The 288,358-nt window shown below is 44.7% G+C and overlaps 1 protein-coding gene across 1 annotated transcript; it reads right to left on the bottom strand.

Moving 5' to 3' along the window:
• Positions 1-122,904: 122,904 nt before the first annotated feature.
• Positions 122,905-273,631, bottom strand: NDUFA10 (NADH:ubiquinone oxidoreductase subunit A10). Its single transcript, XM_069225506.1, has 10 exons — positions 273,481-273,631; positions 254,492-254,660; positions 253,318-253,533; positions 251,995-252,081; positions 249,385-249,506; positions 216,741-216,820; positions 186,766-186,820; positions 159,099-159,184; positions 123,729-123,837; positions 122,905-123,403 (listed from the first exon to the last, which is right to left on the bottom strand). Exons 1-10 carry the CDS (start codon positions 273,532-273,534, stop codon positions 123,335-123,337), a joined length of 1,047 nt encoding a protein of 348 aa, XP_069081607.1. The 5' UTR covers positions 273,535-273,631; the 3' UTR covers positions 122,905-123,334.
• Positions 273,632-288,358: the final 14,727 nt, after the last annotated feature.

Raw genomic sequence — 288,358 nt, 5'->3', positions numbered from 1 at the left:
GAGAATAGTTATCCATGACTATGAGCATGTATGAGCCGTCTGGGAGACTCCCAAAGTCGGCACTGGCTCTCTGCCATGGAGTCATGGGACCGTCCTCTGTGAAGACAGGGGCTGGTGGTTCCGGGTGGGTCTTGTCTGGCAGACTAAGCAGCTTCTAACAACTTCCTCCAGTTGTTGGTCGAGGCCAGGGAACCAGACTTTACTCCGGAAGTCTGTTTTTGGACTGCACGATGCCCTGGTGGGCGCTGTGGGCAAGACGGTGTGGGAGCTCATTCCTGCTGGGAGGACTAAACGGGGACGTCTTAGCAGGCAACCATTCTCGCTGGTGAAGTCTTCATGCCAGATGTTGTGGAAGGCTTGAAGGGTAGACCGGGCTTCAGGGGTGCGGAAGGCCGCCAGGTGCTGTAAAGATTGCCAATAGCTCTACTGAACAGCTTCGACAGCCAGCTGCAGACAGTCATCTAAGGAGGTGGCTTCTGTTACCTTGGAGAAGGATGTGGGAAGTGGCCTTGCACGGTTTCCTACAAGCCGGACATACTCTTCTGTGTCATATGCCTCTCGGGTTTCCACTGGTGGCCGGGTGCACATGCCGGACTGGGAAAGTCAGCAGGATTGCACTTTCCGAGTTGATATTCAACCATGAAGTCAAACTCTTGTAACTGTAGTATCCATTTCTCAATCCTGGGGTGTGGTTTGGAGGAAGACCCTTTGAAAAGCGGGAGGAGCGGCTTATGAGCAGTGAGGACGGAGAATTGTTTCCCATACAGATATAAGTGAAAGTGTCTGCACCCACAATGAATGGTGATGGCCTCTCTTTCATTCTGGGAGTACCGCTGTTCGGTGGGTGTCAGAGTTCGGCTGGCATAGGCTACGGGTGCCCACTCACCGCACTCCTGTTTCTGGGCTAGCACCACGCCAAGCCCAGTGGTGCTAGCATCAACAGTCAGCTTGTCGTATAGGCTCTCATCATCCTAATGAGACTACTGGATTTTTGGGTGGCAGGATCGTCCACAGTGTGGGGGACTAAGGGCCGTATTTATACTCCGTTTGCGCCGAATTTGCGTCATTTTTTTCGACGCAAATTCGACGCTAAACTAACGCCAACTAACGCCATATTTATACTATGGCGTTAGAGGCGTCTAGCGCCAAAGTTCCCGGAATGTGCGTCATTTTTTAGCGTGAACCCCTTCCTTGCGTTAATGATATGCAAGGGAGGCGTTCCCGTCTAAAAAATGACTCCCAGGCCTTTACGTGGTATTTATACTCCCGGGCAAAAGAGACGCCCGGGAGTGGGCGTGGCTAAAAACGGCGCATTTGCGCCGCTTTTTAACGCCTGGGTCAGGCATGGCGTTAAGGGACAAGTGGGCTCAAAATGAGCCCAGAGTGCCCTCCCCTGCCCCCAGGGACCCCCCCTGCCACCCTTGGCCACCCCAGGAGGACACCCAAGGCTGGAGGGACCCACCCCAGGGACATTCAGGTAAGTTCAGGTAAGTATTTTTTTTTTTTTTTTAATAATTTTTTTTGGCATAGGGGGGCCTGATTTGTGCCCCCCTACATGCCACTATGCCCAATGACCATGCCCAGGGGACAGAAGTCCCCTGGGCATGGCCATTGGGCAAGGGGGCATGACTCCTATCTTTACAATGATAGGAGTCATGTTGATGGGGGATGGGCGTCGTTAAAAAATGGCGCAAGTCGGGTTAAGACGATTTTTTTGCCTCAACCTGACTTGCCCCATTTTAAGACGCCCTAACGTCATTTTTGCCCAACGCCGGCGCTGCCTGGTGTACGTGGTTTTTTTCCACGCACACCAGGCAGCGCCGGTCTGCTTGCGCCGGCTAACGCCATTCCATAAATACGGCGCCCGCATGGCGCTTCAGAATGGCGTTAGACGGCGCAAATTTTTTTGACGCTAAACTGCGTTAGCGCAGTTTAGCGTAAAAAAGTATAAATATGGGCCTAAGTCTAACCCACGGCGAAGGACCCTTGTCACCCCAAATCCGGGTTGAGCTCCGGCTAACTAGCAGTGCCTCATCTCTCCCAAAGGGAAGAGACAATTGGGCAGCCAAGCGCATGACATCTTAGGGCTTCCCAGGGAAGTCGTGGTCACTCAGATCCCAACCAGTTCTCTCATACACAGTGTGGTCTCATATATAAATGACAAAGGCAGTTTGAGTTTTAAAGATTGGTTTAATAAAACGACTGCATTCTAGATAACAAGGCGTGAGCCGCAATAACCAGAACCATACAACACAGTAGGATTGAAATAGTAACGAGGAGAGTGAAACATAAGAATAACGCTATCATAGTGCTACTAGATTACGTTCTCTCTTCTAAGTTCTATTTTGAGCACAGCATGTTAAGCTCTAAGCCTGCCTTTTAGGTTCCCCTGGTAGGACATCAACCCTCATACCTGAGCAAAAGCCTGTGATCAGGATCTGCAACAGGGCAGTCAGCGTCTAGTTGTGGTTCCTTGGTCGGAATCTCCCTCTCACGTGTACCAGGACTAGGAAGTGTTTTTATAACTAACACGCCGGTGTTCTAAGAAACGTCCCTACGTAAGAATGTGTACTTTCTACGAACCCTAAAGACTAAACTTCTACCAGGTCTATTGGCAATGTACCAGACTGTATCCTTGACTGAAGCACAGTGCGAGCAAGAATGTATTGTTTGAGAACTCCAGTGCTGAAGTAAACTAAGCAGTGTGATAGAAGAAAATAAAACAAGACCGTGAAACTGGTTATTGTAAAATAACAATGCGAGGCTAAATAAAATGCATCTAGGACAAAGTGCACAGAGGCCTAATACTTTAAGCAAACGCGCAAAAGCTACATTAAAAAATGGCCACACTACAAGCTGAGACTCTCACCTCGGGTCAAAGTACACAAGCATAGTGGTTGCTGAGAATGCATCTATGGTGGCCTGGAGTGCACGTACCTGGTCCTCTCCCCACTCCCAGAGGTTGTTGGCTTTAGTCAACTCAAGTAACGTGCTGGTGATGTCAGACAGGTTTTTTATAAACCGCCAGCAGTAGTTGACCATACCCAGAAAACTCTGCACCCCTGATACAGAGGTTTGAGCTGGAGCTTCTCGGATGTCCTTTACTTTAGCAGGATCTGGGCCAATTTCCTTCAGTGAAAAGTTGTAGCTGAAGAAACTGATGTCTGTCCTCAGGAATTATCACGGTGCAGAGTTAGCCCACTGTGGCGTAGTTTGGCGAAAACTATCTGTATGTGAGTGAGATGGCTCTTGAGCTTAGGGGCGTGCATCAAGACATTGTCACTGACGTTAAAGAAGCCCAGTATACCCTGTATGACTCCTCAGATGATATGTTGGAACACATCCACCGGACTGGAAATGCCAAAGTTCAGGCAGGTGTATCTCCAAAGGCCAGTATGGGTGCAAAAAGTGGTGATCGTCCGGGAGTCGGGATGCAGCGGAATCTGGTGGTAGCCAGACCTGAGAGAACCATTTAGAGCCAGACAACTCGCCAATGATGTCATCGATGGTCGGGGTCAGATGTCTCTCCTGCTTGATGGTCCGATTCGGTATCTGCATGTCCACACAACTGCGAACGGCGTCGGGCTGCTTTTTTTTTTTTCAACGATTATCGGACACACCCACGGGTTTGGCCCAGAGACTCTCTCGATAACTCCAGCCTCCTCCAAGAGCTGTAGTTCCTTTTCCACCTTCAGATGGAGGTGGAACCCAATCCTTCGGTGCCTCAGTGCAATTGGGGTGATGGATTCATTGACGTGTAGGCGGAGTGGAGGTCCCCACTGGCACCCAATGCCTTCGAAGAGGATGGCGAACTCCTGAGTGAGGTTGCCAGGTCACTGGCACGGATGCTGAAGGCAAACTGGACAAGGCTCAAGCTTTGCACACTCTGGCAGCCCAGTAGAAATCCTGACCCTTCTTGCGATGCGTATATCCTGGTGGTGAGACTGGTGGTCTCGTGGGCAACGTCTGACGTGAAAACGCAGTTCATCTACAATGGTTGGGCATTTCCAAAAGGACATACTGTGGTTGGTTGCAGGGTGGGGGATCTGGGCAGGCGCGTGTACACTGCCGCGGCCAGAACGTTGAAGGTTGATAGAGAATCCAGTGACGATCAAAGCCGACATGGGGTGCCCATGCACTTTCACTTGGCGTGTGGGTAGCTTTCGTTGGCTGACGGTCTTGATCACATTGACCACCTCCTGGTCATCGTCCATGTCGCTGTTGGAAGAAGAGGTAGGGAGAGCAGCAACAGCTTTTACTGGTTTCTTGGAGATGGTTGGCACTCCCCGGGGCGTTGAGCGGCAGACCTTAGAAAAATTATTCAATTTACCGTGGCACACGCCAGTGTATGGTAACGGCCAGGAGTGGTTCTTTGCTTTCAGTTTGGGCTGTTCCCCCTTTTGCTTGGTGGGATCCTTGAGCACCGTGTTGACTGGTTCGGCTTTAACTTGGGGGATTGGAGGCTGCTCCAAGTGGGCTGCATGGGCCTTGGATAACTCCTTCGATCACCCCAGTGTCAGGATGTCCCACATGCTCATGGTGGGCGCCTGGAGGATGCGCTCACGGAGTTTTGAGGATGCACATCCTTGGATGAACTGGGCTCTCACTTTATCCTCTTCAACCCGCAGTGTGCGTGTGCTGGCCAGCTCTTTTAAATGGGCATAGAAAATGTCTAACGACTCTTCTGGCTTCTGATGTGCTTGGTGCAATAAGAACCTTTAATAGTCGGGATTGGCGTAGGGTTCAAAATGGGTGGTGACGGGATTCTTCACTGTGGTGTATGTGTGGGGTGTTGCTTCAATGACAGTTTTGGAGATCTTATGTATGTCCGCACCCCCAGGTGCAGGAGCAGTAGATGCTTTCTTCCATCAACCACACCAATGGCTTTGAAGTAAGTTTTAAGTCGTTCAACCCAGGCTTTCCAGCGTGCCGCCTGCGTGGGGGGGAGCCCCCGTGGTTGTGAAGGTCTCGATGGCGAGTATGCTAGCCATTCCAGATCATGAGTGGGTGGGAGTAGTGGTGCTGCGGAGTGTCCGGGGGGGTGATTTCTGAGAGGAGTGTCCAGTCCTGTAGCAAGTAGCCCTAAAACAAGTGTACGGTGGGAGTGTCATTGCTCTTCTGTCTGGTGGGTGGGGTCCTGGAGCCTGCAGCAGGGTGCAGTCAATGGGCCCCTGGACACGGAGATGACGTGCACGCGATGAAGGCTGGCAGCGCTATCCTTACTGAGCAGCAGCAGGGTCTTAAAGTGAGGCACCGTAAAGCCCGGCGGGGGTAACCCAGGCAAGAGTGACAAGAACCCCTAGTATCAGTCACCTCTCCAAAGCACCTTCTTTGGTCTAAATTGAGACTTTCATTATCTGGGTCCCAGCAGCAGAGGAGAATATGCTGATAAGGATAGGCAGACAGATTCCCTCAACCTTCAAGGAATCTGCTGACTGGATGGGGGCGTGGCCACAGACAGGCATGCTGAGGGTGCTGAAGCGAGGCTGTCCAAGGAGTGCGTGGCCTGTAGCACTTGTCTTGGAGCGCTGATGCAGGTCCATGGGGCCGTTGAAACTGCAGGTATAGTGCTTGGGCACCATAGGTGAGCGTTGGGCTAGCGCACCCGGGTTCCAGCTGGGCAGCGCAGTCATGACGTACCCTGCAAGTCTGTTGAGCAGGGGGGGAGGAGGCGAGGGCTTGACTCCGCAGACCAGGATCTGTGCGTTGAGCCGTCGGGCACCGCTAAGTCCGGTGGTCCATTGCCGGCTGCAGCAGGTGGTAGGGCGCGTGGCGATAGAAGCGGGGTCCCCCTCATCACCAATGTAGAGGCCGCTTGGGCAATAACCAGGCGAGCCTCAATCGGGGAATAAGCCAAACTTTATTCTGCGTTCTGCATGCTCACAAAAACCACACCCATTCTGGGTCACACATATTTATCTTCCCCCATGATGTAATCCCCGGCTCAGCCAAACAGGGGCCTAACAGGGGACCATGTGAGGGGTGGACATGAGAATTCACCTATGTCCCCCCTTTCACGTGGTGTCACCCGGAGGAGACAACACTACAGTCCTCACAACTGACAGACATTTTAAAGAAAAAATGTATGATGGAAAAGAAAGTCACAAATATCCAAGTTATTTTTTTTCTTCACTAAAATAAACTGTCAGCAGTTGAGCAGCTCACAAGGCTGAGTCTCACCTCATCGCGCTGTGATTGATGAACAGTGCTGAGCGCAGCTGATCTTAGTCTTTTCCTGCCAGCTCATACATTTTTCTCTAGGGCACTGCTACCAGGAGAATCCATTGAACAATATGTAGCGGTTTTGCGAACAATGTCATCTACATGCAAATTTAAAGACCTACAAGATTATACAAGATCAGCTAATCAAGAGAACCAAAAAATTGAAAATTCAAGAAAAGTTACTAGATTTGAAGGATCCCTCACTATAACCAGAAGAATGGAAAACATTGGTACATTAAAGAACTAATTGATGAAAAATCTGGAAAGAATGTATTTAAAAATGTCAATGCTACGAAATTGAATCCTAAGGAAAAGGAAAAAAATGAAAAGAAAGACAAATCAAGACCAATACAGGGCGTGTCTGATAGACAATAGTGTTATAGATGTAGGAATTCAAAACATTCTGCTTTATCAAGCAATTGCCCTGCAGTGAAAGCAAGGTTCATCAATTGTAAGAAGGTGGACAGTATTCAAGAGTGTGCAAGGCAACATGAGTATTCAAATATAGTGTCAATGTTGTACATAAGTCCAATACTGTCAAAAACAATAGCAGTGATGAAAGTGATGACAATGATGTTGAAGTGCTAGTATTTCTGAACATGATTTCTTATCACAAGAAGTGATTGAGGTAAAGGAATATCATCCTCCCAAGTGTGATGCCAAATTAGAATTTATTACAGTGCAGTTGTGGGCCAACTCTTGTTCTCCTTACAGAACAGTAGAATAAGCTTTATGGAGGAAAATAGGCAGTAAGGAACTAGTTGAGCCAGATATTAAACCAGTGGGGTATTGTGGAGTCAAATTACAGATGAAGGGATATTTGTGGGCTGAGATAGAATATAAAAAATAGGAAGACCAAGGGAAACGTGTATGCTGTTCAACAAGGAAAAGTATTTTTGGGATAAAGAGAGCAACAAGCCTTAGGGAAAATGCTGGATCTAAATTATCCTGAACAGGTTTTGTTGACCAAGAGTATGGGTGCAAGAAAATGGATCTATGAGTTTCAAAAACTATTTTTGAAGCAACTAGGATGTTTGAAAAAGTTTGAACATCAATAATCCTAAAGGAAGGGGCATGTGCTAATGTACACAAAGTAAGGAATGTTCCCCTAGCCATGAGGGATGCATTTAAAAAAAAACTGAACGGTCTTTGTACTAGTGGGGTTATTGAACCAATAGTAGTGTCTCAACGGCTCAGTCCTGTTGTTTTAGCCAAACATCCAATGAAAAAATAAGAATGTGTGTAGATTTGAATTGAATGAGAACATTTGGATAGATCAACATCCCCCACTACATATAAACGAAATGTTAATGAGTGTGAATGGAGCCAAGCTTTTTTCTACATTAGAATTGTTTAAGGCTTATCACCAGGTACGCTTACATTTGGAATCAAGGCATCTCACGTACTTTTTAGCACCAGAGGGCACATACCATTTCATATGCAGGCCTTTTGGCTTTGACCTCTGCATAAGCTGAATTTAAACATGGTATGCTAAGAATATTAGGGAATCTTAGAAATGCTTTGTTTTTTCAAGATGATGTGTTGGTATGGGGAGTGAATGAAGAGCAGCATGATGGAGTAATGTACTTGCCAAGCTGAAAGAAGCAGGTCTTACTTAGGTATTGAAAAATGTAAGTTAACATACCTGAGGTAGAGTATCTCGGGCACACCTTATTATGTGATGATGTTAAACCCAAATTTAAACTGGTGGAAGTGATAGAAAAAAACACTTTTCCAGTGGAAAGGTTCAACTTCACTCCTTTTTGGAATTAACTGTATGTTATGCAACATTTGTTGATAATTTTGCTCATCAAGTTCAACCATTAAGAACTTTGATGAAGAAAGGGATCAAATATGAATAGTCAAAGGAACATCAAATTGTGTTGAGCATGATAAAAAAAAGAGCACAGCACAAGCTGTACTTATGAAAACATTTGATGCAAAGTACAAAACAATAATAGTCATGGATGCCAGTGAGTATGGTTTAGGAGCAGTGCTGATGCAATTGGCGGATGGACATGAGAAAGTGATAACATTTCCCTCAAGAACCTTGAAGGGTGAAGAACATATGTATTCCACCGTAGAAAAAGAAACACTTGCATGTTGGTGGGTGTAGAATACTTTAGAATGGACATCTGGGGCAGTGGATTAACACAGGCCCCCACAGCCCCTGTGGTGCGGGGTGGGGTCTGAGGTCCAGCAGGTCCCCTCAGCACAGTACCCTGGCCTGAGAGCTCTGGAGTGAGTCCATTTGGGGGGGGGGGGGGGAGGCTCCATGTACTTTGTAGAGGGGCCCACTCTTGTTCCGTTACGCTACTGATCTGGGGTATACGTTTGGAACTGCATACCAACTATAAGCCTCTGTTGGACCTATTCTCTACAAGGGGACGAGCTAGAGCTACACCACATTCAGCGAAATGGGTGTTTACAAGAACATTCTCTTAATATTAGATACGTTCCAGGAAATTGAAATTTGAATGCCGGTTGCCCAGATTACCTTTAGAAGCCCAGGAGTTCATGGAAAATGATGAATAGATGGTGGGTAGTATTGAGATTTAATGTACAGGTGCAATTTCTGAAAGAATGGAAGCAAGCAATAGCAAAAGATAAAGGCATGCAACAGCTGATTTAAAGAACTAGAGAAGATGGAATTAATGTTGAATGTGGGTTGGACGATTACAAACGTGTAGAATGAATTATCTGCCCTGAATGTTGTGATCAGAAGATGTGACAGGTTGGTGATGTCTGATGTCTGAGAAGTTGCAGAGTAGTTGGTGTTGTTGCATGAAGGTCATGGTGGAATTTCTGCCATTAAGAGAAGAACTCGGATAGATTTTCGGTGGCCAGGCATGAATAGAGATATTAACAGGTGTGTGCATGGTTGTTTGGCCTGTGCATGTAATGAAAGACACATATAGGGACAGAATCATCTTTGGAACCTCTGGAGTTCCCAGATAAACCATAGGACAAATTAGCAATGGGCATATGTAGTGTTCGGTGTGAGGGTTTGGATGGAAAATTTGCTGTAGTTCTAATTGATTATTTTTTTAAATGGTCAGAAGTTTCTTTCAAAGAAGGAAGTAAATGTTTTTAATTTGATAAACTTTGTGAAGAGATTTTTCAAATAGAATGTTGTCCAAAAGTAATTGTGACTGACAATGGGCCAAAGTTTGTTTCTGAATAATTTGAGAATTTTTTGAAATGTGAAGGAATCAAGCATCATAAGACTGTACTATATCATCCATGTGAAAATCGTCTGGCTGAGAAATTTAATAGGCTTTTAGTGGAATGTGTGCAGTTAGCAGTACAAAGTAGTTTTGATGGAAAGCAAGAGGTGAAAAATGTTGTGGAGCTATTGAATGACACCACATTCGCTACCAGGAGAAACCCCTTTCAATTTGTTAAAAGGTAGGATACCTTGTCTTATGGTAACACCAGCCCGGATGGGAAGAAGGGATGGTAAAACTATTGGTACGGAACAAGTCTCAGAAAGGTTTCAACAGAAACAAAAAGATTATATACAGTGACATAATGAGAAGTTACAGTTACGACAGGGAAGTCCAAGTTGGGGAACATGTGAGAGTGAATAGTTGTACTGGAAATAGGAAGGGAACGTCCAAATGGTGCAATCCCATCGTTGAAGTCAAAGGTGAATGTGCGATTGTAGAAAATGGTTGAAAATGATATATGAGATGAGTCACGAAGTGTGGAGAGCTTGAATGCAAGAGATGGGTGGGAAGTAATGATCAATGTCTTAAACGAAAATAGGAAATTAAGTGATATGGATGTTTCAGATCAGTGTGAGAATAGAAAGTCATATAGAAGGAGTATATATACAAGACGTATGCCAAAAAGATTTGAAGATTTTGTTTGTGGTTAATATCTTTTGTTGGTTATCTTGTGTGTGTTATGATAGCAACTGTTAGCAATGATGCTGTACAGCTGTTAATGAATTTTAGAAATTCCACTTACAATGTATTAAAGCATTTGTTTTATCTTATTTGCCATAAATATGGTTTGCAAAGAACATTTAGAAATGTTGTTCACAATGTATCATATTAATTGATTTAGTCACTTAACATGGCCCATAAGTGTAATGAAATGTATACGTTGTTATGAGTTTTAATGGTTAGAATAGTTGTATTTTGAAAGAAGGAGGATATGTTATAAAGTGATAGGGTTAGAATGTTCAGAGCGGTGGAATATTGGGGTTGTCACGGTGGAGGGTAAGGAGAGTCGAAAGGAGAGGAGACAGAAAGGAGTGTGAGAAAGATCTATCTGGCACTATTATTTATAATTGAATAATTTGGAACTTGAAGCAGATTGGAGTACGAGTGAATCAATAAACTGACATCATGACTACACGGCAACCAGAATGTAGGTTTTTCCCTGCGGTAAATGAATGCCGATTGAGCTGAGCCACCCTTTAACGTAGAAACTGGCAGTCACTAAGAGGTGCAGCAGGGAATATAGGCTCCTCTTTCCATGGACTCATGAATACTTAAATGGATACTCAGAGGAGGAAGCTGTGGTTCTCCCCTGTCCTTCTGTTAGCTTGAGGGCTAGTTGTGTTCTGACTTCAAATGCCTCAAACAGGGTTTTGAAGGCACAATTCTCTCTCTGGACATCTGCGTTCTGCTTGCCATTACCTTCAGCCTTGAAGATCATGATTTTGCATGCCGTGATTTCCACCGGGCACTGTCAGATTGCGCTCACCTGCATTTCCTCTCTGCAACTTGTTGCTTATTCAGAAAGGACACTACACGAGCATTTCCTTTGTGGACCATTTGTAGCAGAAAGGACACAGATGGGGCAGGCCAGTCATACTGGGATGGGCCTCTTGCTCCACAGTCATCAATATATTTGGAGGGCCATTATTTTTACATTTTTCCCAGATTCCCTCCCAACATAGGAGCCACGTGAATGCGTTTTTGGGAGAGAGTCTGTGCAGGTGCCAGTCTGCCCATCATATCCTGGCTCCACAACTAACTTTCCTTACTGGCTTGCAGGCTTATTTACTCAGGTATCAGGTTGGTTCCATATCCACCAATATCTACACATTTCTGCTTACTTAAAGGGCCCACAAACTACAACCATGCCAAACTATCACCAACTACCCAGGACTTCATAGCACCTTTGTGGATCACCTTTGCACACTAACATGCATACCTGAGTTGGTAGGAGGTCAATCCCGGACAGAACTTGTAAAAGCACTGCCTTTGTGTTCGTAACCCATACTTGCACTGTGTATGGTTAGTTGTAAGTTGCCCAATCATTTCTTTCCAGGTAAGGAAATAAACCTGAGTCTATTCATATTGTCTTGTGCTGCATTGGGTGTTAGTGCTAAAAATAGTTTTGCTATTGGTCTTGCCCAAGGTGAAATTGTGTGGTGTGACATGCCAAGCCCTAGCCACATCTGTCTGCTTCTTCTGATCTTTCACTCATATGCATTGATTAACACATTAGGATAGAAAGGAGACCCTGGTCTAAATAATCTGGAGCCATTTAGAAAAATCATCATTCCAGAACCAAATTCAGGTCACCTGCTGATCACGAGGCCATTCACCACGAGTAAGTGCAGTGAACTGGGAAGTCCAAGTTCACTGTCAGTAGTCTAAGAAAACATTTCACCCCAGAAGTGTCCATACGTCTAGATGGCAGAAAGCACTGGCAGAAAGGCATTAGGTAACAAAGCTTTTAAGCCCTTAATGATAGCTGGGTTATGGCCTTAACACGGGGATTTGAAGCCTGTCACTTCTAAGAAACAATGGCTTTAGAGTTAGCACAAGGATAGAAAGTCTGTTCCTTCTAGTGCTGATGGAAGAGCTTTGACCGCATAGGTGTGATAGCTCCGGAGAGAAACCCAAGGGTATACAACGCTAGGTTTGAAGTTTTGCTTTCAGAATTCCCATCTACCATATACCATACAGGTAGCTTTGCCTTCTCCGCAAGACAGTGGAAAAAGACAGTATATCTGAAGTTCTTTTACATGAAGAAATCTGCCTCATTGAGGATTTTCTTTAAATAATGCTACATCACAAGAAACAAACAGTCCCCTTCTGTTCTCAGAATATAGCTACCATTCCAATCACCTGTTGGCTGTATCACTGCCTTTCAGCTAGGTATGCGCTGTGCAAATAACATACAAATACAGTTACATGGGTACACAGCTAGAGGTTTTTTAACTAATCACAGTTTATCAGGTGTCTAATCAAGAAATACAGGTTGACAAACATGACAGAGCAGATAACCGTTTTTTAAATATTAATGAGAAACTATATAATCGACTTCCACGCATGGTTGAAAGTAATGGTATGAGAATACAAGGTATGGCACATTCAGGTTTCCCTTTCATCCTCCAATCAGATTTTTTTATACAAGCGTGGGAAAAACACAATATTGTGACATGTGATGTCGGGGAATTTGCCTATAAAAAAAGAAATTGATATTAACAGATATTTTGCTACTCACCATCTGTTTTCAGGGTAGATGTACATTGGGCAAAACCTATGTGCCCATAAATGGCCAACATGTTTTTGGTTGGTGTTATGAAGACAAGAAGTGAATACTTTGGTTTTTGTTGATGATATCCATTAACCTGATATGGTCATAGAAGGCATGTTGAATAAATCTGTTTCCCAAAAAGAGCTGGGGAAAGTATTTTGGTTTGCACGCAATATACAACTAAAACAAGACAATGTGCTATTGAACATTAGGTTAAGAATTAACACAAGCAAAAACTTCTCTAAAATGGTTCAGGATGTCCGAAGAAAGTGACTGAATCTGTGGATACTGAAAAATGAGTCTTGCCTATCATTTTGGGTGAGAAAACCAATATGGCAATTCGAGGTTGTGTGTGGACCTTAGGTCTCTGAAAAAGCTTATTGTCATTGACTGCAATCCTTCGCCTGATATTCAAGTCAGCTTTTCATCAAATGGAACTTAGGAAGGAATCAATCCGCACTACAACTTTTATTAACTCAGTTGCACTCTGCTTCCAGCAGTAACAAAATTGATTGAAAGTGTGATATAGCAGCTTAACTTAAAAGTTATCTTGAATCAAATAATCTTTTCAATGCCGCCAAGTGAGTTTTCGTCCTCATAAAAGTACTGAATCTGCATTAGTAGCAGAGCAAGATGACTTCTTGAGAGCGGCCAGTGATAAAGCCACCTCTGTTCTGATCTTATTGGACTTATCAGCAGCTTTCAACCTGGTGGATCATACACTGCTTCAGTTGAGACTTAAAAATGTTAGATTTGGCTTAGCTCTTGACTGGTTTACATTTTTACTGGTGAATCGGATGTTAGGAGAAATGGTCAACCATTTAGTGTGCTCGCCTTCAATAATGACAACAGGCATCCCTAAAGGGTCAGTTTTATTTCCTCTATTATTTAATGTCTATGTTAGTCCTTCATTGGATATTCAAATGAAGAGTGTATGTTCCTTTTACTCTTATGCAGATGATACGCAACTTATTTTTTCAAACCTCTGGAACTGATAACTCATTTGATTTACCTCCAACATACTTGCAAACCATAAAGGCCTGCATGGATTGCAGTGGGCTTAAAATCGATTTGGATAAAGTAAGAAGTGCTCATATTAGGTAATAATTTATCAACATGTCAGGCGTCCTCCTGGCCAGACATTCTGGGTTGTTGGACAGGACATGTGTTGCAGGTAAAGTGCCTGGTAATGAAAACTGATGCTGGAGTCAAGATGGGGGACATACATTTCAGTGACGGATTCTTCATGCTTCTTGCTGTGAAAGATTAAACTTATTATTGGCTTACTACCAAAACGTTGAAGAACATTTGTTGTATCTTCCATCATTGGTGCTAGACTTCATTATGGTAATACCCTTTTTTAGGTATTCCTCAACATCAAATGAAATGCCTACAGTTGGATCAAAATGAAGCTGTCACTTACATTTTACAAGTTCTGTGTTTTTCAAAAACCTCACCTCTCTTATCTAAATTAAAGTAGCTTCTGATCCACAAGAGAGTATTCTTTAAATCCCTCTGTATTAATAAATAATAATAATAAATAAATAATAAATGCCTATTTGGCAGTGTTCCAGACATTTGTACAGTCTGTTTGATCCAGTACTCTCCCAGTAGATCATTAAGATCATCTTCGGCTTTTCTGTTCTGTATCCATTGATTTAAGAAATCAATTAAAAGTGGGAAGGCCTTCTCGATTCTGAACCCTGAAGTCTGGGACCTGCTGCCTCTGCAGTTAAGGCACACCTGCTCTCACTTGGCTTTTAGGAAGAAGCCTAAAACGTTTCTATTTGCTAGGTAGGTTTTTCTTCTTCACATGTTTTAATAGTGGCATGAGACTCATGGGTGAATGAAGCTGTTTATAAGTTCTTTCTGTTTGGCCCTTTGGCACTACAGTATTATACAAGCTTATACATGTCTATTTTGAAATATTGAAGAGGATATCCTATTGGTATTTATTGATTCGAATGATAACCACAATCACAATTTGGACCAAAGATTGTCCTGTTTTCTCTATTCTTTGAGATGACATTGAAGTTGGACAAGTGCTGATTTCTTGCCTCCGACGTTGAGTATTTGGACCTCAAAATATAAGACACAGGGATATGTCTGGAAGATAATTTAAGAAGTAGAGCAACTCATCAACAGTGATCAGATGAGATCTTTTTAGGCCTGTAAAAGTTTTATCCTAGCATTATCCAAGTCAACAATTTTTCTGTGCCTCTGAGGTTATTGCTAAAAAGGGGGAAACATTATATCAGCACAAAAAAGATAAATATGCATTTATAAGGCTTAGGGATTGTAATTCGTAAGGCTTTTGCATTCAATTAAGAGTGCAATCTCAGTTGTTCTGAAGGTTTAAGACTTGTATTTATTCTAATAAAGCAGAAGGTATGGAAGCCACGGAGGCGTTTGCATCAAGAACGTTAACTCAGGCCAAATGTAAATGCTCTACAACAGAGAAGGAAGCATTAGCTATTGACTAATCTTAAACCACTTCTGTCTTGTCTTATCAGAAATTGAACTGTGAAAGCTTAGGAAGAAAGCTTCTTTTGAAGAGTATGTTGTACCAACCACCAAAGATGCTATTTCTGATGTCAGTTGCATGATCAGTGAGCAAGTTGGATAGAAGCTATGCAGCAAGATAGAGTGTTAAAGTTAGGGAATTGGTCAGCAATGGCTGGCAGAAAGACTCATTGGGGAATGAAATAGCTAAAAAGGGGGATATTATCATGCAAGAGAATTTTGTCATTTCACCAGTTTTTGGTACGGGCACAAAACTATACCACTGGCACTAAGAAATAAGTCAGACACATTTTGGTGGCCATACATGGATGCTCAGATATTAGGTTTTGCACAACATTGTACATAGTGTCCAAACTGAGATAAAGTGTTGAAATTGTTTGCTACTAAATTGCATCATTCAAGTTTCCTGGAGGCTCCTTGGAAGGAGCTAGGTGTGGGCCTACTTGGTCCCTAAGAAGAATGGGCACAAGGGAAAGTTTATGACTAATTCTCAAAATGGACTCAATTTAAATGGATTTCAAATCATAGTCTAGAATGTCTAGAGCAATGTTATCAGACTGAGGTTATCCTGACTTAAAAACCTCTGACAATGGAATGCAGTTCACTTCAAATGAATTGGCAGGCTTTTGTTCACGGCCATGAATGAACTGCTTTATATGCTCTCTGTTTGAATGGGTTGGCGGGAAGGTTTAATAGAGTGGTTGTGGAAGGTGTGCAATTGGCATTGAAAGTCAGGATGGAGATACAAAACATGTTGCAAAATTAATTTGTCTCTGCCATTGTATACCTCATAACATAACTGGCATGGCTGGTTTTACACATTTTGAAGTGCTTAAAGATAGAAACCAAGAAATGGGTTAAGTCCTGAGTGCCTTATTTTGTATTGAGAGGTCATTTCCCTAAAATATATGGATGAACAAGATAGAGTAGATGTTCAGAATAAACAAAGCTGAGACTAAACAAAGTTTTCCTCCGTTCACAAAGGATATGATCATTCATGTTGGGAGATCTGTTAAAAATTGCAGATGTTCTGATCTCACAATACTGTGTGCTTCCAAGTGCAATGACTCTTCTTCGATCCTAAATGTCAGTTTATCATTTCAGGGATGGATGCTTCGGGAAAGCTTCCATAGAGGAGGCAGTGGCATCATTGCCATTTTTACTTCTCTACCTTTTGCAAGTACCCTTTACCTTCTTACCTTCTTTAAGGAGAATCATTAGTTATTGTTCAGGCTCTGCACTGTGACTTCTTTAACCATGGCTCTAACTTGTGAATTGTTATTCAAATGTAAATCTCTCTTCTGATCAGGTATTTCTCTTTACTCGCCTGCTGCCTCCTTGGTGTGGAGCTCCTAAGAATAAAACTTTTTATTTCCTTCATGCTCGCTATTGGCCTACCTCAGCATGTTTCTCACTAGGCAGTGAGTTGCTGCTCAGCATAAAGACACCCTGAGGAAAGAACATATTTTTGTTTCACCAGAGAATTAATGCATCAAGAAGGACAAGGAAAAAAATTAGAGAGCACTGAACTGTGGCTTCTAGTCCCTTTGTGGAAACAGATTGTATGTGATGAACTTGGGGTACATCTGAAGGGCTCTTGGAAAGTAAACAAGGCAGGTCTCACTGGACATAGTGGAAAGAGTTTACTGAGTGTTTATGAAATAACATCCCTGCCTCCCAAGGTGGGCTTTTCTCAATTTAAAGGTGAAGGGCATGAAGATGTTACTAACTGTAAATTAAATAAAGTTGGTAAAGTCAATAGATCTTGCTTTTGATAACCACATTTTTATTTTTATTCAAAGCCACATTTATCACACAACAGTGTTGAGACGGCCTTACATATGACTGTTTTTCCGGCATACCAAAATGCCCCACACATGCATTACAAGTGAGGCTCGCAATCATGTATGTAGCACACATGTATAACAGATTCACAGGTCCTCTTTCATGTCGGTTCCTTAGACCAGATTTTAATGTATTTCTGTGGGCATCCTCTTGCATCATAAACAAGTTTCTCCATTTGGGCGCACCAGTCCACTCCCTTCCTCCATTGCAAAATCGCGGTGGGACTGCTCACCCACCATTGTTTTGCAATGTCCCGCTTTGCAACCATAAGGGCTGTGCCCACCAACTGTCTATCTGCGCGGGAGCCTCCCGTCCCCTCCATCACTCCCAGTAGAACCATCAATGGAGACAGTTTCAGGGTCTGCCCACCACCATGGCGAGTTCTGACAACACTTGTTCCCAGTAGTGTGCAATAATTAGAGAGGACCACACTGTAGACAAATGGCTCCCTGTTGCAGTTACCCCCCACTTTGTGCCTGATATTGATGCTGACTTGACTGAGAAGTGTGCTGGGACCCTGCTAACCAGGCCCTAGCACCAGTGTTCTTTCACTAAAAATGTACCATTGTTTCCACAACTGGCACACCCCTGGCACACAGATAAGTCCCTTGTAAAAGCCACCAGTGGTACCAAGGGCCCTAAGGGCTGTAGCATATGTTGTGCCACCCTAAGGGACCCCTCACCTAACACATGCACACTGCCATTGGAGATTTTGTGTGTTGGTCGGGAGAAAAAGGCAAAGTTGACATGGCATCCCCCTCAGGATGCCATGCCCACAAAATACTGACTGTGGCATAGGTAAGTCACCCCTCTAGCAGGCCTTACAGCCCTAATGCAGGGTGCACTATACCACAGGTGAGGGCGTAGCTGCATAAGCAATATGTCCCTACAGTGTCTAAGTCCATTCTTATACAGTGTAAGTACAGTGTGGCCATATTAAGTATATGGTCTGGGAGTTGGTCAAAAACGAACTCCACAGTTCCATAGTGGCTACACTGAATACTGGGAAGTTTGGTATCAAACTTCTCAGAATAATAAACTCACACTGATGCTAGTGTTGGATTTATTACAAAATGCACACAGAGGGCATCTTAGAAGATGCCCCCTGTAATTTACCCAATCCTTCAGTGCAGGACTGACTGGTCAGTGCCAGCCTGCCACTGAGACGAGTTTATGCCCCCCTGGGGTGAGAGCCTTTGTACTCTCTGAGGACAGAAACAATGCCTGCACTGGGTGGAGGTGCTTCTCACCTCCCCCTGCAGGAACTGTAACACCTGGCGGTGAGCCTCAAAGGCTCATGCCTTTTGTTACAGCACCCCAGGGCATCCCAGCTAGTGGAGATGCCTGCCCCTCTGGACACAGCCCCCACTTTTGGTGGCAAGACCAGGGGAGATAATGAGAAAAACAAAGAGGAGTCACCCACCAGTCAGGACAGCCCCTTTGGTGTCCTGAGCTGAGGTGACCCCTGCCTTTAGAAATCCTCCATCTTGATTTTGGAGGATTCCACCAATAGGAATAGGGATGTCCCCCCCCCCGCCTCAGGGAGGAGGCACAAAGAGGGTGTAGCCACCCTCCAGGACAGTAGCCATTGGCTACTGCCCCCCAGACCTAAACACCCCCCAAAATGTAGTATTTAGGGGCACATCAGAACCCAGGAAATCAGATTCCTGCAACCTGAACTAAAAAGAAGGACTGCTGACCTACAAGCCTTGCAGAGAAGACGGAAGACGACAACTGCTTTGGACCCAGCCCTACCGGCCTGTTTCCTGACTCGAAAACCTGCAACCAGCGAAGCATCCAACAGGGACCAGCGACCTCTGAAGCCTCATAGGACTGCCCTGGACCAAAGGACCAAGAAACTCCTGTGAGCAGCGGCTCTGCTCAACCAACTTTAAAGAACTTCACTCTTCCCGCCGAAAGTGTGAGACTTCACACTCTGCACCCGACGCCCCTGGCTCGAGATCCAGAGAACAAGCACCACAGGGAGGACTCCCCAGTGACTGCGACCCCATGAGTAGCCCGAGACAACCCCCCTGGACCCTCACAACGACGTCTGCAGAGAGAATCCAGAGGCTCCCCTGACTGCGACTGTCTGTAACAAGGGACCCGACGCCTGGACCAAGCCCGGCACCCGCAGCCACCAGGACCAGAAGGAACCGAACTTCAGTGCAGGAGTGACCCCCAGGCGACCCTCTGCCTAGCCCAGGTGGTGGCTGGCCCGAGAAGGCCCCCCTGTGCCCTGCCTACACCGCTAGAGTGACCCCTCGGTCCCTCCATTAAAACCAATACAAAACCAGACGCCTGCTTTGCACACTGCACCCGGCCGCCCCTGTGCCGCTGAGGTTGTGTTTGTGTGCCTACTTGTGTCCCCCCAGTGCTCTACAAACCCCCCGGTCTGCCCCCGAGGATGCGGGTACTTACCTGCTGGCAAACTGGAACCGGAGCACCCCTGTTCTCCATAGGCACCTATGTGTTTTGGGCACCTCTTTGACCTCTGCACCTGACCGGCCCTGAGCTGCTGGTGTGGTAACTTTGGGGTTGCCCTGAACCCCCAACGTGGGATGCCTATGCCCAGGAACTGAGACTTGTAAGTGTCTTACTTGCCTCACAATCTAACCAATACTTACCTCCCCCAGGAACTGTTGATTTTTGCAGTGTCTACACTTTTAAAATAGCATATTGCCATTTTAACAAAAACTGTATATGTTATTGCTCTGATTCAAAGTTCCTAACTTACCTGTGTGGAGTACCTTGTATTTTATGTATTTACTTCAAATCTTGAACTTGTGGTTCTAAAAATAAATTAAGAAAATATATTTTTCTATATAAGCACTATTGGCCTGGAGTAATGTCTTTGAGTGTGTGTTCCTCATTTATTGCCTGTGTGTGTACAACAAATGCTAAACACTACCCTCTGATAAGCCTACTGCTCGACCACACTACCACAAAATAGAGCATTAGAATTATCTAATTTTGCCACTATCTTACCTCTAAGGGGAACCCTTGGACTCTGTACACACTATTTCTTACTTTGAAATAGTATATACAGATCCAACTTCCTACACACACCATATGAAAGAAGTCCACTGGGGATCCATCACAATGCCCACACTGGGCCATGGACCGCAGCACAGCATGATGTAGTCGAATTGGGGTTAGGTACGCACAGTGCAGGTAATACAATTGCACCAATCTCAGTTTAGCCGAGATGGCAATCACTCGCTGTGCCATTAAGTCATCTCACCAGTCCTCCTCATCCATTGGTCTCACCCAAGCTTCCCATTTGGATCTCAGGGGGTGAAGTGTCTCGGAGGCATTTAAAACAATTGCACTGTATATTTGGGAGGTTCCCCCTTTGCCCAATGCCCACATCATCACCCTTGCTTCCATGGGACTGAACTCCGGGATTGAGGTAGCCTCAGGTATGTGGGATTTCAGTGCATGCTGCAATTGCAAATATTTATGGATCTGCGTGTATGACACCTTGTATCCTTGTTGAAGTCCCAGGGAGGATTACATAAGGTCCCCTGACCACACTTCCCCAAGCACATGTATGCCAATCGTGTCCCATTGTGAAAACCCCTCCAGTGTACTCACCTCTCCCAACCAGGTCCCCTGCCACAACGGAGTCTGATGCATCAGCTTCTTCCACCACCCAATGCGACCCTGCACCTCCTTCTATCTCATGAACACCATCCTGGTCACTTCTGGGATGGTCTGTAACACAGAACGACCATATAGAAGATCCATAATGCGGGATAACCCAAAAGTTGCTAGTTCCAGCTGATAGGCCAGGTCCGCCCTACCCCCAATGAGCCAATCATGAAGCATGAGGACCTGGGATGCCAAATAGTAGTAGTGTATATTAGACATTCCCAACCCTCCCTCATATGTGCTTTGCTGATATATGTTCCTACTAAGGTCTTCTTTTGTTCTGCCAGAAGAAGGCAGTACCCAATGCGCCCATCTCTCTAAACCACTGGGACGATAGTTGCATGGGAAGATTTTGAAGAATAGAGAGAAAACGTGGCAACACCACCATCTTAAATAGGGCAATATGTCCCAGAATATTAAGGGGTAGTGGTTGCCACTTCTTCAAGTCTGTCTTAACTCTATGAACAAGTGGTGTGATGTTTAGATCATATATAAGGGATGGTTCTAGTGCTGTTTTAATTCTCAAATCGGTGAAACTAAGTCGCCTTATAGGCAATTCAGATTGCCAATCAATTGCCTCTGGAGACCCAGTCAGCGGAACCAAAAGTGATTTCTTTAGATTGATCAGCAAACTGGACGCTTCTGCAAACAGATGCAGGAGATAGAGACATCTGGGCCCACTCTCTTTCAGATTGGACAGATACAACAGCACATCAGCTGCGTACATTGCCACACGATCCTCTTCCCCCTGAGGCCAGCACCAGCCCGTCACTAGTGGATCCCCTCTGAGCAAGCACACCAATGGTTCGATGGCCAAAGCAAAGAGAAGAGGGGACAATGGGCATCCCTGCCATGGTCCCCTACAAATAGGAAACACCGCCAACACCGTCCCATTAACCAGTACCCTGGCCGTCAGGCAGCAATATAGTAGATTTATTATACTCCGGAACCTGTCACCAAAGCCCGCTTTAATGAGCACCTATCTTAAATATCCCCAGTCAACAGTGTTGAACGCTTTCTCGAAATCTATCAATATCAGCGCCAGAGGTCCTGGAAGGATATGTCTGTATGCCAGCGTGACATTCAACCGCGTTATACAGTGCCTAGTACTGCAGTTTGGCATGAACCCATACTGATCCAGGTGAACTAAATACCTTGAACCCTCCGCGGACAGATTGCCAACACTGTGGCATATATCTTCAACTCCCCAACGATCAGTAATATCGGCCTGTAATCTGCACATGGCAAAGACGGTGGCTTTGTCTTTGGCAGTACAACTATGGTGGCCCAGTCTAGATTATCCGGAAAGGCGCCCACTTCCAACGCTTCTTCATTTAAGATCTTGCTTTTGAAAGGTGGTAGCTTGACTTATGGCTTTGCCAATGCTGAACAACAATGGCAACAACTAAAAAACAAAAATGGCTGGCTCCAGCATGATCACATATATGTGTGCAGGTATCACCATGCATGCACTCGTATGGGTCATGGCACTGCAGTGGGAATTATTGTTACTGTATTGCCAGCCTCAGCATGTTAATGTGTACCTACACATGCATCCAGCCACATATGTGCATAGGTCATGATGCTCAAGCAGCCCATTTTTTCTTTACTTTTTTAATTTACTGTACCCAGATGGCATATACTCATCCTGGAGTGGTAAATCAAAAAAAAAAAAAAAGTGGAATTTGTGAAAGCAAATTATCAAGAAAGAAGTGTTGGGCCCTCTAGGAAAAAAAACAACTAAACAAAACTGGGCGAGGAAGGGTGGGGGAGCAACATAGAATTGTGTGGTGGAATTGGAGAAAAAAACAAAAATAAGTCAGCGGGATGGGGAAGGAAATCCATAGCCGAGAAGTGGAGGAAGAAGCAGCAGCAATACAGAGTCCAGGGTTGTGGATGTGAGTGGGAAGCAGAACATAGGAGACAGCAAGAAAGCACATGCAAGTCCATGGAATGCTGAAAGTAAAAGAAAACAGTAAATGTCTGAATGCAATCAAAAGAACCCTAAAGATGCTATGCTGCAGGGGAGGGACAAACACAAGAAAATGAAGGTAAATGATTGAAAGCAAATGAGATTGAAAGAAAAGCTAACCAATGATAAGGAATGGGCTGACCTAAAGCTCTCTGTATGTATCAATCGGTCTTTCTAAAACAGACATCTAATGCTATCTATCGGCAAGACCTAAAAAGGCACCCCTGATACGCAGCTGGTTACAGGGATCTACAGCTGGCACACCAGAAGCAGGCTCTGAGAGTAATAGACGTAGGAAAGTAGGAATTTGGCAAATTCAGAGCAGACTCCCTCATCAGAAAACCCCATCAAGTTTATTAGTGGACCACAAGGGAAAGAAGCAGACAATGAAATGTCGTGCTGCATCAGGAAGTGAATGCACTTCATCACTCACTTTGTTATATTTGCAACAGGTTGTGTGTAGCTTAGTTAGCTGTAGAAAGTTATTACAACTGCTGTTCGCTTCATGATGCTTTCTGAATGAGGGTGTACACTATTGTGAATAGTGTGTTAGCATGTGATAATGAATGAAATAATCATGCTAATTCCACTAAACTGCTCAAAATTTTCTACAGGGTTGAAGATTTTGGATCACTTCACCCTCAGCACGATGGACAAGAGCCCATGAGTCAATCTTGCCTTGAAAATTTCCCTCAAGGTCAGTTGCTTGCTCAAGCAAGGGCGTTAAAAGGGGCCCTGCAGCCCCTGTGGTGCTTGGGCACCAGTGGCGGCCCATCCTTTAGGGCGGAGGGGCCACGCCCCCCCACCTTTTGCCCCCCATGAAGAGTGTCTGTCAGGCTGAACAAAGGCCAGCCTGACAGACACTCTTCATGTTCAGGTCAGGCAGCCAGGAGCAGACATGCGCGATTTGCGCAGACTCCTGGCTGCCTGAGCTGAAATTTGCTGGGCTGAGGAGATCACAGCTCCTATGGGCGTGACCTCCTCGGCCCAGCAAAGGAGCCTCGAGGCCCTCCCCTGGGTGACGAGGAAAGCGTCACCAATTGACACTTTCCCTGGGCGCTTCAGTTTAAGCCCTAAAGTGCCCAGGGCGTGTGTCAATCAGTGACACTTCGTCACAGAGTGGGGTGGGGTCAGCAGTCTCACTGACCCCATCCCACTCTGTGACGAGGCTGGGACTGCTGCCTTCCCTCATTGGCTGACCCAATGAGGGAAGGCAGCAGTCCCAACCCTCCTGGGACCTGGAGGCCGAAGGTAAGTGTGTGTGTGTGTGTGTGTGTGTGTGTGTGTGTGTGTGTGTGTGTATATGTGTGATGTTTCAAATTGAATGTTTGGTGCGTGCATGCATGTTTGAATGGTATAAATGTTGTTAATGGATGTGCGTGCATGTGTGTGTGAAAGAATGAGTGTGTGTGATGTTTTAAAATTAATGTTTGGTGCGTGCATGCATGTTTGAATCGTATGAGTGTTGTTAATGGATGTGCGTGCGTGTCTGTGTGTGAAAGAATGAGGGCCATATTTATACTCCGTTTGCGCCGAAATTGCGTCGTTTTTTTTGACGCAATTTCGACGCAAAACTAACGCCAACTAACGCCATATTTATACTATGGCGTTAGAGGCGAATAGCGCCAAAGTTCCCGAAATGTGCGTCATTTTTTAGCGTGAACCCCTTCCTTGCGTTAATGATATGCAAGGGAGGCGTTCCCGTCTAAAAAATGACTCCCAGGCCTTTACGTGGTATTTATACTCCCGGGCAAAAGAGACGCCCGGGAGTTGGCGTGGCTAAAAACGGCGCATTTGCGCCACTTTTTAACGCCTGCTCAGGGCAGGCGTTAAGGGGCCTGTGGGCTCAAAATGAGCCCACAGGTGCCCTCCCATGCCCCCAGGGACCCCCCCTGCCACCCTTGCCCACCCCAGGAGGACCCCCAAGGATGGAGGGACCCACCCCAGGGACATTCAGGTAAGTTCAGGTAAGTATAATTTTTTATTTTTTATATTTTTTTTTGGTGGCATAGGGGGGCCTTATTTGTGCCCCCCTACATGCCACTATGCCCAATGACCATGCCCAGGGGACAGAAGTCCCCTGGGCATGGCCATTGGGCAAGGGGGCATGACTCCTATCTTTACAATGATAGGAGTCATGTTGATGGGGGATGGGCGTCGAAAATAAATGGCGCAAGTCGGGTTAAGACGATTTTTTCGACGTAACCTGACTTGCCCCATTTTAAGACGCCCATACGCCATTTTCCCCCTACGCCGGCGCTGTCTGGTCTACGTGGTTTTTTCCCACGCAAACCAGGCAGCGCCGGTCTGATTGCGCCGTCTAACGCCATTCCATAAATACGGCGCCCGCATGGCGCTTCAGAATGGCGTTAGACGGCGCAAAACTTTTTAACGCTAAACTGCGTTAGCGCAGTTTAGCGTCAAAAAGTATAAATATGGGCCTGAGTGTGTGTGTGTGTGTGTGTGCCCCGCCCGCCCCCCTCCCTCCTAAAGCTGCCGGCCGCCACTGTTGGGCACCCTGCTCCAGATCATGGGGAGGTGCCCCTCAGCACTCTGGGTAATGAGGACATGGGGGCCATCGTCACTGAGCTCGGAGTCGGTCCCCTTTCTTGATGAAACATTGTTCAGGGCCTGGGCGCCTCACTGTCTCCTTGAATTCAGAGGAAGCCTTTGCCACGGTTATAAGCAGTGGTATTCCATGTGTGGGGCCACTGGCAACATGTGTGAATATGAGCATAGGCATTGGAAGTAGGAGTGCTGGGGGTGCTGCAGCGCCCACAAAATAGCCATGCTGGACGTCAGAAGGTGAATAAGCAGTAAAGATGACTTTACATTTTGTTTGTATCTTGTCACATTTGCTGTGCTTTCAAAGACAGAGGTCATATGTTATGCTATGTCATCTGACAAATTGCTGCTTATTCTTTTAACATGGAGATTGATGTTTACTTTTTTTCTCTAACTGAGAAGTGAGAGGATTTTGCTAAGCGAACTATGTGACAACCTTGCTGGGGTACATGACTTGTGAATGGAAAGGTTGTAGGATGTTATTTTTTCCGAAACAAAATTTGAATATGTGCAAATAATCTATACAAAAATATATCAGCAGTTAGGAAACACAAATGAAGTAATTTTTTCTTGTAATGTTGATGCATGATAAAAACAGAGGTCTTATTAGGATCAAACAAAGCAAGAAACTCAACTGTGTAATGTGCAAAAGATAAATATGTGCTGTAACCCCAGTCCCAAACATTATTGTTTGTGCGCTATATAGTTTTATCAGTACAACTACGTTTGTGACAACTTAATGGCCATTCCAATGGAAGATGTGCTGCCTGTAAATGTACTCTGCCACACCACGCTTTGGTAATGTTTGTGATGTGTGCTTCAAAATGCACCACTGGCAACATGAAACCACCCTTACCACGATCCTGCTAAATGGGTGTGCCTCTGTTACTATACGTATTGTTTATTCACCTCTTGGATTTTTCATAGTTTCAAATGAGTTTAGTGATATAACACTGATGGCAGTACCGCCTCTCTGTAAACTGTTCCAGCACCACTGACTGTGAGCCTCTGCTGAACTGTGCCCAGCTGCTGCTTTCAAGGTTTGTACCGCTGCCCTATCCTGCGGAGCCTGGGCAGACTGACTCTCGCTGCTCTGCATGCTGCTCTTGCACAGTGCACACCAAACAGACTTTCATCTGCTGCACCAACTTCAATAACAAGCACTGACAATTCCAAAAGGTCTGGTTTTAAAGGAATGTTGTATGGTAATGTGACACATTACAAGTAAATAGCTTGGGAATAGGTATGTATTTGTGTGGATCAAAAAAACAAATCGAATAATATTGTGTAGTTTAAAAGGTCAAGTGACAGTTGCACTGTCAAGCCAGACCTAAAAATCCATGTGAGTTCATGATTGGCCTTCTCCTCCTATCTGTGCCACAGAAAAACAGCATAAATTCTCTAAGACATTTTAATATCATTCCAATGTCATATGTGTGCCCCTGAAAAATTATAACAGTGGCGTGGAAGGCAGGCAACCTTTACCCAATCAAAACATGTACTCCTGGCTCCCAGCATGTGGCCGAAGCCAAAGCCCATCTCTATTCATGCTCACATAATTGTCTGGCTACAGCTGTACTGTCAAGCCAGACCATTAAGAAGTAGGTTAGTGCATTTTGAATTGTTTTATCTTTATCTTTCTCTCTCAGCAACTCAGTCCTGCTTCTTCTGTCTGTCTGTCTCTCTCTCTCTCTCTCACCCATTGTTACATCTTGCTCCCTTTCTCATCTATTTGGGCTCTCTCGCCCTTTCACTCATTCTCTTACTCTCACTCTGTCTTGCTTGCCACTCTGTCTTGTGTTGCCTCTCTCATGCACCTTTTTTCCCCCCCAGAATGCATGCTCTTTCTCACACTTTATTACGTGGCCTCTTTGTTTTTTTAACTTACCATTTTCTCACTTATTTGTACTCTGTGTGCAGAGCTGGTAATATTTAAAAACTGACTTTGAAATGATTCCCTATCAGGACCTATTTTCATATCTTCAACTTTAAAGGCAAAAACACTGATCAACTTCTGAACAATGACTGTAAAACGTCTTAAGGTAAACAGTGTCAGCAATTAAGTCTCTGTTTACTTTGCACTTGTTTTATGTCATCTTCCACTGCCTATGAAGTGCTTATTCCAGATGTGTTTTCTGTAGTTTTTTGATGCAACTTACATATCTTGTATAGTACTGGGAACTGATTCACCTCCATGTGTCAGTGTGAGTTCAGGTCATGAGTATCTATTACAGGGCACGTATGCGAGCTCCAGGGCTGAAGATGAAGGCAATGAGAGTTCTTACAGTGCCTGCAAGTGTTCAGACTACCTGTTCAGTCAATCCTTGGCCTTTCCGCAGATGGAATAGAGTAATGCCAATTGTAATTGTAGGACAGTGTTTGAAGGAGGTACAAGGATGTCAAAATATGGCCAGTGCCAAAGGAAAAGGAAGTGCAGTGTTCTAGATGAGTGGATGGAATGTATGCATAGGGGAAGTTGTTGATAACATGGAGCATCCGTCACTGGTCCACTTACCATATCTAAGCAGCAGGAGCGGTGCACTGTGCGCATATTATTAATATACCCTTTTTCCACTAGATTTGATTGTGTGTGCCCCCGAGGTAGAACACACTCGGCTAGATAAAAACTCATTAAAAGTTTAATAGCATATCCACTGTGAGCGTTTAGCACAAGTGAATGGCCACTGGCAGTTTCTCCTTCTAGGGTGGCTGTGGCATTAGAACGAGTCTTGTTGCCAGTTATGATCTCTGGCAGTGCCATGCACTCTCACCGTGGGCCACACTATTTGTATAAAACCATCAGGGGCATAGACAGCTTGTGGGGACATAGGGCCATATGTACGAACACATTTTCTCATTGACACACAATGGGAACAACCCTTTGGTACATCTGGCCCATAGAGAGCTTGTGGGGTTTGCCCCCCTTTATAGATGCTTTTTAGGTCGCACCCTACTAGACAGCGTAGCTGTCTGGCTTGCTAAAAACATCTTGGGGGCTTTCAGAAAGTTGGCCTAGGAATGCATTCTGCTCATTGATTACCATTGGCTTCGTGGTTTGTAACTCACACTTTCTGGCTGTCCATTTGTTGGCTTAAAGTGCTTTAGGCTCTCCAGGTTCAGTTTGTCTCTCCTGTTGCCTAGACCATGTTTTCTGTACTCTTTCATGAACACGCTTTCTGTTAACAGGCCCTCAAATATTGTTCTTATCTCGTCACATTTGGCGCTGTCTTCCAAGGGCGCTTGTTTACTTTTCTTTCACTGACTTCAAAGTTAGAGGATTTATGTGACAATCTTGCTGGATTATGGGGGTAGGAAAGAGTTTTTTCTAGCACACGACAATATTTAGATGAACCGTGTAAGTAATTCAGATAATATCAGAATTATGAACGCACAAATGAAGTACGTTTTTTGTTATTTCTGAAGTGCATTGGAAACAAATACTTTAATATGATTAAAACGAATCATTAACCTAGGTGTTGTGATTTCCACACATTTTCATCTGTGCACTTTATAGTTTTATTAGTAAAGCTGTATGTCTTTGCAAATGTAATGTTCATTTCAATTGAAAATGTGCTGTCTGTAATGCCAGTGTGTTACAACACCATGAATACTCCACTCTGTGCCACTCCACTCTACTCTGGACCACTCCACACCACTGCGTTCTACTCTGCACCACTCCACTCTATGCCGCTGCACTCTACGTCAGTTCATGCTAGGCCTCTCCCTGTACCATCCTACTCTATGCAAATTCACTGTTCACCACTGCAGTCTACAACACTCCAGTCTAGGCCACACCAATCCACTCTACACAACTTCACTCTTCGCTATTGTACTCTACGCCACTCTGCAACACTGTACTCCATGCCCCTGCAATGTATGCCACTGCACTCTATGCCAGTGCATTTTACTCTGTATGCCACTCTAATCTACTCTGCACCACTGCTCTCTACACCACTTTACTCTACATCATTACACTCTATGCCTTTGCACAACTGCACTCTACCCTGCACCACTGTACTCTATGCCACTGTACTCTACGCCACTGCACTCTATGCTGCTGCACTTTATGGCACTATACTCTACTCTGCACCACTCTTTACGACTGCACTCTGCACCACTCCACACCATTGCACTCTACGTCACTTAATGCTATGCCTCTCTACTCTATCTTCTACTCTATGCCAATGCACTCTTCGTCACTCTACTCTACACCACTGCCCTTTTGGCAACTGCAGCCTACACCACTCCAGTCTAGGCCACCCCACCCCACTTTACACAACTTCACTCTACGCTATTGTACTTTACGCCACTCTGCAACATAGCACTCTATGACAATGCACTTTAATCTCTAACAGTCAACTCTGGGCCCCTGAACTGAAGGCCAATCAACTGTACGCCGCTGTAATCTACTTTGCACCACTGCACTCTAGGCCACTGCACTCTACACCACTTTATGCCATTACACTCGATGCCACCCTCTGTGCACTGGCACTCTACCCTGCACCACTCCACTTCACTCTGAAACAATCTACTCTATGCCACTCTACTCCACAGTACTGCACTCTGCTCCTAACCATTGCACTTTATGCCAATGCACTCTGCACAAGTACACTTTATGCCACTGCACTCAACGTCACTGCATTCTACTCTGCATTACTGTACTTTATGCCACTGATTTCTATGTCACCACTGCACTCTGACACTCTACTCTGTATCACTGCACTCTCAGCCACTGAACTCTACACCACTCTACACTGTACTACTCAACTCTACAACACTGCACTCTATTGCACTATACTCCGCACCATTCTGTGCTACTCTACTCTGCACCACTCTACGCCATTGCACTTTATGCCACTTGGCTCTACTCTGCGCCACTGCCCTTTGCATCACTCCCCTCTGTCACTCCACTCTGCGCCCTTTACGCCACTGAACTCAATGCCACTGCACTCTACTCAGCGCCATTCTAATTTGTGCCACTCTACTCAGCGTCCCTTTACTCTGCACCACTCTACTCTGCGCCACTCCACTCTGCGCCACTGCATTCTATGACGCTGCATTGTACGCCGCCAAATTCAGTGTCACTGCACTCAATGCCACTGCACTCTACCCCAGTATACTCTGCAACACCCTACACCAGTCAACTCTATTCTATGCCACTCGAGTGTATGCCACGCTGCGTGTCTCCACCCTATGCTACTCCAATACATGACACTCTCTGCCACTCCACTCTTATATACTCTACTCCACTCTTTGCCTTTCCACTCTACGACACTCCATGACACTCTCCTCTATGCCACTAACTTTTACCTATGCTGAACAGTAGCCACACTGGTGAACAACAGCGCTAAAGCACATTGGCAAAGCCAGTAGCTTTTGCATAGGCGAGACCTACTGGCTTTGCCAGTGCTTGTTCTGGGAGCACTGGTCTGGCCTGACAGTGTCTGTTGGGTTTTACACTGGATTAATGTCACTGCCATAGCTATCCTACCTATGGCACATGCTCATAGCGCGACTAAACCTCGTGAGGGCACTACCAAGGGAAATCTACTGCTCAAGCCTGGGTTTAGGGCACTGCTCAGTATATGTTTGTGTACGCTCACTCCTCTGTGCAGCTCAGAGACAGGTCCTGTAAACAGCAGAGAATAAGAAACATCTTGAGCAGCATGAACTTTCAATTCCGCGAGTGGAGGAGCTCAAAGGAGTACAACTTTGGGGGCAACAATAAGTTAAGGTGGTAAGTAAAAGAGTGTGTAGAGGCCCTAGATACCCCTTTACCGCGGTCAAGTGTGTTATTCGTAGCTAAACATTTCTAACAGTTGATTCATTCCTGAAATCATACAGTTAGAATGACTGATATCCATAACATTATGCCACACAAATGGATTTCATAGATTAATAAAAGGAAAAACATTCATAATTGTCTGAACATGATGTGGTGAACTTGCTCCATGTCTCTACCTCATGCATTTCACAGAAACACTTTGCGGTTGGCTGTTTGAGCTGAGCTGTTTCCATAATGGCTTTTCAGGGTGATGATACATGAACCTGTTTATGAGGTGGGAACTTCTTCGTAGAGTGGCTAATGCTGTGTGTGTGCCTTTCTGCTCCAACCTTCTGCTGGTGGAGTTCTACCCACACCATCTTTGTCATCCTTTTGGGTCTTTAAGGAGGGTAAAACGATGTGGCTTTGGAGAGTGACCTAACTGAAATCAATGGAAATAAAAATTATAAAAACGAGGAAGCTTTTATGGATAGGCGTTAACAATGGTTTATTCGCCGACATTCACTTGTCGGGATGGTGAACAGGAGTAGATGGTGCGTTGACATTCTACAAATAAGGGTGCGTTTGGAGGTACTGTGTACTAGCTGAGTGAGATGATGCAGATATATGTGTATCCAAGAAAATGTTATTGATACTATTGTGACCTTAATCCAAATGTTGTGATAAATAGGAAGGCTCTCTCAAGCATGTCAATGAAACCATAAGAACCTTGCTAAAGCCACTCTATGCAGACATTTTGTTTGATGCATGTGTCTTTACTCCAGAATTACAAGCCGGGTTGCACCGTCTCGAGCCCTGATGAAGACCCATTAGTAATGAACCTATGGAATGAGAAACCTATATTACCCGCCATACCGCTTAATATCTTCCAGTTCCTAAGTTCAAGAGCGGCTCAGCTCAATGGGCACTCATTCACCACAGGGAGCCTTACTGGTTTACACGAGGGAAGGGATGGGAAATGGGATACAGGGCTAGGGGTTGAATGGTTTGCTTTGCCACTTCACCATACTGATATCACAATGACACTGCGACTGGAATGTAGGTCTTTCCCTGTGATGTAGTGTTCAAGTGTTGCATCTAATAATGTAGGCTGCTGTTGTTTTTTAAGGGCAAAGCCATGATTTTTCAATGGTGAGGATCTGGCCGGAAAGGAATTACATTGTTGAGAACGATCCCTAGGGGTGGATTTTTCTGTTCTTGTAGAGTGAGTTGAATTAATTGATTGATTACGAGGACACATTATTCCAGGCTCAGACCTCACTCAGCAGTCCTATCCAGCACCCTATGGAGGCACAGGTTGTGGCTTTATACAGCAACCCAGTTCCTCAGGAGATAGACCTTTAAGGACTGGACATCACACAGCACAGCTATCCTGCAGGTGTCCCTCAATTTATTGACTCACACTACAAATAGAAGGATTACCCTCAGGCCACAAAAATGTAAATACATTAGCTTTCAAGTTTCACAAACTGTAGGGCCAGGACTCGCAAATTAGAGCTGCCCCTTAAATGATAAAGAATGGATAGGTTGTTACTAAAGACATCAGAGTCCCCGCCTCAGTTCTAGAGTTCCACAGGAAACTAAAGACCTGGCTTTTCGAATGACCCTGAGAGGACACTCGCCATCGAGCCTGCTCAAGCACCTGTATGCCTTCACGGGAGATTAGTGTGCTATACAAATAGACATAATACCAGTGACTTGTTTCTGGCACACCAGAGCAAAGTGACCCGTTACACAACACAGAACGTACAGTTTTGTGTGACAACTGATAGAAGATCTAGCTCTGAGATACAAAGATTCGACAGCAGAGTGAATAGAGACACAAGATATTTTCATGACAACAAAGCAATTATTTTTTCCTCCTTGTCTGAAAGGCAGCCTTATGCAGGCAAAGTACCTCCCTAGAGTCCATCAGCTGGAGATATGTATGCTTTCTGGGCAAATGAGCCTCCTCTTAAATGGCCAAACATGCCAATCAACAGCTGAAAGGTGATCATTTACCTTTTGCAACAAATCTGTTGCAGCGTTGCACAGTTTGTGAAGCAAGTTTAATAAGATTTAATATTTCTGAGCTAGAAACACGTTTCTTTTCTTAAAAATCTGCAAATTATGCAGCAGGTGGTGGGTGGATTGTGTAGTAGGTGCACTAAATTCATATTCATACATAAAACGTTGAGGCCCTTGATTAACGCTAGGCCTTCATGCATATTATGTGTGCCTTGCCTATTGTCCTGTCTCTCGCTCTGGCACTATTGCTTTTACGCTGTCATTAACTGTGCCTCACTAATCCCACCCCTGTGCTGTACAAGGGGTACTAGCTGGGCACTTCCGTGAGTGAGTCATGCAAAAGTTTCACCCCTTTCTATGCTTCACTTTTGTTTGCAAAACAAGGATTAGTTATGTACATCGTATGTTGCATAGTTTCGACAATGTGACAGGCGTGGCCATGGTCCCTGCTACATTCGATCTCGCCCCTCCGCATACGCACTGCAAATTGTACTCACAGAAATGGAGCCCCCGGGCCCCTTGTCGACCTCTGCCAACGTACCTTGTAATTGTCTATGCCTTCCTGCTGTCACTCTCTGCCACTGCCCCACACTTCATGGGCTCCTGCTGATCAACAGTTGTGGGGTTTGCTGCAGCAGACCTTAAGGCCTGTTAGCACAAGAAGACTACAGATTCCAGCTCAGAAATCGGAACACCCAACTTTTGAGGCTTTAAGCAACACTTAGCTTTGAATTTATTAAGGCAGACGAGGCTAGTGAACATCACAATTTGATAACTCCTGTGACAGGAGAGCTGCAGATCATATCCTCTGAAATAACAGTGCAGCGTAGGAGGGCCTCAGGCTGTTGCATGTTAGTTTGTGGCTCGGGATTTGAGCCAGCAGGCTCACAGCAGGTTTCTCGTTGAGTGAGTAGTGAGAGGACAGGGTAAAGTTATAGCAGGCAACAAAAGTGAGGAGAAAGCCAGAGAGAGGACAGATATGACGGCATGGAAGGAAAAGCATTGGAGTGACAAGGAAATGTGGAGATACTTAAAGGGAGATGGCCAGGGAGAGAGACTGGTCGTGCAGGCCCGAGCCTGTAACAGGAAGTGAGCAGTGAAATGGCCAGGGAGAGAGATTGGCCGTGCAGGCCCGAGCCTGTAACAGGAAGTGAGCAGTGAAATGGCCAGGGAGAGAGACTGGTCGTGCAGGCCCAAGCCTGTAACAGGAAGTGAGCAGTGAAATGGCCAGGGAGAGAGACTGGCCGTGCAGGCCCGAGCTTGTAACAGGAAGTGAGCAGTGAAATGGCCAGGGAGAGAGACTGGCCGTGCAGGCCCGAGCTTGTAACAGGAAGTGAGCAGTGCTGCTGCCGCGCGCACTGAGAGCCCCCTGGCATCCTCTCAGCTTGCTGAGTGCAATGCCTTGTTTGCTCTTACATTTTCCACCCTGGTCTCTGCCTGCTGCTCCCCTCTCTTCTCCTCCAATGAGTGCTGTTTCTGGGGGCCTCTGCTCCTCTCCGGGGATTTCCTCTTCTGGTAAATTTAGATTCCCCTCCCGGGTACATTTATCGCTCTTACAGATAAACGTGCGGTTGCCGGGAATTGGTTTGGCCGCAGACTTCTTGATACCGGCCCCTCGGAGTGGAAAGAGATTCTTCAGGGGGTCAGAACAGGAGAGTCGCACTTCCCATATCATTAGTGTTTCTGACTTCATACTTCGCCTTGCTTTTTATATGTTCCTGCTCATTTTCCAACGTCCCCTTTTATGCCAGTCTTAATTTATGTTTGCTTTTAATTCATTCGTCTCTTTTTCTCCCTTCTTTCCTTTCTCCCTTCTTACCCTTTTAAGCATGGTGGATTACTTCACTTAGAGTCTTTCCATTCAGCATGGATAGTGCCCTTTCAAAGCCAAGCAGAATTAAATGCAAATTTATAAAAATGCGCCCTATAGGAGGCTGGCCCTCTGTAGTTTGCAAAGCTAGGCACACTGTGCAGGTGGGCCAGGCAACCACACCTTAGTTTACAGGCATAACAAATAGACCACCTAATGCCTTAATTGTTATGGTAGTTTGGTCCAGCAGTTAGGCTAATCTTGGAGAAGTGCAAAGCATTTGTTGTACTCACACTATCAACAAGTGAGATCACACACTCAAAAGAATAACTCGAGACCAATTTACAAAAATACTTCAGATTTTTATATAAATCTTAAGACCAATATCATAAAAATCAGGTAAGTACTTTTCAAGTTATGAATATTTTAAGTTTTAATGAACAAGTTACATACTTTTGGTAATGATTTATCTGGTAGAGATATATTCTAGTTGCAGATTCCTTACCTTAGAATTTCCCTAGGCATCAGACTGGATCCGGAGATTTTTCTTCGAGCAGTACCCTTGGGTGCTGTCAGGTGGCATCAGTCTACTCCGTGTCTGTCGTTGGCGTCACAGTCGCCGTGATGACATCAGGGTCATTTTTAGGCGCCACTTCGGTGTAGTGACGTCAGTTTCTTTTCACGACTTTCGACACCAAAGTGCAGATCAATGAAGAACACAGGAAATGGTGCATCAAAACTAAGGCCCTGAAAGGGGAATCCCTGTCCGTAGAAATCAGTTTGCACACGGTGAGGATGGGTGGGTCTGTAAGGAATCTGCAACTAGAGTATGTGTCTAACAGATAAATTGTTACCGAAGATAAGTAACTTGTTCATCTGATAGAAACTTCTAGTTGCAGATTCATTATCTTAGACTAGATACCCAAGCAATATCATCCTCGGTGGTGGGCTGCGAACCAAGATCATACTAGGAAGTCCTGCAGGACCGAAAAACCAAAGTAGCCATCTCTACGTACCTGACTGTTCAGGCAGTAATGCTTTTTAAACGTATGCAGGGATGCCCACGTTGCTGCCTGACAGATTTCCAGGATAGGAATTCACTGGTGGAGAAAGCGCGCAAGCCCTCAGGAGGTTTCTTCTTGGCCAAATTGTAGCACATTTTGATGCAAAGTAGTACCCATCGTGAGATGGTACGCTTTTGCACCGCCTTCCCTTTCTTCACACCAACATATTCAACAAAGAGTTGATCGTCTACCTGGAAATCTTTGGTACGATTGAGGTAGAATGCCAATGCTCTTTTTGGATCCAGACGGTGGAGTCTCTCCTCTTCATGAGAAGAATGTGGGGGGGTTGTAAAAAGTAGGCAAAGTGATGGATTGGCCTATATGAAAAGGTGTGACTACTTTGGGAAGGAAAGAGGCCCTCGTACGAAGAATCACTTTGTCATGGAAGACAGACAAACATGGGGGCTATGAAGAAAGAGCCTGAAGCTCACTCACTCTGTGAGCACAAGAAATGTAGTTTTAAGAGTAAGGAGGCACAAAGGACAATTGAACAATGGCTCAAAGGGAGCACACATCAAGTAAGTAAGAACAAGATTGAGGTCCCTCTGAGGCATGATAAACAGAGTGGGAGGAAACAAATGGGTGAGTCCCTTAAGGAACCTACCCACACTAGAAGACTTAAAAAGAGAAGGTTGGTCTGGCAATCTAAGAAAGGCTGAAATACCTGATAAGTAACCTTTAAGAGTGCCCAAAGGAGAGCCCTGCTGGGCAAAAGAGAGGATGAACAAAAGAACCTCAGAGAGAGGAGCAGAGAGGGGGGTCAACAGACTTGTTGGTACACCATGCCACAAATTTATGCCAACGACAGGTGTACACTGTTTTGGTGGAGGGCCGTCTGGCTGCCAAAATAACATCACAGACTTCATGTGGAAGGTCAAAAGCCGTCAGCTGCCACTGCTCAATCTCCACACATGAAGGCGAAGATTGGACATGTTCGGATGGAGGACCATCCCCTGTTGCTGCAACAGAAGATCCTCCCGCAGAGTCAGTCTGACTGGAGGATCTGTGGCCCTGCTCAGTAGCTCTGGATACCATACTCTCCGTGCCCAGTCTGGAGCCACAAGGATTAATTTCACCTGGTCGTTCTTGATCTTCTTCAGAACTCTGGACAGTAGTGGGATAGGCAGAAAGGCATAAAGAAGGCCTGAGTTACCGTAGAAACAAAAGTGTTGCTGAGCAAGTGCCGCATTGTGCGCATTGGAAACTCCAACGCACAAAACAGCTGACATTGCGTGTTCTCTGTGGAGGCAAACAAATATAACCAAGGCTCTCCCCACTGCTGAAAGAGACCTTGTGCCACCTCCGGATGGAGATGCCATTCGTGATCGACTATGCATCGACGGCTGAGTTCGTCTTTTCTGGCATTCAGAGAGCCCGCCAGATGTTGAACCACCAGGAAAATGCCCTGATGTGCCAGCCATGTCCTGAGGCACTGGGCCTCTTGACATAGGGTCCAGGACTCTACTCTGCCTTGTTTTTGCAGTACCACATGGCGGTAGTGTTGTCCGTGAACAACTGCACCACCTTCCCTTTGAGAGAGGGAAGGAATGCTTTCAATGCAAGCCTGATCGTCCGAAGCTCCGAAGACTGATGTGGAGTCCAGACTCTGCTGGAGACCAGAGACCTTTGATCTCAGCCTCTCCCATGTGGTTGCCCCATCCCAGATGTGATGCGTTTATCACTACTGTCAGATCTGGTTGGGGAAGGGAGAGGGATCTGCCATTGATCCAATCCTGATTCGAAAACTACCACTGCAGATCTTTCACAGTCCCCTCTGAGATCTGGACTATGTCAGAGGGATTCCCCTTATGGTGTGCCCACTGGAACTTCAACTCCCACTGCAGAGCCTGCATATGCCATCTGGCATGTGTCACTAGCAGGATGCAGGAGGCTATGAGGTCCAACAGCCTCAGAGTCATTCTCATCGAAATCTAGGATAGAGGCTGAAACATCAGAATCATAGCCTGAATATCCTGGACTCACTTTTCGGGAGGATAGACCTCAAACCGCACTGGGTCCAGAACAGCTCCAATGAAAGGGAGCATCTGAGAGGGAGTCAGGTGTGACTTTGGCATATTTATAGTGAACCCCAGTGTGTGCAGGAAGTTTGTCGTAGTCTGAAGGTGGCAGATGACTTTCTGGGGCGTCTGTCTTCAACAGCCAGTCGTCGAAGTAGGGGAAGCCTGGAACCCCTAAGCTGTGCAGATGAGCCATCACTTTCTTGAACACCCGAGGGGCGCTGTTAAGACCAAAGGGAAGCATGGTAAATTGAAAGTGCTTGTGACCTACCACGAATCGTAGGTAGCGTCTGTGGGCAGCCAGGACAGGGATATGGAAATAAGCGTCCTGCAAGTCCAACGCTACCATCCAGTCTCCTGGGTCAAAGGAAGACAAGACCTGAGCCAGAGTGAGCAATTTGAACTTCTCCTTCTTGAGGAAGAGATTTAGAGCCTAAAGGTCTAGGATAGGATGTAAGCCTTTGTCCTTTTTGGGCACCAGAAAATAGCGGGAATAACAACCACAAACTACTTCTGGTGCAGGGAACCTCTCTATGGCTCCCTTGGCCAAGATAGCCATGACTTCCTCACTGAGAAGTAGCAGATGATCCTCCGGTAAGCAGCCATAGGAAAATAGGCATGGCCGGTGGGGCAGTCTCGAAGGGGAGGGAGTAGCCTCTTCGGAAGATCTGCAAAACCGATTCCCAGTGGGGCAGGAGATGGCGAATCCTGCTGCCAACTGGTTTGAGATGTGGGTACGGACTAGGAAGGTTTGGAGGCTGCCTCAGGGGTGGGGGTGGACTGGGCAGTCCTCTGGTTCCCTGTCCCACCAGCCTGTGGGATTCTGCGCCCCTGTTATTCAGGGGCTGAGTAGCGTGGGTGGCACAGTGGCTGGGAAAGGAACGAGACAGGGAGCCCCTTCCGTGGCGATGAAAGGGGAAAAAGGTGGACTGTTGGGGTCAGGGGCAGTCAAAAGGTCAAGGGACTGAGCTGTAGATGGGACTCCTTGAGCCTCTCAAGCGCCGAGGCTGCCTTGTCTCCGAAGAGATGGGTGCCATAAAGGGCATGTCCATAAGGGTCCGTTGGAAATCCCCCGAAAAAACAGATGCCCTCAAACAGGTGTGGCATCTCAAGGCCACTGTCAACGCAACTGATCTACACAGAAAGTCAGTCATGTCCAGCCCACATTGAATAGTGAACCTCGCTGCATCTCTTCCATCAGCAGCGGCTTGGGAGACGATAGCCTGGGCCTCCTTCGGGATCTGCTGTAGAACTTGTGTAACTGTATCCCACAAGGAGTGGGTATAGTGGCCCAAGAGGCATGCAGTGTTCACTGACCGCAGCGCCAGACTGGAGGAAGAAAACGTCTTCTTCCCAATTTGGTCCAGTCTCTGATTTCCTATCGGGGGAGTGGAAGGGAATGCGCCAGATGATAAGGGTGCCTGGATAACAACGCTCTCAGGCGTGGGGTGTTTGGGACAGGAATTTAGGGCTGTTCGGGGCAGGCCGATGACGGAGAGCGATTGTCCTATTCACAGGAGCTCCTATGCTGGGTCTGGACCAAGTACCCAGAAGGACATCAGTGAGGGCTTCATTGAAGGGGAGGAGAGGCTCCGAAGTGGAAGCCTCAGGCTGAAGCACCTCCGTCAGGAGATTAGTCCTTACTGCTACAGTGGGCAGCTTGAGGCTAAGGACCTTAGGCGCCCTACTGACCACCACAGAGTAAGAGGCTCCCTTTGCTGTATCCACGGTAGGATAAGAAAGCATGCCAGCATCTGGAGAAGTATCCAGACCACTGGCCTCCCCCAATTCCTGTGCCCAGTCCATGTTAGGGTCATCCAGCTGGTATTCATAAGGGTCCAGCGACCCCTCCAATTCTTCCTCGTATATGCACCCCAAACAAAAAGGGTCAGAATCTGACCTGGGGTGAGTAGGCCCCATCAAAGTCAGAATTGGCGTTGGCTGACGCCGTTCCGGCTTCGAGTCGTCAGAGATCAGGATTGGGTCGACATCGATCATGGGCACAACTGATGTCGGGAGCGTTGATGACCTAGCCAGCGCCGGGGAAGGTCGCAATGGAACGACGGGCTTCAGCATGGATACAGTTGTGGATCTGGAGGGTCCCTCGGTGGCTGCAGGCCCTGGCGTGGAACCCAAAGGGCTCCCATCCAAACTCCCAGACCCCAAAGGCGCCGTAGCAGGGTTGGACTGCCCAAATATGAGGTGCCTGAAAACTTGGGGAGGCACGGAGCAGGACCAGAAATAGGCTCTGCGGATGGAGGCCTCGAGTGTCGACGCTCCTCCCGTGTCGCATCAGCCGAGTGACACGGTGAAGTCGAAGAATGCCTAGCATCTTCGACTTCTTCCTACCTGAATGACCCGAAGACTTTGAGGACGACAAGTGGTGTGGTGACTCTGCAAACGGTTTTGAGACCTTCCTCTTGAGCGAGACCGGGAATGATGCGTAGTCGAGCGCTGGGCCGCCATTAGCTTTAGGGACCGCTCCCTCAAAGCCTTTGGGTGCATGGCCTGGCAGTTGGAGCACAACTTTGGATCGTGGTTGCGCTTCAAACACCACAAATGGACCCGATGTGGATCCGTCACTGACATCATGCGGTGACAGACCTTGCCAGGTTTGAAACCAGTCTTTGGGGACATCCTCGCTGCACCAAAAGTCACCCAAAAAGTCGACAAAATTGTCGAATTTGGTCAAAAAGCAAAAAGGGTAGGTCTCTCGGAGTCAGCGTGTGGTGCAAAAAGAAAGGGACTGACGTCACTACGCCAAGGCAGCGCTTATATAGGGCCCCAAAGTCATCACGGTGACCACAACACCAACGACGGACGCGGAGTTCATCGCGCCACCTGATGGCATGCAAGGGTACTGCTCGAAGAAAAATCTCTGGATCCAGTCTGATGCCTAGGGACATTCTAAGGTAAGGAATCTACAATTAGAAGTCTCTATCAGATAAAGTTATCCTTTTGTGCATAATTATGCACCATAGGAATCAATGAGAAATACTTTAAAAATGCATATCAAATCCGGCAGTGCGTATATCAATGTCTCCTCTTGCAGGTATGTTGAGGTCATCAGTGGGCACTATGGACCAGATGGTGAAGTTCAGGCAGCTCCCGGTTTCAGCAGGAGCAGCTGCAGAATGTCATTGGAGCTGGTGTCAGGCCACTGCGTGGGAATACTTGAAAAAGCACTCTACAGGCGGACTTAAAGGTAAGCCCAGTGGGTCCCCTTGGGTTGTCGAGGTCCCGAGGGGTGGGGGACCCTTAGAGCACAGCTGGATCTTCGGTGCAGGGCACAGGTCAGCTGGGTGCAGAGCAAATCTGTGACCCAGGAGCTGTGCGCAAAGGTGCCCTTGGAAGCAGGAGATAGGTCTCTTTGAGGGTCGCTTGCAGGTCAGCAGGGGCACTCTGGTGGGAGGTCCAGGTGGTTCCTGAAGTCCCTTGACTGGGGCTTCCTCCTGGCCCTTTTTCAGTCTGGTGTGGACTGTTCTTCCGGGTGTGCGATGTGAGGTGAACAGTACCTAGGGCTATTTCACGGTCTGTCCGCTGGAGGGCGCAGAGCCACCAAACTTGGCACACTGGTAGGGTTTGTTCTCACAGTCTGATGGGCTGCAGTGTCTGATTCCTTGGTCAATAGCCGGTCAGTGAAGTGGCCTTCACTGAGTCTTTGGTTCCTTGATGATGTGGAGTGATGCCTTCACTCTGGAGGGAGGTCTCTGGCAATTTGTGAAGAGTGGAGGTCCTCTGGGGGCTTGTAGAGTCTGTCCAACATCCAAGCAACCCCTCAGTGGTATTTATCGAGTCCTGGGTGCAGCAGGCAGGGTTTGGCACCTTTTATTGGTGCAGAAGGACTTCAGTTCTCGTGCCTTGGGTATTCTTTGTTACTGGTTACTGGTCTTCTTTTGTTCTTCAAATCTGATTTCTTAGTCTGGGGATGCCCACTAAATACTATATTTAGTGGGCGTTTTAGGGGGTACCTGGTAGTGACCAATAGGTCATCTACCATAGGGTGGCTACACCCACTAAGTGACCACTTCCTGTGGGCAGAGGTCAGTTCTCTACACCTGATTGGCTATTTTCCTTCCATGCAAGATGGAGGAAAATGAAATGGAGAAGTCACCTCGCATGCAACACCTTAGGCGTGGTGCAAGCCAGGACTGACTACTCCTCCTGTCCTTTGTCTGCTTTCCCACTGTTGCTCCCGCCTAAAGTGGTGGTTTGCAACGGAAGTGACCATCTGCTGCTAACAGTAGGCCTGGGGGTTGAGTTTCAAGGGCAGCAAGCCCTTTGAAGCTCGCTAGGAGGGCTGTGCACATTACTGAGGGAAGGGATGTTAGCACTTCAACCCAGGAAGGGCTGTGTTCTGGGTCCCAGAGAGCAGGATCTCTCACCCCAGGGACTCAGAATCTTGTCTGGTGGTGGGAGACTGGTTGTGACCAGCCAGCAACCATGCCAGGGTGGTCAGATTTTGCAGGGGCACATCTAAGGTGACCCATGGGTACATTTTGTAATAAATCCAGTACTGGTACCAGTTTGGATTTATCTTTCCGAAATGTTTGATACCAAACAACCCAGGGTTTAGAGTAGTTATCATGTAGCTGTGAAACTTGTACTGACCAGTGACCAGCACATGTATTAAAACGGCTGCTCTGTTCACTTACTATGGCTGATCTAGGATCTTTTTTGAAGCTGGTTCCCCAGTAATCTTGCCCTCTCTCTTGGGAAGCTGGTCCACTATTTCAGGATCCAGCTCACTACTATGTCCCAGGTTTGACAATGACACAGCAGGGGCATATTGCTCATGCATCTGTGCCCTTACATACAGTATAGTGCATCCAGCCTATAGTGCATGCAGTGTTCAGTGGACAGGGCACACAGGCTGTGTGCCATGTCGAGTTTGTCTTTTAAGACTGCATCAGAACACTCAGCCTGCAATGACAGTGCTGGGTCCTTCTGGATGCATGGCCCTAGAGGGCAGCACAATCTGTGCAGCTGCCCTCAGGGGCCTACCCTTAGTTCCCCATGCCCTGGGTATCTAAGTACCATTTACTAGGGGCTTCTAGTGGCAGCTAAAGGTGTTGCCAATTGTGCCAATGCCTCACAACAGTTTTAGGGAAAGAGATCTGGCCCGGGAACCTGGTTTCAGGGGCCCTGGGCAATTACAACTTTGAGACTACATCAAATACCAGGCAAAAAGTGGGGGCTAACCATGACAAAAGAGACCTTTTCTCACACACACCTCCCGTCACTTTTTTCCAACAAACATTTGCTCTCTTTCTTCTTTCCCTTACTCACCATCCTGATCGCTTTCTCTGTTCTCACCACCTTTCTTACTCCTTCTGGCGTCTTATTACTAAAGATGCAGGTGAGGGGAGGGTTTGGAACAGGAGATAGGGAGTCCTCCCTGAAAACAGGATGTCTGTGGTGTCACTACTGTAGTGTGTCTAGGGTAGGCATATGTTGGAGGAGGGGGGTTCAAGAAGTTTATGTGCCCACTGTGCCCCCTGGGCATTTTGTTATTATAGAGCAGTGTTTTAAAAAAAACTTTAATGCCACGCCCCCAGTGGGAAAAGAAAATCATCCAGCCTGCTCAGAATTTCTCATAATTAATCAATTAATTTGGCAATGTTTAAAGAAGTCTGGACCTATTTAACCATTGCAGATAAGTTCTGTTACCTTTTTTTTAAAAAAATGCAACAAATTATTTTCTGCTTAAAACAAAACACTGTTATCTGCATAATGCTTCTTTTGGCCAGAGGCTGACACCCTCCCCACCCTCCGAGATCACTTGAGGCCCCCCTTGGGGGGCACGACCCCAGTTTGAAGACCCCTGTTATAGAGGATCCACAGACGTTTGCACAGCTCCTGCTGTAATAGAAATTGTGCAGGCACACTTGTAGTGCTTCAGTAGTGGACGTGGTCCCACATGAATAAGGAAACACTTTGCCTCTGCACCCACTTTGTATTGCAGATGCAGGAACAATGGCAAAGGAGCTGTCAGGAGGTGCATTAACTGGCACATTAAGTCTGCACCTTATTGAGGTGGTGAACAATCACCGCCATAGGTGACCCTTGGCACAGAGGATATGGAGTTCTATGGACCCCCACAGGCATCCTCCCTGAAGGCAGGATGTCTGTGGTGTGACTACCGCAGTAACCGTGGGCAGGCATACGTTTGAGGCTTCCCTGTTGGCTGCAAATTCATTGTAATAGGGACCACCCAGTCGAAGGAACAGTGCACCCAGTGATGCGAGCCTTGGCTTCTCTCTCTATCCTCCTTGTCTGTGTATACAAACTCCCTAAAACTTTCAAGACTTCTGTTATCATCTCCCTCCTCCTTTGTCTGTCATCATTCTCCCTTCTTGATTGCCTCTTTTTTCACCGTCCTCCCCCTTATCATCCTACTCTCTCTCCCATTTCACTTTTGTCTTTTTTTTACTCAATTCTCACACTTTCCGACCCGCCTCTCTTTCTCTCTCTCTTAACAACTTCCTCTTTCTCACCATCCAAACTTTCTTAAGTATCATGCATTGCACTGTATAATTCACATAGTGCTTCATACTCCATTGTTAGGTGAGGAAGCGCACCTGTGGTTGGCAGAGTTTTCAATTTTCTTGTGATTTTTTGTGAGCCTTTATGGGAAGCATCTTCGTGTTGTGTCAGTGACGCCAAAGATGTGCTCTTTATCTTGTTCTGGGGCACACCTCCCAGTAATGTGATGGAGAAGGGAGCGTGTGAGATAGGCAGCCACATTATTTTGTAATTATATGACAGATATCATTCAGAATGCAGGCCCTGTGCTACGTTTCAAGGTTTGCATTAGGCTAACGGTAGGGAAAGGGGCAGCAATCGACCCGGGTGGTTTGTGTTCAGTAGTTAATTTGGGGAACTAAAACATATAGGCAGCTACACAGCACTAGCATAGCCGTAATGGTAGCAGAGCTGTGTGCGTGTAAACTACAAAACAAAAAGAGGTAATCAGAGAAAGCCCAGTAATCCATATGGCAAACCGTGCAAAGCAAAGATGAGACCAGATGAGTAAACCGATGCCAAATGTGCAACAGTGTAAATTAGTAACATGCACCTTTATAACAGTAGGGATACTCCCTACAGCTGTAAAAATACACCCCATGAGCAAGGAAAGTGCAATCAAGGTTGACAACCTAAGCTGAAGCTACACAATGTTAGAAAAAAGGCCCAGATTCCAGACAAAAGGAGGTCACAACTTTGAGAGGGGATTCATGCTCCAATAACCACTCGTAGCCACAGGCTCCCAAAGGGGATGACCCTAGTAAGGAAATGGTTCAGACCCTAGCCAGACCTCCACCCCACACCTGGTTGTTGCTGCTCTGACAGGACAAGAACAAACTGCCATGACCCATGTTACCCTTCTGTCCTCACCCATCCATGCGAGCCCCATACTATTAGAGCCCAGACACCTTTACTCTTTCTAGTCTACATGAGGAGCCATCCTTCTTCCCTTCTAGAATCTACTATCAGACAATTTCCACTTTCATTATTAGTAGGGAATGACATTTCAGAAATTATGTGGTGAAAAAATCTTACCTGCTTCAGTTGTTGTAGCTATCACAACAACGTTTTGTTCAGTCTTAGCTACTGCTTCTCCGGCATGTAAGCCTTGTGGAAAACAGCCTATGTATGTCCCCGCAAGTTAGATTTCATTATAATCTCCTCTGCCTGGTCCTTTCCCAACTACTCCCTCGCCCCACTTTAACTCTGCTGTCACCTCTGCAGTAAAAGGCATTTGAACCAGGCAGTGTTATTTTTGTTCTAGCCTATTTCTACTTCAGCCTCTCCGAATGGGAGACAGGCAGTAGAGTGTGTTGAGTGCTGGATTCTGCAGCTCACGGCTGGCCTGGAGGGATGGAGTTTCTGTTCATCTTATTTATCCACTAACTCTGAACATATTAGGGAAACCTCAAACTACCCCTTACTACTTCAAGGCTGGGTGCAATGACTTGGAACAGCATTCCTGATTTCTGGTTATTTGGCCTCATCCTGCTGATGCTCACAATTGCAGATATATCACAACCTGCTTTTATCAGCCTTAGAAGTTGAAGTACATGGAGCCCTCCAACTAATTACACACACTTACCTGTTAGGTAGTGCTGTCTGCTTGGAAGCACAGCTCGTCTGCCATGGGAGAGCCAAGCATCTGCCTACCTTGTTCACCCAAGAACTGTGCTATTGGGGCTGCTCAGAATACTTAAGGGGAAAATAAAACTGACCCCTAGCAATGCGCAATGCCTTGGGCTAGCCTTCTAGATTCATAGGCACTTGGTCCCCACCCTCCGGACCCTTACCATTGCAGAGTGATACCTGCTTTTATAGGTCCCAGAAGTTGAAGTATGTCAAGCCCTGCTAACAAATAACTTTGCACACCCTTACCTCTGACTAGAATTGCCTAGGTTACAGGGTATTAGGTGGTACACTTTGCTTTACACTGCAGCTCAAACCAGCCATTTAGCACTCGAGCCTTTTCATCACCTGTGATATTATATTGTTTTGTAGAATGTATTTAGAGGATGGTTTCCTTCTCAGTCATTTCAATTAATGGGGATAATGTTGTAGTGCAACAGTTGAAATGGACCACCTTGAGTGGCTTCAAGCAGCTCCCTGAAGGTGATAAGTGAGCTGGGTATTGTGCAGATCATACATCCAGGATAGATGGTAAATAGGTTCACACTCGAGGTCCATCACTGGAGTACCTGCAACCCCATTTAGTGGACAAAAACACTGCCAGGAACTCTGCCAGGGCGACAGAAAAGGAGGATATTCCATTACTTAAAATATACGGAGTCACTTCTTGGACAGGGACTGTATAATCTCATTTTCACAGGACATTCTAAGAAACCCATTGACAGGTTGCAAAGACTTCAAAACCGGCAGGCCAGAATGTGCCGCAATTTGTGTAAGCCAACCATAAACAAGCATTGGCAAAGCAATAGGTCTTGCCTATACAAGAGTTATTGGCTTTGGTAATGTGATTTGCCATGTTGTACACTGTAACTGGTTGGCCGAACGAATACACCAGACTGCCCGATTTGGTTGATATATAAAGTGTTTTTATTGGTCTTTATACAAGTTCAAATGGTTTCGGATGATTGTCTTATAGGTGAGTATTGGTGATTCTCTTCTTTCTTTTCCCCAATGATCTCGTCTTCTTCTTTCTTCCTCTTCCAGGGGCCTCGCGGGAAGCGTGTGGAAATAGAAGAAGAAATAAGAGGGGTAAGTATCTGTTTACCCTTCTTTTATTCCTTTCCTCTCTTTTACTACTTCTCTCCACTCTTCTGCCTTTAACACCTGGACCTCTCTATTTGTGGGTTCTTCCTCTCTCTTCCCTTCAACCTTTTGGTGATGCCTGTGGTCCCTTTATCTTCCCTCTTTAATTATCTTTCTGTCCTTGGGTGGTGGGCTTCTTTCTTTTCGTTCTCTACTTCTGTTCCCTGGTATACATCTTCTTTCCTCTCCTTTTCTTGGTCTGTGCTATTCGTGTCATATACGTTTAGTTCCTGTTCTTTTCCTCCTTCCTTGTAGGTTGCTTCCGTGTCTCACCTATTCCCCGCTATTTCTTAAGCTCCCTGTGCGTTTTGTTTCCGTGCTCTCTTTTTGTCTATTTTATTTTATTTTTATTTTATTCCTCACGCCCCTTCCCCCCCCCCCTTTTGTACAATACCCGTGATTTTCCTTCCCTGTCCTCCTCCCTCCTCCCGCTCCGTTTTCACTCCCGTCCCGAGTTGCCGTACCCGGCTTGGCCATGCTTCTCCTGAAGCGTGGCAGGCTCATTCGTCTGCTTCCCGGGGCCAGTGATCCTCCTCGCGCTGTCGAATCCACACGGCTCCGGACTCCCGCTGCTCTCCAGGTTGTTGGAGACAGGTCCTGGCGTTTACCAACTCGTCTTCGGTCCTCGTCCTTTGCTGTTCTGCTCTTGACTCTCTTGTCTCCATCGGTCTCCTCCATGTATTCCTTCCTCCTGCTCCTTTAGTGTGCGGTTCCGCCCCTTTATCCAACACTGAGTCGCGCGGCTTTGGTATGGAGTCAATCGAGAGTCCCGCTCTCTGGGATGCTTCCGTGTCGTATATGGCAGAGGCAGCACAAGTCGTCCTGGTGTGCGTGTCGGCCCGGTCCGACCCGTCACAGACACTCCCCCTAGAGAGCGTCAGGTGATGACGCTCGGGGACAGGATGGCGTGAGAAATAATCCGCATTCACCATGAGACGGCCCGGGGAATGAGTCACCTGGAATGAGAAAGGTTGTAGAGAGAGAAATCATCTTAGCACCCGAGAGTTGGTATCCTTGTTGCGGGCGAGCCAGGTGAGAGGTGCATGATCCGTCAGGAGGGTGAAGGTACGACCACTGAGATAATACGTAAGGATTCAATGGCCCATTTAATGGCCAGAAATTCCTTTTCAATGGTGGGCCCCACGTCCGAGGCATCAGTTTGCAAATAGAAGGGTTTAGTGAAGTCAGGACAGCACAACACCAGGTCAGTAGACAAGGCATTTTTGAGATAGGCGAAACTGTACAGACAGGCCTCTGGCAATGAGGAAAAGGTCTTAGGTATTTTGTTCTTCAACAGGTTAGTAAGTGGTTCAGCTATGGTTGGGAATCGGGGTATAAACCTCCTATAATAGCCCACTAGACCCAGAAAGGCATGTATTTCTTTTTTTGAGGTTGGGACCGGGATCTGTTGAATGGCTTCCACCTTTTCCACTTGGGAACAGACCAGTCCCTGACCCAAGATGTAGCCTAAATATCTAATGGTGGAGAATCCCAGCCTATATTTCTCTGGGTTAGCAGTCAACCTGGCTTCTCTTAAAACCTGTAGGACCGCAGTTAGATGTTTGAGATGTTCTGACCAGGTTGTACTAAATATCACAATGTCATCTAGACATGCTGCCGCGTATGCTTGGTGGGGACCTAATACCGTATCCATTAATCTTTGAAACGTGGTGGGAGCCCCATGTAACCCAAAAGGTAAGACAGTAAACTGATATAACCCAGAGGGAGCCGAAAAGGCGGTTTTTTCTTTGTCTCCTGTTTTCAACGGGATCTGCCAATATCCCTTCGTCAGGTCTAAAGTAGACATATACTTGGCCTGTCCTAATTTCTCCAACAATTCATCTATACGAGGCATGGGATATGCATCAAAATACGTGAGGTCATTCACCCTCCGGTAATCCACACAAAACCGAGTGGATCCATCTGGTTTGGGTGCTAGTACCACAGGGGAGCACCAGGGACTGCTGGACGGCTCGATAATTCCTGACTGTAACATATGTTGAATCTCTTGCTCGATTAGTATTTTCTTGGCCTCGGGGACTCGATATGGTCTTTGTCTTGCTATTGCCTCATTTTTGGTACGGATGCTGTGTTCTGCTAATTGGGTATGGCCAGGCTGCCGGGAGAAAACATCCCTATAGGACTATACTGTCTGCGTGAGTGATGTTTTATGTTCCTCAAACAGGAAGGCATTGATTTGGGGACTGCTTTCATCCTGGTTAATGGTGGCGGGGAAAACCGGAAAAGGCATTTCTTCCCTATGATCAGTGGTTATATGGTGGACCCTTTCTATGTTTTCAGATTCATGCCATTCTTTTAACAGATTGATGTGGTATATCTGTTCTCTATTTTGTCTATGGGGCAGTGCCAGCTTATATCTTGTGGAGTTGATCTGCTTCAACACTTCATAGGGTCCCTGCCACCGGGCTAACAGTTTATTCTCACTGGTGGGGAGAAGGACTAATACTTTGTGCCCTACATTAAAAGTGCGGAGCACACTTCTAGTGTCGTATCCCTTCTTCTGTTTGCCTTGTGCCTCACGGAGACTGGTATGGGCTTTTTCCCAGACCGAGTGTAAGTTTTCCCTCAATTCTTTAGTGTAGGTCAGTAGACCTTTTGCATCCTCATCTGTCTCTTCCCACTGTTCGACCAACATTTCGAGTAGGGTGCGGGGTGGCCGGCCAAATAACAGTTTGAAGGGACTGTGTCCCAGGGAGGATTGAGTATGGGTACGTATTGCATATAGTACAAGGGGTAGTTTCTTTTCCCAATCCCTCCCGTCTTCAGCTATGCTTTTCCGGAGTAAAGATTTAATGGTCTTGTTGTAGCGTTCTACGAGACCGTCAGTTTGGGGGTGATAGAAAGAGGTTCAGATTTGTTTTATTCCCAGGGTTTTACTAACTTCTGTCATCAATCGGGACATGAATGGGGTGCCCTGATCAGTTAAAATTTCTTTAGGGAAACCGACCCGGGAAAGAAACTCAATCATTGCTTGGGCTACTACCTTTGTGTGCATGCTGGGGAGGGGTATAGCCTCGGGATCTCAAGTGGCATAATCCACCAATACCAGAACGTACTGCCTTTCTCTACTGGAGGGAGTGAGGGGACCAATAAGGTCCATGCCCACCCGGGTGAATGGGGTTTCTATAACTGGGAGGGGTTGTAATGGGGCCGGGGGTTGTGTGACAGGGTTATATAGCTGGCATTTCTGACAATTCAGGCAATATCTATGTATATCCCCGTAAATTCCTGGCCAATAGAATTTCCGGAGGATTGCTTCCTCGGTTTTTTCACGCCCAAGATATCCTTCCCCTTGATCCCCATGCGCTAGCTGCATAACCTGTTGTCGGTATCTACCAGGGACTATTAATTGTCTTTGTCTATCATCACTAGCCTGGGGTAACCTATATAACAGGTGGTTATGGATGTGGAAGGTCGGTCCCACCCTGGGTTCCTCATTACTCAATGCCCTTTACCATGCATTCTTTAGGGAGCGATCGTCCCTCTGGCTCTGTCTAAAGTCTCCGGCTACGGTATATACCTTGCCTATGGTTCCTGTGGTTGTCTTGTTGTTCTCACAGGGTTTTTCCCAATATTGTTGTCTCTGGATTCCTTTCTGTCTTTTACTTAGGGGTTCCTTGAGTGAATGGTTCTCGATTTCCTCCGGGTCGTATGGCACTTCTTCCCACCATTTTTTTAACAGATGTTCCTCCCCTGCTTTACTCAATAATTTAGTAAAGGCAGTATAATCCGTCCCAATGATAATGTCTTCTTCAAGGTGTGGTAACACCCCCACCCTGAGATTTTCCTCTTCACCCCTCCACTGAAATATAATGATAGCCATCGGATAATAGGCTTGGTCTCCATGGACACAGGCGATTAAAACATGTGTCTGGGGTAGGTCTTGTCGGGGCTCCACCAGGTCTTTCCTTATAACACTCTGACTGCAACCTGAGTCTACCAACGCTATCCTCTCTTTTCCATTGAGTAGGATGGGGAGGGTGTATGTAGGCTTTGTTTCTCCTACCCAGAACACCCTTCCTTTAGTGCCCCCGATCTCCATTGGTTCTTCTATATCTTTTTGTTTGTGTGGGCAATAGCGCGCGATGTGTCCCCATTCCGAGTAATGTTAATATTGAGGTCCGGTTGCAGGAAGTGGGGTTTGGAGTGGATGTGGTACTCGCACTCGTTCAGGATCATGGGAACCCTGGGGTCGTGGGTTTGGTCCTCTTCCTATATTAGGATGCACAGGAGGGGGACCCGGGTGTCGACTGGGGTTGGCCTTAAAATCGGGGCTCCTATGGAAGGCGCAAGCCAGTTCGATAGCCGTTTCATTGCTTAAGCCGGGGTGTTGGCGTACCCAGTTCCAGGTGGAAGCGGGTAAGGCATCCAAAAACTGCTCTAAGACTATAAGGTCAAACATCTCCTCTCATGATCGTTCCGTGGGATGCAACCATCGCCCCGCAGCATGTTGCACCCTATAATAAAGTGTGCGGGGGCTCTCCGGAAGGAGCCACTTCATTTGTCGGAACCGTGACCGGTAACCCTCGCTGTCCAGTCCTATCCTTTCTAATATGGTCTTTTTTATATCTTTATATGGAAGAGTACCGGTAGGGTTTATGGCTTGGTATGCTGCTTGTAACTGTCCTGTTAACAATGGTGCAATGTATTGACCCCACTTGTCTTCGGGCCAACTGGCGGAACTGGCTACCCTCTCGAAGTTCAGGAAGAAAGAGTCTGGATCGTCTTGCTCCTGAAACTTTTGTAGCACACTACTTGGTACATTGGGGTGCACCTTTGTATGAGCAATGGTCTCTGTCAGTTTACTGAGTGCAGTCTCATGAACGAGCTGGTTGTTCGCCATGATTGTGGCCTGACTTAAGGGCAGTTTGTAAGGCCTCACGCTCCTCTTTAGCGTCCTTCATCTGCTGCTCTCACATCAACTGGAGATGACGCTGTCCCTCCGCCAGCTGGACTATAACATCTGCCATAGTGGGTTTTCCCTCCATTTGGGTTTGTCCAATATCCCACTTCTGACACCACTTGTAACAGGTTGGCCGAACGGATACACCAGACTGCCCGATTTGGTTGATATATAAAGTGTTTTTATTGGTCTTTATACAAGTTCAATGGGTTTCGGATGATTGTCTTATAGGTGAGTATTGGTGATTCTCTTCCTTCTTTTCCCCAATGATCTTGTCTTCTTCTTTCTTCCTCTTCCAGGGGCCTTGCGGGAAGCATGTAGTAATAGAAGAAGAAATAAGAGTGGTAAGTATCTGTTTACCCTTCTTTTATTCCTTTCCCCTCTTTTACTACTTCTCTCCACTCTTCTGCCTTTAACACCTGGACCTCTCTATTTGTGGGTTCTTCCTCTCTCTTCCCTTCAACCTTTTGGTGATGCCCATGGTCTCTTTATCTTCCCTCTTTAATTATCTCTCTGTCCTGGGCTGGTGGGCTTCTTTCTTTTCGTTCTCTACTTCTCTTCCCTCGTATACGTCTTCTTTCCTCTCCTTTTCTTGGTCTGTGCTATTCGTGTCATACACGTTTAGTTCCTGTTCTTTTCCTCCTTCCTTGTAGGTTGCTTCCGTGTCTCACCTATTCCCCGCTATTTCTTAAGCTCCCTGTGCGTTTCGTTTCCATACTCTCTTTTTGTCTATTTTATTTTTATTTTATTCCTCACGCCCCTTCCCCCCCCTTTTGTACAATACCTGTGATTTTCCTTCCCTGTCCTCCTCTCTCCTCCCGCTCCGTTTTCCCTCCCGTCCCGAGATGCCGTACCTGGCTTGGCCATGCTTCTCCTGAAGCGTGGCAGGCTCATTCGTCTGCTTCCCGGGGCCAGTGATCCTCCTCGCACTGTCGAATCCACACGGCTTTGGACTCCCGCTGCTCTCCAGGTTGTTGGAGACAGGTCCTGGCGTTTACCAACTCGTCTTCGTTCCTCGTCCTCTGCTGTTCTGCTCTTGACTCTCTTGTTGTCTCCGTCGGTCTCCTCCATGTAATCCTTCCTCCTGCTCCTTTAGTGTGCGGTTCCGCCCCTTTATCCAACACTGAGTCGCGCGACTTTGGTATGGAGCCAATCGAGAGCCCCGCTCTCTGGGATGCTTCCGTGTCATATATGGCAGAGGCAGCACAAGTCGTCCTGGTGTGCGGGTCGGCCCGGTATGACCCGTCACATACACCAGTGTGGCTGCTGTTCAGCATGGCTAAATGTAAGTGGTGTGGAGTGTCAGAGTGGAGTGGGTGAGTAGAGTGTTTTAGAGTAGATTTGTTGGAATGTCATAGAGTGTAGTAGGAGGACTAGTGTTGTAGAGTTCAGCAGTTCAGTGGCAGAGAGTGTCATGGAGAGGAGCGGGCCGAATAGGGTGGAGTGGGTTGAAGTGGACTCAGGTAGTGGAATGGATTGGATTGGAATAGAGTGGGGTGGATTGGAGTGGGATGGAATTAACTGGGGTAAGGCGGATGGGATTGGGGTGGATTGGAGTGGGGTGGATTAGATTGGATTGGGGTGGGGTGGATTGGATTAGAGTGTGGTGGAATGGGGTAGATTATATTGTACTGGGGTGAATTGGATTGGATTGGAGTGGAGTGGATTGGATTCACTGGATTGGAGTGGATTGGACTGAAGTGGTGTGGATAGCATTGGAGTGGGGCGGATTGGATTGGGGTGGGGTTGGGTGGATGTAAGTGGGGTAGATTGGAGTGAGCTGGACCGGATTGGGGAGGGGTGTATTGGACTGAGTGGGCAGACTGTTTTGGAATGGAGTGGGGCAGATGGATGTGGGGCAGATTCGAGTGGGGGGATTGTTTTGGATTGCAGGGGGGCAGATGGGAGTGGGGCGGTTTGGAGTGGAGCAGATTGGAGTGGGCAGATTGGAGTGGGGTAGATTGGAGTAGGGCAGATTGTTTTGGATTGGGGCAGATTGTTTTGGAATGCAGTGGGGAAGATTGGAGTGGGGCAGAGTGTTTTGGATTGGAGTGCAGCAGGCTGCATTGGACAGATTGTTTTGGGTTGGGGAAGATTGGAGTTGGGCATATTGTTTTGGACTGGAGTGGGGCAGATTGTTGTGGATTGGAGTGGGCAGATTATTTTGGAGTGGTGCAGATTGTTTCTGATTGCCTTTGTGCGAATTGGAGTGGTACAGATTAGATTGGGATGGGTTGGGAGGATTGGGGTGTGTTCGAGTGGATTGGATTGGGTTGAGTCGTTTGGACCGGAGTGGGCTGGATTGTGTGCGGTAAAGTGGGGTGGATTGGGGTGTTCTGTACGATTATGGGTTAAAGCATTATTTAAGAAATTACACATAATAAAGAGACAATGTCGCTTTGCAATATATTTCGAACAAGATAATCGTCATCTTTTGAGAAGAGCGCCCACGAGCAAAAACAAGAGAAAACGTGAGTGGAAAGTAAGTAAAGATGACCTGGAAGTATAAAAGAAAGTTAGCTATAAAAAATAAAACTTGGACCACGCTCAAGAGAGATGAATGGAAATGATGCTTGTCCTGCAGTGACATATTAGGCTGTAAAGAAGAGTGCCACGCAAGCCAACAAATGGCAAGCGACAGGTGGGCTCCAAGCCCTTTACTGTACACAACCGAGTCTCGCAAGAGAGACGCATGCGCTAGCGCATGCACTCCAAGGTTGGACCCTAAAAAATCCTTCTACTGGCTCCCACTGGATTGCATTCAAGGTGGACTGGACTGTTCACAAAGTCTTTTCTGTTGTAGACTAGAGTACCTGAAGGAAATGCCCCTCTATAATGCATCAACTTGCAGGTGGAACGCTTTCATGTGGAATTTGCAGCAGTGACATACTACTCCATGGTGTTGTGTTTTCTGAGTATGAATGATGGAACCTTTTGGATCCTGAAGGACTTGGTAGCATAATGACGTCGTGGGGCAGTGAATGCTAATTTAGAATGTTGAATTTGCAGTTAAACGCTGAAGAATAAAGACATGTAATGCATAGCTCTGTGTGTGGCGTATTCATTAGCAGGTAACCAGGCTGAGAAGGACTCTACACTAGCGGAGAGCAAAAAATGATCTGCAGTACTTGTACTGGCAGTCAGACAGAGCAGTAAAAAACATGCACACTATGATTGGGAAGGTGTTTATGTTTCATTTCATCCCAATCTTGCACATCCAGTATTTGAGAGGCAGCAGCGAGTGCAGACAAACAGGCATTATTAAAATGGATGTTTTTTTCGAGGGCTCAGGGTGGAAAGGTCTAACATCACAAGGCTTGTTTCAAAAATACAATGCAAGCTAGGAATGAAGGATTACCAAGCCGCCAGCCAAGATCACCTCAATAGGTTAGTCAGGAGGAGACAGGAGCTTACAGACTGAAATCTGTGTGCTCTTGTGAACGCCCCGAGGGGAGGGAGTGGTCGAAAATCCTTAAAATGACAGTGGGCCACAGAGTGAGAGGTAGGGATAGGGTAGAGAGGTTGGGGTAGGGTAGAGAGATTTAGATAACAGAATATACAGAGGTCAAATAGAGAGAAACGTCACTTTCCCAAGGGGGTCGCTGGGGGCCTTGGACATTGCTCTCTTTGTTCATGCCTTAAAACGTCTCTGCCACTGGCTATGTGGTTATCTGTGGCACAATAGTGTCATATTTCCTCCTTTAAATGGCATTTTTAAAATGTTAGCAGTCCCTGACATAGAAGCTGCCTCATGCCCATGGATGGAAGGTTCTTGGCAATATTGTGGCTATCTCTGGCATAACAGTGGCCTATCTCTAACATATTGGGGGTTATTCGTTACAACATTACAGCTGGCCTTTTCTGTCAATCAATGGCAAATAGTGGCCTAGACTCACTCTTAACATTTCACTAATCCTGCCATAATAGTGGACCGACGTTCAGATATTGTGGGCGTTGTTGACAATGTTTTATCCCTGCCATTAAGATGCCCATCCTTAAGACGCCGAGGGTGTTCTTAATATAATTGTGGCTAGCCATGGCTCAAAGAAGCCCCTAGTGCTAATCTTCCTACATTATGTGAACATTCTTGACATTATTCTGACTGTCCCTGACATAACTGTGATAAAAATGTCTACCACCTAAAAGCATGCAGGTATTTCTTGATAATGGTGGCGAACGTGGATGAGAGGGAACATGCCCACGTGTGCCAGTGGTACAAGTGAGTGAAAAGGACAAACTGCTGATTTGAGATGAAACCAGGCGCGTGGTAAGGATTTTTGGGGCCTCGAACAAGATAATTTTTAGTTGTTTGGAACAACTTTGAATTAATTATCGATTTTCAACATACTCAATTCCTCTTGTTACCAGTCAAATACGATTCAATTACATCTTCAGTTTTCAGAAACGTGGCCATATAAAAATAGACGAAAGCTGAAGCTGCCGGGGTTCTAGCATCGTTGAACCCATTTCATGTGGAATACAGTGTCAAATTAGCAAGTTACCCTCTTTGTAGAAAAGACACTATAGAGTAACTTGGTGGATGTTTAGTGTACTAGGGCACAATGTTTGAATGAACCTAATGCACATAGTGCTTGAAATTGTAACTTTAGTTGCTGGATTTTCAAAATCGCAAATAAATCTTCTTTACTACCGGTGTTCTTAATGCAAAGATGCAAACCAAACCTCTGCTCGGAGGATTTCCACCATTCCAGCAAATGTTCCTGTTTCGCTCAGCCCCGTCTCTTCTTTTTCTACGTGTGCACTTCATTTTCTAGACAGTTACCCTACTGAGTGAGAGAACTAGGAGTGGGCAGGAGACAAAGGGAGGATGGAGGGGTAAAGAGAAAAGTTTAGCAAAAGAGATTAAGTAAGTGAAGTAGAGAGAAAGGAGGTAAAGATGAATTGAAATAAGAGGTGGGAGTGGCATAAGGAATAGAAAGAAAGGTGAGGTAGTCAGAAGGAAAGATACAGGGAAGTTGAAAGAGAAAAGATATGCAGAGAAAAAGGGTAGGGAGATAGGTACAGCTTTAGGATGGGAGTTAGAATTGTATATATATATATATATATATATATACATATATATATATATATATATATATATATATATATATATATATATATATATATATATATTTATATTTATACACACAAAAATGTACTGCAAATATTACACTGATGTTATCAAAGATGTCATGAGTGCCGCAATTTGTAGGGTAATTAGCAGTGCATAGTGAGGGTGCGAGTCATTGTTACTTGAGATAACTAACTATAATAGGTGAATTTCTATGGTTTTGTACATTTAAGGTGTGCCCCTAACTATAACGTCCCTGTAACCTTTGATTTTTTATGTGAATTTCTATGTTTTTTAAAATCTGTTTCCTAACTATAATGTCCCCATAACATTTGTTTTTTTCAGGGAATTTCTATGTTTTTTTTTTTTTTTAAGTAAAGTAATTTTCATTACTATACATTAACCCAACCACTGCTGCGCACAGCCTTTGGCAACCAAACCACCCAACGCCACGCTGTGCACAGCCTTGGCCATGCGCTGCCGGAGTTAACAGCAGGTCCGCATGGCCCCCCTCTCCCGGCCCATTTCGGCTCCTGGGAACCCAATCCCCAGGTGTTAATGTTTTTTTTTTTGGAGTGGAGGGAGGCCGCATGGACCACCTCCCCGAGCCGATCTCAGCCCGGGGTCCCCACCCCCGGGACCGGCCTAAACATTATATTTTTTGGGGGGGAGAGAGTCCTGCGATATCAGCTGGTTCCCTGCCTCCTGTGGGAGCCGGCATTGCTGTCACAGAGAGGGAGCTGCTAAACATGCAGCTCCCTGTCTGTGAGAGCAAACGTTTCCTCTGTTTCCCTGCCTGCATCTCTGCAGGCAGGCAAACAAAGGAAACCTCCGCTTCCAGCAAATGAGAGCTATTTGACTGTCAAATCTCCTGCCAAGTCAGGGCAAACAGGTATGTCTCAGTGATGGGCATCCAGGACATAGCAGGAGACGGCCCTGGGGGGGTGGCGGTCCTCAGAGCCATTATTAGCTCCATGAGGGGCGTGCTCGTCCCCCCTCTAATGTGAAGTAGCCCCAGGAGGTGGGGGGCCAAGATGGATCCTCTATCCTATTTAAAGTTTGCCCCGGAGAGATGGAGGTTCCTGGGGCTGCGGGGGGAGAGGGGAGGGAGGGCTCTGCCCCCTTTAAGTAGATATTAGCCCGGGGAGGTGGCAGTCTCTGGGGCTGTGGCCGGGCACCACCGGGTTTTATTAAAATATTGGCCCCAGGTGATGGCGGTCCCTGGAACTGCAGGGGGGGCGGGCGCCCCCCGCATTTCATTAAGACATTATCCCCGTGGAGCTGGTGGTCACCAGGGATGCAAGGGGCCAGGTGGCTCCTACGCATTCAAAATTTCAATGCCCCGAGGACCTAGCCCAACCGGGGGCTACATTTAAACAATTTTTAACAAAACATTTCGATGGATCCAGCACCAGAGCTAAAGGGTCAGGGTGTCCTTACCCTGGCCCCTTTTCTTTTTTAATTGTTTTTTCTGGGACTCGACTGAAGCCACACTTCCTTGTTGAAGTGTTAGCAGCCAATCAGAGCTCAGCATGAGATTGGGAGAGTTCGCGGAGCCTTTGTGTCTCTATATTTACAAATTAGTTTTTTCTTTCATTTCTCAAAAACCACTGAACAGATTTACACCAAATAACAAAAAGGTCGCTTTCTGGAGCACAAGCTACCTTTCTGCCAAATTTGGTGTAATTTCATCCAGTGTTTTGGGCACTATTCCTGTCCAAAATCCCCATAGAAAAATACACAGAGAAAAGCGTTTTGGGACCCCCCCATTTTCTGGCCCTGCTTGATGGATCACCCCAAAACTTTTCAGACAGACGCTGAAGTGAGTGTCATATTGTTTTAGAAAAATTCCAGAACATTCATCAAATGGCACCAAAGTTATTAGCAAAACGAAAAACGCCTTTTGTATAGAAACTAGGGGCCAGATATATCAAGGTTTTTTGCATTCGCAAATGGTGCGAATGCCCGTTTGCGAATGCAAGAAGCCATTTCAGAATGTATGAAAGACATTCTGAATGCAATTTTAAGGAATCGCTAAAATTGTGATTCCTTAAAATTGCGACCCTGTTTAGAGAGTCGCAAATTGTGACTCTCTAAATAAGAAATCGCAAATAAGGAATCCTTATTTGCGATTCCTTAGCACATGTATGAAGCAATTCCTAAATGCGATTTGGGCATTTAGGAATCGCTATTTACCACCAAGTTGAACTTGGTGGGAACCATGTGCAAATTTTAAAAATGCATTTAAAATGCATTTTTAAAATTTACATGTAAAGCACACTTGCCCGTTTGGCATGTGTGCACCTTACATGGTGAAAAAAATAATTTTGGGGTGCAGCAGAGGGGGCCTTAGGCCCCCAGCACCCTGGTGTTTTGCATTTCCAAAATTGCGATTTTTAGTTAAGAAATCACAATTTTGGAAATGCTAAAAATTCGCAGATGTGGGCCAACAGGCCCATAGGTGCGAATGGGGCCAGTATCGCAATTTGCGATTCGGTAATGGCATTTGCGATTTTTAAGAAATCGCTATTACCGATTCGCAAATGTGATACATGGCATTCTGCGAGTCGGAAATAGCGATTTCTTAAAAATCACAAATTCCGAATCGCAAAAGGCCTTCATGATACATCTGGCCCTTGGTCTTAACTATAACTACCTAGTGGCATCCGGCACTAGGTATCAAATATATATGTGCATGTGTATATGTATATATATATAGAGAGAGAGAGGGGGGGGGGAGAGAGAGAGAGTAAATAAAGGGGTGCAGAGAGTGACAAATGTGAATAAAAGGGAACATGTCCAGGTATCCCAGTGGAACACGTGAGTGAAAAGGACAAACTGCTGATTTAAGATGAAACCAGGGATCAGAGAGAACGAGAGAGTAAGGAATAAAAGGAAATGAGTTAGAGGTAAGTGACAGAGATAAGAAAGAAGGAGTGAGTTAGAAGAGATGAGGAGAGATGAGAAGCAAGAGAAGAGACATGACACAGAAAGTTTCTTTTTTAATAAATTGCCACCATCAGTCTAGGAGTGGTTAAGGTTGAGCAGCCAGGAATGCACACTAATGGCCAATTTTACTAAAGGTTTGTGGAAGGCAAAATCAAGCAAAGCGGCACAATTTCATGCCTGGATATTCACTTTCCGTTGCAAAAGGTATTTTCCACTGGAAAAGTGGTCTTTACTCAGCACACACAGCACTTTGTGCTCCTTTGCACCCTATCTGTCACGAGGCGCTACTTGGGTGTAACATGCGTGGATCAGCACAAGCACCCAAAGTTTTTGATGCAAAGCCCAAACTACTAAAATAGACAGATTGGGCTTTGTGTAAACAAATAACACTTCCTTGAAGCAGGTGCAATAAAGGAAAAATGTGTTAATTTCTCCAAACTTTCAGTACATTGCATGCGTTTTACACAGTCACTGAACAAACTGCTATTCCCTGGAGGGAGAATAACAAAACGGACCCCTCTGTTGATGGCCAACACTATAGCCCTGTGCAAAAAGGGCTTTGCATATACAGACACAAATACCATTTGCACCTGTGCTTCCTCTGTGTGGACACCCAAGGGAATCAGCACCCCTTACGGCCTGGGAATAGCACACATGGGAGGATGCTGGCCTCCACTCTCACTTATGGCCCAGGAACTGGAGATGTGGGAGGAAGCTGGCCTCCACGGTCTCGGTGATCAATACCAGGAGGGTGAGTGATGGAGTTCCCCATGCTACACACCCAGTTCAACCTCCTGCAAGGCCAGTTTCTCTGATATGGGAGGGTTAGAGGATCCCTTAGAAGGTGCTGGGAAGAGACCCAGAGCCAATGCCTTATTACAAGCACTACATACTATGGGGAATGGCTATAGGTTGGTAACCTGGCTGTATAGAGCGCTCAGATCGCCATAAAACCGCCCTACAGTCCGTCAGAGAGCCATGGGAGGAACAATAAGAGAGAGCACAGCACAACCAGGAATGGCAGAGGGCTTGGAACCCCTCAAAGGGTCTCCAGAAGCATAAGATTTCGCTTCATACAGTTACATGTCCTGCATTAAGCTTATTTAGTGCCACAGAAAATCGCCCACCTGTTGCCGGGGGCTTGCAGCAGCTGCATCGGTTGTCACCACTCTCCCACAGACTTCAAATGTGTCCTTTGAAATTGCTTCTCGCTGAGAGGCTACTTGGAGCCAGTCCAGAATGCAACAGCGGCTGTAACAAGCACACCAAAGTTAACATCAGTCAAAGCCTGTCTAATAGGCATGTCCCCGAGACCCCCCTGGCACTACAAGGGTTACAGATCCCCTACTCCTACTAGCCAAACGATGCATTACAGTGCGGTGGAAGTGCGTCAGCCCCCTGACTAGGGCTTCCCGGCAAACAGATGCCATATTCTGGACCGGGGTGGAAATGACAGAGCTCCGTAGGGAGGCAAATAGGGGTCTGCGTCACCATTCGCCATTCTATCACGGACCAATGGGATGTCTTAGTGCAAGACCTCAAACATTATGTAGAGGACGATGACAGTCCTCCAATGGGGGTGGTGGTGCAATCCCCCGAAGAATGTCTGGGTCCACAAAGAAGTGCCCTAATGGAAAACCCTAATACTTTGAGGCGTGAGCGGCCTTCCCATGACAGAGTACCAACTGGCAGGAGTAACCATAGGCTTTAGGTGAGGTAGGCACTTGTGACCAGACCCAAAAATAAAAAAGCGAGACTCATTCCTGTTCACGAGGGTACACAACATTCTCCCTGCACAAGGGCAGTGTGATTCAGGGCCCCAGGACTAACTCAAGCTACACAAGGCTCCAGCTGAGTTGGGGTGGTTGGGGAGGGAGTTGTAGTTAACAGAAATGTTTGAATTGTACTGAAATCGTTGTGAAGTGCGAAAGGGTAGAACACATATGCCTTTACAATGCCCCAGAGAGCACAGAGGCACCCGACCTTACCTCATACTAGATGCAATAAAAAAAATGCGTCCATCCTACTCAATTGTACCGCTTGCGTAGTCGCCTGTTTCACGTTGTCTCTCCAACGATTGTGTGTTTAAAAAAAACAATAAAGCTTGTTGAGAAAAATGTGAGTTGCATGCTGTAGCACACATAAGTTGTGTGGCAAGTTTAAAAATGTGTCTAGGCATAGAAGTTTTATTAGAAATGTACCGGGTGCAAAGTTGTGAAGGACTCCAGGCAGCCTGTTGTGCACCAGCGCAGGGAGTGAGAGCAGAAGCAGCAGGCTATTTATAATAAATAAACACAACTAGTGTGTGTAATAATTGTGGTTGCTGTGCTGAATTGCGCTGAAAAATAAAAAATATGCCCCTAAGTTTCAGGTAAGCATGTCCAGCTGTCAAATTAAAATATGTTTTTTATGCAGTGTTGTTACTGCAGGACATTTCACTGTCCAAACACTTCAGCTGGGGAACCTTGGAAGATGGGAGTCGTGGGTAATTGCCCACGCTTTACTTTATAACGTCTCTAAATGAAACACGTTTACTAAAAATAAAAATATGGTATTTTGTAACAAAATATTTTTTCATGAAAATGACAGTCTTCTCCGTCGTGAGAATTAGGCTTATTTATGCATTATAAAATTCGTGTATTTCTGGTGAAATGTCAGTATTTTCAAAAACTGTCAATGTGTTTTTCCAGGGGTAACACATGCTGAGTTTGAGAGGCTTGAATGCTGGCATTGGTTGCTCGGTAAAAAGGGACACATTTCATTTTTCCACCTTGTAGAAACTCTGCAATAGCATATGGTTGAGAATATGCATTAAAGAGACTGACTGGAAAAATGAAATGTAGGAGGATGCTATATTCATTTTGAAAAATGATGGGAAATGTGCCAATGCATAATCAGATTTTTTTAAGCGACTGCAATATAAATATAGCTCTTTAGTCAATTTTTGGGTAAATTGTTCAGAACAATCTATTACTTTGCCACTACTATTTCAAAGTTTTCTTGGACGTGCCAGGCCCAACAACCGTGCGGAGGGTACGACTTGCCTAGAGTACTGGAACTGTTAATTCCGAACCGGCAGATTTCTACTGAGTTTATCAGAAAATTGTGCTGTAAAATGTCCCATTTGGCTCCGCCTATTCATTGTTTTGGGAATCTCAATCCCTGAGTCTCCATGGAGTGAGCAATGCTTCCTCCTTCTTGAGGTTGGTATTTATGGCCCATCATTTTTTAAGTTCACCACTGCCAGCTACTGAGTTATGTTCAGAGCCTGAACACTTAATCAGCATTTAAGCAGCTGAAACATCGAGCCTGGGCCTAAAACCGTGTAATAATCTGGGCCCAAACTCGAGAGTCAAATTAAATTAAATCAAACACGTCAGGAAACACATGAAAATCAAACTTTTTAAAGTAATTTTCAACTGCACTTCATTCTATATGAGAGTTGTAACTGAAGAACCTCAGCCCACATTTCTACTTCACCTGACTGAGCTCTGTACACTCTCTGTATGTTCTCACCAATGTCAGGGCATAAGTGATGGTTGTCAAACATTTTAATGGCTGTACTTGGTCCTTTAGTACACTGAATGTTAGTTCAGATTCAAGTCCTAAGTGGTCAGCATCCAAGAAGTCTGAGCCTCTTTGCGCACACAGAATGTAGCGCCGATGACATGGAAGTCCCTAAGGGTGCTCCTCCCATAAGCGATAAGGTCTTGGCCAGCAGTTCAGCAGCTTTTCCCACCCTGTTCCCTCTATAGACCCTTTCTTCTCAGGCTACCCCTTCAGATCGCTCACTTGCCTGCAGAAGTTATAAGGGCTTGGAAGAACATCTCTGCTCAGCCCAATATCTACTCACTGACTGGAAGTCATTTTTGCATAGGGAAGTCCCTCTAGTCCTACCCTGTTCCATCCAGACCTCTGGTAGGGTACCTGAAGCCCTCGTATTACATCTGCAATTCTTAGACGTTCTAGAGAGGCACTGGTGTGGGCTATGTTGGTCTCCCCCATACTGCAAATACCCCCTTTTCTCCTCATTTAAAGGGAATGTTTTGTGCACAGATACAGTGTCATGGCCTGTCTGCATTTCACTGGGACTCCAGTGTGCCCCAGCCTCATCTGCATCTTCTTTCCGGTTAAGTTGGCAGAGGCAAGTGTCTGAACTGTGGTGTGTCTTGGGCCAACTCCCTGTCCTGCCTTGCTACACTTCTGCACCACTCTGGAATCGGCACACACCATAAGAGGCTTCCTCGTAGAACACCCCGAGCGGCGGTGTATTTGTGAAATACACAAACGCACCGCCACTCGTTGTGGCCATGTTTGACTGTCAAAACTGCAAACAACTGAGCAAGTAATCTATAGAAGGTAAAGCTTACATAAGAAACAATTGTATGTCATCACATATCCCAATTCAGTTACCCTAATCCCCATCAAAGGGTTAGCTGGCTGATCAATGGACTAGTTGCATAAATGCATTTTATGCTGAGCCACGTAAAGCTCCCAATCCCCCCAATTCCCCCCCCCTCCGCATATCTTTCACACCATTAGGCTTAAAATCAGAACTCCATCATTGAATATCTCTCTAGCAACTGGCCAAATACCCCTAACATCGGTATCTTGTACGGCTTTTTATACATTGCCCTCTACAGAGCAAAGAGGGTTCAGCTTGCACACAGGACAGTGAACAATACGTTTCTTCATATCAGAGGCGTAAACGGAAGCCTGCAACTACAAGACTTCGGGGGTCATTCTGACCCTGGCGGTCGGTGATAAAGCGGCGGCCAACCCGCCAACAGGCAGGCGGTCAAAAAAATGGAATTCTGACCCTGGCGGGAACCGCCAACACAGGCCGCCACTTTAACACTCCGACCGCCACGGTGGGACAGACAAACAGCGCAGCGGTCACCGCCAACAGGCAGGCGGCAGACAATGTACCGCCCACCCTATCACAACCCACCAATCCGCCACCTTTTCCGGGGCAGGAGCCCCGCCAATAAAAACACGGCGGAAACAGACTACGAACGGGAAAACGCTCACCTATACACACTCCACGAGGAAGAAGGACAGCATGGAACCCGAATTACACATCCTACCAGCTATTGTCTACCTGCTCATCTACCAGGAGTACGAACGCCGGCGCAGACGACAACGGTGAGTACTGCACCTACGACACAGGCGAGGGGAGAGGAGGAAAGCTTACGGGCACACACATGCGCCATACACCCACCCCCCCACCACAAATACCTACACTTCAATGCCGAGCAACAAGTCAGAGTGACACCACACAAACCCCGCGGAATAATGCAAAGACACAATTAAAATGATCTATAAAATATATGTATAAATAGCTCCATTGAAGGTATGGGAAATATGCCATATAAAAGATACAAAAATAAGGAATGAACATATTCAACAATACATACATAGGCAAAAAGTCCTGCACATTCCGTCAAAGTTCCATAGTCCGTGGGCCAATGTGCACAAACACATGGGCAAAGCCCACACAGGAGACCAGATACCATTGGAGAGAACACTGCAGGGGCATCAGATGATAAAACTACAGGCACCTCAGGGGGAAGGGAAGGGGGGGCACCTCAGCCACATGAGTCCACGATGCCAGATCCACGTGGGACCTCCATGCCCACTGTCCCATCCTGGGGAGTGCAAAGCCACAGTCTCACAAGTCCCTACAGTGGGTGGCTTGCCCACTGTCCCATCCTGGGGAGTGCAAAGCCACAGTCTCACAAGTCCCTACAGTGGGTGGCTTGCCCACTGGACCATCCTGGGGAGTGCAAAGCCACAGTCTCACAAGTCCCTACAGTGGGTGGCTTGCCCACTGGACCATCCTGGGAAGTGCAAAGCCACAGTCCATCAGATGGATTACCGACTCCACTGTTAATGGAGGAGGCATGGTCCCCAGAGTGCTTCCTGAAGCCCTGCTCGACACAGAACCGGCACTGTCAATGGGCCAGCGGTGCTTGAGACGGCGGGGCCCAGCGGAGCGGTGCTTGAGACGGCGGGGCCCAGCGGAGCGGTGCTTGAGATGAAGGGCCCAGCGGAGCGGTGCTTGACAGGAAGGGCCCAGCGGAGCGGTGCTTGACAGGAAGGGCCCAGCGGAGCGGTGCTTGACAGGAAGGGCCCAGAGGAGCGGTGCTTGACAGGAAGGGCCCAGCGGAGCGGTGCTTGAGACGGCGGGGCCCAGCGGAGCGGTGCTTGAGATGAAGGGCCCAGCGGAGCGGTGCTTGACAGGAAGGGCCCAGCGGAGCGGTGCTTAAGACGGCAGGGCCCAGCGGAGCAGTGCTTGAGATGAAGGGCCCAGCGGAGCGGTGCTTGACAGGAAGGGCCCAGCGGAGCGGTGCTTGACAGGAAGGGCCCAGCGGAGCGGTGCTTGAGACGGCGGGGCCCAGCGGAGCGGTGCTTGAGATGAAGGGCCCAGCGGAGCGGTGCTTGAGACGGCGGGGCCCAGCGGAGCAGTGCTTGAGATGAAGGGCCCAGCGGAGCGGTGCTTGACAGGAAGGGCCCCTGTTCAGCGGTGCTCCTCCCGGCGGGGCCCTGTTCAGCGGTGCTCCTCCCGGCGGGGCCCTGTTCAGCGGTGCTCCTCCCGGCGGGGCCCTGTTCAGCGGGGGCGGGGCCCTGTTCAGCGGTGCTCCTCCCAGCGGGGCCCTGTTCAGCGGGGCTCCTCCCGGCGGGGCCCATTCAGCGGTTCTTGTCCCGGCGGGGCCCTGTTCAGCGGTGCTCCTCCCGGCGGGGCCCTGTTCAGCGGTGCTCCTCCCGGCGGGGCCCTGTTCAGCGGTGCTTGTCCTGTGTGTCTAGGGAGCCAGACCTGGGCAAGACTTCCTGCTCATTCACCATCCGAACTTGCGGTCGCGGCGCCCTCCTGTGATGGAGTCCTGGGCCCGTGGGTGTCGTCCTTCACACCCGTAATGGGGTTGGCCTGCTGCCTGACTTCTCCGCCCTGCTGCCCTTGCCCTCCTTCGCAGAAGCTCTGTGGCCCTTACCTCCCTTGGATGATGTGGCAGGTGACGGGGCAAGGCTACTGTCCTTGGTGGCAGCCGTCTCAGTCTTGACGCGCCGGGCCTTTTTCTTTTTTGTCCTCTTCCCAGGGGGTGGGCTGGCTGTCCCCTTGCTGCTGGACGATGTTCCTGCCCTAGGATCTGGTGGACTCCAATAGCCCTGCACTTTGGTCACAGTAGATGCAGGGCTGGTGGTGGCTGAGGTGCTTTTTTTACTCTTACCAGATGGAGGGGGTGGGTCAGTGATTGGAACGAGCTCAAGGTTGGAAAGGAAAAGGACTTTGGAAGGACAGGGACGGGTAGGTGTAGTGGGTTTGGGAGTGGAGGAAGAGGATGTGGTTGTAGGAGAGTCAAGTGTGCTGTCTTTGGGTGCAGGTGCTTGTGACGGAGGCTGTCGTGAGGTGGATGGCTGTTGGGTGGGTGGCTGCCTGCGTTTGTGTGCTTTGGAAGAGGGGGTGACAGACACACTGGGAGAGGACACAGGGGAGGTGAAAATGGCAGTGGGGGTGGTGACTGCACGTGTGCGGACTGTAATGGAGGGTGTGCTGGTGATGGAAGTACTGGCTGATGGTGGTGTGCATGCAGGTGTGAGTGGAGACGTCACAGGGAGGGAGGAGGGAGATGAGGAGGTGGGGGACACAGAGGTGGTAGTGACTGTTGGCATGTCTGCATCTGGATGTTGCTTGTGTGAATGCTTGTGTGATCTGTGGTGCTTATGTCTGGATGAGCTGCCCTTGGGTGTAGAGGTGTGTGCAGGCTGGTCTGATGGTGTGGATGGGATAGGCAGAGGAACAGGAGACTGGGTGGAGGGAGTCAGAAGAGGGAGGCTGGAGACAGGGACAATGGCTGCCGTCAGTGCTGAGGCCAGAGCGTTGAACGATCGCTGATGGGCAGCCTGACCCGAATGAATGCCCTCCAGGTATGCATTGCTCCGATGCACCTCCCTTTCTACACCCTGGATGGCATTCAAAAGGGTAGACTGCCCAACAATGAGTGTCCTGAGGAGGTCAAGGACCTCCTCACTGAGGGCAGCAGGGGTAACTGGGGCAGGGCCTGAGGTGCCTGGGGCGAAGGAGATGCCCGCCTTCCTGGGCGAGCGGGCACGGAGCAAAGGCTGAGGGGCTGCTGGGAGGGCGGGGCTGGTGCGCTGGGTGGCGGCTGTACCTGTTGTGGCGGTGGGCACGGATGTTGCCGCCACCGCTAGGGAGCTCCCTTCCGAGGACGTGTCGGTGTCGCTGACGTCTCCACGGGTCCCCGTTGTGGAGCTCCACTCGCCCTCCGTCTCACTGGTGTACTCGGAGTCTGTTGTATGGCCCTCTGCAGATCCCTCGTGCGCCCATGCCACTTCTCCTCCGCCTGATGATGCTAATGCACACATGAACAGGAAGACAAAGAAAATGGGGGGTGGGGGGAGAAATGAAGACAGGTTGAGTGCATGCATTGGCAACACCGTTGTCGGAGAGGACAGACACAGAAGCCCCCTGAACTACGCCGCGCAATGGGGGTACACTACTCAGTTATTGTGACTAGGCCTACAGGTCTATGGACGACAAATGCACACATGGGTGAGGCCGGACCATGGATAGCTGTACTTGGCACCCTACAGAGGTGGGGGGCGGGGGCACAGGGCCGTGTCTAACGGAGGGGCCTAGCCTACAGAATGCGCCCTGGCCTGGAGATAGCCACAGCCCTCCTCCCCCACCCAGACACCTTCACTGCGCGCAAAGATAGCAGAATGTGCTGATACTCACCCCCTTGTGTCTGCTGTGATGTCCTCACGCGCCCATCCAAATCGGGGTAGGCCACCGCCAGGATCCGGGACATCAGGGGGGTCAATTGGCGGCTGGCACCCCTCCTACGTTGGGAGGCCATCCCCAGCAGAAACTCGGCGGTCTTTCTGGTCCTGCGGCGGATGTCCTCCCACCTCTTTCGGCAGTGGGTGCCCCGTCTGTTGTGGACCCCCAGGGCCCGGACGTCCTTGGCGATGGCACGCCAAATGTCGATCTTCTGATGGGCGCTGACCTATGTGACATGTACAGGGTGGTAAAGGAAATCGCATCAGTTTTCTGCCTGGTCAATGTGAGTGGCCCCCCCCTCCCCAACCTTGCCATGTGGCACATGCTCTCATCTTTCGTGCGTTGCACTCCTCATTCGCTCCCCTCCCCACCATCTTACATACACCCCACTCAACACAGGCATAGCCCATTCAACGTGCACCCTGTGTACTAACCTGTTGGTCTGGAGGACCGTAGAGTAGCGCATACTGGGGGAGGACCCCATCAACAAGTTTCTCCAATTCTTCGGAAGTGAAGGCAGGGGCCCTTTCCCCAGTCGCAGCAGCCATTGTATCTCCCAGACCGAGGTCACAGCAGCACTTGCAGTATAGGTCCTCTCCTGTGGATGATCAGGTCTCGAGTGATTAATCAGATAGAAAATGGCGGTCACGCCCGCGGCGGTGCGTACCGCGGCGGTGCGTACCGCGACCGCCGGCGCACATCGTCATTGGCTCCTGAGACCCATAGGGTTCAATGTTAACCAATGCTGCTTTGCGCCGCGGTCTTCGACCGCCTACCGCCACGGTGTGCCACGCCAGCGCAGTGACCTCACATCCCACTGTCACACTTCACAGGTCAGGCAGCCGCCATTTCAAGGGCCCACATGGCATGATTTCTACTGCATCACACAGGCCTAGGCCTTGCATTGCCACTCATACAAGCCATTCAATGCATAGCGATTCGTGTACTGTGCAAGCTGTGTGAACGAACCTGTGGGTTGCTTGACTCTGTGCTCCATGTTGTCCTTCCTAGGCACCGTCCGCTGGGACTTGCGAGGAGAAGGATGAATCCTCCCGTGTACCGACCGCTGGTGGACCTGTCGACAATGGAAGAACGACATATCATACTTACATACCGGCTTGACAGAGCAACTATACATGAACGGTGTGCCCAGCTGGAGCCAGACCTGATGTCCCCCATCCGCCAACCCACAGGGATTCCCCCTCTGGTGCAGGTTCTGTCAGTACTCCATTTTTTGGCAAGTGGGTCTTTTCAGACAACAGTGGCCATATCATCTGGGATGTCTCAGCCTATGTTTTCTAAGGTTTTGTCCAGAGTGTTGTCTGCCCTGATGAAATACATGCGGAGCTACATTATTTTCCCTGAGGTGGGCGAATTGGCTACAGTGAAGGGTGATTTCTATGCCCTTGGACATATCCCCAACATCATTGGTGCCATTGATGGGACCCATGTGGCTTTGGTTCCCCCCAAAGAAAGTGAGCAGGTTTACCGAAACAGAAAAAGTTATCATTCGATGAATGTCCAGGTGGTCTGTTTGGCTGACCAGTACATCTCCCATGTAAATGCCAAGTTCCCTGGGTCAGTGCATGACGCGTATGTCATGCGAAATAGCAGCATCCCTTATGTGATGGAACAGCTACAGAGACACCGTGTGTGGCTAATTGGTGACTCTGGTTACCCCAACCTGTCTTGGCTACTGACCCCAGTGAGGAATCCCCGGACCAGGGCAGAGGAACGGTACAATGAGGCCCATGGGCGATCTAGGAGGATCATAGAAAGGACCTTCGGGGTCCTGAAGGCCAGGTTTAGGTGCCTGCATATGACAGGGGGATCCCTCATGTACTCACCAAAGAAGGTGTGCCAGATCATCGTGGCCTGCTGTATGCTTCACAATCTTGCATTGCGACGCCAGGTGCCTTTTCTGCAGGAGGATGGTCCAGATGGTGGTGTTGTAGCAGCTGTGGAGCCTGTGGAGAGTGAAGAGGAGGAAGACGACGGGGACGACACGGACAACAGGGAGACAGTCATACAACAATACTTTCAGTAGCACACAGGTAAGAATCAGCCACCCCATTTTACATTTACTTAAGGCCTCATGCGTCTCCACTGTCTGTGTTTCCCCCCAGTTCCTGTTAACTGATTTGTGACTTTCCCTTCCCTTTTCAGAGCTGTATGACCCACTGCCTGACTTCAGCTTTGTTTGCCCATGGACTAAAGCTTATTGAAATTGGTATGTTGTCATCACAAAGTAACTGGACATTATTGCACCGTTATGTGTAATACATTTGTTAAGAATACAAGCAGACTCCTGTTTTTTTAAGTGGAATAAGTGATTTATTTTAAGTGCTACATATAGGTACATGATTGGGAAACAGTGATGGGTGGGGGTGGAGTAATGTCCATGGCAGAGTCCAGTTCTCAGTCGCACAGGTGCATTGTCCATATGCCTGGGGAAGGATGGAGCAGGGGCAGTTCAAGGTTGGACAGGGTGACAATGTGGGACAGTGGGATGACATCAGGGGGTATCTTAGGCTGGCGGGGGTCTTGCAATCCTACTCTGTCTTCTTGTGAGATCTCAGGTTCCGCTTGCGGGGTGGTTCTTCTTCTGCAGGAGGTGGGGTTCTGGTGGCCTGTCGTTGTGTGGGGGCCTCCTGTCCACTAGCGCCGGCAGAGGTGGTAGGCTGTTCCTGGCCTGGGCTAGTGACAGGGGCCCTTTGGGGTGCCACATGGTCCCGCAATGTGGTGACGATCTGGGTAAGGGCCACGACGATGGTCCCCATTGCGGAACCGATGTTCCTCAGTTCCTCCCTGAACCCCATGTACCGTTCCTCCTGCAGTTCCTGGATCTCCTGGAACCGGGCCAGTACCGTCGCCATCGTCTCCTGGGAGCGGTGGTATGCTCCCATGATGGAGGAGAGGGCCTCTTGGAGAGTTGGTTCCCCGGGCCTGTCCCCCCCCTGTTGCACAGCAGCCCTCCCAGTTCCCCTGTGTTCCTGGGCCTCTGTCCCCTGGACGGTGTGCCCACTACCACTGCCCACAGGTCCCTGTTGTTGTTGGGGTGGTGGGTCAACCTGGGTGCCCTGTAGTGGTGGACACACCGCTGATTGACGTGTCCTGGAGACAGAGGCATGGGCCCGCTGGGTGGGAGCTGTGCTGGTGTTCCCAGAGGGGGTTGGGTCTGGCGTAGCCTGTGGCTGTCTGTGGGGAACCGACTGTCCAGAGGTCCCCGATGGGCCGGGCTGGTCGTCTGGCTCCAGGGAGACAGAGCTGCTGTCATCGCTGGGGGCCTCTTCTGGGGGTGGGATGGACATCTCTGGACCCTCCGTGGCGGTGTGGTGGCGTTTGGGTCCTGCAGGGGTATAAAGGTATGGTTATTGCTTCTGTGTGTGGCATTTCGTGTGATGGGTGGGTGTCCGTGTACCCATGTGCAGGCATTTCCTTGTGGGGGCTTTTGTGAGTGTGGCTTGTGGGGGTGATGTGTGTGTGCAGTGGGCATGCTTTGGTGATGGGTGTCCATGCTTTGTGGTCGCATGCAGGGCTTGGTGTTGGGATGGGTGGGTTGTGATGGTGAGCCTTTTGCTAGGAGTTGGTGTGATGGGGGAGGGGGTGAGGGTGGGGGTATGATTTGGCATGCAGGTGAGGTGGGGGTGGGAAGCAGTAGTGAAGATTTGCCTTACCAGAGTCCATTCCTCCGCCTTTTCCTGCGAGGCCCTCAGGATGCAGGATGTGCAAGACTTCCTCCTCCCACGCGGTAAATTCTGGGGGAGTAGGTGGGGTCCGCCGCCAGTCTTCTGCACCGCAATGTTGTGCCTTGATACCATGGAACGCACCTTCCCCCGTAGGTCGTTCCATCTCTTCCTGATGTCCTCCCGATTGCGTGGATGCTGTCCCACCGCGTTAACCCTGTCCACTATCCTTTGCCATAGCTCCATCTTCCTGGCGATTGTGGTGTGCTGCACCTGTGCCCCGAAGAGCTGGGGCTCTACACGGACTATTTCCTCCACCATGACCCTGAGTTCGGCGTCACTGAACCTGGGGTGTCTTTGGGGTGCCATGGGGTGGTGTGGTTGAGGTGTGGGGTGGCGTTTGTGGTGATGAGTGTGGTGGTGTGTGGTGTTTGGTGCGTGGATTCTGTGTGGGTGATGGTGTTGTGTGCCTCTGTGTTGTGGGATTGTCTATTCTGTGCTCTCTCTCTAGGCTTCGTCAATGATTTCGGGTCGTAGGGGCTTGTGGGTGATGTGGGTGTGTGTTTTATATTGTGTTGGGTGTGTGGGAGTGGTGTTAGTATGTGTATCAGGTGTGTGTATTTCAAACTGACCAATGTGGCTGAGTTTTCTATGTGTGTGTGTATTTTGACCGCGGCGGTGTGTTCCGCCAATGGAATACCGCGTTTGAAAGACCGCCGCGTGGATTTGTGGGTCGGAATGGTATGGGCGTATTTCTGTTGGCATGACGGTGGAGGTTTGGTCATCGCCATTTTTTCGCTGACCTTTGGTGTGGCGGACTTTTGTGGATGTCGGGTTTTTGGCGGTTTGCCAGTTGCGGGTCAGAATGACCGTGGCGGTTTACCGCGGCCGCGCGGTGTTATGGCGGTCTTCTGACCGGCGGTAAGCGCCTTTTACCGCCGAGGTCAGAATGACCGCCTTCCTCTCCTCCCTTCGAGCCACATTTCACCTACTGCGTCTTTTAAAAAGCTTCAGAGAATAGAAACATTGCTTCTCTCTCATGCCTCTTTTCTAGGCCTTGTGCTTTCATGATGCACTCCAGTGCACTCACTACATTGTGAACATGTTAACATATAGCAACGCCTGCGTTTTACGTAAAACTGTAGAAACGTATAGAAAGCCATTAACCACGTCACCCCAGTTATATGCAAATACTGTCATCATGACCATCTTGATTACTTAGAGATGGCGCCACCCTTGGCTCCCCAGTGGGAAGTTGGCGATCATCGGTCCTGCGGTGGGCCCCGCCCAAAGGCAAAGCTTTACACAGTAGGAAAGCAGAATGGTACGTAAACATTCAATAGTCGAGGCTTGAGACAGTAGCTAACAAAGGCCCCTACAGGCCCAGCGGTGCGAGAGGGGGGGCCAAGCTTCAGGGGGCACCCTCAGCACATGGGCCCTGGCCTCAGAGCTAAGCAGTGAGTTCAGAGCCCCCACCCCGCCCCTTTAGTTTCGTTACTCCCTGGCTTGGGACGGGTATTGGACTGCCCTGGGAGAGGAACTCGAGGATGATTTTCTTACCCAGTGAGACAATAACGAAGGGACCGGTCTGCACTCTCACAACTCCACCTGGAACGGTTTGAAATGTGGGACCACCCTTTCTGAGTAGAAACGAGGCAGCCCCCACCCCCCTACATTTCTAACAATGTGTATCATCACGTTTTTTTGGAGACAGATATATGGGTGACCCTTCGCTCACCTAGAGCCCCTGAACAGAACTCCTGTTTATTCTGTGTGGGGCTTCCCTGGCCAGATCAACTATAATGTATTGTTATATCTGGGATATTCCCTGTCTATCCGTTTACACTGACACACAACTCCACTTTCCGTTCTTCGCCATGAACCTGGCACTGATAGGGGTTGTTTTCTTACATAGGGGGTCATTTTGAGCCTGGCGGTCCGAGACCGCCAGGGCTAAAATGACGGAAGCACCGCCAACAGGCTGGCGGTCCTTCCTGGCATATTACGACCGCGGCGGGTGCAACTGCACCCGTTGCACGACCGCAACACCGGCAGCTCCCATGTTGCGGCCCACATCCCCGCTGGGCCGGCGGGCAGAAACTTGGTTTCCGCCGGCCGTCCCAGCGGGGATGTCCAAATGGGCGCCGCGGGAGTGCAGCTGCCCGGCGGTTTCAGCCAGAATCTGTTCATCTTCATGTTTCAATAGATTCAAAAGTTTGATTCAAATACTCTAATACAATCTGCCATTTCTCTTATTTATATAGATTTTTGTGCATGCTCTGATATCTGCACACGCTATAACTCATGTGTTTTTAGAATAAAGTACCAATAAAAATGAATGAACACAAAATCACTGACCATCTTATATGCATATTAATACTGTAACTATGTAAAATTCATAATTATTAACTTACATATTGTAAGTAACATGGTAAGTGTCTTAGGATGTGGCTGTAAGTAAAAATGATGGTCAAGGGGCTGGCAGAATTCTAGCTGCTTAACCCAGTGTTTCAGACCATTTCATTATTCTTGGTGTTATATTTCAGTGAATCATTGAGTTGAATTATGTTCTGGTGCCCTGCTTTTAAGAACATCAATTCTCAAATGATACACCCAAGTGCATCATGTTATGTTTGTTGCACTTTCATTATCAATGCTCTTAATACTTAATTTGATTGTGAATGTGCATACATTATGTGGGTCAGTGTTGAAAACCACCACAATCATTTATTCGGCTAACTCTTACAAAACGTCTTTGGCCAACTGCGTAGGAACTGTTTTTCTTCTCATTTCTTCATCAGTAACATTATGATTAATATTTCTCCACCCACTATTACTATGGGAGTCAATGTTTAAACAATTATACATAAAATAGCCTAAAGCATATGATGCTGATCCTAAAGTGTATTTACATGTGCATGTATTTGATAGTCCCTTATTAGCAGCTTTAAATGTGAGACTAATCTTGTTCTGTTTTTAAATAATAATAAAAATGTTTTTAAAGTCTTAATACGTTCAGCTGTATAGGCCTCCAGTAGTACGTTAACTGTCTTGCACTATGCGCTACTTGACATGTATAATAATCAGTTGTTCACCTAAGTGTTATGTCCTGCCTTAATAGTAATGAAACTATACTGACTACTTGCCAAAATTGACCTACAAGAGCTTGTTCGTTATTGGTCAATAAAGCAACATAGTTGCCTGTTGTGGTGGGAATATTTAACGACCCAGCATTATACTCACAGGCACATCAAAGATTAAACCTTCTTTTAAAGAACAACATGATTTTGTGTATTTAGATATGATCCGTTTTCAATTGTTTGCTTCAGAGACACCATCAATGCGCTTTTGTCATCTAAGCCTACTGAATGTCCATCTCTTGTGGTCAGTGACGCACTCGCAACAAGGATATCATTTGACTGCAGACTAAGAAGTGTGAAAAATAAAAAATAAACAAGACAGTAGGCTTTTTCCATCTATGAACTCAAGATCTGGAACAACATCCTTGTATCCACCAGAACCACCCCAAAGCTGCTTCAATTTGGAAAAGAACACACCACAATACAATTCGCAAACCATCGGCCTTTCTTTTCACTAGATTCCTTCATGCTGGTCTTTGACTTTTTGACCCTGTACAGAAGCTCACCACCTTTTACCTAGGTTTGCACTGTATAAACACCAAATACATACAATCACTACCACACTTTGCTTGTCTCACGTCTTTGCTGTCACAACTTGTCTGTAATTTCCACCTTGTTTACCCGTCTGTATAGGTGCCACCACTGCGCAGTGATATCAGTTCTTCTCTTTCTGTGCCACCCAATGTGGATCCATAGCTGACATTTATCTCAAAGTTGTCTTCATTTGTGCAACAGGTTTTAAGCCCTGTAAGGACTGTCACTAACAAATGTCTGTGATAGATCCCCACCAGGTATGCTTCTGGTGCCCGAGGTCAGGTCACAACTCCAAGATCTGCAGCAACGACATACCAAATTTGGGACAGCCTTAAGATATTATATGACAACAGATGCTTTTTGCTTCTCTTACATGTGTGGTGTTTTTAAATGTTAGGGTTTTTATTTAATATTCCTATATTTATATGTTGTAGGTAGAATGGTGGGTTTTTCTGGATTGATTATAGGAATTTGGGGTATTATTTTATTTAATTAAATAATTTTTTTTACTGATTCTTTTGTTGGAGATTCATCACTGCAGTGTTGAGTGGATGTGATTGGCTGCTGTGTATTCAAGAATTTAGTACTGGAGTTAAGGGTGAATTGATTGGTTATTGTATATTTTGGGGACTTTCTCTTCTTTGTTTACGGTGCCCTGTCCCCTTGGTGATAGGTTCAGGAGGGCCCTCTCTCACATTTCTTTGGCAGGTGCGGGTGGTGCCATAACTCTTGATCTTGCCCTTTAAGTCATCTAACTTTGGAGTCGATCCAGCACAACACGAGAAACCAGGGCCAACAGCCATGCTGCATCAGATCCAAAAGTTTTGCACAGCTATTTTCTTGCTCTTCCGATCCCTTCTGCCTCCCTCTGGAACACTTTCAGGTCCCAATGAGCCAAGAGGCCCTCGATCTGGAGTACCAGTGTGGGGGTGCTCTTGGTGCCAGATGGACCCTAGCCTGCCTAAATTCGACTGAAGTCACGCCTGATACTGCCTGAGGCACCACTTCCCTCACTTGAATTACTGCCTCCACAAGGGAGAATGTACACTTTGCATTCCCTTTTCGGTACGGACTCAGACAACTAATATGACCTGGGTGATGAGTTTGCTCAACCCTCATAGGATGACAGTTTGTAAGATGACTTGCAGGAGGCTAGTGGTCTCCATATATCCTTGGAAATGGGCTTACTCTTGCCCCATTGACCTGTCATGGAGGAATCCACTTCCTACACCATAAACTATGGTAATGCAAAGGTCTGCTTGACCTCTAGCTCCCCACTTTGGAGGTTAAGACCAATGCACTGATAAAATGCATCCAACCGAGGCAAACCTCTTATGGGCCCCTTCTTCCAATTAATGATGCACTCACGGATACCTTACGGGGGGCTTGGGCCAAACTTTTTTCTGGCCCCCTAGACAATCAACCAGTTGCCTGGCGCCATTGCCCTACTCCAGGTTACCCTGCTTTTCTCTCCCGGCACTCTTCTCACAAAAGTCTAGTGGTGCAAGCATTAGCAAGCAGGTCTAACACCAAGATCTTCCCCACCACTTCCAGTGACAGGGAATGTAAGGGGGTGGAAATGTTTGGAAAACAAGTGTTTTTCCTCACCAGTCTGGCACTCAGATCAGGTAACTCCAGGTGCTTGTTGAGATGCTATCCCCACACCCTTTCGGACTCAACAGCACAAGTCCTCCCTGGTGTACCTGAAGATCTCTGACCAGCTCTTGCTCAGGCAATTTGACTATCATGATGTGGCCAAGTGTCTGACTCATTGTGGCTTGGACACAACCAATTCCATCAGGCAGGCCATTAGCACCAGTGTTGCCATTCACCACCTTGCCTGGCTGTGATAGATTAGGTTATCAAGCGATGCCCAGTCCTCCTTAACGGCCATGCCCTTTGATGAAACTTGCCCGTGTGGAGACAAGGCTGATTCCGCTTCAGAGCATTTAAAGAAAGCAGAGCTACTGCATGCTCTCTGAGCCGGTCCATCCCACCTCACCAACCACAACATTATACCCCTCCTTTTGCAAATTTGGAAGAGGTGCCCCAGACCAGTAGCCTCCCAGCCTCAACAAGGAACCCAGAAGGTTTCGAGGCCAAGGGAGCCCACCGTACCTGCAGCTTATTTTAGAACTATGCCCTGTCAACGCCTTCAGAAGGAGAAATTCTAAATGCTCGCCCTAGCCCAAGTTCTATCTGCTCTTGACCCTGGAGACTGGATAGTGGCATTGGACCTGCAGGATGCCTATTTCCATATTCCCATAATGCTGGCTCACAGGGACTAACTGCAGTTCGTGGTAGGACAAGAGCATTTTCAGTTTGCGGTACTCCCCTTTGGACTGACCAGTGTGCCTCAGGTGCTCACGAAAGTAATGGCGGTGGTAGCAGCACACCTTTGGAGGTCAGGGCTTCCTGTCTTCCCCCACCTCGACGTCTGACTGTTGAAGGTGGGCTTGCTCCAGGCAGTCATCAACCACCTCCAGACTATGGGGACCCTTCTGTCATCTTTGGGGTTCACTATCAACATGTTGAATTCACACCTGACTCTTTCTCAGGTGCTCCCTTTTATCGAAGCCATTTTGAACATGGTGCAGTGTTGTGCCTTTCACGTGGGAAAGAGTCCAGGACATTCAGGCTATGATAGCGATTGTTCAGCCGCAGTCCTGGATTTCAGTGAGGTCACCTCTGTTGCTAGTGGGACTGATGCCTCCTGCATCCTGCTGTTTGGGCATGCCGGGTGGAATATACAGGTTCTACAGTGGGAACTGAAGTTTCAATGTTCACAAAATCAAGGGGCCTCTCTATGTTTAGATTTTGGAGCAGACTGCAAACAACCTGCAGTGGTGAATGCCAGATTGCGATTGGTTCAGCAGCAGACTCCTCTCATTAACCCACCCAGAACTGACAGATGCATCACTTATCAGTTGGAACGGGCATCTGGGAGAGTTAGAGATTAGCGGCCTTTGGTCTCCGGTGGAGTCAAGGCTCCACAGCAATCTTCTGGACCTGCAGGCCATCTATTTGGCGCTGAAAGCCTTCCTTCTGTCCATCAAGGGGAGGATAGTCCAGGTGCTCAAGGACAATACCACCACCATGTGGTATAGAAACAAACAGGACAGGGTGGGGTCTTGGACCTTATTCTAGGAGGAGCTGTACCACTGGAAATGGTAGGACTGCCAAGGAATTTTCCTAGTGGCAAACCACTTGACAAACTCTTTGAATGCCCAAGTGGACAAACTCAGCAGATCACGAGTCTCAGTTACACCTGGACGTGGCACAAATTCTCTTCCGTGAATGGGAAGAACTTGGCTCCATCTATTTGTCACAGCTGAGAATGCGCAAAGTCAGCACTTTTATACGCTGGACTCTCCAAGGCATTTCTCACTCAGAGACGCGTTCTGCCTCGAGTGGATCTTGGGACTCCTGTATGCCTTTCTGCTAATACCACTCATACCCCATGTTCTCAAGAAGATCAGAACCGACCAAGATCAAGTTATCCTAGTGGATCCAGAATTGGCCCAGAGAGTATAATATTCAGAACTCCTGGTTTTGATCATATGTCCTCCAATCAGGCTGCCCCTCCAGGAGGACCTGCATCAGGGCAGGGTTATGCACCTGTGCCTTCACAATCTCCACCATCATGCCTGGAGATTCAGTGGCAATAGCTGAACACCTTTGACCTTCCCCTGGAGATGGTTGATCTCATCTTGGAAGCCAGGTGTCCTTTGACAAAAAGTTTATACACCTGATGTTGGGACAAAATTATGGTTTTGTGCAGCATACGCCAGACTTATTCCCCTCTCCGTGGCAACTTATCTGACGTGCTGTTGTTGGTTGTTTTGTCCCTTGCCTCGCAAGGTGTTGCTTTGGGCACAGTTAAGGGTTATCTTTCAGCATTCTTATGGGCCAGATCAGCCCTTCATGTTTAAGTCACCAGTTGTGATGCAATTTTTGAAAGGGCTACAACACGTTTCCCCTTTATCCCTTTATGATGGCTCAATGGGACCTTAATCTGGTCCTCACTTAATTGATGTGCACTCCATTCAAGCTGCTTCATATTTGTCCCTTGGTTCCTTACTATTAAGACAGTGCTCCTTCTCACCATCACCTCGGCACAGCATGTGAGTGAACTTCAAGCTCTTTGTGTCAATCCACCATACACTACCTTCATTACAGACAAACTAGTTCTGTGGATTTCTACCAACAGTTGGGACGCCGTTACATATTTGTCAGACTATCAGCTTGCTGGTGTTCTATGCTCCATTTTACCCCTCTGAGGAGGAGGGCAGGCTCTATCACTTGGATCCCTAATGAGCACTCAGATTTTACACTAATCGTCTCAAAGTACACCGGATCAGCTCTTTGTGGGGTTCTCTAAAATTAAACAAAAAACAAGACAGTGCAGAAGATAACCATCGCCCACTGAATCATGCTCTGCACTAAGATCTGTTATGCATGGCCAAGAAGTAGCCTTCAGTAGGACTGCATGCTTATTCTACCAGGGCAAAGTTGCTACTGCTGCGTTTGCATGCGGAGTCCCTGTCCTAGACATTTGCCAGGCGGCTACATGGGTGTCCCCTGAGATTTTCATGAAGCACTGTTGTGTGGAAAGTCAGGTCCACTGAGGGGCGTGCAGAACTTTGTGGTTTAAGTACATTAACCGAATGTCTCCATACAAGTACTGCTTTGACATCTATTCAAAATGTGAGGCATCTGTGGCTAGAAGTCTCTATCAGAAAAACTAGTTACCTTCGGTAAAGCTCTTTCTGGTAAAGACTCTATCAACCAACAGATTCCTCACCCACACCCCCATTCCATGAGTAGAAACAAGATCCCAAGTCAAGGAATCTGCCCACTGGTCACAACCAACTTGCTCATGGGGCTCTGCATCTCGGGGCATGGACAGCCTCGAAAGCAACTGCTGTCTGCATGTAGGGGTGGTGCCTATACATGCTCTGCACATCATTTCAGGAGTGGAACAGTGTCAGTACAGAGCCGCCCGGCACCACCTGATTGCGTGCCGAGGTACTGCTGAGAAGTTTCCGGGTCCAGTCCAATGCCTGGGAAATATCCAAAAGATGAGGAGTCTGCAGTTACAATCTCCACCAGAAAAAGCATTACCAAAGGTAAGTAAGTTGCTCTTCTGTAGCAGTGCTTCCACACGCCTCCAGGGCATCATGTGGCTCTTTGTTGGCTTCATAGCACAGCAGATGTTATTTTTTATTTTATTTTATTTTGTTTAGAGAGTTGTCTATAACGCTGGCATGACCCAAGGGTATCAGAGCGCTTTACAATAGTACGTTATCAAACACATCCATTATATAAAAGTATAGCTTTACATATTAGAGTGTAAGCAAGAGTTAGGTGGAGAAATCGCCGTGGAGGGGAATAGGTCTTGGGGTGATGGATGACTCGCTAACAAAGATGTTGGTTGAGGAGGAGTTCCTTCAGCTGCTTCTTGAAGATCTGGAGGGAGGGGTTTGACCTGATGTGTACTGGGATGGAGTTCCAGATTTTAGGGGCGTTGCTTGTAAAGGAGCATGTCCGGGTTTTTTCTTTTCGGGCTTTAGGCAGGATGAGGAGTAGGGTGTTTGAGCTTCTTAGTTTTCCTGTCTGTCCTGCCTAATTGAGTTTAGCGGTGAGGTATGCTTGTTTCCCAGTGTGCAGGGCTTTGTGAGTTAGACAGGCAGTTCTAAAGCTGCAGTGAGCTTTGATTAGAAGCCACTCTAGTCTTTTCAGGGCAGGGGAGATGTGCTCATATTTTTTAATTCCTGTTACCATTCTGGCCGCTGCATGGAGAGTGGATCTCATGGGTGCAGGGTGGACTTTTGCCGTGCATGTGAGAATGGCGTTCCCGTAGTCTAGTCTGAAAAGCACCAGCGCTTGCATGGCATTTTTTAGGTCATCTGGCGGTAGGAATGGTTTGATTTTGTTCAGCAGTTTCAGGTTGTAGAAAGCATTGTTCGTGTTATTCTTTATATGATCCTTCATTGTCAAATTGGTGTCCAGAGTGATTCCTAGGGACTTGACAGAGTCCGTTGGAGTAAGATTGCATTTAAGAGCGTCTATGGATTTTATCCATTCTTGCATCTGGGGGAGATGCTTTGTCTTTGATATGAGAAGAATTTCAGTCTTATCTTGGTTGAGTTTTAGGTGGTTGCAAGATAGCCAAAGTTGTACTTCTTTGAGGGTGACATTTCGTCGGTGTATGTCTTCTATGGAGGAGATTTCCATGGAGAGTTGGGTGCCATCTGCGTACAGATGGAAGGGGATGTTGGCTCGGTTGAGAATGACGGTAAGGGGATCCATGTAGATATAGAATAGTGTAGGTGAGAGGACAGAGCCTTGCGGAACACCTCTGGTGATAGCAGTTGTATGAGGTCATGTTGTTTATTTTTATTTGTTGAGAGCGGTTATGTAGAAAAGATGAGACCCAGCGTAGGACCACTCCTTCCACGCCAATCCTTTTTTGGGGGGAGTGCAGGAGAAGCTTGTGGTCAACTGTGTGGAAGGCCACCGATAGGTCTAGGAGAATGAGCAAGCAGCATCGGTCAGTATCTAGAGATTTGTGAAGGTCATCTACTATGTTCAGAATCGCTGTTTCTGTGCTGCATCCCTTTCTAAATTACAGATTGAAGAGGGTTTAGAAGGTCATTGTTGTCTATGTGTTGGTTTAGCTGAGAGAGAACACATCTCTCTAGAATTTTGGCAAGGAAGGGTAGATTGGAGACGGTTCTGAAGTTGTTGAGGTCGTTCGGGTCTGCTCTCGGTTTTTTAAGCATTGGTGTGACTTGACCAAGTTTGAGGCAGTCTGGTATCACGCTGGTCTGCAGGGAGCTGTTAATAATCTTAGTCCAGATGGGGGTAGGAGCGTTGTTGAGTTTTTTTGCCAGGGAGGCTGTGAGGGGGTCCGCCAAGTGAGAGGATGGTTTGGATGTGGCCAATAGAGCAAAGATGTCCGCCTCCGAAAGTGTGTTGAAGACCTTCCAGCCTCTGGGAGTTGCCGTAGGCTCATGTATAAGATTAAATCTGTTGTTTAGAATTGGAGAGATAGATGGTAGGGGGTCAGTGGAGAGAGAGCGGTGATTATTATTTCCCTTTCTGGGAGGAAGGTTCTCCGTGGCTGACAGATTGTCAGTTTCCAGGGAGAGCTCAATCTTTGTGATTTTGTCGTTAAAGAAGTTCGCAAAGTTGTCACATCATTCTTTGGAGGCTAGAGGGTTTATTAGGGGTGGGTAGGATGTTTGTTGTTTCATGATATTGAAAAGCTGTTTTGGGCAGTGTTTGGCTCTATCTAGCACATTGCGGAAAAATGTTTTTTAAAAATTCGTTATGTGTTTTTTGTAGTTTCTGTGTTCTCTCCTGAGTTGCTCAAGGTGCGCTGTGGATGGATTCGATCTCCAAAGTCTTTCAGCTGCTTTCAATTGCCTTCTTTCAGTGTTTAGATCTTTATTGAACCAAGCTCTTGAGGGTGTGTTTCTCACCCTTTTCAATTTCATAGGGGCTACTTGGTCCAGTATGGAGGATACTGTTGAGTTGTAGTGGTTGGTGAGTTCAGTTGTTGAGAGGTTATAGGATGGGGGGGAGAAGTGAACTCATTATTTATTCTAGGACTGCTATTGGAATTTGCCTTATGTTTCTTTTCCATTGGAAAGATTTTTGTGTGTGAGTTGGGTGTTGGAATGCTTTGTTGAGATGGAATAAAAATATGTGATGATCTGATCAGTCGACGGGGAGGATGATGTCTATCGTAAGTGTTTCTTCCTGAGCTATTATAGCATCCAGTGTTGAGCCTTTGTTGTGGGTTTGACCTTTGCAGAGCTGGGAGAGGTCCTTGCTGTGTAAGAGGTCATTTAAGGATTAGATTAGAGTATTGCTTTCATCGTTCCACTGGAGGTTGAGGTCCCCATGGATGAAGTTATTGGTGCATGATAGTGAGAAGTGTGTTATTAGATCAGCAAGGTGTTCACCAAATGGGAGAGTGTTGCCAGGTGGGTGGTACAGCAGGTGACAGATCATATTGGTGTTATCTTTCATCCTTATGGAGGTGCTGAGATATTCAAATGAGTTGTAATTGAAAGTGTCTTTTATCCCTACATTGATGTTGTTCATGTGAATAATAGCGATGCCTCCACCGTGGCGGTCCTTCCTGTCTTTTTGATGGTTGAAAATCCCAGCGGGACTAGTGTGTCCATGATCGGCTGTGAGTATTCATTTATCCAAGTTTCTGTTCTGAAAGCAATGTCAATGTTGTGGTTCAGGATGGCATCTGCTAGTTCCGTTGCACGTTTGACTGCAGACCTGCAGTTTATGAGCATGCATTTGGTTTGACTTCTGTTCCTAGGGACCTGAGTGTCTGGGGTCAAGGGGATATTGATGAAGTGTGCTGGAGGCCTGGTCGAGCTCGGTGGTGCGTGGTTTTGACCTAGTCCCGTGATGACCTGGGTCTTAGATGAGGGGTTGATTTTGGAAAGTTCCTGGTTGTACGATTTGACTAGTTCCTCAGCTTCGCTCTGCAACAATGTTGCACTCGTTCATTTAGGTCTCTGAGCTTTGAAGTTGAGGGGCATTGTGGACCAGCTGACTGGTTGGGGTATGGCTCTACCACGGCGTAGTGTGTTGGTGTTCCTCAGTGTATGATCCGGATATGGGTTTAGGTTCCTTGTGAACTCGTTGATGCCCTGTATTACCATCTCTAGTTGGTTTTCCAGGCTAATTAGTCACTCGTTTATTTTGGACATGGATGTGTGCTTTAAGGGGGGAGTATGCATGTTTCGCTTCATATTATATGGGGTATGATGAGCCTGAGTCAGATGGTGATCATCAGAGGTGGGAGTCGGAGTTCAGTAAACAGCTGTAGTGTGGTTAGACATGCTATTTGTATCTTTGTTTTTAATGACAAAACTTGGGGGAGGAATCTTGTGGGTCTCTTAGAGTTGAGGACCTTAGTGTATTAGTGGAGGGTAGGTAGAAGGAGTTGGGAGCATGAGCTACTTTGTTGACCTCCTGAGCATTCTTTGAGGCAGGGGAGGAGGGTGAAGTTTGTGTGGGGGGACGGAGGTCGGGGGATTTGTTAGATAGGGAGATGGGATTTGTGTAGGAGTTCAGAGTTGAGCAGCCAGTTTGGGATGAGATAGGGAGAGCGTTAGTGAGTGAATTGACCATATTATGCGAGAGATTTGTAGTGGTGAGGACCTGCGGGCAGCCAGGGCTGCTGGGTTCATTACAGGCAGGGGTTAGGGTGCTGTGAGTTGTGGTGGGGGGAGTGGAGTTTGTGGTAAGACTTGTGATTGTTTTATTCTGGTTGTGGATCTGTGGGGGAGGTCTCTGGGGGAGAGAGTTTTGAGGCTGTGATATGGCTCTTTTTAATGCAGGGAATATGGATTCAAAAGAGCGTAGGTTGGCATCGTTAGCTTGTATCATGATGGTTCCATTTCTAGAGATGGTAATGTTGGCATTGCCCTGGAATGTGGACGAGTTGGAGATCTTAAGTTTGCAACCATATGGGATGTTGGTGGATTTGGAGATGTGAAGATGGGCATGTAGTGTAGAAAATGAGGTCTGTTCTTTCTAGGCCTTTGGAAGCGTTGAAATAAGTGTCAGCGATTAGCAGTTTGGGTGTTGTTTAATCAGTTTGTGTTTGAGATTTTTTGTTGCTGTGGGGGAGAGATTGGGGGGGAAGGGTGATGGAGAAGGAGCTGGGATCATGGATTTTTAGGAGGGGGTATAATGCAGGGCTGGAGGGTTCTGTGGGGGCCAGCATCCTAAGTCTTATTATGTGGGACTTGTACTTTTAACTGAGAGCAGACTGGTGAGTTTCCTAGGTACTCTTTAAAGGGTGTGTTGTAAATCATGGCTGGAGATCTGTGAGCTTCACTATGCTCTGCTGTGGGGGCAGTATATAAAAGTGGGGTAAGGGGTAGACTCTCCGCTAAAGAATGTTAATGTACTTGGAGTGGGAGGGGGTACGCTCACCATTAAAGAACATTAGTGTATTTGGAGAAAGGAGGAGCTGCTGGGGGTAGTGTAATTTAGAGGGGAGTGACTAAGAGTCAACCCATTCAAAGGTGGCCGCCCGTCTGGGGGTGAGGAGGAGTTTTGTATTCAGGTGAACCTCTTCTACTTTCTATGGTGCTTCTAGGGCTTGTGGTCAGGCGGTCCTCTCTTTGTTTCTATTGTTTGGGGGTGGGGCCAGGGATACTTGGTCTTGCTAGTTCTTTTTTAGTGTTGATACAAGACCTCGAGTTGTCGGGGAACATCGAGGACAAAAGAGAATGCAAAACACATGAAGTAAAGATGGAGGATATGATTCCTACTTCAGTTTTTCGTAGGTGGGGACTCCATGGGGAGGTCAGGACCTCTCCTCTCTCGCAGGGAGCAGCCGGAACCATGGTGGAGGGTACACAGCACCACCCCAAAGCCCGTGAGAAGCTCCTCTCGACAAGCGGTAGAGCTGCATATAAGTGCCACCCCTCTGCACTGACATCGGTTTCTTGTCTTTGCCCCACACTCTCAGATGCAGACCTAGAACAAGTGTTGGTAGCAGTGTGCTGAATACTAACTTTGGACCTTTTGAGGTTTAAAAACGAGGCCACTCCACAGAAAACGGGGGTGGGAGGGCAATAGGAATCTGCAGTTATCAGAGTATCCACCAGAAAGAGAGTTACCAAAGGTAAGGAACATGTTCTTCTGATGAATAACTGTGGATTCCTCACCTTGGACTAGGCACCAAAATAGTACTAGCGAAGGTGGAAGGGACTGGACTCAGATGAACAAGTCTTGCAGAACTGAGCAGGTGATGTGCCCTTTCCACCAGACGTAGTTGTCAAGTTAGTTGTGCTCCATTAAGTATTCACCAACACCCATGTTGCAGCTGGGCAGATATCAAGGCCACTGCAGTGGTAGCAGCCTTACCTCTCAGAACATCTGGGGCCTTCCTCTTGGCAACCGCGTAGCAAAAATTAATGCAGGGGCCTATCTGCCTTGACACAGTCCTCTTCTGCACAGCCTTCCCTTTCTTTGCTCCAGAAAACCCCTCAAAAAGCATCGTCCACTCAATGATCCTTGGTACAATCTACATAAAAGCTTAAAACTCTTTTGGGGTCAAACTGAATGAGAGGTAAGGGGAAATATAGAACACTGGTAGAGTGATGGATTGTCCTGAAAGGAGTCATCAATTTCCATAAGGCCACTCTAGTCTTCAGCATCAATTTGCCTGGTAAAAATGTGGTGTAGGAGGGTTGCACTGTAAGTGCCTGCAGTTCATTCAGGTGGTCTTCAAGGTCAGGAGAGCATAGTGGCCAGCTATACATCAGCTCGAAAAGGTATACACATAAGGAATATAAAGAACAAGTTAGCTTCTTACTGTGCCATCACAAAGGGCTTGGGAGGACACATGTGACAACCCTTTAATAAATGTTATCATAGCAGGGGATCTGAACAAGGATGATAGGCCTGGTAAACATAGAAACACTAAAATGGCCGACAAATAACTTATTATAGTGCCCACCGCAAAGCCTTCCTGGGATAAAGACAAAAGAACATCTGACAGCTTTGCCTGTAAGAGTCTGTATTTTGGACACTGCACCAGTTCATATATTTGTCCTAGTGCCTGGCATAAATTATTTTCATGGAATAATGCCTAGTGGCGAGGTTGACATCCACCACCCCAGAAGGCAGGTCAAACAGTCAAATGGCTCCGCTCAGGCTCTACACAGAGATGTAAGTTGTGTAAATTCACGTGGAGGACCACGCCCTGCTGCTCAGATAGGAGGTCCTCCTGACATGGTAGCCTGATTCGTGGACAGATGCCTATGCACTAGGGTTCCAAGTATTACACTCTTCTGACCCAGTCCAAGGCCACCAGGGTGACTTGGGTTCCGTTCTTGATTTTATTTAGAATTCAGGGCAGGAGTGAAAGTGACAGGGAGGCACACAGAAATTTTCCATTCTAGCCAGAATGCATCTCCTAACAAGTGTTCTATTAGAATTTCGAACACGCAAAATCTTTGACTTTGATTGTTCTCAGTGATGGTGAAAAGATCTAGCCAGGGTTAACCACTTCCCACTGGCAGAAGATACCCTGTACAGCAACAGGTTGTAATTGCCACCCGTGGTCTGCCAGATGATGCCTGCTCATTTAGTCCATTCTGGCGTTCAGGGACCTTTCCAGGTGGTTAGTGACAAGATAATCCTAGCCACCTCCAGAGGCCCAAAGTCTCCTGGCACAGTACACAAGACCTCACTCCACCCTGTTTGTTGCAGTACCACATAGCGGTGGTGTCGTCTGTGAAAACCTGTACCAGCATTCCTTTAATGAAATGCCGGAAGGCCTTCAGGGCCAGACGAATGGCCCACAGTTCTTGAAGACTAATGTGGACCCAGCCATCCATTGGAGACCAGAGTCCTTCAGTTGCCCCCTTCAATCCAGCAATGGAGCATCTGTCGCCGTTGTCAACTCCCAATGGAAAAGGGAGCATGGTCTTTCAAATTGCTATTGGTCAGCCACCACTGCAGTGGTGGTATTGCAAAGGTGCCCCTGGGGCTAAGCCCACTGTGCCTTAAAGTTCAACTGCAGAGCTGGAATGTGCCACCTGGCATGATTGGTAAGCAGGATGCGCAAGACTAAGAGACCAAGAAGCCTCAGAGACACTCTCATGTGGATCTAGTAGTGAGTCTGAAGCACTGGGATCACAACCTGAATGACCTGAACTCTTGGCTGTGGAGGGAAGCTTGGATACTCATCGTATCTAGGAGTACCCCAATCGGATGCCTCTGAGAGGGAATCACATGGAACGTTGGCTCATTTATGGTGAACCCCAACAATTTTAAAGTACCACTGTCATCTGGTGGTAGTCCATGACTGACTGAGGTGAGCCCACCTTTAACAGCCAATGCTCAAGGCACGGAAATACAGCAATTCCCAAACTCTGAAGATTGGCAGCCACCCTCGCCATCACTTTTGTGAACATCCTAAGGGTGCTGGTGAGGCTAAAGGGAACATAGAAAACTTAGTGTCCTTGGCCCACCATGGAGTGCATTCAATTTCTGTGGGACTGTAAGAAGGGGACGGTATTTGGATATGATATATGTACACATTTTTTGGCTTGTTTGAGAGCACGATGATTATGAAACTCGTGTGTTGTTTGATCTGTAGATGTAACAATGTTTGTGTGGGGAGAACTGTAGCCAGTGATGTGCAGATATCTTCAGACATCTTACTGAGGATGACACAGTTGACCTTCCAATTGCTGTTTATTAACGACGAACAATTGTACTATAAATATCATTTTAGAGGTAAGCGGTTTAGATCAATTGACCTTACTATATATTTATATTCCTCACTTTATTTCTCAGTTTCTTCTCTTTTTTTTGAGGAGTATATTCCTACATGTTTTAATTATGTTGTGTGGAAATACAAGTCTTGTGTATAATAAAATAGTCTTTCGACATGGCTTATCTTGAAAATCGAATTTCATCTTTTATTATGATGTTTAATGTGACTCTGGTTAGTGTTTTGAAATTCAGTATAAATTATGTATTATAATTGAAGCTGTTACTTTGTTATTTTACAGCCCGGAAGAAGCAGTGTTTTTACCGCGAAATGTGTTGACTGTACATGCGCTGTTTTCTTATGAATTATGAATATCAAGAATGTATGCTGTTTAAAGACGTTATGGAGCCTGAGAGTTTGTGAACCATTGTGACAAATTGTTTATTATGACTGTTTTGCAATATGATCTAATGGAATTTGTGTCAAAAGATTCTCTTTTACCAAAACAAGAAGAATGAATATTAATTTAGGTTAAGAGGTATTGCCTTGTTGGTTCTGTTGGCCGCTATACTACTTCCTACACCTTTATAACTGTTATGAAATTAATTCTGATAAGAGGGGAAACTTGTCAGGAATACTATTGCCAGTGTTAAGTTCTTCCCTCAGCAAAAACCAATTCCCCTTTTCCTTGTACCCACGTTGGTTGCAGCGGCATCCTCACTCCCGGTGGCTTTTGCGGAGGCTGTTCTTAGAACTAGCTTCTTCAGGTTTAACTGCCACTCAAGGTGGTGGCCACAAATCCTTGTGAGGTCAGCACTCTAGTATTTCTACCTTAGTCTCATGCTGAAGCTTCCCTCCAGCTGTTTGCCTCTGGGAGCCCTGCACTTCAACTGTCATCCTGAAAAGAATGAGCAGTGTTCCTGAGGCGCTTCGTTTCATAGAGCATTCTTCCAGCTTTGAGTAATTAATTATTTTTCTTGTTACGGTGTGCACACCACCTACTTTTCCCCTTTTTGAAGAAGCTGAATTTCTTTCCTTCTTGCAACAACTGGCTATCCGCTTTTTGAGGAGAATTTGTTTTGGCTTAACAGAACTTCAAGCAACTGCAGTAAGGAATCCTTTTGTATGATTTCCAGACTTGCCAATATATATATGTACATATATATTCAAGAACTCTTTGCTTTGCAAACTTGTCAGTCTTGGAGACAAACCTCAGTGCTCAGACTAATTCCTAGAGACTGTGATTGAGAAAACTGAACCTTGAGAAGGAGTTTTAGTTTCCTGTAAAAAAACATTAGTAGTTTGTATATTTGTGAACTTTTGAACTGTTCTCCAGAGAACCTTGGAAACATCTGACTCTTGGAGAAAATAAGATATTAAGTTAACATTGTTCTACAGGCTAGTCTCTCAAAAGATCCAGGGTAGGAGAACGATAGAATTGGCTGAATGTGAATGGCTGAACAGTTGAATGCACAGTAGGAATGTACTTATCTATGCTCTTATCACCCGACTGTAGGCCCTTCCTTTAAAGAAATCCCAATAAGAAGAAAGGTGCAGGTTTTCAGAGAGACACACTGAATATCCTATCTTCAAGTGGTAAACACAGGCTGGAACTGGATCTGGAGGCGGTCTCTCTTTTTCTATTCCTATTTCCTTTTCCCCTGGTGGATGCAGGGTTCAGATAATCAGTTAAAGTCTGAGCACGCATCTGTTGGAGGGAGGTGGGTAAAAGGCATCTGCTCCTGTGGAAGTTTGATTTAATGGGTAATCTTCTGACAAAACTGGTCTAGTGGGTGGAGTGTGCAGGGCTAGGTGTTCAGTGATCCCCAAATTTGACAAGTGACTACCCTGTTGATCTGCACTTTGTCTGATGGAAAAGTGTGTGCCTGAAAGGAGTGGGCTGTCTTTTATATCACTGATTTCTCAGACATCTGGATTAGCCGCTAAATTTCTTAAACTGGTGTGGAAATTATTTGGCATTGGCCAGCAGCCTCATGGTATTGTGTACGCTGTGGCAAGGCTTCTTCTATTTTCATTTTGTGCTTGCAGACTCCTTTTTCTTTTAGTAGAAATTGTGAAATTTTAGATGCACATAATAATGTTAATATCAGCTGCCTAGCTAGGCTGACATATTTTACTGTTTCTGTTATGAACATTGCCATAACGTCATAGACGCTTATGTTATAAGCTGAAATATTTTATTATTTTAAGTTATAGGAGCATATAACCTACAAGTGAATCAATATACCTCATTTATTACCATATTTGTTTAGTCTTTTTGATGCTTTACTGTCTGTAAGTATTGTTTTATTTAATAAATATGAGATAAAATTACCGATCAGATACCATAAAAACCACGGTATCTGACAGTAGCTTAGAGAGGCTTTGTGCTATGACTGTCATGCAAGAGGTCAGACCAGCTTGCAGCGACAACTAGCCTTGGCCATAAGTGGCTCTGAGAGCAGTGCAGAGAAGTTGTCTTCAGTCTGGCACTGCTTATCATTCCTGTGATAGAGAATAGATAAATAGCTATTCTAAACCAAAACAAGGTATGCTGTGCAATCCATCTTAAGAAACTTGATTTATAGGGTTGCTACGTATTGCTTCTGCTAAAATTTATCGTAGCACTTAGATAGAGCTATAGGTTTTGGGATGCTAGAAACGTACTAACCATGTTGGGAATGTTCACATTATTTTCGTTAGCCTTGGCTTGCATTGCTGCATTTATCTTCGCATTGTGTTGTTCCTGTTCAAATTTTATGCACTAGACTTGGATTTTGGAAGTATACATTTTAAAGTATATCCTCTGTTTCCTACTGCTATCAAGGGTTTAGAGTTCCACTCAATCCCTGAAATTATCTAGGGGGATTGATTGTGAACAGAAAACACTTCCTGCACAGTGCTGCTCAGTGAATTGTGTTCTGGATTTCTAATTCATATTGGTGTACTGACCTAGGTTCTACCACCAGGGCCTAGAAATCCATCCCCTGCGGCTCTGGGGCCATAGCAAAGGGATCATAACAAAGCAACGTGTAGTTGCTCTGCTGTCCTTAAATCATTCCAAAGCAGAGTCCTCCTTCTCAGAGAAAAGGTGTGACCCATCAAAGGGCATAGACATCAGCAAAGCCTGCACATTCCCAGGAAAACCTGGTGGACCTTATCCAATCATACTGATGAAGGACCACATTGGTACCAGCTGCCCAGCCAAGGCAATCTGTTGTATCCATCCCAATGCGAATAACATTTTGCTGCATCTTACCAGTCATGTATCGTCTAGGCCAAGGGGGTCTGAAGATCTCCTGGGCCTGCCTGCAAGAGCTCACTGTCTATGTCCCCAAGGGTGTGGGTGTGGCGGCACAAAAGGCAGACGGCACTTAGTGACTGCAATGAAAAACTGGCTGAAGTAAATTTGCTTGCCAAAGGCATTGATATGTTTACATTCCCTATCTGGAGGGGTGGAAGGAAATTAATTAGGATTCACTTTATTTGTTAAGGCCTGTTCAATATGGCTCTCTGAAGTAGGGTACTTGATGAAAACTCTGGGTCACCAGGTACTGTTCCATGACACTTGGACACATGCTTGTTAACAGGTTTTGACCAGGAAGTTGTCAGAGTATCTGTAAGGGCATCATTAAACAAAAGTAAGGGCTCAGACATAGCCATTCTGGGCTGCAGAATTTCTGTTAAAACATCTGCTTTAGACTGAATGGAGAGCAGTGTAACTTTAGCACATTAGCTGCCCTCTGAACCACAACTGCAAATGAGTCACTATTCTCCATCAGTGGCCCTTGGAAGAATCAAGCTCAGTTTCGAGGGAAGTGTCAAGCCAGATGGCATTTTCTAAATCTAGGTATGTGTCATAATTAGTATAATAAGGGTGGAGCAAGTCACCCTTAGTACACAGTAATACTCTGCTCCAAAAAGATAATGGAGCTTATGCTGATATCTGTGACGTGGTAAAGGCACAGGGCTAGAGTCAGGCTGCACGACAATCGGTTGAGCTTCAGGAACTATGCAGCACATTGGTCAAGCTCAGGCTGATGTTGGCTACCAGATCCTTCTCTGGTGTCATCAGAGTCAAAGCCAGCATTGAGGTGGGATTGGCAGGAAGCAGCATGGATTGTGGTGTTGGGGTAGACATTTGTACCCGAGTCACTATGACCCCAGCAATGGGACCCAAGGGGACAGAGGGTGCCAGGGAGGGACCTGCTGGTGGTAACCTGAGTAAAGGCCCTTGTGATTCCTTTGGGACCAATTACCTGTCGGAGGGAGCCAGAAGTCTACTGAGTATCAGGAACATGGATTCTTTCAAAGTCTCAATCTGCTGCTGGGTGGACAATGGTGTGGGTAACTAGGGGCGTGTCAGGATCAGTTGAGCATTCGGCCAAGCCTTCTTGTGCTCGGTGACATACAGCTTCGCCTCCTGGTCTCAAATCGATATTGGGTGCATAAGGGCACACTTATCACACGAGCTGTGTCCTGGGCCTGTTGTGTAGCCATTTTAGTTATAGCACCATGCACGTTATTTTAACACACTAGGCCGCTATGCACTCTAAGCTAGATATATTTTATTCAGCTTCATTTTATTATTATTACAATAACCATTTTTACGGTCTTGTTTTATTTTTCATCTATCTAACTATTTTTGCCTAGGCCAGCACTCTGTTCTCAAACAAGACATTCTTGATCACTCTGTGCTTCCTTCAAGGCTACAGCTCGGTACACTGCCAGTGAACGTTGTAGACATTTAGTCTCCAACATTCGTAGAAAACACATCTTTACGTAGGGACATTTTCTCAGAATAGTAGCTGTGTTATTATATAAACACTTCCTTGTCCCTTACACGTTAGAGGGAGATTCCAGCAAGGGAACCACAACTGTATGCTGATTGCTGAATGCTTCGCTACAGATGCTAAAAACAGATAGCAGACCTTTGCTCAGGTATGGGGGTTGATGTCTTCCCAGGGGAACCTGAAAGGCAGGGTTAGAGCTTAACATGCTCAATTATAACCTAGATAGACAATAGTCCATTGAACATAGGGACAATATGATAGCGTTGTTTTTATGCTTCACTCTTCTCGTCACAATTTAATACTGTCAGGTTGTGTTGTCCTGGTTGTTGCAGCTCACGCTTTGCTATGCAGCCGTTTTATTAAATCTATTATTGAAACATATACTGCTTCTGTTTGTCATTTATATATGAGACTTGATTGTAAATGAGAGAACCAGATGAGACCTGAGTGACCACGACTTCCCTGAGAAGCCTAGTATGTCATGCGCTCGATTGCCCAATCATCACTATCCTTTGGTAGGGGTGAGGCACTGCTGGTTAGCACGAGCAAAACCCAGATTGGAGCGACAGGTGTCACCCGCAGTGGGTTGGACTCAGTCTCCCACGCCGCGGGCGATTCTGCCGCTCAAAATCCAGTAGTCTCATTAGAATAATGAGAGCCTACGCGACATGGCGCTGCCAACGTTTGGTCAGGCTCTAATTTTTGGGTCCTCCAGGGTATCTCAGTCTCATTATATATAATGACGCCTCAATACCATATGCGTAGACGTCCGTGGTACTGAGGATTTCCACCCCAGCTGCATAGGCTATCCTATTTGCAGCTGAAGGTTGTTCAAGCTTGAACTTCTAAAGGAAAGCCCTATTTGGTGTACCTTCTCTGAACTTATAGTTTCATTACAATGGCGAATCCACAGCAGGTACAAATAGCGGTTAATATGAGACAACTTGCAACTGCACATTTATTAGCAAATGGCCTAACAGTCCAGGAGGGTGCAGTCACATTTGTGGTGGATGCCCAGGCAGCTTATAGAACAGAACTTTTTTATTCTTGGATCACATTTCCAGCAGCTGATGGGAATACAAATACATTTCACCATTATACACTTGCAAATGCACCTGGACAATCAGAGCATATGCATATTTGGAAATACCATTATCTTATCAAGAACATAATAATTGGCTTGATGGCACCCTATCCCACACAATTTTACCAGTAAGGTTAGGTCCTCTAAGTAACAATGGTCCTACCAGGCCTTTATTGGCCACCTATACACCACATCCTGCAGTTGCAAATTTAGCGGTAGCTGAGGTTCGTCGTTATATACTGAAATAACAGCAATATATAGACGATTAGTGCAATTTGTAAAGCAAACATTAAATACAAACCCAGCACGTGCTGCTCCAGCACATGCAGCAACGCCAGGTATAAATCCTGCAACTGTACATTCAATCATGTGTAAAGTACCCGCCAAACGAGAGGAAATTCCGTTTTGGTTAGCACAAAAGATTAATGCGCTGCAGGCAGTATTTCCCCATACGGGACCTCAGGATAAATATAGATTATTAACAATGTGGTTGCCTTTTGGGATGGTCCCTACAGTAGATAACTGTAATACCTGGAGCACGGTATTTGACGCGCTCTATACAACCGCACACGGTACACCAACACTTGCCAATTTACCGGAGGTGTTGAAACAAATTCAAGATGAGTATGGGGCTGCCCCGGCCCTAGATTTGGGGATGCAACTGATGGGCAATTTTGCCAAAGTATCCTCAATCATTTTAAGTAATCTTAAAGGGGAAGCGGTAGCGCTTGCAGTGCGCATGCAGCTCGGTGACGTTCCTCAACAGGATCAGGAACGAGAGCTGCCTAAAATCATTGCAGAGACCTATTCTAGTATTGGTCGAGATAGTTTAGGTGCCAGACCATCTAAACCACAATTTCAGGGCAAATCGAGTAAAGATTTCCCCAAGCAAGCACCTGAGGGTAATAAGAAACGCTGGGATGAAAAGCAACAAACTCCTAAAAAAGAGAGGGTAGAATTTCCACATATGGAGACCCCGCAGAATAGATATAATCTCAGAAATAGAGATAATAGAAAAAACGCCTGATAGATATCAATATACTGATACACGCCAATCTCGTTCCTTTCAGGACTCTTAGGAAAAATGAAATGAGAGAGGTGGGCGATCATAGTGAAGGACAGAGTACGTGAAACCGAGAAAGGAATCACAATGCTCTTCGGAGGTTTCTGTTAAAAAGGAAGAGAAACCCACCCAACAAAAAACACAATTCAAAATTAAAAAAGTGGCAGCAGTCACAGTTAGACATGCCACTCAGGAAGAGGGTCCTCTTGAAGAACAAGAGATGGGCTCTAGCACTGCTAGACAGCACGGCAGAGGTTACAATAGTTCGCCGAAATCTTCTAGAGCATCTGGAGGTGAAAGCAACTGATGACTTTAAACAAGTAGAAACTGCAGACATGCGTGTCTCCACACCTGATAGGGTGTGCAAAGTAACGCTACAGTTAGGAGATATTGAACGCATAATAGAGGCCATCTTTTGGGATCGAGTAGTAAACATATATGATGTTTTGTTGGCCGAACAAGATTGGCCACCTGAATTTGTCCGTACCTGCCCATATAGAGAAGACGTTATTAAACATTCTGAAAAGATACTCCAACGTCGTTTTCAGAATAAATACAGTATCTTTTATTCCAGCTACTGAATAACAACCAACCCTGACAGGTCCTTGATCCCAACTGCCTGCAAGCAGCTCTCAACATTCCAGCCTCTTCCCCACATCTCTAGGCAACAACATGTCAACACATTCCACATTCCAACACATTCCTTCTCACCCCTTGTTCCAGAGGAACTCACTGAATCCTATTCCATTGAATGGGCTTTGGCACAAGCACCCACATTATACAGAAACCACATAGGATGGGATAAAGAATCCCCCTACCATGTAATTCCAATTAAAAGTGAACCTCGGCCCCAAACGCAGTATCCTACAAAACATGAAGCTAACGCACCTGTGAGAGAAATACACACGCAGTTAGAGTACCAGGGCATAATTGAACCCTGTGTCTCCCCAATGAATAACCCATTATTTCCTGTAGCTAAGCCAGACCATTCATATAGAATAGTCTTAGACTACAGACACTTAAACAGTCATACAAGCACTTATGCTATACAAAACTCACATAGCACAGCACTAATAAACAATACAGTGCGAAAAAAATACAAAACAACACTGGACATTTCCAATGTTTTTTTCTGCCAGAATATAGCGCCTGAGAGTAGAGACTTAACAAGTTTCAGTGCACTAGGCTCCCAGAAAAAATTATGTTGTTTACCTCAGGGGTATAAGAACAGCCCAGGACTGTTCGCAGCTCATGTGACAGCAATTTTGCACGAGATTGATCCTGAAGCATAGTCCTATGTAGATGATATCTATTTTACGGATGATGAACTACTACAACATCTAAGACGGGCAGCCCGCATTGTTGTAGGTTTTGCTGAATTTGGCTACAAATTCAATTTAAAAAAAACAAAAATTGCCTTCCTCTGCGTCCTGTTTTTGGTATATGAGCTGTCAGATGAAGGAAAGAGCCTAGCGCCACAATTTTTAGAAAAGTGTGCACAGTTATAACCACCAAATACGATTAAAAAACTACAATCTCTATTGGGTTTTCTAAATTTTGGCAGAACTTACATTCCGGATTATGCTACATGCATAAAACCTTTATATGATTTGATTTGTCCTGATTTTTCAAGTCAATTCTGGACAATTGAACATACATGTATTCTTCGAGATTTGCAAACAGACATGCTTGCAGCAAAACACTTACACATGAGGGACAACAAAACACATTTGGTCATCAGAGTAATAGCTGGTGCCATCGGTTTCACCTATGTGACATTTAATGAAGGTGAGACAGTCCCGATTGCATACAAATCACACTTGTATTCAGCACTGCTGTGTAGATGGCTGTCATTAAAGAAGGACCTCTTGCCCAAGGAAAACGCATTATTGTAGTTTCTCCGATCCCAGCTCTAGAGGCTGTTACAAAAGCCAGCGTTCCAAACGCAAAAGCATTACATCCACGTTGGATACAATGGCCTACGTCTTTGACAGCCACTGATGTAGACTACATTTTTTACCCAAAATTACAAACTCAAGAATTTTTACAATACGAAATAGAATACCCAGTTTCAGCAAATACATTGCCCATTGAACAATATCATAGTCATGTATACCGATGGCTCAGCACAACCTGCAATTGGCACAAAACACCAATATTCTGCTGCTTGCGTAGTCGTTGGTGGCTACATGAAGGGTGATAGATTTTGCCCTCTACATACCTTTACGCAAACCCTAGGGGATTGCACAGCACAGTTGGCAGAACTAAAGGCTCTGCTGATGGCACTGGAACACACGGATCCTGCACAGCCTGTGCTGATTGTCTGTGATTCATATTACTGTGTCCAATCCTTTAATGAATACCTGCATTATTGGCGTCAGAGTGGGTTCAGAGATTCCATAGGCAACACCATCAAACACAGACTTCCTGGGGGGGGGGGGAGGGAGTAGCAGATCTAAAAGAAACGCTACCAAATGTCCACGTTATACATACACTTGGACACCAGTGCGTTGGGATACACGTTGCTGGAAATACATTGGCTGATGGAGCCGCAAAGTCAGCAGTGGCTGTGGCCGCTGAAGCTGCAGTGACTCGTTTAAGTTCAAAACCGGACGCAGACATTTGGGCTGCGTGACAGCTACGGCTGATGGTACGCCCTATCCTAAAGGATTTCCTAACAAGTACCACTACCGAATAGGAGGTATGCTGAACGCTGAGGTTAAGATACTAGGCGTAGGTGTACGAGACATTCCAAATAGAGATATAAGATAACAATTGATTAAAGCAGCGCATGAGGGTGTGGCATCTGCCCATGCTGGTGCGGCGGCTACAATTTCGATCTTGCAGGCCCGTTATTGGCGGCCAGGTCTTTACAAAGAGACCAAGCAGAATGTCCTTTGTTGTGACATCTGTCAACAAATTAAAGTTTCCACTGCCAAACGCCCGCCGCAGACAGCCCTCTTGATTTCAAACAAACCGTTACAATGTGTGTACTTGGACTACTGTGGTCCCCTAACACCGGATAGTGCATACAAGTATATTTTAGTTGCTGCTGATTCATGCTCCAGATTTTTATGGGTGTGGCCACAACGCTCGCCTGACGCTCGGACTGTTATTAATGATTTGTGAGTCTTTATCGGTACATATGCGGTTTCGGCTTTCCATTCGTACCAGGGCCCTGCTTTCGCCTCAAGGGCATTCAGGGACGCCATGGCTTTGTTGGGGGTCCAACTCCAGTACTCATCTCCATTTCATCCGGAGGGAAATAGTGTTGTGGAGCGAGTAAACCGTGATTTAAAGCAATCCTTAACAGCCAGAGTCTTAGATACGGGTCGTAGTTGGCTTAACCACCTATATGGAGTCCAGAGAGCACTAAATAATCTGCCTAGAAGGTCCCTGGGGGGGTCGTACTTCATATGAGTGCCTGTTCAGAACTCAAATGTATGTTTCGGATCTTGATGGTCCTGGCGTGGAGGCAGCAGAAACACCTTTTGACATACATGAACGTGTCACTGTCTTACAGGAATTGCTACAGTTCCGTGATGATAATTCTTCTATCAGTGCCGCCTCCACAGAAATCAAGGATGTGCCTGTAACATCTACCGGCTGGATTCCCAAAGTTGGGGATCTTGTACGAGAGAATGTTGCTGTGAAAAAGGAATTTGGCCCTTCCTATCGAGCACCAGTCCCAGTACTAGGGATACACGGTACCAGAACTGTAATTCTACCACCGTTGGCAGGTGCCAAAGAAAATCGTTTTGTCTCCATCGACAATGTCAAACTACACCATGTGGCCGATCCTGCTCAGCCGACAAAGAGGAACATCCAGTAGCTCCCGAACCCCTCTCACTACTGGCGAAGAAGTTCCTCTACAAGCCGTTTATGCCAACACTGACGCCTCTCCGAGTTTGGGGAGGGTGGAAGATGATCTTGCATTAGTTCCACTAACATCAAACAATTTAGAAATATTTGACCAAGTTGACTCAACTCCAACACAGATGGATGGTGCTATCTATAGTGTGCCACCACATGAAACACCAACTCCACCACTGACCACGGCTCCACCATTTGCACAAACTGACTCTGGATATTTTGCTGACTTCAATGATGACTTCTCAGTCTCATTTGCCTCTTCGACAGCTGATTTGACAAGAGCACGTAAGCTAAAAAAAAACTGCCTTAAAGAAACGTATTTTGTTTTTCCATGGAACTGTCTATGGCTCTCTTTGACTGTCCTAGCCTTTTTACTTTGGATTGGTTTTGTCATTACCTTTTTCTTACTAATACATGGTCACTTTCTTCCTGAAAATCAACAGTTGAACTGGTGGAGGAGGTTTTAAAGCCACATTTCTCATCACATAAGGTCCGAAGAAACTTGTCATTTGTGAACATTTCCGCAGTACCAATTCCTGATGGGATTGTTTGGGACAAAGTAATGTTTGATATATATGGTCCCACGGAAGTCATTCAAATACTGTCTGTGTTCAAATTATCAATGAATGATATAGTAATACCAGGCATTGTTTCTGATGATTGGGATGTGAAAACAGTTGATTCTATGATGACTGAATAGCAATATTATACTGTCTTTGAAAATGAAGATGTTTATCAATTTAAAGAGAATTATGGTGATATGTTTTGCTATAATTATTATGGGCACCATTTCATACATAGAGCGAGCGCCCCCAAAACTGTTTTTAATTATACACAATGGGAATATTGTCCAACTGCACCACAGGGGAGTTCCAAAACATACTCTGAAAGGTTTGCATATTTTAAGGTGCCAACTACTAAGGATATACATATATTAATGACCAATATGAAATGTATATATTCGGATTCGTTTGTTTCCCGGTTGTCTATAGAAGGCTATGAATATTGGCTGAAGTCGATCGATCTGAAAAGTGTATGGGGAACAAAAAATTGGCAAATTAGGGGAAATTAAGCTTTGTTTAGAGCATGCCTTATTCCTGTACAAATGATCTTTTTAAATGAAACAGTACAACAAACAAGTTGTTTAGGCTTAGCTAAAATTAAGGAATTAAACATGCCCAGTATACCTGCCCCAGCAAAGTTTTATAAATGGCAAAAATATACAAATGCAACTGAAGATCAGCTCGACGAATGGGTCCACAATGGTACGTTTAATGCTTCACTGACACGTCCTGGCGGGTGGTTATTGTGGCCAACAGATACCAATGGGTGTCATCAACGTTTTATTAACTCCCCTGGGTTTTAGAACTAGTAGGCCAGACCCTCACTATATATCATCCAAACGTGCGGGTATAGTTGCGACATATAGGGGGTCATTCTGACCCCGGCCGGCGGCGGAAGCCGCCGGCCTGGCTGGAACCGCCAGAATACCGCTGCGCGGTCAAAAGACCGCCACGGGTATTCTGGGTTTCCCGCTGGGCTGGCGGGCGACCGCCAGAAGGCCGCCCGCCAGCCCAGCGGGAAACACCCTTCCATGAGGATGCCGGCTCCGAATGGAGCCGGCGGAGTGGAAGGGGTGCGACGGGTGCAGTTGCACCCGTCGCGATTTTCAGTGTCTGCATGGCAGACACTGAAAATCTTGGTCGGGCCCTGTTACGGGGGCCCCACGACACCCCATACCGCCATCCTGTGCCTGGCGGCCAAAACCGCCAGGAACAGGATGGCGGTATGGGGGTCGGAATCCCCATGGCGGCGCAGCAACCTGCGCCGCCATGGAGGATTCCCCAGGGCAGCGGAAAACCGGCGGTACACCGCCGGTTTTCCGTTTCTGACCGCGGCTGTACCGCAATGGTACATTGCTGGTGAACGTGGTAGAAGTTTAGTCTCCAACATTCGTAGAAAATACACATCCTTACGTAGGGACACTTTCTCAGAATATCAGCTGTGTTAATATATAAACACTTCCTTGTCTCTTACACGTTAGAGGGGGATTCCAGCCAGGGAACCATGACTGTATGCTGATTGCTTCGCTACAGATGCTTCCTGTAGTTGTGGCACAGCTTAAATCCTGCTATTTTTCGGTGGGGACATAAGTCCCTAGCACACTATATTAAAGTTGGACTCAATAAAAAGACTGACAATTTTAAGAGTGGTGATTCAGATCCAAATATGAATGCAGAGGTGTGGCACTTTCATGTGCGCCTTGAGACCCTCACGGTTGAGTGGTGCGCTTTACAAATTCCTAATTGATTGATTGATTGCGGTTTCACTTCCGGGGTGGTATGGACCCAATGCAGAGTACATGACACAATCTACAGGTGTGCAGGCGTGCTGCTACAAAAATCTCTTGATCTAGTCCAGGATCCAGGGAATATTGTGACAGAAGCCAGCTATCAGTAGCCAAGGCTGCTGTACTTTTATTGTGTTGCCTCATAGGTAATCTTTGAATTATCAATGAGTTACGTTTCCATTATAATCTTATATGCAAAATAATGAGTGATTCTGCAATTTGCACAGCTGAATTTCCGAGGGGCCTCAGTATCCTCAAATACCTCTGCTACTGTCATACAAGTATCTCTGTTTTCGGTCTATTGGAAGCTGTGACGATCCATCTCTATAGAGTATAGAATTACATTCATTTATTGATCTTACCTACTGGGTTTGTTTTGAATGCCTGTTGACTTAGAATGAATTCTTGTGTCCTTAATATTGGATCCGATTCAAAGTGGATGTCCAAACTCCTTTGGCTCGTAGCCCATTAACCCGAGTGAACACATAGAGCTTGAGAATTTGGTATATTTGTTTCTTCTAAAGTTGGCATGGGTGAAATTATATTAATTATCTTTACCACTGCTGTGAGTCATTGTTTAATAATTGCTGTCTGTACTGCAGTTAGAACTTTCTTCACTGGAGCAAAGTGCTCCTCTGCAACAGAATAAAAGAATGACTTGTAAGCAACCGGTATAGTCTGGCCTTCTTTATATGTTATATATTATATATTTAAATCCAGCCTGGTTATTACCCACTCTTATCACCAATTCACACTTGACCTGTTCTTACATATGGACAGTAGCTATCATGTGTTTTCGTAAATCCTTAAGTATGTGAGAGTGTTCTTCCTTCCAGTCTTTCCCTAGATTGAAGCAGTAAATAGGATGGTTTCACTCTCTCTCATAACGTGGGAGGAACGTCTGACTAGAATTTAAAAATCCTGTCGATGCTTGTAATTTTCGGAGCGTGCTTGTAAATTCTAGTGTTTCACAAATCTCAAGGAATGTGCGATTCATTTTCTTTCACTGGCAATTTATATTCTAAGATGATCACATTTAGAAAACCGAGTTTTAATGTTTTGATGTTCACTTTGTGAAATCCTCCACATATTGTTACTATTCTATCTATATGCTGAAGATGTGTTTGTAAAGCAACTGTGATACATGTGCCATCCACACAGGGTGCTGCACTCTGATCTGCATATAACTCCTCAATTATTCAATCCCATACCCACAGCTATATTTATACTCTGTTGTGGCACTCACGTAAATCCATAGCGTCCCATGGATGGTGAATGCCTTAAAGTACTATGATTCAGAAGTGATACTCTGTGCGAACATTCAATGTTCTATATCCTTGGTCCTTGTGTATTTTTTGAGTGTAAATAACCTCATTATTCCTGTGCTCTGAGCTGCACATGTTTTACAGTGTTGGTTCGGCTTCCGATAACCCAAAAACAATCTCCAAGATTTGCTTGGTATAAATTCCACAATCAAGGGGGCTTTGAAGGAGAAGGATATGGTGTAACAATTCCCTGATACAGCAATTTATTTAAAATTAGGTTGATATCTCGCTTAGCCTGTTTTTACACTATATTGTATTTGAAGTTGTGGTGCATCCTGTAACAAGGGTTACAAGTGGAACTATTTTCATCCCAACTTATTTGATTTTTGTATAGCGCTGCTTGTACCACCTATTTAGCAGCATATTAGTCCTTAAGTGACTGGTAGATGGACGAAAAAGGCTCCTATTAGAACTTTCACATCCATTAGAGCATCTATTACAACTTGCAGGCGCCAGTATTCCTCATCCAATATATCACAGGTACTTGTTAATTGAGTCCAAAAAATCATTATGGTTGTGGATTCAAGTTTATATAAATGAAGTCCAGTTTCTTCAAACGCCCAACTTGAGTTTCAACCTGAACAGGACATTAGTATTCTCTGTGTCCAGGAGGCGTTTGAGCTTCAGCTGAGCTATTGTGCTTCTTGCTACGGTGTGTAGCTCAGATACTGCAGACTAACGGCCCTTCAGCAGGACCCTCTTTGTGAGGCAGCCCGCTGCCTGGTCACTGCTCCACTCTCCTTTTGTGAGTGCACTTATTGTTCTGCTCCTCTTCTGTCCTCTCTTCTTTGCTGAGGAGCTTGTCCTTTTTCATGCCCTTGGGAAGAATGGGCATCCCTGTGAGGTTCAGATCCCTCATCTCCAGGAATCCGCCAAGTGGACGATAGTAATAATATTCAGTGGACTCATTTCTCTCTGGCGTCTTAATTTATTTCCTATCTCTCAAGTAATATCGCTCATGCTCTTCTTCTCTTAAATAATATTGACATTTCGTTATGTAACATCCACCCCAAATCTCTGTGTGCCCTCCTCCTTTTCTTGGAGGCTTACTTCATTTTCGGGTTTAGAATTCAACTGTGCACGTTAGGTTTGGTTCCCTGGTACCTCGTCCTATGTAGACATTAAACTTGAGAGACAGGTTTTCTAATTACACTTCTTTTGGGTCTTGTGGAATCGTTGAACATATCTGGTGAACTGCGAAGAGTTGCAGAGCTCTATAATATCAAGAATTATTTCAGCTACAGTATCAATATTGCCCATCAATTGCATCCCAGGTCCACTGCAGGAGAGACCGCGCGCTCTTGTTGCATGGGACTGATCCGCGGATAACACCATCATGGATGGAATGTCGCGGCTGCTCACTCTCAATCCAGGTGAGCTGCCGCTGTAGCTAAAGTGGGCCACATCCGTCCTGCAATGTTGAAAGTGCCAAATGAACAACACTGCAACACACGGCTATCTGTTCAGTGTATGTTAATGGTACTTCTGTGACCTGATACAGATCATAACACACTGGACGGTCTATTACAGCAAACCTTGTGAATAGCTGTGTCGTGGCCACGGCTTCTTTTTCTATCCATGAATGGAACATCCCAATATTATAAATACATTTAAAGAAGGGTCAGCTTCAAACACCGATCCCCCCGCCCCCCTGTTCGGAGTCTGTATGTGCAAGGCTTAGGCGCTAGTGAACTAATATCATTTAACAGTAATGATGACTGTGGCAGCACCATATTATTGTAGCAAACAGACTGACAATAGTCACATTAATAAAAATAAGAGCGGCAGCAGAGAGGAATCTTGTATTCTGATGTCTAGCAGGCTACACAAGTGATCAGCACTGGATCGTCATCCAACCCTGCACTAATCAGGTGCTGAAAGATGCGGGATCGGATTAATTTGCTTGCCTTTCAGAAAAAGACTTTGACTGAAACAGGGTCACTCCTTACAGTGCAGATACTAAAGACCACACAACTCGCCCTCCCTCCCCATAGTGAAAAGTTGGAGGGAAGGGTACAACGAGTCACGAGAAACTGTGATGGGCAGACACGAAGTCTGATTTCTTTAGTGCAGGATGGATGACACTAAAGTGGTCCACAGCAAAATGGAATGAATATATTTTGTAATGTAATATATTAATTACCAGAAGGCCACAAATACCTTTTAGGAAAAACTAAGGTCAACTCTAAAAAGGGGAGAAATGGCTACTTATGCCCCTCTTTGAGATGTCCTTTGTGCTCAGACATATAGAGCAGCTACCTGGATATGTGATCATACATTTTAACACATTTGCAACACAGGCTTGCAACCAGGACAATCACGGATGCAGTCCGAGTAACCACCCACAAAGAAAGTGAGAAACATAAGCGAGCTTAACGTTCCAGCCGAACCCTTGCAATTAGATCTGTCAGTTGCATTCAACACAGTCAACCATTTAAACTTATTTTCCCGGCTAACACGAGTTTGCTTGGCAGACTATTCGGATTTTGGTCCTTTCTTAGTGGTCATACTCAGGCAGCAGTCATCCCTCCTTTTCGATCTGCAGAAATGCCAGTGTGTTAGGTGGTGCCCAAGGGTTACACACTTTCCAGAATTGTGTTCAGCATCTACATTCATCTTGTTAGAGAAATTATTATCATTTTCAGCTTCCAGGCCTTGTCTTGTGTGAAAGATTTGCAGCTCTGTCTGAGGTTTGGTCATCTGGCCTCAGATAAGATTGGGCCATTTGGTGACCTTCTTCTGCACTGGATGACTTTGTTGCCTCAAACAGAATGATAATAAGACAAAGCTCCTAGTGACTGGTGGCAACTGCTCTGCAGGGTTCAACAGACTATGATCAATCGCCATAGAGAGGTATTCCTGTTCAGCAATCGTCCAAAACCTTGGAAGTGTGGATACCTTATCAGATGCAAAAGAAAGTGTGATGTACATGCCTTACATTGTTCAGTACTTTAAAGAAAATATTGTTCTACAAGATAAGTCTGCCGAGTTGTAGACTATATGATTATGGCCTGCTTGAACTATTGAAACTATTACAGCTGGTGACCACAAGTGAGACCGATCAAAAAATTCTGAATATGGCATTTCATGGGATCCATAATTATGATCATGTTTCTAGAGCTCGACACTAGCTGCACTGGCTTCCCATCAAGCATGGCTAGCCTACTATTGTACTTGCCTTACATTTCTGCCCAACTGCCTCCTACACTAAGTTTCTGCTAGATTGCTCAGATCTGGTGCACTTCTATTTAAATATCTTCCTTATAATAAACCTTGATGCTGAGGAAGAACTTTTAGGGTTCTGGGCATTAAGTAATGATACGCGTTCCCTATTAAGGCTTGGAAAGTCTCTGACTGAATGCTTTTCCAGAAATATCTAAAAACACAATTGTTTTTAACAACCTTTCAGCTGTTTGTTCTGTTTTGTAGTGGTTATGGTTCCATTTTGACATTGGACAATAGTTTGCACATGTGAATAAATAAAAAAAAAAGAAAATGTGCATGGTGCTCCATCCTTGTGAATGCTCCAGGTCTATTTTTGTGTAATCAAAATAATTTTTAATGGGCCACCTTCGTGCAATTTTACAGGGGATTACAAAATGTGGTTAATAGCAACTCAAGGCTGAAGTTCATCAAGTTGTTAAACCTGCTACACAGTTTACCCCAGGCCACTGCAACTCACAAACCACAGCGTAGGCAGCTGAGCAGAAAGAAACAATGAGCCTTTGTACCCCTCCTAAAACCTGAATATAAACCCTGCTGTGCTCAACATTCACGTTACTTACCTTTGGTAACACTGTTTCTGGTGGATATTGTAATTGCAGATTCCTCACCTTTAGAATATCCCCAGGCACCCAGATTAGATAAAGAGTTCATCAGCAATTGCTTATTTCTGCCAGTAGATGGTGCTGTCGCACTACACAACGGCCTTACGCTGTACTGCAAATTAGTGTGCAGCTGAATATAAGCACCGTCTCCTCTGTGCCTACATGTGTATTGTATTGCACTTTTCCACACCCTCAGACGCAGCATAATCTTGACATACTGTAGGTGACAATGTGCCGAAACTAACCTGGGGCATTTTGAATTTATAAAGGAATAGCTCCATAGAATGGAGGATGGGGACAATGAGGTACCTGCAGTTAAAGTATCCCCCAAAAAGGTTAACTAAGGGAAGTAAACTTCTGATGGATACTTGTAACTGCAGACTCGTCATGTTAGAATTGATGCCCAAGCAGTACCTCTAAAAAGTGGGAGTGTGTGAGTTCTGGACTCAGACCAAAAAGCCCTGCAGGACAGAGTAGGAAAATGACTCTTCAGACAAGACTACGTAGACACTTGCACTTAGTTAATGTATGCACATTGCAGCCTGGCAGATGCCTAGGACAGGAACACCCTTCACCCACACTGCTGGTGCAGCTTTTGCTTGAGTGGAATGAGCTTATACGCTCTCAGGGGAGTTCCCTTCTTGGTCAGGGCATTCACTGCATGTCTATGCACACGAAAATCCACCTGGACACGGCCTGTTTAAGCACCACGTTCCCTTCTAGTACTTCTAGTACTTCTAGTACTAGCAAAGCTGAGGAACACTTGCCATCCACACAGTATTTCCTCACGAGCTCTATGTAAAGAACTAAAGGCCTCTATCCAGATCAAGCCAGCGGAGGCTCTTCTCTTCTTTGAAGGGATGTGGCAGAAAGAAAAAGTCAGGAAGGGCGAGGAACTGACCCACAAGGAAGTGCAACATAACCTTTGGTAGCACTGATTTTTGAGGTAAGTGGTATACAGAGGTTGCCTTGACAGCACCTGAAGCTCATTGACACAACACACACATGACTGCGTAACGAAAAAAAAAACATCTTGATAGTGAGGAGCTATAGAGGGCAATTGATCATGGGCTCAAATGGCATACACATCAAAACGTAAGGACCAAATTAAGGTGTCAATGAGGCATTATGAAGTACATTGGTGGAAACATGGGCATTATACCTATTAAGGAACTCATCAGGAGACTTGAATAAAGTTTGTTGGTTAGGCAAACATAAAAAGGACAACCAGCCCGAAGTACAACCTTTGACTGTGCCCACATCAAAGTCTTCCTGAGCCAAAAATGAGACTGATAGAAGAACAAGTTACTTAGTTTCAGTAATGCCTTATCTGGTAGAGACTATATCTATCTGCAGCTTCATTACCTTTGAATTCTCCCCAGCCATCAAACTGGATCCGGAAGATTTTTTTGTAAGCAGTATTCCTGCATGCCAGTATGTGGTGCCAATCTGCTCCCTGTCTTGACGTCGGTATCGTCTGCGCTAGAAGTGACGTTGCAGTACCTATATGAGTTCCCAAATAGGCGTGCGCATGTCAGTCTCTTTTCACAACTTTCCACACCAGAAGTGCAGTCATGAAGAACACTGACCACTGGTGCGTCAAAACTAGGGCCCTGAAAGGGGTCATCCCTAACCCTAGAAATCCAACCGCAGAGAGGGGAGTATGGGTGGGCTAGTAAGGAATCTGCAGCTAGATATAGACCCTCATTATGTCCCTGGCGGTCTTCTGACCACCAGGGCCACGGTGGCGGTTTCACCGCCAACAGGATGGCGGTGAAGACCGCCGCGATTTGAGTGTGGCAGGTTGGCCTCTGCCAACCTGCCACATCCCCACTCATACTGCAAGGGCGGTTGGACCCACTGGGCCAGAGATGAGCATCTCCGACCCGGCGGTTTACAGAAGACCGCCAGCAGTATTTTGAGCAGGCTTTCCACAGTGGTAGCACGGGCACGAAAACCCTAGCGGAAAGGGTCCAGTTGACAGGGAATTTCTTCCGTCACCGGCAGCCGACTCCACCACCCCACCTCCCCGCATACATGCGCACACACACACACACACAGACACACACACCCACAGACACCCACATACACCCACATGCACCCACATGCACCCACATGCACTCCGCATACACTCATTCATCAACACTGACATACACGCAATCACTCAAATGCATCCATACACACGTTCACTGCAACACTCATATATGCATTCACTTCAACATTCGCACTCGCATACACACACACATACACGCACACATATGCACATGCATACGCACATGCATACACACACGCAAGCACCAACTCACACACACAACATACCCCACCCTCCTAACCCCCTCCCCTGTCGGATGCCCGACTTACCTTATCCAGCGAGGTCGTCTGGTAGGGAACGGGCACTTCCAATGCCAGAAGTGCCCCGCTATCAGGACACCGCCAGGCCGTATTACAGGTCATAATACTGCTGGTGGAGTCCTTTTCGCAGGGCGGGGCTGGTGGTGGAACCGCATACGCGCCTCCGCCCGCCAGCATGACCACTGCTGGATTTCCACCCAAAATGTGGCAGAAATCCAGCAGTACTCGGACTATGGTGGGTGAAAGACCGCCAGGACTGGCAGTCTTCTGGCACCCGTGGCTTTGGCGGTCTTTGAAAAAGACCACCAAAGTCATAATGAGGGCCATAGTGTCTACCAGATAAGGTATTGCTGAAGGTAAGTAACCTGTTAATCTGAAAGAAACATCTAGCTGCAGATTCCTTACCTTTGAATAGATAACCAACTAATACCATCCCAAGGTGGGTCTTCAAACCAATTTCAATTAAAGAAGTCATGCAAGACCAAACGGACAAAACACCCATCCCTACGGACACGACTGTCCAGGCAATAATGTTTAGTAAATGTGTGCAGAGATGCCCATGTCCTGGCCAGGAACTCCCCGTGCTAATGCAGTGGTCGCTGCTTTAGCTCTGGTAGACTGAGCTCACAAACCTTCAGGTGGTTGCTTCTTGGCCCGTGCATAGCAAATCTTGATGCAGAGTATGACCCAACAAGAGATGCTCACTTTTGCACCACCAACCTTTCTTTGCACCCATATATCCCATGATGAGTTGGTCATCCACCCAGAACTCTTGGGTACAGGGTCAAGGTAGAACGCTGAAGCTCTTTTGGGATCCAGATGGTGAAGCCTCTCCTCTTCCTTAGAAGGTTGTGTGTGTGTGGGGGGAGGGTGGGGTGGGGGGATTGGAGGGGTGTAAAAAGAAGGCAGGATGATGGATACATGAAAAGGTGTGACCACTTCTGGTAGAAAGGATGCCCTTGTGCGAAGTACCAGTTTGTCAGGATATATAGAGATGTAAGGCATCATAGATGGCAAGGCCTGCAGCTCACTCACTTGGCGGGCAGATGTGATTGCCACAAGGAAGGCTGTTTTCAGTGTGAGAAGCCTGAGGGGATAATTGTTGAGAGGCTCAAAAGCACACATCAAAAATGTTAGAACCAAATTAAGGTCCCACTGGGGCATAATGAATGGAGAAGGGGGAAAGAGATGAGTAAGGCCTTTGAGGAAACTATGTGCAGTAGGGGACTTGAACAAAGAAGGTTTATTAGGCAACTGCAAGAAAGGAGAAAAGGCAGATAAATGGCCCTTAAGAGTGCCCCAAGGCAGAGCCCTGCTGGGAAAGAGAAAGAATGAAAAATAAGACCTCAGAAAGAGGGGTAAAAACGGGCATCAACTGATTTTTCTGCACACCATGCCACAAATTTCTTCCAACGGCAGGTGTATACCGTCTTGGTGGAGGGATGCCTGGCTGCCAAGATATTACAGACTTTGGGAAGAAGGTCAAAAGCTGTCAAATGCTGCCTCTCAATCTACATGCAAGAAGGCGGAGAATAGATAGGTTCAAATGAAAAACCCTCTCCTGCTGCTGAGACAGAAAATCCTACTGAAGGGGTAGTCTGATCGGAGAGTCGATGGCCATGCTCAGTAGCTCGGGATACCAGACTCTCCGTGCCCAGTCCACAAGGATGACTTGAGCTTGGCCACTCCTGACCTTCTTGAGAACTGTGGGTAGGAGTGGTATGGGAGGAATGTAGCACAGGAGGCCTGAGTTCCACTCAAGACTAAAAGACTTGAGACTAAAAGGGTCTCCAAGCAAGAGCCACTTTGGAAACTACAGTGCAACAAATTGCTAACACCTAGTCGGTGGAGGCGAACGATCTAACCAAGGCTCTCCCCACTGCTGAAAAAAACCTTGCACCACCTCCGGGTGGAGACGCCATGCATGATCGGCTAGGCATCTTCGGTGGAGTTTGTCTGCTCTGGGGTTCAGAGAGTCCTCCAGATGTTGAGCCACGAGGGATGCGCCCTGCTGTTCCAGCCATTTACAGAGATGCAGAGCCCATTGACAAAGGGTTCATGATATCACCTGACTCAGTTTGTTGAAGTATCACATGGCGGTGGTGTTGTCCGTGAACACCTTCCCTAAGACTAGCCTTACCTTTATGGAAGGTCGAAAGGCTTTCTATGCCAGTCTGATCACTCGGCGCTCCAACAGGTTGGTTGATATGGAGTCCAGACACCACCAGAGTCCTCTGAGATCCACCTCTCACAGATGGGTGCCCAAGCCCAGGAGTGAGGCATCTGTCACCACTATCAGATCTGTGGGGGAAGGAAGAGTCGTCTGCCTCTGACCCAATGGCGGTTTGTTAGCCACCAATGCAGGTTCTTTGCAATTACAGCGGCGATCTGTACCATGTCGGAGAGATTCTCATGATGCGGTGCCCACTAAACCTTCAGGTCCCACTGCAGAGCCTGAGTAAGCCATCTGGCATGTGTCACCAGCAGGATGCAGGAGGCCATGAGTCCCAACAGCCTCAGAGTCGGTCTCAAATCCAGGATGGAGGCTAAAACTGGTATCATAACTTGAATATCCTGGACTCACCGCTCGGGAGAATAGGCCCAAAACGTTATTGTGTCCAGAACATCTCTGATGAAAGGGAGCATCTGAGAGGCAGTCAGATATGACTTTGGCAAGTTTTTAGTGAACCCCAGCGAATATTGGAGGATCACGGTGGTCTGGAGGTGCGAGATGACAGACTGTGCCAAGCCCGCCTTCAACATCCAGTTTTTGAGCTAGGGGAAGACTAGAAACTGTGATCTCCACAGATGAGCTGTAACCACTGGCATCACCTTGGTAAACACCCAAGGGGTAAGGCTAAAGGGGAGCACGGCAAATTGAAATACTTGAGGCCTGTCACAAACCGCAGATAGCGCCATATGGGCAGGGAGGATGGGAATGTGAAAATAGACATCCTACAAGTCCAATGCTATGATCCAGTCTCTGAGTGTCCCAGGCAGACAAGACCTGAGTCAACTTGAGCATTTTGAATTCCTCCTTCTTGAGGAAGAGATTGAGGACTCATAGATCTAGAATAGGGTGATGACCTTTGACCTTTTTGGGGACCAGAAAGTAGCAGGAATAGCAACTACTGCCTACTTCTAGCACCCAAACCCTCTCTATAGCACCCTTGTCCAAGAGAGACGTGACTTCCTCGCAGAGCAGGGACAGATGACTGTTCGAGAGCCGGGCATGAAATGGTGGAATGGGTGGAGGGAAAGTCTTGAAGTGGAGGGAGTGGACCCTTCCGCCAATCTCCTCAACCCACCTGTCCGATGTTATGGACTGCCAGAAGGGAAAGGTGATAGAGAATCCTCCCACCATTTGGCTGCCAATGGTGGTAAAGGAGCAAACTAGGAGGTTTTGGAGGTTGCTGCCTCCGGATGGGGTGGGGACGGCAGACTGACACAAGGTCTCTTGGCACCGCACCCTCGTCCACGCAGAGGCTGGGAAGCATGCACAGCAAAGTGGCTGGCCAGGGATGGGCACGGCTGGAAGCACCTTCCGTAGACATGAAAGGAGCAAAAGACAGATTGGATGGGACAAGGGGCTGCCGCAAGGCCAATGACCTGGCCGTAGCCCGAGAGCCCTCGAAGAGCTCGAATGCCGAATCTGTCTCGTCTCCGAAGAAATGGGTGCCACTGAAGGACATGTCCACAGGGGAAACTTGGACATCCCCTGAAAAGCCAGACATTCTCAGCCAGGTGTGGCACCTCAGGGCCACTATTAATGAAATCGCTCTGCAGAGCGAGTCTGTTGTGTCAAGTCTGCAACAAATTGTGAATTTAGCTGTATCCCTCCCATCTGCAACAGCCTGAAAGAGTAAGGTCTGGGCCTATCCCAGCACTTCCGCAAAAGGATGTCCGTAAGGGAACCACTGAATGGGAGTAAGGGTTTGATGTGGAAACTCCAGATTGCAGCACCTCAGTCAAGATATTAGTCTTGACTGCCACCAAGGGTAGTTGAAAGTCTAGGACACCAGCCGCCCTACTCACCACGACTGTGTAGGAATCTCCCTCCTCCGTAGCCACAGTAGGGGGAGACAGCATACCAGTATCTGGACAAGTATCCAGTCCACTAGCTTCACACAGTCCATTTCTTCCCCATAAGGCTGGTATTCTAAAGGGTCCAACAACACCCTCCCAGTTTTCCCCGAGGCATAGCCCACGGGAATTATGCTCAGGCTTTGATCTAGGAAGCAAGGTTCCTGCCGGCCTCGGGTGAGTCCTATCTGACTCTGTGTCAGAGACCACGATGATGCCGGCTTCAGGACCAGCAACGTGGATGGTCAAGATGGTACAACCAGTGCTGGTCCCGATCCAGGACTGGATGCTTGGGGGCCCATCGGCACTGAGGACAAAGCCACCGGCGCAGAACCCAATGGGGCCTCCTCTGACTCGATGGGGCCCAAAGGCACGCCTATAGGGTTGGACTGCCCTAAAAAGAGGCAGATGGCCTCATAAAAATCCTTGAGCTGGGCGGGGTTTGCTCCAGCCATAGAAAGTTAGGGAGGTGCAGAGCCAGGCCAGGCAAATGCACTGAGGAACGAGAACTAGAATGCTGATGGTCCCTCATCACGTCGGCGACCTATGAGAAGTCAAAGACTGCTTCAACTTCTTGCTCTTCTTTTTGTGGCTCGATTTACCCGACCTCCCGAGGACTGAGTTGGCAGATTTTGGACTCCTAAACCGGGACCTCGACCTGAACGAAGTTGCGTGCTGGGTCATCAACTTCAGGGACCTCTCCGTCAAAACCTTCGGATGCATGGCCCAGCAATCGGAGCATGACTGAGTTGGGGTCGTGCTCCAAACACCTCAGACAGATGGGGTTTGGATTCATCACTGACATTGGCCGTCTTCCGTGATGACATCCTCAACACACCAGGAGTAAAAACCTCAAAACGGTCAACAAAATGTCAAAAAACTATAGTCAAAAATTGACTGAGGGGTAGGGTTTCTCTGGATCAGCGCAAGTTTTTTGTGCAGAAAGAAAATAATTGATGGTGCGTCTGTGTGGTGCCTATAGCGGTACCGCAATGTCACTTCTAGTGCAGACGACGATGGATAGAGAGCTGATCGACGCCACCTACCAGCACGCAGCGGTACTGATCACAAAAAGTCTTCTGGATCCTGTCTGACGCACGGGGAGAAATCAAAGGTAAGGAACCTGCAGCTAGAAGTGTCATCAGATCATCTGATAATTTGACCTGTAGGGGCTCAAGCAGACACATACATGGATTTAGTTGAGGGTCACCTAGCTGCAAAAATCTCATTCACAACTTTATCAAGTAAGTCAAAACTCCTGTTGTAGGTGGTCAATTGTGGAGAATATGGTGTATGACCTTGTCCTGTTGCTGAGAGAGGAGGTCCTCCGGTGCAGGCAGATCGGATGAGAAAATGCTCAAGCACACAAGTATGGCAACCATCCTTTCCCGACTCAATCTGGGAATATAGAAATGACTTGGGCCTTGTCTGATCTGACCTTCCTCAGAACTCAATGCAGAAGAAGCATCTGTGGAAACATACAGAAATCTTGTGCTCCGCTGTAGGTGGAATGAGTCTGTGGACTCTCTTGGCATGAACTCCAGCATGCCCTAATCCCAATACTGTGCATTGTCGTTCGTGGTGAAAAGACCCAGTCAAGGACGCCCCACTGGTGAAAGAAGCACTGACCCACTTCACAATGAAAATGCCATTCGTGGTATGCCAGCTGACATCTACTAAGCTTGTCCTCTGATCTGGTATTAAGTGACCCTGCCAGATGTTTGGCTACCAGGGAAATTTTCTGATGGTCCAGCCATCTCTAGGGGTGCAGTGCCTCCAGGTACAAGAGCCAAGACTTCAGAATGCCCTGCTTGTTGCAGAGCTACACAGCAATGGTGTTTACCGTTAGAACAAGCATGAATGGTAATAAAGGCTCTACTTAAAGCGATTGATCAATCAATATAAACACTTTGTGCTCTCTTAGGGTCCAACCGATGGAGTCTCTCCTTCCCCTTATAGGGATAAGGTGGAGCAGCAAATGCCAGGAGGGTGATAGCTGTCTGACATGAAACAGAGTGACCATTTTTGGCAGAAAGGAAGCTCGGATTCTCAAAGGCAACTTACCTGCGACGAATGGTGTTTATGGTGGGTTGAAAGAAAGTCAGCAGTTTTCTCATATGTATAACCTATGTTAAAGAGATTAAAAAAGGATATTTTCAATGTTAAAATTCTTAATGGACAATTGTGCAGTATCTCAGGAGGGGTGCACCTCAACAAAAATGTAAAACTAAATTCAAGTCCCACTGTGGCATCAAAAAGGTTTTTGGTGGTAATTAATATTGCAAACTTTTCAAAAGTCTCTTTGCAGCCAATAGAATAGTTAAATAAAGAAGGCTGAACAAGCAACCACAAAGAAGCCAAAAGAGCAAACAAATAGCCTTCAACGGTGCCCAAAGTAAGTCCTTGCTGGGCCAGGGACAAAACAAACAGCAAAACTTCAGACAAGTTGGGTTGCAGTTGATCAATTTTGCGGGTGCTGCACCGAGCTAAAATTTGTTCAAATGACTGTTGTGCAATGATTTTGTTGAGGGCCGCCTCGCCGCCTAGATGACATAGACAACATCAGAAGGAATGTCAAATGAGGTCAACTCCGATGCTCAATCTCCTAACAGGGAGATTGCTCAGGCCTGGGTGCAGCCCTCTGCCTTGCTGCTGTAACAGAAGATCCTCTAAAAGCAGGAGCTTGATCAGAGTGGATGGTTCCTCATGCCCAGGAGTTCTGGGCACCACAATTTCCTGGTCCAATCCGGTGCCACTAGGATGACTCGTGCCCAGTCATTCCTGTTCTTCTTCAGAACTCATGGCAGGAGAGGAAGCAGAAGGAAGCCATACAGAGGTCTTGAACTCCACCCTAGGCAGAATACGTCTCAGAGAGAGAGAGAGAGAGACAGAGCAGTCTAGGAAATCAGTGCACAAAGGTACTGACATTGCATATCCTTTGCAGTGGTGAAAAGACTGAACCAGGATTCACCCCATTGGTGGAAGATGCTCTGCGCTACATCTGTGTAAACCTACCATTCGTGGTCTGTCTGCTAAGCGTTGGCAGGTGAGTTTGTCTGCCCTGGTGTTTAGAGATCCCGGCCAAGGGGTTCACCACCAGAGAAACTCCCTGGTGGTGCAGCTACTCCCAAAGGCGTATAGCCTTCTGGCACAGGACCAAAGCACCCACCCTGCCCTGCTTATTGAAGTACCACATACTAGTGGTGCTGTCCATGAGCAACTGTGCCAGCCTTTTTTTTGATAGTGGGCAGGAAGATCTTCAACGCGAAGCAAACAGCCCTCAACTACAACAAATTGATGTGGAGTCGAGCTTCAGCCAGAGACCAGTGGACTGTGATGTCCACCTCTCCCAGATAGCTTCCTCAACCAAAAGCTCTTAAATGTGGGTACGGCTAAGGAAAGGCTCTGCAACTGACTCAATCTCAATCCTGTTATCATCAATGCAGGACTTTTACAGTCTTCTCCTAAATCTGCATATAAACCAACAGATTCCTCGGGTGTTTTGCCCAATGGGACTGCAGAGCCTGCACATGCCAACTGGCATGTTTCACCACCAAGATGCTTGAGGCCATCAATCCCAGCAGCCTCAGTCATAGACCGAGATCTCCTAGAAAGAGGCTGAAACATCTGGATTTTAGCCCGAATGTCCTGGGCTCTCCTCTCTGGGAGAAGGCATAGAACTGTACTGTATTCAGAATGGCTCATATGAAAATGAGCATCTGCAAAAGAGTCAGATGTGTCTTTGGCAAGTTGATAGTGAACCCTAACGATATGAGATATTAGGAAGTTTGCTGTCCAGAGGTGGTTGACAAATGCCTGGGGTGAGCCAGCTCAAAATAGCCAGTTGCTGAGGTAGGGGAAGTCTGGTATCTGCAAACTTTGAAGATGTGCTGCGACCATAGCCATCACATTCGTGAAAACACCCGAAGGGCACTGGTAAGGCCAAAACGGGACATTGTGAACTGAAAATGCTCATGGCCCACTGTAAACTGCACATAGTGCTTGTGGGCTTGCAGGATGGGGATTTGGAAATAAGTATCCAGCAGGTCCAACACCACCATCCAGTCTCCGAGGTCTAGGGCAGACAGGATCTGGGTGAGTGTAAGCGTCTTGAATTAGTCCTTCTGTAGGAAGATATTGAGACAGAATAAATCTAAGGTAAGACAAAGGCTTCCATCCTTCTTTGGCACCAGGAAGTAGTAGGAGGAACACCCAACTCCAACAGCAGTCACCAGAATCCTTTCTATATACCCTTCGGCTAAAAAAAGGCCAGTGTCTTCTGCTGCAAGACAGACATCTGCTCCACCGGCAGCCACCTTGCTGGTCAGCAGCGTAACAAAATGTAAGGGGCCCCCCTGCAAGATATGCTGAAGCTGAGCCCACACACTTGCATCAGTAGGGGCTGAGCAGGCCCTGTGGGGGGCTCTGTTACACCCCTGCTCATGGTGGTTGAAGGTGTGGCAAGGTAGAAAGGATTTACATAGCTCTGATCGACAATCTGGAGGACCTACTTGTCTGAGGTGATAGCTTGTCACCCCTGAAGGAAATATTCGATGCTGCCTCTCACAAGGTGTATGTGTGCCAGATACGACACACTAAAGGAGTTTTGCAACTGCTGCTGCTGGAGGGGGAAGGGGACTGAGCTGCATGTTTTTTCTGATGTCCTGGGAATTGTCTTTGTGAGTTGCGACCTTGACCATGAAAAGGCTGCAAAGATTTCTGAGCTGGTGGAAGGGTCTGGTGCATTGGCGAAAGTGAAAACTTATGCCACAGCCATGGAGGGAGTGATACTTATGGTGGAATTGTCCTGTGGGACAGACAGACCCATGGAATGTGCTGTGGCACTGCTTTCCTTAAATTGTTCCAGGGCTGAGTTGGCTTATTCGCAAAAACGGCCTGGCTCGTCCGAAATGCTGGGACTGGTCCCAGTGTTAGACTTAAACAGCTGGTTGTGTCTAAGCCATGGTAAATGACAAACATTGTCGCATCACAACCATCCTGAATAGCCTGAGTGAGGGTCATCGGGGCAGCTGGCAACATCTGGGCCACCTTCCCACAGGGCAAGTGAGAAGCAACCCAAGAGGCAGCTGGTGTTGACTGATCTGAGATCAAGGTTTGTAGATGAGAAAGTATGCTTCTCAAACATTTCAATACATTTTGTCTAACAATCTGGTGGGGTCATGGAGAAGGCCTGCGTTATTCGTGGATGCCTGTACCATCAATTTCTCAGGCACAGGGTGCTGTGAAGGAAAGCTGGGGTCACTAGACCAGTGTTCGTGGAGGTGTCTAGGCTACTAGTATCCTGCAACTCTTCACATCAATTCTCCACTGTATATTGGGGTTAAAGTTACCCCCTTCATCAAAATTGTCATTGTCTGAGTCTGTGTCAAAGATATTGTCCAGCATTTGGGATCTGCTGCGAGCTAAGGTCAAGGTGTCTGAATCAGAGGGGTTGCTGGATAGCTGCAACCCAGAAGCATCAGGACGGGGCCTCAGTCAAGGTCAGGATGAGTCTGATTCTGGCTGAGAGCAAGATGGGTCAAGTCTCTTCCTCTGCATGGTCAGCATAAGGGTCACTGAAAATAGAAGCAGTCAGGCCACAATCAGCACAAATGCGGTACAGAACCTGAAGCATGTTCGAAGGGCAGATGGTGTGGAGGGAAGCCCAATTGGAAGAATTCCGAATGGAGGCCCTCGTTGGTTCTTGGGGCACAAAGTGGCAACAGAGTGAACTGCTATGGTCTCACGAAAGGCATCAACCTGCTACATTGCTGACGGACCTGGAAGTTCAGGGTGCATCTGGACCAAGTTCGGAATTGGCTCTGAGAGGAATCAAGAGCAAGACTGACAGGCATGTTGAAGTCTCTGTTCCTTCGTTGAGTTTAAGAGCGGTGGGAAGGGGTTGAATCAAGTTTGCTCTTTTTATGTTTTTTCTTAGACTTACTCAATGATTTAGACCATGACAAAGGTCTGCTGCAGGAACAACTTTGGGAGTGGGAATGGGGCCTTGCTTGAGACTTTGACCAATCAAAGTATGCAGTCTTTTGATACTTGGTGACCTAACGTTTTGCCTCATGGTCCTGGATGGACCTTGGGTTCCTCAGGGCGCAGTTGTCACCAGGCATGGTGAAGTCATGTTTTGATCCCAAACACCACAGGCATATCTCGTGGGGATTGATCTATCTCAGACATCTGTTTGCAACAGCCCCTACAAAGCTGAAATTTTGTTTTGGGAGGTGCAATCCATTGCACACTGTGAAAAATGTGGAAAAAAACTTGTCAAAAGATAAAAGTGTAGCTCTGGATCTGCTTCTGAAGAAATGAAAAGAAAGGAACTGATGTCAGCATAGCATGTACAGATGGTGTTTAAATGTGTCTCTGCTCTGTGATTTAAAGAATCCATCCAAAATTGCAGTGTTCACAAGTGAATGAAAAGTTTGTTATGTGTTCTACTATCTAATAAACAAAATTGTTTCTTAATTCGTCAACAACGTATCTGCCTCCCTAGAAACCCATACAGCTATACACAGAGGTCAGCTCATTAAAAGCCTACTGAAAGGAGGTCGAAGCATTAATATTAAGTGTATTTTAAAATGCCACACTTCTGTACTCTGGAGCAGAGGGTCAGCTTAGCTAGTTAAACTAAATAGCAATTCTTCACAATGTAAAGTCGTGGTGTCTATCTGTTCACTTTCTATAATTTTTTTGCCTTTAAAGAGGACGAAGGGATTGAGAGGCTATAGCATCTAAAGTAGAGGGAATTGAGAAAGTAGGTGGGTGGATTCTTTATTGTGGTTACTGCATACTCAGTTGTTTACTACAGCCCTGCTGGGTCTCATCTAACACCTCTCATATATATACTTTTTTGTTCTTATTTACAACATTGTACCGACTTAGTCCTCTAGTATCATCAGTATGGTTTGTTCTCTTTAACACATCTTGTTATCTGTCCTTAACCTATTTAATCTTTGTGCTGAGGCTTTATGTACTTGAATATAGCTCCCAAATGTTGATCTTATGAGCATAACCAGTGCTCTCTGTACTCCTATAACTGTTATCCAATTGTCAAAGGTCACCAGACTATGTCATGCAATAAAAAAAACTGCACACAGATTAAAAATACAATACTATAGAGAGAGCGAAGTTCTCCACTGCCCATGTGCCTACAGATTCAAAATATATCAATATAAATAAATACATGTACATCACATTTCATAAAAAGCAACAGGCCAGATTGCCATGGTTGCTTGATTTCAAGAAACATGTCAATAGATGAAGATTAAGTTTACACAATATTTCAATAGTCTTATTTTATATTTAGCAAGCTTATTTTGTTAATAAATTACAGTGAACTGAACCCCTTATTGTAAAGAAATTCCTCTGATGATGTCTGGCTTTTCTAACTACTTGAGGCAGCATTAGTATCTACTGAAACAAGCCCTGTGGACAGTCTTCTAAGCGCAGTCCACAATACGGTAATCTACCTTTTTTTTCTCTCTCTCTCTCACCCCCCCAGCCCTTAAACCCCCACCAGAGGTCCATCAAATTGACCTGTGGAGTACATATGTGTGTCATACTATTAGGGCATAGTTCTTAGAAATCTTCTAGTGCCTGCTTCAAAACTGAGTGGCATTCTCTCGGAACAGATGTCTTGTGGAGCTCACAGCATGCACGATGTACAAGAATGATGCATACAATAAGTCTTGAAGATCACTTCCAGGTTCGAGTCGATAGAAACTTAGCTGAACAGACAAAGGGAAACCACACAACGCTTAGCACTGAGATGTTAAGCAGTGATGAATGACCTGACAATTCTTGCACCTCTTCTCAATGCCTAGATCTCCTCCCTCTGACTACAATGCAATGACATTCCATCTTTGTGTTGAAGCCAAGACTAATCTTTTGTCAGTACAGCAGATCAGCCCCAGCCACAAAGAAGTCAAATGAGTGTGCACTAAAGTTGGATCCATTGTGACATCAACTCCATCTGACATTTCTGCATACAGATTCAAATGTGAATACCATTAACCTTCAGTTAATAACTAGTAGTCATTTGTGTGAGGTACACAACCAAAATGTCTATGGTCTGACATTGAAACTGGCATAAAACAAAAATTAAGATATTTCTAAAATATCTACAGTTGAGTAATTACAATGCTGAAAATAAAACTTGCACTTATAAACCTTGAAGAATTGAGCTATCCCCTGAAAATGGAATATATTCCAATAGAGCCAGATAAGGCATGTTGCTTGACCTATTCCATTGTAAAGGGATAGCTAATGTTTTCCTATTATCGCAGACCTTGGGATAAGTCTCAGAACTCAATGGTAAGAGACCAGGAACAGGCTAAAAATGTGCAGAAAAATTAATTTAAGAGAGAGCAGAACTATACAGCCACCACGTTTAAGTGACTATCTGCAGTGATTTCCTTTTCAAGAACTCACCTGTTTTTAGTCTCAGCAGACATGTTCCACCTGTGTATGTAACACACCAGACTCCCTACACTCCTTAAGAGGAATATTTTATTTAACTTTAGCACAGAAGGTGACAAACTCCAGGCAAGAGATATCACACAAAACTGGAGCACAGTTGTACAGATATCTACTGCTTCTGTGAGCACAGCTCCTATCATGGCAAGTGCGACCAATTCCAGAGATACTATCTACCTCGCTAAGCAGGCACCCCCAGTCCAACAAAATGGCTGCTAGAGTCTGTGAATTCCCAAGGCTGCCTTGAACTTGTAGGTTTAGCAGGAGAGGTACTGCATCAAATAACAATCAGATCCAGCATGTATGCAAAGTGTTCTTTATCACACTTTTTAAAGTCCAGGCAGGAGTGCTGCAGTGGTGTGAGAAGCGTGCTCCAGTTACCGAAACAGAGAGATTCTTCAGTAAGTCGGGAGGCCCTCCTTCACTCTCTGAAACAATCTTGAGTTTACTTTAACCAAATCATCTTGTCACCAATATCTGCGTTGTAGCCAGGGGCATATTTCCTCCCAGGTATCTAGAGAAGTGAAAAGAAAAAAATGCACTCTTAATTCACTAGGTGGCAATTATTTCCTGCTTATAATATCAGTGACGAAGTATAGGCTAACACTGCGGATATGGAAAGCGACAAAACTCTGGCAAGTGCTTGGCTCTTTAGGCTGCAGTCTCTGATTAAAGAGAGTTGGGCACAGACGTGTGAGGAGGGTGTTGGACTGGTATTAAAGAGGCAAAGGTAGGGGCTGCTGCACAGGAAAGCATTGTAAGTCGTAAGGCTCGAGTGGGAAGAGTATACAGTAAGGTCAGTTCTTGCCTAGGGTAACTGTGTAATACTCGTTTCTTACCGTTTTATACTGATAGTAAGCCTTGTCACTTTCATAGGCTCCAATAGTCACTTCTGGTAGGTACCGGGGGATCAACATGAGATCTGCCACACCAACCTTATCCTCAACCCTGCAAGAAAAATGAAAAGATTTTAGCTTTATGTGTGCGACAATATATCAAACAAAGCAGTCTGACTAATGTCCTGTAGGCAGGTTCAGAATCAAAATATATGTTAAAAATCAAAGGATGAGGTGAAGCGATTGACTACGACCCGCCAGACTGGAGTTTATATTTATTTGTGAGCCTTCAAAATTGAACACGGTATTGAATGAGAGAATAAGTGAAATTGAAGTCTATAACTTCTTGCAGAAGTTCTGCTCAAGTCACGATCAGGATAAGCACACCTATTATTTTCGTGGTGCCTTAGCGGTTAGTTATCCACTTGACTAGGTTTGTTGTGTATGAATGTCATGAATAATTCAGCAATCTCAACACTTCCCAACACAGTAACGATTATTTTAACACAGATGACAATACATCACTTTACAAAGCAACAAACACAACAAAACATCTTAGCAGACTCCACACCACGGGTTCATGCAACCATGCAGAGTGAAAGGCCAAACACATGGCAACACATCACTCTCCAATACAAAAAGTTCATTCTACCAAATACATATCGAAGGTAACCATATCCAGTCTATTCAGAAACCCAACAGACTGGTCCTCTGGCACTATATATAAATCCTAATTTATAGCATACAACACCTACATTTAAAAATTGCCTACGTCAAGAAGAGAAAGCATCTTGTAAAGGCAGCCAAACATTGTATCAGTCCCTTTAATCAAACATACCATACGACCCATCACTTCAAACGCTATTATATTAACATTATCAGATGAAACATAGCTCTCAAAAAGCCAACTCCAACAACCCACAATTAACTCTTTCAAAAGTCTGACGACTGATTCCCCTGTCAGTACTGGCAATTCACAAAGAGTCACAAGGATGATAGCATACTTGCCTCATTCATTAAATCACGATTCAGATGCATTCATACTATCCTTTAAATGGACAAATACACTCCCGTCAGGCAAATTTCACCATCAACTAAAAAGGTCAGATAGTCCCTCTCTCCCTGGAAATAAAAACATTAACTCTGAAAAACTGCAACTACAGCCCCATCATCCAATCCACTGATACAATTCTTGAGAGTGCCAAGAACATTAACTGCAAAACAGTGTCACAGACAACAGTTTGTTAAATATACCATTCCAGTTTTAGCCTCACAGTGGCACAGACACAATAAACAAAACTAGATGATCAACACCGCAGGATTACAGAAGTCCCAGTTCTTCTGTAGAGCTTAGACAAGTCCGCTCTGATGGACATCACTATAGAGCCTCCTCTCTAAGCTATAATACCACCTGAATCTCTCCCACGCAGCCCAAATGGTTCTTTTTCATTCCATCTCACAGAAGGCAATTTCTCCGGATGGAGACAACTGGATGAAGGTTCGCAGGCAACAGCTGTGGGACTATTGTTGTACCCATGTATTTATTAGTGGTGCCAAGGATTTTTTTTTTTTTAGACATACAAAAAATAACAAATAGCACAGCATTACACAGTTGGCAGCAATCCATGGTTGACTGAAGTTCAGCATGCTGTCTTAAAAGAGTCGCCAGCATCTGCCCACATGCCCTTCCCATTTTGTTCTCTATTTTCTGGTGCAGCCCCTGTTTTCGTACATTGTTTACTAGCATACACCAAGTTCATGTCTCCGTTTCAAGCCTCTAGTCTTGAAGCCTCTACCCCTACTCATGATCTAGCTATGTTTCTTTTGGCCACCACTGGACCACGTGCTATCCACGTCTTTTGGTGGGATATGGTTGACTCCTTGCCTATTACACTGAGTAAGCTTTTTTCAGAAAGCCGTCAATCTGGGTCCCTATAGTCCTTGAGATACTGCCCAGGATGGACTGGCAATACATTTGTATTGCTGGACATTCTCATATGATGCAGTAGAAAAGCCTCACCATTCCACCCACTTTAGGTAAGTTGTAGCTTGTGTTCTTCCCATTTTATGCAGATCAGTTTTACCTTGGTACACGCTCTGTAACACCAGATGCTGCATCATGCAGAACCCTGCCTGTATCGCCACCTATCTCGGGCCCTAAAGCACCTTCTCCGATTTTCCCTCTTAGAATGAGCCGAGATTTGTCTCTCAGGTCTAACTCAGCTGGCGGAGACATCCCAGGGAATTATTTACTAGTTTCCAGTACAAGAAGGAGATAGCTCCCTTGTAGAGAGGTTGCACCAGCACTCCCTCTCCCAAAAGAGTGGCATGTGGGATCTCAGTTTCCGTGGCAATATAAGTCAGTAGTGCATGTCTGATTTGGAGGTAATGGTACGTCTCTGTTTTGGACAGGTGGTAAATGCCCTGGAGCTGGTCTAGAGGGATCATCCTACCTCCATCCATGCCTAAAATATTATTAGGAGCTCGGAGATCATCCACGCTAATCAAAACATTCCCCTTCACTAATGAACTGTAACTATACAGCATACTGTTACATGTAAACACCCAGCATGCCTTAATATTGATATGGATGTCTACAGTCTACTTGAAGGTGAACCGCAATAAAATACAGTTTGTCCTCATAAAGAGAGTAACCCCAATTCATGACAGAAACACAGCTCGCCAAGATGACACTGGTGGGCTCCCCCATACCCTTCCCCCAAAAATAAATTGTCAACTTCTTCTGTACACTGACTACAACTAATCCTTTCAGGATAATTTTAGCATAAAGTCTTTACAAGTCCACTTCCAGCTGAGCCTCAATAAAAAGGTCAATCCCTAGATGTAAGCCATTATCTTACTCTCTAATGGTCATCCCATTGTTCTATCACATATTGCCCATCACAATGTTCTGCTTACTGGCTTCCTCAACTACTCTAAGTAGCCATGTCTTGATTATTGGCCAAGAACAATATGACCACATATTGCAAGTCAACAAAATATTAATGGGTACACTTCACTGCTCACACCCAATTCAAGACTCTGGATCATCTTTCAAGACAAAATAGGTGGACTTCACAGCACTCAGAACAGCAGCCTCACAAGGAAATTAGCTTTCTCCAGCAAGTACCCCAGGTATTGTAAACAAAGTCTCTTAGTTTCAGACTGGCTAAGAGTTCAAAACACTACTTTCAGCCGACAGCTGCCTCTCAAGGTGTATGTCATAATATGTCCACACCCATGAGTCCTACCTTTCATTTTATGCTTTCAACATAAGTTAAAGATCTCGTATGCCCGCTATAACAGACATGCATGCTTGGCTCCAATTCCGAGGCTTCACGTATGCTGTATAAACACTCAATAAAATAAAGCAGAATAAAATAAGAATAACACTTTCTCTATGCCCTCTCATTCCACTTGCGAATCTACCTTTATTTCCAAGAGTTTATCCCTTTACAAAAAAAAAACCACAAGCATTCCCGGAAAAACCTACAGTGAACACAGCAGTGTGTAATGCAAAACAATCTGCCAAAAAATTCTTGGTTTTTAAATGATTTTAATATCTTCCCACAGCATAAACAACGTACACGAGAGAAACTGGTGAAAACAACCAATTTAGATGCAGAGGTAAGTAACTTTTAACAAGAGGAGCATAAAGAAAACAAGGATGAGCATGTCTAATACACACAGTTGGGCACAGGAAGGCACCAATACTCTATTCCTTTGAAATTGAGGGAATTCCTTTATGTCATGAAGTGATGATGTGATAATGTGAAGTCAATGGCACTCCTGCAATATGCCATGCCTATCTGTATAGATGAAAAAAGGTTTTAGTAAAAAAAAATCATGTCAGTCAATGTAGATAAGCAAATCACTCAAGCTAGTCAACTTCAAAGTGTTTACTGGAACTAGACCTTCATTCCAAGGTTAATAAGACGGCAACAGAGAGGAGAGCTATTGAGGTAAACAGCAGGTAAATATCAGCTGTGGAGTGACGTTTGTACAGAACTTGTATGTTTTGTTTTGGATTAGCACTGCTAAAAATGGGTTGGCTCCCATTTCAACATATTGGACAATTTAGTTGGTGGTTTAATTTGCTCTAAGACATAAACATAGTACCTTTACGGTACTTAGAAATGGCCTACATCGGCATGTTTCTTCTTTCTTGGTCTAATTTTGTTGGTAATGCCTAATAGAACTTTTTTCTGTTTCTTTCTGGTCATAGTAGGAAGAATATTTAACAGGAAGATAGAGAGTTGCATAGTAAGCACTTTAATTTAGTCAGTTTTTTTTCAAATATATTTTTATAAATTTTCAACAGAGTAGAGTAAATAGCCGGTAGCAGTGACTCCCACTGCACCACAACCCCTTATCAAAGAGGGGCTATTGTACATCATACAGTATATCATACTTCGGCTAGTAAATTGTGTTGTGTTCTGTGGTTTGGCACGCGGTAATATTACCGCGTGCCGAACCTATTTCTGCGTGCTGCTGGCTCTCGCGCTCTCCCGTGCTCTTGAGCGCGAGGAGAAGAGTGGGTTGAAGGCTGCGGAGCTGGAGGACATGACAGCGGCGGTCCCTGTATTGGATCGAAATAAACGTCTCCAAATCTTTACAACGCTTCTTACCGTGTAAGAAGCTCCAATGTCATTCTCCATTGCTGTTCTGACAAATCAATGCCAAACAGGCGTCCCATCGAACCTTACAATGGGAATGTGGCATACCTCGTGTCCCCCTTAGCGCTATGTAGAGATTAGAGATCGGCCTTCTTTCCGAGCCCTGTGTTAGTATATAATGCATCCTCTTTGAAGCCTAATCACCAGACTTTCCTGATCACTGCTTGGACCGCTGCGTGAGCAAGAAACTGCCCCGAGTCCAGGCCATTTACTGCACTCAAATTTGAAAAGGAACGCAGCTGTCCCTCTTCATAAAGGTCACCTATATGTGCAAGTATACCCTTCCTCCATGTATTAAAGTTGTGTATTTAGGTAAGGTCTTGCAACTGTGGTATATCCCATATTGGGAGTCGAGGTGAATAGCAGACCCAAATCCGCACTGAATGTGCCCAATGTGCAGAGCCATCTCAGTACCCCTCCAACTCCTATAGTGGCTCATACCATATCCCCTTCTATTGTTTGATCACCAGTCAACCAGAGCATCAGCCACTGGAGTTGAGCTGCTACATAATATCATTCTATGTCTGGCACCGTCATGCCACCGTCAGCCAAAGGGAGCTGGAGTGTCTCCAAGGATACCCTCCTGCGTCTGGACCCCCATATAAGTGCAGTTAGCAGACTGCGCATAGTTTTAAAGATGGCCTTCCCAAGAGGAACCGGTAATGCCATAAACAAGTACAGCAATCGGGGGAGTACCCACATTTTGGCAATGGCCGCTCTACCCACAGGGGAAAGGGGCAGGCACGTCCAGAAGGACAAAGATTGTGAAGCGGAGGTCAGGGTCTTGCCATAGTTGCCCTCCACTAAGACCATCTCAGAGTGATAAACATTGATCCCGAAATAACAGAAGGTCCCGGTGGTCCAAACAAGCTGCTCCCCACTCAATGATAGTCCTGCCATGTCGCTAGCCTTACGTAGGGAAAATGCACAGGATTTATCCCAATTTATTTTCAAGCCCGCTACATCACCAAAATGGTCTAATATGGCGAATAGATCTGGAAGAGCTCCAGATGGAAAATGTCACTTACCCAGTGTACATCTGTTCGTGGCATGAGACGTTGCAGATTCACATGCTTTGCACATCCCGCCATCTAGTGTTGGGCTCGGAGTGTTACAAGTTGTTTTTCTTCGAAGAAGTCTTTTCGAGTCACGAGATCGAGGGACTCCTCCCCTTTCGGCTCCATTGCGCATGGGCGTCGACTCCATCTTAGATTGTTTTCCACGCAGAGGGTGAGGTAGGAGTTGTGTATTGTAGTAATAGTGCCCATGCAATGGAGTAAATATGTATGTACATAATGTGGTTTAAAGTGATATATTTACAAATGTTCAAGATCAACTTCGAAACGGCTACAGGCTCCCGGGGAGGCGCATGTGAATCTGCAGCGTCTCATGCCACAAACAGATGTACACTGGGTAAGTGACATTTACCGTTCGATGGCATGCGTAGCTGCAGATACACATGCTTTGCATAGACTAGTAAGCAGTTATCTCCCCAAAAGCGGTGGCTCAGCCTGTAGGAGTTGAAGTTGTTTGAAATAAAGTTCGTAGTACTGCTTGTCCTACTGTGGCTTGTTGTGTTAACACATCAACGCAGTAATGTTTGGTGAATGTATGAGGCGTAGACCATGTGGCTGCCTTACATGTTTCAGTCATTGGAATGTTTCCTAGAAAGGCCATAGTAGCACCTTTCTTCCTAGTTGAATGTGCCTTTGGTGTTATAGGCAGTTCTCTTTTTGCTTTGAGATAACAGGTTTGAATACATTTAACTATCCATCTGGCAATGCCTTGTTTGGATATTGGATTCCCTGTCTGAGGTTTTTGAAAAGCAACAAACAGTTGTTTTGTTTTCCGTATTTGTTTTGTTCTATCAATGTAGTACATTAAAGCTCTTTTGATGTCTAATGTATGTAGTGCTCTTTCAGCTACAGAATCTGGTTCTGGAAAGAACACTGGTAGTTCTACTGTTTGATTTAAGTGAAATGGTGATATGACTTTTGGTAAGAACTTTGGGTTATTTCGTAAAACTACTTTATGCTTGTGTATCTGAAAAAAGGGTTCTTGTATGGTAAATGCCTGTATTTCACTTACTCTTCTTAGAGATGTGATGGCAATGAGAAACGCTACTTTCCATGTTAAATATTGTATCTGACATGAGTGCATGGGTTCAAATGGTGGACCCATGAGTCGTGTTAAGACAATGTTAAGGTTCCACGAAGGAACTGGTGGCGTTCTTGGTGCAATAATTCTCTTTAGGCCCTCCATAAATGCTTTTATGACTGGGATCCTAAATAATGAAGTTGAGTGCGTAATTTGCAGATAAGCTGAAATTTGCGGTAAGATGTATTTTAATGGATGAAAAAGCTAGCTTTGACTTTTGTAAATGCAGTAAGTAGCTTACGATGTCTTTAGCAGATGCATGTAATGGCTGTATTTGATTATTATGGCAATAATAAACAAATCTTTTCCACTTATTTGCATAGCAATGTCTTGTGGTTGGTTTCCTTGCTTGTTTTATGACCTCCATACATTCCTGTGTAAGGTCTAGATGTCCAAATTCTAAGACTTCAGGAGCCAAATTGCTAGATTCAGTGATGCTGGATTTGGATGCCTGATCTGTTGTTTGTGTTGAGTTAACAGATCTGGTCTGTTTGGAAGCTTGATATGAGGCACTACTGAGAGGTCTAGTAGTGTTGTGTACCAAGGTTGTCTTGCCCAGGTTGGTGCTATTAGTATGAGTTTGAGTTTGTTTTGACTCAATTTGTTTACTAGATACGGAAGGAGTGGGAGAGGGGGAAAAGCGTATGCAAATATCCCTGACCAGCTCATCCATAATGCATTGCCCTGAGATTTTTCTTGTGGAGACCTGGATGCGAAGTTTTGGCATTTTGCGTTTTCTTTTGTTGCAAATAGATCTATTTGTGGTGTTCCCCATCTTTGGAAGTAAGTGTTTAGTATTTGGGGGTGGATCTCCCATTCGTGGATCTGTTGGTGATCCTGAGAGAGATTGTCTGCTAACTGATTCTGAATCCCTGGAATAAACTGTGCTATTAGGCAAATGTGGTTGTGAATCGCCCAATGCCATATTCTCTGTGCCAGGAGACACAACTGTGTCGAGTGTATTCCTCCCTGTTTGTTCAGATAATACATCGTTGTCATGTTGTCTGTTTTGACAAGAATGTGTTTGTGGCTTATTATGGGTAGAAATGCTTTCAACGCTAGAAATACTGCCAGTAGTTCTAAGTGATTTATGTGAAACTGTCTCTGCTGAGTGTCCCATTGTCCTTGGATGCTGTGTTGATTGAGGTGTGCTCCCCACCCTATCATGGAGGCATCTGTCGGTATTACGTATTGAGGCACTGGGTCTTGGAAAGGCCGCCCTTGGTTTAAATTTATATTGTTCCACCATTGAAGCGAGGTGCATGTTTGGCGGTCTATCAACACCAGATCTAGAAGTTGACCCTGTGCCTGTGACCATTGTGATGCTAGGCACTGTTGTAAGGGCCGCATGTGCAACCTTGTGTTTGGGACAATGGCTATGCATGAGGACATCATGCCTAGTAGTTTCATCACCATCTTGACTTGTATCTTTTGTTTTGGATACATGGCCTTTATTACATTGTGAAATGCCTGTACCCTCTGTGGACTTGGAGTGGCAATCCCTTTTGTTGTGTTGATTGTCGCCCCTAAGTATTGCTGTGTTTGACACAGCTGAAGGTGTGACTTTGTGTAGTTGAGTGAGAAACCTAGTTTGTGGAGGGTTTCTATGACATACTTTGTGTGTTGTGAACACCGTTCTTGCGTGTTGGTTTTGATTAACCAATCGTCTAGGTTATGGAACACATGTATTTGCTGCCTCCTGATATGTGCAGCCACTACTGCCAGGCATTTTGTAAAAACTCTTGGCGCAGTTGTTATCCCGAATGGCAACACTTTGAATTGGTAATGTACCCCTTGGAATACAAACCTTAAGTACTCTCTGTGTGAAGGATGTATCGGTATATGGAAGTATGCATCCTTTAGGTCTAGTGTTGTCATGTAGACTTGTTGTTTGAGCAATGGGATTACGTCCTGTAATGTCACTATGTGAAAGTGATCTGATTTGATGTAGGTATTTAATGTTCTGAGATCTAATATAGGTCTTAGAGTTTTGTCCTTTTTGGGTATGAGAAAGTACAGCGAGTAAACTCCTGTTCCTCTCTGATGAATTGGTACCAGTTCTATTGCATCTTTTTGTAACAACGCTTGGACCTCTAGTTCTAGAAGATCCATGTGTTGTTTTGACATATTGTGTGTTTTCGGTGGGACATTTGGAGGAAATTTTAGAAATTCTATGCAATAACCATACTGGATAATTGCTAGGACCCAAGTGTCTGTTGTTATCTCCTCCCAATGTTTGTAAAATTGGCTTAGTCTCCCCCCCACAGGTGTTATGTGTTGGGGATTTGTGACGTCAAAGTCACTGCTTGTTTTGAAGAGTTTTGGGACTTTGGAACTTCCCTCTACTCTTTTGGAATTGGCCCCCTCTATATTGTCCCCGAAAATGTCCCCACTGATATTGGCTCTGATAAGTGGGCCTTGTTTGTGAGGTTGTGGGTTCTGTGCTTTGTCCTCGAAACCCCCCTCGAAACTGTGTTTTTACGAAATGTGCCTCTGCTTTGTGGGGAGTAGAGTGCGCCCATGGCTTTGGCTGTATCAGTGTCCTTTTTAAGTTTTTCGATAGCAGTGTCCACCTCCGGCCCAAACAACTGCTGTCCGTTAAAAGGCATATTCAGCACGGCTTGTTGTATTTCCGGCTTGAATCCTGATGTACGCAGCCATGCGTGTCTCCTTATGGTCACTTCTGTATTTACTGTCCTAGCAGCTGTATCTGCTGCATCCATTGCCGAGCGTATCTGATTGTTCGAGATACTCTGTCCTTCCTCCACCACCTGTTGTACCCTTTTTTGGAACTCTTTGGGCAAGTGTTCAATGAAATGTTGCATTTCGTCCCAATGAGCCCTATCATATCTCGCCAGCAATGCCTGTGAGTTGGCAATGCGCCATTGGTTGGCCGCTTGTGCTGAAACCCTTTTCCCCGCAGTGTCGAACTTGCGACTCTCCTTGTCTGGAGGTGGTGCGTCTCCCGAGGTGTGTGAGTTCGCTCTCTTGCGAGCTGCCCCTACTACCACAGAGTCTGGTGTTAATTGCTGCATGATGTATACAGGGTCTGTTGGCGGTGGCTTGTATTTCTTCTCCACCCTTGGAGTTATGGCCCTGCCCTTCACAGGCTCCTGAAACACCTGTTTGGAGTGTTTTACCAGTCCAGGTAGCATAGGGAGACTTTGGTATTGGCTATGTGTGGAGGATAGTGTGTTAAATAAAAAGTCATCCTCAATAGGCTCTGCATGCAGGGCGACATTATGAAACGCCGCTGCTCTTGACACCACCTGTGTGTAGGCTGTACTGTCCTCAGGTGGCGACGGTCTCGCTGGATAACAGTCTGGGCTGTTATCTGATACTGGTGCATCATAAAGATCCCATGCGTCTGGATCATCTTGACTCATTCCAGTATGAGTTGGGGACTGCATCAGTGGTGGAGTGGCTACCGGTGATGTGTGCGTTGAGCGTGGTGGAGATGGTGGCAGGGTTACTTGTCTTGCCACCTTTGCCTGTGGCTGCTTGTCTTTCTTGAAAGGCAAGTCTTCTTTTCATCCTAATTGGGGGAAGAGTACTTATCTTCCCTGTGTCCTTTTGGATGTGGAGACTTCTCTGAGTGTAGTCTGGCTCCATTGACTCTAGTTCTTGTCCGAACCTAGGTCCTTGCATTTGTGAGGACAGTCCCTGTTCCTCTGTGTAGGAACTTGTTTTCGGTTCCGAGGCCGGATGTTTCAGAATGGAAACTTTTTCGGCAGTCTTTTTCGGCTCCGACAACACTTTTTAAATTTTCGGCGTTCCCGTCTCTCGGTGCCGACTCGTTTCGGTGCCACCCTCTCGGTGCCGAACTTGCTCTGACCCGCTGTCTCGGGGTCGAGTCTGCTCTGTGCCGGTATCTCGACCAGAGTCGGATGTCTTCGACACATGCGTGCCCTTTTTCGGTGCCGATGATCGGTCACCTATTTTTCGGGTTAAGCCATGGCCTGCTGGCGGTGGCGTCCCCTGGGCTTTAGTGGTCTTTCCGTGAACTTTGTGTGTCAACGTCTTACTCACGGTTTTCAGCGTCTGTTCGGGATCGACCTCGTCCGAGTCCGAATCCTCGATTGAGAAGGTTTCTTCTTCCTCCTCCAAGTGTTTTTGTCCTGTCGGCGCCGACGCCTTCTGTAGTCTTCTCGCTCTTCGGTCTCTTAATGTCTTCCTCGACCGAAACGCTCGACAGGCTTCACAAGTATCTTCTTTGTGTTCTGGAGACAAACACAAGTTACAGACCAGATGCTGATCTGTATAAGGATACTTGTTGTGACATTTGGGGCAGAAGCGGAATGGGGTCTGTTCCATTAGCCTTGAAGAGACACGTGGTCGGGCCGACCAGGCCCCGACGGGGGATCGAAAACCCAGAAGGGCCACCGGAGCTCTTCAAAATTCGGTGTCGATCTGTTGTAACTAACCCGATACCGAATGCAAACAATACCGTCAAATTTTCCGAGATTCTAACTATCTTTCCGAACAGAAACGCGGAGCGAAAAGGAACACGTCCAAACCCGATGGCGGAAAGAAAACAATCTAAGATGGAGTGGACGCCCATGCGCAATGGAGCAGAAAGGGGAGGAGTCCCTCGATCTCGTGACTCGAAAAGACATCTTCGAAGAAAAACAACTTGTAACACTCAGAGCCCAACACTAGATGGCAGGATGTGCAAAGCATGTGTATCTGCAGCTACACATGCCATCGAACATATATATATATTTTTTTTTTTAAAGAAAAATGTGAAACACTCAAGCTACCAAAAGCGCTTTAAAAAGTTGCCGGCATTGATTGGGTTCTCAAGATATCTTCTACATTATGCAGAGTAAAAAGGCAACATACCAATTAATCAACTAGTCGCTTTTGCATATTAACAGACATCTGATAACAAATGCATTTTGTTCGGATAGTTCCTAGTCAGACTTGACCTCCATAAATGATACTAATGAAGGACAGACTGTACCAAAGGTCTACAAATCCTGTTTGGACTTAGCTGCAGAGGAGCATTCCACTATCGTTGAGAAGGTCCACACTGACTTGCAAAGAGCAACAATTATAAAATGACCTAAAAGGAAAGGTTACCATATCTTCAACAATACCCACTTCAGAAGCAGGAATATATACACCCAGATTTACAAATTTTAGGGCTTTGCGCGTTAGATGGGTGCAGTGGAGCATGAGTCAGATCAGTTAAGACAAGCAAACTGAGTCGAGCCCAACTTTGAAAACCCCAGAATTTCTCCAACACTAACAGGCAATTGCAAAATCCTCATGTGTGAGGTAAATAAGGGAATATCCTTCTCTGCTTTACACAGAAGGATTTGCGCAAATCACAGTGGACACAAAAACGATTTACAGCTGCTTGTTTCGCCCTAAAAGGTGCATTTGAAGACTTACTTTCAATTCCTAAACACATGCATGTCACGCCCCTAAGCGATTTGACTACACAGAGTGCAAAATTAAAAACACCTTTTTAACATGACAAAAAGCAAATCATTCCGTTAGAAAATGTATTGCCTCAGACACATTATGAGTACAATATTACAATCTAGATAGGACATACTGGGAATCCAATGATTGCAAAGACTGGCATGGAAAAACGGCAAAAGCAAAGCAGTGCTGGGTACTTCTAACTACATTTAAAGACAACTTGCATTGGTGGATATATAGCACTTGCTAGTCTACCAGAGTGAGGGAAAAGAACTTCTGCTGCCGACCAAGCTGCAAAATCTGCAGTACATTCATGTAAAGCAGCCGGGGTTATCCAGTTGCAAACCACAACTGACTCGGACATAAACAGTTGATTGTTGCCAACAAAAACGCTGCATACTGAGAGTCTGAGAGCACCCCTTGTGAAGAGCAACGAGGTCCGAGTGCAGATTACTGAGTGGTAAGCACTGTGATGTTTGAGAAGGAAGTAGGCATACTGTGAAATTTGTAGCCATACCATCAGCACCACCAAAGACACTTGACGTAACTGATCAATGCACCTGACACCCACCAGACTCAGAACTGTTAAAGGGTGAAACGTTTTATAGAACAGATCAGAGCAGAAGAAAAAGAGTATAACCAGTAATTTGCTGAAAGTTTCTATATGTACAGATGTGAAACAGCTGCAGGTCAAAGTCTACACTGGAGGAGTACATTGTCAATGTTCAACGACTATGGAAACATGCATAGCATGCTCCTATACTTATGTTCTGATAGTGCTAATTCTCATTCAAATGGTGCACAGATGAATACTTGCCAGAATTCACAACCACTTGTGGTGCAGATGGGCAAGCAAAAGGGATTTCACAGATCTACCAACAGTGTCTCTACTGCGGACTTAAAAGCCACACCCTTGAAATAATATATGTACTGGAAGGACTCTTCAAATCCATCTCAGACTGTTCAAAGTGCCATACGCCATTTGACTGAACCTAGATAACATCCTTTCACCAGGGTCTTTTGCCACTGACTGGGAAAAGGACACCGTCAAGAATATCCTTACAGAACTACATTTTTATGCTACATTATATAATACAGATCCATATCTGAACACAAAAACCTGCAGAGGTGCACAGATATAATAGATATGCATACTGGTTCCTATATGTTTTAAACACTATAAGGATGGTGCTTCTGTACAAACAATGGAAAAACTTCTGAATCTTCTGACCAATTACCATCCTTTAGGGCCTTATAAAAAAAAATCTATTTAGGCCAAGTACTCCTATTTCTTTAACCAGAATTACACAAACATGACTTGTGTTTCTTTCAAGATATGTTCCCTTTAGATTTTAAATAAATATGTGGAATAAATATATTTAATCTTGAATAATACATGTCATTTACAGGGAGTGTTGGGAACCAAGGTATGGTGGATCCACGGAACATACACTATTTCCAGCAGGATCTTATCCTAAAAGTTTCAAATTTTTAAATAACTCTATAAAGGAACTAATAGTTCCAATACTCAAACACAAGAATTAATAATACTTTCCAAATTGCAAGTAAGGTAGATCCTCAGTACAATAAGATTCATGTTACAACTTACTGCTCAATTTAGAGTTTGTCACAGAGGGGATGCTATTACAGTGGCGACTGAGTACCCTCTCCACCAAATTGAAGGTCTGCACACCTCATTTAGAGTTGGTGGACCTTCAATATATATATATAAGAAGGAGACATCTCTGCCAAAGACATACATCAAAAGATCAGAGTAACGGCCATCAGAGGTTTTGTCATCCTGCCCTATTTAGATTGGAAGACCAAATGACATATTCTCATTGACCATCACCACCAGAAAAAATATGGCAGAAAAGGGCAGGGAAAACTGCATAATTATCTCTATGACATGGGAGAAAACTCCCATGGCGCGGAGTCATTGCGTTTTTTTTTCTCCCAAAAACAAATTCCCACTTCGGGAAAGTTTGACAGGCTGCTCTGTCATTACGACGGTGCAGTTCAGAAAACTTTCAATGCAGTTACAGGAACCTCCATAAAGCAGTTCCTGGATCAGCAAGAGATGTCCGCTAGACTGGAGGGTATCTCTAAATTTGGCCTCAAATTCTTAGTGTGGAGAAACTTTGTCAAAAGTGGTGACAACGATACCTTGGCTGTAGCACAACCTGTGGGGTCATCTAATGAAATCATCACTGTGATTTCTTCAAGGGTCTCAGAGGACAGTAAGATCAACACAAGATCTAATAACACTTCTAGGTAGGGCATATGTGCAAATTTCATCACCATCATCATACTCTGCAAAGGTGGCAGGCTGAAGATCATAAGCCATGCATAATCTTTAAAAGTAGTTCACCCCTTCCTTTAAATTGGTGGCTTGTAGAAAGTAGTGATACTAGCATTAAAGAGAGTCATAGGAAGTGTTTGGTGAAATTGTGTCCCTCCACCCCACCCTACCCTGACTGTATGTCAACACAGTAGTGTTTTGCAAATGTGGGAACTCATATCCCAAGAGCTACCTTACAGATGCTAGTTTACAGGATGCTACCCAGGAAAGCCACTGTGGCTCCCACTGTATGCACAAAGCGTGTGCATGTAGTACCTAGAAGTCTATGTGGCTTCAGCAGAAGAAATCAACTGAGAAATCCCTGCCTCTAAAAATTAATCACTTAAATGTAGAGAGTAGACTGCAACTGCAAGTGCAATCAATGTAGTACTTAACAGCTTGCTTAACAGGGGGGGAGGGGGGGGGGGTTGTAATGATTCTCAACAAGTTTGTCAGTTTTAAAAAATGTTTGAAACTTAATGGACTGATTAAGTTGAAAATGAGACACCACTTCCGGTAGAAAATATAAATGTGCAACATTATTCTGTCTGGGCATCTGCCAATAAGGCACTTTAATAGACAATCATTGAAGATCACAAACTTTGCCTAAAGAATTTTTGCCTTAAGGAAGACTACCTTCAAAGTGTGGTATGGCAAAAAACAGACTTTAAATTACCCAAAAAGTAAGCCTATTTTTTTTTAATGTATTTTTAGATCCCAAGAAAGTGCAGGGATGGTCCTGGAGTAAACAATTATTTTAAACTTTCCTTAAATGGTTTTAGAACTAGAATTTCACATGTAAATTTCCACTCTGCTTTGAAGGTAAACTGCCACCACAGCCACTGAAAGCACTTGGATGGACATGTAAGTTAAGCTCAGCATTTACAAGGTTAAACTGAGGCAATGCCTTAGAGGGAGGCTTTAACCAAAGCCGGATAAAATAAATCGCACTGTTGCACAAACCTCTTTAATTTTGCTGCAGATCAAAACCACAGTGAGGCAATGTGCCACCTCAAAAACTCACATGCATGCCTCTGGAAGTTGGAGGCAATTAGATTCTAAGATTTTAGGTGACAAACCAAACTCAGAGATTTTGTATTGAAATAATGGGGCAGCTTGCAAAAATAATGGACCAACAGCTCTAGCACGAGTGAGAAACACGTCAGTCATGCTCAGTTAGCAGAAATGAAGATTGTTCTTGTGAGACTGATATGTTTGGCAAACTATACACTATCACAAGGGCTAAAGCATATATATTTCCTAAAATAAACTGTAAACTGTTGAGTGCGCTTTCGTATCGAGGACAACTTTGTTTTGCACATGATTAATGGCCTGTCCAGCCGTAAAAGCAGCACCACTGCAGACAGAAAGCAGGTCTGTGGGACTTTACTATATCGTCATACCTAGAGCAACAGGATGGAATAATTTCTGCAGAAATCGGTAACCGTACTTTGAATTTGCCTACCAAGGTTTTATAAATGAGATATAATGTGTTTGGCTGCAGCACCATTCTAAGGTAGAAATGAATATCTACTAAAGAGTGCAGGACTACCTTTACCAGGATGCATTGTGTAACTCACCACAGTATTTAATGAAGTAATCAGGTGCCTGCAATTATTTGCTCAACCCAAGCATTTGGCCTGTGACCAAGGACGAGATGACTGAAATGCGCAAGGCCTGGGAAATGTGAGGGAATTCTTTGAATGGTAGTGGCTTTGCTGCTTTCCTAAAATAAACTGTAACCAGTTGAGAGTGCGCTTTCTTATCAAGGACAACTTTGTTTTGTACATGATTAACGGCCTGTCCAGCCGTGAAAGCAGCACCACTGCAGATAGAAAGCAGGTCTGTGTGACTTTACTATATCGTCATACCTAGAACAACAGGATGGAATAATTTCTGCAGAAACCGGTAACCGTACTTTGAATTCGCCTACCAAGGTTTTATAAATGAGATATAATGTGTTTGGCTGCAGCACCATTCTAAGGTAGAAATTAATATTTACTAAAGAGTGCAAGTCTACCTTTACCAGGATGCATTGTGTAACTCACAAGAGTATTTAATGAAGTAATCAGGTGCCTGCAATTATTTGCTCAACCCAAGCATTTGGCCTGTGATCAAGGACGAGATGTCTGAAACGCGTAAGGCCTGAGAAATGTGAAGAAATTCTTTGAATGGTACTGGCTTTGCTGCTTTCCTAAAATAAACTGTAACCTGTTGAGAGTGCACTTTCGTATCGAGGAAAGTCCGCCATCTATTGTTGGGCTCAGAGTGTTACAAGTTGTTTTTCTTCGAAGAAGCTTTTTCGAGTCCTGAGATCGAGTTAATCCTCCTTTCGGTGATAGTGCACATGAGCATTGAGTCCTTTGTCAGATCGTTTTCCCGAAGGAGGGTGAAGTAAGGAGTGAAGAAATGTATATGTACATATATATATATATATATATATATATATATATAGTAAGAAAAGTAGATGACCATGCAATGTATATGCATATTTACATAAAGAAAGTACAACGGCTACAGGCTTCCGTGAAGGAGGGAGGGCAGACGTGAATCTGCAGCAATACATGCCACGAACAGATGTACACTGGGTAAGTGACATTTTCTGTTTGATGGCATGTGTAGCTGCAGATACACAGCTTTGCATAGACTGAAAAGCAGCCCCCACCCCCCAAAACAAAATAAGCGGTGATTAACCTGTAGGAGTTGGAGTAGTTTGAAATAGTGTTTTAAGCACTGCTTGACCAACATTTGCTTGTTGGCGAGATAGCACATCCACACAGTAGTGTTTAGTGAACGTGTGGACCATATGGCTGCTTTGCATATGTCTGCCATTGGTATATTTCCTTAGAATGCCATTGAAGCTCCTTTCTTTCTAGTAGAATGTGCTTTAGGAGTTACTAATAGTTGCTTTTTAGCTTTAAGATAGCACGTTTGATTACACTTTACTATCCATCTGGCCAATCCTTGATTTGAAATAGGATTATCCATATGAGGCTGTTGAAAAGCCCCAAAAGGTTGTTTAGATTTAAAAAAATCCTTTGTTCTGTCTATATAATACATGAGAGCTCTTTTGAGATCAAGAGTGTGGAGAGCTCTTTCAGCAACTGAATCTGGCTGTGGAAAGAAGACTGGCAATTCCTCTGACTGACTGATGTGAAATGGTGAAACCACTTAGGTAGAAACTTGGGATTTGTCCTGAGTACTATTTTGTGTTTGTGAATTTGGAAGAAATGTTCTTCTAAAGTGAATGCTTGAATTTCACTAACTCTCCTTAAGGAAGTAATTGCTAGCAGGAAAGCATCCTTCCATGAGAGAAATTGAAGAGCGCAAGAATGCATGGGTTCTAATGGTGACCCATAAGCCTTGTGAGCATAATGTTAAGATTCAGTGCAGGAGCTGGCGGAGCTCTAGGTGGAATATCTCTTTTAAGGCCTTCCATAAAAGTTCTTATGAAAGGAATTCTAAACAGAGAAGTATGGTGTCCTTTTTGGAGTTAGGCTGATTTTGATGTTAATTTTAATAGATTAATGTGCAAGATTTGCTTTTTGTAAGTAAATCAAACAACATACAATATCCTGCACTGATGCTTTAAGTGGATCAATGTTTTTGGGTTGACAGCAATATACAAAATGTTTCAATTTAGCTGCACAGCACTTCCTCTTTTATGGGTTTACGTGCTTCCTTCAGAATGTCCATACATTCTGATGGAAGCTGTAGATATCCAAACTCTATGACCTCAGGAGCCAAATTGCCAGGTTGAGAATACTGGGATTGGGATGCCTGATTTGACCTTTGTTTTGAGTCAATAGGTCTGGTCTGCTTGGAAGCTTGTAATGTGCTACTACAGATAGATCCAATAGTGTTGTGTACCAGTGTTTACGTGCCCACTTTGGAGCTATGAGTATCATAGTGAGGGAAGTGTGACAGATCTTGTTGACCAGAAATGGAATTAGTGAGAGAGGGGGAAAAGCGTAAGCAAATATCCCTGACCAGTTGATCCATAGAGCATTGCACTTGGATCGAGGGTGTGGGTACCTGGATGCGAAGTTTGGGCATTTTGCGTTTTCACTTGTTGCGAAAAGGTCTATGTTTGGTGTTCCCCACTTGTGAAAGTACTGTTGAATTACTTATGGGCAAATCTCCCGTTCGTGTATGTGTTGCTGTGTCCTGCGTAAGAGGTCTGCTAATTGGCTCTGCATCCCTGGGATATACTCTGCTAAGAGGTGAATACGATTGTGAATTGCCCACTTCCAAATTGTCTGGGCTAGAAGGGACAATTGGGATGAGGGTCCCCCCCCCCTTTTCTGCAGAGAATACTTTGTTGTCATGTTGTCTGTCCTTATTAACAGTATCTTGTGTGTGATCTGTGGCTGGAATGCTTTGAGTGCTAATAAACTTGCCAGCAATTCCAAGTGGTTTATGAGGTAATTCTGCTGGACTGAGTCCCATTCTCTCTGTATCGTAAGATAGCGGAGATGGGCTCCCCAACCTGTCAGTGATGCATCTGTGATCATTATGGTCTGTGACACAGGGTCCTGTAATGGCTGCTCTTTTGATAATTTGGTGTGATTCCACCATTGCAGAGAGTTGTAAGTCTGGTGATCCAACAACACTAGATCGTGAAGTTGACCCTCTGCCTGAGACCACTGTTGTGAAAGACACTGGTGTAGGGGGTCTCATGTTTAGACGTTCATTGGGCACTATTGATATGCACAATGCATCATTCCCAATAGTTTCATAATAAACCTTAGTGTATAAGTTTGATTGTATTGCAGCTGTGATATGAGACTGTGGAACACTTGAATTCTTTGTGGGTTTAGATAAGCTAATGCTGACTGAGTGTTCAGAATTGCTCCCAGCTATGGTTGTATTTGCGCTGACTCAAAGTGAGACTTCTGGTAATTGATTGTGAACTCTAGACTGTGTAGGGTATCGATTGTGTATTGTGTGTGTTGTTGACAGGTTTGAATGGTGCTATCTTTTATGAGCCAGCTGTCCAGATAGGGGAAGACTGTCTTCTGAGGTATGCTGGAACCACTGCTAGACATTTGGTAAATACCCTTGGTGCTGTTGTTACTCCAAAGGGTAGCACTTTGAATTGATAGTGCTTGCCTGCTATCACAAACCTTAAATATTTGCGGTGTGCTGGATGTATGGGGATATGGAAATAAGCATCTTTTAGATCTAATGTTGTCATGTAGTCTTGTTTTTGTAGTAAAAGAACGACATCCTGAAGAGAGACCATGTGGAAGTGCTCTTAGAGAATGTATTGACTGAGGGGTCTGAGATCGAGGTTTGGTCTGAGCCTGCCATCCTTTTTTGGTATGAGGAAGTATAGAGAATATACTACTGTCCCTTGTTGAGTTATATGTACTACTTCTATTGCATCTTTGAATAGAGGTGATTGTACCTCTTGTTTTAGTATAACGAGGTGTTCTGGAGAAGGCCTGTGTGAGCAAGGGGCAATATTTGGTGGAGTGGAGATGAGTTCTAGGCAATAACCATTGTGGATAATTGACAGTACCCATTGATCTGATGTAATGTTGTGCCACTGATGGTAGAAATGTTGCAATCTTCCTCCCACGGGAGATGTGTGCTGTGTGGGGATGCTGAGAAAGTCACTGCTTTGATGAGGTGGAGGTACTTCTTGTGGCAGTAGATTTCCCCCTACTTTTAAAGTTGTGTGCTCTATAGGATTCTTTGAAAGATCCTCTAGAATAATATTGCTGTCCCTGCTTTTGTTGGGACGTAGAGGCCTCTGATGCTTGGGGTTTAAAACCCCCTCTGAATTGGGGCCTGCGAAAAGTACCCCAAACAGGTGTTGCGTAAAGGGCACACATGGCCTTAGCTGGTCTGAGTCCTTTTTTAATTTTTCGATGGTGGTATCCACCTCTGTTCCAACAAATTCTGCTGCCTGTTAAAAGGCTTATTAAGGACTGCTTGCTGTATCTCAGGTTTGAATCCTGAGGATCGCAATTAGGCATGCCTCTTGATTATTATGCTAGTGTTTATACTCCTAGCTGCGGTGTCTGCTGCATCTAGGGCAGACCTAATCTGGTTGTTGGAGACAGCCTGTCCTTCGGCAACTACCTGCTGTGCCCTTTTTTGGTGTTCCGGTGGGACATATTGCAGGAAATACTGCATCTCACCCCAATGGGTCCCATCGTACCTGGCTAACAGACCCTAGGAGTTGGCAATTCTCCATTGATTTGCAACTTGAGTAGCCACTCTTGCCTGCTGCATCAAATTTCCTGCTTTTCCTATCTGGAGGAGGTGACTATTTGTCCTCTTTCTCGCTGCATTCACAACAATAAAATCGGGTGGTAATTGTTGAGTGATGAAGAGTGGATCTGATGGTGCAGCTGTATATTTTTATCCACTCTTGATGTCCGTACCCTACCCTTTATTGGCTCTTTAAAAATCTCATCAGCATGTTTTAGCATGCCTGGAAGCAACGTTAGGCATTGGTACTCTGAGTGTAGAGGAGAGCATGTTAGATAAAACAAAAAAAAAATCATCCTCTATAGGATCTGAGTGCAGCTGCACATTGTGGTATGAGGCTGCTCTAGCAATAACCTTACTATAGGCCATGGTGTCTTCAGGTGGAGATGGCCTAGTGGGATATAGATCAGGGCCATTAGATGTGATGGAGTCTGGGTCATACAAATCCCATGGGTCTACATTATATGAATTGTCACCCATGTAATCCCCATGTGAGGAAGCTGGGGATTGCCTACTCACGTACTGCGCCCCAGGAATCACTTGGCTGTCCCCATCGGAGTCACGGTCGGAATCAGAGTCTGCAATGGAAACTGCAGTCTGCGCTTGTTCCTCATCGAAAATGTCAGGCGTTTGTTCGGTCAACTACGATGCCATTTTCAGGCGACACGCTTTCCGATCACGCAGAGTCTTCTTGGAGCGGAAGGACAGGCAGGCCTCACAGGTTTCTTTGTTGTGATCGGGAGAGAGGCAGAGGTTACACACAGTGTTGGTCGGTGTAGGGGAACTTAGCGTGGCACCGAAAGCAGAATCGAAACGGAGTCCGATCCACGAGCCTATGACACAGGAGGCCCGAGAAGGGCGTAGTCACCGGAAACGGTATTTAATTGATCCCGACGATACACTCTGATCAAGTGTAGTTAGAAAAACGCGCTTGAAGTACGATACCAACGTTTAAAGGAAAGATAGAGAAGTTCAGATAGTACCGAACCGAGATCTACCGGAGCGAGAGGGAACACGTCCGAACCAGACGGTGGAAAGATACCAATCTAACAGAGGACTTGAAGCTCCAGCGCACTATCACCGCGAGGAGTCACCACTCGATTTTGTGACTCGAAAAAGCTTCTTCAAAGAAAAACAACTTTTAACACTCCAAACCCAACACTAGATGGCAGACTTATGCAAAGCATGTGTGGGGTCCGCAACTTTTGAAATAAGTCCGCAACTTTTGAAATAAGCATTTCAGAACTTGAATATTGACCTCTCATTGTGTCTTCTGGTGATTACTACTAAGGAGGTCTGTGAAATCATAGTCGACCCTTTGCACATGTTCCATCAGTAGATGAATGCAATCACATTGAGTCCAATTACAAATTGTTTCCTATATTACTTTTAGCTGCACCTATGTTTCCAAATGTAGCACATGACAGGCTGTGCAAATTAACACCACTTTGATGCAGAGTTGCTTCTGAAACACTTTAGTGGTAGTTGAACTGTTCCTAAGGCCACTCCGTCTGAAATGTCAAACCCAGCATGTATGCTTACCAGCTTGTGAAACAAGCATCTATTCTTATAGTCACCTGGGCCTGTGGGCCTAGAAACCATGAGCTCAGTGATAAATGTCCTCTTCCACTACTGAAGTTGTGTCTATCCTGGGCATCAACATGAGACCATCCCAAGCAGAGTCATGCATTTTGAACTACAGCAATGCACAGATCATTCCCTGCAACATCACCTTCCGCACTGTCAGAAGATGCATTGTCAGATACATAGGAAATCAACTTCTGAAATAGCAAAACTCTCTCTCCATTGTTAGATATGCTTTTGTTTACACTCAATTCAGTGAGGCCACCCGGAAATGTGGAGTTGCTGTTCTTGTGAACCATCTCAACACTGACTCTGTACCTCAATTTGTGAAACAAATAAATAGTTCCTTCAGTGGAGTATTGACATTTCATCCTTTTACCACCAAATTGTTTGACTGTGGATAAATACAAACCTTGAAGCAGGATAAGTGGGGGCGATCACTGAGTCACTTTTAAGCAGATGCACCTTTGAGGCCCTCTTGACTTTGAATTGGCACTAAACTTATCACTCAAATATTGTTAAGTTGAAAGGCTGCTCTCCAGCTTGTTATGGCTGATGAAAGCAAACACAACTGTCTTGGATCAAATATGCAATCTATGAAACCACAGTCTTATACTAAGAGACCCTGCACAGACTATGAAAGAATGGGAACCAAATTACACCAGCATGCAGGTTCCTTATGTTATCTATTAGCATACTTCTATGGATGTCCCATGGAGGCAAATGGCAGCAATGATTTCTATACAAATAATCCAAAATCCTGCCCTGACAAGACCAGGTAGTTCTATTCAGCATTATTCTGTTGCCTGTTAGTAAACTCTGCTCAATTAAAAAACACTTACTGTCCTCCCCGAAAGTATTGATTTGAAATCTGAAATTAGATGACTGGATACATGGTGTCCTCCTGACAGAATATTCAGGCAACTAAAGCTGCACAAGCCTGGTCACATTATCAGACTCGGGAGCCTACAGTTACCTTCTACAGCGCTAACAGTATGGCTACCTATTGTGGGTGAACGTCAATTAATTAGGTCTTGCTTTCATCACACAGACACATTATGAGGTATAACAAGAATTAATTGTTGATTAGTGCCAGCACACAGCAATGCCACAATGTTGGATCGACAGACCGCAAGCGAAAAAGTCTCTTAATGAGTAATTCATTTTAAGTGTCTTTTATACATGCCACAAACTGCCTTAGAGGCAGACTATGTTCCCAGGTCCTGGGTTTACAAACATTAATTAAAACTATCTTTACTACACAGCAGAGCTACAATATCAGGTGCTGTGGAGCAAATGATTGTTTATTGTTAGCATAAACCAAAGCTGTATTATCATAAGCAGAGGTACGAAGCAAACAACCTCATTTCTTGCTACAGTACAGAGAGGTCACATTGCTAGGCATTAGGATACCATTAAAAGTAAACCTTAGTACAAAGTCCTTCTCGGTTAGCCTCTGTCAACCATGACCCTACCCCTCCCACTCCCACTCATCACCTCGGTTTCTTAACAGATACCAACCCATGGGTAGATACCAAACCATGAAAATGTCTGTATAAGGTCACTGAATTTACAAGAACTGGTTTACCCAAAATATTCCAGAGCATGGCTTGCCCAAATGAAGCATTAGTTCATAGAGTGCACATGTTCCCATTACCCAAAACATTGGGTATGTGATATTTTAGCATTTAAATTACGAATTGGCTCTTGTAGCAGACACACAAACCCCTAGATTTATCTCATATTTTAACACAAATTGTACTCTGAGGCTTGATTAAAAAAAAAAATAATCCAGTGAAGCACTGAAAAATGATAATGGCCTGCTTTTAAACAGACAAAGAATTATTGGGACGTAGGTCTCCACTTACCAGACACACTGAATTATCAAAACATGACTAAACTAATTTCTTCACAGCTGCGGGCCCAGGAGCTGTGATCGAACCAACTCAGTGCAAGGGGGGCTCCTCCACTGTCAGTCAGCTGCAAAACCTTTACTATAAAACGATAATACACTACATTTAATATTGGTTCATAGAAAAAGGGATGGGGCCATGGGGCTGTGACGGGGATGAGGGGGAGAGTATAGCACTCCCCTTCAGTAATATACAAAATGTTTCAATTTAGCTGCATAGCACTTCCTCTTTTTGGGGTTTACGTGCTTCCTTCAGAATGTCCATACATTCTGATGGAAGCTGTAGATATCCAAACTCTATGACCTCAGGAGCCAAATTGCCAGGTTGAGAATACTGGGATTGGGATGCCTGATTTGACCTTTGTTTTGAGTCAATAGGTCTGGTCTGCTTGGAAGCTTGTAATGTGCTACTACAGATAGATCCAATAGTGTTGTGTACCAGTGTTTACGTGCCCACTTTGGAGCTATGAGTATCATAGTGAGGGAAGTGTGACAGATCTTGTTGACCAGAAATGGAATTAGTGAGAGAGGGGGAAAAGCGTAAGCAAATATCCCTGACCAGTTGATCCATAGAGCATTGCACTTGGATCGAGGGTGTGGGTACCTGGATGCGAAGTTTGGGCATTTTGCGTTTTCACTTGTTGCGAAAAGGTCTATGTTTGGTGTTCCCCACTTGTGAAAGTACTGTTGAATTACTTATGGGCAAATCTCCCGTTCGTGTATGTGTTGCTGTGTCCTGCGTAAGAGGTCTGCTAATTGGCTCTGCATCCCTGGGATATACTCTGCTAAGAGGTGAATACGATTGTGAATTGCCCACTTCCAAATTGTCTGGGCTAGAAGGGACAATTGGGATGAGGGTCCCCCCCCCCTTTTCTGCAGAGAATACTTTGTTGTCATGTTGTCTGTCCTTATTAACAGTATCTTGTGTGTGATCTGTGGCTGGAATGCTTTGAGTGCTAATAAACTTGCCAGCAATTCCAAGTGGTTTATGAGGTAATTCTGCTGGACTGAGTCCCATTCTCTCTGTATCGTAAGATAGCGGAGATGGGCTCCCCAACCTGTCAGTGATGCATCTGTGATCATTATGGTCTGTGACACAGGGTCCTGTAATGGCTGCTCTTTTGATAATTTGGTGTGATTCCACCATTGCAGAGAGTTGTAAGTCTGGTGATCCAACAACACTAGATCGTGAAGTTGACCCTCTGCCTGAGACCACTGTTGTGAAAGACACTGGTGTAGGGGGTCTCATGTTTAGACGTTCATTGGGCACTATTGATATGCACAATGCATCATTCCCAATAGTTTCATAATAAACCTTAGTGTATAAGTTTGATTGTATTGCAGCTGTGATATGAGACTGTGGAACACTTGAATTCTTTGTGGGTTTAGATAAGCTAATGCTGACTGAGTGTTCAGAATTGCTCCCAGCTATGGTTGTATTTGCGCTGACTCAAAGTGAGACTTCTGGTAATTGATTGTGAACTCTAGACTGTGTAGGGTATCGATTGTGTATTGTGTGTGTTGTTGACAGGTTTGAATGGTGCTATCTTTTATGAGCCAGCTGTCCAGATAGGGGAAGACTGTCTTCTGAGGTATGCTGGAACCACTGCTAGACATTTGGTAAATACCCTTGGTGCTGTTGTTACTCCAAAGGGTAGCACTTTGAATTGATAGTGCTTGCCTGCTATCACAAACCTTAAATATTTGCGGTGTGCTGGATGTATGGGGATATGGAAATAAGCATCTTTTAGATCTAATGTTGTCATGTAGTCTTGTTTTTGTAGTAAAAGAACGACATCCTGAAGAGAGACCATGTGGAAGTGCTCTTAGAGAATGTATTGACTGAGGGGTCTGAGATCGAAGTTTGGTCTGAGCCTGCCATCCTTTTTTGGTATGAGGAAGTATAGAGAATATACTACTGTCCCTTGTTGAGTTATATGTACTACTTCTATTGCATCTTTGAATAGAGGTGATTGTACCTCTTGTTTTAGTATAACGAGGTGTTCTGGAGAAGGCCTGTGTGAGCAAGGGGCAATATTTGGTGGAGTGGAGATGAGTTCTAGGCAATAACCATTGTGGATAATTGACAGTACCCATTGATCTGATGTAATGTTGTGCCACTGATGGTAGAAATGTTGCAATCTTCCTCCCACGGGAGATGTGTGCTGTGTGGGGATGCTGAGAAAGTCACTGCTTTGATGAGGTGGAGGTACTTCTTGTGGCAGTAGATTTCCCCCTACTTTTAAAGTTGTGTGCTCTATAGGATTCTTTGAAAGATCCTCTAGAATAATATTGCTGTCCCTGCTTTTGTTGGGACGTAGAGGCCTCTGATGCTTGGGGTTTAAAACCCCCTCTGAATTGGGGCCTGCGAAAAGTACCCCAAACAGGTGTTGCGTAAAGGGCACACATGGCCTTAGCTGGTCTGAGTCCTTTTTTAATTTTTCGATGGTGGTATCCACCTCTGTTCCAACAAATTCTGCTGTCTGTTAAAAGGCTTATTAAGGACTGCTTGCTGTATCTCAGGTTTGAATCCTGAGGATCGCAATTAGGCATGCCTCTTGATTATTATGCTAGTGTTTATACTCCTAGCTGCGGTGTCTGCTGCATCTAGGGCAGACCTAATCTGGTTGTTGGAGACAGCCTGTCCTTCGGCAACTACCTGCTGTGCCCTTTTTTGGTGTTCCGGTGGGACATATTGCAGGAAATACTGCATCTCACCCCAATGGGTCCCATCGTACCTGGCTAACAGACCCTAGGAGTTGGCAATTCTCCATTGATTTGCAACTTGAGTAGCCACTCTTGCCTGCTGCATCAAATTTCCTGCTTTTCCTATCTGGAGGAGGTGACTATTTGTCCTCTTTCTCGCTGCATTCACAACAATAAAATCGGGTGGTAATTGTTGAGTGATGAAGAGTGGATCTGATGGTGCAGCTGTATATTTTTATCCACTCTTGATGTCCGTACCCTACCCTTTATTGGCTCTTTAAAAATCTCATCAGCATGTTTTAGCATGCCTGGAAGCAACGTTAGGCATTGGTACTCTGAGTGTAGAGGAGAGCATGTTAGATAAAACAAAAAAAAAAATCATCCTCTATAGGATCTGAGTGCAGCTGCACATTGTGGTATGAGGCTGCTCTAGCAATAACCTTACTATAGGCCATGGTGTCTTCAGGTGGAGATGGCCTAGTGGGATATAGATCAGGGCCATTAGATGTGATGGAGTCTGGGTCATACAAATCCCATGGGTCTACATTATATGAATTGTCACCCATGTAATCCCCATGTGAGGAAGCTGGGGATTGCCTACTCACGTACTGCGCCCCAGGAATCACTTGGCTGTCCCCATCGGAGTCACGGTCGGAATCAGAGTCTGCAATGGAAACTGCAGTCTGCGCTTGTTCCTCATCGAAAATGTCAGGCGTTTGTTCGGTCAACTACGATGCCATTTTCAGGCGACACGCTTTCCGATCACGCAGAGTCTTCTTGGAGCGGAAGGACAGGCAGGCCTCACAGGTTTCTTTGTTGTGATCGGGAGAGAGGCAGAGGTTACACACAGTGTTGGTCGGTGTAGGGGAACTTAGCGTGGCACCGAAAGCAGAATCGAAACGGAGTCCGATCCACGAGCCTATGACACAGGAGGCCCGAGAAGGGCGTAGTCACCGGAAACGGTATTTAATTGATCCCGACGATACACTCTGATCAAGTGTAGTTAGAAAAACGCGCTTGAAGTACGATACCAACGTTTAAAGGAAAGATAGAGAAGTTCAGATAGTACCGAACCGAGATCTACCGGAGCGAGAGGGAACACGTCCGAACCAGACGGTGGAAAGATACCAATCTAACAGAGGACTTGAAGCTCCAGCGCACTATCACCGCGAGGAGTCACCACTCGATTTTGTGACTCGAAAAAGCTTCTTCAAAGAAAAACAACTTTTAACACTCCAAACCCAACACTAGATGGCAGACTTATGCAAAGCATGTGTGGGGTCCGCAACTTTTGAAATAAGTCCGCAACTTTTGAAATAAGCATTTCAGAACTTGAATATTGACCTCTCATTGTGTCTTCTGGTGATTACTACTAAGGAGGTCTGTGAAATCATAGTCGACCCTTTGCACATGTTCCATCAGTAGATGAATGCAATCACATTGAGTCCAATTACAAATTGTTTCCTATATTACTTTTAGCTGCACCTATGTTTCCAAATGTAGCACATGACAGGCTGTGCAAATTAACACCACTTTGATGCAGAGTTGCTTCTGAAACACTTTAGTGGTAGTTGAACTGTTCCTAAGGCCACTCCGTCTGAAATGTCAAACCCAGCATGTATGCTTACCAGCTTGTGAAACAAGCATCTATTCTTATAGTCACCTGGGCCTGTGGGCCTAGAAACCATGAGCTCAGTGATAAATGTCCTCTTCCACTACTGAAGTTGTGTCTATCCTGGGCATCAACATGAGACCATCCCAAGCAGAGTCATGCATTTTGAACTACAGCAATGCACAGATCATTCCCTGCAACATCACCTTCCGCACTGTCAGAAGATGCATTGTCAGATACATAGGAAATCAACTTCTGAAATAGCAAAACTCTCTCTCCATTGTTAGATATGCTTTTGTTTACACTCAATTCAGTGAGGCCACCCGGAAATGTGGAGTTGCTGTTCTTGTGAACCATCTCAACACTGACTCTGTACCTCAATTTGTGAAACAAATAAATAGTTCCTTCAGTGGAGTATTGACATTTCATCCTTTTACCACCAAATTGTTTGACTGTGGATAAATACAAACCTTGAAGCAGGATAAGTGGGGGCGATCACTGAGTCACTTTTAAGCAGATGCACCTTTGAGGCCCTCTTGACTTTGAATTGGCACTAAACTTATCACTCAAATATTGTTAAGTTGAAAGGCTGCTCTCCAGCTTGTTATGGCTGATGAAAGCAAACACAACTGTCTTGGATCAAATATGCAATCTATGAAACCACAGTCTTATACTAAGAGACCCTGCACAGACTATGAAAGAATGGGAACCAAATTACACCAGCATGCAGGTTCCTTATGTTATCTATTAGCATACTTCTATGGATGTCCCATGGAGGCAAATGGCAGCAATGATTTCTATACAAATAATCCAAAATCCTGCCCTGACAAGACCAGGTAGTTCTATTCAGCATTATTCTGTTGCCTGTTAGTAAACTCTGCTCAATTAAAAAACACTTACTGTCCTCCCCGAAAGTATTGATTTGAAATCTGAAATTAGATGACTGGATACATGGTGTCCTCCTGACAGAATATTCAGGCAACTAAAGCTGCACAAGCCTGGTCACATTATCAGACTCGGGAGCCTACAGTTACCTTCTACAGCGCTAACAGTATGGCTACCTATTGTGGGTGAACGTCAATTAATTAGGTCTTGCTTTCATCACACAGACACATTATGAGGTATAACAAGAATTAATTGTTGATTAGTGCCAGCACACAGCAATGCCACAATGTTGGATCGACAGACCGCAAGCGAAAAAGTCTCTTAATGAGTAATTCATTTTAAGTGTCTTTTATACATGCCACAAACTGCCTTAGAGGCAGACTATGTTCCCAGGTCCTGGGTTTACAAACATTAATTAAAACTATCTTTACTACACAGCAGAGCTACAATATCAGGTGCTGTGGAGCAAATGATTGTTTATTGTTAGCATAAACCAAAGCTGTATTATCATAAGCAGAGGTACGAAGCAAACAACCTCATTTCTTGCTACAGTACAGAGAGGTCACATTGCTAGGCATTAGGATACCATTAAAAGTAAACCTTAGTACAAAGTCCTTCTCGGTTAGCCTCTGTCAACCATGACCCTACCCCTCCCACTCCCACTCCCACTCATCACCTCGGTTTCTTAACAGATACCAACCCATGGGTAGATACCAAACCATGAAAATGTCTGTATAAGGTCACTGAATTTACAAGAACTGGTTTACCCAAAATATTCCAGAGCATGGCTTGCCCAAATGAAGCATTAGTTCATAGAGTGCACATGTTCCCATTACCCAAAACATTGGGTATGTGATATTTTAGCATTTAAATTACGAATTGGCTCTTGTAGCAGACACACAAACCCCTAGATTTATCTCATATTTTAACACAAATTGTACTCTGAGGCTTGATTAAAAAAAAAAAATAATCCAGTGAAGCACTGAAAAATGATAATGGCCTGCTTTTAAACAGACAAAGAATTATTGGGACGTAGGTCTCCACTTACCAGACACACTGAATTATCAAAACATGACTAAACTAATTTCTTCACAGCTGCGGGCCCAGGAGCTGTGATCGAACCAACTCAGTGCAAGGGGGGCTCCTCCACTGTCAGTCAGCTGCAAAACCTTTACTATAAAACGATAATACACTACATTTAATATTGGTTCATAGAAAAAGGGATGGGGCCATGGGGCTGTGACGGGGATGAGGGGGAGAGTATAGCACTCCCCTTCAGTACTCATGTATGTTTGGCCAGCCGTCTCGGGCCAGCCAAACACACATGCGCACTGGGCTCTCTCCAACCCAGCAATGCAGGCACTACGTTGCTGGGTTGGAGACAGCAGGAAGAGACTTCCACTCTGCCTCGGAGTGCCCTGGCTGGGTGCTCCGTCCAGTCGTAATGCTGCTTTCTTGCAGCTGGGGATTGGACGCAGGGCGGGGTGGGAGCCTGTGCCCTCAGTCCAGTTGAGGAGCGGATCGGAGAGGAGAGGCTCGACGTAAAAGGTACATAAAAAAATATATATATAATTATTATTATTTTTTTTTGTCGTCTAGCCCCCGCCGCGCCACCCCTTTCCCCCCTGCGAGCTGCCACTGTCTACATGTGTACTCTACCCCACCGATCAGGTTTAGATCATGCAGCATCAGCATGCATAATATGCCTCCTTCCAATAGACCCTTTATTAGCAGTCAATGTGATGGATGTACCCTTCTGTTAGACCATGCAGCAACTGGGCATATTGTTAGACTTGTCAGTTCTTGGCGCGGTTCCCCCTGTCTTTTTGGCTTCTTACGTCAGGTTTTAATCCTGTGCTGAACTTCTTATTTGCTGGCTTCAGGAATCTGGCCACATTATCACTACTGACCAGTGGTAAAGTGCAAGTGATCTGTGTCTGAATTGCATTGGTAATTGCTTTATCCATAATTGGCATACTTGAGTTACTAGTAAGTCTCTAGTTAAGTGCACTAGAGGTGCGGAGGGCCTGTAAATCAAATGCTACTAGTGGGCCTGCAGTACTGATTGTGGCACATACATGAGGAGCCCAGTAAACAAGTCTTAGACCTGCCACTGCAGTGTCTATGTGGGCAGTTTGGAACTGCCAGTTCGACCTCCCAACCCTTCCCTTTTACTACACGTAAGTCACCTCTAAGTTAGGCCCAGGCAACCCCATGGGCAGGGTGCAGTGTATTTAAACGATAGGACATGTGTTGGTCTGTTTTACATGTCATGATAGTGAAATACTGCTAGATTCGGTTTTCAATATTTCAAAGCCTATCTCTCCGATAGGTTATTATGGGAATTGCCTTGAAATATCTTTTAAGTGTAATTCCCCATTGGGGAAGATAGAGATATGGAGTTTGGGGTCTATGAACTCACAATTTAAAAATACATCTTTTGGTGAAGTTGGTTTTTCAATTGTAGGTTTGAAAATGTCACTTTTAGAAAGTGGGCATTTTCTTGCTTAACCATTCTGTGCCTCTGCCTGGCTGTGGAATACATGTATGGGCCAGGATGGCAGTTGGGCTGTTTGTGAGTTTGCTCTAGATCATCGGTACTCGCAAACATTTTCCCAGGGGCCAAAAAGTTTGGTCTGTGACGTGCCTGGGGGCCGCATTGATGCCAGGGTGGTGGCAGTCGGGTGGGGTGACTAGGGGGATTGGTGGCAAGGTAGGTGTAGGGGAAGCAAAGGATATACATCTAGTGGGTGAATAAAACAATGGGAAACCAGAAAACCTGGAATTAATCCCGGCTTACTCACTTTTCCAAATGTTGTGATCCTAGGCAATTGTTAGTGTCACTTTCCCTCCTTTTTCTGCATTATCACATTTAAGATGACCTCGAAATACATGATTCATGGTGTGCACTGCACAAAACCTGCTTCTATGTTTGATTTAATAAACTATAATGTTGTTTATGTATGATAGGAACCCAGACCACCCATACAGTGCAAATACCAAGTGACTTGTCTCTTTAATTTACTATTGGTGGTGTTCTCAGGGTAAGGGAAATAATTAATGTTTCCAAATTTATGTTTGAAAACTAGCACTTTAAAATGAATACATCTCAATGCACTGATAAAATAAATTGTACTAAGGCGAAAAGGTTCTGCATGTTAACTAAATACACTTAATTTTGAAGAGACTGTCTTAGTTTTACACTTATGCTGCAAGATGTCTTTAAAAATGAAGGAGTTTCTAAAGTTAAGTGCAGAAGTACCTAGTTACTTCCTTTCTTTAACACCAGTTAAGTTTGAAATAAATGATTGTATGTGTATTTAATATTTTTGTTAATGCGGAGTCGAGCAAACAGCTGCCAGTGCTCCTGTTGCCCCAGGGGCCGCATGTAAAGGTCAGAGGGGCCGCATGAGGCCCGCGGGCTGTACTTTGAGTATCCCTGCTCTAGATAGTCACCCAAAGGGAGCCGAGTGTGCCCTGCATATCCTGATAGGTCTTCCTGGGCTAGAGTGGCGGGAGGAGCTGACACTTGCACCTGAATCAGTCTGCACCTGTCCTTACACAAAGCAGTCTCCAACCCCCAGGAGTGTGTCTGGGGCCAGGGCAGGAAAGGCAGGTTCCCATGCATTACAAAGACTTTCCTTTGAAGTTTGCCTACTTCACAGGCAGAAATGAGTATAAGTATAGGGCCTCTGACACCACAACTTCAGAACACTTCTGGACTAAGGACATTCTGCCAGAAAGAAGAGCTAGATTACATAGATGGTACTGCCACTCTGCCTGTTGCTTTGCTGTGCTGGCCTGCTGCTTGCTGCTTTTGTCCTGAGAGTGAAAGAACAGACTTTGCGTTCTACATCATGCTTTCCAAGGTTCTCCAAGGGCTTTAACTGAGCTTGCCTCCTGTTAGATGTCTCATGGACATCAAAGACTTCATCTGTAAGCACTTGGGCTTTCTTGCTGCGAGTCCTGACTTGTCAAGTGGTGCCAAATCCAGTTCCTGGGCCCTTGGGAGTGAGCTCGGTGGAATCAAATCTAAACCAAGTACATCAACTCCAGAGCGACTTTGGACCTGGCGCTGCTGTCCAACTCTGCACCGCTGCCTGTACCAGGAGCCATTGTCCCTGCTGAGTGCAACGACTGGCTGATGTTGCAGGCCCGATGCCGCTGCAGAGCCTCCAAAGTTCCGCCGCTGCAGAGCCTCCAAAGTTCTGCCACCGCATGAGGTGCAAATGTTTGGGACACCAGACTCCGCTGCAGCCCCTGTGGTCTCACAGTGTGATCGTGACACCACGAAGTCAATGCTGCAAGTCTTGACCTGCTGGATTCAACCCCACCGTATCGTAAGGAACAGACACTGTATCCACTCCCCTGTAACCCTAAGGAACCAATGCCTCACCTCTTCTGCCTCTTAATAAGGTACTGAGGCCTCAGCTTCCCAGTAGCAGTAAGGAACCAACGCACACCAGCTCCAGCAACGCCTCACCTCCCCGACTCAGTGCAACGTCTTTGCTTCCTCATCGTTTTCCAATGTACTGTACCTGGGTGTCCGTGCGACTCTGTGACCAGCCCATACTCACTTGTGGGTAGCACCGGACTGTTGGTAATGACTCTGTCAACTATGCTGTGATAGTCCCAGAAGGAGCAATTGTGTTTCTAAGCACTTTCATGATATTTAACTTTAAATATTTTTTGCTTTGGTTGTGTATGTTGGATTATTGTCATTTTGGTCTTGTTTTACTCAGCTAAATATTGTTTTTTTTCTAAACTAGTGTGGAGTACTTTTGTGGTGTCTTGACTGTATTAGTGTGTGTGTGTGTATATATATACAAATACTGTACACATTGCCTCTGAGTTAAACCTGATTGCTCGTGCCAAGCTACCAAGGGGGTAAAAGCAGGGACTATCTTAGCTGTGTGGCTCCCTTACCCTGAATAGAGTGAGGGTCCCTACTTGTACAGGGTGCAAACCACTACCAACTAGAGAACCCATTTCTAACACATCATTGAACAGTTTCACCTGTGTTCTCCTTATATGATCTGCCCTTTTGCTCTGTGATCTGCTGCTAGGATCAGAATAATCAACTGTGCCTTCTCTTGGACCTCCAGTACTGCGATATGTGATGGACACTTGTTGCAGTTAGAGGACAGATATTTCACACAAGAATCTGGACCACAACACATGCATTACCAATAAGACGAATATGGCACAAGTCAATACACAAGACTCCCCAACCAAACTTCCAAAACTTTTTAAACCTCACAGTCAGTGGAAAACATGGCACATTTCTAAACAGAAGCATATATAATAATACACATTTGATGCAAGCAAAATAACTCCTCTGATTAATTAACCTGACTGTGAAGTCATTAGGCGTTTTCCTTTCAGACATGTATCACAAATAAACTGAGCCACTCATTTTAGAATGTGCTGAATAGGGATGTGTGATGAAGCCACCACATCTTTACACCTTGCAAAAACAAACAGCACATGCAACAAGGGTTTTGTCCATCAGATTCTGCAGTAAAATGTTGGGCATCTTCCCCTAAACCCTCCAAGATGTTATTTGGAATCCTTTTTAAGGTACTGTACAAATGCAAATGACTTGTTTTAGGTGATCCTTCCCAAAACAGCTTCACTGAGGTATCCTAGAGGCAAACTTTCAATCAGACTACATAGCATTCAGACATTTAACGGTGTCCTTCAATATCACAGTACAGCATCAGGGTTTTGATATGGGGGGGGGGAGGGGTCCTTTCTTAATCTGCATTATCAGAATGCACAATTGTCATCATCTTATTTCATGTACCTAGGTATGCAAAATATTGTACTATACTAACAAGGTACTTACTTCATCCGGAGCTCATGCAGACTCACGTTGTCTTGTTCGGGCCAAGGGCCTTTGTCAAACTTCAGATATTCAATGTCTTCAAGGACCTGACAGAGATAGGAATAACTGAAAATAAACTACTCAATTCTAAAAGAATAAAAGTGTTTCTATACTATTACAGGTTTCATAGCTTAATACCCATTGCAGATTTCCCATGCTTTAGATAACTTTCCATCTGATAATTCAATCTGATTTGAAAAACATTTCTTGGCCACCACCTGAGGAACTGTATATGATCAGACCCTAGTCATTCTGACAGGCAATCACCTAAATCCTACTAGATTTGACACTTTTCAGAATATCTATTTGTGCAGTCACAAATAGTACAGAGTTTATTTTCTATACCTTTGCACAAAGGGAAGTTTAAGTAAGATTCAACGCTTTATTTGATATCCAGTTCAAATCGGGTGTTACAGGTGAGTGGCATTCCTGTTCAGTATTCATCTTTCACATATCACGTATTTGGATAAAAACAGCATACAGTAAAAGAATGAGGAGGTTGGATAATGGTATGCCCTACCTTACAAAGTCTGAATTGCTTGGGCATCAAGTTGACCATCTAACTTTAAACACTGAGGGCCATGTAGCTGCTTCATGTGCCCCAGCCATTATTTTCCTCTACGTCCTGTGAATATCAGCTACTGAACACAACACAGATTCCTGTGCAGAATAGTTAGTGGATGTTTTAAACTAGTTTGTTTTTTTCTCGCACTGTTTTCCTTTGACAGGTTCTAGTGTTGCACTCTCAATTCCGTGCTATGTTTGTAAATACTAATGTGGATCCCATGATGAAAAACGTGTTTGGAAGGCTGACAACTGATCTCATGTATAACACGGGTGTCCGCATTCATGCTCAGTAATGACTTTATGCAACACACCATTTCCATCACCCACAAAAGAGGCACAACCCTTGAAAGCTGAGTTAATCAAGGGTGACACCCCACTTTCCTTCAAATGTAATTGTATTTATGTAGCGCTTACTACCCCTGATGAGGCATTGAAGCATTTTTCGGCAAGTAGCACTGTAATCCGGAACACAAAAGGATTAGTGGTGGATTAATATAGGGAAATATGAGTATAGTATTAGTTTTAGTATAGAAAGGTATAAGCTAACTTGAGCAGAGGACATGCGAGTCTGTTAGTTGATCTGAATAGAATAATGGAGGGATAGAGGAGGAAAGAATCCAGAATTGTTAACTGGGAGATCATTGTAGTAAGATGAGGTTTGGGATGGGTAAAGGAGAGGTGGATGTAAATGTTTGTACAAAGGTGTTAGGGAGATCATAGTAGTTAAATGGGGTTGGGGTAAATCAAAGGAGAGATAAATGAAGGAGAATTTAGTGGGGTTGTTTGTGAGTCGATAGTCGTAAACTGAAGTTTGGGGTGAGCCAGAAGGGGTAGAAGAGGGAAGAGTCTAGGAAGGGTTATTTTGGAGATCATAGTAGTAGAACAGGTTTGGGATGAGCCAGAGAGTGGAGCCTGAGGACAGATTGATAGAGGTATAAGGATATGGTCAGAGAGTAAAGCTTTCGCGAGAGAAAAATGTTTTTTTGTTTTTTAATTTCTTTTTCTCTTGTACAGTAGAATTAGAGTAGTAAATATATAGATACATGATTACATAATCAAGGGGATAAATGTGTAAGGAATTTAATATATTGAGATTTAAAGTTGTATGGTATAAACACAAGCTTTCAAGAGTTACAGTATTTGAAGTTATTTGTGTACTTTTATAGTAGTATTTTATCTTTCCTCCATATTTCAATAGTTTAATGCTTGTGGGTAAATAGTTAAGATAATATTTACCTATTGTGCTAGATCAAATGAAAACAGAGTCTCATAAGCATCTAATCAAGCAACTTATACAGAAACTATGCAATGACCTATGAACATTTCAAGTGTAGGAATAATATACACATATATCTGTAAACATAAAAACATATGCATATCCATAATATATATACACCCATACATACAAATACATACATATATACATTTAATTGGAGTAAAATATACATTTGTTAAACAGGCTTAAAGAGTATGTATATATTTTAAGATAAATAGTTATTATACACATTTGTACAAAGACAAACACATATCTAGATATATACACATATGTAATAATGCCGCCCTTTTGAATGATAAAATAGAAAAGATTAACTCTTCCTTGCACTCACATCTGTTAATCACGTTATCTATTAAGAAATGCCCAACCACCTGGTCTGAGTTAAAAAGTCAGGCAAACTGAACTTTACAAATTTGCAACCATCTTCCCACTTAACATCCCGTAACCATCATCAAAGAAATCAGTGCCTACTTCATCTCATATTGGACCAACTTAATGAAAGAATCACTGTCAAAGGGATTGTCCGAAGCTGTCTACAAACTGGTTAAGTCACTCCCCTCTTGCAAAAACCAAGGACAGTCCCTGAAGAGTTGAACAATTAGCCACCACTTTTGAACCTTCCTTTCCTGGCCATAGTCCTAGAGGTAGTTAAGGAGTTGAGTGAAAAGTTTGTACATTGGTTAACTCCCACAAACAATGTTAGGACTGTTTCTGGCCAGGTGGCACTCCATTAGCTTAATGAAAGATTAGGTTCAAATCTGAGTTTTTTGTAACTTCTTTTAGAGAAGTTATGTTATCACCGAAGGATTTATGTGCCATTTCCGTTCTACTCCTGCAAGAGCCAGAGTTAATTTATGTGGAGCCCTGTGGGGAAGACCAACTAAGATGTCAATCTGGTTTCACATAGGATGCAGTAGTGAAACTGCAATGCTTCAGTTCACTGATGCCGAATTACTCACCATGGACAAAGGAGATTTATGCCTTTCCACCCTCCTTGATCTCTCCGTGGCTTGGGCACCATCAATTATACAATACTTTCAAACACTCTAGAGGAGCGGATGAGTATTGATAGGAAGGTACATAGCTAGTTCTCCTTTTACCCTGTCAATTACTGCCAACCCAATCTCAAATTCCTGTTCCAAACTCACTCCACACTTTCAAGTGGTACCTCCAAGGTTCAATACCCTTCTCAACACTATTGAAACTATTTTTGATATCTGCTAATACAAATCCAACATACCCTCTCTTCTATGCAGACAACATGCAGATATACCTGAAAGTTATCTCCCCAAAAGACATCAAATTTCTTACTCTCGTCATAGAGAGGATTCACTATCACTCCTGAATGACCCACCACCTCATGCTGAATCAATCAAAAAACAGAATTCTTACCAATTCCCTTCCCACCTTTTCCATACCAATGCAATCTGGTATAAACAAACTCAATATCTCAAACTGTCACTCCTCCACCATGAACTGCACAAAATCCTTACATTCTAGTTAGACAAGACCCTCAATCAACAGACCTATACCAATACATTTCCAAAAGGAGACCAATTCCAATTTAGGCTTGGGATTAAAACATTTCCACAAGTAGATCATTCTAAAAAAAAAAAAGTAGCTTAAATGTTAGTCCTCCCAAGATTAGACTATGGGAATGCATTGTTAGAAGGTATACCAAAGCTGCATCTGCTCACAACTAAAAGCAGCTCTGATTGCATTCTAAAGCCTTGGGTACTTGAAAGGACAATCAAATCACATTTCCTTATTTGCCTTAACTAGCTCCCAATCAAAGCGAGGAGCACCTTGAAACCTCAACTTCCTGGATGGCACAGAGTGGACAGGCTTAATTAAGGCAATCTGTAAAATATTTGTGCAGTTCCAAAACAGTAATAAAGTAAAAATACAAAACAATAAAAATACCAAACTGAATTGGACAGTGTGAAATGTAATAAGCAAAATTACATCAAACTGACAAAAATCCAGTAAGGTGAACTGGAGATATGATTTTTTTAGAATTTTAAGCAGAAGTAGCGCTACAAAGCACAAAGTGCCAATGATTGTCACTGGTCGTGGTAGACCAGAACCCAGGTGCAATCGGAGGTGGACCGCAATGGAGTGAAGGTCGGATAAACCACTGGGTTCGTCCTAGTCAAAGATTTTACCTTCATACTTTGCCCTTTAACTCCCAATTCACCACAGCAGTACACTTCTAAATCCCCCCAAAACACACACAGGATATCAGGCAGCACAGCCCAGTTCAGGTCCAGCTGCCAATGGTCAGCATCAGCTGGGTACTTCCAGGAAAAAGCCTCTTGCAGTCTTTCTGTAGGCACATAGGAGGTCGCCTTTATGACCATTTGAGTCTTTGTCATGGAAACAAGAGGGCGTAGGTCCAGTTCTTCAGGGCTTTTTGCAGATCTCAGAAAGCAAGCCCTGTCCTCTTCTGATACTTTGGAGGTCCTGGAGTAGTGCTGAAGTGGGTGCCTGGAGGTGCTTCATTTAAGCCCGACACAAGCCAGTGGTAGAATGACTCCTGGGCATGCCCTAACCAATGGGGTCAAAGTTCTCAGGGCCAACCATACCAACTTTGGGCATTTTTAACATGGTGAACATCTTTGGCTACAATGAACATGGGCTCTGAGGACGTGGGGTGTGTGTAGGGAGTTTATTATGGTAATCCTACTGTCCTCCCACATCTAACACTAAAATCCAGTTTGAGGCAGCCTCTGAACCCACAACAAACACAGAGAATGAGTCTTGCAACACAAAAGCAGGGTCCTTCAGGAACCAAATAGTGGATCAACAAGAACTGTCTTGGCATCCTGTTCTCTTCACGTTCAAGTGTGCCCCCAGTCTTACAGGTGAACTTAAAAGACTGGTCAAGCAGAATTTGACACTAGTGTAAAAAAAAAAAAAAAAAAACAACTAGGATGCTCACTGCCCCGCATCCTCTATATTCCGTGGAGTTCAGAGGATTCATCATTGCCAATTTAGGCCTGCCTATTGTTTGTGCATATGAGGCATCTCACATATATTCAAGGCTAATAACTGGCTAGAAGAAATTGGGGAGCCAAAGCAAATTAGCTTGCAGGAAGGTCAGAAATTAAATGGTAATTTTCTAAGTTACCGTTCCTTAATATTTATTAAAAATTGCATTTTATCATTGAATTGGATTGGATTTTAATAACTATTAAAAATAGTTGTTTAATTATTTTCTAGCTGGTCTCCTTCCCAAGAAGAACGTTTGAACAAGTTACTTACCTTCAGTAGGCTTTTCTGGTAGAAACTACCTAGCTGCATGTTCCTCATCTTAGAATATTCCTCAGGCATCAGACTGGATCCGGAAATCTTGAGCAGTATCTCTGCATTCTGATAGGTGGCGTCCCCCGGTTCTGTATCAAGGTCATGTGACGTGCGCATTGCCTAAACATACCCTACCCAGGATCTCTGACATCAGTTCCTTTTGTGACTATTTCTACACCAAAAACACAGAGCCAAGACTGAACAATGTGTGACCATTATGCAGATATCTAACAGCCTTTAGGATGAAGATATCCCAGAACAGGAAGTTGGGAGGGTCAGTGAGGTATCCGAGGTTAGATAGAGTCCAGAAAAAGACTTACAGAAGGTAAGTAATATGGTCTTCTGATACAGACTTCCAACCACAGATTTCTCACCTTAGAATAGATACCCAAGCCATACCTCCCTGGAGGTGAGCCTGTGAGCAGGTTCATTGCAGAAAATCCTGGAGGACCAAACAGGCAACATGCTATCTCAATGGACCTGACTGTCCAAGCAGTAGTGCTTTATAAATGTACGGAGTGATGTCCATGAGGCAGTTTGGCAGATACCTAGGCTAGGTATGCAGTAGTTGCTGCATTAGCCCTGGTAGAATGGGCCCGCAAGCCCTCGGGACCCTGCTTTTTAGCTAGTGAGTAGCAGAGTTTGATGCAGCGCACAATCCATTGAGAGATGTTCAGTCAGGAGGAAACAAGTGTTGCAAACCCTCAAGAAAATGCAGCATAACAGGTGACCTGAATAGTGAGGGCTGATCTGGTAACTGCAAGAAAGCTGAAATGGCACAAAGGTTGCGTTTAATAGTGCCCAAAGCAAGGCCTTGCTAGGCCAACAATAGCACAAACAGCAGCACCTCTGACATGGAGGCAGCAACAGGATCAACATTACGGGAGGAACATCAAGCCAAATTTGTTTTCCAACAGCAGGAGTATACATATATAATGACATCATAAATCCCTTGAGGAAGGTCAAAAGCATTCAACTGTTGCAGTTCAATCTCCAAGTATGAAGATGGAACGTGTGCAGAACCTTATCCTGGTACTGCAACAGGAGGTCCTCTGAAAGAGGCTGCCAAATCAGAGGACAGGTGTCCATGATCAGGAGTTCAAGATACCAAACTCTCCTTGCCATTCCAGAGCCACCAGGATGACTAGGGCCTGGTAGCTCTTGATCTTCTTGAGAACCCGGAGCAAGTGTGGCATCAGTGGAAACACTACAGGAGTCCTGAGTTCCAGTCTAATCTGAACACATCACAGAATGAGAGCCGCTTTGAATTCTTCAACATGCAGAAGAACTACCATTCATTGCACATTCCCAGTGGTGGGGAATAGATCTAGCCAAGGTTCTCCCCATTTTTTGGAAGAGCCCTTCCGCTACCTCCAGGTGTAGGGCACAATTTGAAATCCGCAAGGCATGGGCAGCTGAGTTTGGGGGTTCAGATATCGCGCTAGGTGCTGCACAACCATAGAGATTTGGTTCTTGAGCCATGCCAAAAGCCACAGAGCCTTCTGGCACAGGTTCCACAACCCCACTCTGCCCTGTTTGTTGCAAAACCACATGGCTGTAATGTTGTCTGAAAACCTGAATTAGCATTCCCTTCAACAAGCCTTCTCTTTCAATACCAAATGAACAGCTCACAGCTGCAGAAGATTCATGTGGAGCTTAGATTCTGCTGGAGCACAAAGTTCTCTTATCCCCACCTCTCCTAGATGGTTGCCCCAGCTCAGAAACAATGGATCAGTCATCACTGTCAGCTCTGGGCAGGGGTCTGCTGCTGCTTCAATCGCGGTCCATCAGCTACCACTGCAGATCTTTTGCAGTCTCCTTTGAAATCTGGATAAAGTTGGAGAAAAACCCCTGATTTCCTGCCCACTGGGACTTCAGATCCCACTGCAGCGCCCACATATGCCATCAAGAGAACTTCATCAGCAAGATGCAGGCCATCAGAAGCAGAGTAAGTTTCATTGAAATCCAGGACTGAAGTTGAAACATCAGGATCATAGCCAGAATGCCCTGGACTCTCAGCTCCGCAGAATAGATGTGTCCAGAGTGGCTCCGATGAAAGGGAGCGCCTGCAAAGGAGTCAGGTGTGACTTGGGGAAGTTGATAGTGAATCCTAATGAAGGCAGAAAGCAACTGTAGTCGGGAAGTGGATGACTATAACCTGGGTTGAGCCCACCTTCAACAGCCAGGCATCGGGGTAGGGAAAGACTGGAACCTCTGACTTCTGCAGATGTGCTGCAATCACTGCCATCACCTGAGGGGACTGCTGAGGCCAAAGGAGAGCACAGCAAACTGGAAATGCTTGTGGCCTACTGTGAACTGCAACTAATACTTGTGGACCTACAGGACAGGAATATGGAAATATGTGACCTGAAGGTCCAATGTTACCATCCAATCTCCGGGGTCCAGGGCAGACAGATCTAAACCAAGGTGAACATCTTGAACTTCGATCCCGCAGAAAGACGCTGAGTGGGCAGACACCTTATTTTTAGGGAGGTGGCCTCTGCCTTTTATTTGGCATAAGCAACTAGCGGGCACCAGAAAGTAGTGGAAATAACCACAATCTACTTCTGATGCTGGCACCCTCCCTGTGGCTCTTTTGGCCAGCAGAGTTTGCACTTCCTAATGCAGGAAGGACAGATGGTCCTCCATCAGCCGTTCTGGGGATGGTGGGAAAGGTAGTGGGGTTTCCAGAAATAGAAAGGCATAACCCCTCTGTACAATTTAAAGCACCCACTTGTCGGAAGTTATAGCTTTGCACTGGAGCAGGTGGTGCCTGGTTCTGCTGTCAATGGGCTGGGTGGCCTGCATTGAGGGCCTAGTGAAAAGGCTTGGAAGCAGCCAATGAACCCTTGCGAATCACCTTCGGATTCATGGATTTGCAGTTGGAGCAGGCCTTGAGGTTGTGGCCCAACTCCAAGAACAACAGGCAAACCAAATGTGGGTCAGAGACAGACATCTGTCTGTGACTTTTCTCACACAGTTTAAACCCTGTGGGTTTGTTGGGAGACATGCCCCTAGCACACTGGGAGCAAAGCTAAAAAAAAGACAACAAAAAGTCGGGCAAAATGGTAAAGAAATGGCTGAGGTAGCTCTCTGGATCCACCCTGTTGGTGTGGAAAGAAAGGAACGGATGTCAGTGCGACAAGGTAGCACCTATATAGGCGATGCGCATGTCATGTATAATGTGGACTACTTCAACGTGGAGCAGCCTGACGCCACCTACTGGCATATAGAGGTACTACTCAAGATTTTCTGGATTCAGTTTGACACCTGGGGAATATTCTAAGGTGAGGAATCTGCAGTAAGAAGTCTTGTTCCGAATTCCTATTTAATATTACTTTTCAGTGTTTCTGCATGAGCCAGCCAGCCATCCTACACAGAAAAGAGTTTTTGGGTGCTAGTCACTGAAAGGGCGTTAACATCTAATTTCTACATGTCCTACATAGGAGTGAAATATTTATATTTAGAAGGGAAGTACTGACTGGTCAATAAGGTTTATTTTAACAGGTCAAACTGTGGTTTTTACACTGCTTTAGTCAGGCTGCCATCATAAGCCTGAAGCTTTGCAATGCCACTGTAGTGGATGGAACAGTAGGTGCTGTAGTCATTTGCTGCTGCCATTTAACTTTCATGCGCTGGGTACATTTTGTACCATATCCTAGGGACTTACAGACAAAATAAATACGCCAATTAGGTGTATGCCAATTTAACCATGTTTAAATGGGCAGCACGGGTACGTCACTACGGGTTAGAAGGGGTAAAGTACAGAGTTCTGAAGTTAGCAAAAATATAAATCCTTGAATCCCTGAATCCTGGCATTCTAGATGAGATCCTATACCATAGGAGGGAATCCGCCCCCCCAAAAAAAAAATCAACAAAACGTCAAAAAAAGCCAGTCAAAACTGAGGGGTATTTCTTCTCTGGATCGGCACTGGCTGGTGTGCAAAAGAAAAGGACTTGACATCAGCGCGCCTGGGTGGTGCCTATATAGGTACCATCACATCATTCTGGTGCAACTGATGCTGATGACACACGCATAACTGATAGATGCCACCAAACGATGAGTAGGGGAACTGCTCACGAAAACCTTCAGTATCCAGACAGATGCCTGGAAAATCCAAGGAAGGCATCTCCAGGTAGAAGTTTCTACAACCTTGCTGGAGCCAAAAGAGGGTAGTGCTTTCATTCATGTGGCCACAGAGCAGTTGAAGCTGCAGATCTTCTTAGGAGCTAGGCAAAGTTCATGGGGAGGAGGGACAAGCAGGATAATAGGAAACTCCTGCAGCTAACAGGGCAGTGGTGTTAACGTGTGACAGAAGGCACCCACCACAGAGCTAGGTAGAGCTGAAACATAATGAACTGGTCGCTATGCATGAGAGCCAGGGCAAAGGAGTGGTGGACTTCTATGCCTCATATGTAGTAAAGAGGAGAAAAGTGCTGAGAAACACTGGATCTGAAACGCCCGAGAAGGTACAGATGTCTCCAAGGGAAAGGGTACTTTTTCAGTCCACATGTGAATTAGCAACAGACTTGCATGGCGGGTAAGTTATGTCTGAAAAGGCGGTAACTGGAATAGAATGGAAACTTTATGGCCTTAATACTATAGTGCTACGTGTAGAAGAGATTAAGGAAAAAACAGAGATCCTGAATTACCAACTGGAGGAGGGGGCAGCTGCCAGACTGTAAATGGAGTGCAGGAGCTAGAATCCATTTGGAGAACTGCAGTTGAGGGCCTAATAAAAGTGGATGGTTGGCTTGGGATGCTGGCCATTCGGTGGAGAAATACTTGCCTCAGAGTGATGGGGGTGCTGGCGAAAGTCCCGCAGAGTGACCTTATAACCTATGTTGGAGAAGTCCTGACCGAGCTTTTGAGCCTCCAAAAGGAGGAATTCCTTAAAATTATTCTGCATTCTTATAGACTTACCATGAAAATGTGAACATAAGGAACTGATGTGGGAAGTACAGTAATGGTAGTAGTAAGATCTGCTGAGAGGAAGAAATAATGAAAATTAAAATAGTGATAATGAATGAGAGAAGTTTGCTGCTTTGCCCAGGCTAGAACTCTGGTGCCGTAAATAGGAAAAGAGAGTTCCTGAACATCATGTGATAATTGGCAGAGAATGGTTGTCAAGTATTGGTGGGCTACCCAGTGTGTCTGAAGTGGAGTGCACAGGGTAAAAGATTTCTTTATTCTCAAGTAGACGCAGAAAGAGCTTACTTGTGGTGTTTAGACGGCGAGAGTGCTAGAGAGTGTTAAGGGTATTAAAGAGTAATAACTTTGTGGCAAATGTTATGTAGGAGCACTAAGTCAGAGAAAGACTGGAGAGAGGCTTCAGGACATAGGGTGGAAGGCGCCTGAGACCTATAAGTAAACTAAGGCACAGCTCCTCCACGCTGTTATTGTCCCTCTGCAATGTCAGCAACCAGCTCTCGCATCCTATGATCAAAATGTTTAGGAACGAATTGGGCAACTGACACCACTGAATACGATTAGCTCAAGTTCCCCTGGAATTCCGGGTTGAAAATTTGAATACAGGATCAATAAGCCCAGCCAGCAGGTTCAAAGTAGCTTCCCCGAATTCTGGCTGGTGAGATCCAAGATGTCAGCCATTATCACAATCTATGCAGGAGGGACATCTGTTAAGAAGTGAGAGGCTGACAAATGTCAGAATACTGGAGTTGGAGGGTCAAGCTGGATGGGATGCAAGAGTTTGTGACTAAACCGGCAGCCACAGAAACTCCAGACTGGACCAGCTTAGAGTTGTGCTTGCGCAGCAAGTGCACACTCGGGAACTCCCTAACTGGGACAAAACAAGGGCACAAGATCCTCTTCTCCATTTTTGGTGTTTAATAAATAGGGGAATCCTGGAGAACATCCAACCTGGCACTAATCCAGACGGAGAGGGCTAAGTGAGCCCTCCCCCTCCAACACAAAAATGACTACTTTTGAGTTCATACTGCAGTCTGAAGCACAAACAAGGAGTGGAGGTCTCAGCACACTGTTACAAGAAAAGGCTAAACAAATGACCAGTTTTATGACTTACAAATTCAGTGACATCTTGAAGATGACTTGAGATACTGGAAAATGGGAATGTGTGGGGCATGGAGTATGGTTAATGTGCTCTTTCCAGTTAGATTGTAGGTAGTCACAGGGATGGGTTATTCATATCGCCCAACACCCTAGATATCAAGATTTCTTGCCAGGGCAAGAAGTTTTAATGTTTGTTTTGTCTGAAGGACAAGTAGACAGCAAAATATGGTAAACGAGACCAAACAATCCAAACCTGTTGCCCACAGGCAATCAGCAAGTATGAAGGAGATACCACCACAACTTTAAAATTAAAATGTATAGTGGCCTGTGGTTGGTTGGATGGCCATCAATGCAGCCATGACTGGGATTGGATGAGGGGGATCCTGAGGCCGCCCCCTTTTACACCATTCCTTCCTATTGGTGAACTCAGCTCAGGGGTGGGCTCTGGGCATTTCTTGGCCTAAAGGAAGTTGAAGGGGTCTGCACTTTCATTGCCCCAGAGCTGAATATGAGAATGATCTCGAATTTGGTGTTTCCTACAAAACACCACAGCACTGTCAGATAAAAAGGTTTTTGCTTGCCCCCACGGGGTCTCATTGTGGCTACAGAGTTCCCGTTTTGACCCTTTCATTTCTTTAAGGCAAGAGGCGAACATGGGGCTTCTGTAGCTCAAGAACCCCCACAGCACAGGCAGGAAAGAGGCTGGCTTCTCTGCCCCTTGGATGAATCCTGCTTTCACCCCGATCTCTTGATTCACCCTTCTGATCCCTGCTCTTTGTTCTTTGCTCCACCCTTTGGCCTCGGTGAACCCAGGTCGCTCCCGTCCTCTCAGGCTTGCAGTAAAATTATTTTGATTTCTTTTGTAATTCACTTCTTGGGACCCCCTCGCCCCACTTTGCTTTCCCCCTGTGCTTACTGTCTCATCCGCCCTACTGGGCCTCTCATGCAGCCTCTGCGCCGCTCCCCTTGGCCTCTTATGTCTCAGCCAAGCCTACACTGAACTGCCTTACTTTCCCTGTGGGGATCTCATGCAGTGTACAGACCCACCCCATGAGCCTCTAATGTCTGCACTATACTTTTTTTCTTCCCACTGTGGCTCATTGGGTGGCGCTGTTTACCAGTGCCTTATATCCAGAGAAACCGGTGCTCTGACTTCTCCCTTTCACTAGCACCCGCGAATGTGAGGCCAGAAAAAGAAAACTGAAGGGGTTAGGGAGAGTATGCAGACAGGTTTGCAATGCTATATTTACCACAGACTAAAAGCCCAAGCCTTAATTTCAGAGATTTCAGAGATACAATGTCACCAAAACCTTGCACTTGAAACCATGAAGGGCTTTATATGCTGTCCTGTGCACAGCCAAGCATGACTTTGAAGCAGCACTGGGGAGCTAGACTGAGGGTGATTTATTCAATAGCCAGGCCAAAAGGCATTCATTAACATCAGTTACGAGAAGCGCCCGCAGGCCCTCACAGGGCCTATAGCTCTGGTCTCACTAAAAAGTGGTGTGCCCACAGGTGTTCCAATAATCCACATTTTATCAAATTTAAAGCAATAACAAGCAAGTCTCTGAAAGCTCTTTTCATTCCGACTACCACCTGCAAACACTATTAAAGTTCTGGTTAAACACAGTGCTCATGTGCTGTTTAGCAACCTACTATTGTTTAAGGTAGCGTTTACAAATTAAAAGGAGTTAATCTATATCTAAGCACTACCAATCTTGCAAAATTGAGAAACTGTGGACCAGAAAAATAAAACACTTGCCCAGGAGTACCCAAAGTGGTTAAGTGGTGGGGAGTCGAGGTTAGAAGCTCAGCGCTCTTATTTGGCAGCTGATAAGCCACATTCTCTCAAAAGCCTGGTGCACTGTATGCTGAGATAAGGCAGCTATGAGGAATGGTTACTTCAAATGTATTGGGAGGAGTAACTAACTAAAGGGGCATGTATGGCTGGTTAGTGAGTTTATGCAATGCACATAAATAGGCTTCTTAAAAGTGGACATGGGAAAGCGATATGGTAATGTAAATGTGTCCAAAGAAATACTGCATAGAGTAGATAGGTTGGTGAGGCTCCCTATAGCTACACAACAGCACGTCTAAAACTTTCATGCCATAAATACCTCTCTGGTCCTAAAGGTTTGTCCTTTTTGTTGGGTTGGCCTTCTCTTTCAAGTGCCCCGGATTCTCCCCCATCTCCCATACTTCTGTAATAAATCAGCTCATCTCTAGCTCTATTCCATTCCCTCCCCTCATGCCATCAGCGTTTACTTCTTTAACGCCTCTCCCAACTCTAGCTGTAAACTGTGTGTTTCTCAGGACAACACCGCCTTACTCTGTAACTCTCCCTGCCTAAGCTCACCCCCTCCAACATCACTGTCACCAAGTGTAGCCTCTTGGTCACAACCAGCTCCCTTTGCAAAATCTTTGCCATCGTAATGGTACTGTGAACGCCACAAAGAGTGTTCATCTCTGTCATAAAAGTAGTGTCAGGGGTGTTCGATGTTCGTGTGTCAGGGCATGCTGGGATTATGTTACACACTGGAAGACACTGACTGTTGCTTCCTTGTAAACGGACTATTTGGTGAACAGGCACACTTGCAACAGCGGTCTCATGGATTTGTGCTCTGGCTGCTGTCCTAAAGGAGACACCTACCGGGGTTTGTGAATCACTGATCATATCATTTGGATGTTATAGGTTTTTGGAGGTTCAATACTGGTGCAACCACCACATATTGACCTTAGGGCAAGGTGACTGCGGTGTTTACTGTAACATCTCTTTTTTCATCCTATCAGCTTTTCCATCCCTTTTCTTCTCTTCTAAATGCCCTAAAATCTCCTCTCTTCCCATCTCTCTCTGATGTTTTCCAAACCCACAGTGATACCACTTTTTCCTTAGCATATTCCATAACCACTTCTTTCTCCACGTCTCTGTACTTGTAGATTTGTGAGAATTCTTTTCTGGGACAAAATGAGGCAGAAACACATCTGCAGGCCACAAAGTAAAAATTATTCACAAGCTGATGTAGATTGTCAACGTCCCCATGCTCTCTCAAATGCCCCCACAATTTGCTAAAGGAGTCTCTAATTTCCAGCTAAGATAGGGAATGTTTTGAAAACAAAAAGGTTTTTACTTCTGACTTTTTTCTACAGGCCTCTGGGGCTTTTTGCTAGGAGATTTGTCCTACAAGTGCCGTCCGTTCCTTGTGTTTTTTCCCAGGTTTCCTTTAACACAACAGTGTAAAAACGCAGTTTTTGGGACAAGATCACACTGCATACATAATCTTTACAAGTAGATCAAGCCCTAACCAACTTTATTGGTAGACAAACATTTCTGAAGTGGGATTTCCAGGACTTCGCCTTGCAGAAGCAAAAGGGAGACAAACTTCTACTCTCTAGCCCCAGACAGAATGATCTATATGTTTTAGTTATGATACCAGAATACTGTGGACCCAATGGAGCAATATTTTTGTAAACAATATTTAGAACACAGTATTTTTGTTACTGATACTCGGAAATACAACTATTTTTTCAGGATAGACTGCCTGATAGGAGTATAGCTGTTGCAGCAGGTGTTAACCACTTATATAACTGGCCTACCGAAAGCAGCCCTGAGTTGTACATGAAATATGTAGCACAACTGTTCTGCCAGAGGTGACATTTATGTCTTAAATTGGCGGCAAAAGCCTGCCACCATCCAATGGTAACATTCAGGTTTCAATTACTGTGGTCAACCACTGGCACAGCATACTAATTCACTTTTACAGACACAAATTCCTGAAGTTTGTACCTTGATGTGTTGGGAGCATGTCGGTACTAACCATATCCATAAGCGAAGCAATGGTACTTTCCTGGCCTCCGTATCATCCACTGACATTTGATTTTTAGATCTTGTACAATTCAGTACATGCACTGTCCTTGTATCAGTGCCACAGAGCAAGCAGAGGCAGGGTAATTCACTCCCGACCTCGACATGCCTCCTAGACGGTCAGTTTGTGGTCTCCTTCAAGAGTGCTTGACACTGTTCTACAAGCCTGTATAACATCAATTGAGTCTTGGGCTTGTTGAAGATATTAGTGACAAGTCAACCAGTATCGCAGTTGACTCATAATGATAGGTCTTCCTTTCAAGCTGCTGCAAACTGTTTGTTCGAGGTGCCTAGATAGACGTCTCTAGTGTAGCAAGGATTCAAGCTTAGTGATTTTTTCACATGCTCCAAAGGGCTCTTCATTACCCAATAAAGTTTCTAGGACTGTCATTGGCCGAAATATGCCCCTCAAATGGGCTGCAGGGGTTTTCAATCCTGCTGTTAGGTATCTCAATGTCACAGATTTGATTCAACTAAATAAAAACCTTACACACTTTCAGAGATGATGCTCTGATGTAACTGGGGCTCAAATCTGGAGACCTAACCCTTATGAAAAACAAATTGTCTCCTGCTCTTTCCAGGACAGCTTGAAAAATCATGCTTTCCTGAGCAGGACATTCTAATCTAGACATGATCACAGATCACACTGGTACCCATCCCCGACTATTGCCAGGATCTCAAATGCTTTGTGGATACCAGTTTGGTTCTACAGGGAGTGCAGAATTATTAGGCAAATGAGTATTTTGACCACATCATCCTCTTTATGCATGTTGTCTTACTCCAAGCTGTATAGGCTCGAAAGCCTACTACCAATTAAGCATATTAGGTGATGTGCATCTCTGTAATGAGAAGGGGTGTGGTCTAATGACATCAACACCCTATATCAGGTGTGTATAATTATTAGGCAACTTCCTTTCCTTTGGCAAAATGGGTCAAAAGAAGGACTTGACAGGCTCCGAAAAGTCAACAATAGTGAGATATCTTGCAGAGGGATGCAGCACTCTTAAATTTGCAAAGCTTCTGAAGCGTGATCATCGAACAATCAAGCGTTTCATTCAAAATAGTCAACAGGGTCGCAAGAAGCGTGTGGAAACACCAAGGCGCAAAATAACTGCCCATGAACTGAGAAAAGTCAAGCGTGCAGCTGCCACGATGCCACTTGCCACCAGTTTGGCCATATTTCAGAGCTGCAACATCACTGGAGTGCCCAAAAGCATAAGGTGTGCAATACTCAGAGACATGGCCAAGGTAAGAAAGGCTGAAAGACGACCACCACTGAACAAGACACACAAGCTGAAACGTCAAGACTGGGCCAATAAATATCTCAAGACTGATTTTTCTAAGGTTTTATGGACTGATGAAATGAGAGTGAGTCTTGATGGGCCAGATGGATGGGCCCGTGGCTGGATTGGTAAAGGGCAGAGAGCTCCAGTCCGACTCAGACGCCAGCAAGGTGGAGGTGGAGTACTGGTTTGGGCTGGTATCATCAAAGATGAGCTTGTGGGGCCTTTTCGGGTTGAGGATGGAGTCAAGCTCAACTCCCAGTCCTACTGCCAGTTCCTGGAAGACACCTTCTTCAAGCAGTGGTACAGGAAGAAGTCTGCATCCTTCAAGAAAAACATGATTTTCATGCAGGACAATGCTCCATCACACGCGTCCAAGTACTCCACAGCGTGGCTGGCAAGAAAGGGTATAAAAGAAGGAAATCTAATGACATGGCCTCCTTGTTCACCTGATCTGAACCCCATTGAGAACCTGTGGTCCATCATCAAATGTGAGATTTACAAGGAGGGAAAACAGTACACCTCTCTGAACAGTGTCTGGGAGGCTGTGGTTGCTGCTGCACGCAATGTTGATGGTGAACAGATCAAAACACTGACAGAATCCATGGATGGCAGGCTTTTGAGTGTCCTTGCAAAGAAAGGTGGCTATATTGGTCACTGATTTGTTTTTGTTTTGTTTTTGAATGTCAGAAATGTATATTTGTGAATGTTGAGATGTTATATTGGTTTCACTGGTAATAATAAATAATTGAAATGGGTATATATTTTTTTTTTGTTAAGTTGCCTAATAATTATGCACAGTAATAGTCACCTGCACACACAGATATCCCCCTAACATAGCTAAAACTAAAAACAAACTAAAAACTACTTCCAAAAATATTCAGCTTTGATATTAATGAGTTTTTTGGGTTCATTGAGAACATGGTTGTTGTTCAATAATAAAATTAATCCTCAAAAATACAACTTGCCTAATAATTCTGCACTCCCTGTAGCTGATATGACTACCCTTTCTATTCTTTGCAAATACCTTATGCAAAAATGTTATCTTGTAAATATGTAGTATTAATTTGCCAGTACAATGTAAATCGTGTTATTGTGTAATTGCTGATTCCTATATGGAACCTCTTTGTTGATATTGTTCTCCCAAATGGCAGCTCCAACATATCAAGCATTTGTATATCTAAAATGCATCGTCTAAAACCTAATCTACACTTTCGTCTATTCTCCTAATTGATATGGTGAAGAGATAAGGCAAGTAGATTTCTTTACAGGACAAGTAGATTTCTGCACAATGTTGTCACTTAGAGAAGTAGAGTTTTTAAACAATTTCACAACACTGCCTAACCTTAATGACCAAGTTTTTCTACCTACATGAGCTGATGCTCCAACAGCATTTTAGGACTGACTTCACTCCAGAAAGAGACTGAGTGGTGAACAATAGTTAAGCTGGGCTTGACCCTTTTTGGCTTTAACATACTTGTCTTAGATGTCTTTCTTTAATAGGTTGCTACTATATGACTTATTCTGCCTTACAATGCTTGATTTTTGATAAACAGTTAGCCCTGTTTGCTGTGAGGAAATAGTTGCTTGAAAGATACTTGCCCTTCCATCTCTTCTGAGGTGTCTTTGTTTTTGTACCTTATTGTGAATTGCTTGTAAATATCTTTCACATCGGTTCAATATATGTTCGTAACAGTGTTGGGTGCTTTCCAAAGTCTGATTTGTTCGTCCTATTTGCAGGACTGGGTGCATTCTTGAAGGATAAACAGTGCTAAAGCAGCCATTTAAGAAAGGAAAAAACGAGGTTAAGAGCACCTGGGTGCAAGCAAGATCTTGTCTAAATGGATTGCTGGGTCAGACGACTTACTAAAGAAGGCAGAATACAAGAGCAAGAGAAGAGTTTTATATTAAGTCATTCAACTATGGACCATGTATTGACTTCATCCTAACCATCTGGGAAACATACTTAATATTACCAAGAAAATAATATGCTTTATGGAGCCTTTGGGCATCAGTAGAGTTTGTAATGGAAAAAGGTAAAGATGGATATGCAGAGAACTTTACTACTGGTGATATAGTAATTAATGCGTTAGGAGGTATCGGGCAATGGGACTCCTTGCCCCTCTTTTCTCAATGTATTGGGGAGCTGTGGAAGCGACATCAATAAAAGAAAACAGGCAGGAAAGGAGACACTAATTCTATATTACTATGATTATGCAGACCTGTTTGCTATCACTATTAGGGTTCAAAGGAACGATGTATGACTACTGCAAGGTACAAAGAGGAGAAGCTGCATATAGCTTTAATTCTTGCTGTAGAGAAAACCAAACCAAAGTTTTGGCTGGTGAATAAGAACAATGATAATGGAAGAAGCTAGGACTTGTAAATGTGTGTTCTCAAGAATAAATGTAGAAACAAAAAGGTCTCTCACATGCCACACAAGTAACCAGCACTCCTACTGTGAAGTTTGAGAAGTTGTTTCCATCGTAAGTGACAACCACGCCCATCTAGCAGCACAAAAATCCATTATAAGCCAAGCAAGCACGTTTTGCCTGAATCCACATATTTCTTGTCATCAGTAACAGATCATTGCTACCTAGTTGACAAATATTCTTTTTACTTCCTATATTTACAATATTTGCTGTTTTTGATTGTAGTGATATTATCCCTGTTCCTAGCATTTTGCAACAGTTGAGGGCAATGAAGACCATTTGTAGGAGATTATTAGTGAATTACTCAATGATACATTTACAAAACCTTTAACTAATACATAACCTAAGCCAGACCATCACCATGCGCCAAACTTTTCATTATACTCCCAACATTCTTCTCTGACTGGTGTTCTTTTTTGTCTCAACAGCCATTACAATACTCCTGTATTATTTTTGTCCTCATTAAGACCTACAATGGACATACCAAGGTGAAATGCCTTGGCACATGCAGGCAATTTGTTACTGGCTACTGCAACTAATACAACAGTTGGAACTGATAAATTCAGCAAACACTTGTTCTCTGCCACCTGTTTTACTGTCCATTGCTTTGTGCATACAAACTATGCATTCTGTTTGACTTATGTCTTGGTGTATTCACTATTTGTGCACTAGACTTTTATTGTATTTCTGAACCCTCAAAAGTTTAATAAAGGCTTTACATTTATTGAATAGTCTCAGTGCCGTCTATTTTAAAATGCACTTACTGGCTTAAATACGTTGCTGGTGAACCATACGTTTTTGGAAAACTACCTGAAAATCCATGCACCAATTAAGGCATGACAGTGCAAGGCCTGGCACTCTAAAGTACTTGCTGACAATATAAATGATCCATTCGCAGACAGGAAAAAGGAAGAAAAACAGAGCTCTCAATAACCTCAAGTCCCTCCTTGCAACACGCAGACAGCTTATCACATCAGCCAAAGTACAGTAATACACCAAGTAGTGAAGCCACCAACAGAAGCAGGACACTTTCAACACAATCAATTTGTGCATCAACCCCCCTGTCAGACCCACCCACTCCTCACTCCACAGAAAAGTGCAATGCCGTCGACCCCTTCTTCAGCCAAAAAATACAGATGATCCAACAGCACATTGACAACACCAAGCCTGCTTTGTCTCTTACGCCTTCTCCATCCCGTAGAATTATGCAACAGACTGACTACAAACCCTATCTCTCATGGATCTTGTCAACCAACTTAAAGCCTTTAATCAAAGCTCCTGGTCGGGTCACTCCCACCCATGTTCAGTATTGTAAATGTCTCCCTGACTCAACAAATCTTCCCACAAGCTTTCATGAGAGGCCAGATCCTGTTGCTCCTAAAGAAACCTACATTAGACACTGATGACCTTGTTGAATACCGGCCCATCACTCACCTACCGTTCATTTGCAAGATTGTTGAAAAAGTAGTCTATGTTCAACTCCAGAATCACAACAATGCTAACCATCTTCTGAACAACTACTAGTCTGGCTTCGGATCACACTGCAACCCGGAGACGCTACCTTATACATAATAGACTATGCTCTTCTGACCACAGGCGACTCTGTCTCTTAATATTGCTGGAACTCTCAGCTTCCTTTCGACAGCTGACCCTCATACACACCCTGGAGTCTCAAATGATATCCATGGAAATGTCCTTCACTGGTTCTCTTTTACCTTTCCAACCAACAGCAGTTTGTCCACCTAGGCACCTCCATGACTCACCAAATCCATTTAACGCGTTGAGTCCCCTCAGCGATTCATACTGACTCCTGGTATCTTTAATCTCCACATGGAACCATTTGGTGCTCAGCTCACAGGTAACAGCACCAAGATTCACCAATATGCCTATGATATACAACTCAACTTGAAAGTCTACTCTGCCTCAGACATCCAATGCCTCAGACACTGACTGCACATCATCCAGACCTGGATGTTTAGTGCCTACCTGAAACCCAGGCCAACCAGGATAGAATTAATGCTATTTGCCAAAAAAAACAACAATGAATAGAACAAACCGGGATCTATGTCAGGAACCGTAACAGCTTTGAACCCCAAATTTGACAGAATGTTAAAGTCACTTGTGTTCATCCTGGACCAACCTCACCCTCAAGGCACACACTGCTTTAAAAAACAAAAACGGCCTGGTACCAGCTCTCTCTTCTAAAGAAAGTGAAACCATATCCTCCAGAAAGTGACTTCAAACTGCCTTTTAAACCCTCATACATCTCTTAATGTCTGCTTCATGGCCTCCCAAACACCACACTGGCATCTCTTAACGGCTTCCTACATGCTGCAGCAAGTCTCATTCAGGGCCTGGACAAATATGATCACAGCACCACACAAATGGATGGTTCCCCATGCCATCCTGCGCCGTCTTCGAAAACAGATGCATCATTTACAAAACCATCATGACCAGCAGCCCAGCTTATCTTGCAGACAAGCTATCTCTTGTGGTTCTCAGCACATCTGCAGCTAGGTTACCATCAGTCTGCAGACCAAGAAGTGTAAAAAGAAGAAGAAAACAAGGCAACAGTGGTTGCCCATCTATGCACAAAGGATCTGGAACATTCCCATATACATCAGGACCACAACAAAATACGGCCCAAATTTAGGGAAGAGTTGAAGACTTGCCTCTCTAAAGAACAGTACATCACAATGCATTAACTATCTGCAACCCAGGTATTTCTCCTATCACGCATTGACTTTACACTGGTCTTGAACTCTCTACAGCACTCTGCAACTATTTCCTTAGGTTTGCACTATAAAATAAAAAATCTTATACACACATACCCAAAGTTTTTTGGCAGGACGGGATACCATTGCTAAGCAATTTCTTGACATAACACTCAAAAATATAATTTGCAACTAATTTCCCAATTAAACTAAATAGTAGAGAAGCAATTTGTAAAATACGTTCCTGTGCTCAACTGGGTCGAATGTATGGCATTATAACGCATGCCTTTACTACCTTTTCCACACAGCCTTTACCATGCAGATGTCTACATGGGAAGTATATGTAAGTTAAGTAAACCACCATTCCCACATACTGGCACATACATATTAAAGTTTAATTTAATGTAAACCCCCATTGTTTTAACTTTATCCTAATCTCCCTTTACCAGTACCCACCCCTAAACCCTAGTTACCCTCACCTTACCTCCCTTTAACCCTAATCCTTAAAATTATCCTTACCTCCCCTTACCACTACCCACCTCTAAAACTACCCTTACCTCTCTACCACTGCCAATGCATAAACACTAAAATTACCCTTATCTCCTCCCTTTGTCACTACCAGCACCCTAACCTTTTTATTTAAAAATTCTAATAATGAATTAATTAAAAAAAATAAAAACGTACCTGCATAGTAAAGGCATGAGAGGCTAAGGCACACTACTTACCCAAGTAGTAATAGCTGCATGATAAAGGAATTGCGTGGAAAGGACTTCATTGTAAAGGCTGTTTACCATCTGGGTCTAACTTTGAAAATTATAGAAAACTATTCCTGGTTAAACCATTAGATGGCAGGCACATATAGAAAACGTGACTTTATAACTGGTTCATACTACAGAATTATTTTTTTATTAGCTCCAAACTTCATCCATTACCAAAGTGCTGCAGCAAAATCTCCATGTAGCAAGTATCAGCACAGCTATACATTCTACCATTCAATATCAGTCACTGTTTACCAAGGCTTGTTTTGTCCCTACCTATTTATTAATGACTGTTAATGGTGTATTGAGCCTGTACTCCTCCCTGTGCTTGTCAGTGGAAGATAGGGGAGCTTGTGTCTAACGACAGATGTTGCTGGACCTCAGTTTACATTTTCTTTTCCCCCAACCTGTTTTTCTCATCGGATTGCACTGCTAGTGCAGTGCTTGTCAGGCCCCCTGACATGCCCCTCTCGAAGCCGGGCTTCTAAAGTCAGCTGATAGTGTGTCTGCAACTGGACCACACCGAGTTAGTGCAGGTTTGCGTCAAAAAGTATACTGTTGGCTAGTGCCATTCCTGGATGGCAGCCGGGCGTCATATTTAAGCTAGGACGCTAGCCGGCGGTAAGGCCCAGTTAGCGTCAAAATTATGGATGCTAACCGGATGGGGGAGGCATAGGGGAAACTGGAGGTTGTGCGTGAAAGAATGGCGCTAGTCAGGTTAGAGTAAAAAAAATGACTATCCCAATTAGAGTTATTATTTCCACGCACAACCCCCATGGACATGACTCCTGTCTAAGTAAAGAAAGAAGTCATGCCCCCCAGCCCAATGGCCATGTCCAGGGGACTTAGGTCCCCTGGGCATGGCTATTGGGCACAGTGCCATGTAGGGAGGCCCAAGTTAGGCAAGGGCACCTGTGGGCGGTTTCCATGGCTCTACCCATGGAAAAAGGCCCACAGGTCCCATAATGCCTGCCTGATCCAGGCGTTAAATAATGCTGCTAAGCACGCTTAGCGTCATTATTTTACACCCTCCTCCTCCCGTGCGTGATTTCTGCATTGGAGGATAAGTAAGGCACTAGGGCCTCTGAGTCATTTTTTGCCCAGGAACACTTACCTTGCATCTCATTGACGCAAGGTAGTTTTCCGCAGGCAAAAAATGACTATCTCCAATATTTTGGCGCTAGACATGTCTAGCGTCAAAATATAAATATGGAGTTAAGTTTGCGCTGGATGTGTAAAAAATAAAATGACGCAAATCCGGGGCAAACAGAGTATAAATATGCCCCTAAATGTTCTGATGAACACTAGGTCCCTGGTTAAGCACCATTTTTAATTTTCAGTTTTCTTGGCGGCATACCAAGCCTACCTGGTTTTCATCACAGAAACGTGGGCCGATGACGACTCTGGCTCAGAACTTATCACAGCGGTTCCCAAAGACTATGCAGTCGATCGTCTCAGCAGACCCAGCAAATGGGTGGAGGGTTGGCAGTCCTCTACTGAGACCACGTCCTGGCTATTTTTACACGCGCACCTGTAAACAGGCTGGAAGTGCTGTTGTGTAATACTGAACTTGTCAAGACTCAGTCATTTAATGGAAATATTTACCCTCCTCCAGGGCCTAGAGCAGTTTTTATGGACAAGATCAGCTCGCTCTTGGAATCACCCATTTTAAAATCTGATTTCACTGTAACTGGCGACTTCAACTTTGATTTGGAAAACAAGCTAGATCCTGAATCAGAACACCTTATAGAGACTTTTCACCCACCTTGGACTCTCTCAGTTAGTTAATGGTCCTACTCATCAAGCTGGACATACGCTCTGGATATTTACAAACAATCCTGCTATTGTAAGCCCTATTTCTTTACCTTTGACTTGGTTGGATCACCATGCTGTTATCTGGGAGGTAACGTTAGGCCAAGCCTGGCATAAGATACAAGCCACTGAATTAAATACCTTACTAATTACTTCGCAACCTGAAACTTCACATTATCCAGATCAGATTGTGGATGACTATTCTAGCTGGGTTAGCTCCGCCCTCAATGTTATTGCACCTGCCAAAGTTAGGATCGATAAACTAAAAGGCCGTCTCAGTGGTTTGATGAGACACTTAGGGCTTCAAACAAGGATGTCAGAGGCAGAAGCATAAAAGGCGTAAAAGGTAGGATTAGAAAGAAAGAGAAAAATACAAAACTTTGTTTAGTGGAATATAAAAAGTTCTTTTGGTGCTAAATCAGAATTACACACACAGAAAATTAAATACTGAGTGATTCTAATAGGACTATTTTTTAAAGAGATAAGATACTTGACCTCACCACCACTAAGTAATTTAGCAGCAGATAGCCAGGACTTCTGTGACTCACAGGCCTGCTTTTTCCAGGAGGAAAGTAGTGACCATTTTTAATACATTTTCTGCCAATGGCTCCGGTTGCCATATTAATAACCAGTCATCAGAGGTGATTTCTGAAAACTGAAGGCCTTAAGCACTTTACGTGGTTAAGCTTTTTACTGCTATGTTCAAGACAGGTTTCTTTCCCACTCGCTGGAAGTCAGCTTCAGTCCTCCCTTAATTAAAAAATAACTAGTTTAAATGTGAAGGATCTGAATAATTATCGTCCAATCTCTCTGCTTCCATATCCAGCCAAACTGGCTGAGAAATTAATGAATAAGCAACTTGCCTCTTTCGTAGATAAGAACCATCTCCTTAACGGTACTCAGTTTGGCTTTAGGCATGGTAATAGCATAGAATCCGTGTGAATGGTGGCGACTGAGGAAATCAGAGCAGCATTGGATGGGGTGGAAATACCGCTCTCATCCTGTTAGATCTCTCAGCAGCTTTTCAATACGATCAACAATGATCTTTTGGTTGACCTTATTTGTAGTTTTGGGATGATGGCCAGGCACTAGTCTCACGGCAGTCATTCCTCTGAACGACAACAATCAGTGCCCCTAAGAGAGTTCATTTCAGAACCTTACTCTCTATCTTGTGAAGTTCTGCATGGATCGTCGTTGAGCCAAACGCTGTTCAACCTGTATGTAACACCGTTGACTGCACTCATTAAATCATCAGGTTTATCATTAGCACTGTATGCAGATAGTGGTCTCACTTTAAAAAAATGATGTCCACTTAAGTGACCTATTAAGGAACTGCATGAGTTCAGTTAGTAAATGGAACGACTGCAATTGTCTGAATCTGAAATCCTCAAAGACTGAGTTTATTTGTTTCGGAAATAACATGTTTTTTTGGTCCCCAGTGTGGTAGCCATTGAATCTGGGAACACTTCCTACACCCACCTCGAAGGTTAAAAATCTTAGGGTGCTATTGAATAACGGAGTGAAATACAAAAGTCAAGTGAATGAGGTCATCTCGTCCTCCTCCTATGCTCTTAGAATTACTAAAAAAAACAATCAAAACAACCAAAAAATTATACCCTTCGATCTGTGGTCATCGCACTTGGTATGGCATGGATAGATTACAGTAACGGTCTTTATTCAGATCTACCCAAGGGTTCCTTAAAAAACTACAAAATCTTCAAAATACTGCTGCGCAGTTCCTCCTGAAAATCCCTAAATTTAATTTGGCAAAAGCGGGCATAAGTAAATTGCACTGGCTGCCAGTTAAACAATGTGTCATCTTCAAGGCTTTATGCACGGCCTAGAAGATCCTTCCTGGGCAAGGCCCTACCTATTTCAAGAAGAATCAGAGGTGGTACATGCCCAGCAAGACTCTGCGCTCTAGTTCTGCCCTGTATTTGGTGGTGCCATCTTTCAAATGTTCATCCTGGGGTGGCAGAAGTTTCTTTAGATCCACAGCTTTACATTAGAACCGTCTCCCTTATAACCTAAAAACAGCTGCATCCCTCTCCATATTTAGGAAATCTTTGAAAACCTGGCTCTTTGTCCAGCTATCCGACATCTGAGCTCCACTTCTCCCTATCTCGCACAGCACCAAGGCACCTCTGGGCAATCGTTGTGCTTAATAAAACTCTTCATTCTTTTATTCAAGACAAAGCATGCCACTGACTTTACATGCAGTGGGAGAGAGAAAAATCACCAATAGCCTCGTCAAATTGTGGTATATTAGTCCAAGAATGCTTGTTGGGCAGAAGGAGTGATTCCTAGGATATTAGGGACACCACACTTTAGCATTAATTGCTAGTCTATCGCCATAACTATGACAGACACTCACTGTGGTAACAACAACATAAAAGGTGACAGATTACCTTCTATTAGGTGACTGATTCACTGCCATTTATGGCACAGATACCCCTGGGCCTTGGCAGACCCAATAGTAAAGCTGGCGTAATCACCACCAGAGGTTTATCCTCCATCTAGGAAACTCTAAATAGAACAATGACACTGCAGGGTTTGGAATGACAATGCACCATTTTTGGTGAATTTACCTTTTACTGCATTCCTCTAAATAATGCCTTTGTCCATTAATGATTTAAAGAAGCCATTCTGGCCAGTAACTATGAGGACAAAGAAGCCACCTGCATTACTAAATCGGAAAAGGTCCTTCCACTAGATGCATTTATTAGAATGGCTTTGCCTGTACATAGTAACTTCTTCATTTTTGCATTTACAAAATTGCCACAAGCATTCTGATCTGAAATGCAGGGCTTCTTTCAATTTTTGCTACTCAAACTTAAAAGAGGTAATTCCTGCAAAGTGATCTTGCTAAAGCTTCAGTTTCTGCACTATATGAAAGTATTTTTTAACCTAGGCGCTGCTACTTGGTCAACATGGGGTTCCGAGTGAGAGGTGCCTGCACCAGCTCATTAGAGATGCAATGGGGAATAAAAGGTATTTAAGCTCTTCCCAATTATGGAGAGGTAGAGGGACAAATGCAAGCCATGGTGCCGGACAGTCTACGGACCTGAAGAACATTAGGTCTGCAATAAGTATGCAGTGTGGATATAAATGGGAAACAAGACAGCATAACAACACATGATATGGTTGATTAAGGATATGGGATGAGATTAGGGTTTATATTTTATTCATTTTAATAATATTCATTATCAGTTATAGGGATAATTCAAATACACTTGAAATACATATCAGATTAGCACACAAACACTAATTATAAAATACCTGGGGTTGCGTGTGAACTGATTCAGGAGATACCAGGTACAGCTCCTCATCTATACTCTGTTAGAGCTTCTCTGAGGTTTGTTGAATTCCTAACACCCCTAATATTCCTGGAGGAGTTTAGCCTAAAGAAGGGGTGGAAAATACCAGTCCGACTTGCTTTTCTTCGCAGATTGCAAGGCTTTGCAATGCTTCTGCGAGCTAGGAAATATAGCCAAGAACCGCCCCACAAAAGTGAAGATTCAAAACAAGCTAACTCGGAAGGCATAGACAAGGTTAAGATAATGTCCTACCACAGATGATTTTCTTACCTTCTCAATATCCTGGGCTTCCTCGCCAGTGTACTGCAAAACTTCACTAGTTTCACTGGAAAGACACATGAAAAGAAACGTGATGAATTCAGTTGGCAAACAGAAAATTTATAATAGAATGAAAACATTGCAAAGGCTCACTGACTCAGTACTACAGATTACGTTTGGTTTACCTCCATCTATGTGAAATTGTGCAAGTCAACCACTGTAATAAGTTTTTTTTTTTACTTGAAATGTGTTTATTAAAGATGTTTTCATAAAACAATACAAAACATGATCATCAATGCTGGGACCTCACCATGTTTATACATTGCAACAAAATATCACAATTGTAAGTAGTAGAAAAAAGATGTCACAATATCATGAGAGCCAGTAGAGTGATAGGATACCCTACTAGGGCGTAACATAGGCAGATATGCATATCATAAACCTAGGAACATTAAAACAAAAGATAGAACTGGTGCAATTTAGAGAAGTGTCCTAGAGGACCCCAAGGCTGGGACATCGCCTCAGGGCAGCACACCAGTGAGCCTCCCTGGTACTGGGGGTGAAAGAGCTGTGCAGCAACTGGCCAGTGCGCTAGTCAAAAAGCTGTTGGGTGGTGTGAACCAGGTGTGCTCAAGGCAAGAGAAATAGTCAATGAGTGGCTGCCAAATACAAGCAAATTTTGTGCCATTCTGGACCAGCTTATGGTACAGACGTTCCCTGTAATAACTTCTGAACTGGTACTCCTGAGTTCTCCTCTTCAGACTGACGGAAGTCCTTACTGATGACCATAAGACAGGGACATCGCTTGCATCACATACGAAAAAATATGTGCCTGGGTGTCTTTCTGTCACACAAGCTCTGTTCACTTACACATCATACACCTTCTCACACCAAGTGTCTCGAAACGAGTGTCCAGTACGGCTCTGTTATTTGCAGTAACTTTGCACACATCGGAATTATTAGTTGTGGAGATTTTATCACACCCAACTGCAATGAAATCTAACTGCCCCAGGTAAATGTTAGCAGCTCAACGCTGTCACGAAAATTTGCATGCAACGCCCCATTATGGAAAACACTTGTAATAGGAGATAATTATAGTATGCGGTAAAATCCAAATATCGCTATTTCAATTTTTATCATGTGCAATAATTATCATAATGACCATGCGAGCACTCGTAATGAAACCCCAAGTCCTTTTCCCCTGTGTACAGCTGTAGAGAATGGACAGGGAGGAGAGTTTGAAGTGAGTCTAAGTGTTCAGAAATTGGTCCAAGGACTTACTTAGTTAAAGTCATTATTATTCAACCTAGCCAACATATTTTGAAAAAGAAAACGGGCTATCTTAGCTTTAGTGCTGGCATTCACACACAACAGCATGGGGTCTGAAAAATGTTTTCGTAGTAGGTCACATGCATGTGCCACCTACAAGGGGACATGATGGCGAAAAACACTGAGGATTCCTTGCCTCTCTACGCAAGAACATGACTGCAATCCCAAGGAGAAAGAGTGGCACCTCTATTGCATTTGGGGTGAGAGAAGCACAAAACAACCAAATGATTCCTTAGAAACTAGAACAAGACACCCCTGAGGAAGCAAAAAGCCATCTAAAGAATAAATGTCCTTTGGATTTTCAAGATACACAAGAATTGAGCTTTCTGACAATGTCAATTCTGAACGAAGTTAAAAGGTTTATGAAAATGCAGAGGATCCTTCTCAAGACAATGTTTTTGTAGGGTTATAATCTTTGCAAGAAAAGCTTGAACTCGGAAGTAATGTCCACAGGTTTGGCGAGGGGACTAGTGGAGGTGACAGTACAAATTTTTCTGAGCAGTTTAAAAGGACTTCCGCCAAATATACTTTGGGAAATGGTTCCTAATTAACACCAAACAAAGTCCAACTCAAAACTAGCAGTGATAGGCTTTTACAATTGAAAAGAATTGGGGCTTCGGCAATATGTCAGAACTTCATCTAGGTTTCTCACTGGTTGTACTAGTTCAGGGCATATATTTAATATCCGGGACAAAAGTACGATTCAAAATAATGATATGGCCAGAAATAAAAGAATTTCAAAATGGAATGGATGTAAATTAAGATGACCAGTAATCCCCATGTCTGCTCATTGACACCATCCAGCTAAAATGCGTCTGTTGGAGCCATGATGGTTTTGATACTCAAGACCAACTGATTGTCATAAGCATTCACTTAGAAATGCCCTTTCAAAGAGTGGAGTAATCTACCAACGGGCAATCAATACAAATTAAAGAAAAGGAGAGCCCTGTAAGATTCCCTCTATTCCGCTAAAGTGACCAATTCAGAAGCTTGCTCAAGGATGGAGGTAGAAAATCCATGAAACGATAATTACAGTAATGCTCATGCAGGGGTAAAAGAGGATTATTGAGAAGAGAAAGAGATGAATAGTTATCCTGGGGCTATAAATATATATTGAGGAAAGATACAATTGACGTGCCTGTAACAAATGAGTTAAAGCTTGTTGTGTTGTAGATGCAGACGTGTAGCTTTTATAAAAAGGCATATATGGTGGTATGTGTTGGGGCTGACCTTGCTGTACATTAATGTGACTACTGAAAGCAGAGAGAGTATTTGAATGTATGATAGCAGTTTAAGGCATAGAAGAGTACCCTGTACAATATGAAACTAAACTTTCAGCCTTTAAAAACTATGTGTATTTAATCGTCATGTACCTTTCTGTACGTCACGGAAACAAGCAAAAAATGATTAGTTTTTTCGCCCCCACAGGGAGCACTGGCTAGCTTTCGCAGTGGCCCAGCAACTACTAATGGCCTTGCTTTGTTTCGTATGAGAGAAGTTGGAAGATACAATAGCGGCAGCTTCTGTGTCCTTCCTGAAATATGAATGAGAGTATTGTTCATCGTCAAGTGTGTAACTGAAAGAAGACTCTAGACCCCTTTGTGCTGCATAGACTACCATGTAAGAAAAGGGTATACACAATTCTGGTAATTGTACGGGGCAAAGGCAGTCAGACCAGTTGCTATAAGGATGCAGAGAAACAAACCTTGGACTTCAGGTCGTTTGGTATAAAGGTATGTGGGATGCTAAATGACTCAACATAGATATTAAAAGAAATATGCTGTAAATCAGGCTGTTCATAACTCAATGAAATAGGACTGGAGTGTACTTAGGGTTCACTCATTCATTTTGCTCGCTGAGTTATTAATCATAGCAATATTTGCCATATTGTTTGTAAGGGAATAGTTCAGAACATATCAACTAGTTGTAAAATACTGATACTTCTATGTGCGTACATTTCAGGGTGGGGATAAGCATTTCACACACAGATAAAGAGATTCTCAGACAAATTTGTCAAACTCCTAACATCCTTCCTCACATGAGCAAAATTCAGTAAGAGTAAGAGACCAAGGTGATCAACTCACTTCATTTCTTCGTAGACACTGCTTTTAGTCCTGAACTTTTCACCTATAAAATCACTGCAATCAAACCAACACCACAACATCCAGAATATGTTAGGCTGACACAAAAATCCTTGACTGGAAACTGTGTTCACAATTCTATGTATATATTAGAGATGCCTGTCAGTTTTCCTTTTCTCTGAAAATGTTACAACTTCCTTTGTGCCTTCCAGCATTTGTTGCAGAGAGACATGGAAGATACATTTCAGTTTAAGTTTCTGCTATGCTGGGGGCATGGACGGACAATATGCCTGACCGGATGCTCCAAGCCTGAGCTCCGCCGCCCTAAACTGAAATACTGCACAATCCTTCCAGCAGTAACGCAATAACTACATCCACTGACTCCCCGTAGAGAATCATTTTCTCCTGAGCCGCATTTGTGAGCAGCGAGCAGGTAAAGTACGTAATAACACTCTGGGACCGGAGCGATCAAGGGCTGCAACGGAGGTGAGGTGGCTCGGCACACGGGACTGTGGGGCCCAGAGCCCTGAAAGGTTTCTACCTGTCGGGGAAAACTAGCAGAGGCGGAGCAGAAGCGCCAAGAGGTGAGGAGGTGGAATGGAAAGAGAGTGGCCCCGGTGAGCAGAGCGGCGTACAGTAGGGAAGCTGAGTAACTGTGCTGCACAACTTAGGCCGCCCTGTACGTAAAGTCCCCAATGTTCGCAGTGGAAAGGGACGATATGGCACTGGCGATGCGTCCCCCTGTAGGGGCCCTGCGAGAGCTTCGATTGTGCGTATTTAACTACCGCGATGGAGACTGTACACTCGAAGCTGCTAGAGAAGCAGGGGCCCTGAAATTTGAAAACTACGATTATACGAGGAAAGTACAAAATCAGAGGACGTCGTATGTATAAGTTAAGCAAAAATCAGAACAATGAGGATCCCATACATGCTACTCTTTCTGGCGAGACTTTCAGTGGTGGCACACGAAAAAACTAACTTCTTTGATACGGCAGATGAGGCGTGGGCATGGCTTACGCGTTGGGATAAAGTACCTTCGGGGTCTCGGGGCACCTCAAACCTGGGCCTGAGACAAAGAGTTGGATGAAGAAGAGTAAATAAATGGAGAATATCCCGGGAGACTCTACAGCAGAGACCGAAGACTTAAAAGGAATGAGGTACAGAAAGATGGCATGATTGCGGAGGCGCAAATGGAAGAAGAGGACAAAGCACATGCCCACAGTCAAGAGGAAGAAGTGGACATAGTATGTCCTACTCTGGGACTTGCTGACCACGAGAACGGTAGCTAAACCCATGAGGACTCACAGACGTCCCACCGCACTATGGTAATAGTAATAATAAAAAGCTGGGTGATGGGGAGACCTCGTATGTAAGATGAGGAGGAAGAAAAAACTTATGAACCTACTATATCAAAAATGGAGGTTCAAGGGATAGCAGCAGGAACTCATGACACATGGGGAATAGCCGGACTGAGCTACTGCTGGGCCTAAGACTTTAAGAGTTGGATTAGGGCAGCCTAGGTGAGACCTGGTGTGACCACTCGCCCTGGGCCTTCCAAGGGAGAGGAACCACTGGCATTACTTGCCTCTGCACCTTGATGAAACAAGATTGGAACATTAGTTAGGACATAAGTACATTATGAGTGGGGGAAGGGTGGGCTAACCTGAATAAAGGTTATCCAAGATTGTGGATGACAGTGATGGTTATAGTTACAGTTATCGCATGATGGCCCGGGGTGGGAAGGGACAGGTTGATTGCAGTTGTATGTTGTTCATATATTATTTGGTACAGGGTACACCTTGATATTGTGAAAGGTATGGGTAAGTGGGACCATTTGGTAAGTCGATATGCCCCCAATGGTGGTCAAGAATATCTCAGAAGGGACAATGACAAATTTGAACCCACTATGTGGCCCAACACTATAGGATTGTGACATGGAATGAGTGGTGAGCAACCAAGTGAAGAGATACAGGATATACTCTTGTTTGAAGCGTACAAGGGTAGGCATTGCGTGTCTCTAGGAGACCCACCACACAGACAGTTAGGCTGACAAGCTAAGGAAGAAATGGAGAGGGCAGCTGTATGCATCCACTTACTCCTTGTATGCAAGAGGGGTGGTGGTGAGGGTACGACCATGGATCCCCTTCTGGAAGATTTATGTTGAGGCCAACACACAGGGGAGATATTTATTGCTGCAGGGAGCATTGGACGGCACTGACATGACTATCCTTAATACCTACGGCCCCAATGTTGATGATGGAGCATTCTTTCCCTGGATACAAACCCTACTGACAGAAAACATGATGGACACACTACTGTGGGTAGAAGACTAACTGTGTCATGGACGTCAACATGGACCAACAGCCCCTATGACCCACTAGCAAGACTAGAATGGTACCCTCCTTATCCGATATCATGATTAACCATGGGATGTGTAGATATCTGGCAGGCGAAATACCCACAGCATAAAGAATACTCATGTTATTCAGCTATACAGGACACCTACAGTAGGCTAGACAGAGCCCTGGGCACTGCAGGCCTGAGGACATAAATACAAAAAGTGAGCAGCATGGGCTAGATATCTCTCAGACCACTCCCCGCTAATGCTGGAATGGAATGGTCAGAGACACAGCTCCTGAGGGAGGTGCTGACGTATGCACCCTGAGGTATTGCTGTACATACTGTTTCAGCACGCTCCGAGTGAATAGATCACAGACTACTTGGAAAACAATTGGGGTACAACAACTAGCAGGGGTATGGAATGGGAGGTGCTAAAAGCCGTCCTCAGAGGAGAATTTATAAGTGGTGTCTATGGAGTACGCCGCTGACTAGCAGAAGTGCATATGAGGGAGAGGGAGACCAGGATGAGGAAGGTCATGTGGTTAGCATTAAGAGACGGCTGGAGGACGCACAGGATAGGCTGGGAAAGTTTACCAGACAGGAGTACCGACAACCCAAAATGCTACCATGGCTACTCAGAAGAGCGACAGAGTCCCTATAATGACGTTGCACCGCCCAGACAGGTTAGAAGCCACCACTCAAAGGCTAATAAACGACACACTGCAGACACACCTACAGAAATTATGTACAGGGGAGAGGAGGCGAATCACGCTATGATAACTGACTACTTGACGAATGCAGGAACGTTAGGCTGACAATGGTGGTGGGAACACTGGTACATGAGGATCAGTGTGGATTTATGCAGGAACGGAGTACAGCTGATAATCTGTGTAGGCTTATAATGCACATGGTGCAGGGTGGTTACCAAGATTTAGCACTCATTTCAGTGGACATCACAAAGGCATTTAACACAGTGGAATGGATCTACCTCCACCAGGTGCTGCGGTACATGGGGTTTGGTCTAAACTTCAGGCAATGGGTAGACGGACTGTACACATCACCCCGAGAGTGCGCAGTGGAGGAATAGTGTCAGAAGACTGGGGGGGGTACGTAGAGGTACCTTTTTTGTTTGCCTTTGCAGTTGAACCGCTTGTGGCACGACTCAGGAAGACTATTGGAACAGAGGGGATACTGTTGGGGGACACAACGCATCTCATATCACTGTATGTGGATAACGTGCTGTTCTATTTCCGACACCCACTGGACTTCGTGACACAGTTACTGCAGTACCTACACAAGTTTGGTGAGGTGTTGGGCCCCAAATCAATAGAAGTTACTGTTATACCCATTGGGGGGCATTGGAAGGGATACCAAAAAAGCAACTTGCCTCCATTAGGCTTACGTTGGGGGGGGGGGGGGGGGGGGGGGTTGGGGGGGGGGGGTCGGTACCTTTGTTTCATGGTGGGACATGGCCCAGAGGATCAGAAATGCAACAGTATTGACCCACGTACGAGATCAGTCCAATTCTGGAACACACTGCTGCTGTCCACCTTGGGAAGGGTGGCAGTGGCAAAAATGGTGTTCCTCCCCAGGTGCCTCTACACCCTCAAATACGTCATGTACAAGTTACCCTGTGGATTGTTCCACTAAAAAGCCTCCTTATGTCTCTGGTGTGGGTGGAGAAAAGAAAGTCGGGTAGCGTTGCCCCAGCACAAGAGGGAAGTGCTGAATGGAGGACTAGCTCTTCCAGAATTGGAGCTATATTACTATGCCACCAAGTAACAATATGTCCCACTATAGCTGCCTGAGGCGGATAGTGCAGAGAAACAGCTATTCCTGGGTACACACGGAGCATACTCATTGATCGAATTACTTGTATGCAGGAAGAGGATCCCACAGGACATCCCATGCCCAATCCAACAAGCTGGCGAGATATGGGAGCAGGTGATAACCAGGGTGTTTAAGAAACCATAATTCACTAGAGAGCTGAACTTTTCAACACTGCTTCCATTCCAACACGTAAATAAGATTATGTCCATGGCAAAATGGAGAGGGGGAGATGCCTGAAACTGGGCGACTTCTATTCGGGGGACAAGATCCTAACATTTGTGGAAGCGAGAGAGAAGTTTGGTCTGGGAGAAGGGCAATTCCTTCAATATGCTAAGCTGAGGGATATAGCACTTGAGATTTGGACGGACTTCCCAAAAGCCCTGAGAGTCACAACTATGTTACAGATGCTATTGACGCCAGGCGAGACGAGGCATATAGCCACTCATACAGGGCACTACAAGCAAGACAGGGAAGCAAAGCAAAGCCACCAATAGCCAGACAGGCATGGGCCTAGCAGTACAGCCCATGGACGCAGACTAGAGTGTATCATGCAAGTTGGTATAAAAGGTATCTTGTGATGCAAGGTTCAAAATGACTCACTTTAACTTCCTCCACCGTACTTACCCAACACTGATTAAACTACACAGAATGTACCCAAATAGAGGGGCGATATGCCCTAGGTGTGATACTGAAGGGGCCTTCTTTCTACATATGGCCTGGGAGTGCCTGGCAGTGCATCTGTATTAGTTTAGGGTGTCGTAGACACTGAGACTGGTGACAATGACTATATTTGAAACAAACCCGCAGACATGTTTGCTGGGTATGATAGCACGATCTAAGAATGGGAAAAAGTGCTGGAAATTCCTACAACTAGCACTGACCCTGGCAAAAAGGAAGGTGGCCATGGGCTGGTGGGGACACGGACACCATTTACTAGACTGTGGCACAGGGATGTCTAAGGGTGGTATAAGGCTGAAGAAATGGCTGAAGAAATACATATGAAACAATCCTGCAGGGATGACAAGCTAGAAGAAGATTTGGAGACGTGGACTACCATGATGGAGGAAATGCTAGCACACAGGCCGAGAAATGGGGAAAGGGCGTGAACCACACAAGACACGGTCGTGTCTAACACACAACTGCACGCTATGGGCAATAAGCAACCAGATATGAGTGATTCTGCCACAAACTGATGGCCACGAGATGAATAGCAGTATGGGGTTATAGATGGGATAATATAATGTGAGGCGGAAACCACTGGGAAGGCAACATTTACATGGAAGAACCAAGAATACCACCGTATGATCCACATACGATTATTGCAAAGGGGCAATGAACCTGTCCCAGTTGCGGGGAGGAGGGGTATTGTTTTTCTTCATTATTAAGATTTTGTTAACTGTTCATGAAGTACACTACAAACACATTGGATGACAGACAGATATATATGTGTTAGTTGTGGGCACATGCTCAAACATACACCCAAGGATGGGTACTGTACATTAAATGCTTAATAGAAAGAATTTACAAAAAAAAAAGTGTCTGCTTTACTAAGCATTTTCTCCCATACCTGCAATTCCTCTGGTGCAGAGGAAGAATCGTCATGACCTTGTCCTACCCATCCTAATTACTGGGAATGGCTGAGAAGGGTGTGGTACAGAGGCCTCTCTATGAGTGCCTTGATTCATCGATCACTCTCAGTGGACCTTGTGTCCCAATCAGGAGGTTGGGGTCAGCCCCCCAAACTTCAGGGCTTACACCAAGTGGAGACTGATCACAGCTACCGTTCTTTTTGGCATCCACCAGAGGTAATAGACGTGATTCTTTTAGCGATGTTTGACCTTTCCTTCAGACCTACCTTCTGAGAAGGATACTGCTTGGAAATCTATTCAGAGTTGAGAAATCTGCAGACAGACGTATCCATCAGAAATGTTTGTTTTGCTCTTGTATAACAAGTATGAATGCATATAATAATAGAGCAACACCTGCTATAGAAATGGCCTTGCCTTGATGTGGATGTGGAAATGCACCAATAAGCAGTTTTGTCTGATTAATGGTTTTAGTGCCACCAATGTAATACATCAGGGCTATCTGAACATTAAGTATATTCCAAGACTTCTCTGCTCCATTTTCTGAAATAGTAAAAACACGTGTGGCAGTTAAATTGATTGATGTGGAAAGGGAACACTAATTTAGGAGGGATGCATATGTATAAATATGCCACCTTCTCCGATTCATCCTGTAACTTATTGAATTTGTACAATTTTTTATGGCTACTAAGAATACCACCATTCTTCATTAGTATGCATGAATAGGATGGGTTGAAAGGTGGCCCCATTAATTAAGTAAGAATGCTGAAGCCCAGATTGGTGCTGCAAGTAGAGACCAAACAGTACCACAGGTGTTAGAGAACAAAGTTCTCAAAGGGCCTGCACAAGTCCACATCCCTATAACAGTAGCCTAATATGTCACTGGCAATATAATGTACAAGTACATGACGTGGCAAAAGCGACCTGTCAATTATTGTAAGCGTTTAGATGAAAGTATCTAATGAAGTCCACACCTAAAGCTGTTTACTACATACAAGTGGAATAGCTCTACATATTTACTTTTAAAAATGAGATTCTATGACGGAAAGCATAGTTTATTGTATACTTTCTTGCAGGTTTCCAACTATTTTGTTCAATTTTAAAACAGTAATTTAATTATTTAAACGTCAATGTTCAAACAATACAATCTTTTTCAGGTAATATATATGTATATATAATGGGTTTTCCAATCTATTTGCGTTATGATTAAAAATAGTCAGTTGGTCTATTATATATTCTTTTGATATTCGTGATTTTTGATAATCGTGACATTTCGCCATTTGATTAACTGAAAACAATGTACATTGCTGTATCTTTGCATGAACTTAAAGATACTGTTGATAATAATTTGGGAACTAAGACAAATTTATAATCTATTTCGTGCCGTTTGGAATTTACTAATTTACAGGAAATACCCTCTTCTTCAAAGAATATTTTTTCTCTGAAATCTTATGGTAAATAATTACGTATTGGATGTGCTTTTTAATTAATGAATATATTTTTTAAATCATCAGTAAGCTTTTTATTTAAATATATTAACAGCATTTTCATTTTTCAACACTATGTACAGTGCATTTTTCACATCCCAGAGGAAACCTGAGAGGGCTTCTGTGAAACAGATATTGGCCCGCTGCAAAATGAGATACTGAAATACAAAAAGTTCATTAGTATTTACTGAAGGACTTAGGTCCAGACCAGATAGATATACTTAAAAAAAAAAAAAAATGGATTCAAACTACAGAAATTTCTGATTCACTGGATTGAAATTGATCTGAAAGAAAAGCAACATAACATTACACAAGGCAAAAGAACTGTCACTGTTGTGAAGAAAGCTATTACCTGACACAATATTATTTTCTTCTGATAATTGGACCTTTTTTAAGAGACATATAGATTTGCGTGTCTGTGTAAAATAATTTCTTTATTTTGACCTCTGCATACACACAAATAAAATGTACATAATTATAATTTAAGCACTGACTGGAATTTCACTCTCTAAATTCATGTACTGGTTGTACATTTTATCCTTGTGGTGCTGAAAAATACACTTTGTGAGATGTATCACGTAAGCACTTCAATGAATGTTCTAATTAGAGAAATCTAGCAATTTTAAAAATGTAAGCCTACTGTCTTTTTTGTTATAGCTGCCAAATGAACCACTGCGGAAGTAGCAGACAATCATTCACTACTTTTACCGTCAGGCTTGTTGTTACTGGACATCTCCCGAGGCTAGAGTAAAGGGGACTTGATGTAGGCATGCATTTTGCTTGCAGTTTCAATCAGAAAATACAACCACCTGAGCTAGATGTGTGGGTTTACCAAAACCATAACTGAAGAGCACTAATTGAGATACACATTTACACCTTATCATATGCAGTTAAGGTTTAAAAGTGTATGTTAATTGTCCTGCAGTGGTTCTTGCCTCTGATGCACAAATGCATTCATTCAAAAAGACATAAAGGAGAACACTCCCTGAACTACGATCCTCAAGATGACATTCACGGGCACCAGGGAAGGGAGAACCAGAATGTAACCTCCTTTCTGGGGAAGCTCAGCACACAAGGACTGGTGAGCAACAATGGGAACAAAGGAGGGAGGAAAAGAGAACCGAAGAAATGGGATGACAGCCAGTACTGGCGGAGGCCTACTTTCTAAAACCAAACAGTATCATTGCAGGAGTGCTGACATGTTGCGTGATCAATGTGACAGGCTGTGATCCTTCACTAACTTAACGGACTGCACAGCGAAAGGGGAAAAGTTGAAATCACAGCAGGACAAGCAAGAGCCCAGCTAACCGTGTTGACTGAACATGGAACACATTTGACAGAGTCAAAGAATGTAGGAACTCTGGAAAATTAACAGCTTTCTACCTGGGGGGAATCTAAAGGGGGCAAACTCCGGGCATGCCACCCTTCACCACTGAACAAAAGCTCTGCACTGACAGCTCAGACCTCAGTAGAAACCGGTGTCAATAAAGCCAGATGGAGGACCTGGGATCTTGCACGAAAGATGAGGAGTCTGCAAAGCAGCTCCAAGAAGCGCAGAGTCTTGATATTTGCAGATCAGAAGACAAATTAATCCCTAATATGCAATAAGCAAAAGAATTCACACCACTTTCTTTAATGTCAGGCTACATTATCATGAGCCAAAGAGGAGGTACTAAACAATTTAAAATGCACAAACTTCCCATCAACACCATTTGATGATCTAATATAGTTGTTCTACTTGTGAAATATGCAAAGATAATGTAACCCAAATGACATAAGGCAGTTTAATACAGGCCTGCATCTCAGTAGTCACACATTCAGGACAATTACAAGGTAGAACAGAACACTTACATGTGCGAAAACTGCATAATAATGGCCACAGGATTGTTAGGTAAAACTTAGTTATTAAGAAGCCAAATGCTAATAACAAAAAGGCCTACCATAGCCCTAATATGTGCCATACTCTGGCACCTCGCCCATTCATAAGAAATCGACCACGGTTCTGGCATGCAATATGCATCTCATCATGCAGAGACCTCACACCAAAGGCCACCGGAATGTCCAAAGAAGCATCCTCACAAAGACCTCACTGAGAATCTACGTGCTTCCCTCAAACATTAAACTATCACCCTTACCAGTAACCTATTATGTATGTAGGGACCATCAAATGACAAATAATAAACAGTCTGATGCAGCCTTGTGAGTAATGTGTAGAGATACCTCACTGAACACAACCACACTGTTTAAATGATACAGCAGAGGAATATGCACACAACGCACTATGAAAGCCTAAGAACTGGCCAATGAAGACCTAGTGACTTCAGGGACTCACTCTAAAAGCCAAAAGACTGTTTCATGGAGCGAAAATATGATCCAACAAGTCATGCTACATTGCACACTTTATACAAGTGCCATGTGAGTGCTTAATGGTACAGTAATATACAGAGACCTCTCACCAGTCATGTGAGATTTCTAATGGTGCACTGATGTACAAAGAGATGTCAGACCAAAAGACATCGGACTACCCAATGCACCTCTAATACAGAGAACACATATCAGATGTTGTGGTACCGTCTAATGTTGGTCTATACAAAATGATTTCATATAGGAGGTCTATGAGATGACGTAAATCAGTTTTAACACAGAATGGTTTCAGACCGATCACCAAAAAAAGACACTGGCACAAAAGATGCATCTCTTTCACAAAGGACTTGGAGATTTGAGATTCCGAGGCATCTACAAAAGAGAACACAACTGCTGTTTCTACTCTTAATTGCTACACTTCTACCTAGGCATTTGTTTGTAATCAGGAATTGTAACGACTCTTAGTTAAAAAAAAAAAACATGAAGACCAACTTCTGCCATGTTGTTCTTCTAGAGACTGCCTTTGCCTATCCGTACGGTGTGGAATTACCAAGAATTATGGTCAGGAGTTATGGCTAGGCCCTGTGTCCAACCCTCTGTAGCCACACATTCCCCACAGACTTTTGCTGTGCACAACAGAGAATGGCTGCCGACCCCGTGCCCAACCTTTCGTAGCTGCCCAACATCCATTACACATGCCCTTCAGCCATGCATTCTGGAGGTTGGGCGTTGGGGTGTGTGGCTTAAGATGAGCTCAAGTGCCCAACCTTCAATGGGCACCCAACCCACACTGCGCTCAACCTTCAGATGTATGCAACCAATGTTTGGCACAAGGCCTGTACTCTGGTTTCACGTTTTTGACAGTGTGCAACCATACACTCTATTTCTAAACTTCTAAACAAAGTCGGACACTCATTTTAGTGTTTCACTTTGCTTGTGTGTTTTTTGTTTTTGTTTTACATTGCCTGAAACTTGCGAGTCGGGTACAAAACAACGGTCGAATCCAGCACCTGAAATTGTTGCTTGCAAGTTTGTCACTAGTTGTGTACTATTTTAGGCGTTTTTTCCCCTGCAGAATAGTTTTATTTTTCACACATTTCTACAGCTTGAAATTTGTCAATCAGAGCAGACTAGCGAATTTTAAGAATGCAAAAGAAATTACATATTTGGCCCAAACTCATCCAATCACATTTTATGAAAAAAATCTAAATTGTGTCTGACAGGATTCATGAGTCGTATTGCAAACTGAAAGCGCAAAGATATTGTGAATGAAATTGTAACTGTATTTGAAGAACTTTTCAACAAGTACCATGGTACTCCGGAACCTGAAGTGGATAAGTAGTAGATTAGTATAAGGAAATATATGTTGTTAATTGGACTGAATAGGATGGAGGAGGGAAGAGTCTAGAAAAAGTTAGTTTGGGATATCAGTAGTAAAATGAGATTTGGGATGAGTCAGAGTGGAGGTACAGAAAATCTAGAAAGAAATATAGGATGAAAAAGAGTAGTAAATTGGAGAAAGCTGATTTTTGTTTTTACATTGGAAGTAACGTAATCAAATATATTGATACACAACTACAAAAAAGGTGTACATCTACATGGAAAATAAATGAAATCGGACTTTGTATAGCACAATGGTATATGTACAGGCATGGCTAAATATTTAAAAACTCAGCCTTTAAACAGGTGTTGTACATTTTTTATTTTGCTTATATATTTATTTTATATTTTTCCCCAATATATTTCAATAGTGAAGCACATACAGATACAATTGTTATGATCATATTTACACATTGTGATAGATAAAATATAAGAGACCCATAAACATATAATCAAACAACATATGTAAACTATGCAGTGGTCTATACACACAAGAATAAATAATATACATATGTATATATTTCAAACATATGTAATATGTACATTTGTAAAGCAGATCTATATATTGTTAAATAAAAAGTAGTATACATGTGTACAAAGGAATGCACATATCTAAATACATACACATAATCACTTTACACAGGTCTGTACACAGGCATATGCTGTATATTGGTGTTTCGAGTATGGTGGCCATATGTAGGAAAGAGCCAACTCTGGAGTAGTCTTGTGAAGATACAATAGTTATCTGTGGATCTTATGTTTGGGGGTAATGAATTCCACAAATTGGTTCCTTGAACAGAGAAAAATGTACCATCAATGATTTTTTTCCTTTTATCCTGGGTTTTTGAGGTGGGGTGCCAATTCAGGGCAGAGGTTCCTTTGTATGTATTTTGCGATTTTAATCTTGATTAAAAGTGGTCCTGTTTCATGTATTGCTGTGTGGGTGATACAAAGCAGCTTGAAGGTGGATCTTCTGGTAACTAGTAACCAAGGTAGGGCCCTCGAGGCAAGGGAGATTTTGGACGTGTGGCTTTACATGTAGCAGCAGTCTGGCAGCAGTGTTCTTAATTTGTGGCAGTCTTTTCATAGTTGATAAAGGTTACCCATGGTAGAGGTCATTGGTGTAATCAAATTTAGGGGGTCATTCTGACCCCAGCGGTCTGAGACCGCCGGGGCCAGGGTCGGCGGGAGCACCGCCGACAGGCCGGCGGTGCCCCGCAGGGCATTCTGACCGCGGCGGCTTGGCCGCGGTCAGATCTGGAAAACCGGCGGTCTCCCGCCGGTTTTCCGATGCCCCTGAGAATCCTCCATGGCGGCGGAGCGCGCTCCGCCGCCATGGGGATTCTGACACCCCCTACCGCCATCCTGTTCCTGGCGGGTCTCCTGCCAGGAACAGGATGGCGGTAGGGGGTGCCGCGGGGCCCCTGGGGGCCCCTGCAGTGCCCATGCCAATGGCATGGGCACTGCAGGGGCCCCCGTAAGAGGGCCCAATCTGTATTTCAGTGTCTGCTATGCAGACACTGAAATACGCGACGGGTGCCACTGCACCCGTCGCACCTTCCCACTCCGCCGGCTCAATTCTGAGCCGGCGTCCTCGTGGGAAGGGTGATTTGCCCTGGGCTGGCGGGCGGCCTTTTGGCGGTCGCCCGCCAGCCCAGGGCAAATCCCAAAATACCCTCAGTGGTCTTGCGACCGCGGAGCGGTATTTTGGAGGGGGGAACTCTGGCGGGCGGCCTCCGCCGCCCGCCAGGTTTAGAATCACCCCCTTAGACTGTAAAAGAAAGATAGTGTCTTGGACCTTGTGTGGAAATCCTACATGGGGGAAGATAAGTTGCAGAGTTTTCATAATAATAATGAAGCTCAAACGTGCTAACTTATCCACTCGGGCATTCATTGGTAGCTCGGCATCCATGGCAATTCCAAGGTTTCTTACTTATTAGGATATTTTAGCTGGTGGTCCCAGATAGTCAGGCTTTTCCAGTCACCACATGTGAGTATTTTAGTTTTGGATGCATTCAATTTGATATAGCTTCATTTCATCTACTGATCAACAGTTTAGAGGCAACTAAAAATGTTTGAGTTTCCAGTTTCTTTGGGACTCTCCAGTTTAAGAAGCATTTGTGGTTCATCTGCATAGTTTTAGCATATTAAATCTAATTAATTGAACAGTGCCATTAATGACTTCATACAGATGTTGAAAAGCAAGGGTGAGATGATAGAGCCTGAGGGACCCCTGCATTTGTAAAGTACGGCTTGGATGAGAAAGGGGAGTGTGGAGGACCTTGCTTTTATTTTGACGGCATGGTGTGATCCAATTGTGCCGGCTTTGTGGAATCTTCACACCAGAGTGTCAAGATGAATTGTGTCGAAGGCAGATGAAAGGTTTAAAAGAAGTAGTTCAGGGGCCCGTTGCAGTCGTCTGTATTTTTAAGGTCATCCCAGATGGTGATGAGTGCACATTCTGTGCCTCTTCCTGGATGGCATCCACTTTGGAAGTCTGAAGGTATGGACTTATCTTCACTTATTTGTGACACCTAGGTGAATGCAGTTCTTTCTATCAGTTTGCCGGGAAAAGGTCCATTTGTAATCGGTCTTTAATTTTTTGGGTCTTGTGGGTCCAGATTTTTTTTTCTTTAATAATGAGTGTACATATAAGTCTTCTGGAAAGACTCCTGTTGCCAAAGAGTTATTGATGATTGTTCTGACTGGCGTGGCAGCAGAGGTATTTAAAAGAATGCTCTTGAAGATTTGTGGTGGACAAGTGTCAGACGGGCAGATGGCTGGCCTGCTTGCTTTTACAAGATCCATAAGGAAAATGTTACTTACTCAGTAGACCTCGGTTTGTGGCATGTAGTGCTGTAGATTCACATGCTTTGCATACATCCACCATCTAGTGTTGGGGCTGGAGTGTTGCAAGTTGTTTTTGTATGAAGAAACTTCTCAAGTCACAGGGATGGAGTGACGACTCCTCTTGGTGATCCAAGGTGTTTGTTTCCTTTTGTCCTGTTTTGTTGTTTTAGTGGTATTAGGCTATCAAAAGTTTCCTGGAACCACTCAAAGCTTTTGAACTATATTTATTGTATCAAAATATGTGTTGGATGTTAGTTGTGTTTTTAAGTATTCAAATTTGGGTTTGTTTCACAGTCAATATGTGGTTCCATATAAGGTGGCATTTGGTGTGGTGGAAAGCTACCAGGTGGTGGGCAAGGCTCGAGAGGAGGGACAAACAGGAAGATGAAGCCAGCACATGCTGACCAGCCAAACAATGCTAAGCACCTTGTAAGTAAATAAAATGACACACAAGCAACAGTAGATACGCGTCCGCGATCTTAGGCGAGACATAAAAAATACAGTCTGCCAGCAACTCCTCCAGAGAAATCTTTTCTATTGTTCAACTGTTCCTTAAAAACACTAGTTCCAACAGCATTGCTCCCTCTTAGTAGCTCTGTAAAACTTTTCACCTTCCTCCAAAACAAAATGAAAACAATACTATCAGCTTTCAAAGAAGTGTTAACCCTTTTAAGACTGCTCAATAACTTTAAATGCTTACACCTCAAAACTTACTGAATGCATTTACACCAAACTGAAAAAAGATCACCGTCTGAGTGAAGTTCTACTTTCAGGTCAAGTTTGTTGTAAATTCGCTCAGCTGCTTAGGCTGTCGATGTCTGTAAAATGTCTTATGGAAGCTATATTGAGAAATCATTTGTGTTTTTCACCCTTTTTCTTATTTATTTTTTTCCCTTAGTTTCGTGGAAATCTGGCTATGGGATCAAAAGTTACTGGCAAATCAATGGCAACTTCGTGAAAAAGCATTTTACACATAAATACAAGAAGGCACATGAAAATGTTTTTTGGGAAAAACATAAATAGCATTATTTGAGTAGCAATTAAGGAGGGGTTACCTAAAAACTGCGAGATTCCACAGAGTTACGCCTATACAAACCATACATGTACTGGTAGGAAGTAGCTGAAGGCAGCTCTCTTAAAAAAATGTATATTAAGCCGCCATAACAGTTTACGTTCACTCTAATTTCTCCTCCAATCACTCATGGGCTGTACCTTCACCTGTGACCCAAACAGCACTTCGCTGTCTATGGACTAAGGATCACAGTTCTTGTCCCAATAGGTGTACTGCTATCTGTTGTCACCCGCCAATGTTGTAAAGTTATATTCTTTGCAAACACTAAAAATGCAAAGTCTGTTATTCATGAACAATGTAGTGAAGAATTGGAGAAGTGCACCCAGACAGCCCATGAGCTGGCCTGGCCTTCACTAGCATCTTTGGATGACATGCACCAGTACCTCTCCTCACCTGAAGGCATCACTTGGAGCCTCGCCCTCTGCTACAGGTAGGTCTCAGCTCATGACGTCCGCGCACTGGTTCCCTTCTGAAAAATGGCACTGGAGGCCATTTCCTGGCACACATCACTTCCGGTATGGAGAGAACCCCTTCACATAACCAATGAGGTTTGCTGATCGAGCTCTGACCAATACAAGGACCACAAAAAAATCTCAGACCTGATCATCATTGCCTCATGCTCACTATCATACAAAAACAGCTGCAGTCTGTTCCATCTCACTGACCTCATTTGGCATCCCTCTAGCTCCGCTCTCCTCCAAAATTCATCATCACCTTGAACTTCACACTTAACCGTCCCTCTGCCTCATTACTTCACCACATGCACCATCTCTCTTCTGCCTCATGTCTCCTCTGTGGCCCCTTCACTCCTCCAAGCTCATCCTGCTGTCCACTCGCTCTTCCACACTCATCATCCCTCTGTCGCCTTGCTCTTTCACACTAACCCTTGCTTCACTTCCCCTCACTCCTCTACACTCACCATCAGCATGCCCTTCACTCTTTCACGCTCACCACTCTATTGTGACTCCGCTGCAGAATCCACACTCGCCATTCCTCTCCTCCAATCACTCCTCAACTCTCTGAAACTGTCACTCCTCGCCAATTCACCATCGCTCTACACACACACACACACACACACACACACACACACACACACACACACAATCACTTCTCTACACTCAGCATCTCACAACTCACTCTCTAGATCACACTCTTCATGCTCTACCGCTTAAGTTCTGGAACCACAGTCCATCTCTAGTTCAGTATTGCGTCATGTATTATGCCCTGGGGAAGCTTTTTTTTCCTCCATGGTAATGATAAAGTAGTACACTGCCCTGTATTCCCGAGAGAACCAAGATGAATGTGAGAAGCGTGTTCGAAAATTCTGTGATCCCACATCTTTCAATTAATTGAGCCAATCACTTCTCATAGTGTGTGGAAAAATGGCTTTCATGGTCAGTGGCGTAGAAAGAGGGGCCTGGGCCCTTAATGCAAGCAAGTTAAATGACCTCACCCACCCACCCCTAGCTTTCACAGCAATGCCAATAGGTCTCGCCTGTATAAGAGCTATTGGCTTTGGCACTGTGTTTTGCCATGCTGTACACCAGTGTGGATGCTGTCCAGCATGGCTAAAAGTTAGTGGCGTGGAGTGGGGGACTAGAGTGTCAGAGATTATTTGTTGGTGTCGTAAAGTGGAGTAGGAGGAACAGAATTGCACAGTTGAGGAGTGTGGAGTTCAGTTGCAGAGTGTCCTACAGTGGAATGGGGTGGAATAGGGTGGAGCGGATTGAGGTAGTGGAGTGGGGTGGGTGGACTGGATTGGTGTACAGTAGGGTGGATTGGTGATGGGTGAATTGAATTGGGGTGGATTGAAATATGGTGGGGTTGGGGTGGGAGGTTTGGATTGGAGTGATAGGGATGTGATGGATTGGAGTGGGGTGGGTGGGGTGGATTAGATTGGACTGGAGTGAATTGGATTCACTGGACCAAGTGGGGTGGACTGAACTGGGGTGGGGTGGACTGGGTTGGAGTAAAATGGGGTGGCTTGGAGTGTAGTGTAGTGGATTGAATTGGAGTGTGGTGGATTGGAGGGGGGTTGGGCTAGATGGATTAGATTTGAGTGGGGTCGACTGAACTGGGACCGGGGTTGGACTTGACTGGATAGATTGGGGTGGACGGGAGTAGAGTGGCCTGGATTGGAGTAGAGTTGGGTGGACTGGAGTGAGTCGGGTGAGGTGGATGGAGAGGGGAGGACTTGAGTTGGGTGGATTGGATTGGGGTGTGGTGGGCTGCAGTGGAATGGACTGGATTGCAGTGTGGTGGGGTGGACTGGACTGGGCTGCAGTGGAGTGTGTTGGATTGGAGCAGTGTGTTGGATTGGATCGGAGCAGAGTGGATTGCATTGAAGTGGGGAAGGGTGGGGCGGACTGAAGTGGGGTTAACTGGATGGATTGGATTGGCGTTTAGTGGACTGAACTGAGATGGGTTGGATTGAGGTAGAGTGTGTGAATTGGAGTGAGGTGGATTGTAGTGGAACGGGGTGGGGTGGATTGGAGCGGGGTAGATTGGAGTGGGGCGGGTTAGATAGATGGAGTGGGGTGGGATGGATGGTTTGGAGTGCGGTGGACTAAACTGGGGTGGGTTGGGGTGGATTGGGGTGGGCTGGAATGGGGTGGAGTGGATTAAAATAGGGTGGGGTGGATTGTGGTGAGATGGACTGGAGGGGTGGAGTGGGGTGTGGCAGGCTGGGGTGGACTGGAGTGGACTACTGGAGTAGGATAGATCGAAGTGGGGTGAGGTGGAATGGATTGGGGTCAGTTGAAATGGAGTGGGGTGGACTGGACTGGATAGTGGTGGATTGGACTGGATTGGTGTGAGGTGTACTGGATTGATGTGGGGTGGATTAAGGTGGTTTGGAGCGGGGTGGGGTAGGTTGGATTAATATGGACTGGACTGGAGTCAGGTAGGTTAAAATGGACTGCATTGGACTGGAGTGGCGTGGATGAATTTGACTGGAGTAAGGTGAATTGGAGTGTGGTAGCATTGGAGTGGGTGGTATTGGAGTGGGGTGGATAGAAGTGGGGAGTGTCAGACCTGAGTGGGGAGGATCAGACAGGAGTGGGGAGGATCAGACAGGAGTGGGGAGGATCAGACAGGAGTGGGGAGGATCAGACAGGAGTGGGGAGGATCAGACAGGAGTGGGGAGGATCAGACAGGAGTGGGGAGGATCAGACAGGAGTGGGGAGGATCAGACAGGAGTGGGGAGGATCAGACAGGAGTGGGGAGGATCAGACAGGAGTGGGGAGGATCAGACAGGAGTGGGGAGGATCAGACAGGAGTGGGGAGGATCAGACAGGAGTGGGGAGGATCAGACAGGAGTGGGGAGGAGTGAACTTGAGTGGATTGGGTGAAGTGTAATGAAGTGAGGTAGATTGGACTGGGGTGTGGGCTGGACTGTAGTAGAGCGGATTATGGTGGACTTCAGTGGGTCGGATTGGAGTAGGGCAAATTCAAGTGGGGCAGATTGTTTTGGATTGGGGTGGACTGTTTTGGATTGGAGAGGGAGCAGGGTGGAGTGAGGCAGATTGTTTTGGTTAAAGTTAAGCAGACTGAAATGGAGTGGAATGGGGCAGACTGGATTGGGGCGGATTGTTTTGGATTGGGGTGGGGCAGATTGGAGTAAGGCAGACTGGAGTCAGGCAGATTGTATTAGGGTGGATTGGAGTGGGGTGAACTGGGTTGGAGTGGATTGGATGGGAGTGGAGTGCACTGGATCGCGGGAGGATTGGAGTGGAGTGAACTAGGATGGATTGGATTGGGGTGAGGTGGACTGGGGAGTGGCATATTGTTTTCGATTGGAGTGCAGCAGACTGGAGTGAGACAGACTGTTTTGGATTGGAGTAGGGTAGACTGGAGTGGGGCAAATTGTTTTGGACTGGAGTGAGAGAGCCTGGAGTGAGGCAGATTTGAGTGGGACAGATTGTTTTTGGTTGGAGTACAGCAGATTGGCGTAGGGCGGATTGGAGTGTGGCAGACCATTTTCCATTGGAGTGGGGAAGACTGGAGTGCAGTAGATTGCAGTGGGGTAGATTGTTGTGGATTGGGCAGATTGGAGATGGAAGTGGGGCATATTGTTTTCAATTGAAGTGGGGAGTACTGTTTTGGACTGGAGTGGGTGGATTGGAGTGTGGCAAGTTTTTTTGGACTGGATCGGTGAAGACTGTTTTGGAGAGGTGTAGAATGTTTTAGATTGGTATGAGGCAAACTTGAGTGGGGAAGATTAGTTTGGGGTGGGTTGGGAGGAGTGGGTTGGGTTGGGGTGGACTGGTGTGGGGTGAGGTGGAGTGGATTGCAGTGGGGCCGATTGGAGTGGGGTGAATTGGGGTGTACTGCACGATTGTGTGTTAAAGCATATTTTCAGAAAGTATATATAATAAAGGAACAATGTTGATTTGCAATATTTAGATAAAATAATCACCACCTTTTGAGAACGGCGTCTACGAGCAAAAACAAAAGAAAACATGAATGCAAAGGGAGAAAAGACGACTTGGCAAAACAAAAGAAAGTTAGCTATAAAAACAAAACTTTGCGATTTTGTTTGTCCTGCTGGGCATGTTTTTGACAGTCGCAACCCTTCTTTTTGCACGGCACAAGAAGGTAAAAAGAACAAAATAGTACCTCAAACTGGTCGGGAGCAGCAGACAGTCACTGATTAAGTTGAATCAATCAGTGCTTGGTCCCTGCTCCACACAGAGAAACGGAAATAATGGCTGCAGTGACAAATTACAAGGCTGTAAAGAAAAGTGCCACACAAGCCAACAAATAGTAAGCGACAGCCGGGCTCCATGTCCTTTACTGTACACAACAACAGTCTTGCAAGCGAGACGCATGCGCTAGCAGGTTTGACCATAAAAACAGCTAAAGTTGGGGCACAGTGGGCCTCTCAGACCCCTGGACCCTGGTGTCACTGAACTCACTGCACTGCTGATAGCTACGCCCGTTCAGATGTGGTAAATCCTCACATCGAACATCATATAAAAAAACTGCATAATGACTTTCACTGATTCATGATTAGATGCAAATAGTCTGCACATCTACCCTGGCGTAAGCAGCAGGACAGAGGGTGACAAGCACCCTTTTCATCTAACTTTCCTGACATCTTCTCTTTCCTTTGAGTCAGCTACACTAAAACGACTACCCCTCAGTCAGGCGCAAGAGCCCAGGAGGCAACAACATCCACAGAGTATGGCAGCAAAGCGATGAAAGCCGAGCTAAGGACGCTGGCATGCAAACCCTGCCTCCTTTTCCCGTACACCTTAACGGCAACCAGACAGACGAGAAGTTGAATCCAATTAATCCATTTTATTCCAGTGATAAAAACAACAGCCTCTCCGAACAGGCACCGTAGAGCAGCTTTGGGGTAGGCAGTAAACTCAGCCACGTGGCGGCTGGCAGAGTCTTTGCCAAGCTCAGCACTCAAAGCGGAGCGCAGAGTGGCCAAACTCTGAATTCCACCGGTAGAGCCCACCCCTACAACAAAGCAGAATATTTTTATGTGTGGCCTTTAGGTTTGCAGAACTAGTGGAGCAATAGTTCAGTTTCAAGAAAATATATAGGTTCCGCCAACACACTACCAATTGGAGTTATGTCTGCAAAAATGGTCCCTAAAAGGGCTCTCCAAAAATTAATAATCTTGTGCACTAATACAGTTTCCTCAAAAAAAGGAGAGTCCCATTGTTTTTATTCATGAAAATAAGAATTCCCACCTCAATACCTTCCTTAAGGCAAAGGATGCCTGCCCTGTTGCAGTCAGGAATAGAGGGGTCGATTTCGGTCTTATGTCTGTGCAGCTCATGATAGGAAAAGGACAACACATTCTCCCAAAACAGCCCTATCTAGTAGTAGGAATCCACAATCCTCCAAAGGATCTTTCAAGGAACTTCACGTGATAGAAACCCACTATTAACTGGTCCATCTTAAACAATCTAATTTGAAATCGGATCTCAGGAATCTTGCAAAGTGAGATGTATGGGGATCTAGGGTGGGAATAAGGTTACTCCACAAATAACAATGAAGGCCACAGGGTGGTCTAAAGCACCCAAAATGCAAAATCCCTCTGCAACTAAAAAAAAGAGTATAATGCAGCCTCTATGATGCATAGTGACCACATACCTGAGACCTCATAAACTGACTAATGAAGTACAACTATGCTAGATCACCCATTACAAAGGAAAAGGACAGGTGTTCGATATTTCAAAATGTAGAGAAAGGACTAAAATATTTCTAATGCATTTATACCTATTACATAGCACCATGGCATTGTCTAATACAGCCATGAAAAGTAAAGATCTCCCTCATGCCAACACCACATGCTCAAGACCTTGACACTGCTAGTTCAATCCTGATAGTCACAGGCACCATTCACCTACGAATTAGAGACCTCATACTCAATCTCATGCCACAGCCTACTAGGACCCTTCCAAGCAAAATATTAACACCTACAGCCAATGTGCAGATCCCTCAAACGAAAAAGCAAATATCTAAATACACATTTTAAAAAATGCAGTAATTGTGCACCCAATACTACTCAATGAAGTGGCACACTACAACAGCATTCTGTTTCAGCCAGTGTATGAATTCCCTCTCTTTCCTATTTTTTGTCTTTTCCAGACTTTCTTTGTTTGGGGCTTGCTGCTTTCTCCTTAATTGCTCCCAACCTGTACTAGAGAAGCAGTCTTAGACGAATGGCCCAATCATGTGGCCTTGTGAATCTCTGCAGAACCTGCTCTGCGGCATTCCATACACCACTTAACCTCCCCTCCTAGGACATCCGGCCAAGGCAGCACACACAGGGCGGAGAGGTTAAGAGTGTCTTCTCTGTTTAGGCTGGGAAGGAGCCAAGGCCAAAACATCTGCCAAAACCCCTGCCTCTAAACCACAAACACTGCTCCTGGGTAAGCTGAAATAACAGGGGCTTCTTGGTTCACTCCACGGTCAAATCACTAGGTTGAGATACATATGGCCACAAGTTTAACCCCTGACCATCCAGTACGTCTCGACTAACTCTGCACCCAAGTTTACCCCATGCACTGTCCAGTAGTTGTGGGCCTATCATAGCCCTTGTTTGATCACACAGATAACTTAAGCTAGGCTGGGACAGTCAGTCTTGAGTTTACATCCTTAAACAATCTACGTCTGGGTTGCAATAGTTTGCTCCAAATTTACCCCACAGACAATTATCCAAATCCACTTTTGGTATCACTTTGTAGACAAATAAAGTAGGTACAAACAAACCTGTCACTGGACTTGCACCATTCACATTTATCTATCATTCTTGGCTCTCCACACTAAATGAACTTAGGTTTTCTCTATACTATAGGGTTATGCACATCTAATTAAGAATGAACAGAGAAATAACAGGCAAGAGACAGCATTAAAATAACCTGGTAGAACTGCTTCAACCTCAGAGCCAACATCAACAGAGGCAACCAAGGGCAATAACAGTTGCAGACAAAGGAAGAAACTAAACCTTGCAATCATGTCTCATCAACAACTCACCCATCAAACAGAAGAAGCAGAGTTCCAAGACTGACTAACCAATGTTTTACACAAAATACATTAAAGAGAAATACTGGTCTAAACAGAAGAAAATGCCTAACAGGACAATGAAAATAAAGAAACTGCAGATTCAGAACGCCAAAAATGGTATATTTTTTTCTATGCCATAACGCAGTACAAATAACCAATCAAAACTGCCAAGAAATTATTTTACTGAAAACGAATTTCCAAAAGAAAATGCCCCTAAAAAGAACTGTAGCGGATTCTTGCAGCATTCCATGATCAAGTATGCACACCATGATAAAACCATAATCAAAACCCAGTATGGATATCATGTTAATGCTATCATCAAAACCCTTCTGGGTTGCAATCTGCAACATGTTTATCTATAGTACTTAAAAAAAAAAAAAAAAAAAAAAAAAAGAAAACACTCTACTTCAGGAGTAAAACAACATGTACGAATACAAAGGACAAAAAAAGTGTAACTAAAGAAACAAACAACCAAAAACCCACAACCTTAATCAAACAGCCATCCAACCTAATCAAAGCAAGCAACTCCAGATGCCATCACATAAACAATTTTCAAAAACATTGTCCTAAACACTTGTGCTAGATCAATGTCAGGGAAAATTGGCAGCAGTTCGGGAGATACAGGATCGTTTCCATGCAAACTAAAGCTCTTCATTAGGCCACTCATTAAGAAAAATAACCTTGAGCAATCAGATTCTGTCACCTGCAGAGTGATTACCAAGCTCAATCTCTGCGAGTTCCTTGGAAACTAATAAAAAGACCAGTCTTTTTTTCCAGATCTCCAACTTTCTTAAGAACAAGAAGCTATTCTCAAACCAACTATCTGGATTCAGCCTAGCAAGAGGCAGATAGTTGGCACTGATATAGCTGTGAAACCAGTGAACAAAAATGGAGAGGCAGCACTAATTCATTTGGACCTATCAGCGGTCCTCAATACAGTCCATCCTCAGATAGGACTATTCAGCCTAGAAAAGTTTGGCATACAAGGGCATACACACTTTAAAATGGATATGTTCTTACCACAGAAACAGACAAAACCATGTACCATTCACTTCACCTGCTCATAATTCTATCAGTGGGGTCAAACAAGATTCAAGCATTTAATTGTTCCAGTTCAACCATTACTTCACCAAATTACCAAACCAAATTTGGTAATTCCACCTCATGTTACAAATACGTAGACTGCACACATCACCCTAAAACTGGAAAATGCTAATAACATAAACTCACCTTTGAGTACCTAAGCCACTGATGGACGGATGATAACCAATCATCTCACACTTAACTCAGCAATAAGTAAACCCATAGCCTGTGGAGAATGAAACAATTTCCAAACTGTAATCATTTCGCCAAAAGAACTGGAGGCAACACCAGCGACTTCAAGTGAAGTATGAAACCTCAGGTAGTCATGGACTCACAACTATCGTAAAACCCACATGCCAGTGGGAGCACTTTCTACACAATGTGGACACTACAACGCACCTTCCCTTGAAGAAATGATAAGTTACTTGCTCTTAGAAAAAGAAAACAACAGATGTTCAAGACATCAGAACGAACTGGTCATTTTCACCCTTGTAATAGTGAGGGTAGATGAAGCAAATTGTCCTACCTAGAAGTTTTCTACTTCCGCAAGAATGTCCCTACACCTCAACCCAAGAGAACATACACAACAAGTGCTTCAAAACACAAAGCTTGGCATTCAAGTCATTTTGCATCTTTCAAAGAGCCAGCCAAATGGAAAGAACCAAGAAACTTGCATGCAAAATTCCAACACTGACCTCAGGTCAGGACACTATGTGCAAGACTAGCAACTTGACTCATTGTTTCTTCTTCTCAGAGGACACACATGCATTCCCCTATAAAGGCTGCAAAAATTTCGAACACCTTGCTAACAAATATATACGAAATGCAAAAGACCATCTGAAGCTCAGAAAGCATGTAAAAATCTGGTTCTTCAAGGTAAAGACGCAGAACAGTGTGGTCCCTTGTCATCAAAACCAAGCAACACCCAAGATAAAAATAGGAAACTCTGCCCAAGAGTGTCAAATAGCTACAGGAACACCATAGCTGGACTCGACTACCACTTGTTGCAGTCCACACAAGAGGGAGGACCGCTGTTTACAAGAGTCACAGAAATCACCATAATTGGATGTGGACTCTATGACCAGCAGTATTCAGTACAGGCTGGAGAACAGTAGTACATAAATGTTTTGAAATCACCTCAAGTTCACTCTACCAAAGCGGACTAATCATTTCAGGTTAGATGAAAGTTATAGGCTACCGACGGTCATTATAAAATGCTTCTAGCCCAGCTGGCTATCACATGCAATGCACGCATGGAAAATTCCAACACTGACCTCAGGTCAGGACACTATGTGCAAGACTAGCAACTTGACTCATTGTTTCTTCTTCTCAGAGGACACACATGCATTCCCCTATAAAGGCTGCAAAAATTTCGAACACCTTGCTAACAAATATATACGAAATGCAAAAGACCATCTGAAGCTCAGAAAGCATGTAAAAATCTGGTTCTTCAAGGTAAAGACGCAGAACAGTGTGGTCCCTTGTCATCAAAACCAAGCAACACCCAAGATAAAAATAGGACACTCTGCCCAAGAGTGTCAAATAGCTACAGGAACACCATAGCTGGACTCGACTACCACTTGTTGCAGTCCACACAAGAGGGAGGACCGCTGTTTACAAGAGTCACAGAAATCACCATAATTGGATGTGGACTCTATGACCAGCAGTATTCAGTACAGGCTGGAGAACAGTAGTACATAAATGTTTTGAAATCACCTCAAGTTCACTCTACCAAAGCGGACTAATCATTTCAGGTTAGATGAAAGTTATAGGCTACCGACGGTCATTATAAAATGCTTCTAGCCCAGCTGGCTATCACAAGAACAGACTACAACTAGCATACGAAATGCCTACATAAGAGATTTACCATCAATCCACCTACCCAAGCAACTTGGTCCTAAAGACATAAATCCAATGTATGAAAAGAGTTGCCATACAGCTGTCATTGCCGGAAACTTAAATATAATCTACCCCCCCGTCCTGCCCCTCATCTCTCACCACATTCAAAATTAGACACTTTATAACTCATTAAAGTCTTTAAAAACAACAACTTGTCTAAGGAATGATCGCAATGTAGCCAATCCAAGCAGATTTCAGTGATCTTTATCCTCCCTCTCTCTCTTACCTAGATCCACAAGACATACACGGTTAATGTGAGTGTCCTAACTGCTGTATAAATTTAAGCAGCCGGTAAATATATTCTGAATGTGTCTTCTATCTCATTCTTCCTTCCCCATCACAAACATAAGTGCAGCAACCCAAAACACTACAAAAGCACCACTCTAGTCAACTACATACAACACCAGAATGCTTCCCACAGTAAAACACACAGCAAGTACAATACATTTCCAAACAATCACTCGCGACTGCGCAGCATGCTACTTGACCAAAAAATGCACTTCAGCCTCCCATAATAGCATATGAAGTGCTATACAAATCCAAATTAAAATACTATTACTACCACACAGAACTCACAATGAATGTTATTTTTTTATCCAATAGTCTCTTTATACATACAAAGGCCTCAGAGAAAGGCATAATGCTGTGTAATGAAGATTTAGCGTTGACAGGAAGCTGGTGTCAAGCATTACAAGTTGGCTTTCGATTGCATTAATATGTACAAGAATCTTATTCCAAGAGCCATGCGGGTCACTGAGACACAATCCCACTTTCTCACTTTCTAGGACTTTGGCCCTGTCATCCATACATATCCACTTAGCCCTCGACAAAAACATGCACCAGTGGGATACTGTCTTAATCATCAGAAGTGTGTCTCTCGTCACCATCAGAAGTGCGAGTCTCCACATCTGACGTGGGGTAGATAGGTAGAGAAGGGTTTATTGTCAAATATCTGGAGGCAGACAGAAATGAAAATGTGTTCTCTGGGCCAGGGCAGGAACTGGATGCTGTACACTAACTTTGGGCAAAAGGATTTGGACTCCACTCATTCAACCTGGGAAAATGCTGGTGAGTTATGTGCAGGGGCATGGACAAAAAAACTGTGCAAACCTGTCCATGGACTTTGTCGGCAAAGGCACAAAGTGTTGAATCTGCTCACCTGATCTGGGGCAGGAAAGATTTCTTGTAGGTCTCTTCAACACTTTTCAGGAAGTCAACAGAGATCTTCTTTTCCAAAGGCTGCACAAAAACAAAAATGTATAACAATAATAATAAGATATTGTAAGCAGATTCTAAAGTGGATTCATGGACACCCCTGCTTGCATTAGGATTCTCAGCATCCAATAATAATTGGAAGGTGCTCTTATCGCTAATGCTCCCAGCTAAACCCAGTGGTGTTTTGCAGCATAGACGGTTCAAAGTAGAGCAGAAGCAAAGACGGTTCAGAGCCACTCAGGATGATAAGTTCATCAGTGTGAAACGTGTGGGTGATACGAGGGTGGCGCACACCTGAACTCAAAGGAGAGCATACAGAGCTCTGGGCACATCTGAAGGTTGATAAACCTATTCAAGGCAAGCCTGTCTGTGCCTGTCCATGTCTGGAATGCGCCCAGCGCCAGAAACCCTGGTTCGCCCAACATCCCCGATACTCTACTGCCGAACTCTGGGCCCTGGCCCCCAGGAACCGGGACAACAACTGCTGCATCCCTTCCCCCAGGATCAGTCAAACCCTTCACATGCCTCCAATGCTACTTCACCTGTAACATCTCGACCTTCACCGCACCCGCACAGCCACCTTCCAAACCTGAGAAACAACTCCAACGACTGCTGCTCAACACACAATCCCTCTGCAAACACATCACAGAAATCTCGGACACCGTATCCACACTCAGACCGGACCAGATATTCATCACCGAAACCTGACTCACTCCCACCTCGGTCCCAAACATCACCTGCGCCACCACGCAGAGATACAAGCTGATCCACACAGCAAGCACGTAGGAGGCATAGCATAAGGACAGCCTCCCGTGCACCACCTTCGAAGAGGTGTCCAACCTCATGGAACACCTAAACTTTAGAATCCAAAATGATGTCAAAACAACCATCAGAGGAACTCTCACGTCTAGACCCCCAGGTTCTCATCCCGCATTCTGCAAGGCCATCACAGACCTCATCGCCCCCCTATCCGTTGACTGAACAGACTTCTTATTCCTTGGAGACCTGAATTTCCATCTAGATGACCCCAGAGACCACAACACTACCAATCCCCTCGACAACCTAAGTAACATCGGACTCAACTAGTCACCAGTCCCACACACACTGCAGGACACACCCTGGACCCCATCTTCACAACCAGCGAAAAAAATTATATTGAGCCACACAATGGAGCCCACATGGACCGACCACCACTTGGTACACTTTGCCATAACCAGTAGACTGGAGCCGTCCGACACACCCCAACCGCCCTCCCCCCTCTGCAGATGGGGAAAAGTCACAGAGACCCAATGGATACCACCCTCCAGGCCAGCACACCCATCCTCTCAGGCAACCTCAAACAAGACACCAGCAATCTCCCCGAATGGATAATCATCAAAGTGCCCCCCACAAGGAACTCTGCCCCCAGAAGATCCAACAAGCCCACAAGTTGGTTCCCCCCGAACTACACACACGGAAGAGAGAATGCAAAAGGCTAGACCGTGATGAGGTAGTAGGGACCCCGCAGACCAGTTTACCTTCAAAGTTGCGCTGAACAAATATCATCTCTGCCTCAAAGAAGCAATAAAGATCGCCCTACTCAGCCGCATCGAGGAGAGCACCAACCGCATGAAGGAACTCTTCAAGATCATCAAAGAGTTCTCCTGCCCAGCAACCACCGAAAACACTATCCAACCCACCCAGGTCCTCTACAATTCACTAGCCGACTACTTTCATGACAAAATCACAGCCATTTACAGTGACTTTCAACCATAACCCACCAGCATCAAACACCTTCTGACCCTGTCCGAGGATTCCCCCAGCCACCCCACCACAGACTAGAGGCCACTATCCATTCTGGAAACAGACACCCTTATGACCTTAACCCCCTTCCGGCACACCCACGACCCTTGCCCACATTACATCTTTAACCTGGGCCAGAAGGAAATCAGCAGCATCCTCTCCCCCATTCTCAACATCTCCATCAGGACTGCCACCATCCCCAAAGCATGGAAACAAGTAGAGGTCAAGCACCTCCTGAAGAAACCTTCTGTCGACCCCAGCACACCTAAAAATAACTGCCCCATCTCTCTGCTCCCTTTCTCAGCCAAGTTCCTGGAAAAAAACATCAACAAACAGCTCTTCGAACAACTAGAAAAATACTACCTACTTGACTCCTCCCAAAAGAGTTTCCACTCCAACCACAGAACCGAGACCGCCCTTATCACCGCAACGGACATCAGGTCCCTCCTCGACCATGGATAAAAAGCAACCCTGATTCTCTTAGACCTCTACAACGTGGCCGTGACTCCTTGACATGGGGATCCAAGTCAATGTCCTCAAATGGATCTACGCCTTCATCTCAGGCTGCACTCAGAGGGTCCACCTCCTACCTTTCACCTCAGAACCTAAGAGCAACATAAGGGGCATCCCCCAGGAATCCTCTCCCAGCCCCACCCTCTTCAACACCTACGTAATGCCACTGGCAGGGACTGATTGTTCCCATGGACTCAATATCATCTCTTACACTGACAAACACCAAAGTAATAACTCTCCCTTGTCAAAGACCACGCCACCCCCAGAGACAACTTCAGGCAGGTCATTACACACATTGCTGACTGGATGAAATTCAACTGCTTTAAACGGAGTACGGACAAGAAGGAAGTGATCATCTTTGGAAGCAATCCCTCCCCTTGGGACGACTCAAAGGCCCTCGACGCTTGGACAACCCCCGTCACCAACTGACCATGTCCACAACCTCTGCATCATAATCGACAGCAACCTCACATTCAAACAGCAGATAAACGCAGTGGCCTCCTACAGCTTCCACAACATCTGCATGCTACAGAAGATCTTCAAACGGATCCCTATAGAAACCAGAAAAACTGTCACTCAAGCCATCATCACCAGCAGACTAGACTACGGAAATGCCCTCTGCGTCGGACTCCCCTGCCCAGCTCCTCCACTGCCTCCAAACCATTCAGAACACAGCATTAAGACTGTTCCTGGACCTTACCAAAAGAAACAACATCACCCACCATCTCAGAGGTCTACACTGGATGCCAGTGCACAAAAGATGCAAATTCAAACTTCTCACCATTGCCTACAAAGCCCTCCACAACATCAAGCTAATCAATCGCACACTTTCCTTCCACTAGTAAACCATGAAGCTCCGCTTGACAACCCTCACCCTCGTCCCGAGAATATAACATAGCCGCTGCAGAGGGCGCGCCTCCGCCTATCTAAGGGCCAAGAACTGGAACAACCCCCCTCCCATCTCCACTCCTTACACGCCCTCCTCTATTTCAGGAAAAAACTCAAGACTTTGCTCTTTGAGAAGTAACCCAGGCTCACAACGACTACCCTTAGTGCCTGGATGCCCCCAGGGTTATAAGCCGCGCTCCACAAATACTATCATTGATTGATAGGGATTAACTCATCTGTGGCAAACATTTGTGATAGTCATTTCTGTAATAGTCACAGTCGTCATGAAAGCTTGAAAATGAAGTATTTTGTAATTAAAGTATCTGACTGTTGCATTATATATTTACACTTTATTTGGCTAACAGGAATTTAGAAGCTGAACTATATAGCTTCTTGCACCTCTGGAAAGGTTACACCTCACTACAAAGAAAATCCTTGTTAGCTTTAATCTACTACTAATGTGCATCAAATATTCTGGGGACAGTTAAAAGAGTGCCAAATGTGGTGCTGATGGGTCAAACAGTCGCAAAGTTATATTGGAGATTCCAAACTCATTTTTCACTTGCATTATAATGGGTTGTCCTGTATGACATTTTTCAAAGTGCATGACTCAAATAATGCTGAATAGATTATCATTACAGTTTTATAGCACAGTTGCCTTTCTCAAAGGTCAGTAGTTTTTCTCCGGTTAGGAAAATCTGCTAAGCCGTTCTGGAAACATAAGGCAATATTGACCAGCGTGAGTGAAAAATAATGGATATGCTGGTAAGCATTTACAAACTGTAACTGCACATACAAGCAAATCAGCACAAACATAATTTTTGCTTGCACACAATGTTCACCAACAGTAAAAATGCAAACTGCTTGAAAGATTGTGAATAGCACATACACACACCCCCAAAAACAGACTTCCAATTAGGCAAGCACTCCTAACTGCACTTTTCTCTGTACATAGTCCCAACTACATTAAAAAAAAAAAAAAAAACACACTCCTTAATACATACACTCCCAACTACAGAAACTCTGGTCTACATTCACAACAATATTATGAGTATAACGTAGTTTACTCTCCATTAACATAGCAAACATAGGAATGGAAATCTTAAATTCAAATATACAACATGCAATATATTTCAATTTAGATATTTATTATAACTAATTAAACATTCAGTTCGCACATAATATAATCAACATAGAATCAACCAAAAAAATATAATACAACCCCCTACCCTAAATGAAACATACATATATGAAAACATAAATAACATAACAGTAAATACGCAAAAATAAACGAGTAACACAGAACCAACAAAATCACAGAATAGTTTACATACAAATTTACAACCGCCTCATACATGAGAGGATATTTAAACAGCACAATAAAGTTACTGCTTTGATGCTACAATTATGCGTTGTAGTTTGGATTGTATAAAATTCGACATAATAACAGCCAATTCTAGGTTATAATTTCCTGATTCAAGTTCTCGTGTTACAGGCCTGATGGTAGCTAATCCTGGTCAGGGCTTCAAATTTGCCAATTTCAAACACTTCATGCCAATGTTCAAGACATGCCAATTTACAAGCCGACGCGCGTTTCGTTGAGTGAAGAAAAATATAAATACACCTCCATCAGGACTTTATGATTCAGTATAATTGGCATACGTACATCTTGTAATCTGCCTTAGATATGAAAGAACTTAGATATCCCTTACAGGCTGGATTAAACACTCTCCAACTTCAAATTTGTAGTCCAAAATGAAGGACTAACACATGGATATAGCTAAATGAAGCTATGCTTTCTCACTCTACAAGTTCACATGGTTTAAAAAACGTAATCCACAGGGGAAACCCACAAGGATACCAAACTGGTAGGGACCAACATGCTAACAGTATCAGCAGGATCCAGGACATATGACCAGCACGATGATCTCTCGAGGAGCAATAATGCTCAATGGAGCCGAAAGGGAGGAGTCCCTCGGTCTCGTGACTCGAAAAGACTTCTTCGAAGAAAAACAACTTGTAACACTCCAAGCCCAACACTAGATGGCAGGATAATGCACAGCATGTGTATCTGCAGCTACACATGCCATCGAACATATATATATATATATATATATATATTTTTTAAGATAGAACTGGCTAACATTTTTGCTACAGGCCAGACCTATATGTAGTGCCAACGCTTCCCACTGGGGGGCACAGAGAGGGGTTCAGAGCAGGGCCGGGCAGACAGGGCTACACATCCCACAACTTCTGGAGTGAGGGCTTAACACAGTGGCCTGAAGACATTGTGCACACACAGGAGCTGCAGGAACATGGCAGGCATGTACATAAGTGCTTCTGTGGCGGTGGGGGCACACAAAGGGGCAGCAGAGTGCCAGGGCACACAGAGGTCAGTCGCGAAACACAAAGAGGCATATAGGGGGCTGAAGGGAAGAGTAGCACAAAGAGGCTGCAGAAATGCAGGGGGCTGCTTCCTGACTGTTAGAATTCACAACTACTGACTGCCACTTGACTAGAGGTTCATACCTCATGTTTCTAATCAGTGTGACTAAATTTCTTGACCCTAAATACCTGAACACCTTGGCACACCATTAGTAACTGAGAAAAACTCTGCGCTCCACGGTTGGGATATTTACCACCAGGTTTGGGACAAGAAACCTGGGAACTCTGACAACGACTGCCCAGGAGGGGCTGCCTAGAACCTTGTTTGAGTGAGCGAGCAGACCATTTGATAAGGAAGGGCACTGGAGGCGTTCTTGCTCAAGGATGTCAACTACAACAAGGTAATGAATGGAATGCTTGAATTAATCACAGCCACTGGGGATCGCTCCAGGTGGCATTCCGGACCATCATTTTTTGCCCACCATGCCACTCTAGCCAAAGGTTCGCCATATGTCAATTAGCACTGATCCAGTTCCTCATGGGAACAGTCGGTCTAAAAAAGCCAAGCGAGGAGCCCCTAAGAAGAAACCACAAACAATCCCAGACAGTTTTTCCCTACTTGAGGTTCATCAGAATGGTGTGGCTTAAGTCATATGGCACAGTGATCACGGGTGTCAGTGGCTGAGATTAATTCAAGCATTCAATCCATCACCTTGTTGTTGCTGTTGCAGACAACATCATATGACTGACAGCTATGCCAAGAAGTGCGCCCCATACATCCTTGATACACTCATAAGTTAGACTGCTATTCTCAAGCATCCCTCCAACTACTTCAAGCCTTTTAAAAGGAGATGACTAAGTAGACTATCTGCCTTGAACTTAAGGAGATTTTGTGTCTTGCATGTAATCTGTAAACGATGCAAAAAAATTAGAAGTTCAGTTCCAGGCACAAACAAGAGCACCAACTTCTTTAGTACTTTAGTGGTGGAATCCTTGGACTCGGAGAGGGCAATCATGATGCTGAGAGCTAACCTAATTTTTCTGCTGCCAATGTGAGCTAGCTGCTCCTTCTTCAATTCTCTATCTTTTTTTTTTCTCCTGCCTCTCCTTTTGCCTCGTTCTACCTTCCCATGCCCTTTCCTCCTGTCTCTCAATTCACCTCTCCTCTTCTTTCAGGCGGGATAACCATAGTTTATTTATTTCAAACACCCCTGCCTTTCCCTGCCACTCTCTTAGCTTTCTGCTGTTCTAGCTCAGGTTTCTCTGTCTTTGCGAAATCTAACCTACCTAATGGGGTGATTCCTGGTAGAGGAGGCCTTAATGTGGGGTGGAGAAGACTGTCTCTGGTAACTACAAAACTAGGGGGCAGTTTGGGGGAAGTGTATAATTAGGGACTCCAACAGCCCGGGTCCACAGCACTCTCATTTGACGAGTTTTCTACTGAACCCTTCCCAGAGTTTCAGCAACTTTCTGCTTTTCTGTAAGGACTGTCTCTCAGTAGTCCTAAGGCAGGGCAAAAAAGGGTTGCTGGTCTCTGTATCGGTCAAATCCCATTACCACAGATGTCCTGTGGCTTAACCTTACTTTTGAACCCCAAACTGTGCTCCAAGTACACTCTTTTAGCACTTCACCTACCGTGTAGCAAAGACGAAGTGTCCAAATCTTAATCAGGGAGGTGCTGTGCAGGAAAATAACTCCTTTTCAAGCCAATGTTTACTTATTGAAAAAGAAGTACTTTACTCACAATGCAAAACCACACATAATATTACATCTAGTGGCTAATGATGGTGGGGGTACTGATAACTTTCAACAATAATTGGAGAATGAGCCTGGGCTACTTCCCAGGTACAACCTCTTTGTTAATTCCCCATGCTACCGTTCATAATCAGTCCGTGGAGCTTCCTATGCAGGGTTTGAAATCTGGGTAGTCTCTGATGAATGCTGATGTGGTTGACCTATGGCGTAAAGGGGGTGCATCGACAGCCCTATGAACAGAAGTCTGTGTTGAGTTCTCACTAGGCTTTGGCTCCCCAAGAAGGTCAAAAGAGTGGCTGTCATCCACATGGCGTCTGCCATTGACAACAGTAAGCCAGCTTTGAGTCGTCAGTCATAGAGGTACAGGAATACTAAAAAACAAATTAGCTGTGCCCACCATCAATACCTTTGTGAACACCCAGGGGGCAACGGTGAGGCCGAAATGCAGCACAGTACATTTTAAGTATTTCAACCCCTTCCTGAACTACAGGTTGCCTCTGTGGAACTAAAGGTCGGGCATATGAAAATGTGTCCTGTACGTCTCAAGGACACCATTCAGTGTCCTGGATCCAGAGCAGAGAGGATCCGTGCCAGAGTAAGCATTTTGAACTTGGCCTTCTGCAGAACGCCTTTCTAAGGTTGGATATTCAATATGGGACTCATACGTCTGTCTTTTTTCGGCACAAGGAAGTAGCAAGAGTAGCACCCCTCTATAGGTCAAGAACTTGGTGGATGTCACCTTTGACCAACAGGAATTGGATTTCTCAAATTAACACTGAGGTGGGGTCTACTGAAATTTGACCTTGCATGGGGTAGAGTATGAAGCTGGAGAGAAATTAAAGAAGCCATAATCCCATTAACAATCTATAAAATCTTACAGGTTGATGTGATGGCATTCAAGGCACAGAGGAAATGTCTGACTCAGGAGAGTGTTCACCCCTGGCTTGAGTTCATCACAGAAAACTCTAGTTTTTTTTTACCCCACCGCAGCGAACATGAGCTTTTGCGTCTCATGGAGACACACACCATATGCACCCTCTTTACAGAGGGTGACCAGTGCCATCATGTTGGGCTGTAGAGAACCAACAGTGGTGGCAAAGATATACTTTACAGACATCGGTCCGACAACCACGATAAAACAGCTACACAAACATCATCATGGACTGTCATATACCAATTGTCACTCACCATCATTTGTCTCTATACACCAATAGGCCCACCATCAAATGCCAATAACTCCCCCATAATAAATCCACAGAACTAGCATCACAACACAACGCACCTGCTTTCATGGGCTATCACATCCATCAGCATGGGCCTTCACATCCATCAGCATAGGCCCACCCAACACCCACTGCCACCACAATTTGAAAACAATACTCCCATCATCATACACCAGTACACTCAGCATTACAGCAAATATCACAGATCTGCACAATTAACATCACGTCAACACACAAGAACACTAAACCAAAAAAAAAAAAAAAATCTGAAAAAACCTGAAGGTGCCAGTGTCTGACATACTTATTTACAGTGGCTCCTCTTCAGAACTAAAATAAATTTGAAATGTTATTGTGCCATCTTCACTTCCTGTTCCAAACCAACACTACCAAGTCAACCGTAACTCCCACTGACAGCATACAATATATGATACATCATATACCAGCACAAAAACAAAACATTAAGTAAACCATTATATTCCAATGTGCCAACCAGGATGCCCAGCCACTATTTAACAACGCTTTACAATGTCACATCAAACACTTTATCACACCATCATGGAATGCACCCATATATATAATCAATTAGTCTCTGCCCCACATCTCATCACATTTTTGCTACACCTGACAGGTTTGGAAGGTAAGGTTGACTTAGTGCAGTGGGTTTGGAACCAAGGTGATGCTAGCAACTTAATTTGAGAATTTCATAACTTTTTACATCAAGTCTACAACACAACATGCTGTCTGGTTAGAAAATACATACTGTGGACTCAGAAGAACATACAGGGGTCTGGAGCATGTCTGATAACCACTGGTTGACTTTCCTAAGACTCATCTGCCGCTTCGTATTTGTGGCGCAGCTTGTCAATCTTGCATTTGTACCAATCATGCATCATATCTTCTTTACCTTCTTTTGAATGGTTGGTTTCTATGATTCCACCGCTTGCTTTTCAAGTACTATTTGCTTGCTTTTGTGTTAAGCACTCCATGAAAGTCCAAGTGCTTTCCCGGTGTTTCATTTGTGTACCGCTCTCCCCTCTGAACTTCATGTTGTTCTGTCACCTGAGTTCTTCGCTCAGCCCCCTTCATGTTGCTCACTCATGTGCACTTCCCCATGTTGCTTTCTCGTCTGTATGTTTGTGCCACGCCTGCTTCACTTTGCTCTCGCCCACTGCTTCTCCTCCCCACCCTAGGTGCTTGCTTCCCTCTACCTGTGTGCTCCTCTCTCATCTGTTGCTTCTCCTCACTACCTAACTCAGAGTTGATTCCTTCACATGCCCCTCCTTCTCTCGCACTCACTGCTTTCCCTCCCCACCCCTGTTTCTTTCTCCACCCGTTACTACCTTCTCTCTTGCCTGCTGCACCTCCCCCATCCCTACACTCCTTGTTGCTTTCCACACCTGCATTATCATCCTCTCTTGCCCACTGCGTTCCTGTCCACCCCCGCCCTGTGTGTTGCTTCCGTCCTCTGAGCAGGTTGAGGGAGTAGGTTTTCCTCTAATGGTTTCCAGCTTGACTGTGTCTATTCACCAATCACGCTTTGTAACTGTCCCCTATAGTGCAAGTTGATTCTCCTGAGCTCTCAGCTGCTGTTTTACTTCAACCTTGACCTGTGGCACATTTGAAGTTACCCCCCTCCTTCAATCTGGGTGTGCAAGATGACCTCTATACAATTCAACAATGTGCCCACTGCTTAGAAACCTGGCTTGTGCATTTGGTCATTGTAACATCTTTTTTGCTTATCAGGGTCATGCTTCTTAATGGGTTCTTTGGACACTGCCCTGGAATTCCCTCGAGTTCATCATTAAGTTCAGGAGTAGCCTTGTGGTTCTTGCTGAGATTGTATCTTCCTTTGCACCTGTCAGAGCCATATAGGAAGAGGCCGAATGCTAGATTAGTTGCCGGTCATCCAGCTCCCCAATTGCCCACGCTCAAAGAACTGTTCCTCAAGCTCTTCGTGTACCAGTCTGAGTACATTTGGTTTGAGAAAAGTGAAGGTTGGATACCATGGGGCTTCCTCAGAAATCATCAACACAAGATGCAAACTATGAGAAAACTAAATGTTGAACAATTTCATCCTGGCCAAAACCCAGAAGTAGGCTTCCAAACATTAAAAGTAGGACTTTAATCATGTCCCCAACCTGTGAATCAGTGCTAGAAGGTCTTGATAAAAGAAAGAATTCCAAAGGGGATGTCAGCTAGGAGTCTACTTTGTTGTTAATTCACAAGGGACACAATGCCATCCTTCTCTTTGATACTCACATTCTGCTTAATAGTGATGGTACTAATTAAAGCGCAAGGAGTTTGTACAACTTACCTCACACGACCTGGGCATCACTAAAAATCATCATTTAGAAAAAGATGGGGATAAGTTGAAAGTAAAAACTGATATAGACCAACAGACTACCTATGTAGACATTTTTACTTATGTTCTTTTCTGCCAGTGACGGTACAGCATAACGAGGCAGGGTCTACAATGCACAGGTTTAGGATACCACATCATCTGTGAGCCAACAGATTCTCAAGGAAGTAGAAGATGTTCTTGCCATACCGCAACTCCTGTAAGAAGTATTGCCCCCAAAACGAAAATGGAAGTGAACTGAAAGAAAGTTCATAACAACTTGAGACTGGGGGAAATGACCATGTCAAAAATAAGAAATAAGCAATATGCAATGGGTCTCGAATTTGCTCGACTTAGAGTTATTGGCGTTGTTAAGTCCTAACCGGACATTTATTGTCAATTAAAATGAAAATGAAAAATAATAGAGTTTTACATAAGTGAGCCGATTTAAAGCACCATGCCATGAGCGTGAAGAAGCACACAAAAGGAAACAGAAGTTTGCTCGCAGTCAACGTATCGACGAAATGTGCTGCAAGAGGAAATAAAACGAAAAAGTAGTCCAGAAACCAAGCTGAAAACATGGAGCCTTGTATGTTTTCAGTAGTTGGCCGGTGCGCTCGAGGAGGGCTAAACACCGGAAAAGGCAAGACATATGCATGCCGTTCACAAATAAAATCAAGCAATTTTTCAAAGGCAAGCCCACGAACCAACGAAACTGATGGGCGTAGTTAAAAGCCCACACAGAGATACAGCAGACTACAGTGCTTGTGCGCTCGACCCTAAACAATAGAAAGAATATCCAACACAGCAGTCTGGTGAAAGAGTAATACCCGTTTCACAGGTGTCCCAGCCGCCCGTGAGCAAGCTTTAGACAATAGCATGCAAAGAATGAAAGGTTGACCATTTTCAGATTAGGAGGTCAAAGGACCTCATGAAAATAGCCAGAGGGAAAAGCCAGGAAAGAGGCTGCCCATATAAATTAGCTTAAAAAAATACAAAAACAAGAGCCCCACAGACCTGACTCATACAATGTGCTTCTGTCTAGGATAGGATTAATAGCCTTGATCCATGCAAAGAAACAACTAACACTTCACTTGCTCTGTTTCCCCTCCGACAGGGCATTTAACTATCACTCCAGTGGCAATGGGTGCAGGGGCTTGTGGAAGCACCATTTACCAGAAAAGCACCAGGCAAAGCTAAGCATGGTGGCCAAAGATCTCAGTCTCAGCAAGATCAGAAATTACCAGCAGCTGAATGCCCTCTCTTGAAGAGAATAAAGAAACCTAAGTTCTGGGAAGTGATGCAAGAAATCTCATTATCAAATGTGCCATTTTTTTTTTTTTTTTTTTAAGGGGGAGTGCCAGGATTCCATGTGGCACAAATGTTTGGCATGGCGTTAAGACTTTAAGAGAACGGTGCATAACCCTCAAACCGCTGAAAATTAACAGTACTCATATGAACATCATTTGCACACCCAAATCGATTTGCAGCCCTGTAATACAATGATGGCTAAGTACATAAACTTACTACTGAGTATCTGGGCCTCATGTTGTCTGATCACAGGCCCCTCTAAATGGGGGTACAATGGGGTAGAACCCAGGCTCCAATACCCACATGGAGATCGCAAACACAAGCCTATGGCGACCCAACATTCCGGGAGATGATCGGGATACATACAGATCAATACTTTGAGGAAAACAAGGGGTCCAACAAAAGGGTGGAGCGGGATGCCTTTAAGACAGCGGTTCATGGGATGTGTATCAGAATTAACTATGGGGTGCGATCCACCATCCAAACACAACTATTTACATTAGAACACAGCATTATAGCAAAGGAAGTACACACTGGACAAGGGACAGAGGACGGACAGGAACTCAAAAACCTTAGGAAGGAACACAAAACCCTAACAGACAGACTGGGTAGATTGTACTGTAGAGAATACAAGGCAAAATCGCATGCAGAGGGCGGTAAAGAGGGATGAGTGCAATCATGTCTCCTAAGGACAGATGAAGTGAGAACAGCACTGGCGGTCATACACGCACCCAGGGGTGACACCCTCAACACACAGGAAGCTAGATATTAATGGGGTCTTTTTCAACTTCTATGAAATACAGTACACTGCACTAGAAGGGATGGATAGTTCCTCCCACCAGGCATACATAGTAGGAATCCCATACCAAGCAATATCCTAATACAGCAGCAGGAGTTTGACGAGCCGCTCATAATAGAGGCGATCTGGAATGCCACTGACCAAATGCCATGCAATAAAACCCCAGGAAATGATGGGCACCTGATAGAATTATATTCTATATACAGGGTCAAATTGGCACCGAAGGTACTGCAATTTTCAAGAATGCACAAGAGAGGGTAATTCTCCAAGCAACCACTAGACAGGCGCTGAAGGTAGTATTACCTAAACCAGGTCACTAAATACAGACTATAAAATTCTAGGGAAAGTCACTGCTAACAGACTATGTTCATGCTTACCTAGCCAGGTCCACCCCAGACTAAAATGTTATTTTTTTTTTAATTATTTTTTTTTAAACAGGCCGCAATACGTTTCGCAATCTAAGGCACTTATTTCACCTAATATCTGGTTGCACCCCTGGAAGGTAGCCTGCAGGCAGCACTGTCATTAGACACTGAAAAAGCCTTCCATTCCCTGGGATGGCCTTACATAATGAAGGTACTTGAAAGAATGGGTCTGAATCAGGGAAATTACGTGGTGGATACACCTTAATTACTTTGGTCCAATGGAAAAGATTCATATGGGACATGAGATTTCTGACGTATTCGCAATCACAAGAGCCACCAGACAAGGTTATCCACTCTCCTCAATAATATTTGCTCTTACCATGGAACCTCTAGTGGGACTTTTCAGATGGGGGGGCGGAAAATTGTGTCACTATACACAGGTGACGCGCTGCTCTATCTACGTGATGTGCTGAGGGATTTTCAGCGAATAATGGCATTGCTACACAAATTTGGTGCCCAATCTGGCTGTAAATTGAACTAGGCCAAAACATGCTTGTTCTCACTTAGAAGACTGTCAGCAACTGAAAGAGAGACACTGCCACATGTAAGACCTAAATGGAATCCTGATGTGCTACGCTACCTAGAATTGAACGTATATCACTTAGGTGAGGACAACAAACAGGGACATCTGGGGGCAGCACTGACGGGAGAGAGACAATAACTAAACTTCTGGAAAACCCTGCTTATCATGTTGTGATTACTGTTTCAGTCTTCGGTGCTCCCAGTGCAGCTGCCTAAGATTCTTTCCACCGGCTTAAACAGTATATTGTCCGATCTGATATGGGGGGTGGGACATAAATGGGCAGCCCTCAGTAAACTACACAACCCAGCGGACAAGGAGAGGACCGAGTACCCCACATTACGAACTATACTATGCAGCCACACAGTTGCAATGACCAATTCGATGGTTATCTCATGCTCTTAACCTAGAGAGGGCACACGTAAGGAGAGAAATAGGGGATGAAAGATCATCAAATGGCTACTGATACCTTCCCACCAGGATCAACAACCAGGTGGTAAGTTAGCCAGTGCAGCCAAGTACTGCTGGCATAAATACAAGTAACCCCATGGGGCTATCACGCCATATTCTCGGCTTCACCCATTATGGGTGCACCCGAACTTCACTAAAATATCAGCCCATTATAATAATAGGACTTGGACAGAGGTGGGAGTGGTCACTCTGGGAGATATGTATGCCCATAGGTTACTAAAAACTTACCTGGACAAAGAGACCTAATAGGGCTTTGGGGGCATGGGATCAATTTCGGACTTATAATGTGCAAGTTAAGACAATGAAGGCTACCTGGGGGCCAGAACGTCAGGAACTGGAAGTAGATGAACGTTGAGTTTACTGCTCAGGCACAGTACAGGCCGGAAATCAGCCACACTGATATATAGGGCATTGTTTGGGACACATACTACTAACTATCCGGAGCTTAGAGAGAAATAGACAAATGCTATTGGGCAATAGATGACAGACAAGCAATGGAACATGTCATTAACAACAGTTAAAGGGGTATCTAGAAAGTTGCGTCTCGTATACTTAACTTAATTTTTAGTAGAGCTGAACCGTATACAGCTAGGCAATTGGAACACAAACTCCCACCCAAGAAACATGGGTAAACAAGAAGAGGAAAGAGGAGCAAGGGACTTGCCCAAAGACATAGTAGGGATGCAAACCAGGGCAAGGACATGAAAGAAGTAAACAATGTTCTTTCTAATACTAATAATTTGGAAGTGAAGGTGGTGAATCTTTCAGATGTGACACTACAGCAATGATTAAAGTACTTAAAAAAAGGTCTGGGCTTTTGTCCACTTATTCTTTTAGCTCTGGATATTCTGAAGGTTGATGTTTTTAAATTTGTTAGAAAACTTAAACTAAAAAAATACTTTGCAACTCAAACCCCTTACCAAACGCCAGCCAGAGAAGAGTTACCTCTGAGCAATGTGTCCATACAAGATATCACAGACACAACTACATTACTTTCACATTCAGATACAGAGGAGCAAGCGTTAAATATAAGAGATACTGCCAGGGCTTTGAGTATGGATGTGGGCCACAGTATGGATAATAAATGCAAACTAAAATCTAACTGGACACTGTCTTCCACCGGACACCAACTGTGACATTTTCTTTAACAATGTATGTAGATATTTGGACAAACTTAAAGAAAGACCTGTACATAGAACAGCTAACTACGTAAGAAACATTTTGGACCTACAGGAGAGGAGGGCACTTAGAGCCCTTCAGGATAATAATACGATAATTAGAGGCAGACAATGGGGGTTGTGTAGTAGTGATGAATAAACAAAAGATAACAACGAGATTCTCAATCAACTCAACAATGCCATAAACCACGGATAAGATCAATAAGAGGATCGAAACATGGCATAACAAAGGTTTGTTTTGGTTTTTTAACTTTGGAGGAATACCTCTACTTGAAAACTGAAAAGTCCAGATATCTGGGTCTATACACACTTCCCAAAGTCCACAAAATGCCCCATCACCCCCCTGGGTAGACATATTGTCTCCAGCATTGGGGGAGCAACTTAAAAGCTTTCGCAGTTTATAGATAGTTATTTACAACACTTTGTGACTAATTTACAATGTTACATCCAAGATACCTAATATGTATTGAATATACTTAGTGACATTGCATGGGAGAATGATATGCTGCTGATATTGGATGTGGTGTCCTTGTACACCAATATTATGCATGACTTTGGAATGCTAGCCGAGACACACTTTCTAAATAGAAGACCAATGAATTCCTCTCACATACTGAGATACTCCTTGAGATAATATGACTGGTCCTGGATAACAATGTTTTTTGTTTGAGGCCAAATGGTACCATCAAATGTGTGATACAGCGAAGGGCAGCAGATTCACTCCCTCTTATGACAACCTTTTCTTGGGATGGTTTGAGAGGGAGCGGTTCTGGGGTCCTGAGGGTGCTAGATGGGTTCAGTACATTTACTATTAGGGGTGTTATATAGATGATGTTCTGGTTATCTGGACAGGGACTGAGAGTGATCTGCTTCCCTTTACTACCTATTTAAATGATAACACATGTAACATGTCACTTACTGTTAACTAGGACACAACGAAGATTCAGTTTCTGAATGTTGAACTTTATGTATGTGGGGCAAATTAGGGAGTCATATGTATCACAAAGAGACACTGCGCAATTCAATCTTGCGTGCATTCAGTGCCCACCCCAGATATCAAATAAAGGTTATTCCATATGACGAGAATGTCCGAGCAAGGAGAAACGCAGCTCAGAAGAAGATTTCAGAGTTAACCTATTAGATATTGAGAAGAGATTTTTCATGAGGGGATATGACGCTAACATAGTCAAGGGAGCGTATAATAGAGCCCTCAGACTTAAAAGGGAAGACACACTCACGAATTACAAAACTAAGACTAGGACGTTCACTGACCAGATTAGACTCATATCTATATATAGTAAAAATACCCAGGATATTAGTAAAGTACTTAAACATTGGTATATGTTACCAAAGGAGGATGAGAGGTACACATTTGCCATACATACTCGCACCTGTGTCAAACAAGGTCCACATAAGGGCTTCACATTTCATGAGATTGACACTGTCCAGCCAAGCATTAGGGGTGGTAATCAGGAATTACAACTTTGCCAACGGAGGCTTTATGGATTATGAGACTTAAGGCAGTTGAACAGGGCTTAAAAGTGGATCATGAATTACACTATTTTTTGGGTGACTAAGCTGTGCTCAACAATCATTCTGTACAAGGACACGAAGCAGAGACCCTGGACCTTTGAGATAGGTTAATGAAACAGCTGAGTACAGTTTGGTCTCAACAAATGCTGTATTGGCACTATTATCAAACCTTAGAAGAAAATTAGTCATATAATCCATGGGAGTATATAGACCATGGGTCATATATGATTTTGGTCTTCTATCTCCATCACTTGGCAATCCCTAGTGAGACACTGTAGTAAGACTGTGTTTGTTGCCTAAACAATATGCCTTGGTCCCCCCTGGGGCCGATAATATTACCCTATGAATAATAAGTATGCTTTGGTGGCATAGTTCATGTTACTTGCTGATGCACAATTATTGGCTCTTCTTTCCACCTACAGGATTCAATACTACTGATATTTCCCCATCTTGTTATGACCTTCCTCTTGGCATCATTGGTTATATACACTTGAAGGAGGACAGCGGCAACAACTGACATGGTTTACACTTACATACAATATATGATCCATAGAGAAAATAGTAACTGCTGCTTATTTGGGCATGTATTACAAGCACACAAGCAGGATGTAGTGGACGGCTATCGCACATTTTATATATGTTTCTTTGGTTGTAGAGTGTAGGACGGACACTGGGGTGAGATTACTATTTAGTAATACTCAATGCATTATGGCTATTATCGTCTATGTAATGACTGGGGCTTTATTTCAGTATATCGTCACCTCACCGTGTGCATTTACACTTTATAACTTGCTGAGACAAGTATGTAAGATACTCATTGCCCTCAGTAAGCCCTCACACTTTGCACAGAACCAGATTTAAAAGGTGGTGTTTTAAAAAAACATTGAAATACGGGTACTCTTCGGACTTGATACATAAGCTGAGGATAGACTACCATTTGCTCACGGTGAGCACTTGCACTGGCAAGAATGTAAGCTACTGATTGCTCACAGTGAGCGTCTGCACTTTACATTAACCCGAAACCAGGTATGGATATTAGGGATCAGTATACACTACAAGATGGCGGCGTACATATGATGACCTTATCGTACCTCTTTGATCTAGATGACATTAGACCACGGTTACGCTTCAGGTACTTGTAATTTACTACCCACTGTGGCAAGAATGTAAGCTACTGATGGCTCACGGTGAGCGTCTGCATTTCGGGGCCAGAAGTATCAAAGGGTTTTACCCATTTTGTGTCAATGGGAAAATGTGTTCATAAAATATGGCCCTTCATGTGAGCCCGGACTCAGGTATGGATACTAGGGATTAGTATACACTACAAGATGGCAGCGTACACATGACAACATTATAGTCCCTCTTTGATCTACATGACATTAGACCACGGTTAAGCTTCGGGTAATTACGGCGTGCTTACATGGCGGCATACCGTATGTGCCAGACAATTCTAAGATGGGGCCCATGTTGCCCACCATCATATTTAGATTGACATCACACTCCTACAGACGCACTCTCCCAGGTATGTTTTGAATATTGGTTATTTGCAGTATTTAGGGATATCATTTGATTTTGCATTTAATGTTATCAGAGGAGCATAATGGATTAGGTACAACTTTATATAGTGGGATTCACACAAATAGTTACAAAGATATGGAACATTTTCTTTTTATACATGTAAGACGGCGGTTGTGGAAGTTACGTTACAGCACTGGTTATGTGCTAATAGACATGAATGTTTGTAGCAACCTTTTGTATTGTTGACACAAACTATCTATGTGCTGTGTATGGGCATGCATTTAAGTTGACGTATTATGGTATGTCATTTTCATGCAATAGGTTTGCGGATGGATGCAATGTAGATTTGGACCAATCCAATCGTGCTATTTTATTACGGGTGCCGTGTATTGTTGTTAGCTCATTCACAGAGCTAAACGGAGAACCATATCATGTTGTTAAATGTATTACGAGTACGTGTCCAAAGACAGTCACGAACGGCAAAGTATGCTTGGTTTGTTACATGGATGTTCTAGCACTGGCCTCATTTAGCATCCCACTGTTTTGGTTAAATGTATGTTGTATATTACATCACAAATAAATGTAGATATTGTGTTAAAGTTATCTGGATATTAATGGTCATATTTAATTTGACTGAGTTGTACAGGAATTCAGACTCCTGACCCATAAACACATGGGTGTCTACTTATGACATTGAAATAAAGACACTTACGACTATAATAATACCCAGAGATGTGTTATGAACACCATACAGAACCACAAGGTATTTAAATACTTACCGTTTATAAGACTGATGTACACTTATACGCACTGGGAGACTGTGATGTGAATGCTCACTGGGGGAGGGGGATTCATCTTTTCACAGCGTTTTTCATCCCTTTTTATCGTAACAATTTTCACTTGCACTTGTGAATGCACCAATATTATTTTTGGTTAATCTATAACACAAGAATGTCACATCTATATATTTTTTCAAGCCAAGTAGTTTGACTATGCCTCGGGTGACAGGTCTATCATTAGAATTACAGTCTCCTCCCTAAATTGATGCACATTCTTTTTTAATTTGATTCCAGCCCTGACGAAGTCAGCTACAATTCAGGTCGCTTGACGAAACACGTGTTGGCATTGTGGCAGTGGTATTGAGGCAATGTACAAGCTTTGATATTTGATCTACGAAAAGAATAAAGTGCTATTTATATACCAGTGGTCTTATTTGGAGTGTGCTCGAAGTTGACGAACAATTTAATTATTTGAATCAGACTAATCTCACCCCCAAGTGGCTTTATCGCATGTACCCAGGCGTAAATCCCAAATGCCCACGATGCATAGGCTCTGAAGCAGACTTTTGACATATAGTACGGGCCTGCCGGAGCTTGAAAATTTTTGACTGAGACATCAGCTCTGATGGCGGAAATAACTGGCTACCTGGTAATGGTAGATCCACTTGCCTGCCTGCTGAGGGTAACGCCAAAAAAACTAAATATACTACGAAGTTTATAGAGTTAGCATATGTCCTGACAAAACAAAAGGATACCAATGACCTGGAAATCCCATATGGCTCCCCAGTAGAAAACCTAGCTAGGCGTTCTGCACAAATGGACCGAAGCGGAGGTAGACTGGGAAACATCCCATAAATTTCAACCTGCTACCCCTCGTTCAGGAAGGGCGAGGACAGTGGGTTGTGTTTCAATAGACTGAAGATTTAAGTTAATTCTGTTTAGCACATTTGTACCAGATTAACTAACATGTCAATGGCCAGTAACACAGGATTCTCCAGATGCAGTAAGCAAGATGTTGCATTTTTGCAGTGAGACTGGTTTGTGTCAGACAGTTCTATTACTTATATAGTTAAAGCAGAATGCTCTGGGAACATATAATTTGCGAACTTGGATTTCTGTATTCAGCCTCCATCGGCATGGGGATTTCATGCAAGTAGGTTCACCTTCCAAATGTGTCTCTGAAACAAATCCAACAGTTACAGAGCTATGCAGAAATGCTGGTAACCTGAAGAGGACTTTGCACACAACACCCACACTTAGATCTTTCTTTTGGCTACTAATGGAACAAATAATGACCTTTAAGCTGCTCTGAAATTTTCTGCAAGACATGTTGGTAATTCTACTTCAAGTGCTTGAGCAAACAGCTTTGCCACTACAAACAGACCCCAGTCTGATATTCCAGAATTTCGTCAGCATCCTTTTCCAATAAAATCTGGGGAAGCAAAATCCCAGAGTCCTGAGCCCTAAAAACATGGATAATTTGATGTCCAGCAGCGAGATAGAAGAATCAGTGCACTACCCGAAGTGAACTGAATCTTATCCACTAAGGTCTTTGGGCAGCCAACGTCTCTTACCTCCCACCCTCCTGTTGTCAGTGATTCTCGTCCCTCCCACCCTCCAGCTGTCAGTGTCGTCTCTTCCCACCTTTTGTCTGTTGTCTCTTTCCTCCCACCCTCCCTTGTCCGTGTTGTCTCTTCCCTCCCACCCTCCCCTTGTCTGTTGTCGCTTTCCTCCGACCCTCCCATTCTCTGTGTTCTCTTCCCTCCCTTTGTCTGTGTTGTCTCTTCCCTTCCACCCTCCCATTGTTCGTACTGTATCTTCCCTCCCACCATCCCGTTGTGCATGTTTTCTCTTCCCTCCTGTTGTCCTTGTTTTCTCTAAAGTTGCTTGTGTTGTCTCTTCCCTCCTACTCTCCCACTGTCCCTTTTGACTCTTCCCGTAACACTCTTCAGTCTCCCATTGTCTCTTTCCTCCCACCCTGCACCCTCCCGTTGTCTGTGTTGCCCCCACCCCAAGAAAAAAAAGCGCTATGAAGCAACCAGTGCTGGCAGTGCCATGGCACTTTTGTTTTTTACTTTCCCGAACATAATGCTTTATTGTTGTGACTTTTAGTCATGCTGAACAGCAGCCACGTGGCTCTACAACACAGCTAAAAGACATTGGCAAGGCCAGTAGTTCTCACATTGCAAGACCTGGTGACTTTACAAATACTTGTTTAATAATGTTGCTCTCTGTGACCAGCGTTCTCCTGTGCTGAGTGTTTGGGTATTCTCAAGTCTTGCTAACTTCTCAGGTTATAGTCTAATGTTTCTAAACACGGATGGTCATTGTAACAAAGATATTGGACAACAAATACCTTCCGCACTTAATTAGGTCATTAATTTGCAAGTCATAGACAACCCCATTCTAGTAAGGATGCGTAAAAAGCTTCTCTGTGGGTAAGATCTTTTTATTGACATTTCATATAGATCTTAAACAGCTGAGATGTGTTTCGTCCCCAGTGTGACTTTTTCAAGGCTAATGGTAATGTCACAAAGGCTACAATATGGACAGCAATATTAAGGGTCTTAAATGGTATCATGCGAGAGCATATGTCAAAAGAGGCTATCTTTGTAATCAGTAAGGTTGCAAGTGGCCACAAGGCCGAAACCTCTTCTATTGAGAGAAGACATTTTTCGAGAAGGCTCCCTAGTGTAACAATAGTGAAAACCAGTAGGACTGTTTGAGTTACCTTATTGAAGTAGCCAATAATCGTGTCACAAGACAATATGTCCAAGTGCCAAACCTTGATAAATCCGTACTCTGAAGTCCTTCATATCACAACCTTATTGATTACAAAGATAGCCTCTTTTGACATATACTATCTCATTACATCATTAGAGCCCTGAATATTGCACTCCATATTGTTGCCTTTGGGACGTTACCATTAGCCTTGAAAAAGTCACACTGGTGACGAAACATGTCGGCTGCTGAATATCTTTATGAAATGTCAATAAGAGGATCTTTCTCACACACAGCTTTCTACGCATCCTTACTATAATGGGATTTTCTACGACTTGCAAATTATTGACCTTATTGTGTGCTGAGGGTTTTTGTTGCCCAATAGCTCATATCAGTCTCTTGTAGATTAATAGAATATAAGCTCTAGTGGTAGGGCTGTCATTACCTGACCGGCACCAAGAAAAGTAAGAAAACCATCCCCAGATAAGAGCAACACCCCAATAACAGAGATAGGCTGGTTTGAATGGAAATAGATACATGCAATATAAGGGAATGTGCTGACGGATCAAAGATGTTTGCCGTACATGTGGTAACGCCAGAATCATTGCAGCTGCAGGTGGTCATTTTTATTCCTCTAATGACTCTTGCTGGCTGCAAGGATCTTGTTGCTTGAAATGTTGTGGAGTCCTCTATGCTGATCTTTCAGTCACCTGTGCCTTGTGAAGTTGGGGGTTGGTTCAGCTTTGTCTCATGGTTAGCCAGAGCAGAAAGGGGTCTCTAGAGTCCACCTGTATCTCTATTGTAAAGTAAGGTAGCCACCTGCAAACGCTCTGACTCTGGCAAACGGCTCTCCCAACGCTGGTGTACTCCATATCCTGGAAACGTGCATCATGGTCCATGTCTTTGTCTTGGTGGCTTTCTGCATCAAGAGTTACTGATGAAGGTCAAATGGATCAAGCCTGGGTTCCTTTTGCCGGGCAACAACCAGCATCTCAGGAAGCCCTACCAAGTAATCCAAATTTCAGAGAGCAAAGCACTAAAATAGAAACAGAAAGCTGTCACGTCCACCATGGAAGGAAGCCACCATCTTGTGTAGTCATGCCCACGGTGGTCAAGATGATCATCTGGCATGTTTGCCACCATCTGAAGCCGATGTTTTTAGTACAGGGAAGCAGGCCCATAAACGTGTCTCAACCATGAGGAAAGTCAAGCGCCTGAGTTGGAGAGGACAACAGTCTGCAAGTGAGTGCTAGTGGAAGTCAACTAAGCCCCGCAGTGCCAGGCACCCTTCACACATTTAGCCTCTGACTTCTTTGGGAAGCTTTTTGTTGAACATGTGCAGTGCACTGCCGCTAGCACCTCGGCAGCGTTGTGTACTTTGCCACATGTGCTTCCATGCAGACCTGATTTGCTGCCTCATTAGAAGAATGCTCTCTGCTCATTTGTTCCGACCCGCATGTGACATCTTGCTGTGTGTTCCTGATATGAGGTGCCCACTGCGTCTCTTGTTTCAGTTGTTGGCGTCTTGTGTTATGTAACCATGCATTCAGCGTACATTATTGTATGTGTGCATGCGGTAGGTCTATAGCGCTAACCTATCAAAAGGAAGCGAAGCGCTGTACAGTGTTAAAGACTAGCATAATGTCAACGAGTGATAATAGAGGTAGATGGGCTGTGGACGGTTAATGCATTGGATTAAGGGGCGATTCACAAATGCATTCATATTCTACAATTTTGTGTAATTTTTGCGTGGGAGTGACTTATTTTCGCCGAAAATACCTTACCAAGGAGGATTTTGTTTTACTTGCTCAAACCTGCCTCTTGCTCGAGACTTTGTTTTAGTTCTGGGTTATACAAAACCTTTTGATTTTAGTAAAATTGTACTTTTAGTCCGCTTCAGTCATTAGTAACTTCACTGTGAGTGACAGCATGTTACTGTTTTACAAGGAGCGCATCAGCACACAAAGGAGTTTCATTCGGTGCCAAGTACTACTTTAGCAACGTGTGCATTTTGAGACCAAAACATATTTTTGCTTGTTACCATTGTAAAAACATATTGCAAGAACCAAGCAGCCCCCACAATGTTGTATGATCGAAAAACAAAACAAGCAGATTTGCTGTTCAAACTCCTTTTCTTCTGAGTATTGTGTGGCAGTTGCACCATCTTGTGGTATGTGTTACCATTGCAAGTGGTCTCAACGATGGGAACTTCTATATATAGTTCACTTACTAAAACATTTCTAGCGTTTTCAGCCGTTTTGCTTAACTAGTTGGACCCCCTGCTCATTTTATTTTTATTTTCTTTGTCTTAATATCTTCATGTGTTATTTTCCGGTTGTAAGAGCAAGTGAATTTTGTTTCAAGTTTTGAGTGTGATTGCTCAATTAAAAAAAAAGGTTTATTGCATTTAGGAATGCAACAGTAGGGATAACAATTAAAAACAAATTCCATTATTCACGTAAGACAAAAGTGAGCCGAGAAGCGAGAACTAACAGATTGAAAAAGAATGTAAATAATACAGTCTCTTGGTTATTACACAAATAATGTGAGCAGTTAGTATTTGTGCTACAGGTTTTCCCCCAAGTGTGAATACACTCCTCGCTGCCTTCTGGTGGGAATCAGAAGAGTAATGGAAAAGCACAACTAGTTAATGGGGCTCGATGAACATTAATCAGTGAAAGGTGGGCAGGGGAAGCAAAACTGAACCACTTTAGAAGTCAGAATCTCTCCAGACACGACAGATTAAACCAGCCTGCAGTGTAGGCTAAAAAAATATATATATATATATAAACCTATGCTAAAAGCTATGCTACGATCGAAACATGCCTCACTTAAGGCAAAATGATTTTCAGGATCAATGGTCTAAAAAAAAAAAAAAAAAAAAAATAATCGTGCTGCCTCTCAAGACTGATAGTGAATTGCTGTGTTTAGACGCTAACGCTGTTATGATGCAGTAATTTGAATGATTTCCCCCTAAACACTCATCTTGCTGACTGACATTACGTTTTGGGAAGACAAGCTCATGCACCCTTCTCTTTATTGGTCAAGGGGTTCTTTATTATTTTCATACGCTATAGAAATAAAGTAGTAGAACATCATAGGCGTGCACCTCGGTTCCTTTCCTTCTCACGTGTGTGGTATATACAGCTTTGCTTACATTCATTCTTATGCAGTACCTTCCTTGTACAGTATGTAACTGTCATTCATTTGTCTGTGCCCGCTCCTTATTATTAGCTGGTATTTGTGTGTGGCTGGTCACACCAATAGACCTGATATAACTCATAACTTGTTGAACATTAAATGGTGTGAAGTTTAACGGGTGTTGTTCTGTACCATTGTACTTTGGGCCTATGTGTGGTTCAGCCCACAACCTGCTTCTCAGATTCCCTCCAGAAGAGGTTACCTCCTCCAGTCTTCCCCTCTGTCTGTACCCTCACGTCCCCTACGTCGTACCCCATAGGGTGTGTTGACTCCCCCGGGCATTAGATGTCCGTGTGGGGCCCAACAAAACGGGGAGGAGGGGACGAGGCAGTTCGAGACATGGCGTGGGTGCCAAGAATGGGGAAGATGGGAAAGAACAGCTTTTTTTTGGGGGGGGGGGGGGCTGGGTTTACTCACTAGCGTCTACTGCTGTCCGTTGGCCTACCTCCGCTTCGGTCCATTTGTGCAGAATACATAGCCGAAGGGCATCTTTTAGTGTTCCATTAAGCAAGCCAGTGCTCTTATGTATGTGTTGCAACGCCACAGGCATAGTCTTGCCCTTTGGGGGACTGCAAATATAATTTCTTGTGTTTTCAACACACACATTTAATTTTGTTATGAGAGTTCCTGTAGATAATCATTAAAAAAAATGCAAGAGCAGCTTCTGTACATCTGCTTAGACCGTTAGTTATTATTCATTTGCAACAGCTCATGCACTTATTTTCATTGAACAACAATGTGCATTACATTTACCATATGTTTTGACAGTATGCTTATAGTTCATATATTCATCTAAATATTAGACTAGGCAATATTTAGAAGCAATCATAATATATGTAGATTTAATATTAGTGTGGAAGGAAATTCCTAGTATTTTTCTTATAGTCTTCACGATCACAACGTTTATTTTTCTCAAAATAAACGCTTCAAATGGAATGCAAAAGCTGTACAAGGCCCCCTCCACAAGTAAGATGGGGACTTCGCCATCCCAGATAGAAGAGCAGCACAGCTCTGAACAGAGCCATCCAAGGTCACTATGACTGTCTGTCTCATAGTATGCTGCCCCCGCACAACACAGCCTCTTTTCGCAAAAAGGACTACAAATTGGAAAGATTTATGAAGTACAGAGACCCTCATTATAGCAGTACTTTTGAACCCTAAAGATTGGGCTTGGGGGTACACTTACAATGCATTGCATAGAATATGCTGCCTGGTTTCATAATATTCAAAGTTATGCTTAGGTTCTTGCTACGATTCAACTCCTGTCTGCAATGATTTTGTTTAATTTATTCTGCACTAAACATGCTTGAAATAAAGCCTTTGAAAATGTAATTGTGAATTTCTGTCTGCACAATTGTGGCAGAAGGCTGCTAGAACTTGCAACAATAATGAGCACCTGTGACAGGCAGTCTGTCATTTTCATATACCTAATAAGCATAATCTCCAGGTAACCTGAGAGGGGATGTGTAAGAATTAACTTGTGTGTACAGAATTGTGAAGTTGGTTCAGACCTGTGCTAGGCAAAGGGACTAGAAGGATCTAACAAGTCATGTTTATATAATGCTCCCAAAAATGTAACACTCCCTTTGTCATTGCAGCTCCAGTCTTCACTGTTACTCACCTGTGTCAGTGCTGTTCCATGCTGCCTCTTAGTGTCAAAGATAGGCCCGCCATCCCTCACCACATACTGCTTTTGCTACGTCCACCATTGCAGTGTGACTCGCTGATGTTGGTTCTATGACCAGCCCCCCTCGTGTGAATGCTTATCCCGCCCATTCTAGTAATGCTTACTTCTGGCACACGGACACTATGCCCTGCTGTCTGTCATTATCACTGCTAGTCCCTCTCACTCCTAGCCCACTGCTCACCAGTGGGGCTTTCACGTCTCGTGTCCCATCCCCTACCACCCTTGGGTATCACTGCCAGGCCCCTCTGTGCAATAACCAGAGTGGAGGTAATGGTGATGGTAAAGGGGTCTTTCTCTTGCAAAGCTGAAGATTCGGACAGTGAATTTTCTGTCCGAGAAGAACCATCTGATGATGAATCAACTATTAGCGCTGAAGTGCCACTTTTAGAGGAGGACAGTGATATGCCGGTAGTGCAGCAAGAACAAGCTGGATTGCAAACAGGGGCTGGAAGGCTTTCCACTGGAAGTACTGAACCCTGGGTTGTCTCCTAATATGGTGTAGCCTGTTTTGCCTGCCTTTAGTTGTGTTACAGAAAACCTTTTTCTATCAATTTTCTAACCATTTATTGATGATTTGTTTTAGGATGGTAATGTTGAGCAGATCAATTTGTAAGAAGAACAGTTTTATGAGGGACAACAGGGCCACACTTAAGACCCCACTCTAGAGCTACCCAGTAGACTACCACAAATATTAATGAGATTAAGCAGTTCTGTTGTTTAACTTTGATGTTGGGGTTGATAAGGCAGCGATCACTGTCTTTATATTAGCCCCTTGATGATAACTACTACATTTGTAGTGACCATGAGCCGAGACTGGTATTTGCTTCTGCAGCGGATGCTGCATTTTGTGGATAATGCTGCAGCACTGGCACTAGATCATCCTGACTGTGACCACATCTTCAAGATTCGGCCTATTTTTGACCATCTAGTAGATTGTTTCTCTGAGATCTATGTTACAGGGATAGATATATCAGTGGATGAGTCTCTGGTCCTGTTTAAAGGCTGTTTGATTCTCAGGCAATACATTCCCAAGCAATAGAGCACTTTGCGGTATTAAGATGTAGATGTAGTGTGTAAATGCCACAGGATATTCCGGATGTACACTTGTAGAGATTCTTCAATTCACCCCCTGGTTGCCCTTTCCCTTCTGAATTAGTGAAAAAATTGTTTGGGAATTTGCCAGATGACTTTGTAATAAAGGTCACCATTTATATGTGGACAATTTCTACACAGGTGTGCAACTATTCAAGGAATTGTCTAAGGTGGATACTGTGGCATGTGGCACAATTCGCTCTAACCATAAAGGTTAGCCAAAAAAGCCTGTGTAAAAACTGTCAACGGGGGCAGAGCAGTGTCTTGCGTAATAATGAACTTCTTGCTTTGACTTTTTCAGACAGAAGAGATGTCCACATGCTCACAACTGTTCATGATGAAGGAACTTTACCTGTGGCTGTTTGGGATCAGGTAACAGACGTGCGCAAATCTGTGTGCATTTTAGACTATGACAAGAACATGGGAGGTGTAGACACACTAGATCAAAGGTTGGAGCCTTACAATGCTGTTTGAAAGTTATACATCTGGTATAAGAAGTTGGCCATTCATTTGTTTCATCTGGCGTCTTTCAATGCTTATGTTATTGCTTATGTTATGATGCCGCAGATCCCAAGATGATGTTTGTACAGTTTCCGTTGTGTGTAAAAGGCAGTCCTTTTGCAGTTAAGAAGGGAAGTGTTCCTAGAGTGGGAGTGGTGGTGGATGTGTCTAGATTGAACGAGTGCCACCTTCCTGAATACATTCCTCGAACACTCAGAGAAAAAAAAAAAAAAAAAAGGCTTTCCTTGTTGGAGATGTACAGTCTGTGTCCAAAGAGGACTGTGGTCTGTATTGCTACATATTTTCTATTTAGATACCTGGTTGGCAGTAGTTTGATGTGCTTAGTTACACCTGTTGCTTATACAGTCAGTTGGTATTTCATCTTCTTCCAATAGGTTGGCTCTTTGTTTTTGAAAAAATGTACTGTTTTTATTTGGGGGTGGGGGGAAGGGGAAAAGTGTGTGAGTGGGTGCGTGAGTGAATGTGTGGGGGTGGGAGTGTAATAATTTGACAATTGTGGGAGTGTTTTAGAAGTTAAATATGTGTGGAGCTTCATAGTGATGTCTGAGTGGCGTGTGGCTGGCAGTGTGTGTTGGCTGGGGTTAAGCTGACAGTGTGCGCGTGTTGTGTCCAGCAGCAAGTACCTACATACACACACCGACATCGAAATGCCAATCAATACATTCCACCAGCTTCCAGGCAATGTGACTGTTGTGCCTGAACTGGCATCTGGCTGGTGTTGTGTGCACTGGTGGTGTGTGTGTGAGCTGGCATTTGGCTGGCGGTGTGTGTGTGTTGACTTGTGGCTACTCACTATACATACCTTACCAGCCAAATGCCAGTCCACACCCTCCGTCAGCTGCCAGGCGGTGTGACTGCTATGTCAGTCCTCTGGGCATATAATAGTGATGGGCCTTTGAATGGCGCAGTGAGTTGATGTGAGTGTTGTGATGTGCTGGGCCTGTGGTTGGCAGAATGAATGTTTTTCGTGTGATGCATGAAAGATGTGTGAATGGCCTGTAAAGCAGTTGGTGCATTGTCATGGATTTACAGCTCAAAAGCTGAGAGTCAGTGGTTCAGTATTTTTAACTTTTAATTATAATATTAACAGTGAGTTTACATTTAAATCTTTTAATTAATAAAATGTAAATTTTGAACTCTTCACTTACTCTTGTGCCACATTAAACCAGTATGTGGGTGTACTTGAGGAGTAAATGGTTATGTAGTAATATTTGTCTTTTCTGTCTTTCTCTGCCAGGGTGTACACTGTCTCTATGGAAAATCAACCAACTCTAGATAATTTTGTAAACTAGACACCACAGGACACCAAGATGGCTCACGTGGATCCCTCCAAGTACTGGAATCTGCTGGGAGCCTCAAATTTAGTGCCACCCTGAGTTCCCACACATCTCCTTATAAAAATGGCACCTGTGGGCGGCACTAGTGCCTGCAAAAGGACGGGTTCCAAGGCACAATGTAGCAACATCAACAAAAGAGGCAGCTGCAACTTTGGTCCTGGGTTCAGCAGCCATGCAAGAAAAACTAAAAAACGTAGGCATTTCTGAAAACTAGACACCCAGGGGAGTGGAGGGTGGTGTACCTTTTGTGGGTTCTCTCACCCACAATGCCCTGCAAACATCAAACTTTCACTAAAATCGCACATTTTCCATGCATTTCTGTAATGTATTCTTCCAGGATCGGAAGGAATGCACAAAATTCCTACCACCCAGTGTTTCCCCACTTTTCCCAATACAAATGCTGCCCCACTTGTGTTTCTGAGGCCTAGAGTCCATGACAGGAAATGATCAAAGTAACATCATGAGAGGCCTTGCAAAGGAACGCTCACTGGCCTTGGTTTGATCTTTTCCTGTCATGGCCACTATGCCCAGTCACACAAGTGGGGCAGCATTTTTATTGGGATAAGTAGAAGAATGCTGAATGGAAGGAATTTTGTGGATTCCTGTTGATTCCAGAAGTTAAGGTCACAGAAATGCAAGGAAAATGTGCAATATTAGGTAAAGTTTGAGGTTTGCAGGGCATTTTGGTAAAAACAAATGTGTGGGTCCCATCAAGGCATATTACCCTGGACTCACCTGGGTGTCTAGTTTTCAGAAATGTATGGGTTAGGTAGGCTTCTCTAGGTGGCCATCGATACCCAGGCAAAGATAATCTTTGTGGTACGAAATATTGATGTTTCCACACTGAATTTTTGGGCATTTCCTGTTGCAGGCACTAAGTCTACCCACACAAGTGAGGAATACATTTTAGCAAGAGACTTTGGGGTGGTGGGGTGGGGGTGATAGTTGGTAGGAAATCAGTTGCTCCCTGCAGATCCAGAACTTTTCATTTCAGAAATGTGAGGCAAATATTTGTTTCTCAAAATTTGAGGTTTGATAGGGGCTCTGGGTAGGAAACCCTGGTGGGAGAAACACACCACACCCTGTATTCTCCTTGGTGTCTAGTTTCTGGGGACCCTGTTTCTTTCTGTGCCTCCTGGACCTGCGTCCTAATTTATATATTTTTTATATTCCACACAATCTGGCTTATAATTGAAGGGGCCTCTTCATTCTTTAGAAAGAAGCACATATGTTACTGTGGATAGCTTAGGCACTGGGTGAATAAATGGATGCATGAGTGCATGAATGAGTAACCAAAAGCATGAATGGATGGATAACTTCAGAAAGATAGGAATCATCCATGCATCCATTAATTGACACATTCTTGCGTTCAACCACCTGTCCCACTCATAGTGCTAAACTCACAAGGAAGAGGTGCTTTGAGTGAGTGAGCCAGCCCTAATGGCTGTGCCAAGGTTTGTCATGAAGAAGACCGTTTAATAAAACACATGCTCCGGATGGTCCAGTGTTCCCTAATCTGAGCCAAAAAAAACACAAAAGTGTCCCTGTGTAGCAAATATTTCATACAATCACCCTTTCTTTCTCAAAATCATAAGCATTAAAAAATGTCGCTTGGACTAAACATTATTCAGGAATCCCAAAGGCTGCAGATCTTCCAAACATGTTCTAATTTTAAGCCCTTTCAAAAGGCCTGAAAAAATGGTACAGTTACCAAGTAATGTTCAATTACATTAGTTATAGTTACAAAGATACGCCTCACTTGGCCTTCCAGTTAAAATAAACTCAAATAGGCTGATTGAAAAAGGATAACCAAGAAAAGAACAAACACTGCTTGTCAGTTTTGAAACTTGTAGACAATGTTGCCGGCTTGAACCTCCAGGGTGGTTCTGCGGACTATGAAATTAGCCTTATGGCTCACTTCCTAATAAACTTTTAGTCAGACAACTGGACTCCTACAATCGGCTATTCTTTTCTGTCATTTGTGTAGCAGTTCCATCCTCCACTCTAATCTCACACCCAGAATGAGCGAGTGCGAACATCCCAGGAAGGTAGGACTATTCCTAGAAATCATCTTCACGAAGGAACTATTTACAGCAGGTTTAGAGCACCACACGGAGGAGAAAAGAAAAAAGTGAGAACAGGAGGGAAGGCATTCTCAACATTAATAATGGTAATAATGTAAATTAAAAACTAGATGCAGTAAGTAAAGCAGCAGTCCTTAAGATAACAGACACAGCCTCTAGATAATGTTATTTTATTATCAAAACAGCAGAGTGGTGGAAAAATGCATGACTGACTTGAGAAAAAAATTAAAACAATTTGTGTAGTTCAAGCCTGGTTACTTACAATAGTCCCAAGCATAAACAATTGCACTAAATGTTACACTCCTCAAGTCCCAATGTTCAGACATTAAGCACACAAAGCGCAATGACATCACGCCTGTCACATTCTCACACACAGAAAAATGATCCAGCCAAGAGGGCAAGGCAAAAGCTGCCAATACAAAACAAGTAACAACACTCTCACCCCTGCTCAAACACAAAGCATTAACTATGCTAAAAATATGTAGATAAAATTCTCCATCGAAAAGATGATCACGGGGTGACTTACCGAGCCTTTCTCTTGAATTCTCTGGTAGACCTCTTTGTGGGGGACATCCACATAGATGGCCAAATGAGGGGGTAAAAATTCAGTAATGCTGATTCCTTTCACTTCATTGTAATGCTCAACACCTATAAGATGAAAAAGAAGTGAGCAAGAGCCAACTGTGCATAAGACTCATGATATATACACTGCAGCATCCTATACTGTAAGGGGTTTCTGTATTGGCCCCGGAGACATAAAGGGTGATATGTTACACACCAAGGGTCGTTCTCAAAACATTCTGAATATAAAGGTGGCAGATCCCAACAAGAGGTTCTAGGGTTACCCTGACACCAAGGGGACGGACGTCATACACAAACGACCCTAAATTCACAACATATATAATTAACACATGGGCGGAAGCCAAAAAAAGGAGTTCTAAATCTACACATACCTTTATTTTAATTTATTATTTTTTGCATCAAGTAACACTAGTTTAAAGTACAAATGTTTCTTTTTCCTTACGAAAGATTCTAAAATTGTAAATTAATCAAATATTAAAACATACACAATTCACAGACAAGTACTAACAATCAATACCACATTGTCCATCAATCAACAAACAAAATACAAAGAACCTCACTTATCAAACGTGCACTTCACAGATTTGAACTTATAATGTTCTTCCTCAAAATATTTAAAAACACATACTGCTGTAAAGCAAATATCAGATGTGGTGCCTTGAAACTAAGCCTTGTCATGCTTTTGCATACAGATGTTGGCTACTAAAAACAACAAATTAAACTTTTAATATTTTGTGACTATTTAAAATAAATAAACATAATAATAATTAAAAAGTTTTTTTTTCTTTAAACAATAAAAGGTGTGCTTCACTGCCTTTAGACCAGTCAATCAAAAGTGACAGGATCTCTGCTCAAAAGGGTCATACCCTCATGATTTTAATCACAGAAAACCAGAAAACTGCATTTGGGAAAATCTAAAATGAATTAAGTCTCAAACATAACTAACGGGGTATCGCACAAATATCTCTATTAAGAGACTGGGCAACTGTGCTCACAATTTAGCATCCAGCGAACCTTAGCCTGAACGTAGATAAAATGTTTGAGACGAAACCTTTACAACAAAATTCCCTGAAAGGCCATCTTTTAATAGATTTAAAAGGCAGGAATCCTGTTCAGTTCAAATGTTTCTTCAATGTAATTGACTTTTAAGTATTAAAAGTGCTGTGATTTAAGAGACATACAATTTCCACAATCATAAGGAATAACAAGGACGTTTCATTTGAAGAAGTCATCTGCCACCAGAGCATCACTGTGTATTAAATGACTTCGAATTTCAATCTTATTGGAGCAATGTTTAGTTACTGGATTGGAGATGACATAGCCATGACCATCAGTATTCTAAGGTACTTATTTTCTATACTAAGAAACTTTGGGGAGGTAGATTATCACTACACTGTTGCCTCATATACTACAGTATGAATTTTACACAAATGCTTTTCACAATATTTTTTTATACATTCAAGAACACCAGACACTTAACAGAATATGTAACACTGTCCTCTCAAATACATCCAACACTGATTCAATATGCTATATCACTGTCTATCACTGAAAGCCCAGCAGCACTTACTACTCCAGAACTACTTTCCATTCATTGCAGTAAGGAGGGTTCCTCTGTGAGGCAAACGGCTGTCCCAAACTACGTCCTAGTTAGGCAGACACTGTTTCTGTAAGACAACCTTGCCTACCCCTTAGTAACAAGGAACAAAGATGGAAAGCTACTTCAGAGAATGCACTTTAGGGAGTATTAGTACCAAACGCTTGAAAAATAATTCAATCACTAAAGCTCTCCAGAACAACTAAGCAAAATCAAAAAGTGTTTTATTATTAAAGTAAGAGCAGGCTGACAACAAGGTAACCTGTTGCTCAGGAAAAGCAGAGTTTCAAAGTAACCCTTCAGTTGCATATATCTAGGGAGAATTGTAGTTTACATAGTAGGTATTCTGGTATGATAAATCATGGAATTTAGAAGTCCATTCAGCTGCAGGCTGGTCTTCTTTGGTGACTGATCTAATTATAGTGTATAAAGGAATAAATGGCCTTTCATTAATTTGCCGTCCCTTCAACAATCATTTCAAGTTTTATTTCACATTTCTCAATACTGCATGGACGGGCAATGAAAGTTCCTGCTTGGTAGTGCCCACTGGAGGCTTCCGCCCAATCCAGATGGCCTCTTACCTTCAGCGAGAGAGAGTCTGTTGCGTTCCAAAGGCAGCAACAAGTTCATAGCTTTCAAAACTTCAGAGCCTTTGGTTCACCTGAGTCTGTATAAGCCAACAGAAGGTGACCTCAACTTCACAGTTTTACCTCTAAAATCCTCTGCTTAACTCACAAACTGTACAGAACATGCGCTCTTAGATCACTGTATTTTCTCCTACAAAAATATCATGTAGCCATCTTGGATTTCACATGATGACTGCTTTCACACCACCTTTCCCGGTTAATAATGTTTCAGTATTCTCCTCAGATACTCAGTCACAACTACTAGATCATACTGTATCAAGGCTACCTTGGCACTATTACGTAAAGGAGACAGATGATTGAAAGGACTTACACTGCTTTCGGATGTACTCATTCTGGAGCATAGCTTCAAGGAATACGAAGTCACTGAAGGGGGATCGTTCCAACACCACACCTTGACCTAAAGGGTAAAGAAACAATGTTATCTAGGTGAATATTAGGATTGCTATGACCTGAAGAAAAGAATCGAGCAAGGAGCCCTCTAGATGCACTGAAGACAAGAAAGGCTACTTGTTACAAAAGCCATATACAGGCAACCAAAAATCATGCAAAACAGACAGTTAAGAGCACGACATGGCACCAGATATACCCATTTGTAAATGGTGATATTACTGGCAGTGAAAGTAAAAAATAAACTGTGTGTTGGCAGTTGGTTCCAGTGAAAATTTGCAATAGGCATTGATAACAGACAGAATGGTATTGATAGGAGTGATGGGAAGAGGGCTGTAGAGTTTAAAAGTGAACTGCGGGGATTGGCAGAAGCCTACAGAGATGGCATCACGCTTTCCCAAATAACTAATGCAGATTAGTATCTTGCATGGAAAACAAGATGTGGAGATCAGCAGCAGCACGAGGCAGGATGAGATTTAATTTTAGCCAAAAGAAAGGATTCTGCTGCAGTGAAAATGTAACACACAGTTCTAGTAACTTAGATAAAGAACAATATTTTTTAAATCATTAATACTGAGCAAACTATTTTCTGGCAATTAGGGACCACACTCGGGAAGATAGCGCTTTCTAGCTCCTACTATTTATGAGAATTTGGAATCTGCTTAACCTGACAATAGCAATTATTGAGCAGGAAAGAACATAGACTAATGCTGAAATGCATCCAGGTATCACTAGTTAAGAGAAGGCACTCACTGTTGAAAAGGGGGGCATTTGTAAACTGGACAAACAAACATTACATAGGAATAAATGGGCCTTACAGCATGTAGGATCTATCATTAGAGCACCTTCAAAGGTTCACAAGTTTATGCACCTCCTGGGTGAGTGCCTCATGATAGATGGAGAAAAAAAAAAAACAAAGAAGCTAGATTACCACGTGTAAAATGGTGGCTGGAAAAATTGAGAATAAATGAGGTCATCTCAGGAAAGCTAGGCAGAAAGCTATAGAGTTGAGAGCAGGAAACACCACACAACTGCAGCCACACGATTTATCCAGCAGCATTAGTATCCTAGACAAAATTAAAAAAAGCTCACACCTCCATAAAAGAGAAAGAACACTGCTTCGCTTGTATAAGAGGAATGTCCAATTCAGCAAAATGATATCTATTGGTAGGTGTCACAGAATGCATAACATTAGTTTTGCACACCAACATGTAAAAAAACACTCAGTCCCACATTGAAGCCTAACCTGTACTCAGCAAATGTTCCAAGGCGTCCGAGTACTGCATCATGCGGACGCTGTACATCCAGAACTGAAGCCGGTAAGAGTTTCCATCAGGGCACTTGGGGTCCTCATAGAACTGCTCCAGGGTGCAAAACCCATTGTACTTCGGATCTAGAATTGTGCCGTCTCCAGTTACCTTGTCCACATAGTGAACATCTGCCTGTGGGAAATACCGTAGGTCTAAAAACAAAACACATTTATTAAGGTTCAGTGGAGGACAAGAGGATAATCAATGGAGGCTGTAAGGAGACAGGAAGGTATCAATGAGTCAGAGGAGGAGAAGCAGGTCTACAGGGTCGGGGAAAGAGGGGACTCGAATGACAGATGAAAACATGAAGGGAACAAATTAAGACCACTGAGCATTTGGGAATACATCAGCCTATGGGAACTGCATCAGCCTCTACTGTGATAGGAATGGGTGGGTGAGAGAAGGGTTTACTGACCCTCTATTGGGGAGAAGTCCCCATGATACTGCACAGGAAGAAAAGTTGGTGAGTTAGTGGAGGTATCCCCAGCCGTCCACCATGATTGTGAAGAAAAACTCCCCCTTAGTCTTCCACTCAGGAAACATCCCTGCTGAATAGCCTTGTCTCTGAAAGCCTCTTCATTAACTCCTTCTATTTCTGCCTCCTGTACCATGTAAAGATATTCTATTGACTAAAGTTCCTCACCAGCTTCTATCGAATATTCGTACGCCATTACTAATCATGATCAACTACGAAAAAAAAAAGGATAGAAAAAGAAAAGTCGCTGAGGTTTCTCCTTGGAAGAACGCAGTTGGAATGATGCGAATCAATAAATCAGTACCCTACACATTAATACCCCAATTTATGAAGCAAATCCTACAATTATAAAAGTGCCTGAAATTTAACACCACAAGACGAAGATTTATTCAGATGGACAAAACCTGTTCTGCCCAGAAATGTGAAGCAACCCTAAAACTGAGCAAGGACAGCTACTCAAAAATGGGTAACTTTGGAGAGGACACTAATTCTCTAATTTTGACCACTGGTCTCAAAAGATCATCTCACAGGCACTGCCTTTAAGTCAAGGAGACAGGATCGTGAGGGAAAAAATGAAAGCAAACCAAAGCACATTCCTACAGGACTCAAAGACATTAATAAAAATCAATCCACACCTAGGCTTTTTGCCAGCTGCTGTGCTAGCTGGCTCTTGCCAGAAGATAAGTTGCCATCCACAGTAATGACTTTGCTTAGCTTGTTGAACTTTTTCAAACACCTCTCGCCCAGTATGTAAGCAAAGTAGCCATACTTCAGGTTGCGCTGCGAAATGGTGTGAGGCCGGACCTGCAGAAAGGAGAGTAAACACACACAATCAGGATCGTAGAGCATGTCCTTTTCGCAGGCTTTCTGTAACACTACATAGGTTATGGGTGAACAGAAATATTAAGTGACAACAAATGTTGCAAAAATTTAGATTATCATGATACAGCGAGCAGGAACCTTCACCTTGAAAAGGGGTACAAATGACTGAAGGGTTTCATACGAGATGGACAACCTGTCTGTACCTAACTACGGATCCTTGTAAAATCTTAGATTAGCCTTAACTGGTTTGTGGATCGGTCCGCTTACAACAACAAAAGCAAATGCTCTAGGTGGCAACGTAGGAGGGGATGAGCATTAAGGCCTTCAATGAGAGTGGAAAATCCCAACACACACTTGTGCATTACTAAACATTTAAAACAAAAGCCTTGTATACAGACAGACTTAGGGCCTGATTTAGAGTTTAGCGGAGGGGTTACTTCATCAGAAATTTGATTGATATCCCCCTGCTGTATTACAACTTCCAGAGACTATAATGGAATCGTAATACAGAGGACAAGATAACCCCGTCTGCCAAACCCTAAATCAAGCCCTAAATCTATAAAGCAAAAATTGGAAGCAATATAACTAACACTCCTGTCATTATGGAGCTCTTTTCAGCAGCCAGTTAGGACTTAAGGCACAATATATACATTTTAATCAACGGCACCAGGCGCTTTCTTCTACCTCCCCAGTTCACTTTTGTTTAAAAATTCTTACAAAATCAATTCAGTTTCCACAACTGTAAAGTCATCAAAGGCAGTGTAAAGATGAATCATTGGTGCCATCAAAACGTCATATTTAGTACTCATCTGAGCTTAATAATACTAATCCCAAGTGCTGTCTTACAGGATTCAAAATTATTGAAAAGAGTTTCAGCTATTTATGAAAAAAGTTGTTCCTGGAAGGGCTGGAGCTGGACAACATGTATTTTGTCCAGAAACCATTGATTTTTCACATTGGACGATTCTCTGAAAAAACATAACAAGAGGCCCCCGCTTACAACAAAACGATTTCCTCATAAGGAAACACAGCATTTTCACATGGGGGTTTGATGTGGTCCATCTAAATGAGCAGCTACTTATGCCTTCTAACCAAAGGTTAGGTGGGCAATGAGGTGTAATTCTGGTTTGCTAGGTGGTTGCACCAATCAGACGCAAAGAAGGGTCTGTATGACTTCTTTTCGATTATGCTTGTGGGTTAGTGGGAGAAATACTAAATCCGACCTAGACTGTGCACAACCCCAGAAGCCAGCTCCTACTGGGCTGGTCCTGCCCTAGATTCTCACTTTTAGATTTTTCTTTGAGGCAGGTGGCTGGACAATGTGCGGATAACATTACTATCTGCTCTCCTTTACCCTTTTCTCTTCTGCCGTTGGTTTTTGCTTCAGTAAATTTGGCAATCTGCAAGTCCACTGTAGAGACATAAGGTTAATGCTGCTCTGTGGGTGCACCCAAAATGTACTTCCGCCAAACATGGAGGGTGACCACTGTCTCCTCACCACAACTTTGAGAAAGAACGTGCAGTGACAGCCAATTGCAAGTGCATTTTTAACTGGACTACCCCGAGAGCACCTACTGGCCTGCTGACAGAAGGTCTGCTCAATGCCCCATAACTGAGGACATTCACTTACTCCTGTGTATGCAGAGGGTTGTAGGACTTGTGCCATGTTGGGGGCATGTTTCTAGTATTAAGATACCTGTGTGTCCAGATGAGGAGTGCACCAGGATTACTAATGCTGCAGTAGAAGATGGAGGTTCCCTTCATGTATCTTCTCCATTCACGGTCATATAGTACATCTTGAGGGGGGATCTAGGCAATCCACATGCAAACCTTGACAGGTCAAAGCTCGGCTATAGAGCTAACTACTAAACTGTCCTTCTGCAGTTCTGTCACAAACACAGCCTACTTTTTGTTCAGATGGCTAAGCTAACTCTTTGAAAGCACATGCCTGAGGCTACCTGTGGCCACTTTTGTCGTGCGCAGGGGTCCGTGTGGAATACATGTTCTTCACTACAGTGGCTACAGGTACAGATGTTCAACACAGCACATCTTTCAATAGGGGTGGTTTCCTGCCAGTGCTGCTGAGTGCTGGGATAGCTATGACACTGGAAAGCCAGTATTTGTCCCGAATTCAAATAAGAAGCTCTGCAGCACCAGCACAGAAATGTGTGCAAGACACATCATGTTGCTATTTCCTACAAGACTGAGACCAGTCTTGGTTATCAGCAAAGCTCATTGCAATCTCTCTCCTGCTCGCTTGATTGGAGTCAGACTCCCTTCCAGAGAGGATGAGTTGACTGAGTCAGGGCAAAAATAAGGCCTACGTAGCAGGATCTGTGTGGAAGCAACTGGAAGAAATAAGCTTGAACACAGCCTCAAGAAGCTTGAGCTACATGGCCTTGAAAGAAACAAATGGCACCTGCTTCATCTAAAGATCAAGGGCATGTATGGACCATCTAAGATCTAATGGCACGCCTTCACTGGCTATTCATAGCCCTCCCCCTCCCCACCACCTGACTTTGCGAGAGTTCACATCCCACTGTAACAGCTAGAAAGGAACACAAGTGTTTCTCCCTTTCACCGTGGGTCCTTCAAGTGTCTATATTAGAATTCCCAGTGTGTGACCCAGGTTCAGTGGATGCCCATGTTACTAGCTCGAGACAATGACCCACCCTTTGCCTTAGGAGGGTTTGGGGCGATGAGGGCAGTTAAGGGATTGTGGGACTCATTTGCATGCTATGTTCATACAGCATGGCCACTATCAGCAACCACCATGGCAGCACAAGTTAACTAGACAGGCATACTGACTTTAGGATCAGTTTCTTGACTTCACTATGAGTCTCCAGTTTGTGGGATGGGCATACTGAGTCATATTAGGGTTGTATAGGTCTTAAAGATTTTCAGGTATCTAAATTCAATCCATTGAAATGTCCTGAGGTTACATCATATATGGGATTTACGCTGGTTGATTCTTTTACAAGTCTCTTAGCTTGTCTGATTAAAGTACATGTTGTAAGGGTAAATGGTGCCATATATTACATTATCAGATTTACAATTAGAAAAAACCTTATGTGCTGTATTCTAAACAATAAATGCCACAGTTAGGAACGTGTGGCTCTCTAACGTAAGAGGTCAGAAAATTATACTCTCTCTTATTCTGAGGGTCAGTTCAAAAATAGTGGCTAATTTCTGCCCTGTGCCAACTACAAAACCTTCTAATGATTTAAGAGAACAGAATGAGATTGACAAAGCTCGGAGGCTAAACGAAAAGCATATGCGTTCTGGACTGCATGGACATGTACTTTTGGAACATCTAAAGGCAGGAACAATCTTGTTTGGGGCTCAGGTTAAAAACATACCAGTTTTCTTCACTGAAAATCTAATTTATAAAAAATATTTCACTTGCATCATCACAAAGAGTAGCCGTGACTAAAGAGTGCTTTCTATAGAATGGATCTGTAACTAAGAACGGGCTGAAATCTTGAAATTAGAAAAGTAAATTCAGCACAGTGACACAGAGAAAGCCAAGAGCTTTTGGTCAAAATTACAAAGCAAATCGAGAAATATAAATAATTTACCCTTGACTTGAAGCTTACCAAGTTACAAAAAGATAAAAAGTACTTTAAAATGGAAACTACTTACTCGTATCTGAGGGAAGATTCTTACTGTGGTCGGAGGAGACAAAATTGCTAACAGATTATTGTTGTTAGTTCACTAAATATTCTTCAGTTTTTTTGATATGTCATCTTCAGAATTCACCACTGATCAAGACGCAGGTGAAGGAATCTCTGGTATTAACTAAAACAGACATATTCCTCAACAGCCTTATTTAGGAAGAGTCAATGGAAGAGCAAAAGGGTAATCAGCCAGGGGAAATGAGATACATCACAGATTTTACAAGGAAGTGAAGAGCCCTGTTCATAACATATCTGATACCAATTCATCTCAAGACCAATCATCAGTTCTGTTGAGAAGTCTTTTCTATGTACTTTTGAAGAGTTAAAAACAGAACACACTGAATGATTTCATATAATCCAATTAAGAATCTATTTCCAAGACACAGAGGGGACCGTCAGGAGTGAACTGACTGGACTACGAAAAAAATCTACTTTTAGTCCTCCAAACACTGGAATTCCGACTGAAATTATTATCTGCTTTACTTTCGGCTATACGTAAGCTTGTAAACAAATTTAAGTATTTTACACCAGAGATCTCACCCATTATCTCAGGCTATGATTCAATTAAATGAAAATGATTATGCAGTCATCAAATCAGCAGATGGGGCTGAGCCAGATTAGTTCTTAACAAGGGAAATACATCACAGAAGACATTTGCCAAGTCTTGGATACAGAACACTACCACAAACTTGAATGAGATCCATTCATGGAGCTACTCAACAAAATTAACTCCCTCCTTGAATACAGACATATGGATGAATGGACTTGACCTAGAGAATGAAAATTCCTTACAAACAAAATACCGAGGACCCTGGTATCGTATCTTCTACCTAGTATACACAAGGACCCACATAAACCACCGGGTAGACTGATGGTATCTGGTTATGAATCCATTCAGGAGACCCTGCTAAAATATACTGACTTCTTTTTGAAGCCATTTCCCAAGACCGACCGTTCATTCATACAAGATACTACAGACGTCATTAACCGTATAGAAGTTATGGCATTGGATACAGTAAATCAGATTCTAAATGTCTTGATGTCAACACATTACATACAAACAGCTCTCAGAAAGAGGCTTTGGAAGTCGTTCAACTGAACCTTGATAAAAAAGAGATCATACCAGATCCCTAAAGAAAATGTATCCTCAAATTGGCAAGCCTGGTCCTGTCTATGAGTCATTTCTCTTTTAACAATGGGTACGATCTCCTAGCTAAAAGGACTGCCATGGGGTGCTCCTTTGCTACAGAGGTCTTGTATAGGGCAGAATTTGCAGAAAAAATTGCATTTAACAACTCTTTCATTGAGAGAATAACTGAACACAAGAAGAGCAAATACCAAATTTTAATATTACGTCCAACAAGCACAAACTCAATTTCTTGGATTCATTGAAACATTGTGAAAGGTTTTTAGCCACCACCCTAAATTCCAACAGCCAAAAGCAGTCTTTTACAATATACCAGTCATCCCCGAAATACGAGTGACACCTTGCCTTTTGTTCAAGTTTTATAAATAAGGAGAAACTGCACTGAAAAAGATGAATGTTTCAAACACCCAGAGGAACTGAGAATGAAATTTGCTGCAAGACGATATACTAAGAATAGCCTTAAGAACGCACTGAAAAGGGCATGGTTTCCACCCACATGAAAGATTTATTGAACGCAATCAAAGAAAAAAAAAAAAAAAGCCATGATTTGCATAACTATTTTCTATCCAGCAACAAACCAATTCAAAAAGATGATTACACAAATTTGGTATATTCTGTCTAACTTAAAGAAACAAATTCCTTGATCTATGTTCGCTTTAAAACAAAAAATGGTCAACATCAAAGATCTGTCTGTAAAAGTACACACCCTACCAAATAAACAGCTCACGAAAACTATAGAGACCACAGGAACCTCCAGCTGATTGTAGGGCATCATAAATGTGGAGAATGTACCTACTGTGACCAAACGTTGGAAGGTGGTACATTTATGAGACTTTTCTAACTGTAGATCTAAAAACTTAATATATGGCTTCTTTGACCTTTCAATGTGTCATAAAGGCCAGACAAGCAGAGAGATGTATAAAAGAACCAGCGAAGCAATTTGACCAAAGCCCCACTGCAGGGGTGTGGAATTCCTATAGCCAGACGCCCAGGACATATTCTTTGGGGTCAAGGGCAACAAGTTTTCATATTTATTTTGTTCCTGGAACAATTAGGCCCAACACCCTGCAGCACAATCTCTTTGTCTGCCAGTTTGCAGTACGATGTTATGGATCAGGGAAGGGCATTGTACACAGTAAAGATAACATTTTGTGTCCATATGTTAATGCTGTTTGAACTTGTATTTATGGTTCGTTAATGCAAAGCCTTTTTATTCGGATGAGTGGGCTAGGGAAATGCTGTAAGCTCAGGCTGCACTACTGATAGCTCAAGTATGAAAATGTGTACACACGTTTGCAAAGTTCCACAATATGAAGCTAAGTATAACTCTTCCAGAATGCTCTCTAATTAGATGCAAATATGTGCAGAAGCTTAAAAGCAATATTGAGGATTCTTTGTTTTCAAAATCAAAATGCTCATTAAAAAAATGCAATAAGGAAAAGAAAGTTTTGCTAAACTACTGTGAAATTTTAGGTACCATTTCTTTGAAGAATCATTTAGTAAAATGTGTTGATGCATGCTAGTATATCCCCCAAAAATATATCCATAATGGAAAAATTAGTTTAACGAGTTTCAACAAGATTATGGGACACATGAAAATAAACAAGCATTGGCAAAGCCACTATGTTAGACCTATGTGGTCAGCCTTTTCAGTTTGTCAACACACATCTTGTTTTGACATGGTTTTTGTAAAACTTTATTGTTGTGGGAGCTGCCAGGTCCTCACTATTATAACAAACACTGGAAAAAGGCAAAAATACTTTTGATCTCAAAACGCACACATTGCCACAGTAGTTCCTGGCACTGAACAAAAATACTTTGTGTGCCAACATGCTCCTTGTGAAATAGCACAATGCTGTCACTCATCGTGAAGCCAGCCAACAGACAGAGACAAAAGTTTAATAAAAAAATAAAAAGCTCTTGATTAATGAGGGGCCCAATTCTTAAAGGAAGTCATTAAGGTGCAACCATGGTATATATTCTTGCATTAGTGCAGATTTAGGACTCATGGATTACCAGGAAATGGTACTTCTAGAAAATATTTGTGAACTGCATTTTAGCTCGAGCAAGTATGTGAAGATTTGCCCACACAAAAATCTTTTGAGCAGGTACAAGGTCACGTTCCCTCCTATTATTTTTTTCCCCAACTGTTAGGAATACATTAACAAGCTTTTTCAGTATGGAAAAAGATTAAATAAGAGCTAGAAAAAACCCTTAAAATGCAAGTTTGTAGGTTTTCACTAATGCAAAAGGGCATTCCAACCCTGGAACTGTTGCTTACTGCTGCCTACAGCCCCAGTATGCACATCTGTGGAAAGGTGGCAAAATAAGGGCTATGCTAGTATTCATACACTACTATAGTATGAACCCTGGCATAAACAGAGAGGCTATTATCAGAGCCCTTTTATAATGAGATTGCTACCACAATTTGTTGCCACACTACATGGCACCAAAGAGACAAGTGGATTTTGTTACAGGACAAGTATATTTATGAAGCAATCTGTCCCATGGACAAGTAGATATTTTATTAAATTCCACACCCCTGCCACTGCTGAAGCATTTTCAGGTTCATTTTCCAACAAAACAAGATCTTAAATGGTCGCTAATCTATGTCACAGAACAAGACCACAGGGGAGGTGATAAGGAAAACTTCTGCTGAAAAAGGAAGTTACGCTGATTTTAAAACATGATATACTGCACTCAGGCTTCAATTAACTGTCAGGAATAAAGAGACTATAAAATATAGTCTGACATTTTTCTCAATTTCGCTTGTTTAGTGGAATCTTTCCTGTTTGAGCAGCTGACAATATACAGTTGTTTCTCTCCGCCCTGGAATCATCACAGCCATTACTGGAATCATACTTATATGTACAGCTATCTCATGTTCAAGAAAAGTTATTTCACATTGTTTCTACAAAGTCCACTTAGGATTCACAGATATCTTCATCCCCTGAAGCCTTTCATCACTTCATTTAAATAGCAGTTGGAGTATATCATTTTTTTTTAAAGAAAAACTGCCAGCAGCCCCTTTATCTCCTTTAAATCTACAATTCCCATGAGCATAAACATGCTAGAAAAGGGAAGCAGCATCTGGGTTTCTTTTCTGCCTCCTAATACAAATACCAGAAGTCTGTGGTGTGGGCACAGCAAATATTATTAACAACGGGCTCTGATCTTCCACAGAACAAGGGGCTACAAAAAAACGGATGCCGCATGAAGACCTGCACACCCAGAGAGTGATTATAAGAAGTAGTAAAGTACATGTTCACCATACAGTTCCTGTCACTAATTTCCATAATATAGGCAACTTCCTTCTAAAAAGATGGCTCATCTTTAAGTTTATATTCTCCAGTTATGCAGCCTTTACAGATACCTTTTGCTGTTCACTTAGGACTAACCCTTACTTTGTAAAAGGAGGAGAGCCGGTGTCCGAAGAACTGCTCAAATAACTATGGCTGGTGCAATTAAACTCTGGTGCGCAAAATATCATGGCTCAGTAGTCTCAATTCCATTTAATGCCTCTTTAATCCACTATCAAACATTTACTGCGCGTATAGCTAACTTTTGCAGGCTGCAGCATTCTACCTTTTTGATGTTTTTCTCTTCCTCCCTCTGAGATTTTTGTGTTTTTTCTTGAGCTCAGTAAGTATCTGATGAGGGAACCCAACGTATAATGGCCATGCCCCCACCCACCTATCCCCTTCCCGACTGGCAACCACTGGCAAAAATTACGCATTGCTTAGGACATTTCAGAATGTTCAAGTTAGTTACACCAAGCAGATTTTGCGGTCCCTCTTGTGATTTAAAGGACTACCTGGGTTTTGTCCAGTTCACACAGATTTTTCAAGTTCAATTAAGCAATTCCCAGTATAAGGTAAGCCTACCGTTGTGCCTCACTTGTGTATGCTGTGCACTGTCTTTTTGCGCCAATACTATTAATAACATATCTCCCACCCATTTAACAGCAATACAATGGCCTACACTCCTTCTACACCTCTGAGGTATGCCCTCCTTTTTCTGGTTCTCAGGCAACTTGATTGCATCATTACCCTGGTATTCAAGTTAAACAACGGTTTCCCTACTTTTGCCCTAATATTTCATCACATGACTCAGGGCCTCTCGAAAAATATAAGAGTAAGTGCCTTATGTACCAAAGTATTTTCCCATTGACATAGAATGGGTAAAACCCTTTGATACATCTGGCCCTAAGTGCCCACGTTACCACCAAACTTCTTTCTCCTCTTAGCTCTTCACCTTTTCTAATTAATCTCTATACGCTCAGAAGAGCCCTCACACTAGCCCATGTCCTGACAGGACCTTGAAAGGTGAATGAGGCTGAAATAAACTGAAACATAAAGGGACTAGGGAACCGGACAAGAGGGGATCGAAATACCTATTGCAGAGAGACTCACTTTGTGAAGTGTCAACCCTTTAACTACAGAACTTTGATAGTGGGACATAATTTAAAACCAGTTTAAGAATTTTTGGGAGATGAAATGAAAGATCTTTTATCTCGCTCCTCGCCAGACTTCAAAGTAAGAGAGTTCTCCACCAGCTAGTGCACGCAGTGTTGGAGGCAAAGGGCACTCCAAGCAACAATCAGCACTGGGGCACAGCAGAGCAACCTGCTGGCTCTGGCCTGTGAGAGAAAGGAAGCACTGGACAAACCGAGAGGAGCTGAGAGGAAAATAGCAGCTGCTCAATAACACTGCAAAGAATGAGCAGGCGTGATCCGCACTACCATACAATCGCTGCTAGGTGAGGCAACTTGAAGTATACAAGGCAAGTGGCACGAAGGCACGCCTCCGTGACTACAGCGAGTTCTGCTGTAAGGTGCAGTGGCTGCAGCAGCACAGCCTGCTCCACATTGAAAAAGCATGCAGTCGCACACAGGTAGAGTGTGGAGCGAGACTGGTCTGCGAACCGTAGGATGTGCGCCACAATGGCAAGGTGACCCACGCGTACCCTTGTATTTGTCTGGGGACACAGGCCTGACCTGCATCATATCAGTCTCCAACCCCCACCCCCAACTGGTGCTGAGCACCTGGAATACCCTAAACTTGGGTGGACGTGCATTCAACCTCCCTGAAGGACTATGAGCATCCATTAGACATGTACGAGTCATCATCCCTTTTCTAAACAAGACAGGTCTAGGCACTTGGCCTTCAAAGACAGGGTTTGCACAAGTTGGCATTTATAGTACCACCTTACCCCTCATTTTGGAACTCAGCCTATAGCTATTGAGACACTTTCAACCGTTGATGGTCGGCTCTGCTGAGACAGGGAAAAAGGGCCGCTAGGTGTTACCTCAACCTCCTCTGACAGACTAAAGGTAAAGACAATTGATTACCCAGGGTGGGCTATCACTGGCTACTCTAGCAAAAGAGATATCAAGACACTATGGCCTCTCACAAAGATACAAAGATACGAAAGACTGTAAATGGAAGGTCATGCTTACTAAAGCAGTCAACAAAAATCAGGGAAAGAAAAAAGGAGCAGGTGTGGACGGAGGCAACAATTTCAACCCTTCATCACAGAGATTGTCGCAGGGTCAAACAGAGGCTCATCTTACGCACCTCATCATGGAACAACTTTCTGGTAAGCTGAGGCACAAAATTGCTACCCTCCAGGAGGGCGTCTCAAAGGATCTGAAAGAGATGTAACATGTCCTGGGTGAGCGAATCTCCTTCTCGCTGGTGCCAGAGACGAGGAGCTGGATACATTCCTAAGAGAAATAATAGCCCTCTGGGACCAGAACGGACCTCCAGAGCATCGTAAGGACCTTAAAAATAGATCACGCCACTTCAATATTGTAGGAGGCTGGACTGGCTTGTAGTGAGTACCAAGGGGTACTTGCACCTTGCACCAGGCCCAGTTATCCCTTATTAGTGTATAGGGTGTCTAGCAGCTTAGGCTGATAGATAATGGTAGCTTAGCAGAGCAGCTTAGGCTGAACTAGGAGACGTGTGAAGCTACTACAGTACCACTTAGTGTCATATGCACAATATCATAAGAAAACACAATACACAGTTATACTAAAAATAAAGGTACTTTATTTTTATGACAATATGCCAAAGTATCTTAGAGTGTACCCTCAGTGAGAGGATAGGAAATATACACAAGATATATATACACAATAGCAAAAATATGCAGTATAGTCTTAGAAAACAGTGCAAACAATGTATAGTTACAATAGGATGCAATGGGGAAACATAGGGATAGGGGCAACACAAACCATATACTCCAAAAGTGGAATGTGAACCACGAATGGACCCCAAACCTATGTGACCTTGTAGAGGGTCGCTGGGACTATTAGAAAATAGTGAGAGTTAGAAAAATAACCCTCCCCAAGACCCTGAAAAGTGAGTGCAAAGTGCACCAAAGTTCCCCTAAGGACAAAAGAGTCGTGTTAGAGGAATAATGCAGGAAAGACACAAACCAGCAATGCAACAACTGTGGATTTCCAATCTAGGGTACCTGTGGAACAAGGGGACCAAGTCCAAAAGTCACAAGCAAGTCGGAGATGGGCAGATGCCCAGGAAATGCCAGCTGCGGGTGCAAAGAAGCTTCGACTGGACAGAAGAAGCTGAGGTTTCTGCAGGAACGAAAAGGGCTAGAGACTTCCCCTTTGGTGGACGGATCCCTCTCGCCTTGGAGAGTCGTGCAGAAGTGTTTTCCCGCCGGAAGGACGCCAACAAGCCTTGCTACACGCAAATCGTGCGTTTGGCGTTTTTGGACGCTGCTGGGGCCCAGGAGGGACCAGGAGGTCGCAAATTGGACCTGCAGAGAGAGGGGACGTCGAGCAAGACAAAGAGCCCTCACTGAAGCAGGTAGCACCCGGAGAAGTGCCAGAAACAGGCACTACGAGGATGCGTGAAACGGTGCTCGCCGAAGTTGCACAAAGGAGTCCCACGTCGCCGGAGACCAACTTAGAAAGTCGTGCAATGCAGGTTAGAGTGCCGTGGACCCAGGCTTGGCTGTGCACGGAGGATTTCCGCCGGAAGTGCACAGGGGCCGGAGTAGCTTGCAAAGTCGCGGTTCCCAGCAATGCAGCCCAGCGAGGTGAGGCAAGGACTTACCTCCACCAAACTTGGGCTGAAGAGTCACTGGACTGTGGGGGTCACTTGGACAGCGTCGCTGGATTCGAGGGACCTCGCTCGTCGTGCTGAGAGGAGACCCAAGGGACCGGTAATGCAGCTTTTTGGTGCCTGCGGTTGCAGGGGGAAGATTCCGTCGACCCACGGGAGATTTCTTCGGAGCTTCTGGTGCAGAGAGGAGGCAGGCTACCCCCACAGCATGCACAAGCAGGAAAACAGTCGAGAAGGCGGCAGGATCAGCGTTACAGAGTTGCAGTAGTCGTCTTTGCTACTATGTTGCAGGTTTGCAGGCTTCCAGCACGGTCAGCGGTCGATTCCTTATCAGAAGGTGAAGAGAGAGATGCAGAGGAACTCGGCTGAGCTCATGCATTCGTTATCTAAAGTTTCCCCAGAGACAGAGACCCTAAATAGCCAGAAAAGAGGGTTTGGCTACCTAGGAGAGAGGAAAGGCTACTAACACCTGAAGGAGCCTATCAGCAGGAGTCTCTGACGTCACCTGGTGGCACTGGCCACTCAGAGCAGTCCAGTGTGCCAGCAGCACCTCTGTTTCCAAGATGGAAGAGGTCTGGAGCACACTGGAGGAGCTCTGGACACCTCCCAAGGGAGGTGCAGGTCAGGGGAGTGGTCACTCCCCTTTCCTTTGTCCAGTTTCGCGCCAGAGCAGGGGCTAAGGGGTCCCTGAACCGGTGTAGACTGGCTTATGCAGAATTGGGCACATCTGTGCCCAACAAAGCATTTCCAGAGGCTGGGGGAGGCTACTCCTCCCCTGCCTTCACACCATTTTCCAAAGGGAGAGGGTGTCACACCCTCTCTCAGAGGAAGTTCTTTGTTCTGCCATCCTGGGCCAGGCCTGGCTGGACCCCAGGAGGGCAGCTGCCTGTCTGAGGGGTTGGCAGCAGCAGCAGCTGCAGTGAAACCCCAGGAAGGGCAGTCTGGCAGTACCAGGGTCTGTGCTACAGACCACTGGGATCATGGAATTGTACCAACAATGCCAGGATGGCATAGAGGGGGCAATTCCATGATCATAGACATGTTACATGGCCATATTCGGAGTTACCATGGTGAAGCTACATATAGGTAGTGACCTATATGTAGTGCACGCGTGTAATGGTGTCCCCGCACTCACAAAGTTCAGTGAATTGGCTCTGAACAATGTGGGGGCACCTTGGCTAGTGCCAGGGTGCCCTCACACTAAGTAACTTTGCACCCAACCTTTACCAGGTAAAGGTTAGACATATAGGTGACTTATAAGTTACTTAAGTGCAGTGTAAAATGGCTGTGAAATAACGTGGACGTTATTTCACTCAGGCTGCAGTGGCAGGCCTGTGTAAGAATTGTCAGAGCTCCCTATGGGTGGCAAAAGAAATGCTGCAGCCCATAGGGATCTCCTGGAACCCCAATACCCTGGGTACCTCAGTACCATATACTAGGGAATTATAAGGGTGTTCCAGTAAGCCAATGTAAATTGGTAAAAATTGTCACTAGCCTGTCAGTGACAATTTGGAAAGAAATGAGAGAGCATAACCACTGAGGTTCTGATTAGCAGAGCCTCAGTGAGACAGTTAGTCACTACACAGGTAACACATTCAGGCACACTTATGAGCACTGGGGCCCTGGGTTACCAGGGTCCCAGTGACACATACAACTAAAACAACATATATACAGTGAAAAATGGGGGTAACATGCCAGGCAAGATGGTACTTTCCTACAAATATAAAGATCCGAAAAGCTCCTCAAGACGCAGAATAAGGGATATTGAAAACTACATTAAACACAAATTTACCTGCCCTCTCCAAAGACAACATACAGCTAGACGACATGCACTCTGTGTGCCACGAGATAGCACATTGGACATCTTAAAATGTGCACTACTTTCAGCAGGAGGAGGATAACATGACAGCTGCTCAGTCACCTCTGATGGTGCACATCTAGGCCTCTTTCAGAACTTGTCCCTTCACTCTGCAGAGGAGACAGTTACTCCACCCAGTGACATTTCTGAGTGAGAAAGGGGGCGGGGGAGGGGCAGCACTTATCACTGGGGCCACCTTTCAGCCTGATGTTCATTTGGCAGGAAGACACACTCCATATGTATCTATACTGGAGCTGCTGGATTTTGAGGAGCCTCGCCACCTTCAAGGGCATGAACTGAGACCGGGGGACCAGAGGATTAAGCCATGGTTAAATGGGATTACAGTCCTTACTCCGAATTCAGCAATAAGCCATTGCAAGAAGAGATACGTACTGAAAGGAAAGCTGTCTTGGACAAGCAATTGGATGACTTGGGAGGAGAGGTCTGATAAATGTAACTCTGTTCTTGGAGGAGGTATACCCTGATTTCTAGTGACTGGGGTGTGGTGGGGCTCTCTAGATGGCCCTCTGCTTCCTTGTGATGCTGAGGTGGCAAAGGGAGGGAAAAGAGGAGGAAGCAACACAGAATGTTACTGATAACACAGTGGAATGGAGTAGACCAGACCATGGCTGGAATGCTTGGGGCAACCAGGGATTGTTATAAAAATTATTTCCCAGAAGGTGGGAACTCCAATTGGAGGAGATCTGTTTGAGCAGTTTGTTCTTTCTGTTTATGTTTTGGCATTGATCTGGTACATACAATGATCATTCAACGCACTCCCTTAACTATGGGACACACACTTCAGGAAGAGGGGAGACAATCTAGTCATGCCATGCATGAAGTTGAGCCTGGAAACACTGAGGGTTAGGGATGATAAACAAATATTGAGCTTTCAGGTTTGTGGCGTCAATGCCTCAGCTGAAAGGCGTGCCCTAATTAGAATGTTAAGGGAAACCAACTGCAACATATGCTTGATACAGGAGATCCATTTCATGAAATAAGATTGGGCGCTTTAGGTTTCACTGGTTTTACAGACAGTTCGCCTCTTTGAGTACCAACAGAATAGGGTGGGAGGCCATACTACTGGCAAACAAATTCAGGGAAAAAGAGCTAAGCTCCCTTACTGAGATTACTGGGTGCATTCTAACAGTACATGTATCTGTAGCTTATTACACGTTTACTTTGGGATCCATTTACGCTGTTGGTAGCCAAGAAAAGTTCTTAAGGGAAACATTCTCACATATCATGTCTTGCCAACATTCAGAGGTACTGGTGGAAGATAACATCAATATATCTATGTGCCCGCATCTAGACCGATCTCCACAAAGGTTTGGGCCAGACAGGGCCTCTGTCCAATGTGGGGTTGGAGTTGCTGGGATATCTTGTCTAAACAGGCATTTGGACTGTAGAGAACTCTGTAAGTAGATACTACACATTTTTCTCCATATAAGACGTATGCCTGGTGTGATTAATTACAGAGTACAGTGCAGACATTGGACAGAATGACACACAGATCGGGGAGTCATCACTGTCTGACCATTCACCAGCCTTCTTACACTACAGCTTCTCTAACCTTCCTCACACAATTGTACTTGGCGACTGAATGCCAACCTAATGAAAAACAATCAAGTGCTTACAACTATCAGAGAGAGAATCTATTATCTCCTAGAAGAAAATAAACACTCAGTACCTCACATCTACGTCCTCTGGGACAATGTTAAAGCAGTCACATGAGGATAATTTAGATCACTAGCAGCTAAATACAACCTTGAAAGAAAGACAAACAAAAGACTAAAGCTGGAAAACAAGAAACAAGGTGAGAATCGGAAGATAGCCCTAAAAGCTCAGGCTCACTCTCATACATTCTAGTAACATTTGGCCAAGTTTAGACAGCAACTCAAAGTTGTGAACATGGACAGAGTGGTATAAGCTCTACTACGCCTTTTTCAGCAATAATGCAGAGGGGAAACAGGGCCAGCAAACTGCTAGCCTGTAAATTGAGGGCTAAGATACAAAAAGACATTATAAAATAAATCATCAAAGACCAGGCGGATACAGCAAATGAAAACAAAGGGATTGTGAAATACTTCTGTCACTTTTATTTAGAGCTGCACACTGTCAATGCTGTACCACTGACTAACCTAGAACTTTACTTACCAGTAGCATGACTCAAGAGGCCACTACTTTATAGAAGAATATGGCAGTCAAAGAGGTTCTCTTGGGGATAGCCAAGCTATGCAACAGCAAGGACCCGGTACAGATGGTTTTGCCGTCATTTTATAAAACGTGCTGCACCTCCTAGCTTCACTCCTGACCTAGCTATGCAACTCATTCACCATGACAGGTTCCCTTATACACACCATGAACCAAGCAGTTATCACTGTAACACAAACTAGATAAAGACCTGATATACTGTACATCATACAGGCCCATATCTCATAACAATTTCAACGCCAAGATCTTCACAGGCATACTGGCACATAGATTTGGACCCTATAAGCCGGTGTTGGTACACCTGGATAAAACCAACTTTATTCCCAAAACGAGATGCAGTGCTAACACTAAGAACCCTGCATATTTGCGACAAAACTGCTAGACAGGGTTACCAAATGTTCCCCTATTGATGCCTAGATGGTATTTGACCGAGTCCACTGCTCCTTCCTTCAAGAGGTACTTAAGAAAGTAGGCCTTGGCTCCACCTTAAAACAAGCATTTGCAATGCAACGGGTCTCACATTTCTCCGAGTTAGAGCTATTAGCAGTTGTAAACTCCCAACCGCACTTTTCTTGCCACATTAAATGGAGGGAAAAAAAAGAGCGTGATCGCGCTGCTACAGTTCACTCGTAGTGAAACCTATTGGCAAAATTGCAATTATCTATGTAACTGGCAAAAGTGCAATTAACTATGTAACAGGGTCGATGTCATGCAAAGCACTCAACTTCTGCCAAGAGAGATCGCGCTGCGAAAAAAGATAAAAAGTAGTCCACAAACTGGATGGAAAACCGCTAGTCTTGTATGTTTTCAGTGCTTGCTCGCTGCTCTCAAAGAGGGCTAACCACCAGAAAAGGCATGACGTATGCATGGCTTCCACTAATGAAGCAAACAGATTTTAAAAGGCAAGCCCACAAACCAATGAAAGACACTGACATGACATGGACAGGGCTCCGAGCCCTTTTCTAACTACTAAAGCGCCTCGCAAGCGATGCGCAAGCGCATGCTAGCGCAGGCTCCACCCTAAAAATGGTTACTCTGCGGGTACTTGTGCTACACACCTATCATCAATGGATTGCTATCATAAACCCTGGAGGTGCATAGTGGTAAGAAGCATGGTTGCCTTCTATCCCCCGCTGCCCTACACTTTCTATATGGAGCCATGAGCGGAGGCGACGCACTCAGACCTGATGATTATGGGAGTGACAGTGGGAAGCCAGGAATAGAAAGTCACTCTTTGCACTGACGATGTGTCATAACATTAACTAACACGCAGTGCTCTATCTCAGCTATCATACATGATTTACAGTTATGGGGCCTAGCGTGCAGATTTAAAATGAACACAAAGAAATCACAAATTTCAAAGTCTTAATGCATCCCGGGAAACATGACACCCTACAGAAACATTTCTCCCACTGCCTGGGAAAACCAACACATACACTATGCAATCAAGGTTCATTCTACTACTGATAAAACTTCTACACAGAATTACAATGGCCTTCTCAACAAAGTCCATAAATAGTTGCAAAGCTGGCAAATTAAGCAGATTATTGTTGGTGGACTGCATAGTAAAACAACACTACTACTCAAAATATTACCTTATGCAGACATTATCACTGCAAGCACCTCTGGGGCTAACTGACACGTTTCAGAAACTTGTTGGGAGCTTCTTAGGGGGAGGCAAGAAGCTCAAATTTCGAGAAGAGAAGGTTCTCTCCCATTTGCTGAAGGGAGATTGGGAGCCCTGCATCTAATGCACTACTACTTAGTAGCTCAACTCTGTCATATGGTGGAGTGGAATAGGCTCACCCCTAAGAAACAGTTGTGTTTTATGAACAAGCACACTGCAGCTATCGATTTTGGAAGGCTTCTGTTAAGCCAGGAAGCAGATGTGCATAGTTCTCCTCTCAGTAGTATTCACATCAGAAGCATGGGACAGGATGGTGGTATCCAAGGGTCTTCCAACAATGCCTTCCCCACTTTCACCATTAATCAATAATCCGGAATTCAACCCAAATGAATCAGTAATGAATTTGCAGAGTGTCAGACCACAAACCGCAAGGGAGTGGAAGATTTTTATGATGCATAAGGCATGTATACCTTTGAGCAATTATAGTCCAGGTATGGTATTCCGAAGGAGTGCATGCATTATCTACAAATCAGACACTGGGTGCATCTATCAGATTCCCAAGCCAATAAACTGTTGACAACGTTTGAGAAATAGGTATCACCAAACATGACGACAAGCATATATTGCTGTAACTTGAAAAATTACCTTAATTAGGTCTTTCCAATTACCTTAACTCGCTCCTGTTTGTGAACCATTGCCAGATTTGTTTTGTAACTGGCAGCAACAGATTACAGAAAAGCACTGTAAAGGAATTGGTGCGATTACGAAAGGACTCTAGTTGGCTGTTATAGTCTAGTCGGTGGGAGTGGCTGGCTGGCACTAGTAACATTCATTCTTGCTGAATGGATTGGCATCGATATTTGAAGACAGCTCGTACGTAGCTAAACGGCAGGTCTGCGCAACTGGAATAAGTTGCCTTCGCCGCAGCGGGGTAATATCTGATTAGGGAGAAGACAGAGTGACGAGGCGCAGACCAGCTCACACTAAAGCAAGGGACGTAGGACGAGTTCACACACTGATTGGGAAAGTAATACTCACTAAATAAAGCTGTCTCGGTCACTCGTGAGTCCTTGACAGGCTCACTTAGTGGGTGGCAGACTACATGGAATAGCAACTCCTCAGCAACTGTTGGCAGAGCTCGATGGGATACTTTCCTCTTTCCCCGTTCCCTCCCTCTGTTCCCCTTCTCACCGTTCCCAGAAGTGCACCCCCAGCTGCCCTGAGAGCCGTCAAAGCCATTGCCATGTTATTTCTCCTCCTTCCTCCCGTCCTTCTAGCTGAACCAGGGACAACCTGCGACCGGCGCCCTGCAGTGACGTCATAGCTGCGCGCCTCGGTTTATGAAGGGGGCGTGGACGAGACCGCGATGGGGCTGACGGATGCTTTTGATGTGTTCAGAAATATTGTGTTGTAATTCCAATTATGGGAAAACATTTCAATTCCGTGGATGTTAATTTATAAACACGTTCAGAAATGGGTTATCTTTTTTAAGAATGGAGGATTTTTCATTTTTCAGATGTCTATGCAGCCGCAGCAGTGTGCAAGCAGAGCTGTCAAGTTTTCGAATTACCCACTTTTGGGAAATGGTGGTTTATAAACGGTCTGTAACATGCTCACAATGCGAATTACACATGCCTAAAAAGACAAATGGTCCGAAAAGAAATACAAACAAGGAACTACGATGCTTTACAGTTATTCCAGGGGTTTTTCACTTGTCCTTGCTCCCTCCTCCCCACAACAGACACACTCCCCGTCTTCTCCGTCTCATATAAGGAATTAAAACTATAGCAAAGGTGCTTGTTTTATTGACGTTTGATAGAAAAAGTAAGAGTCGGCCCTATCAGATTTAGAACCTGGCACCTCCAGTTTATGTGCGCTGGTAAGTGTGGGCGGTCCCGCAGCACCCGCAAAATAACCATGCTCATACATGTCAATAGACCGATTCAAGTGGAAAGCTCCTGGTTTTTTTTAAACAAAAAAGGCTTTATTTTATGTGTCTCCCGCCTCAAAGTGTCTGCTTCAATATAAGCCAATTGGGAAAATACATTCCTCTGATTTCTTTTTCAGAATTTCAAATCTCACAGCTTGAAAATGTTGGTATGTATGCAAGCTGGAGTTTAAAAGATGAACGAGCAATAAATATGCCTTTAAATTTTGTTTTTATCTTGTCACGCGTTCTGTCAATTCAATAAAGGTGGGCAAGCCAACAACTTAACAAGGAGAGCCAAGCAAAGAGTCTGGCTGGGCTCTAAGAGCCCATGCATGAGCCGAGCCATGTAGCTGCCATCTAAATCATTCCTCAAACATCATGTCAAAAAAATCTGATCATCTACTTTAAATTAGAAAACACATTTTTTTAAACATGTTGAAGCTTTTCACCTTAATACATCAGATTATTTTTGCGCAGCTCACAACCTGAACTTACGTATTGTAAGGTGTTCTCATATGTTATAACAAAGAAAAAAGAGGCTCTGTAAACTAAATAATTTGCCAAGGATCACACAATTTAGGTCAAGCACAGTAGCCAGGATTGTTCCCAGGTTTTCTGGTTTCACAATATGCAATTCATACACAAGATGGCTACCTCTTACTCTTCTTTTAACATTTTGTTTAATTCTTGGCACATGATGGCTGATAACGGGTGGCAGGCAGAAGCCACATTAAAGCTCAGCTGATTTTAGGCTCGAAGGTCCAGAGGCCCTTGAGCTGATCTGAAGCCAGGCCTCTGCCTCTAGCTTTAAGTGGCTTGCCCATCTATGGTGTTGAAAGATAGAGGTCATATGTCAGGTTATGTCTTGAGACAAATTGCTGCTTGCACTTTTGACATAGAGATTAGTGTTTACTTTTCTTTCTCTCACCACAAAGTGAGAGAATTTTGTAAAGTGAACTATGTGACAATTTTGCTGGAGTGCATGGAGTGTGACAGGAATGGTTGCGAGATGCCAATTTTGTTTTTTCAAACACAATAAAATTTAAATACCTGCAAATTAACTGTACAAATTGTTCAAATTATATCAGCAGTTAGAGAAGCACATTTTTCGTAAATCTGAAGTACAATGGAAACAAAAGTATGAATAGATTCAAAACAAGACACTTTGCTTGGTGATGCACACATTATTATAAATATTCACTGAAACGTGATTTCCACAAATTATTGCTTGTGGACTGTATAATTTTAGAAGTAAAACTGCACGTCTGTGCACATTTATTAGCCTTTTTGATGGAAAATGTGCTGTGTGTAAATGACAGTTCCCTACTATACCATGCTTTAGTAATATATTTGCAGTAGTGTGTGTCAAAATAAACCACCAACTGTCACGCCGTGGGGACCCATGGCGTCTCGTTCCTGGGCCGCTGTGGGGTCGGCGGTCCGTTTTCTGATCTGCCGTGGTCCCTCTATTCGGCCGCGGTATGGTTTGTTGCCCGCGGTGAGGCCGGGAGCCCAGGAACTGGGGGCCGGGCCTCACCACGGTCAACGTGCAGCATGGATGATTGCCACAGGGCTCCCCACACCCCCCTCCCCCCATTCCCTTACTTATCTGTGTCCTGGTCATCGGGCCATGTTTCCTCTTCCCAGGATTCTGTTCTCTTCCCTGCATGCACCAGTTTCCTTTTTCTTTCCCTCTACACTATGGTGCCTTTTTCCTGTTTTTTCCTATGATGTCTTCCCAATCCCAGATGGCGTTCTTTCTTCTTCCTGCATGTCACTTCCTGTCCATTAGTATATAAGGAGCCAGATTCTTGTTTTTCTTGTGTTGCAACACTTCCTGTTGGTGGTGATCTTTGCTCCGGCTTGCTATTCTTGTGGAGAGTTTTTCCTGCTTATTTTACCGCAGCCTGTAGAGTTCCAACCCTTAAAGCCCATGTATGTTGACATGCACCTTCTTCCTGTTTCAAGGAGTTCCTGCGAAAGAGGTTTTTCCCCCTTGTTTTTTTTTACTGGGACTCCTTCTGGGGCCACAGACTGCTGTGACGTTTCCTTTCATCAGCACCGTGGCTACCGGAAGGGGTCACCCCTATCTCGACCAGACCAGTACATACAAGAACATACAAGAACCAAGGTCACCCTCCAGTTTCATCTGACCAGGGCGGTAAGCGAAAGACAGAACGTGACACCATCTGCTTTAGTCTTTAGCACCAACAGGCAAAATTGTTTCGCCAGGTAGGCTTTATCTCCGAAGCATGTGCTGGAAGGAATAAAAGCAGTTGTGTGGAACAGTGAGGGCAAGTTATATCTTGTCTGCAAGGAACAGGAAAGAGTTTTTGTAGGGGCAGAAGAAGAGCACAAGTGTAAGATATGAGTGACTGGAAGCCGAGTCCCTAGGAAGGATCATGCCAACAAGTTATATGTAGATCCATGGCAACTTTACCTTTCCTCGACTCTTCCTGAGTAAACAACAGCAGCAGCCTGACAGTTCGCAATGGAAATTAGAATCCTCTGCAGAGGGTGCTTTTAGCAGTCCTCGAGAGGGCAGAGAGGAATTCTAAATTTATGATGATGAATTTCATTGCAGGAACCAGTTCTTAAATGTGTTAGCCTAAACCCAGATACATGGCACTTGGCAAGGCTGTTTAGGCATCCTTGTATCAGAATTGTACAAGTGGTGAAATACAAATGATATGTTACAAACAAACACTATATATAAGTGCAATAGAAACAGACATTGGGTGCAAAAGAGTGTTTCTAGGACTTATCACCACCTTTTTAAGGCAAGCCTTTAGGAAGATCATTTTCTTCCATCTCCTTCAAGCCCAACAAGCAAGTGTCTAGCCCATCTAATGAGCCACTCGGACACTACATGTAGTACACACTATGCCACATGCACCCGAAAGGCTGGGAACAGCCGCAGGCCTAAATAAAGGGGACATGACTCATTTGGGTTCAGTCTCTCCTTGAGTAGCTGTGTGTACATCACAGTCATAGAGTTCAGCTGTGTGGGGGCTAGAGCATTACACTTGTGGAGAAGTGTGATTTTGGTTTCGTCCCTCTACATTGCAGTAATCATACAAACTTGTAATCAAGGTCATATATTCCGTGTGCCCTAACATTAATAATGTAAAGTGAAGCACCAAATGTATTACTGAAAGGTACATTCACTGTAGAAAATTAGCACTTCATATATGCGTGGGATTAATGCTCAACCTTTTACATGAATGTTTGTAGTTCTCATTCACATTTACCCGTGTACATTTCGAGTTAAACTGCTTTATTGAAGTTTTTCTTATGTACTTATGCTTTCATTTATAGATAATTGCATGTATCCTGTAATTGTAAAAGTGCACTTATAATCGTGTATTTTGAATGTGCACTGACTGTTTTGCTAAGTTCACTTTACAAAAGGCCTTAAGCATTTGGTTTCTTGTGTTTAGTCTTTAACCAAGGGTGGCTCCTCAATTAGAGTGGAGGAGCCATGTCCCATTGGCAAAAATGTCCCCAGACACTTCCTAGACATGAAAAATAAAATGGTAATAAAGTTAATTTATTAACATTTTATTTTTCATCACCGGTCCAGAACTGAGCGTTAGGGTGGGCCATGGCCAGTTGAGTGCCAAAGCAAGGAGGAGTGGTGGGCTGCCTGTGCACTTGTTTAAAGTGTGCATGTCTCTTTGGCTGGCTGTCCTGTGATGGCCAGCCAGACATGCGCACTTTAAACCTCTAAATCCAGCTATCTGTGACAGCTGGGTTGAGGGCAAGCACAGGCCTCCAGTTCTCTTAGGAGAGCCGAGAGAGACCACTCCCTCCAAACCTGGCGCTTCTCTCATGCTAGTTAACAGCATTATCGCAGAGCCAGGATTGGTTGAGGGAGTTGGATGGGGCCTGGTTGTAGCCTGGAGAGAAGAAAACCAAGGTCTGGAGGGTGTGTCGGTCACCAACTTGCAAGCAATGTATGTTTTATTTATTTTATGTACCCCCATTCAATGTAGCTTGCATGCATGCCGCCACCCATTTGCCTGCCTCACCACTCTCAGCAGTTGTCACCCACTCCTGCCTTTTATGTGAAGTTTTGCTTGTGCACCAATGTTCTTTTCTTGCAGGTGTATTCTTATGATTCCACAGTTAGTGAAAGGTATATTGTGTATTAGAGATAGTGAGATCCAGGAGGATACCTTGGCAGGGACAAGAATTGCTAATGAACTAAGAAGAAAATACTCCTATTCATGTTGTATCAGGAGCAGGCAGACACTCAAGGGAGACCTCTTGAGTGTGTTACCCTTAGGGGCTGCATTGACAGTGCACCACTTTTTTGTGCACTGCCAGTGCGCCTACTAAAGGCATGTTTGCTTCTGCACAGTATCTGTAATATGGGAACAGAAAACCCTCATTTGAATGGGGACAACCCCTAATGCAAGTGAGGGTACTCCCTCTCACAATAGCGTAGTCGCTACATGCGTGCTATCAGTATTACAGAAGGGGCTGCACAAGCCTCCTTGGCCCCTTCTGCAATACCAAAGTGCCCAATTGTGCACCTGGGGTATTTTCCATAATACATCTCCGGAGCGCTCCATTTAAGAACCCTGTTAAGAAAAATACCCATCTTCCCCTTTTTTTTTTTTTTTTAGTCTTTGCTTCAACAGCAAGCACAGTGAAACTCCTGGAACAGCTCGGGTTTAGCAGCTAGATCATACCCGCTACAATTGAACAAGGAAGCTGTAGAGGGAAAAATGCAAGAGAAATACAAAATCCTGTGTGTGCCTGCTGCCCTCTGTTTTTTTCCTGTTTTACTGGCTGGATCTGGCAAGTTTAACAGATAAGTGTTCTATTGCCAAAGCTCTTAATTTTTTTGCTTCTGCTGGTTGCTTTGGAGCCTGGATGCAATGGCCTAATTGCTATCGGCCCAATTGATTGTGATACTTGGCACTCATTATACGTCAAAGGTAAAATAAAAAAGCAATAAAGAGTCACTCAGCAGTGAGGAAGAGAAATATTGGTAAAGTTACCATTTTAAAATTAAAAACAACTCACAATACTTGTTCTAGATTGGTTAAAGGACAAAAGACTGAAGTTGCAGTCTAGAAAAAGACAAGGAGGATAAACGAGTGAAGGAAAATCATGAATGCTGTGGCTTTTTAAGATATATGCTAACCTCCCTTAAAGGCCAGTAGGTAAAGCCACAAAAGCACGTGCTGCATAGGCCAAAGCGCCTCCTGCCGTTTCGTTTGCTGAACACTTGACATCTATACAAGAGATATTGTTTTAAACTGAAAACTGCTAGATACCTTGTTCCGCAAAACCCACATGAGCAACAGAAACTCTTGAATAAAAGCTTATGATACCATAGCGCACAAACTAACTTTAACTACACAAAAAACAATAGTGGCTGGGTAATTTAAGGAGAACTTTCTTTGAGACACTGAGTTCAAACCAAAAGACACATTGAAGAGAGAATAAGATATATACACCACAAACATTGGCAATTCCAATAGGTCTGGTTTTAAAGGAATGTTGTATGGCATTGTGAAGCATTACGAGTAAATAACATGGCAGTATTTATGCATTTGTGTGAAAGCAAAGAACTGTAGGATAACATTGGTGTAGGTTAAAAGGTCAGGTGACAGTTGCACTGTCAAGCCAGACCTAAAAATCCACGTAGGTTAATTACTGCCCTCCTTCCATCTGTGCTGCCGCCAGAGAAAAACAACATACATTATCTAGTTATCTAAGTCAATTTAATAGCATTCAAATGCCATGTGTTACCCTGAAAGTTCAAGCTTAGGCAGCAAGATAAAACAGCACTTTTTGTAGAAGAATATACCTTCTGTCCAATCAAAACATGTACTTCTGGCTTCCAACTTGTGGATGGAGCCAAAGACACTCTATAGTGCTTCTAACATAATCGCTTCCAGACATCTGCACTCTCAAGCCAGACCATAAAAAAAACCTGCTCAGTCATTTACAATGGGGAAGATTAATGTCTCTGACAAGGGTAAATATATTTCTATTAAGTTTATCTAAAACTCTTTCCATAAAATACGTTGAACATATGGATAATCGCTATGAATTAAGTTGATAAGATATCCCTTATGAGAAACTGCTAGCTACCTCAGTAGAAAATAATCTGTGTGAATCATGGCAACAAAATGGATCTTCAAATTATATCATCTATGACAATAATTTGCAAATCAATAAATCAGGGGAATGATCAACTGATTCAAAATGACAACTACATGAAACGTAATGATAACAGTCTTGACCAAATAAACACTTATCCAGGAAAGACAATCTGTCACTCTGGATAGAGTGTACAAATCACTAACAATTTTTTACAAGAAAATGAGCAATTTCAACACTATGTTAGCATGGGCACAAAGAGAGGCTAATCACACTAAAGACTCTGTATTGGTGCCCAGCTGCTAGATAAACTATCCAATGCACCCATTATTTACAGTCCATTGTTGAAGATCTAAAAAACTACTGATTTCAAATAATTGCCACAAAATCACAGGCATATCACAATAGTCCATAATAATGAAATTATCACAACTATACATGTCCATAAAGAAGGTACGCATCACAATAATTTAGTGGAATCACAGTCTGCATTAGTAGAGGAAAATCCAGCAAACATCCCCAAGGGTAGGTCGCTCCCCCTGCCGCTGCAGCTCCTCCAGCTCCTCCAGGTTCCTGAGTTCCTGAGACCCACCTATGAGGAAGTACCCCACACCTCCCAGCCCCTCGCTCTGCCCCGCACTACTCACCCTCTCTCCTGCTCCTGCTTCTTTTCTTCTTTTCATCTTCTCTGCTCTTCCTCCTCGCTCCTCGTCTGTAATCTTCTGCTGTACTCTTCTTTTCCCCGTCTTCTCTCTTCTTCTCTTCTTCCTCATCTTCTTCTGTGGTCTTCTGCCTTCTGTTCTTCGTTTTCTGTATCTTCTTCTGTGTTCTTCTGTGTTCTTCCGGTCTTCTGTTCCCTGTTCTTCCGGTCTTCTGTTCTTCTGTTCTTCTGTTCTTCCGGTCCTCTGGTCTTCTATCATCTGCCTTCGGCTCTTCTGCCTCCTCCGTCTTCTTCTCCCCGCGCCTGCCCTCCTGTTCCTACCTCATCCCCCTCCCTCACTCGCATCCCCCTCTCTATCTCCCCTATCTAACCCATTCACTATCTACCTCCCTCACTCCTCCTATCTACCTATCTCTCTATCTCTCTATCCCACTATCTAATCTCCCTCACTCTCCACCTCCTCCTATCTTCCTATCTCTCTATCTATTTCCCTATCTATCGATTTCTCTATCTATCTATTTTCTCTTTCTACTTCTCTATCTTCCCCCCTTCCCGCCACCCCCTCTATTACCTATCTTCCTATCCTCTCACTCTACCTCTCACCCTCACCCACCTCTAAACCCCCCCTCCCCTATCTTCACAACCCTACTCCTATCTTTCTCCCTAATCTCCTAAACCTCCTAACACTCACCCCCCTCCACCCTTAAACCCCCCTCCCCCAGCTCTTCTCACTCTACCTGTCCCCCCCTCCCTTGCGCTTTCCCGCCGCGACCTCCTGCACGCCCCCGCCCCCCAGCTCCCATTCGCCCCCAGCTGACCCCTCCCCCCCCTACCTCATATGGCGGCCGCTGCGCGACAGTGGTAGCGACCCTTGACCCAAGGGTAGGTCGCTCCCCCTACCGCTGCAGCTCCTCCAGCTCCTCCAGGTTCCTGAGTTCCTGAGACCCACCTAACAGTAAGTACCCCCCACCTCCCAGCCCCTCGCTCTGCCCCGCGCTACTCACCCTCTCTCCTGCTCCTGCTTCTTTTCTTCTTTTCTTCTTCTCTGCTCTTCCTCCTCGCTCCTCGTCTGTAATCTTCTGCTGTACTCTTCTTTTCCCCGTCTTCTCTCTTCTTCTCTTCTTCCTCATCTTCTTCTGTGGTCTTCTGCCTTCTGTTCTTCGTTTTCTGTATCTTCTTCTGTGTTCTTCTGTGTTCTTCCGGTCTTCTGTTCCCTGTTCTTCCGGTCTTCCGGTCTTCTGTTCTTCTGTTCTTCTGTTCTTCTGGTCCTCTGGTCTTCTATCTTCTGCCTTCGGCTCTTCTGCCTCCTCCGTCTTCTTCTCCCCGCGCCTGCCCTCCTGCTCCCTCAAGCCCGTCTGCGCCCGTCCACGCCTGGCCCGCGCCCAGCGCCACGACCCCTGGTCCCAAGCTCTCCCAAGCCCCGCTGATCCGCTACGACCCCACCACCCTCCACGCCCTCAACCCAGGACGCTCCAACACCTGCTTCCAAGCTCACCCACCTCTACAACCCCCCCTCCCCTATCTTCACAACCCTACTCCTATCTTTCTCCCTAATCTCCTAAACCTCCTAACACTCACCCCCCTCCACCCTTAAACTCCCCTCCCCCAGCTCTTCTCACTCTACCTGTCCCACCCTCCCTCGCGCTTTCCCGCCGCGACCTCCTGCACACCCCCGCCCCCCAGCTCCCATTCGCCCCCAGCTGACCCCTCCCCCCCCCTCCTACCTCATATGGCGGCCGCTGTGCGACCGCGCCGCTGGCGCGCCAGAGGCGCGCCAGAGGCAAGCCCATCTGCGCCCGTCCGCGCCCGTCCGCGCCTGGCCTGCGCCCAGCGCCACGACCCCTGGTCCCAAGCTCTCCCAAGCCCCGCTGATCCGCTACGACCCCACCACCCTCCACGCCCTCAACCCAGGACGCTCCAACACCTGCTTCCAAGCTCACCCCAAACGCACCCATGGACCCTTCACCTGCAACTCCTGCAAACGCCACTTCCACCACGCTACTACCACGACCACAAGCCCACGCGCCATCAACCACCTCAAGTGCATCCTAGTCAACGCTCGCTCCGTCCACAAACACGCCGTCGAACTCTGGGACCTCCTGGATTCCACAGCACCGGACGTCGCCTTCATCACGGAGACCTGGATGAATGCCTCCTCTGCGCCAGACATCACCACCGCCATCCCCGAAGGCTACAAGATCTCCAGGAAAGACCGCACCAACCAAGCAGGAGGAGGTATCGCCATCGTCTTCAAAGACTCCATTAGCGTCACCACCTCCACCGAAGACACCCCTCTCGCCGCTGAACACCTGCATTTTCAGATTCGCACCGACCCGAGGACCACCCTCAGAGGATCCCTCGTCTACCGTCCTCCCGGACCACGCGTCCCTTTCAGCGACGCCATCGCCGACTTCATCTCCCCGCACGCCCTCGCCTCACCGGACTACATCCTCCTAGGCGACCTCAACTTCCATCTGGAACAAAACAACGACCCCAGCACCACCACCCTGCTCGACAACCTCGCCAACCTCGGCCTCAAACAACTGGTGAACACCGCCACCCACATCGCCGGACACACGCTCGACCCTATCTTCTCCGCCAGCAAACACGTCTTCTTCAGCCACACCTCCGCCCTACACTGGACCGACCACAGCTGCGTCCACTTCACATTCCGACGCGAGACCCGCCACCTCCGCACTCAACCCATCCCTCATCGACAGTGGAACAAGATCCCTGAAGAGCAACTCTTCTCCGCACTAGCCGCCAACCAACCCACCCTCACCACCGACCCCAACAACGCAGCCCTCAAACTCACAAACTGGATCTCCAACTGCGCAGACAACCTTGCTCCCATCAAACGCACGCATCGACAGACCAACACCAAAAAACCTCTCTGGTTCTCTGACACCCTCAAAGAATCAAAGAAAACTTGTCGCGCCCTTGAGAAAGCCTGGCGCAAGGACCACACCGCTGACAACATGAACGCCCTCAAGAACGCTACCCGCGAACACCACCACCTGATCCGCGCTGCCAAAAGGAACTTCTTCACCGACAGACTGGACAAAAACAGCCACAACAGCAGAGAACTCTTCAGCATCGTCAAGGAGTTCTCCAACCCCAGCGCCAACGCCAACGCCGTCACGCCCTCACAGGATCTGTGCGAATCCCTCGCCACTTTCTTCCATCGCAAGATCAGCGACCTCCACAACAGCTTCGGACACCAGACCCAACCAAACACCACCGAACCCGCACCCCCGGCCATCACCCTCAACAACTGGACCCACATCAACACGGAAGAAACCAAATCCATCATGAACTCTATCCACTCCGGCGCCCCTTCGGACCGTTGCCCGCACTTCATCTTTAACAAAGCCGACGACATCATCGCCCCGCACCTCCAGATCGTCATCAACTCTTCTTTTTCTTCTGCTACCTTCCCCGAATGCTGGAAACACGCCGAAGTCAACGCCCTACTAAAGAAACCTACGGCTGACCCGAGCGACCTGAAAAACTTCCGCCCCATCTCTCTTCTGCCTTTCCCAGCCAAAGTAATAGAGAAGACCGTCAACAAACAGCTGACCACCTTCCTGGAAGACAACAACCTGCTCGACCCCTCACAAACCGGATTCTGAACCAACCACAGCACTGAATCCGCCCTCATCTCAGTCACAGACGACATCAGAACCATGATGGACAACGGTGAAACAGTCGCCCTCATTCTCCTCGACCTCTCAGCTGCCTTTGACACCGTCTGTCACCGCACCCTAATCACCCGCCTCTGCTCCACCGGGATCCAAGGCCAGGCCCTGGACTGGATCGCCTCCTTCCTCGCAAACCGTTCACAAAGAGTTTACCTCCCTCCGTTTCGCTCAGAACCCACCGAGATCATCTGCGGCGTACCTCAAGGCTCATCACTCAGCCCGACACTCTTCAATGTCTACATGAGCCCCCTCGCCAACATCGTACGCAAGCACGACATCATCATCACCTCCTACGCCAACGACACCCAACTTATACTCTCCCTCACCAAGGACCCCGCCAGCGCCAAGACCAACCTACAAGAGGGTATGAAGGACGTCGCAGATTGGATGAGGCTCAGCCGCCTAAAGCTGAACTCTGAAAAAACGGAAGTCCTCATCCTCGGCAACACCCCGTCCGCCTGGGACGACTCCTGGTGGCCCACGGCCCTCAGCACCGCACCGACCCCCACAGACCACGCCCGCAACCTCGGCTTCATCTTGGACCCTCTTCTCACCATGACTAAGCAAGTCAACGCTGTGTCCTCCGCCTGCTTCCTCACCCTCCGCATGCTCCGTAAGATCTTCCGCTGGATCCCCGCCGACATCAGAAAAACTGTGACTCACACCCTCGTCACGAGCCGCCTGGACTACGGCAACACCCTCTACGCCGGGACCACAGCCAAACTCCAAAATCGCCTGCAACGCATTCAAAACGCCTCTGCCCGCCTCATCCTAGACGTACCCCGCAGCAGCCACATCTCCGCACACCTGAGACACCTGCATTGGCTCCCAGTCAGCAAAAGGATCACCTTCCGACTTCTCACCCACGCACACAAAGCCCTCCACGACAAGGGACCGGAATACTTCAACAGACGCCTCAGCTTCTACGTCCCCACCCGCCACCTGCGCTCCTCTGGCCTCGCACTTGCTGCTGTCCCTCGCATCCGCCGCTCCACGGCTGGTGGGAGATCTTTCTCCTTCCTGGCGGCCAAGACCTGGAACTCCCTCCCCACCAGCCTCAGGACCACCCAGGACCACTCCGCTTTCCGGAGACTCCTAAAGACCTGGCTGTTCGAGCAGCGTTAACCCCCCCTTTTTTCCCCTAGCGCCTTGAGACCCGCACGGGTGAGTAGCGCGCTTTATAAATGTTAATGATTTGATTTGATTTGAGAATTCAGAAACACTGATGACAAGTCAGTAATTGATCCAAGTCCATCCATCTGCTGCAGAGGTTCTGAGGAATTCAGGGAACAATGATAATTTTGTTCCCTTTCTTTGAACAAAATAAGGAAAAGTTGAAGAAATAGAGTAAAAAAATAAAAATAGAAGACAACATCAAAGACAATCAATCTAACATATCAAGTTAACTTGTGAAGTCTCCGATATTCAAAAAGCAGGTTACCAAAAACAAGCAATTTCAGCTTTTTCAACTGTCTAATGAAAGAAATACAGTACACTCACAGGATGGGAATGCATCCTCACCAATGAAGGTGCACTGTCCTCACTGGCCATGTACTAACCACATTGTCAACTCACCTAGTGAGAGCAGGTCCTTGGTACAAATGACCAACAATAATAGACAAGAAGGAACTATAGCAATAAGGGGCTCTACAGAAACAACTTCCATAGTAGTACTACCAGAGGCAAAAAGTATGTAAAATTGCACCAATCCAGCTTGTACATACAAAGCTGTCAGAGACCCAAAAAATATTGTATAGTGAAAGTCCACTCCTGGAACAGTAGAAGCTCAACCAGGAATTTTAGCAAAGGTTAGCTATGTAGAAAAAGATAAAGCTGAATAAAAACAGTTTTAGGATCCAATGAACCAATGAGAAATTGTAACACAACTTGGACAAGATGGAGATCCTCGTGATTGGCTCCACCCCTTCTGCCTGGAATGACTCCTGGTGGCCCACCACTCTGGGTAACGCCCCCACCCCCACTGACCATGTGCGCAACCTGGGCATCAGCCTGGACTCCGCTCCTTTGATGACCCGCCAGGTCAATGCTATCTATTCGTCATGCTTCCACACCCTCTAACTCCTGCGGAATATTTTGAAATGGATTCCCCCCGACACAAGGAAGACAGTCACCCACGCACTCATCACTAGCAAACTGGAATACGGCAACGCACTCTATGTTGGCATCACCAAGAAACTTCAATCAAGACTAAAAAGAGTCCAGAATGCAGCAGCTAGACTCATCCTGGACATCCCCCCACACAGCGGCATCTGCTCTACCGGTCAACAAGTGCATCACATACTAACTCCTGATCCACACCTACAAGGCACTGTACAACATAGGACCGGCTTACCTCAACCACCGCCTCACCTTCTTCGTACCCAACAGATGTCTCCATTCTTCTCAGCTTGCGCTTGCAGCTGTCCCCAAGATCCGGAAAAGTACAGCAGGAGGAAGATCCTTCTCCTACCTAGCAGCCCGGACATGGAATGCACTACCTCTCAAGCTCAGGCAGACCGCATCACTGAAGCAGTTCAGGAAGGACCTCAAGACCTGGCTCTTCGACTGAGCAGCACACCCACATACAGCGCCTTGAGACCCTATGGGTGATTAGCCGCGCTCTACAAATCCTTGATTGAGTGATTGATTAAAATCTCCTCCACTCAGCATATGATTTATATGCGGACAGCCAATACCAAGTTGACAACAGAAAACTACAGTCATTTTTAAATGGATAGATCAGTACAATGTTCAGCTCTAATTTCTAATTCTATTGGTACAGGCCAAAACCTTTCAAGATCCATCAACCATAATAATACAGCGTCATTGCAATTGAGTGAACCATCAACCGCATCCAATGATGTGCTATCCCTTGCTAGCAAAAATTAAATAAGGATCGTGCTCTCAAAAAAAAGACACATTTGATGTCACAATCGATCCTCAGTCTCTAGTAACTTCTTGCATATGTCTAGAGGACTGCAATAAAATATCAATTGAGGGAATATTCTGAAATTAATAAAGGCCACGCCACAGCTGAATGAATTTAACAGAGCATCAATATTACATTTCTTTTTTGCCTGCTCTAAACAGAGAAAAGGATGAAACATTGAAATTAACTTTAACAAAGCAAAATTAATTTCAAAACCTCAATGTCAACGAAAATATATTGGAAAACTGGCATCACAATATCTTTTTCTGGTTTAGAAAAATACCCACATATCGTTTCTATTTTTTAGTAAAATTGTTGGAGACCAGAAGTATTTAAACAGTTCTAGAACTGAAGACTCCCACCTCGTTAGTGATTGTAGGAATAACCTGAAAACTAATCCAATAACCAATTACAAAGTGGCTTGGATAAATAAACCTAATAGAAAATACTTCCCATTTGTAAGACAGCAAAAGGTTAAAAAAAAGGATTCAACTTAATTCGGAATTTATAAGTGTTATAAAAATGTCTGAGATCTGAAATTTCTGTACAAAACATTATCCTAAAAAAATGGAAATAGGTGCATGTTGGTTGCAACAAACTAGAGTAATATTACAACACAAATAGAGTGGCTATACAGCTTTAACAATTCTAAGTGTAGGTCTTCAATCAAGAGTCAAAAATAAGACACAAACAAATCATTAATCTGATTACATTTCTATCCTCAATTG

Source organism: Pleurodeles waltl, chromosome 3_1 (genome assembly GCF_031143425.1).
Source record: "Pleurodeles waltl isolate 20211129_DDA chromosome 3_1, aPleWal1.hap1.20221129, whole genome shotgun sequence".
Taxonomy (NCBI): domain Eukaryota; kingdom Metazoa; phylum Chordata; class Amphibia; order Caudata; family Salamandridae; genus Pleurodeles; species Pleurodeles waltl.
This window is presented reverse-complemented; position numbering and strand designations above follow the sequence as displayed.

What these genes read in the sequence shown, in the direction of transcription:
- NDUFA10 (XM_069225506.1), bottom strand. Translation starts at nt 273,534, where the DNA reads ATGGCAATGGCTTTGACGGCTCTCAGGGCAGCTGGGGGTGCACTTCTG. An exon ending in GGGGTGCACTTCTGGGAACG is followed by an intron (nt 254,661 to 273,480) that starts GTGAGAAGGGGA and finishes TCCTTTCTGCAG; the next exon opens with GTCCGGCCTCACACCATTTC. An exon ending in CTGCATGAGCTCCGGATGAA is followed by an intron (nt 123,838 to 159,098) that starts GTAAGTACCTTG and finishes TTTTTCTTGCAG; the next exon opens with GGTTGAGGATAAGGTTGGTG.